At 43.6% G+C, this 216,890-nt stretch overlaps 1 protein-coding gene across 1 annotated transcript; it reads left to right on the top strand.

Annotated features, from left to right (window-relative positions):
- Nucleotides 1-65,110: 65,110 nt before the first annotated feature.
- Nucleotides 65,111-191,132, top strand: fto (FTO alpha-ketoglutarate dependent dioxygenase). Its single transcript, XM_073464979.1, has 10 exons — nucleotides 65,111-65,289; nucleotides 87,575-87,652; nucleotides 87,837-88,812; nucleotides 91,542-91,667; nucleotides 95,643-95,722; nucleotides 96,056-96,199; nucleotides 102,772-102,891; nucleotides 121,219-121,343; nucleotides 188,114-188,254; nucleotides 189,693-191,132. The coding sequence occupies exons 1-10, from the start codon at nucleotides 65,164-65,166 to the stop codon at nucleotides 189,697-189,699; spliced, it is 1,923 nt and encodes a 640-aa protein (XP_073321080.1). The 5' UTR covers nucleotides 65,111-65,163; the 3' UTR covers nucleotides 189,700-191,132.
- The last annotated feature ends 25,758 nt before the right edge of the window (nucleotides 191,133-216,890 follow it).

Here is a 216,890-nt window from a genome sequence, read left to right as displayed (position 1 = left end):
GATGATATTGTAAAATATTTTACAGTAAAATAATGATGTGTTGTCCCAAAAGGCCTCGATATAAAATATTTTGCCAACACAAAACATTAATGTAACTTTTGGTGTAGGTAAATCTGAGCGCCACTGTAGGCTCATGTTTTTAAACTGATAGGTTGATATTTATGTGACATTTAATTTGAGTCGCACGTGATTGGAGAGTACCATTCATTAAATTAACCTCACATTTAATTAAATCATTACTTGATATGATCTAATGTATGTTGTCACATTTCTCAATTATAAAATGTTTTCCCTCACAGCCAATCAGAGCTGGAGCTGGGGCTGGGCAACATATCAGTATTACATCATTATCATGATATGAGTCTATTTATTGTCTTAGACTTTGGATATCGTTGTATTGTGATGTGGCATGAGTGTTGTCTTTACTGGTTTTAAAGGCTCCATTACAGTAAAATGACTTAGTTTTCTGAACTTGTTCTCATACTTGCCTTTACCAATTTAATTGATTATATCCACATTACTGCTAATTATTTATCAAAACCCTCATTATGTGAAAGTACCAACAAAAATCTCTACAATATTGTCACAATATCAATATTGAGGTATTTGGTCAAGATTATTGTGATATTTGATTTAAGCATCCAGTACTAGCATTTATTATAAAATGGCCTTTCATATGGCCAAGATATATGTTGTGTATCATGATATAGTATAAATATTGTAATATTATTTTAAAACAGTATCGCCCAGCCCCAGCTGGAGCAGATAAACACCCTACAGACAAAAGCCAGATATGATTTGCTGTTAGTAAGGTTTTTGTCCAGTGTGTTTAGGTTACTAGATTTATTCCATAGTCAAATCCAAGCACTTTTCAAGCATTCTCAAGGTGCATTTTCAAGCTTGTCCAGCACCTTACAACTGTTGTAAATTACATATTTTTACACATACAGTCTGCAGACTTAAAATTTCACGTCATTATATTAAGTTAGATGTTACTGTGCTAAAAAACATCCAAAATTACGTTCAAGTTTCAAGATAAATGTAACAACATTTTCTGTTTTCTGGTTTAATCACCCTGCAGAACTGTATATATACCAGGACAGATTTATGTGAAACCCAAGGCCAGATAGCATTCTACAAAAGGGTGACAAAGAAAAACTATAATAATAATAATGATTTTTAAAAAAAGGCGTTTAATGTTTCAACCTGTCTGTAAGTAGACTTTCCATATAGGCTGGTTGAGTCAATATAAAACAATGACTTAAACATTCACCAGACAAATAACTTAAATTAAACTAAGAGAACAAAATATTGCGCAATCAAAACAGACGAACATGAGCTGACGTAGTAAATGCCCTCATCTCCTCAAAATAAAATCCTCCTCCGTCCTCTTGTTGAGCAGCCCTCTAACACTCAGCACGAATAACACTCTGAGCAATGAATGAGTGCCACTGAATATCAAAACAATAGAAATAACTTTAGTTTTTTAAACCCTTCTTTAAAAGATGACATTAAATGTACCCTGTACCTTGTCAGTGTCTTACATCTCCTAGAGTTTAAAAAAAATTGTAATGAATAACACAAAACGGTGCAAAAAAAATCATTGGCCAATCCAAGGTTAGAACAAGTAGGTGTTTAAGGTCAAGCCCTCCAGTTGTCTTCTCCAGGCAGGGATGTAAGAGCAATGTAAAATGCTTACCTCTCCTACACAGTTATTGATCCAAGCCTTATACTTACTTGTACCTATGTTAAATGTTCTGGTTATAATTATTTACAGTGATTTGTGTGTTGTTTTTTTCATAATGGCCAAAAGCAGAAAAGAAGGGGGTGGCAGCTTCTTCTGTAAATGGCTGTGTTAAATAGGCAATGATATCTCATATCAATCGCAGGGCCCTGAATTGAAATTAATCAAAATCTTATCTTGTTGGACCAAATACAATTATCACATTGCTGTCCAAAGAATGGATATAATATTGTATCGTGATGAAACTGGTGATTTATTACAACCTGCTGTACATCCATGGTATTGCCTAAATACTACTAACTAGATACTGTTGGTAATAATCTCGACATGATGAAACTATTCGTATCTTAGTCTAACGTTTGATTGTGTGGTCAGTCATGGGTTAACATATTTACCACCGTCAGGAACAGGAACAGAGGTCACGTGACCTTTTGAAACGAGCATTCAGTGTGCACACAAGCGCGCACATCAATATTAAATGTTGTAAGCAGACCCACGGGATAAAACGCTTCACGTTGAACCTGTCAAACAATATATGAAACGTTAACTTTCTTGTATAATACAAGGCCCAGTCCACACATACACAGGTATTTTTCCCTTTTCCATCGTTGTATTATAAATGTCTGTTTGTCATCCATTCTGTCAATATCATATCACATACTCTGAGTTCCCATTAGCCAGTGATGCTACATGCACTGATAAATGTGTGTCTACGCCATCGTTTCCAAAACTCTCGTTTCTGTCTGTCCAGATGTAAATAATGACGACTGAGTTTCTGAATATCCTCACCGTGGAAGGAGTTTCCCAAAAGGTCCAGTTTCAGAGACCTAAAATGCTGTTTATGTGTGTGTGACAGGCCAAAATGCACAGAAAATAGGCTTTGTTTAAGAAATAGCCACACGTGGACACCTGGACCTATAGGAGACTGATTATTCACAACTTTAAAAAAAAAACAACAAATACTGTATGTGTCATGAAAATAATATTGAACGAATCAATGAAGAATTTCTAGTAGACTTTAATGTTAATATAGTTGTAAACAAATGTTAATATAGCATTTTTCTTCCAGATCATTTGCTTTCCAAAGATTAAAACACGCTTTCTTCTAGTGAGAACTGCAAAGTCCGTCTTCTGTCTATTTTTTGCGTCTTTTCATCTCATCTGTTCAGTTTTTTACAGAAGTTAACAAAGAGTCCCACAAAAGTGCTTCAGCACACTTTGATAAACATTAAAAAAATAACACACACTTATTACGCACACTTCCTCTATTGCCTTAATTTGAATGTTTCAGTGTACTGCACAGCAAAAGTCCCTTGAGGGTTAAGACGCATCCAAGCCATCTGTGTCCCACGTTTCCTTTAGTTTGGACCATGCTTCATTGGCAGTTCACTCTGCTGATTGATTGATTTCCTAACAATTACCCCTAATTATTTTTCTGGGTGAGGAAAAAAAAAACTAATTTAATGCATGGGTGACTGCATTAATTGGGAGAAATGACATTGTCCAAGTTTCAGAGTAAATACAAATTATTGACTCCATTATTGTTATCTGATTGTATATTGTCCCAAGTACACTTCACTGACAAAGGTAATTAGTGTCCCGCTTCTTTATTGGGGCAGCCAACAATGCAAGGTCACCATCGCTCCTCTGACATGTACAAATCAAAGACCACCTGAAAAACAAATAAGTTTATGCCTGCTTTGCCTTCATCGACATTGAGATAAACTGTCTGACACAAACAAGGGTGCGAATATCCACACCACTGCTTTCGTAATGAGTTTTTTGTCTTTGCCATGGATTCTTTATCTAATCAACTATTGTGACCTTGTTTGGTCAAACAAATATACTAATGAATGTAATTAAAGTGTGGAGATTGGATTAACTAATTGAATATGTGACCCTGTAGGAGCTGGATTTTCTTTTATAGAGGAAAATGTGTTGCAACTGTGTTTAAACTTTTTTTCCAGCCTTTCTTTGCATTATTTTTTACTTTAAATGAAAATATGAGTCGTGAAGATTTCACATTGACCGAAACTACAGAAATTCTGGCACGCGCATTTGAATAGAAAGCATCAGATCCTTTTTTAAAATATTTCTCATGTATATCCACGATGTAACAGGATATTTTTATTGTCTTATTGTCCCTGTCTGAAGCATATATATTGTGGTTTCAGCAGCTTTTTCCAGCTTCACACCTTCAGCCTGGCATCAGAATTCAAATTTAAGATGAAATATGTTCCCCTCCGTCGGCCCATTTCTTCAGAGAGTTTTAGGCCCGCTGATTCAGATCTACAATTTGGTTTAAATGACAGTAAAGAATTACAATTGGCAATCCCCGGTGAAACCTGTCTTGACAGCGCCGACATAAAAAAGTGAAAAAAGATGACTCCGTGTCCAGATAATATGTAATAACAATGTTAGTTTGAATAAAGAAAGCCAAATCTAGATTCAAATGTAATATTCATTTTAGAAATATGAACAACAGGGGAGTAAAGGTTAAAAAAAAAAAACATCAGCCAGATCCTTCATATAGCAATAGTATTTCCTTATCCCCGAGGCTACGGCCCGGCTAAAACCTCAATGCGGCAATTATTTGCTGTAATGACTGCAGTTCAAATAAGCCCGGAGATTTTATTAAACCAAATGAGAGAATCATCTGTGTATTATCACCTTGTGATTGACAGTGACAAGTGTTGGGCAGACTCGGATGTGAGCATGATGAAGAAGCTCTCTGCAAAGCTCTCGATAATGTTACCCCTGATAAAGTTGCTTGGAAAACCTCAGCCAACAAATGGAGAGGGAAAGCTCCACGCATATTAATTCCAATTGTCAGATCCCTCCGGTGGGGGAGGCTGGGGGAGGTAGGGTGGGGTAATCTGGCTGGCAGCCCCGGCTGCCCCTCCATTCACTGAGTGGCATTTTACACAACTAATGAAAAGAAATCCATTGTGCTGATCATATGCATAGATTTCACTCTATAATAACGATGAAATAGAAATATTCATAATAAAAGTAAAGGTCACTCGCTCCTGCAGCTAAGCTTCCTAAGCTGCAATCTTTGCAAGAGCAGTTGTCAGGTTACAGCGATAAAATAGGAAAAGGGAGAGGCGTCAAGTTTTAACCCAGCGGAGGGCAAGAGGTGAGACACTGCAACCAAGCTACTGACACGTACTGTAGCTCCTCGGTCATTTGTTTGTCTTTCTCCTTCACCAAACAGTACAGATGTCAGTTCAAAGATGGATCCAACGGGTCAGCCTCCTCCAGCGTCCGACAGAGAGGTTAAAGGTCAGTCTAGTTGGGATTTTTACATACTCCACTCCTCTCTCCGACGCGCGGCATCAAAGCTAGTGTCTACATTCTGCGGGGATTTGTCTAGTCTAGTTAATAAAATACACTGAAATATGAACAGCCGCCTCTCCTCTCTACAGCGCTCCCATCCTGCATATCCCTGTATGTAGGTCACCTGGGCTTCTTGAGGCATATGAGCAGCGGAGCACAGGGGCGCAGAGAGGCATGTCTCACCTCTGAAGGACACTCGCAGCATTATTATTGCCCGCCGCGAACTGCCACGCTGAGCCCCGTCTTCATATGCATCACACATTGGCATTTATTAGTGCCATGCACTAAGTACAGGCCATGTTATTGAATTTGAATATCAGCTCCTAGCCACATTCGCAGGCCCTGGAAGTATATTATAATAAGATGAAGCAATCTCATTTAATAACACCCAAACTAATAAAAGGAGAGCAGATTGGAAATTAAATTTATGAATATTGCTTGGCAGCAGGAGTGATCCAAAAAAGCCCAGTCTGGTCTGTCATATGCAGATATTTCTCCGGCTGTAAGCCCAGGTGTTGGAGAAATTTTCCGACTGTCTCCCCATGAGAGAGCGGTAGGTGTGTTTCAGTCCTTCTTCTGTTTGTCATCGTTCAGAAGTAGAAAGCCATGCTGCGGGTAACTTCAGCCTAACCGGACAGAAGCATGTTGATAAAACAGTAATGATGTGATTATCATTCTCCATATGACGACACACGATAAGCATAACAGGCCAAACGCAGGTGAGGGCGGCGATAATTAACAGTGAAACACTTTGATGCCCTTATTTAACTGTTTGTGTGAGCCCAGCCTCTGTTTAAAGGGGCACTATGTAGTTTTTGGAAAATAAATTAAGAAAATGTTTACAATATAACAATACTGATGAGGGAATAATACAAACTATTGACAAAATATAATATATATAATATTAATTATTTCCATAAGTGAATAAACAAGCTGTTCTCCGAGGAAAATAAGGTCCATAGAACACTGTTTGAAGCTAGAAAGGTGGCAGGGTCCACCACATATAAACAAAGTTAAACAGTATGAAATTGTGTTCCTTTAAAGGTGCACTACGTAGTTTTGGGGAAGACATTTTAATCAGAAGAGGGAGATCTTCATTGACAGATTTTTTTATGCCTTAACAAACTAAATAAACAAACTCTTTGTTTTGAGTGAGGACAACACAATTTCATACTGTTTTACTTTGTTTATATGTGGCGTACCCTGCCACCTTTCTAGCTCCAAACAGTGTTCTGGGGACCTTATTTTCCTCTGAGAACAGCTTGCTATTCGCTTACGGAAAAAATAAATAATTCAGAGTTTTTTGTTATTACCTCATTAATATTGTCGAGTTTGAATTTCTTCTCCAAAACTACACAGCGCCCCTTTAAGGCCGGTTTGTATATTCAGTTTATTCAGTCATGAAAACGAAGACAGTTTGTTTATGTAGTTTGATTCAGCTTGAAAATCAATCAAGGAAGATTTTTCTCTTCTCTTCTTCCCGAAAACTACATATTGCACCTTTAAGCATTAACCACGCTGCTGTTCAGTTCTGGTAATCATCTTTTTTTCCCTCCTTGTTAAACTGAAGCTGTACATCCTGTGGGTACGGTGTGAAAGCCTCATTGCAGCGAAGGTTTTAAGTCAAAATATAAAAAATGTACCTGGCCAGCTATTTGAAAAGCCCTCTTTCCTTTTTTTCCCCCCTGAAATCTTGAAACACTGACTTTCTGAAGTGGCGTTCATCCAACAGCAGTCATATCAGTCCGTGCCAGAGCTCAGCAGCTCAAATTATGGAACGCCACTTCTTCACTTTACTGACTCTCGCTTCACACGAGCCCCGTAATTTTCCCTCTTGTGTCCTTGATGGACAACATTCTGTTGGTCAGTGTTTAACTGTGTGTGTGTTGGTGTGTATGTGTGTGTGTACACAGCAGCCTTTTGCCAAGACATCCGATGGGCCCGTCCATCTGTGTGTAAATGTTGACTCCCGGTGGAGCTGTGACTGTCACTCACTGCCCGGCCAGTGTAGTGCCAGGCATTGATCGCTACATATATCTTGCTCTGTACTTCAGAAACCTTCATCAACAGATGCGGCTGCGGAATTGATTAGCAGCAAGTCAATGACCAAATCTCTTTGGAAACATTTTTATTTATGTGTGTGTTTATGTGGATAGCTTAGAGGGCCATTAGCGGGATTACCTTTGAGGCTTGGCTGAACAACAGATGTTCAAGGACGACTCAATCAATTTGACTTACAAGAGGCTGCAGTTGCCGGAAACAAGTGATAAGTCTGTGAGGTGGGGGGGGGGAGAGGGGTTAAATAAAAACAGTTCACTGTGGTAAAACACGAGTACAGCAGAAGAAGAGCAGAATTAGAGTTACAGTTAGTCCCAGTATTCAGAGTGAGATCACTGACACGTTAGGTCATGCAGTTAATGAATTGAAATCCTTTTGACGGTTACAAAATGATCAAAAAGATCTGACGCTGTTTTAACTATTGGCAGCTTTCAGCCCATTTAAGTTATTACTTCGACTCTCGCTCCATTTGTTATGAACCAACACAGGTAATCATTTTTTATTTTTTTATTAAAGTAAACACATTCTGAAGAACTGTTTATCATATTTATGTGCCCGGGTCTCTGCTGAAAAATCCTCAATCATTCAGCTGAGTCATGCACAAACAAAGTTAGTCCGGCCATTTAATATAATAAATACATATGGCACAAAACATGTTTATGAAATGGATTTCAGACCAAGCAAAACCGCACAAGTAAAACATTTTCAATATAAGCAGCGGCAGCAGCAGCAGCAGCCTCCGGAAAGGCCCGTGTTTTAATTTGTGCAAAGTATTGCATTCAATTATACAAGCAACTATATTGAATTCAAATTAATGTTTGATATGGATATTTTTATTATATTTAAATAATCTCGATTCAGCACAAAATGTATTATTTCTTCCGAGAAGATCATGTTCTTTCATTCTTTTCAATTTTCCCCTTTCCTCTCATGAATCAAAGTGGTGAATGAATGTGTTGCAGAGACTCACGATCTGCCTTTCAAGTCCCTGCTTATGCTTCCTTATCTGCAAACTTATTAAAATTAAGTCAGAACACAAAATGGTATTTAAAAAGTTTAAGTGAAACAATTTGCATTGGGAGTGTGCGAAAATGCTAATGCATTCTTTCACTAAGCCTCACAATCACTGTCATCCATTTCGAGCTCTGATTGTTTTCCACATGGATGCCTTCATTCATTATTGCAAAATTATAAACATAAAGAAGATCTCTGTATTAATATTTCTGCTTTTTGTAAAAGCTCAATCAACCATAATGTTCTAATTTTTTCTCTGTGAACCTCATTTTATATTATCTCACTACTCAAGGAATGGATGTCCCAAAAGGGATTTATTTCATTTATCAGGATTATTGAATTAAATTAAACTAGACACTTACCGCAAGCTGAACAGAGGTACCTTATCCACTTAAAAGGTAGGCCTGCTCTTCACTGCTATTTAGGCAAACACATTAGGCAGCAAATGCCTTTTGTTGGCTGAGCCTAGGTTACTGCATAATTCATTTGTTCATTAAGGAAAAGCGTTGAAAGTGCTTGAGGTAAGTGGAAAAGGTCATGTATTGAATGGATCTTTAATTAAGCTACTTTACAACCACAGTTACACGACTGATGACATATGCATCATGTTTGTTTACATGCAGAATTAGTGTGTGGAGAGACAAAATGTTCGTGAAAATGATGGACAAGAGGTAGGCAAAGTTGATTTGACCTAATTATTTGAAATTAAATATAACAACCAAAAAAAAAAATGAAAAAAAGATGTTCCTGCGTGTGATCATAATGTGCATTTGAGTTCAGGATCATTTTGCATCCTCTCATTTAATGGTTTTATGAGTAACTCTTTCATCTGCAGAAATTACATATGCCAGTCATAAAACATTTGTTTCAGAAGAGCAAACCTCTGAAAAACACAAGTCTGGAGAGATTTGCTGTTATTCTGGTGTCCGCCAGCAGATGGCAGGCTGTTTCCACTGATGAGCCGTCTCCCGACAACAAGCACATGCTAAACTCCTGTGCCCCCGCCGCTGTGATGTTGGCTTCCCAGACCTCGCTGCTCTTGCCTGTGAAATGCATTCCCATTAAAAAGGCATTTTTAAAGCCAACACCAGTGCTATAACAATCATCTCCCCAAAGCCAAGCCTCCACACCCGGGAGCCCGGCACTGCCACACAGGCAGACATGTGGCGGCTGCCACAAACAAAGGCCCCGTACTCTCCTCCCCATTCCTCTTGCCTAAGTCTCCACATGGTTACAGGCCGGCCTGCCAGGGGCAATTACACCCACAGCCCAGTGTGTGAGGTCTCACAGAGACCCCAATCACCACTAACAAGATCAAGGCTAACTCCCTATCACATGCTCAGTGTACAAACACACCTGTATGTGCATGCAAACACGTCTGTCCCCTCTCTCTCTCCGTCCAACCTCCCTCTCCCTTCCTCCCTCCCTCCCTCCCCCCCCTCTCTCACTTTGGCACGCTCTGAAATCATAACACATTTTGAGTGGCTGTGGAAAGTATATAGCTTTTTTAAGAGCAACAAAAATAACAGGGTGACAATCATGCTGTCAGACGTGGCTGTCTCATTTCACTGTAAGTCACCAAGTTCACGACTTTGTCTTGGTGACACCGCGACAGAAATACATCAACATGTTTCATTGCTGTACATGAAACATATATGTAACAGTGACACGACTAGCTGAGACTTGGTCTCCCCTCAGTTTTACTTGACTATTAAAAAACAAACACTTTATTCTCCCTCCTTTACATATAGAGGGTCTGATCTTCAAAAATGTTACAGTTGCCCATCAAGTACTTGTTGTCCTGTAACTAGTACTAACATGTATTTGAACCTTGTGCAGTCAGTTGTTCTGAAGGAGTCGGTGTCACTTTCAAACATGGCAGGTATCTGATTTTGGAAGGACACACTAAATGTGTTGCTTCTGAATCATTCACTGCCGGTAACAACGGCGTACATTTTACCCCGCCTTATCAGGCCTGACCGATGCGTGCAGACTGGATGGGTGACTGGTGAGGGAAACCGTACCCCTGTGCCCCGATACAGCCATCAATACCCACAAGGCCGCGTGTCATGCGGCAGGCATTCTGAGCGGAGGTTCACATGCCTCCTATGATACCTCGGTGAGAGCCCGTGCTTCATGTCCTCACACCAAGCGTTGATGTGGCAGCTTGCTAAATTATTTGTGCTTCTTTACCGGGGTCATTGGATAGAGAATCTGGTCGCTGAATTATTAATCGAGACACAATCTAAGCAGCCGACTTCTGTTTCCTCCTCGTTTCAGCCAGATTGTCTGCCGCTGTCGCCCGCATTCATACCCACTTGCCGTCTTATTCATCTGGATTGGAACCTCCATCACAATATTGCTGCAGGCAGACTGGTGTCAGGACGAGCGTGTCCTGAGCGTGACCCAAAGGATCTCGAAAAAGAAAACCACACACAGCCACAGAATCTATTTTCATTTCGTGGATAAAAATAAAACAAAAGCCTATTACCGCCATGGCTTTGTTTAGCTACATAATTGCTTTTCATTATTCAGTGCACAGTTGATACCCACAGTGTAGGTTGAAAGAGGCGCAGTTGTTCGAGTGCGGCTGGAAATGAGATCTTTTATTGATACTGCTGTGTCTCAGATCTGATTCTTACAAATGCTGAGTGATAAAACTGGAGCCTGATTGTCTGTCTGTCTCTGTGAATACTAATGCCACTCTTCAGTCTGCTACATGGGCTTCGTGGTAGCCTAGAGGTTGGAGAAGCAGACTTTCCTATTCAGCACGCCAAACTGGCTGCGAAATCTGGGGCAGGCAACATGAACAAGTTATGCAAATTATGACTCTCCCTTCAAGAAATTGTTTAACATTTGGGAAAATAGGCTTATTTGCTCTCTGGCGGAGAGTTAAAGGAGAAGATCAATACCACCGTCGTATCTGTAAATATAGGGCTATCATGAGCAGCAGGTTAGCTTAGCACAAATACTGGAAACCGAGGGAAACACCTAGCCTGGTTCTTTCTTAATGTAGCTCTGAAGCTCACCAATTAAAGCAACAAAATGTAACTTCCTGGAGAAAAATGTTTGATTGTTGAGTCTCATTCCCAGGTCATCAAATATCGATGCAAATACTGACTTTAAGCGCCATTATTTGACACCCTTCTCTACCTTTGACACGTTATATCTCATTTGTTTAATCTGTACTGACACCAAAGTGTAAAACTCACATTTTGCTCGGAGCAGTAACTTCCTTGAGTCTTCAGTGGGTGCCCGGGAACTGCTCTCAGCCAAGGAACAGTCCAGGACATAGACCTTGCAATATGGTGAACTGTTATTTTTACACTTCAGGTTTTGTGCAGTTCAACCACACAAAATATAAAATGTAACTTCCTGGAGAAAGATAGTTGATTGTTGAATCACATCTCCAGATCATCAAATACTACTTTGGGTTGGCAGCTCAGGTCCAACGCCAACCCAAAGCATCAGTATTTGATGATCTGGGGACAACAATCAACTATCTGTTGACTATCTGCCATTCTGGAGACAGATAGTTGATTGTTGAGTTTTATTCCTAGGTCATCAAATACCGACGCTCTGGGTCAGCATTTGGCCCGAAATTTTAGCCCAAAGCACTGGTACATGACGGACTATGAATAAAACTCAACAACTTCCCTAATATTACCCTGATTGCTCGAGCGCTGAGTGTGACTGGCCCCAGTGGGACTCGCACCTCTAAATCTGGCAGTTTTAGTGGCATGCTAACGGTATCGTCATTGGGAAATCAGACACCGACAGCACAGACCAGTGTCAACGAAGCTTAGCTACATTATTTTGGCCCCTGGAACCAAGACTCTGATTCTTGTGTGTGCATTCCTCAAATACTTTCCCATCTCTGCAAATCCCGCTCACACTTAACTGTCCCTGTGCTTATCACAGATAGCTCTCCACATGTATGTAAATCCTCGCTCTCATATTTTCTCCATCTTCGGTTGTTTCTTGGTGTATGACCAGGGCCAGTACCTCAGGATAAAGCTCCAACATGGTTGTCAGGGTCTGTGTCCCTTCAGAGCAGGCATGAGGGATAGGGCTGTGAGTCTGAGGCGCGCGGTAAAAAGGACAGTAAGAGATAGATCTCTTTAAAAAAATATACCAAGACAGGAAGAATGACACTTAGCCCTTAATCATCTCTGTGTCTGCAGGGATCCCCTGTACTTTTGTGTCTATTGCAGATAATGGTCTTTCCTTACTTGACAGCATGTCTTTGCCGAGCCAGAGCTCTGTAACCAATGCTTAAGTGTATCAGGGTGACAAAGCGTTGCTAGATTCAGTGGTGTCACGGCTCATCATGTAGTGACATTGCTGACAGCTGTGGTGTTAAGACAGGGAGGCTGTTGAATGGAGTCAGAATGGATTCTTGTGCAGTAGACCCAACTTCCATAACAATGCCTTCCCTGAGGATCATGCTGCAATATGCAATCCAACAACACCAGCTGTAACCACTGGAAGACAGGGAGGGGAAGTAATGGAAATCTTGGAGCACAAACCAAAATGCTGCTTCAATTTTGGAACGCATGGACGCTTGTGTTTCGGGAGAAAAACCAGAGGCAAAGGGAGTACAAGAATGACAGTGTTTCTTGTGGGATAGATCTCTCACGCGCTATCCTGGCTGGAAGGCCGTCCAAGCTTACTGGCTCCTTCCTCAGAAAAAAGTGGGAGGGAAAAGTCCCAGCTATCAGATATAACCACACCATCTTGAGTCTGTCAACAACAATCCCATCAGTCCTCCTCTTTGGGCCTGTCGGAGGAGACACGTCCCTGCCAGGTCCTCCACTGGTTTTTGGGACTTCCTGTTTGTGGAAAACAGTACAGACAAATTGTATAATGACAAATGGTGGCCCCAACATCGTGGGAGCATGCCGTCTCGGGACCTCAGACTCAGTTGCAACTAATTTTGCTTCAACCCCAAAACAAGCAGAACAACATGACAATGACCAGGCTTTGTCTGTTTCCACGCGAAAATGGTCTCTGAGGTTTGGCTAGATATGAAGAGAACTGTACTCGCATTTATCCACTTTCTCCTGGGAGGTGAACAGTTTTCAGAACAATTGCATTCAATGTGACCGAGAAATGCACCGTTTCTTCTACCTTTTTTCAATCAGGTCATTTGTAAAAAAAAAAAAAAAACTGATGCTCGAGGACAGTGCACTCAATTTGGCGCCATGGTGTGTTTTTGAGACCTCACTACTAACTGGATTCCAGTGTTTATGCTGCTGATCAGGACCCTGGATTAGATTACTGTCAGCCTCTATTAGAAGTTAGAATGGGAAGAAATATTAATATTTAGAGGCCAGTCATCTTTCCATCCAGCTGTATCAAATGATACAGTCGTGCCTGTGTGCTCTGCTTGTGATATCTTGAAATGTATCCTGATTTTGCTTTTCCATCGCCTTTCACCTACTTATATGCAACTTTATAAGAGATCAGTGGCAACATGAAGGATGCCCGTCCAAAATGTTTATCATGAAGCATAATATTAAGTTTTTATGTTGCCTACTGGTCAAATGCTCGGATATCATCAAAAAATTATACTGTTTTCTTCTCATTATTTTCTCAAATGTAATATACTAACTAATGTAAGAAATAGTTCAACACTTTGTGGAATATAGTTATTAGCATTATGGCCGAACATAACAGGAGAATCTTGCTTACAGGACCGCCTCTTTATGGAGTTCTCTGTCCTGATTGGATAATGTGGGCAGGGATACCAGAAATGTTTTTTTTTCTACTACATGAGCGGCGGGGAGGAGAGACAACTTCAACTGTGATAGTGGCAGTGGTAACTGTTGGAATATAGACCTATTTAACACTTTTTATATTTTATTTTATAAAAATCACATACAGCAGCTTTAAGTAAGAAGCCAGGAGGCAGTTAGCCTAGCATTGTATACCAACTGGAAGCAGGGCGAAATAGCTAGCCTAGCTTACTTCAAAGCAAATGAGGTTCAACCTGATAACGACTAGGCTTTGGAGTTGATGGTAAATGTATTTTTTTTTTTTTTCAACTGTGAACAGAGCCGGGCTAACCATGTACCTCTACTACCAGTCTGTTTGCTAGCTTATCATCTCCTGGCTCATGCTCGCACTGAACCAGTGCTAGACAGTAGCCTAATGCATTACATAGTAGCTAATGCTTGTGCTATTGCCTGTCTTAGCACAACAACATGTGATGCTAACATTGTGAAAGAAGGGGCTGTAAAATGGTGGATTCATTTTTTTGAGCGTCACAACCCCCCGAGAAATGACTCGTTTCACTGTCATAATTTTAGTCATTTGGTCCAATAACATTTGGAAAGTCGCACGATTAAATTATTTTATCCTCATTCAAGTTAGCCGGGAGCTAAACAGGAAGTTAGCCGGCACAGTCAGCGGAAGTCTCTAGTGGTGAGCTCACATCAGATATTAGCTCATGTAAAGTTGGTCTTGGGTTCATTAGGCTGTGTGTGTGTGTGTGTGTGCTACTACGGGGGCTAAGCTAGCTGTTGATGGTCAGTTATACCTCCGGAGGAAGGCTGGGTCCTTGTTACACAACGTTTTGAGTGGTTAAAAAGCACCTTTGAAAGAGTAACAAAGGTAAGGTAACAAGTAATGCAATACTTAAATTAATACTTAAAGGGTTAGTTCTGTTACAATTTTGAGCAATTTGCATGTGTGACTGTATGCACGTAGCCCGCTGGAGTGCCTCTCTCCACTCCGCTAACAGAGGGCAAGAGCAGCTAACATTAGCTTAGAAATGGTGTCTGCTAACGTAAAACTAACCACCGGCTTCCAGCACAACATGGAAGTTCAACGGAGCCCCTTTAATTCTCAACGAGAAAGCAGAAAAGCGTAACTATTCCTTAAACTGAATATCAAGGCTCTTACTTAAAAATGCTGAATGTGATGCATAATAAATCACTGTAGATTTCGTCAGTCTCTCTGGATGACAGCTGAGCTAAACGCCTGAAATTCAAAAGCTTTTTAATGTTTAATGAATTTTTAAATATTCCTGATTGGAATGAATTGAATTAAACTCTGGTTTCTTGTCGTCATTTAGCACTACAGCGGCATAAACCTCTCCTTCACCCGCCACACCGGGACCTCCAAACCACAAATTGTCCGTCTTCGGAAGCCTCGTGTATGTTTTAAACAGGCCTCTGTAATGACGGCGCTGACCGTGCGCTTATATGTGGCTGCTCAACTTTGTCGCTGAACTGTAATGAATGTTGTGGTAATCTATTTCATCCCCCGACCATTAGCAGGCTGTGAACACTCTCTAATACCAGTCCGGGCCTCATTTTCCAGGCCTCTGATCGCACCGAGCAGTGGGCACCTAATTCGCTCAATGAAATGGGGCTTGTGATTACTGAGGCAGAGATTTGATATATCACGGAAAATTAGGTCGATTTTAATAAATTACCCATCCCACTGAATAGTCCACATATGCTTACGGTGGAGGAGGGGCTGTTTTTGCCAGCGGGAGGACTACTTGTTTTAATACGTCTATTAGAAGATGGGGACGAGTATGCAGAGGAGGAGGTGGTGGAGGATGATTTTGGCTTGGGGGTGCCCTCACCCAAATCAGGGATGGCAGCACTTCCCAGCTGCTTTAGTGACTTTGGAGTCCTTGTAAACAGGAGCAATTAAAGGCTTTGAATTTATCTTCAGTCATCGTTAAAGGACTGCATGTCTATAATCTATATTCATAGCTTCCTGGACCTCCCAGAAAAGCCAGTGGACCTTCCATTGGCACACAGCAACTTGTCACACAATACACGAGTAAATAAAATATGAGTTAGTACATTTTCACCATGTAGCACAGGGTGTATTTTACTTTTACGGCAGCATATTTTGCTCATGATGGAGGGCGAGCACGGCAGAAGTCGAAATGCCTCCATAAATCATTCCTTGCGTTCTACCTCAAAAATAGTGCTCACATGATAAATGTGAGTTTACTGGAAGCATTTTCACTCCGAACAATGAGTCTTGTGTGTGTGTGTGTACGTGTGTGTCTATGTGTGACAAATCTGGAAGCATTTTACGGTCAGCCGCAGAGGCATCTGTGATTGGACAAGCTATGTCACTCCTGGTCTTAAAAGGCTTTGCACAAGAGCGAGGGCATCGGCGAGTCATCCCGCCATTTGTGGGATGAGAAATTCCACAGGATTCACCACACAGTTCGTTTTCTATCCAAACTGCTTATTCTATCTGCAGGCTCTCGCAGACACATGATTCAGCTCGGTAATTTGTGATTGTTGTCCATAATGAATGCTTACGGCTCTTCTGGAGCTTCACACTGACTAATCTGGAAATGGTTTTGTCAGTGTTACAGGACCAGAGCTCTGAATCACATCATAAATTCTCTGATGTGTTTATACTGTTGTGAGTCAGGCGCTCAGGGAGCTACAGCTTTGTGAACTGTGAACTTCATCATTTTGCTGTCTGAATGACTTGGATGGAGTACAGTATGCTCCCGTGGCTCTAGCTGCACATTCATTAGCTTTACCTGAGCGCCAACTAGATTCACACTCCCGTTATCTGTCATCGCCAGGACAGATTTTGAATTTACCTCTACTAGCCAGCTCGGCACAGGCCACATTGCAGGCCTGCGCAGCACGTGTGCGTCGTGGAAGCGCTTGAAGAGTCCATCACAGCCCGCATGAGCAGCTCACGCACGGCAACAGCAGTTCAAAGCAAAAATGTCCTGAAAATGATCTGTGGATAGTCACATAAACGTTAAAACAGCCTTTCACTACAGTTTAAATATCTGTATCTGTAGAAAAGGTCAAAGACATGAAATAATACGCACAACAGGTGAAGGGCAGTGTATTCCCAGTGCACTCTTTCTCCCGTCATCATCATTATTGATCATAATTAAAGACAAACTCCATGCAGAAAGATAGGGCTGCGATGTAGCCATCACATGTGTCATACCGTGACCCTTATAAAGCTGATATGTGTTTCCAATATGTTCTCAAAAAGTTGCTTCCTCACACATCTAGAAGACAACGAAAAACATTAACATTCATTTGTAGCTGGGTTTCTTGCCACCTCACAAATACAAGGCCTATAATATAAAGAATATAATAATATTCACTCTTCTTTTAGCTCTGTTTTGGTCTCCACCAGCTCCTGAAAGTAATATCTGGTTCTTTAGCAGCTAAGAGCTCCATTATGTTGATTAGCAAGTTGCTAACTTTGTCAGCCATTGAGACTGGCTCAAAACATTACAATATCTACGTCTAAGTGTTTGCTTGTGCTTGTGTTTATTTAGAAATTACAGTCAAGCATATTTTGCATTTTCTGCATTTTGCACTGGATGAGAACATGTGGAAACTAGAATGGCAGTCAGTAGAGCTCCGCCAAGGCCCAACGGTCCCCTTTAATTCAATTAGGCCTAATCCAATATCAAACTATCAAGCCCTACATCACTCTAAAATTTAAACTACCCGTAACTTTTTAACAATAATTTAATCTCACCAGAATCTGCATCACATTGTACCCAGAGATACCAGCCACCTAAAAACACCTTTTTTTTAAATCAAGATCCATCTCGAAAAATGTGGAAAAACTTGCAATGTTAATGAAAGTGATAAAAAAAAAATTACTGGATCCGTCCCTTTACCCTTATCCACACCCAAACGAACGGACACGGGTGAAAACATAACCTCCTTGGGCGGAGGTAAAACCATGTCATAGTACTAAAAGGGGAAGCTATTGATGAATTATAATCACCTTTTAAAAAGCAGTGCATGTGAAATCATGCAAAGGATTATGGGATAGCATGAAGGGGATGTCTTACAAAATAAATTATATTACTGTAAACAGGATAATAGTCATATTGTCTGCCCCTTAATGGTCAGCAATGTAAAAAAAAAAAGCCACATTTAAAATGAATGCAGGGGAAATGTATAATTATGTAAGATCAGGTAGGAGAACGGGGTTTGGAAATGTAGTCATTTTTTTTTTATAGATGCAGTTTTGAAGTGAAAAATCACATCAGTAATATGTTTACATATTCCCTACTGCTGGTGGATGTTTGAGGGTTTGTTTTAAGCTCTGTGAAAGGCAACGCAGGGCTCCCAGAATCCTTCATATCACCACACTGCTCCTTCTGTATTTCACAAACCCTTTCCAAGCACACACACACACACACATACACACACACACCCTTCCCCATTCAAGATAAATATGAAACCAAAAGGAGAAATTCATGCTTGAAGCAAGGGAACTAATCTCCCTCCTGCCTGTTTCACTCCTCTGTGTTTAATTGATAGAAATTGCACGCATCAAAGAAAACGCACACTGAGATTTAATGGGCATAAAATGGACATTAGCATTTTAAAGAGGTGGATTAACACATTAATCCGGGCAATTTTCATCCAGCACTTCCAATGAGATCGTCACAGCGCGCAGGCTCCTAATGGGGCTTAACTGGCTTTCTGCTTTAGTGCTGCTCTCAGGGATAACAGCAAAACTTTTAGTTTTTTGGAGAGGGGGAAAACGAAGGGGCTTATTTCCGATGGCTCTTTCAGAAGTGAGCTTTTTACTTCCAAGAGAACAGACGTCTACATGTCACATTACACAAGTTGCAGCAGTGCCATGGGTGTACTCTAAGAGTTTGTGCGGAGCGGAGACACTGAGGTTTCAGATGGTGAAATGGCCCTGTGCTTGAAAACCAGTAATCAAAGGGGCTGTTGTTGGATGAACATTATGGAGTTGACTTTTCACCCATGTTGAACATGTGCGGTTTTGCTGGAAGAGGCACTTTGGGATGTTTGAGCACAATCACTGTACATACAATAGAAGTGATTTCGCCATGATGTGGAGCGCTGGGTCTTGCGTTACGATCAAAGCCACCATCCAGCCACATGAAACTCATTTTGACTGTTTCTCTTCGTATCACATCTTTAAGATGCTCATTGGTTTGAGACTCCCACACCCAGCCCCAAAGGAAGAAGATGCACCGCGCTGCTGCGGATTGTTTTTCACATACAACTTGTCAAAGCCGAGGCAGGAAGCGACTGCCGTTTGGTCCCAGAGGAGCGTTAGCTGTGTTTCATGTGTGAGGGACAAACTGGTGATGAGCACACACGTCCTGTATGTATATATTCACACACGTGCACATAAAGCATGTTCACACACAACATCGCACCCGGTGCAAACCCATCATCAGTGACACGAACCCTCAGCGGTGCCGGTGTTTAGACTACACCGAGCTCTCTTGATGCGATGTGTCCCCTACAATGGTACGCACTTTCATTTTCCATCCCCGTACGGCTGCTCCTCCCTTTTGTTCGAGTCATTTGCACCGCAGTTTATGCACACACAACATGTAAGCCCCGCTGTACCTCCATGCAAAGAGAATGTAATGTAGGTCATCAAACAGAGCCGACTGGGAGAGCGCTGTTGTTTGTGAGCGGCGAGGCAGCCTCCAGAGTAAAGGACTGATGTGGAAGGAGGGGTGTAAAAAAACAACAGAGGCAAGAAAAAACAAAAACACAATGGAACAAACAAAAGCTTCTTCGACAAACTGTTAAAACGTAGAGTGCGTCTGTTTTGGGTGTTGTCACCGGTGGGTTGAGGTACGGGAATACAGAAACACTGCTTCCTCTCACTCCCTCTCCTCCTATCTCATGCACCCTGGTGAATAGTTTATGCTACGTACCTTCTTCTTCACCTCTGCTGTACTTTCCGTCCCATTATCGCTCCGACATGAGATTGCACTCAAGACAATGTTGGAATTTTTGATAACATGGATTGTGAAACTGAAACACTGTTTTGAATTAATAAACAACACCGTCTGGAGCTTTTAGAGCAGAATCCACGCTTTTTCCTTGCCGCTCGCTGTATTATTAGTAATATGACTTTTCATCCTCGGCCTGCTGTCCGGTACCCATCTGAGTAATATCAGAGAAAGCTCTCAGCTTTCCTGCATGGGGGATCGGGGATGGGTGTCTGCTGAAACATGCTCTGGCAGGGTGCTGTGATTTGAGTAACCCCTGAATGTGCAACACAAATGACATCTGAAAAGACAGGCTACACTCAAAGCACGGTTTCCCCATTCTCTCAGCTGCCTCCGTCTGAAAGCCTGCGACATATCCATATACAGGTGCTGCGCTGTAAGTGTCTTGAGTCGCACTCTGGCCTAGATTTGGAGTCGAGTGGATGCACGGCATTCTCACCGAAGCGAGAGATCTTTCACTGCAGTGGACACGGACAGAATGGACTTTTTTTTGCCAGCCACAAGTTTGAGCAGTTTTATAAAGCTCTTTTGTCGCTCTGCCACAACATCACACTTCCCCAACAAATACAGTAACTCGATCAGCTTTTCATTTCTAACACATGTTTACCAGATTAAGGGAAAGGCACCACCTCGCCCTCCTCTGTGAAAGATAATGTTCACATTCTGATTGCAACCACTATGTCATGGTCAGCGGGTTCTTGCCAGACAATAAAACAAAATGTTGGAAACAACAGAAACCTCAACAAATCTTCTGATCAAATGTTGATGATATAGACCTACTTTTGTTACCACCTTTTCCATGAAGTCCTCATCAAGGACTCCCCTTATGCAAACACAACTTAAGTCATGTTTAAACCTCAAACACAAATGATTCAGATGTAATACAAGGTCTGGTGTGGATTTAATCAGAGAGAGAAAGAAAACAACTACATATCCAGGAGGATGTTCACCCAGGGGCTGACCACGGTCAGTACTGGAAGCCAGTGTTGTAGTCAAGACCATATAAACTGATACTAAATCACGACTAAGACAAGAGTGTATCGGCACCGAGGACAAGACCAAGACTTTAATGGGTAGAGACCAAGCCAAGACCAGGACCAGAGTAGTGCAAGTCCCACTACAACATGACAAACCATCGGCTCGCCTCAAAATGATCTGAAAGTTCTGCATTCCCATAAAAACGCCCGCAGAAAACAAATAAGAAGAAATTTCCTGATAAAATAATCAAAAGGCATTGCAGAGGGGAATTTTCTGAGTGCAATTTGAATTTGAATACCAACATAGACTAATGAGCCCAGTTAATGTAACCATTTTTATTGGACGCTGCTCATCCATGCTTTGGCGTCCACCTAACACAATGCAATGTTCATGCAAGCATCAAGTGACTCTTGTCTTCCAATACAAACCATCATGAAGTTCAGAAAGTATCAAACAGTTATTCAATACAGTGATACAGTACTGTTGTTTTCTTGACTGGTCTCAAAATAAAATCATAAGTCCTCTTTGTCTCAAACCGAGACAAGACCAAGTAAAAATGCGGTCGATTCTGAGACGAGACCTTCAAAAAGTGGTCTTGGGACCGAGACCGATCTCGAGTACTACGACGCTATTGGAAGCACCGTCAAAGATCTTGTCTTCTCTCCATCCTTTGAGAGTAATTACACTTACTGTATCTGCTGCTCGGTCTGAGTCGCGTTAGCAGCTTGAAAGACAGCCAAGGCACTTGGACGAAAAGGACAGAAAGCTATAGCGCAACGCTTGTCTCCTCATTTGCCTTGGCCCGGCTTTCGACAGCTTCAAGAAGCTCGTAAGCTCAGATACTTTGAACCGTGCGATAAGGATCAGTTCAAGTCAGACAGACGCTATGCTAAGAAGAATCCAATTTTACATAAGGGCTTTCAAAGAAGTGCCACATCCGTAATTGAATGTAGTACCCCGATAAAGTGATCAAAGCCGGGAGCTTGCAAAGTTAATGAAAATAAATAAAGCTAAAAAGTGCATTTCTCTTTAGTGACAGAAGGGTTTGAAAGGATGCTGTTTTATCCCTAGTGCCGAGACCTGTCTTTTAATAAGGATCATAATGAGGGGTTTCCTTTTCTTAAAAAAATAAAATAAAATCACAAGCCTGCGAACAGGACGGCATTTGATTAGGACAGCCAGCTCTCTTCGATGTGTATGTGTGCATGTGTATGGATGTGAGCGTGTGGAATAGATCCATCCATTCCTGATGTGGCTCCCAGCAGTCGACAGCTCTGCCAACCGTTGTCATTTTCTGGCAGCCAGATTACTCTTGGGGTGGCATTTTCACAGTTGTCAAGTGAGGATTTAATGGCCAATTATCCTCAGATAAATATATCTCTGCCGAGGAGAGGGAGCCATCGTAGGAGTGGGAGACTATCGCTTCTAATTGTGGGCTAAAGAAAGAGGAAAACATGTCTGGTCAAAGCCTCCAGAGACTGTCCGACTTCCTATATCCCCGCGCTGCTACTTCATCATCGCCCAAGAAGGCAGTCGGATCCCTCAAAATAAAAATCCACTCTACTGTAAATCACGTGTTACACTCACAGCACAAAGTGCACGCCGTCGTTAAACAGGGTGTCGCCATACCCACTTTAACCAGAGCCGTGCTGTCGATTGCTTTTTTTTTTTTTTTTTTTTTCCTCACTGGTGTTCATGACAGGGAAGGAAATCGCTTACTGAGGCGACTGTTTGGGCCAGCAGGATGACTGAAAGGATGATGGGATTATGGAAGGAAAACACTGAAAACCCAAATTTAGCACCTCGCTGCTGGGCGACAGAGGTGACGTGAAGGAAAACACTTTAAGATGTGGGCTTAAAAGTAGAAAGACAAGATTTTTTTTCTAAACATTACAGTGAGGTTCATTGGTTTGTATACAAAATATCAAATCACGCAGATTTGAACTTCCTTAACTTTGGAGCAGTTTTAAAGTCATTTCATGGAGCAAAAGTCACCAAAAAGAAATAATCCTGATCATGTCTCTATAAACTGAGAACTCTATATGCTGCATGCAACTTCCTCCTCCTTACTGAGATCTTCAGCAGTAACTCTATAGGGCCTGACATACACTGGGAACTGAGCAAAGTTTGCTCAAGTGGCAGCGGTGAGACAGAAACAGGCTGGTTTGGCGCTCGAGCATTATACAGACATACGTCTCTGTTGCTGGCAGGTTAGCGGTGTGTAGATGTCAGCTGGGGATGGCGGCTAACAGGCTGAGCGGCCCGCACCGAAGTCACCTCAGGTTAATGACAGTGACAGTCTCAATCGCCGGGGTGGTGGAGAGGATTTAATGCTTTCCCCTTTGGCACCAGGAAGTGCTGATAATGATGCCGGGTGGCACGAAGCGTGTCCCTTCTGACATCGGCAATGATTTAAACTCCTGCAATGGTGAGCGAGTTCATATACACACACGAAGAGGCAGACACGCACACACACAGTAATTCTGTTGAAACGATGCCTCGCATAACCTACGTGATCAACAGATCGACCTAACATATGAGCTGGTTTTCAACTGGAAAATCATTAAAATCTATTTAAAAACTACTTAAAGCTTTATGCATGCTACAATTGGTAAGAATTAAAAAATATATTGATGGTGGACTGTACATACAGTAGGCCTGTACAACATAGAGACACACAAAAAACATCGAAAAATACAAACTGTTTCCATGTCGAATGAGGCTTTGTAGCACTTGGAGGGGGACTCAACAAAAGATTTAATAGAAGCGTTTCACGGCAGACATTTTGACTCGTCAATGCAGGAAAAGCACAGGTGAATTTTCTAACAATAACGATGGCTGCATTCCATTTAGGTCAGCTAGGTCCAGGGCTCTTTGGGGCGGCATTGTTAACGTCATTGTTCGCACAAAATGTCCGCCATGAAACGCTTCTTCTATCCACAAAGCCCACGTCAGAAACGTCTTATTTCTTGACTCATAATAGTACACAAACTGTAATAATGTCAAAAGCAGATAATGCCGAGCCAAACTGAATGTGTCATACATACAACTCCACTGTAGCTACCGTCAGCGCTTTGGCTAGCACTAGCACGCTAGCTCTGACATGCTGTAGCGTACCGACAGCGAGAATATTGAAGAAATACATTTCAATAGGAGTAATTGGCTAAGTGACAGGAGTCTTCAGTTTTTTTGTGCAGCGTTTTTTTTTTTTTTTTAAGCTAACAAGCTACTTTGCTAACTAGCTATCAGATACAACCATGTGCAATGACCTGTGCTACACATGTCACACTCTGAGCATGTCAAGCTAGGAGCCAGACATATTTTATGCACATGGCTCATTATTTCAGATTGTAACATACAAGTCAGCGGTCCAATTACAACTCGGCGTTAGTCTGTCACAACGCACATCAATAAGCCGAGGATGAATTTGACTTATTAAGCTAGTTTTTCTGCCAATTATCGAGCATTGCGTCTGACATATAGTGCAGTTGCTTATATGATCTTAACGATGCTATCGCAAACGTGATACATTGATTTATTAAATAAGATATTTTTAACACTCGAAGCCGTAATGGTATCACCAAAACAGAGTGTGGAGGAAGCACCTATGAGAAAATGAACTGTATATCTGACTGCAGCTATTATCTGATGTCGATGTGTTTGTTAAAAGTTACCCCTAAAAGTTACTCCTAACCTAAAGTCCTAGATGTGATCTTCAGCGTGGCACAGAGGTGATGTGACTCTTCCAACCAGCTGCTCAGTGAAACTGATCGAAATTAAACTGAACATTTTTCCTTCCCGTTGCGACAATGTTCGAGCTCGCAACCGCTCGTTTCTCCTCTCTAAGTTGCGGCTTTGCTCGTCATTTCCCCCGCCACCCTCCTCTTCCTCTTCTTCCCTGCCTCCGCTCTTTATATTTACATCATCGTCATTGACACTGTAATGATCGGTGTGATTATGCATGCGGACGGGGCTGTGAACGGGTGTGTTGACACGGTGTTGACAGGCTGGCGCGGTCACATCTCTCCCACTGTCTCAGGTGGGAGCTCTGGTTCTGCACAGCCTTCATTTAGATTCGATTACAGTGATGCACGCCTTATGGGTGTCACTTCTCTTCCGCTTCACAATTTAGGGGAGAGAGGATGGGCAGTAATTGTGCTACCTGGGTTCCGAAGCCCTGGTGGCAAATCAAGCAGCGGGTGCGCGGTGGCATATCGTCTGGCTGCCGTTCCCCAGCTCATTTATTCACCTCCAGTTGTCAACGCGGGAATATCACTGTGTGCAAATTAGCCATAGCCGGGGCCCTTCAAGGAGCCACACTGCCTCTTCCCGCCCACCCCGCCCGAGTGACGCCTGTTATGTCCAATTACACACCCGGTAGCTGTGATTAGCATGTATAACTAGCAAGCTCCAGCATGAGCAACCCGTGCGCACGTACACACATTCGCGTACAGGCACAAACAAACACAGACACACACAGCCACTTCTGCATCTGCTTCATTACCTCCGATCCCCCTCGCCGCAGATGCAGAGCCGTGTCTCCTCTGGGTTTTCATCTCCTTCTTTAAGCTTGCTAGGGGGCCTCATTGTTCTCCGCTATTAGCATATATACACTACATATACATACATATATATGTATATTTATATGTATATATCTCACATAGCATCTAAGGCATCTTAAAGGCAATGCAGGTGAGTGTAGATATCACACTTACAAACAATACTATTATGTGACACATGCCACTATGACAAATATTCCCTCAGTAAAAGAATCTGCTGGGAACAGCGAGATCACAGTTTCTTCTCTAGTCAACAGAGCGAATTCTCATCTTACCAGCTCCCAAAGCCTTTGGGTATTGCATATTGCAAATAGCCTACAGCAGTGCAGTTATGTGGAACAGAATAGAAAAGCACGCCGGTTTTGGTTGGTTAAAAATGAAATGTTAGATCTGTAGCGTTTACTGTCGTACAGTTGTTGTTATTTCAGTCCGTGGATATTTGCGGCGCGTCTCTCGACATGGCCCCGACCAAAGAAAGCGGCATTACTCAGGCTCTGGCCACATGTGAGCCGCACATTACGACGAGCTGAGCCAGCCTCTGACCACCCCTGCTCTTAAACTGCAGCGAAAACAAAAGGAGACACGAGTTCAAAGTGGTGTCTGTTTTGTGTGTAGTCATGGTGGCCTGCCTTTGGATGCTTTCATCATATCTCTCAGTGATGCCACAATGCCCCGAGGGGGTTATGTCACAGCGAGGTCAATGTCAAGTATGAAAGAGGGGAGAAGTGGCTGCCAAGGACTTGTGGGGAGAGACAAATTTAACTAAGTGTCCTGCGATGGGAAGCAAGAAGGCACCATGTGGCACACTCACCTCCGCGCCCGCACATCAGGCCTATATACTGTCAGCCAGCCGAGGCCTTGAGGTCTGGGGGATGCAGATAGTAAACCACATGCTTCCGTTTATGTCTCTGTCACTCTTTGTCTCTTCTCTCAGTCGATCTGGAGCGCAGTCAAAGTGGACAAAGTGCTCGGCGAACAAAGGGAGCGGTGGTATCCTCAGTGCGACGCTTACTGCTCGGAGCAGCTGTGGAAATGTCAAACAGGGCTGAGATGAGAGAAGTGTCGCGAGTGGAATGAAACTGCTGACACCTCATTTCCTTTCATTCCCAGTTCTGAAGCTACTTTTGTCACAGAACGTTTCAGATATGCGCGGGTCCTATCTCTCGTCACTTGCGCTTTTCACCCGACATCAACCGGAGGAACGCAACACATGCTATCACGCAAACTGCTCCTTGTGAGCCATTTGTTCTGCCGCGGCGGCGTGCTCTTTGTTTGAACCTATAGCGTCTGTTTCCCCCCTAAATCTACTTTTTTGGAGGGAGTACAGAGGGAGACGCTGTTATTCAGTCTGGCTGAAGGTTGTTCTGCGTGAGTGTGTTGTGATTGCTGTCTCTACTATCACTATTCTTTTCTTCCCCAAACGTAAATCTCATGTTTTAAAGATTCCTTTAATGGGAATCAAAGTCTAAATATTTCAATACAGCTATTTTATTATTCAGTAGACTCACAGGCATTTCCAGCCATCTGACTGCGAGAAATCCATGTGCCTCACGTCTTAGCGGTGCAGGTACATGGCTTCAGCTGGCAATATTACAAGGATTAGCATGGCATATGAAATATTTAGTGGATTTCCTCTTCCCTCCCTCTAAAACCTAATAAATCAAATGACTGCCAAATGTCATTAAAGTGATGGTCTTTGACTGGGTAAGAGAGAGTCCCTTTTCATATTCAAATTCGGCGTGGAAGAAATGAAAGAGCGGAAAGGTTACTTGGTTTAGCCGACAACCCCCAGTGCCCTGACGCTGGTGGGTGAGGCCGCGAGGAAAGGGGCAGATGGAAGGAGGAAGAAGGAGTAGTGGGGCGCTGTGACAGAGAAGGTATTGTCTGACATGCCAGCCGGGCGTCCTCGTGGCACTGGTCTCCTGTTGGCGCAGGCAGGGCGTCTGGCCTGCTGTTTTGATTAGTCAAAGATGCCTTTTTCCCCCACTTTCCCTTTCTTTTTTTTGGCCGAGGTGTCACCTCACAGTGGATCACAGGCAGGGGCTAGTGGGACAACCAGCTGTCTCTGTCACCAACTGTCACCGGCATTGTCTCCCCTCCCTCACTGGCTGAACAGATGACGGACACTTGAATGGCAGGCACCGTTCGGCCCCCGCCGCCTCTCCCCCCGAACCCGGCATACAGGGGGAGTCATCGATATTCATCCCCTCGCCCACCTCCAGCCTCCCTTTCTGTGTTTTGAGTCATTCATATGTAAAAGCAGAGATAAAACATATGGTGCTAATTTGCAACAAATCAACAGTGACCCAGGCTGACTTTCTACTCGGGATATTCATAGTGAGAGTTACTAGACGCCCAGCACCTGTCTGTGTTTGAAGCCTTGCCTTATTCATTACCAAAGTGTGTTGGCAAAGAGTGTCAACAAAGGCACAGCAGGCCTATAATTTGCATTCTTCCTACAAGGTGACATAATGATGTAAATTATCAAAGAAAGCTGATTTTGTGTAAGACGCAGAGGTTGTCGTAATGTCATTGGCGTTGGTCTCACGAGACTGTTTGAAAAGGAAATTATAATAGATACACACAGCACTGTTTGTTACCTTAACTCCAAAGGGAAATCAGCTCCGCCATCATCTGCATGTGAACTCATTGAATGGCAGCTGTCCTCATGTCGACACCTCATCAGGAGTGACAACACTGATCTGAGAGGGATACAATGAGCCAAACAAACTTTGATTTCACTGCGCTTACATCATTAGGAGCCACTCATAAGGGTCACGGCAGAAGGAAATCAGATTGAGGAACATCGTGAAAAACATAGCCGGATAAAAAGGAAACAGCGTTGACAAAGTTAATATCCATTATACATCAAATTGATAATGTTAATTTTGAATAAGTCAGAGGTGTGAAATATTCATGTGGAGCTGTCCAAAGTTTTTTTTCGTACTCCTTTTCTCTCCTCCTTCTTCTTCTCTTCCCGTTGACTTGACTTTCTTCTCCATTAATTATCATGCCCAGGAGGTTTTTCAGGGAGAGGAGCAGCCATCAGGCTGAATCATCTTGACAAGGCGGCATGGCCCAATTACACCAGAGCTCCGCCGGGCTTTGATGTGGCGGAAAAGCAGAGAGATAGGGGCAAATTGCACAGCCATATTATGGTAATGATCTGATTTAATCCTGCCACTAAACTTTATGTAGCTTGTTTAAAGAAGATGCTAACGCTAATTACAGAGGTGCACAGAGGTGCTGGGTGGGATCGGGTGGAAGAGGGCTGAGCCGAGGGGGCTCGCGGCGGCTGCGCTGCCGCCGCGGCTGGTGGGAGTTTCGAGTCTACAAAGTGCAGCTCATAAATGTTGTAAATGAAAATGAGACAAAGTGGACTCATTTCCGTTTAATTATACATCCAGCACAGGTGAAAAGGTCAGGGGTATAGGAGGGCACGTGCGCGAGCTCGAAACCTGTTGGGCTACCGTTGTTAATTAACACATCTGAGGATGGGAGGTAGAGCAGGTTCGAGGGGGAACGGAGAAAGAGACCGAGACAGGAGGGAAGGGAGACGCGGGGAGGGGGTTAGAGAGGGGTGTTACAAGGAACGTACGATAATATCTGCCTGTAATTAACTTGTCACTTCAATTACAGCCCCTCAGATTGGAATTGTCTTGGGTTATGGCGCTGGGCCCTGTCTGTATGGTTAATTAGTCTGACGAGTAGCCACCATGCTCCTCTCTCCGCTCTCCACGCCGTCACGCCTGCAGCAACTTTGGTTTATTGTTCCTGGTGATTGACTAGCATGCAGCGGAGAGCGGATCAAACTCAAGAGAAGGAGCGCGACTGATCAGCTGTCTCCATTCTGTCTTCTTCTACAGACGGCTGTTATGACTTTAACCTCTTTGCTTGTTTTTTCTTTATCAATTATTAATGTCTGTGTGTAAAATGTGCTTGAAATAAGCTCGAGGTTGATTTTATCTTCAAACGGGAGGAGACAGACGGAGTGGCAGCCAACACTGTGGGTCGGTTACCGCTAAAAGCTCTGAATGGATCAGGCGTTCACAGGTTTGAGTTCAATAAGGGATGACGGGGCTTTCTAACCTTGACTTGAACCCACCTGCAGAGCAACTGTTAGTTAGTTGTCCTTTATTATATGAGTTGAAAAGACAACAAAATAAATAGTTATCAGACGGATTCATATAAGCGATTTCTCTGTTTGGTTTCTTGTTTATAGGACACAAGTCTTTAATACGCTGATATGAAAGTGAATATAAATATCACACTGACAAATTGCAGACTAGAGAGCAGTCACAAAGCGTCCTTGTAGGAACAGACTTACCTTTGATACTATCTGTTCGACTCACACGGAAAACAGTGTATGTATCAATAGGCAGACAAAGGTAAACATAATTATCTGTTTGCATTATGCTCAGAAGGAGATCAAAGCTATTTAGCACTCTTAGATGGGTTTTTAAACTTTTTAAATACAAGTGAATCGCTATAAATACACTTTAGAGAGTTAGCCGCAGTATCCGCGATTGGTTTGTCCTCTGCGTTACCTCTTCTCCGTGAAGATGAGGACATCTCCTGGGACGCTGAGGGGCCTCTTTGTAAGGCTTCATCACTTACACAGGCAGTTGTGTGTACTATCACAGCTCATGGTGTAACTCTTTGAAATCCCACTGTTATGCAGAGCTTGCACTCGGGAAGTGCTTGTGAAGATGTGTCGAGCATTTTGACACAGGTATAATCCGCACTGGGCCGGAGTGGATCGGTGAGTTTTTCTCAGAGTCTCAGAGGAAACTTTGACAGTTCTGGCCTGCGTTTTAATACTTTTCTGCCTGTGCATTTATTTCAAGACGCAAATGTGTAAAAAAAAAAGATTAAAAATGGGCAGTTGCTAAAGTATTCAAATGTAAGAATTGAGAAGTTTTGTCAGAGTAAATGTCACTTTTTTTTAAACGGACGACAAGCTTTCTTTTTCATCACACTCATTCCAGTAAATGCTCAACTTGTCTCCGTCAATTCGTGCGCACATATACTTCATAGTGTGTATTTAACAGAGGGACTCAGTGCTCCTCACTTGATAGTCTATCCCAGGGATTTATCACATTCGTCTACATAAGAGGGAGGCACTGTTGGCTGACTCCTTTCTCTCTTTTTGCATTACAGTCTCGATGTTGCAGACATGCCAACAAGGTTTAAACTTACAGCAGTAGTTACTGCACGTACAGATCAGTTTAAAGTTCAGAACGCTATTGATGTGATGAAACGGCACTAAAACCTAAACCACCTCGTCGTCCACACGTGTTTTCAATTTTGCCACTTTTCTCCAACCGGATACATGTTAAATGTCAATTAACAACATCCATAATTGTGAATGAAAGAAAGCAGACAGCTGCCAAAAACACAATGGAGTGTGACTTAAAGGTGCAATATGTAAGAACTGGCCAAACATAGCCACTAACTGTAGCTGCTGTTAGCTAGTAAGCTCTGTTAACCATGCAGCTAGTGGTCATTTTAGTTGACTAGGCCTGATTTGGATCTTGGAGCACGGGGAGTGTTGGTGTTGTTTACTATAGTACTTTTATCTCTTGAGATACAAAATGGCTAGCTGTTTAGCATGCTAACTTCAAAACATATCTCTGCAACATAATATAGAAGTCCTTGCCATAACCATAACCATACCTGACACACAACCACAATCAAAACAATTAACAATTTTAAAATGTGAAATTCTTGCATAATGCCCCTTTAATGTTTCATGTGTATTGTGGACCGGCACACTAAATTATAAATCCTCTTTTGGCGAAAACATGGCCCACAGATTATAGACAGGGAAAGATGGGTCAGTTGTGGGTGTACGAGTTGCGTTGCTAAACACTAAAGTGGGAGCACAACTAACATTTCTTTGTGTAATTCTTCTGGATCAGCGGGGGTTGACAAGTTCACAAAATTACGTTCCCTAACGGGCCATGGAATGACACTCCCACACCGCCGCACAACCCTGTGGCTAATCACCTCAACGGCAGATTTAGTCTGAACGAGGCCTAAGAGTCTACAGCCATGCTAGCCCACAACCTAGTGGTCAAACTGTGTTAAGCTAAATGCTAATGTCAGCATGCTAACGTACTTGCAATAACTGGTTAACATGCTGATGTTTTGCAGGTAATGTTTTTTTATCTAAGTCTTAACTTGTCTGTATGCTAACATTTGCTAAGTTGCACAAATGCAAAGTACAGCTGAGGCTGACGGGACCGTCATTAGTTTTGCAGGTATATGGTCATAAAAAACAGTGTTGGACAAAGTGTCACTTGATGATGGTGCTGGAATCACCAAAGTCATTTTACTGTATCTTAGTAAGGGACATGAATATACATAACACATTTCATTGCAATCCATTTGATAGTTTTTGAAATAATTCACTAATTCATCCTCTGGGGACCATGAATGTCAATAAAAAAAAATGTCCTGGCAATCAATTAAATAGTTGAAGTAGTTCAGTCTGGACCAAAATGGTGGACAAACAACCAACTGGCTATCGATAGACATTTCCATTCTTTAGTGCACAGAACTAGCTCAGCTAAAAACAAGGGAATCAGAAAAAATCTTAAATCAGACTGGATTTGCCTTTGGTAGCAATGAACATTTAAGGAGAACAATAACCCTTAAATCCAATTCAAACAGCAGACACGTGGCTGTGCAGTTTCACCAAACTTCATCAGTTTGAACTTACAGCACAGTTTAAGGAGATTGATGGATTGTACTCACTGTGGAATTGCTGGTGACAAAAAATAGGAGTTACACCCCTGAACAAAAACATCATTTTTCTGTGAGCGTGTGCCATCAGAATATGTCATCCACTTGAGGTTATGCTATCCCTGTCACTGAAGAAGTCTTGGCTATGAAGGGCAGGGGTGGTGGTTGCACAAAGTCCTGATGAGGCTTCCTCCCCGCCTTGTTCTCCGACATGTATCTGTCAGCCTGTGGCCTTCAGAACTCGAGCCCAGAAATCCCTCCGGGGCTCGTTCTGTCTGACATTGTCATTACTGGACAACATACAAATGTTGTGGTTTACAAGATTGACAACAAAAAGAAATCGTGTTTCTTTTTCTTATTTCAGAGAGGCAGCGTGGTTGTGCACATATTTACTGGAAGTGAAATGATCCATGAAAACATGGCTGACCTATCAATCAAATCTGGCAACAGCAAGTAAATGAAATAAGGCTTGTTGATTAGACACAAACCAAAGAGAGGATTTATGACTCTTCTGCCTGCCATCGCTCACTCTCAGTTTCTGGGTTCGTGGTCTTTTGTCTTTTTATGATTTCTATTTTCCAGATTTTGTCCTTTTTTTTTTTTACTTCACGGTTGAAAGCCGGCATAAGCCATCAGTTTTAAGAAAGTGATAATTGTCGGACTGGTCTGGTTCTGATATAGTGGCAGTCATCCATGTGAAATCTGCCTCACCAGCGAATGACAGCAACAACGGGGAATGCGCACCTCATGAATAAGCTGGCATGCCGAACCTCTGTAGCACAGAACATTCAAATGAGCTCTGTTATCAAGCTCCTCCATGGTGGCTTGCCAATGGCTGGACTGCTAGCGTGGCCGTTATCCAATTGCAAAAACCCTTTGATCAGTAATAACCAATACTGCAGCAGCGTCACGGGGCTAACTGAAGCTCGTACTGTTCTTTTCCATTTTGCAACTTGTTTACAAGTTATTAAGCGGCCTCCTCCCTCTCTGCAGCTGTCAGTCTGCGTAATTGTCATTGACAGCGCAGCTTGGCCCACGACACTCGGGACATGCCGACAAAATGCGATGAAGACAAGGCTTTGGAAAATTCTGCATCTGCAAAGGGAATTGGGTTAAAAGGCGAAATTAGTCTGACAATTACTTCATGACGGTGCTGTTAAGTCCATGCACAAAAACAAAAGGTATTGAACTGATTAAAGTGTTGCCCTTTTTTTTCTACTCCCTGGGAGGATCAAACATGGAAGTTCAGCCAGCTTCTTTTACTGCTGCCATAAAAGTGTCCCTTCCCTCGCAGACATGATGTGAGAGCTGGAGAAGTTCTATCCCCTCGTATTGTTTGAAGATTACAGTATCTTTATGCGCTTGTTCCAAGTGTGCATGTGCGCTAACAGAGCTGTAGGCTTCAGATTGAAATAGCCAGTGGCTTTTGAACCGGCCTTGGTCCAACACATGCTCGGTACTGTTTAAATTAGGACTTTTATGCATTGTTTTCAAAGCAGAACATACTGAGTAATATGTGAGGATAGTATATACATACATACAATGCAAGAGCAGTTAAAGAACAAAGGCTAGCCATGACCAGAGTCCAGTCTATTCTCGGTTCATTCTCATGCGACTAGGATAATATGCTCATATTGAAAAGTAATCCTAAAGAGAGTAAAATACAATCATAAAGTTGTCACAGTTCACAAACTGTGCAGAGCTTCTTTATGAGATGACGCCACAAATACCAAATCTGTCTGTTATTGCAAGTGACATTGTCATTATGCACTGACACAGCATCCCTGCTCTAGTGGGGCATAAAAATGTCCTACTAAACCGGCAACATAAACACGCTGATAAATTACATTTATATGCCATCAAGCTGCGACATTTGCTGACACCAAAAATGTTTCTCCAGATCTGCCGAGGCGATGGTTCTCATTATCCTGCTGAGGAGCGAACGGCGCTGGGTTGTTAATGAAAAATACACAGACAGTGACCTTTGTAAAGTCTCCCTGCAAATGACAGAGTTAACAAACTCCAGTCAGGGTGCAGTGAAGGCTGGAAACAGAAGGGAGAGAGGGCCTTGCTGCTCAGGATACATAGACAGAAATGAATGTTTTATCCGTCCTCATCCTCAGGTTGTCCTGTTGGACGGACGCTGACAGGGTCAGAAAGGTCACGGCGGTTGCTAACACCCGTCTCTGCTCCAGAAATCGCAGCTGCAGAGGGGAGAAAACCTCAGGTCTGAGCTCTGCCCAGGCGGCGGGGGAGTTGGAACGAGTCGAAAGCGTACGGTTAAACTCCACAAAGAGTGTGGAGGAATTTCTATAATGGCTAATGTCTTAATTAGCCCATAAGAAATAATAGAGCCCAGGACTGAAACACAGCCCGCCAAATCATGACAAAATGGCAGTAACGGTTCACTTGGATTCCTAAAAAACATGCAACTCATTAAGCATCGGGGTTACAGGCTAATTTCCTATTGCAGACAAGGTTTATAGAGCAAAAATCAAATGCAATGTTTTATTAAACATAGGTGTGTCCAGCAGACAGCACATAAAAATGATATTTTGTTTCCTTTTATGTATCCAGATATGCAAGCTAGTATTCTTGTGGTATTATTGTACAACTGTAGAGGCGCATTGAGAAACAATTAGAGGATTTACTGCCAAGTATCAAATTAAACCGCCTGTGACCTCTGGGTTCACGCAGTCATTTTCATAAATCCCCGACTTGGACTGATTTATTGAGAGACCTTAAGACGGGTTACCAGACGAACTGTGAATATGCTGAGTTGATGATGGCACCATGTTTTTTTTTTCGACCACAGCCTATTTGGCTCCTTTGGAGCTTAGCTGATCACTGCCGATGAAAGGGTCAACACAATGACATTTGCTATATGAGATGCAATCAGCCCCCGGGGCCATTAATGCCAGGGTAATCATCCCTTATAGTGGTACCGGTTTGTAAAAGATGTACACAGCAAAAGTAGCAGACCGTGTTTAAGGATTATTGTGAATGCAATCAACATAAACCAGCCGCGGGTGGAGCTCACTACATCAGGATCATTTAGAGTCAGATTCGTCGTCAATCCAAGCCTGAATATTTCCCTTGAAATTGTCTTTGTTTGATCAACTCAATCCATCTGGAGCACCAGAGTTTAAAAAAACCCCTCTGAAAATGATTTTCTGATCCGAGCTGACCAGGTCTGCGCGCCTCTGAAGTTTTTGGGAAATGTTTCAGCACTTTGTTGAGTTGTTCTTTGCTCCATGGCAGGTGCCCTTTCTCACGCTCTCACCGAGACCAGATGGGCCCGTCCAGCCTCAGCCTCAGCCTCAGCCCTCAGCCCGCGCCGGGCTCACCGTCTGCCAAAGCCCTGTCACACCTGAGTACAGAAGATCAAAGAGCCCTGCAGTGCCTACAACCACACAGCTGCTGCACGTGCCAAACTTCCTTCTCTGCTCCACTTCCTTTACTTTCTGCACATGTGTTTCCAAGGTTGACCACTAATCCTCCATTTATGTGCATTATCGGGTCTCTAAGACTCGCTGGAGTGACAGCTCTGGAAACTCTCAGCCGTGTCATCGTGTCTCTTGTGCTGTTTTCTCGACTTCTTGCGCCGTTCAAACTTTGGTCTCTTTCTGTTTGTTTGCGCTTGTTTGTTTGTTTCTCCTTAACTGTGAAAAGCCACATTCGGGCAAAGAACGAGCAACGAGGAGGAGAGAAGGCTTCTGCGATCGCACTCGGCCAAACCGTAAAACCAGCGAGGGATAATTGTCGTTGGGGTTTCCACTTGTAAAACAATGGCTTTGGCCAGCTATAGAGGCAGCTTTTTCATGCCAGCCAGCTGAGGAGAAGAGTGTTTTCTGTTGAGAGGTGAATTAAAGCTCCAAATTGGGACTGTCATTAGAGAATTCCACTGGGACTGCTAACGACGCAAAACGCTGACTCAAACCAAAGCGAGAGAGAGAAACCTCTTGGGCAAATAAATATTCTAGATACAGCCATGTGCAACAAACAAACAAACAAACAGTCTAAAAATATCGCCGTCTGATTAAAACAGGAGAGAGAAAGCTATTGATTATCACTTGGCTCGCAGAGATTTTTTAAATTGTGTCTCCCACTTAACGGAGCAGACGCCCGGGCATGGAGGGACAACTCGAGATTAAGTTCATGTCTTCTGCAGCTCAGTCCTCATCAAGCGAGCGGTGTTTAAGCGATCTTATTGACTTCTGCAGATGCACTCAATCTAAGTTAACTTTTTTTGTAGCCAGCATTGATTTGGAAAAAAATCACCAGGGGTCCCTTTTAATGCTCTAAGCCACATTAATTTCCACTGGGAAATCCATCTTTGTCCTCTTACATCAAGTGAAATGGAGATTTATTTGTACTTTGCTGTCCCCTTAATGAAACTCAAACCCGATAGAAATACTACCAAGAGTGAATGCAGTTATACTTTAGAAAACAGACCACTTCCTGTTGTCAGCTTTTTCTGTCGCGGCAGGTCGTAAAGTATAGGTCACCTATACGAAATGTAGAATATGCAGTCTTAAGTGAGTAAGCTAAATAAACATTCAAAGCGATTCTGTAGCTATACAAACTTAAAGGGCTACTCCAGCAATTTAGTCTTATAAAATCAAGCTCCAAACAACACATGATGCTACATTTCCAGCATGTTCTCATCCCAGGTCGTTAAGTACAGACGGCGCTTTTGTCACACTCCTCAGCGTCTCACATACAGATGTACAAAGTTAAGCCATAATTAGACTTTCCGTGTCTGGGACTGCACGATGGGGTCCGTGACGTGACACTATACTTTCCTGAAACTTGTGTCTAGGACAGGAGGGGCGACATCAGCCACCGTCTCTTCCATCCCCGCCTCTAAACTCTCAAAAGTCATCGGGCGTGCAAGTGTTGAGCTGTCTCGTGGGGAGGGTTGAGTTGGCACCGCGCAATGATGGTTTTCCGGTCGCGTATACTGTTTTTTGTGAGCATATTACGTGCACGTGCCTGGTTTATATGTGCACGCGTTTGAGACTAATTAAACGCCGTAGAGGAGCTCCATTTCTCGCTCTTTATGTCTCATTTGGTGAAGCCAATGCAACGTCTCCTTTTCTTTTGTTAAACATTGTTTGAACAGAAATTTAAAAAATTTCTCAAACCCCATCAGAGATATCCCCGATGACATCACCGGGGTAATTTTCTATCAAATTTTAGAAAGCTTCCTCAAGAACCAGAGAAGACGTTACGCGTCAGTTTTACGGGCTGGGAAGTAGACTGCTAATCGATATAAGTAAACTGAACTATAATTGGACGCTAAATAAAATAGATAAGAATATGAGTGTGCCCTCTCTGTGTGCTGTCCCACCCCATACAGCCGATGCCCTTTTAATTTTTTTCGCCCCTGCCCCCTCAAACATCCTGAGTCCACCACTGTCAGTGAGTGTGTCAGGTGTCAACATGTACACATGACCGGCTTGTGTTTGAAATATGTGACTTCCACACACAACCTGCATGACCACTGTCCACAAGCTCTTCACTGACTAAGGACAGATGCTGTTCTGCTCTATGACAACAACTTATTTTGTTTTGTAGGGAGAAACGTTGCCCAGATGTTTGGAAGAAATGAAGTATATCATAAAATCCAAACATATTAATTGCTATTATAGACAATGGCAGCAGTGTTTATGGAGCTGCGTAACAGAGAAAAACTGTAATTATGCTGATAATTTACTAATCATCCCATTTAAAACATGGAAACCATGACAGAGCTCGCTCGGTCTGTGCCCAATATTTTGTATCAGATGCAGCTGTATGCTTTGAATAAACCATAATTCGGTGAAAAAGAATTGCTCGCTCGCTCGCATAGCTGATATTCACTGTACCATTACCGAGACGCAAAGCAAGGCCACGATTTTATTTTATGATGCAGATGTTTATCAGGAATGAGTCACCGCTCCTTGGCACCGAAAAGCAGCGCTGTGATGTACCGGCCTTATTGTCTGACTGCCAGATGCAGCGGTCTCAATTTTAATGTTTTCATGACAACTGTTAAATCTCTGCGAAGCCACAGCGTTAGCATATCCCCCAAGGTCAGATACGGACCACCGCTCCACGAGTTTTCCGTAAAGAGTCGCGTTCAAGATGTTACAGTTTCATCCTGAAATGAGATATCTGTGTCTTTGGATGAAATGATGCCTCGCGTTGAACCGCTTGCCTGCCTCTCTGACAATAGGATGGACTGATGTGAGGAGTGAAAAGAAAGAAAACATCGACACAATATGGCTTCATAGCAGTTGACTCGGATTAGAAAAATAACTCCACGTTTTTTTTATTGCAGGACTTTTGTTTTTGAAGATACGGCATGATAGAATGATAGAATGTAGAAAAAATATGTAATATTCCGTGTTCGTGACCTTGCTTTCAAATGTAATAGATCCCAGGTTAGGAGGGTGTATTTCTCACAGATTTACAACTTATCACTACGAGACTTCAAAAGGCATTTCTTCAGCACTTTTTTGAAAAATAACTGAAAAGCAGCATGGTCACTTCTCCAGGCCCATTATTGGCAAACTATACCAGCCCCGCTGATTCAAATGATGTACGATAAATCTGCTGGGTGAAGGGATTCCAGGGAGCGTATCAATTCAAATACCACAAACCTGGCTGACAGAGAGGATTTATAAAAACTGTTGTTACATCAATTTTTAGCGAGTCCGACGCCTTGCCTGAAAAAGAGTGGAGAAGAAGGCATACATATTTATGTCCTGTTTTCATGAAACATTCTTAACCCTAACTTAAAGGGTCACTGTGTAGTTTTGAACACAAAGTTCAATTCAGAATTTTAAGAATCATGATATTAATGAGGTAATAATACAACCTCAGGAGTATATATTTTTTCCATAACTGATCTAAGAGGAAAATAAGGTCCCCAGACCGCTGTTTGAAGCTAGAAAGGTGGCAGGGTCCGCCACATATAAACAAAAGTAGAACAGTATTAAATTCAGGTTATTCAGTCATGAAAACGAAGATTATTAAGTTTATTTAGGCAGTCAATGAAGATCTTTCTCTTCTGTTTAAATCATCTTTCCCAAAACTACGTAGTGCACCTTTAAAGAAAAGTACCAAAGGAGATTAAATGGCACTTATTCTGTCAAGTTACATGATCCAGTATTTTGATAATGTGTTTTAAATGCCATAAAAATGGAAACGCAGGAACATTTGGAGCCAGTTTTTATGAGGTATTATTATATTTTTATCTAACGTTTACATACATTGCAAAATTCAAACCGCAAACAGCTCTTGGAAGGGGCTCGATGCATGTCGCCATAGGAAAGATTGTTTCCAAAAACACTTATGTAAATGTTCAGAGTGAATTATAACTTTAGCAGGCAAATGAAAAAAATCCACAAGGGCCGCGCTGCTGGGATTATTGATAGGTAAGAACTGCATCTGCTCGGTCAAAAACATGTTTCTTGAGTTACTAGAATATGAGGGGTTGTCAACTAATCTGCGACAGGGTGGGATGTGATGTACCAATAGGAACCAGAGGGTTTAGGGGTCATTTGGGGAGTAGTGACAACATGCCACTCAGCAAATCATCTCTAGTCGCTCTAATGTAAAAATTAACCATCCCCTTTGTGCCGACCACAGCGGATTTGAGAGTGGCCGGGCTACACGGTTGTGCAATGCTTCCTTCATAATTCAATAAGGATCGGTTTCACTACAGAGAGCGCCAGAGTCAGGGAAGGGGAAATCTTTACAGCAACACATGAAGTGCAAATGCTGAAGCTCGCCGAAAGGTTTCGATTTTGGTTGTCATGCGCTCCGTGTTAGACTTGGGTTTGAGAGCATTTGGTCCGTCGCCTAATGTTTTCGTGTTGGCACTCGCCTTCTCACCCGAATGGGTGCCAGATGTCTTTTTTTTGTGTGTGTTTTCTCTTTGAGCTGCGGACCTGAAGCACGGTGACTCGGAGGGCCCTCGCGCTGCTCCAGAAAAACCACCGGCAATGAACACGCAAACTGGCACCATTTAATGAGTCACACAATTGCTTCAAAGTGAAATTACATCCATTTAAACCTGTCTTACACATCACCCAAAGAGACGCAGGAAAAAAAGTGTCTACCTTCAATTTATAGCCGAATGAAAACCGCAAAGACAAAAGTGGGACATGTGCAAGTTATTATGGATACACTCCGTTCTCGGTGATGAGAGCAGCATGTATAAGATGGGGAGGGAGAGGGAGGGGTGGCATAATCTCTGCCCGGCATATTTGTATGATACCAGACTTTGAAATGGAAAAATCAAAGGAAAGCTTTTTAGAACAAAATGTGAACTTTCTTGCCGTCTCCTTATGACCGGGCATGGTATGTAATCATGATTTCAGCTGTTGTTTCAGGCCATCAAAGGCTCTGCGCTCGATTACTATATCACAGGTGATCACAGGAAAGTCAGGAGACGTGCTCGGCGAATAAAAGCAGCCGAGGAAAAAGTACAGTCTGAGCTGCTGACAGAGTACAAAGAGGGCAGATTGTTTTGGCATGTAAAGCCTATGCTCACATGTATGTGAATATGGGGCTATAAAGCCTTAATACAACACTTGGGAGTCATGGAAAAAGCTGGTGCATGGCCCTATAGTTAGAGGCAGAAGGCCACCATGACCTAACAGCTGTCCACAGCTGTGTGGGTGGCTGGAACAGTGGCAACAGCACCCACACTGATATTGGATTTATCCGACATGCTCACGAGAGCCAAAACACAGAAATATACAGCTATGGTGCTGTCAATGGCCAACTTGGTTGGGCGTGTGTGCAGTGGCGGGCGTTGTAACCAGTGTCAGAGACATTCGCCAGAGGCAGACAACATGCAAAGTGGATTTCTATTATTACCAACAGCAGAGCAAGCATGTGAGAACACCAAGGTTGGTTGGTTGAAGGGACCCAATAAAATGATTAATTAAAGACTAAAATGAACCAAAATTAAACGGCAAAAGGTTGGAGTTGGAGGCGTTCCATCTTTAGCCACAATGTAACTGTGGTATAATTGTTGCCCTCCCCAATAAAGTACAGTAACCTTAAAGGTGGAATATGTAGGAGTTCACCACCTCTCGAATTCATACTCAAAACAAATAGGGGGCAGCATATCACTAGAGTAACCGCTAACTGCTGCTAACTGTAGTTGCTGTGAGCTTGTTTGCTCAGTTAGCCGTGCAGCTAGCGGTTCGGAGTGTTGGTGTTTGCACCGCTAGCACAGAAGCTTTGGACCACTGGGAGAAAGAGGTTTTCAGGCGCGGGGCTAGCTGCTTAGCATGCTAACTTCAATAGATATATCTGCAAAACAATACGTCATAACATCAAAACTGTTATTTCCTCACATTCTGTTTTTGAATGTTTTCAACTATAATCTTACACATTTAAACACTTGTATGCCCTCAACAAGTCTGTTTCAGTGAAAAACTGACTATGTGGCTCCGCTTTGACAAAGGAAATCGTCCAATAAATCTGTTGCTATGCTTTCGATATGACCCCTGACTCCCTGATTTTCTTGCTGCGCTCTCATGTCGAGCAGCTGGGCGAATGAGTTGACTTTAAGGCTGTAGCTGGCCCTTAATGCCTTCCATCCCGATCAGCCAGCAGCGCAGCCCTCTATTGTCCTGGAGAAGAAGGAGAAAGAGCTGGAGGAAGCAACACCTGGTTCCCCAGAGCCTCATTGAGGTCCCTGGATGGGGATAGCACATGCAGTGCCACTCCGAGCTCTCAGCTGCTGCGGGATGAAAGATGCTGAAGTACGTTAACAGAACAACCAGCTGAGCAGATGATCTGAGGCAAGAGGCACTTAGCAGTGACATCTAAGCATCTAGGTGAGAGGTGGGGCAGCGTTGGGGAAGTGCGTCCAAATCTGTGAGTGAAAGAATGTGTTTTAATTGTGTGTCAGGACAAGCAGGGTGAAGTCAGGTAACCCGTCACCAATAAATCTTTGTGTCCCCGGCATATGTTGTACAGACAGACCGTCTTTCCTCTGGCTGTTGCTGTAAACCATCAGCCGCAAAGACAAAAAGTCCAGCCAACACGTTCTCTCAAACACATACACATGACATGCGAGTTGAAATATTGCCGGTGTACCATCACGCATACTGTACGGACACACACACACACACACATGCGAGCACACGCTGGACTTGGCGCATCAACTTCACAGGCTGTGTTCCTCTCCCACTGCGTTTAAAGTGGAACCACACAGGGCCGCGGCCCCCGTCTGCACATCTGGAGGCGCTGCTGCAGAAGGCCGCAGTCGCCTCCTCCTCCTCCTCCTCCTCCTGCGCAGTCCTCATCATCCTCAGCCCCCATTATAAATCCCATCTCACTGTGTCCGTAATTATTCCGCACATGCTTATGCAACAAAGCAGTAGCCAAGCCAAATGACAAACAGACCAGAGCTATAAATTAAGACTTATTTCTTACTTTAATGGCTTGCACTCTCATAATGTTTGCCACTAATTCTGTGCTGCAAAAAAAGTGGCAACAGTGCACTTTTCTTCCCCGTGCATCACTCTTATTAACACCACGTATCTAAGCAACGAAGCAAATATATTTGTGTTGAGATTGCAAACATGAAAAAAAAAACAAACAAAAACACGTTAGTTTCCCCGTTGTTAATTATTATCATCACGGGGATTAAATGATCCAACAGCTTTAAAGACACAGTTACCCGTGCAAGCACTGTTCCGATTAGCGTCGCGGATCTTCATACACAAATAACCAAAATCCGTCATCTCACTTGCATTTAGAAAAAACATGGCAACAGAGAAAAAATCTTTGGGTAAGTGGCACTATAAATCCATATCAAGTGTCAAGCACTTTCCCAATTATGCTCAATTACAGAGCGCCACATAAATCCTCCAAATCTCTCTATTATACCGGCTCTGTTCCTGCCATTACGTATGCACACTGTGAGAGAAGAGTTTTCCCCCTTGTCAAAGCGAGACTCCTCTGACCCTCGTAGCATTTCCTCTTAAGGAAAAAAAAATATCAAAACCGCTCGACAATCTGCGCCAGTTTACCTCTTCATTACGAGAACCATCTGAGAGAGCGGAGAGAACGGGACATTGAGAGCAGAGCAGTTCTTCCTCAGCCCCGCGGCACGTCACTCAGCCGTACCCGGCACTCACTTAATCAAGCAGGCATGTGGCATGGTGTGGCAACTGCCTGGGCGCATAAGTACATGTCTTGTGGTTTACGCTGGTTTAAGACAGGACGGATGTGGCACCAGTGGCAGCCTGTCTCAACTTGTTCCTGGTATGTTTGTTTTGACAGTCAGCTAAGACCCCGTGGCCAGGCCCTCCGCGCCTCCAAAAACATAATATGTTTGGTTTTTCGGGGAGACAGAAATAGAAGCCACATTATCCTTCAAATATGGAAAGCTGTTGCCCAGAGAAATGTATGAAAACATCATTTAATTTGGGTTTTATTTTTGTTTTTTTATCCTCCTGCCTTCTGGCTTCTTTAGAAGAGAGCAGACATACTCGCACACTCCAGCTCAGCCCAGCCTAGCGCACCATATGTATAAGCATTAATCAAATGTTCCTGGGGCCTTTTTGCCTTTAGTACCCAATTCACAATATAACAAATGTTCCTCGGAGCAGCACATCTGTAGAGGATGTCAGAAAAGGACTTTGAAATGTACACCAACGCCAACACTCTGTAGACAAGAAAAGGGGGCTTTGAAACAGCTCCCATTGGAGGTGCTCGCTGAAAGGGAAAGACCAGCGGGGCATTGAAAAGATGTCCGTTTCCCCCAACTTTTTTCTATATGTAAATCCACGTTCCCCACGGGTTCCCGTTTCTCAGCGAGGTATCTATATATGGAGCCACTTTATTACGGACAAATCCTCTTTAATGTTCTTGTCGGTGGAAGAACAGCTGGAGCGGAGATAAAAATGAGGAAGCAATCTGCACCAGCTGTTGAAGTATTAATACAAAAATTAACTACTGTGTGTTGGTTAATTGCTTTCTGCTTAATGTGCTTTCAAAAGCCTTGATTCCTCTTTTCTGTTACACAATCGCAACTGCGGCGGGATATCAAGAGGCCTGTGAAATTAAAGATTCCATTTAAAGGAGCAGCCCTTCCTCCTCCTCCCCCCCCTCACCAATTCTTCTCACGGCTCAGCGGTCATAATGGACTCATGTGTTGAATAACCAAAATGGTCACATTAGACACCTGCTACTGTGGTCTTGCTAGACACAGATAGGGAACTCTTTTTTAGGGCTGCGGCAAACACAAGTGCCGCTCATCCGTCAAGAGCCCATGCAAACATTTCCATAAGTGAGACCGTAAGTTTATCACGCTCCGCTCTCGGGGCCATTCCGGCAATCACACGCCTACACAACCGGCTGAGTGACGACGAGCCGTTTTCAAACGGCACAGCTGGTATATTTGGCTTTAACTGCCATGCGTTTTATTTGCGTTATTATCTGTTGCCACCTCACCCCCTCAGATCTGCACTGACTGAGGCCACATGGAAGCAGTTAAGAACGACGTGTCCCTTTACAGAAAACAAAGAGGATTTTTTTTTTTTTTTTTTTTTCCTCACACTCTTAAGGAGTCACAGCTCTCCTCCTCTGGGGCCCATACATGCACGGGGTCGTGTCTCCAGCACATTTAATTCCATGCTGTAAAAAGATTAATCAGAGCCAGATGAAGTGGGAAGAATTCTAAGACATTATGTTTTTATGGATAATTTGAGGTTATTTATGCAGGATAAATAAGAAAATAACGAGGCCCAGACAGCAGCGCGGAGGACACTGGTTGCTGTTTGGACATTCACCCTGCTGCAATTACTCTAACAGAGCACTAATCTTTATAAACCCAATAAACCCAATAAAATCTAGAATGATAGAACGACAGATAGATAGATAGATAGATAGATAGATAGATAGATAGATAGATAGATAGATAGATAGATAGATAGCAAAATAAGCTCGACACCAAAATTGTTTCCATTGTCGTCCATTAGATGGCTTACTTGTACTACAAACTCGCACCATATTGGTGTGGTCGGGGTCCCATAGTTCACGATCGGGCCACGGTCGACATCTTCCAGGAAAACAATGCCGGATAGGAGCGCTGTGTGACATATGAGAGGTCAGGGAGAGGGCTGCCACCGCAGAGCGAGAGCCAAAAAGACGAGGGAAGGGGGCAAGCCAATTTGACACACATTACTGCTCCCTTGCTCTGACACACACACACACACACACACACACACACACAGACAGACAGACAGATACACGCACACACTAGCACTCGTATGTTGAGCACCGCACAGCGTGAGAACACAAGCGCCACAATCGGATGATGATATCGATGAACTGCTCTGACGTTGGTTGATTTTTTGCAGTACTACAGCAATAATCAGTAGATAAAAGATTCTGAAAGACTGTTTTTTAAATGTTTTATTTGCCTAGAAGATCTAAAATGAAGCAAAGTCACGGATTTAAACTTTTTCCAAAGATGAGAATGATATTTTATTATAAAGTCGCATTAAGAAAAAGCCTGTCAACCCCGTATCTGCAGGACAAACAGAGCAAAGTAGGAGGCAGTGCTGGTAAGGTGGAAAATATTCAAGAAAAAAAAAATCAATTTTGTATGTTCATCCCAGAATGATGATTAAAAATAGGATAAGATAGAGAGGAATCATAACCTTATCGTACGGCACAAGTTTTATATGGAGAGCTCCCCTCCTCCCCCTCTGCTTTGATATTGCATGTGTTGTGAACATGGAGTCTGTATCTCTGTTCCAGCGGCAGCACCTCAAACTGTCATTAAAGCGCATGTCCTCAGGTGGAAAATGACTTCTGTGGGGGGGGGGGGGAGCTTCTCCAATGATAACATGGATTTGCTCTAAAATACGTTGCTTTTTCTCAGAGCGCCATGAATAAGTAAACGTCGATGAAAACCCCTTTGCATTTTTCGCTATCGTTCCTAATGCTTTTGCTTTTAAGATGCATATTGAGGCATGCATAAAACATCCTCTCCCCCCCCCACACCGTCACTGCAGCCGCGATGAATGATGGAGGGAACGCGTGCACACAAAAACCTCTTCACGGCAAAAAGAAAACAGATGAACAAACAAAACAAGTAAGTCTAAATGTGTCCTAGGCGCAACGCCGAGGCCTAAAATTACACGTCTCTCCCCATTCCATTTAGCCGAGTGTGTCTGTATGAATTGAGCTGGCGTCGCCGGAGTTTACTTTGCTTGAATGAACTTCATGTGATCTTTTAATTCATCCCAATTGTCGCTGTTGCCCTGGAAAACAGAGCTGTAATTTTGGCCCCGGCATTGATAAGTTTTTCACTTAGCATTGAGAGGATTAAATCAATTATGTTGATTCTGTATTTACTGCTTGCATGCCCACAGTCGTTTGTAATTAGCTTATTGCTTTTGATCTGATGTAATGTGATGAAATGGCTGGAAGCAGCTCTGGGAGTCTGCTTGGCTGGAGCAACTGGGGTGGGCGCCACATCCAGGGCCCCCACTGAAGCCCATCCGATTGTCCGAGCACGGGGGAGGAGGAGGAGGAGGTGGGGACCGGGGGCGACTCGCGTGAGCAGCCGCAGACAGAGAGGCAGGGAGATCGGTGTCAGAGTGGAGGGAGGGACCACCCGCTGAGATGGCAGCATCCTCCAAACCTCATTACCCTCAGAGGCCTTTCCTTCACATGCATGTGTAATTACACCCCACCCTGCCCCACCCTACTCCCCCCCACCCCACGAAAGCTCCCGCAACACCTGATACCTGCAGGTAGAGCGCCACAGGGGGGCCTTTTGCAACGATAGGACTCCGGGGCCCGAGGGCCCGCTTAGAGTAACTAGCATTCAACTCTGACCACCCACATCAATCAAAGAACCCATAACACAGAGAGTGATCATCTGTTTTGCAGAGAAAGAGCTGTTTATTCATGGAAAGCTAATTGTTCTACCTAGCCACTGTTCTGCATCCAAGCCTGTACTACAAAGCACAAAGGATGCAGGATTGGATTTGAAATAGTCCCAATATATTTGGACTTGCCTGAAGGATTGGATGTTGCCTGACAGTTTAAGGACAGGGGATCCTTCACAAGAATATTCTGTGAACCTTCTGGTGAACAGACGGATGAAGTCTTTGGCTTAACTGATACAAGAATGAGCTGGACCTCAGTTAAACGCACAGATTCAAGTGTTGCCCATCTTTCCTCAAAGGGGAACGGCTCCAACGTGACGTCCATTCAAACTTCCCCGACAGAACACCCCTTCCCAAAGCGCCCCTTCTACCACCCCCCTTCTGTTCCTCTCCCAAACTGGTGAAACAGACCCGCGGTGCACTGCAGACTGTTCTGTTTATGAAAGAGGTCAGGGTGCCACATATGGCCAGCGCGTTAAAATACACACGGCTCCTGCCGCGGCTGCTAAAAATGTACTGCGGCTGTCTGTACATGCAGGAATAAAATAAACTCTGAATGTTTCAGCAAGCAGTGCTGAGAATTTAATGATTGAGTATTTGAAACTACGGTCAGATTTGTACATGAAAAAGGCAGGAAAGAAAAAAAGCGGCCGTCTTTAAAAGTCCAAAGATATTGGGTTGGACGTCAGCAATATACGGAGAGATGTTTGACTTGGCAGGAGGGGACGCGCAGATTTGCCCGGGATAAGTGTGTGTCACACGCCATCTGAGAGGATCGCAGGGCCACAGTAAGCCATCGGAAACTAGCGGTGAAACTAAACACATGCAATGACAGCCACAGGCGGTTGATGTGAGCCAAGGAGTGTTAGCTCCCAAAAGACTGGCCCGAGGGGAGAGCGAGCGGGGCTACTGATAAGTGGAATAAAGAGCAGAAAGTATGAATACCTTCCCCTTCAAAGCAAAACCATTATGTGCCACTAAATTCTGATTATTTTCAGTGCATTTCTGCTGCTTATTTCTCTTGGCTGCGCCGAGCTCCTCCCTGGCTCTGTAACAGATTTGTGGCTCTGTGTTTCACCTCTCTGGCGAACAGACTCTTGACATAATAAGACAGAGGTTGGAGATTACACTGTAGATTGTGTGGGCATTGAGAGCGACGCTCCTCGCCTCCTTCTGACACCAAAATTTCCAGCACTGCGCTTCTGCAGGCGCCAGTAAGTGTGAAGAGAAGGTCAGGAAGGGATCACGGCGTGTCGCTGGGTGTTGTTCATGTTTTTTATGACAAGCACGCCTCGGGACTGGGCGCAATTTTTCCTGAAGGTTGCAAGTCGGATTCCACCGACAGCCAATTCATCCATCACTGTAGAGATTCAGCGAACACCTACCTGCTCCAGCTGGCTGCTCCCTCCATCCGCTGTGGTGAAAACACACAATTCATATTCCTAATTGCGTTCTGTGATTAAAGTGCTCTACATTTCAGAGAAATATTAAATCAGTGAAACTCCCCCGACAGCAGAAAAATAAAGGCCCCTGATAGTATACGAGGCGCCAGTGAGTGTGAATACAAGTTCAAGAGGGCATCTCTGGGCGCAGCGCTGGGTGTTGCTCTCCAACGCCCTGTCTTTACGAGATCAGGCCTGGTTCTGGGTAATCTGCTGTGACCTGTGGCAGGAAGACCGCGTCCACCTCTCGGCTCTGTGATCCGTCCTTACACCTAGCAGTTGTGGGTAATAACCAACCATAATTCCATCTCCTGCTGGGCAATGAAAAAACCTCCCCCGCTGCTCTTTGGCTTTTTCCAGTTGCAGGGTCATGCACTAGCAAAGCATTGTGGGAAGGGGACGGGTGACTGAGGTGGTGGTGGTGGTGGAGGAGGAGGAGGAGAGGGAGGAAAAGTTAAGGGGTGTGGGTTGCTCCAAGAAAGAAAAAAAAAAAGAATAAAAACATGTGTAATGAGAAAACATGTGGTGTGTAACTATTGGAAGTCATCAACAACAGAAAATAATAATTAAAGTGCAGGATGGAGGGGAAAAAAAGTGAAGCTGTCTTTTCGTGGCTGGGAGACCACTGTCATCATGTCTCAGGAATTAGGCAAACATATGCTGGTCTGCTGCTGTTGAAACCGAGGCGCCTCGCTCAGGCTGCGGTTTGGGAACATGAAAGGCTTTGTGGGATGAGCAGGAGGACTGGCCCTAATTCAGGGCCTCATTGCCAGGGAAGCTGGCAGCAAACTCCGATTGTGGGACAGGGAAAGGAATTTGGTTACATATTCCAGAGAGGACCGCAGCTCCAAACAAACCGAAGCAACAGGCTGCTGAGCAAACCATTCTGTCCGCATTCAAGCCCCCTCTGTTGCTGCTGCTGCTGCTGCTGCTGCTGCCGCTGTCGGGGTGAGGGACTCGCTCCCACCTGACCGAACCCCAGAAGAGGCTGAACATGGAGAACAGGAATGTAGGAGGTCAGGCGCAAAGTTGAACTTGTAGCCCTGATTCCCTGCCGAGATCCAGTCCCATGCAGGGCTCAGGATGCTGGCAGCACACTCCCTTATTTGGATGAAGTGTTTGGAAAACAAAGCAGGCTTTGTGTTGTTTTATTGCAGCCAATTAAACTCTTAAACTCAATATCTATCTTCGAGGAGGATGCACAGGGGTCAACCTGGGATGTGCAAGGCGAACAGAGACGGGGGCAGCAGCTAACAGGTCTCAATAATCCCCAGATTGCAGAGTTAAACAAAGCATGCCTCCACTGTAACCTGATCAACTTAGCAAATTGGATCAAACTCTTTCGCTTCTATCTTTGCACAGCCGTCGCAATGTATACCCACAGGGCGAGCCCACAATGATCGCTCTCCAGCAGTTTTTCTGCAGGGATTAGATTAATCATGTCTCCGTTCAGGGTACATATGATTATGGTTGACTGTTTACAAGTTTTCTCAGATGTGCTCTCCGTGCCAGGACATGGTGGTATCGAGCTCAGAGCCTGAAAGTCACTCACGCATGCGGTGGTCTTGTTTTAGAGCGAGCTGCAGTGAAAAATCATTCACTTTCTGACAGTGGAAAATACAGATGTGAGGCAACATTGGATTTGCACCTCCTTGTTAGCATTTATTTAACTTCTCGGTGTTCCAACTGGTTGAGGCTGGAGAATGCGAAAGTGATTTATGGCAGTTCAGTGACTTCTGGATTTTTGTGGACGCAGTTAACTCCAGCCAGGTTAACACGAGTGCAAAAATGATTACTTGCATTATTATTTTAAGGTCTCTCAAGAGAGGATGCAGTGTGGGGAAGTGTCACTGTCAGTATCGTGCCCTACCAGTGGGAGGCAGCACAGACTGGAGGATAAAAAAAAAAGATTACACACACACACACACACACACACACAGACACACTTGCATGCACATTTTACACAAAGGGTGAGTCACTTGAGCGGTTGAAGGTGACCATATCACACATCTGGGGTGCAGACCCAAATGGCCGGTGGCAGAGGAGAGGACCGGGATCAGCGGCCAGAGGAGCGGTGACATGTGGCACGCAGAGGGGGAGAGCCGACCGCATCCAGTTTCTGTCTGTAATCCTCCGCCTGAGAGAAATGTTTGGTTATGGTTAAAGGCGCTGTTGTCCCACATTTTCATCCACTTCTAATTACAACATAGCTGAGGCTCAGCGGCAGCCAGCGTAACTGTTGTTGTTGTTGTTGCTGTTTGTTGACATTACACAGTCCTCCCCCGCAACACACTTGTCACACGATCGCGAGACGATCGAGGGCCGACTCCTTCACACCCATGCGTAACATGTGCACAGGAGCACACGCGCCATATTTTTAGGGGGACCCTCAAACACACACGTGCTAACACACAAACACACACACAAATAAAACACACATCCTTCCACAGAGTGATCAACATAGCTGAGCGGTAACCATTGCCGAGCCCAATATAGAGACACAAATCTGTTCGGTGCCACTGGGAGATTAGCAGAACCACAGTGAAAACCAAAAAACACTATGTAGACATTTTGGTGGACCAGATATCACAACTTGTACATATGTGAAGGAAATTCAGTGCGGTGAGAAGCACGAGTGAGTCAGTTATATGTGCCACATACTAACTGTACAATACAAATGAGTTACCGCTAACTAATAGGTGCCAGATACGGCGTGACCTAAATGGTTTAGCGTGATAATTTAACACTGTTACAGCCGACAAATGTAGAGCGAGGTTTTTATTATTACAGAGAATGTAAGTATTTTAACATATGTATTGCACATAGGTTGCACAAAAGAAGACGCAGATGATACACAAAGACACACAGAAATGATACATTTTAATTCAGGGTATTATGGAATTTAACATCCAACCAACATATTTATACCTGATGTCTTCTCAAAACATGTTTTAAACATAATTGTCATCTGAAAAAAAGGATTATTATTTTTGCAGTTTATTTTTATATTATGCTAAACAAAAATATATACTTTTCTTTAATAGAAACTGCAGCTTTTATCTGAAGAACAATCCACATTAATACTTAAAGTCTTTGTAACCATCCTTTAAATTCTGGTATCATTTAGTCTGCAGCCATTTTTAAGTAAACATTGGTTGTGTTATATTTACATGGGGAAACTTATCTCGACTCCAAAATAAAATCATGTAAACAAAGCCAGAGTTTTTCAAACTTCAGCACTTTTTAATTTGTTTCTGTCTCCTTCAGCATGACCTACTGAATGCCCCCTGATAGTGTGTGATACTTTAAATTAGGACCCACGGTCAACAGCAATAAAGAGTTCCATCTCTGAAAGAAAACAGAAACAACGAGAAACGGGTCATGTAAAAGTGTTATGAGAGGATAAAGCACCTGTGAGATGTGGCAAAAAGTAAAGTCTGTGTGTGCCTCAGCTGGTAGGATTAGGTTGAACAACCTGAACATTTCAGAGTCTCAAGAAATCATTTGTTTGTTTTCAAAAGCTGGTTAATTTCCATCACATTTACCTGAAGGAAATATGCAAAAAAAAAGCAAACCTACTATAGCTGAAATGAATAATGTTTTATCTGTTGCAACAGGGCCTCGAAGTCATCCGTGTCTACCCACACACATTCTGATAACTCACACCATGAACAACAAATAGATGTCTTGATGACGCTGACACTTATCAGGACCAAAGCTACAGCTGCACGTCTGTCTAAATACATACTGTACCGTACACGCCACAGTTTCTCAGTCTGTAATTTAATGTTTGCAATTAAAAACTCCTGTGCTGCCTCTCCGAGCGCGTAATTTACTGAATCAACGCCTTTAAATCAAGCATTTCCTTCTGTGACAGACTTGTGTCTCCCGGAGGAATTTGCCATTCCAAACCGCAGTCTGCGATCCCCACGTTGTTTTCACTCCCAATCACACGCTTTATCTCCAATTGCTGACTAATTACCAAGAGCTAAGGGTTATGGGAAAGGCCCCAAAATGGCAGTCTGATGTTTTTGTGGTTCAGCATTTGGATTGCTGCTCTTCTTTTTCTTTTTTTTCTTTTTTTTAATTGTCTGTCGATTTACAGTGTGTGAAACTGGGGTCAGATGTGAGGCGGGTCAAAAACGGGTCAACTTTTTTCTGTTTGTTAAACAGAACACAGCTTGAGAACATTTTTCAAAAGGCACATGTATAAAGTACATACAATCGAAGAGATACATTTATGTATCCGTATTCATAGCAGGCTACTTATATATTATATACCTGTGGGGTCCAATACACTGACTCGAGGAGGTGGAAGAACTCATGATCTGATCATGTGCAAGTAAAAGTAGCAATACCACAGTGTAGAAATACTCTTGAATGAATAATACTTATAGTTAATTTACTCAAGTTAACCAAAAGTACAGTGTACAGAAGGCCCATTTTCTGAGTAATGTGTATTATATTTTTGGATCATAAGTACTGGTGCATTAATGTGTCAGTTTAATGTGAATCCCCTCGGGGTTAATAAAGTTTGATCTTAATCTATTACACCATAATTTATGTGTTGATAATATTTTGTATAACTAAAACTAAATCTGCGAGGTTACTATGGTAACTAAAGTTGTTAGTGGAGTGAAAAGTACAATATTTTGTCTCTGAATAGTAGTGGAGTAGATGCGAAAGGTAGCAAAAAATGGAAATACTCAAGTATTGAAGTACAAGTTCCTGTCAAAATTGTACTTAAGTGCAGTACTTGAATGTAAAGAATGTACTTGGTTACTTTCCACTACAAATAACTTTATTCAGCAGTGTGTCATCAGCACAAGCAGCCATATAATTAAATGTTTTAGACGGACTGACAAAAAACTTTACAAGAAATTCACCACCAGCCTTCAAACATTTGGTTTGGGTTGTGAGTTTGAGCACCGGGGGGTCAGATTGTACATTAAGCACGGCTCTCAGACAGTGAAGAATGAAAGTGAGAATGTACATCATTTTTTCCCATGAGTGTTTTTTTTCCTGGCAGGTTGGGAAATCCTCTGTTTCATCACCGAGACAAAGAAACACTAAAAACTCTCCATTGAAACCTTAAATTGTCGGTTGGAAGATCCTCAAGGCACAGTAACCTACCCACATTTTTTTTTTTTTAGTGGTGAGGGGAAACTCCGAGACGAAGTGAAGCATCATTGCTTGGAATTATCAATCATAATTTTTTTTCTCTCTCTGTGATCACAGATGCTGTGGATGAAGTAATCTGACGACATGCCATGCCGCCGTTGATGTGCGTGCGAAACACCTGAGGTGACTGACTCATATAGAGGCACTGTGCGCTGTGACATGTACGATTCTCCGGAGAGAGAAAAAGGGGGGCGCTTAATGCCTCTGTTCATGATGAAGCAGCGAATTATGGAGACAGGGTGTGTCATCTCATTCTCTGCTCCTTTCATCATAATCTCCCCCACTACGTTCAGAGGAAAACTCACTAGAGGCCATCAGCCCCCTGAACCACAGCCGGGAACATCACACAGAGATCTACCTATGGCCTATTTCACTGTATTCACACTCCGCCATACAGACAGACTTATGGATTAAGAGCCAACATCTTGAAGTTGGAGGAGTGTGAAGAAAGTCAAATGTATAGTAATAGAAGTGCCTCTGTGTGTACATGTGTGTGCGTGTGTGTCTCTGAGAGCGTCAGGTGCCGTGCAGCTGTTACTGTTTTGTGCGCCGATCGACGACTGACAAGTTGCACACAGGAACGCACACAATCTGAACTGGTGAAAACACAGAGCACAAAATGTTGCACTTTTAATGTTTTTGGTGTTTACTTCTTGCAAATTGAACTGGTTAGACATTAATTGAACAAGAAGTCTGACTGAAGCTGTAATTTGGACGCTATTTTAGTCTATTCTTTAGAGACATTGAATTAAAAAAGCAGTGTTGGTGACTGGTTTTGAAAATAAAGGTTGAAAGAAGTCACAACAGAGATTTTGTTTCAGTTTCTTCAATTGCTTGAAAATTGAAAATACTGCCAATATGAAGGTTTTTTGCTAGCAAAATACATCAGCAGTGAAGAAGTACTTAGATCCTTAAAGGATAAGTTCACCTAGAAAATGAAAATTCAGTCGTTATCTACTCACCCTCATGCCAATGGAAAGTCAGGTGAAGTTTTGTAGTCCATAAAACATTTCTGAAGCTTCACAGCAAAACAGTGTGGCAGCTCCAAAGCAGATGGGGACTTTATGTTATTTATGTTAAATAATAACACATGTTATTTACACCCTCGACCCACGGTCAAGCCCGGACTCCCACTTCACATGCGTGCACGCTAACGCTCCAAGCCAAGCGGCTACAGTGAAGATTTGATCTCAAAAATGGTGTGAATGACGTCTTTTCAAATTGATTTGGGATCTCAGGTCTTTCGGAGACTTTGATTACACTGGGAGAGCAGTATGGAGCCACTTTATGTTTCTTTCAGTCCCCATCTATTTCAGTTGTTAAGAAGAATGCTGCAACGCTGTTTTGCTGCGAAGCTCCAGAAATGTTTTGTGGACTATGAAACTTCTACTGGCATGGGGCGGTGAGTAGAACTGGATTTTTATTTTTGGGTGAACTTAGCCTTTAAGTAAAAGTGTAGAAACACTCCACTACAAGTACAGGTCCTGCATTCAAAGTTTTACTCAACAAATAGTACAGAGATGAGCAAAATGTACTTAAAGTTTTAAAAGTAAAAGTACTTAATATGCAGCAGAATGGCTTCTGTCTGTGTTGTAGTACAGAACAATATATTATTGGATTATAAATACTGATGCCTTTAATGTGTGAACAGCTTTTAACCATGTTGTTGTCAATGTGGAGTTGATTTTGACCTCTTTAGATGGTTTTTGGTAGTTTAATCTGGTAAACTTGAAACATATTTTATGATCAAAGCATACAGGATGTTTTGTGTGTAAAAGCGAAGTATGTAATGTAACTAGTAACTATGACTGTCAGATACACTGTGAAGTAATGAAATACAATATATACAACTTAAATATAATAATGGAAATACTCAAATATTGTACCAGAACTTCAGAATTGTTTACTTGAGTAAATGTACTCTGTCACGTTACCGCCGCCGTACTGTGTGTGGCAGTACCCTTATCAGCGAGTTCAGCCAGAGACTTGGCCGCCATCCATTACAACCAAATTGTTGCCTGCTTTTAACATAATTACATTTCTGTTGCTTTGATTCCAGTCCGAAGTAATAAAACACTTCTAACCCAAACCCCCAAAATCTATCCACAACTACAATTAAAGTTAAAAGTGCAGTTGTTTTATGATAAGAGCTGCAGGGTCTGTAGCCACCAAGCCCTACCACCTGCTTCTGATTGGCTAGTGGCATGTTATTTTCCTCTCGCACATATCCCAGCATGCACTGGGGTTTATTTATTAGGAATAAAAAAAAGGAGTCACTAATCTGTGTTCGGTTCAGACAGCGGGCTCCCCCTACACACTCGCGCACACACACACATCTGCGTACCAGCTGAGCAGGGAGCAGTCCCACTGTTAGGCTTTCACATATCAAAGAGCCTGGGGTGCTCTGGCACTGCCGGGGTAGTTGTCCTTTTTTACAAAAGACAAACAAGCAAAGAGCTCGGGATGCGGTCCAGAGGCGCCTTTGACACAGTGTTGAAATGGGGACTTGGCTCTGTGACATGTATGATCTACATGTGTAAAAAAGCTGTGCTGTTTGTTTTTTTTCTTTCTTTTTTTTAAAGACATTGTCAGTCGCTTGTCCTCAGCCTATTGCAGGACACATTCTTCATTAATCTGCCTTAAATGTAAACCACAAAACAACAATTTGCAAACTTGTTCGACAGCTTCGAACTTTCAGCTCGAGGGCTGCTCTGGTGTCGGAGGTGCATGGAAAGAATTAGCTCTAGGTGTGTGGTACTTCTGTGATGTATGGTACACAGATTATCAGAGGTCAGGATGTTAGTCTGACACTGTGACATCATCAAAACACTAGCAATTACACAGAGTGTTGTGGATCCGCCCCAGTGACATGATCAATCGACAGGCATTACAAATGATCCCACAATCCCCAGAAACTCCCCGAGAGCCTAATCTAATCGTTATTTATCATATTTCAGCGGTTATTGATGACGGTAATGATGAGAACATGGAGGAGGGTGATGAAGATGAAGGCAGTCCTATGCGCCTTTACATGATCATGCAAGACATCATATTTAACACGTAGCAACAAATCACAGAAGTCCAGTCCATGTACCGCAGCACAAATACAGAACACTTTTTTTTTTTTTCTTTTTCCCAGCTAATGGAAACAAGGCCCATTTGGGATCAAAGCATCTAATGGGTTCTGGAGAACCAGGAGCTGCTGTCAGTTTCTGGCCAAGCCAAACAGACATGCAAACACATGTGGCATTGCGTCCAAAAAATTGTTCAATACAGCTCAGAGAATAATAGCTACATTACAGCTAATCAGAGTCTTCCCCCAGTTCACAGACCTATGGGAACATCTCAGACGGGACAGTTGACCGAATGGAAAAATGGCTGTCTGAAGGAAAGTACCTTCAGGAAAGAAAAGAAGAGGAGCGCTGAATGCAAATGTGGAAGCAAAGCAAAAAAGACAGAATATATGTTGCACACTCTTTACCAAACTCACAATTTAACCTTTTGAGGGTGGGCCGAGAGAGGAGTGTAATGTGCCGATGTCCCTCTATAAACCAACCTGCCACTCAGCTGAATGTACAGTAATAAGAGGCGAAGGGCGGCCTCACGAGAGAGCGCACAGCAAGAAGCTCTGTATGCGGGAAAGTTGGGCGTGATTTAAACTTTTCAGCCAGTGTTAAATGTACCTGTCACCATCAGCACGCTCCATAATGTCAGCTAATTTAAAGATGTGGAGAAATGTGCGTGGATAAATAAACACATCTCAGCGTTCATGTCCGTGGTCGGGCTGCTGGGTTCGGGTACAGTTTGGGGCTGTCAGATGAATTCCTGATCGCCTGCCAGCTCTTGAATCAGTTTCACATTCATCAGCGCATACTTTTAACATTTATTAGTAACAAATGGGCGGATTAATTCAATAAATGTGTGTATGCGGCAGTGAAAAAAAAAAAGCGTACAATGGAATGGATCTTTATGAACCCAGAGGGAGATTTCATTTGAACATCAAAGGATTCCTGACTGTTGTTTTCTAGTAGTACCAATATATGTCCTGACTGTGTACTGAAAGCCACTGTCGTATGCGTGCCGTATGTGCGTCTTCTACTGGATTCGGTGACTGGTCACACAACAAGACCTAAACCTGGTAACACTGACTCAAAGGGGAAAACATGCACATTAAAGACCAGAAAAGCCCTAATAAAAAAAGCCTCTAATGTAAAACAGTCCCCATCAAAGAGATCCCTCCCAATATTTGTTGAACTCTTACATATCATATTAATGCCATTTCAGCCATCGTTCACTCGGGCTTCGTTTGATCTGCGGCGCTGCCATAACTCTGGGGTAATGGGAGCGCTAATGAGAGGAGTTGGCACTTTATAAACACTGTCAGAGAGCAGGTGGAGCGAAGGGGGTCACACTGGGCCATTGTGTCCACCTCAGCTGGTCCCATTCAGAAGGACTTATTTTCTTAGATCGTGGAGTATTTTGACAAATCAGCATATTTCAGGCAGACGTCTTTGTTAGAAGTTAAGTCCAGTCCTGGGCGATTGTATCATGCCGAACAAATGTGCGATTAATCTGCAGCATGGTGCTGAGTGATAGGGCGCAGGCTCCTCCAGGAAACAGGTCATCTCTGCCTCTACAAAAGATATTCCATCCCGATGGCGCGCAAGGCCCGGGACACACACAGAGGATGTATGCTTCTGTATAGAGTTTTATAACGTCTTTCAGCCTGACATTGTGCGTGAGACTTAAAAAGGGGCTCTTTTGTATGTCAAAACCTCACTTTTAATGGGTTTCTTATAAAAGTGCTCAGTGATCATGGTATTCAAATCACAGCAATAGCAAAGCGCTTCCTCATTCCGGTGTCTGGAAGTGATCCCGGGCGAGGAGGTGCACCACATCTTAGACTGAGGCTGCACGCTCCTTCTGTTCGCTAACCAAAGGGCTCTTTCCTGTGGTGCTATACGATCATTAATCGAGGCTTAATAAACATGTATTGAATGCTGTATGTACTTTTTGAACCATATTAAAGGGCCCTCCCTGCACGCCAAACCTTGGCCATTGGGTTGGAAGGTTTTTAACAATATTCCGACTAAAGGCTGGAGCCAACAAATGACTTCTGTCCCTGCAGAGATTTCATTGTGGGTTTAAGAATGAATCGTATTCACTGGGAATTAAAGAAAAGGTGGTTATATTAGCTAGAGAGCAGGTGCTGCTCAGGTCTAGCACTCGTGTCTCTGTAGGATTGCAAACTGCAGTTTGACCTTATTTGCACTGATCCAGTCTGGGGCCTGTCTGTTACCAATCCTGATTAGTCAGTACGTGAGTATGAAAAATGTAAAAGAAACTGGTCAAAGCGGCATTTTGCACATGGACCACAACAATATCGGCATCATCCTTTTATCATTCTGCATTGTACTGGCAGAAGACACATGATTTGAATCTGGCATAAACAACATACACATACCACAATTGTTTAAATCTTGATGAAAGATGAAAAACACAAGAAAATACCCAGATTCAATCCAGCATAGGACTCGGACATCAAACAGGCTCTGAATAGCATCCAACTCAAAAAAGGTGTTCAGCACAAAACTGAAGCGTGACACTGTTATGACTAATGTAAGTTCTTTCAGTAATAATCTGAACCTAAGTAAAGGTTGTGACATCATATTTGATTATTGTAGGTATTACTCATGATATTACTGTCTCTTTCTATAACCTTTCATCCAAAACCTCCACCTGTTTGTTAAAACTGTGAGGTTCTGAGTATCACATGTCATCATGTAAGCTGGTCCATAGCTGGCCCCCACACACTGAAAGGATTTACATCCAAAAGAACATTATCTATGACTGTTGACCACCGCTATTGCTCAAATACTGTACCTCTCAATAGTCTGATGCCTGGGCCTTTAGGCATTTAAACACATGGCCTGCTTCTTCAAGCATTTTAACAATTCAAAATGTCTGATACTGAAATGGGATCTTCATAGTAGTGTGTTGTACAGTCTGCAAGCAAGCCAGATCTTGTACTTAAGTTAAAGTAGCAATATTACAGTGTAGAAATTCTCTGTTCACGCATTATAATATTTACTTAAAGAGTAACTCCACCGTTTTTACACATTAGAGTGTGTTTGCAGATCTGGGGGAGTATGACTGCATATGTGAAAAAGTAGTATAAAGCCATTTGTGGCTCCAGAGAAAGCTGCATGTAATCTGATAAATTGCCTCCAGTGATGTCGCTCAGTGGCTACATTGCATTGTGGGTACTGTAGGCAACAGGTTTTGAATAAGAAGAAGAATGCGTGGAATAAAAAAGGTGATATCTCTGGTTCTGCTGTATTGATTTTGACTGGCAATAATGAGTCCAACAGTGCAATCCTACAAGTAAACTGCTTTTCAAAATGTGATGCCTACATTACCCACAATGCAACTTAGCCACTCAATGACATCACTTGAGGTGATACGTGCTGCTTCCTCTGGAGCCACAGAAGCTGCATTCTCCTTTTTTTCCCCACATATGCAGTAGTTCTCCCCAAGACCACTTTAAAGACACTTTAAAGTGTAAAACTGGTGGAGTTACCCTTTAAGCGCGAAAGTATTAACATCAGAATATACGAAAAAATACTATAAGTAAAAGTGCTCATTATACAGAATGATATACTTTATATTATTGGATTATAATTACTGATGCACTGATGTGTGCATTACTTTAATGTTAAAGCTGGTTTGACTGCGTTATTGTATATTTTCTCATAGTGGATTAATAAAGTTTTATTTTAATTTACATTATAACATCATGATTCATTAGTTGATTCAGTTTATATTATTCAACTAAATGTACCTTGTAAACTAGAAACTAAAGATGTCAGATAAATGTAGTGGAGTATAATTGTACTCTTAATACTCAGTAGTTGTAAAGGAGAAGAAAGCATACAGTAGTAGAAATGGAACGAGGCCTACTCTAGTACAAGTACCTTAAAATTGTACGACGAACAGTACTTGAGTAAATGTATTAAGTTACTTTCCAGATGAAAGACTATATCCTCCTCTAACACTCAGAAGGTCTATTCTCAACTTTGCACCTTTAATACATATCGCACTTTTTAATGTAACACGTGTACCAGGACCTTAGAGCATGCATTATATGAGGCTCCAGTGAGACATGAATAGCAAAAACCTGGGAGAATTTCCAAAAAAATCTACCCACTTAGCTACACAGGACTTTTAATCTTCTCCATCACCATTGTACTGCCACTTTTTATGCCCTGTAACTAATAGGCCACCGGGTGTGAGCCACACAGGTACCCTGGTGCTACAAAGAGACCGTACAGGAGTGATGTGGGGCTGCTTCAAAGGGACGAGCTGAAGGGCGGCGGAGTGTGTGGAATGGAAAAAGTCAGCAGAAAAAGAAAACCCTCCCTCTGAACGAGGACATAATCGTTTGGAAGACTCCAGCACATAACCTAAATAATACATTTCAGGTTTTTGATATAACTATTACTGCCTGCGAAGAGCTCTTTGATGTTAATTGAAACCACTGGGCAGCAATCTGCTTTATAGCACTGACAAATAACAGTTTCCTAGGGCTAAGCATTGAAGGTTAGCGAGCAGAGAAGGCACATACTTGCTCCATATGCTCATTCGATATAAATAAAAATCAAGAAAAGCGCTTGTCTTCGCCGAGGCAGCACAATATGCTGAGGATAGTCCCTGGCCGGAGTTGTGGTGAGTGAAAAATGCTGTTTACAATTCTAACAGTACCTTCACCAGAGGTCCCGTGTGGTGCAGGACAAAGCTTGACTGTATTGTTTTCAGTTTTCCCAGTAGTTTGCTTCCTCTCTTTCATACACAAAACCACAGCTTAACTTGATAACGTAATAATAAAATCTAGGTGGCCCCGACAGAAACTCCTGCATCGGAAAGATATCACTACTCACAAAGAGGCCTGTCTCTTGCATTTCTGATTTCTCAGGCCATACAATAGTTCGAAGCATGGGGGGAGAGATGATTGCAGGGCCGTGGGCTCTGGTTTTAATACAGACCGACACAATGGTCTCTGTCTTCCTTTACTGTGCTTTAGTACTTTCTGGCACCGTGCTCCTCTCATCTTTTTCTTCTTCCCCGGCTATTTTAGATTCTCATTTTATCACAAAAAAAAGGAGCCTTGTCAAAGGGTCATCCGGATCTGATGCAATGCACAATAACAGAAAACATACCCCCAGCATGAACGCAAACACATTGGCCAGACCAGTAGAGAAGGCTACATGATGATAGGTTCAAAGCGATTTTTTTCCCCCCCTCTCCATCCCATATGATACCACATCAGAGTGCGTACAGGGATGACCTTGCCTCATGCTGAACCCCACAGGTCGGACATGAGAGGAAGAGGTGCCTGCTTTAGAGCCTGATTCACTGTCGGACAAATGACAGGCATTGTCGAGGAAGGTAATCGTCTCCATGTAAAGAGCCTGCACATTATATGATTGTTAACAGAGCCTCAGATCTGACCGTCGAGCATAAAAGATCCACAGATCTTTCTCCTCTTGGACATGTTCCCCATCACAATGACTGACGGTGACAACATTCGAACGATAGTTTGACACATTCCCAAAGGAAACATAGTGTAATGATGGATTGGTTTTATGGTTTGAATGGAGTGGTGTAGGTCTTAAAAATACTTTGACAACTGCATTTATAACTTCTTTATCAATTATGACATAATCTGCAAATAAGTAAAAGTAATAACTTGAAATTTTGGGGGAATTTGTTTCTTGTCTTCTTGCTGAGAGTTACAATAGATGAGTAGATTGATGCAATTCTCACATCAGTACAATCAATATGAAGCTACATGTATAGCTAGCATCATGTTAGCTTGACCGGCTTTGTGCAAGGGTAACACATTTTGTCTAATAGTCACTGAGAGTGAGTTATAGTTTGCATTTTTGCACTTCTGGTTCCCTGAAATAAGGTCTGTGGTTAGCACAATATACATACTCATATACATCATACATACATACATATACATGCACACATATTTTCATGTTTTGTTCTATGACATTAAATTTGTCAGTATACCCCACATTTGAATTATAAAGCATTTACATGCCTTTGGAGGTTGTTCAACGTCATCACGCCAAACACGGAGACTCATCTCCTCCTCATCAGTCCGTCTTTACAGGTTGATTTTAGTTGCAAACTATTCTAACTTTACAACTTATATAATGATCAATTTACAGTAAAGTGTGCACAGTAGGCTTTAAGATACTTACAGTAATGGTTTTAACTTTGGTTTTAAGACTTATAAGACATATTCAAAGGGGCTTTATATAATATAATATACATATAATGTCTTGGTTAGTGAGATTTAGAGGTGTTGTTAGGTGCATTATGTTACTTAAGCTAATTGGCTGCTGGTATTTACTGGACAAATGTGAGAATGATGACAGTCTTGTCAAGAAAGCAAATGAGTGTATATCCTGAAATGTCTTCCTTTAAAGTGATAAGGTTTTCTACCTCATGAATTGCATTACGCCTTTAATAAGGTAACTGCATTAGAATAGCCTACATTTTTAAGCAATGTACCTAATTATGATCAAAGCAATCCCCTCTACCCTGGCTCTGAATTGATCCCACAAACCTCCGTTACCGTGAGCCAAACATGATCTGAATGGTTTATATACTTGGTGAATAATTTAATAGGACCCACCGTGCACATATCATTCCTCAGCCATGGGGGTTGTGAGGACTTTGACACCGATGGGCCACCAGCACTGGAATTAAAAACCAAGCTTCTGCAGAAATTGTCAGACGAGGTGATTGGTCTGTCTGCCATTAAAGGTCCTTTACATTATGTTCACTCAGAGAGCCCCAGATCTGACAGACTCAGCCAAAAAACGTCAGTCAGGGAAACCGTCTGTTCCTTGAGAAGTTAACCGTAAAGATGATTGACAGCGTGAATATGTGAATGATGGTTTGACGCATAAAAGGAACATAGTGCAAAGATAGATCGGGGTGATGGAGGTCGGATGAAGGCAGATTTTGACATTATAGGATAAAAAAATAAATTATTTACAACATCATAAGGTTTTTTTTTCATGAAAGTAGCTCTAAAGAAGGCTGACATGTTAAATGTGAAAAAAAAAACAAAAAACATATATGCACATGGATCTAGTTTTCACAAAATGATTCCAAGGATATTTTTCAAACCTACTCTCCCCTCAGAAGACCAGGACAGAGGAGAGGAAATGTAGGTTATAAATAGGAATCAAAAGAACCCCACTCCGTTTATTAGTAAGGGATGCCAGAGACACCGACATCTTTGAAAGTGGGAGAGCTTTTGAGCATTTTACAAGACAGGTGAAAGAAACATGTGTGTTAAATCACTGTACCCGGCTCACTTGGGTCAGCTCTACCATAAAAGAAAAGAGATTACAAAGGAAACTAATGAAGACACTGATCAAAGTCTGTAATGGTAATATGTAACAGGTGTTTTTCAGACCCCTGCAAATCCGCCCCTGCACCGCCCTTCCACCAGCACCCGCTCCATCCGTGAAACTCTCTCATGTATTTCACATGTGGTTTGATAGGAACAATGGCCAGAACACATTTCAGCACCATTCAAAACATGTTATGAGTAAATCTGGATGAACTCTTGGAGGTCACTCCGACTGCAGGGTGATACATAAAGGCAGCCACACAGACGCTGCGCTTTCATGATCGGTAGTGAGTTGAAAAGAGGGGGCCCCGACGTGGTTGTGAGCCCACACCGGCGGAAAAACACCTGGATTTGAGATGCATGCGAGAGTTGAAAGAAGGTTGGCGGGGACTTGAACTGGAGCGCGTTCAAAGCATGATTGCTATTTTTACACATAGTCTGAGATGAAAGTGACACTGCTTTTGATTTAGGAAAAAAAGGGGGGGGGGGAACATATGGAATATCCATGCTGAAGACTGGGATATTTTTGAAGAAAAAAGTTTGATTTAAACCCTTTTTTTTTTTTACAAAATATGCATTCAGGATATTAGTTCTACTTGTGATAATAATATTAAAATAAACACATTTTAATTTCAAAGTAATAGGAAAAACTTCTGCTTTCACATTTTTCTTTTTTTTTAATGTCACAGCCATTTTAAACCACTGATTTAAAGCCATGTCGAGCTGCACATCCGCATTTTGTAGATCTGTACCTGCGCTGCGGCTGCGCAGTGCGACGTCTCGAGCGTGCCCGGAGCTGCTTCCGCCTCGAGCGCGCGTTCGACCTGGGACTTGTAGTTCTCTTCGCCGCGCTTGTGGCGGCTCCTTCAAGTGCCTCTCCTTAAGAAGCCACTTCGGAGTGAAAATATTGACCGCCGGGCTCTGACCGAAGTAACACGTAACGCTGCTCTTCGTGTGCTCTGTCTAACGTGAGAATAGATGACGGTGCCGTGTATTCGTGCACTACAACGACCAACGTCGCCCCTAATGAAAGCGAGGCAGTGTAAACACAACTCCAGGAACATGAAAAGATCGGGTGACAGTGAGGGGGAGAAGAGAAGAAAGGTATTGATAGCGTTTTTCTCCGTTAGCTCTGGCATATTTCTAAGCCCTGTCGCTCGTTGAATATCTAATGCTCCTTATGGGATGCCGCTGGCTGCATTTCGGAGGCTAGCGAGCCGCGAATGTGAGCGCATACCTCACCTTGCCTCTTTCCTTTATTGTGTTTTCCATTTTTTCCCCCAACCAGTCTGCCACAATGAAGACTTACAGTTGCATTATAAAACGGTGCTTTTTTTTTTTTAACCACGTAAATACACTGCTGATGAGAGGAGTAACATCTCGGCAACATCCCATAATTAAATAGAAAACACGATATGAATTGCAGTCTATATAAATATATATATATATATATTTATGCTAGGAAACAGTGAATAATCATAGTTATTCTATAGGTTAGCTGTTAATATTTAATAGAAACCAAACAAACAAAGATGCGACGTTGAGGTTTCATTGCTGGTGTGATGGATGAAAAAATGAATCAGCTGTTAATTGTGATGCAGCAACAGGAAGCAGCTCAGCTCAACAGTTAAACATAAATGTAAAGTTAGTGTGTGTCACACTTGGCAACGTGCCAGGCCAGCAGTCTCACAGCTGCTCCAGGCTTCAGCTACAGACACACTGGGTAACACACTGGGGCTGTAATGTACAGTACAGATGATTACTCAATGGCCAATTGTTGTGATTACTCCTCTATAATAATACCTTATTGTGAATATGACAGCTGTAGAGCCCGCTAAAGGTATAATTAAATAATCCCGCACACATGAGCTGACTTTGTGCAGGATTATTTATTAGATGGATGCTTTCGTAACCCGTCGTGACCTGTTGTGCCGTGTTTCGTGCTGACCAGGGCTTAAACAGGCTTTCGCATGCTGTATAACCGTAACTTTGTTGTGTGCTGAGATGCTTAAGCCAAAGGAAGTAAAGGGGCTCTGCTGTGCCCAAGGCATCCTGTGGCTATGCTTCACCCCACAGTCATACCCGCCTGTCTGTCTGTATGTCTGTCTGTCTGTCTGCCCGCCTCGCTGTCTGTTTCTCCTCTTATCTCCTGACTTGGACGCAGTCTGCCGTGGCACATGTGTTTGGATCATGTTAGACAGCAGTGAAACTATGTAGGACGTGGTTCCTCCTGTTTATGAAAGCAGCCATGGCGGCCAGATGAGCGGCTCAGAGAGAGAACTCATTCCAGCTGGCCCTCAGGCAGTCAGGCAGCACTGCACAGACCTAATGGCTTAGCTTCCTTTCTCTTTAGATAAATAAAAGGATGAGCGAGAGGAATTGTAATTGCAAAATGACTATATGAGTGTAGAGCAAAGCCAAGGATGGAGCTGCACGCTTTTTTGGCCACTTTTTTTTTATAATATCAGTGGTTGTATAGTGATACAGTTATCACGATAACTAATGACTTGGATATGATGGTTGTCTTATCCAGTGAGCGAGTATGTTTGCAATGCTGCACAAAGTGAGAGATGTGCTATGATGGCTCCACTGTCATACTGAGTTAGGGAATGCAAGCACCAACAGATTAGTGCCAAATGAATACACAATCTCCTTCGAAAATCCCACCGCAGCAAGTCAGTAGACACACTGACAGGTGGGATGTCATAGCCTGTCTGTATTTTTAAAAGCGAAATAGAATAGGACACTGGCCTAACTGCAAGGGAGGATTAATCACATCACATCCACATCAGTTCACATTTGTTTAAGTTCAAAAACTGAGATAATTGTAATCTCTGTTGCTTAGAATCGAGGATGGATCCATCAGATATTCTTTGACACACTGTTTTGTTTATCGTTTCAGTAACATTAATTGCAGACTACTTGCACTCTGGTTCTCAACTCGCTATACTTTCATGAATTTCCACCTCATAGCAGCTAGCCTAATACCCTAATCCAAAGAATTGAAAACATTTTGTTCTGTTTTATCAGTATTGTCATCACAAGATGAATTTCCACTCAGGCCTTGGGAAGTGTGAAAACAGAACTGGCCCTGTCCCTTAACCCAATGTTCTGATGCCGTCTTTGATGCAAGCTCGCCATTTGGACAGTGATGACAAGTATAAAGTGCTGTGTCGAAACAGGAAGTGTGTGTGTGAGCAGCAGGCTAAGTAATGATCACACAGGGTCACCAGATGTTGTGAGGTCTTGGGCTCAGCCCAGCCCATTGCTTAGATCAGCCTCATTGGTTTGCTCTGGTTGCGGCACCATAGTGCAAGCTGTTTAGGGTATTTAATTTCTGAACACTCATTAAAATGGTTTGTGTTTCCCTTGGCAATTCTGTTAAATTAACAACTACCGAGGTAAAAGCTGATTATGTGGCCACACATCCAGACATGGTTAATCAATTCTCCCACACAAAATGTTAGCTGGTGAATTAGTGTAAAAGAAACGATTTATGGCGACTAATGCCGACGTCCTGTCATGTCAGGCCTGGTGTTTTAGCAAGAGGGGGGTGTCAGATTCAGCACATTCAGCAGCTTTGCGCTCTGCCGGCCATCTTTTTCTCCCTTTTAACCCAAGCTACATGCTGCTTGCTCTATTAATGAGCCAATAATGGAGAAATAGTGTTGGGTGCTGACATAAAACATGGGTATGGATACCTAAGGCAGGGTAGCACATAAGCTCCAACAGAGCTAGATTTACACCTTGGCTCTGTGTAGAATGGTAGAAAAGGGGAACACTCGGCATGGGGGCTCTCACAGCTTCATCAGACCCCCGCCGGTCGAGCTGTGGAAAAGCCAGGGCTCAGAAAAATACGGCTGTGGCAGATAATGATACCATTACACTAATGGAGCTGGCAAATGAAGGAGAACCCAGATGCCCTGCTTTATTACCGGAGGGGGTCATTTCCTCACTGCATTCCTAATGGCCTGAGCACACAGTATTGATCAGGCTATCATGCTGCTAATCCTCTACAGAATTACTTATCGCTGGCTAGGTGTCGATCTACCGCATGCCCTGCTCTGGCCTTGCCGCTGGGCGGCCACTGCGTGTCCAGCAGGGACCCACCGGGCCGTTTATCCAGTCATGATTTAGGGCCAAGCAGGGATGGTGTCTGGGAGGTCTTCAGCAGTGGGCTGGCCAGTTCAATGTGTTAAAAAAAGGAGGCAAATGAACCTTACGGGTTTTCATTTAATTAAGGAGTAGGCAATGATGTGGTTCCTCCCTCTTTATGGCCCCATTGGCCGCTGTGGAGCAGGGGAAGAGGTTGGGTGTTGTTCTCAGTAATTGTGTTGTGCTGTAAATAAGAACAGGCAGCTCTTGCGGCATCAGCAGCAGCAGGGTGCAAGATTTCCACCAGGCCGTTGGTCTGGTTTGATTACAAAGTGCTCTACATATTTATCTGGAAGAATTCCACATGCAAATTTGTTTCTTCAGGCCAAATTATTGGGACTCCCCCCAGTGCCAGGCCTGATTACTACAATTAGAATAGTGGCTTTATGTGAGTAATGATGAAATTTTTTCTAAATTATTCATAAATGCATTATGTGAACATGACCGAGAATGGTGTAGCCTGGGCCACATCATCATTACAAATGAATAGGAGGGTCAGGTAGCAAAGAGCACTTTGCCCAGGGCTTGTGACCTGTCATATTCTTGGCCTCTTTACTGGGCCCCTGTGTGCATTAGCATCCTGAGGCCGTTGGAAGCATGGCATTGTAGCATCAGCAGACTCCTCTTGTCACCTCTGGCCTTGGCTAATCAAAGAGTTTACCTTAAGGGGGGTATTTAGCCCTGTTCGTTAGGGCCACTCCAGTAGCCATAAAGAAGTATTTATATATTTCCATCTGGAACAACCTGTCGTGGCGAGGGAAACTAGCTATTGATCCAGATATTTAGTCATTTCTTTCTGCGTGCGCCATCAATATTGTGCAAACATCCGTCCACGCGAGGCTTGACCTCAGCCCCGGCCTCTATTTTTCGCTCCCATTGGAGTTCAATGATATACTATTCTGAAAAGTAAAATCAATGAATGAATATGAAGTTTTGGTGTGTAATATAGTGCAGGCCCAAGGCCTCAGGTCTTTCATTGATCTGCTACGTGTGCATTGGAGGGGGCTGATTAGTCTGCTGCCGAGCTTTTCCTTCTACATGTCTTTACCTTGTCTTGCCTATTTGATCTTTGGCTCATATATTTATACTGAGTTGTTTACAGATCAGCATGGTGAGTCAAGCCTCCCTTTAAAATAATTCAGTCAACATACTAGAACTCCTGCTCAGCTTGGTGCAAGAATGCACCAAATGCACCGAGATATTCACCATATAGACTATATAAATTTGACTGTTTTGGATGAACAGTTGCATGAATTAATCCACAGACCTTGTTGTCAGCTGGATGTGAACATTAATGATGTCCTCCTCGCCTGAGCTGTAACTTCAGCTAGCTTAGTTAGCTAGCTCGTCCATGAAGAGATGCACACTTCCTTCTGCATGGTATGGTCAATATCTCTCACAGTCAACAACTCATACCAAAAACAATGTAGATGATTAAATAGTAGTACACATAAGAGTAAAAATACATATTTTCAGTTTTGCGATGATATGTCCCTTTAATCATATTAATTTTGGAGCACTGCAGTAAGTGTAATGGACGGTAGGTCCTATTTTTAAAGATGACAGTGATGGAAGGATGGGATTGACAGTGGTGGAAAGAGTACTGAAAATCTGTACTCAAGTACGATTACAGTTGCCTTACTGAAATATTACTCAAATACAAGTAAAACTTACTGGTATTGAAATGATAAAAACATAATTATAACAATGATAAAAGTCAAGTAAAAGTACAAAGTAATCTTCTCTAACGTTTCTCAGAGTATGAGTTACTTTTTAACTGTGATGTTTAATGCATTATGCTGCTCTGTTCTGCTCCGTGGTCATGGTCACATCTCCAAACCTGGGCCTGCTGCACAGTTTTGTGTTTTTTTGGCCATATATCAGGGATTTCATTGGCCCATTTGTGATCGGGTGGCCTTTTTGGCTCCAAAAACAGATGAAAGGTTTTGATATTTTACACAAATTGTACTCAGAACTGAATTATAAATTTAGAAGTGACTAAGTAGATAACATGGTGTGTTGTCTACTTAAGTACGAGTTAAATTACAGACTTGAAAAAATACTTGAAAAAAATACCTAATTACAATAATTTGAGTAGATGTAAATTCATTGTTTTGCCCCACTACATCTGTGATGTAATTATTAAATTAACTGATTATATATTCTACAACTAGTGGCATTTAACCGTAAGCAAGCTGTTTCCTTAAGATTAAACGATGCACCAGGATACTGTTTATTACCCATGAGATGGTTCTCTGCTGATGACATTCAGATATCAGCCATATATGGGTTGGGTCAGCTTCTCGTGATCAATGTGAGAAATCCCGCACGTCGTTCCCTCACTTCCTACCACCTCTTTTATGGCAGTCTGTGTTGAACGCATGACATTTTAAAGGTGCATGATGTCTACATTTGGTTTGCATCTGGAAGGATATCAACTTTTACGGCCCCGCCTGCATTGTCTCAGGGTATACGGCTGAGATGGCCTGCCACGGACTCCCATATGTGCTTCGGAGGGCCTGTGATCTTACTAAACATTTAAATGGAAAAACAGAGATAGCCTTATGCAAGGCATTACAGTCTGGTGTGGCTTGGGGATTGAGCGCCATAGTGAGTCATAATGTCAGTGAAAGGGTCATCTGCAGAGGTTTTCTCCTTGTACTGGCTGCCATCTACTCCCCTCTGACTGGTTGGCCACTGTATGACATGAGGCAAGATGAAAAATTGAAAAAAGATTTCTATCAGAGGCAAAATCCAACTTATTTCCACAGACTTTCCACAGATATGAGGCAACACGAGTCTTGTCTTTCACCCATGCAACCATGCTTAGTTTGATTTCCTAATTCTAGCAGTGTTGCTCTTTGCAGTAAGAAAACACTCAGAATACAGTCAAAATTGGGCACAATGAAACCAAGGCTGTAAAGTTAAAGATTGTCTGAAAGAAATATTCAACGCAATAATAACATCTGTGCGAAAAGTGCTTATTATTAAACGCAATGAGAAAATAATAATCCTAAATTTAATCGAGTGGTATTTCTGTTGCCGATTAGCAAGTTAGCTAGGTTTACAAGTTGCACATCCCTATTAAAAACACTGAGAAACATCCTGTACCGATAACTAGGGTATATGTCTGCGGTTATCATATACCACCCGGATGGTTTTCTCCTATGGAAGCAGTCACCAGGATTGTCCAAACAGCCCTTGACAGGTTACGTGTTTGACAGCCCCTGCCGAGCGCCTCATATTAGTGTTGAGGCATTAGCCACAGATGTCAGCACGTTCGCAAACAAGGCCGCGGTGTGGATCATGCAAACCGGCCAACCAGATCAGCCGTCAGATTCAATGAGATTACAATCGAATGTGACCTGCCCAAGTAGGGTTCATCTGTCATGCATGTGTCCCGTCACAAGAGAGACATAGAATAATCAGTTCGATCAATAGATGGTGGTGGCTCATTGGACCGCTGCTGAATAAACATGGGAATGACCCTCTCACCTCATACACAAGGGCTAGATCCTCAAGGGGGTTCATTAGCCACTCGAGGCTATGATCCGGCCACGTCGTTATTTTCCATTTCTGTTTGTTTGGCATTCTGGAGGTGTGTGTGTGTGTGTGTGTGTGTGTGTGTGTCTGTGTGTGTGCAATGTGTCTTTGAATGCATGGTTGTGTGCATGTGAGCGCACGTCTACACATTTAATGTGTGTGTCAAGGCTGCTGATGCTTTTAATGCTAAAAGAACATTACTCACATGATAAAAATCTTCAACAAGCTCGTTTAGCACCATAAATGTTGGAAACGGACGAGACATGACAGCCTCTGAAGCAAAAATAATAGTCGATGCTACGTCTTAGCTAACCTGGTTGTTGCTATTTTTAGCCGACTCCAATAAAAATGGTTTGACCGTGCAAAGCCACCTGCATAGGACAGGCAGTCTTCATGCTGTTTATTTGTGAATTTATTTTCCCTTTGTAATGACTCACCTTTCCAATAAAAAGTGCCTACTGCCACGGTGTTGCCCAACATCTGGTTTCAATGGAAAGTCCAAAAGCCTTCATTCACAAAAGCTGCAGGAGGCCAGGTTCACAAGGCGCTGTAAATAGTAACTGTTAATTTGTACATCATAAGTTCTTTTCCATAAACATGAGCAATGAAAGTGTGTTAAAATACCTGGCATTTGGCGTATTGCTTTGTAGAGGCTGAACGTAGGAAGTGCCTGCGCTAGCCAGAGCCAGGTTCTGTTTGGCATTGCTTTTGACTGAGCCAGCTGGAGGTTCACTTGGCCTCCTCTGCTAACCACCATTAACAAAATACTGCAGGTAGTTTCTTCTTGTAAAAACAAACATAATGCTATTTTTGTGAAATGGTTGTGTGTAACGGTGTCAGACTTGGGGCTTCAGTTCGGACAGCAAAGGAGTTAGCATTGGCAGGTGTTCAAATAGCCACTAACCTCATGTCTACCTAATTGAACACAAAAATACTGAAAGGGACTTGAAAAAGCATTTGTAGTTGGAGGCATCAGGTGCTTTGTGCAGCTGCTTACACCTAAGGACTTTGGTAACTGCACCAACTTCCATTCCGAGGAGCGTTTTCCTGGTTATCCTGGATTTGCTTTCCTGGAGCTTTTTGTATCTCCCGTTCCAGCATTTACTCTGCATCAAGTGTCTGAGAAGTGTCTGCTCACTTCAGGTAGTCTGTTCATGTCTCAGTGATTCTTCCTCTGAGCTCCCCCCCCCACCCCTGTGTTTTTTCTTCATCAGCCTAACTTTTCCTTGCATATATGCGAAGGAGCCAACGACAGCTTGACTGGCATGCTGTCAGACAGGCGATGCCTCTCCAGCGGTGGAGCATCAGCCTTTTCCTGAGAGCTTGTATGTGTGTGTTGATCTATGTGTGTGTGAAAGAAAAGTGGGGGTATTGTCAGGACGTGACCGGCACACTTTGCATGTTCTCCTCGAGACAGGTGCTCCTGGGCGAGCACTGGTGCATGACAGTTGCCTTTCATCGCTGTCTTCTCTACACTTAACCCCTGACCAGCCCTCCCTCCTTCCTCATCCTCCTCCTCATCCTCTCCTCCGCTCTCCTCCCACCCTCTTTCCTCCACGTCTGACCTCTTCTCACGGCGCTTCCCTCGGCCGTCCTGAGTGATGGACTGCGAAAGGCTGGTGGGCGGGTTGCGCTTTCTATGTGGTGGTGTGCTGCGGCAGGCTTGTCACAATCCTAACACTGTCAGGCCACGGAAACCCAGCTGTCCAGACTGAACAACACACACACACACTCACGCCCACACACACACACACACTTACACAACTTTTTGTTCAACAGTCCGTAATTCCATCCACCGGCGCTGTCAAGCACTTGATCAAACGTGCATAAAGAAAGGAGCCCCTTGGCTGAATCCCATCTTCTCTCTTCCTATCATAATGTAGGCAGATTTTCCCTCCTCTGCCTGTTTCTTCAGCTCTGTTTATTCAGATGAGCCTGACTGGGGGGCAGCGGGTCACATCCACTCGCCTGGCTAAAACGGTCCTGAATTGAGGGTTGTCTCCAGTGAGATGGAGAGAGAAAAAACACAAGGAGGGGTTAGGAAGGGCTGCCGAGCGGTCATGTCAGGGCTGTTTGCCGAGGCTATGTGTGTGTGTGTGTGCATGTGCCACGGCAGGGGTAGGGGTTAGGGAGTTTGAGGGTTCAGTTGTCAACCCCTGTGTCATGCTTGCCCTGGCCCTGTTATGTAGGGGGCATCCACTGTCATTTGTTGCGGGACTGTTTGAAGTGGAGTGAGCCACAGAAGCATAAAAAGCAGTCAGCACACAGCGAGCTCTCAGGTGCCGTCAAGCAGCAGCCGTTCATTTAAAAGTACAAACTCATACTCCGCAGGAAGTAATCCCTTATTAATTTGACACCCAGAAAGTTTGTGTCTTATCTAGTTAGTGTTCTTATTCTTCTTTTTTAGAGATTTGTTTTAGGGTTGGCTTTTTAATCTAAAGCATACCTGTGTTAATTCAAGATGGGGACTGATCCAGATGTTTTGTATAGGATGTACTTAGTTTTATGTTGTTTTCCCTTTTATTCTCGGAGCCTCATCATGTTAAGTGAAGTAGGTGGATTAAAGTCATGCTTGAAGCCAACTTTGGGGAGGACTAGGTAAGCTTGTGGTTTTCATCCAACACTCATTCTGTACTTGCAAGTTTTTTTGAAGTTTATCCCTATGTGTGCGCGTGTGCATCTGTCTTTGTCAGCGTAGGTGTGTTTCATCTGACATACATCTCCCACATTCTCCCCACTATGGAAAAACACCAATGGTTAAGACTCCTTAAACTTGTTGTCGGAGTGTCAGCGAAAGACATGAGCACAGCGGCACACCATGAGCTTAATCCAACAACAGCCCGTCTGCCATACTGTACGCCCGCTATCTGCGAGCGAGTGGACCCCTTCCTCGCAGCCATTGTCACATATAGGGGGCATTGTCACATGTGAGATGGACTCATGTAAATGCGGTGACAGGCTACTGTCTCGGCTGACTGACAGCACAGAGGGATTGGGCTAATCTGAGTGACTGATTCGAGGCGCGCAGCGGCTCGGCTGTCCCCATAACTCCTGAGAAATAGACAGCTTCAGCAGAGTTATCTGTGTTTGTAAGTCCTTCTGCTGCGCTGGGATGACAATAGGGATTAGTGCCAAGGTTCTTTAAACTGTTTTTTTTTTTTATTTTATTTTTGGGAGGGGGGGGGAGTCGGGCCTCTTATCGGCGTCTCGGCAGGATGCTGCCGCAGCCAGTTTTCCTTGACTGTCAATTAAAGAGGGGATCATTAACTTCAAGGGTATAAATGTTCTAACACTGGTATTACGTTGGGAAGCTAAGTCGCTGACAGATGTTCCAACTTTAATTCTCCACTTGTTTTTTTGTCCTTTAATTAATTTATGTATCACTATTCGGGTTTTAAATATTTTCTCCCCCTGTCTGCTCTTTGTTAGCCTGTAATCTCAGTTACCATGGTAGTCGCAAAGACGATTGGGCCTTGTCACTCGGCTGTGTTTCTTATGAGGTTCAATCGGCTAATGTATTCAATATCACCCAAACTGAAAGGTAAACAGTATCTAATGGCGCGCCGTGTTCCTGCACTGCCTCAGTGCAGCCTGGAGGCGCTGGGCGGGAGGAGAACATCATGTCTGACTCGAGTTCTCCAGGCTTTTCAGGAGGACCTTACCACTCAGAACGGCGCTTGATAAAAACAAAACGAGCGCAGCTTGTATCTCTGTACATGTGTGGGTTTTTTTGGGGAGGTAAACAAAAGTATTTTACGACTTTGGGGTTTGTCTTTTGGAAGCTTTGTTGGCGGTTGTGAAGCACGGGTGTGACAGCTGCGGTTGAGATTTTCCTCAGAGTGGAAGTGCAGACATAGTGCGGTGACTTGATACGGCGAAGTGTGTACTGTAGGTAGCCACGGAGAGAAAGAAAGAAAACAAGAGGAGGGGAGACGTTAAGGGGAGTGGGAGAGAGATAGGCGACAGAGACTGCTAATGGGCAAACTCTCTTCATCCACCACCACTGCCATCAGCACCACCACCCTGTTCTCTCATGACAGCTCTTTTCCTTTGTTCTCCCCCCTCGGCCCACTCTCTGCCGGGGATTCGTGACAAGTTTTCGCGGGCTGATCAAACGCCGCGGTGACACCTGATTAGGATATAGCGCGTGTTTACAGTCGTGCATGGCGAAGACCCTCCCCCCCCACCCCCCAGACAACAAGGGAGACTTCACCTTGACTAATTAAATTTGCACCTGCAATACCAGCTGTGACAGCCACTGGAGGGCTGCATTTATTTATGTCACTCCATACATACTTCCTGTGACGTTCATGGAGGCTGAGTTTGCAGTAGCTTCTCTGTTTACACACACGGCTTGTAAAAGGCTGTGTGTAATATCACGGCTTTCAAAATTGCTTTTGACTGATAACTAAAAAATGTGATTTGAACAAATATGAAATGTAATTGCATTTCTGGCAACTTGAGCAATGCTCTCCTTTAAAATGACAAAAAGAAATGCAAAGTTCACTTCGGTTAGCAGGTGGCACAACTTGATTTGCATATTTAGGGAATTTAAATGGAAATATAAAAACTTGTTGATGAATTAGATGTTGCACTAATTGTATTACGTTGAAGCCAGTGGATAATAGAGCTGCAACGGTTAGTCGGTTAATCAATTGGTTGATTTTCAAGCAAATGTCAACATTTTTTGGTTCTAGCTTCTTAAATTAGAGAATTTACTGCTTCTTTTTGCCATCTATATTTGTAAATGAAGAGTCTGAGTTTTTGACTTTTTGTTGGATAAAAGAAGACATCACTTTCTGTGAAATTGTGATGAGCATTTTCCCACAATTGTTTGACATTTTATCAACTAAACGATTTATTGATTAATCCTGAAAACAATTGGCAGATTAATCGATAATGGAAATAATCATTAACTGCAGCCCTTACAGATGATCTAGTTTTATCAGGGTCAGTTCTGCATGCTAACTCCAACAAATTTAATTCTGTGTCCTCACTTGTGTGTTTTTGAGCTCTCTTGCTGAAAGGGTTTTGACCCCTTGTTTAAAATAATGTGATTTGTATCTTCCTCACCCCAATGTGTGTCCATTTAATCATGGATTAATGTGCGCACATATGTGTGCTTGTATATAATCTGCTGCTCTGAGTGTGAACGTGTGTGTATCTATCTAAATCAGCGTTGAGAGTGTAAAGGGCCACAGCTGAAGTGAGCAGGACATCATTCACCCACGAGCAGGAGACAGGGCCTCGTAATTTGTGGCTCCCCCCCCACCCTTTTCTCCCTCACTACCTCTCTCTCTCTCCCCCCTACCCCACCACCATCCTGCCTCCCCAGCCTCAAATTGACCAGGCTCGACTGCTGGTCATGCTGTATTACATGGGTTAGATGAAGTAATTATTTCTAGGCCACTGACTACAAGCAAGATTAATAGTTTTTGAAACGGCCATAATGGAGGGCTGACCTGCCGTGACATAAGCATTATTTCAAGCTCACCTCCACTCTCATCCCTCTCACCTCTGGGCACCGGCAGAGTGTGATTTATACCTGGGTTAATGAGGGGAGGGGACCTAGGAGCCCAGGGCCACCGGCATACCAGTGCAGTGTTCGGGAGCCCGGTCCCCCAACTGAGCAGACGGATAGATAGTAGATGGATTCAGATCAACAGCAGTTTTTGAATGTCGTTGTTTTACTGTAGGTTGACATATTGACTTGAAACTTGAAATGGTTGGTGCTCACTGAGATGTCTTTGAAAGGTCAGAACAATATGCGGCTAATATCGAAACCCTGTGCCCAGGTGATCTGTCCACCACCTCCAACCCTGATGCTCTTGAGCCCTGAGGACCAGAGAAGATGGAAAGTTGTCACTAGGTGGCACTTGGACATCATGTTATCAGATGCTCTCTCCCCCTTCACCCCACCCAACCCCTCCCTCCCTTCCTCCCTCCCTTCCTCCTGCCTTTCTTGCCTCCCACGCTTCCTCCCTCCCCTCTGCGCTAAGTACACCTCAGATGTCAGGGTGTTTTATTTTTATTGGATGAGGGCAGTGTGTAATGCATTCACCTCCGTTCCTGCCAGCTGTTAAATGCCCCAGAACATGGTCTGGCCAGGCTCCGCCCCGTTAACCCCTCTGATTGGCTGTAATAATTAGCAGAAGTGAACAGTAACTATGGCGCCTAGCGAGTGTTCGGGACAGCTTGCAACTCCCTGATACGCACGTGACAGAATGGTCCATCCTGCCCACGCTTAACTGTCTTGGGTCTGGGCCCAAACTGGCCACGTCCCCCCCCTCTTTACTCGAGTGCATGTGTGCGTTTTAAGCTTTAATATTAACCCTCAACTTAAAACACATGCATGCAGTGTGGCACCAGCAATTACATTTTCAAATGGCTGGGTTTGTAAACCTCCAGGATGTTAATCTGTCACCATTCAAGCTACTGGGAAGAGTGAAAAGAGGATTAAGCTATTCAATTCCTGGTAGAATATTTTCCTTTGTTCAGAATGAGTGAAGGAAAAATAAATAAAGAAATGAGGTGGCTTCTCAGGCAAGACAAGTGCCGTCTGCTATACTTCAGGATTTGGCTAATGCCATTATAGCAAACTTATCTGCCTCAGGATTCCAGGAAGACAGAGTGACGGTCGTGTAAACAGCCGCAAATGATATTCGGCCCATAATTCAATATTAATCTCAGGTCACATCATAATGCCAGTTTATCTGGGTCAAAGATGACATGAGGCCTGTCCTAGATGTTCAGTCCACATCTGTTTTGAGCCATATGTTTTTCTAGTGGCTTAGGTGATTGTCAGCATTTAAATTTAGGCCACTGCTTAAGCTTGTTAATAATACCATATTCGAAAAATCAGTAACAAATAAGATAATTCAAGGGATTGTCTGTCTAGTTGTCTTTCGAAAACAATATGATATCGTTGCTTGCAGAAAAGGATAGACAACTCAGGCCTTCTCCTGGAAAAATTGAGGCCGACAGGATCCTCTCTAGTTTTGATATGTAGTATGATCTTCTGATTTTTTTCCCTCCTCCCAATGGCTCATTTCATGTGTGTGAATGTGACACACAGCCAAGTTGATGGTAAAATATCCTTGAAGTGTTTTGTCAAGCAACATACTGCATGAAATCTTATGTTTAGCATAAGGTTATAATATACCACATGATAATTGTCACAGCTGTCAGCCAATCCGGTGCAGTACCCCTGTCTTAGCCCCGCGTTTACCCTTGACTCCCAACCCCTCCGGTCGGATTGCACATCATCTTTATCCCCAGTTGAAGTACCAGACTCGGCGGTGTCAGAAGATGATCTAATATGGAGTCGAAGGGACACAGAGCTGGGAAATCATCGTCATTTGAAGAGGTTGCTTGTCACATGATGGGTTTGATCAACCAGTGCTGCGGTACACAGAGCCGGGTCTTTGCACTGTCTAACAGTGGTACTGGATTAGAGACACAAGCCACTTCTACTGTGATCAGTCACTCACGCACGGAGACATGCGGCAGGACTGAAATCCTCCTTGCACACTTCATCCACATCATGTACAAGCTTCTTCGTCAAGCCTACTGTATGGAAATGAGGAAGACTGCCGTTGACAATGATAGTACATGCCAGTTTTTTCCCTTTTTTCTGCCTGTTTTTGATGCTTCGGTCTGTAACAGTAGTATATCACGCGCAGCAATACAGGTATTGCCTTAAACCCCTTTCAAACTGGACGAGAAACTCACTAACACACCAACATTTGGCTTTTGTCGTTGGTAGACGAGAGAATCGGCTTTCATTGCCAGGCCAAATGACTCTGCAGGAGTCGGGTAATTACTGGCCTCAACTGTGATCGGCAGTGATGGAAATCGGGATGTTAATGATTAATCGATTAATAAGAATTTAACCAATGAAAATTGTATTAACTGACAATCAGAGATGGGCACAAATACATCAAAGAAGTAGTATTCCCTGTTTTTCTGCCTATTTGTGACGTCAAATGTGACACACCAGAAAAAAGCAAACAGAAAAGCAAACTCATCCACTGGCAATGGGAAAGGAGTCACCCTTTTTTTAGTGGGTTTGCTGCGTTGTAAGAAACTCACGTATAGTAGTGGATTTTGATGACAAAATGGCATCAGAGTGAGATACAGTACATGGTGTGCTCGTCTATAGCTGTCTGACCTGCCTGAGTGCTACTGATCTGTGACATGTTGAGACAATGGCAGTGTGTGTGAAGAGTCTGGCCCTACACCCCTTGGACACTGTGTATGGCTAAGTGCTATTGAATTGTTTATTGTCACAAATCACAAACCTTTCAATGACTAGGTGCGACCACCATACACCCACTCATCCATCCATCCATCCAGCTGCTCTGCCCTGAGCGATGTGTTGGTCTACTGGGCTCTGAGGAGCGTAACGTCAGCCTCTGGAGCTGGGGATTTTAAACGCTCCACCTGCTTATCGATCTCTTCTGCCCCGCTGAGCCAGCCAAGCCCGGGCTGCAACAGAGAGAGAGAGAGAGAGGGAGAGGGGGAGAAGGCGAGATGCAGAGGGGAAGGGCAATCTGGTGGCCTCGGTCCTTTGGTCCTCAGGTCTGTCCTTGACACTGCCTGTGGGACAGGCCTGGAGGACGCCTCTCGTCCTCCCTTTAAGCTCTGCCTCTAGCCCCTACAGCTAGCCGGCCCTCCCCCTGGGCCAAGCTGCACTTTGCACAGCCATATTGATTTTTTGGAGGGGCAGGAAAAGTGTGGCTGGGTGGTGAGAGCGAATGAGGGGAGGGAGGAGGGGGAAATGGAGAAATCGAGGGAGCTTTCTAAAGCACTGACTTCTCCTTGACTGCACCTAGAGACGCGACAACCCTGTTAGAACAACTCAGTGGCCCTGGTGCCCCGCTGAAAACTGCTAATCACAGTCTTTCAATCAACGCTCCCCCTTTCCTCTCCTCTCCTTCCTCCATCCCTCTCCCTTGCTCATTTTCTCACTCTTTCCCCTGACTTTCCCTTCACTGAGCTGGACCCTGTCTGAATACCAAGGGACTGCGTCTGCATTAAAACTGGCCATTCCACATGGAAAACAGCTGACCTCATGAAAGCATGTTGTAATTCGAAGGTGAAAACTAAAAAGCTTTTTTCGATCGACATAATCTTAATGGAAACATTATGGCCTGGCCGCAAACTAACAATTAAGGCAAAATGGCAAATGGTCCTTGCATATTGGTGGTGGTAGCAAAGAGTTCAAACCGCACTTGTGATGACAAAAGCTGCTAGTTTGAATCCTGCTATGCTCAAGATGCCCTTGAACAAGTCATTTAAAGGTGCAACAGACACATCTAGAGAAAGATAGTTGATTGTTGAGTCTCATTCCCAGGTGATCAAGTACCAACACTTTGGGTCGGTGGGTCAGACCGGACACCAACTTGGTATTTGACAACCTGGGAAACCGAAAGCATCAATTTTTTACGATGTCATTAAAACATGTTGTAATTCGAAGGTGAAAACTAAAAAGCTTTTTTCGATCGACATAATCTTAATGGAAACATTATGGCCTGGCTGCAAACTAACAATTACAGCAAAATGGCAAACAGCCCTCGCATATTGGTGGTGGTAGCAAAGGTCAAATGGCTCTTGTGAGGAAAATGGCTCTAGTTCGAATCCTGCACTGGGTATAATGCTGTAGTTGCCCTTGAACAAGTCTTCTAAAGGTACAATTAACAAATCTAGAGAAATGTAGTTGTTAGACTGGCACTGGCATTTGATGACCTTGGAAACCCAAAGCTTTGGTACTTGATGACCTGGGGAACCCAAAGCGTGGATATTTGACGACTTGGGAATGAGACTTAACAATCAGCTGTCTTATAAATGGTATCTGTAATCCCCAGCTTCTCTGGCAAAGAACAAAAGAAAGTTTTTAGAGTCCTTCAGAAGTCTTTAGATGTATTGCGCAGCTCCTGTGTGTTAAATTTCGTAAGAATGTGAGTGTGAAACCATCGGTATGTTTCTGATAAAGAGCATGCTCGGTCAGTCTGTCCCGGATAAATACAAAGGTTATGTAAGGCATACATCAACAGATCTCTTAAATCGCCCTCTTCCCTTCCTCTTCTTCTCTCCAGACTTGACACTCGCTAAAGGTCACAGAAACATCTTTTTTTCCCCTTTGAGGTGTAGATAAGTGTGAAATAGATGTTGACACCACAGACACATTGAAAAGCACTTAAACAGAGTGGCCATGTGCCAGCCTGTCTGTGTCTGGCTTTGTGCATTTGTAAATACTTTTGAATGATTGATCTGGAAACCTGGGTCTCTCTGTAAGCCTGTCAGGTGCAGTGAGTGAGATGGAGAGTTCAAAAAACAGATGAGGTCCCGCACTTTTTTTTTTCCGTCATTTCTTTCTTTCTCTCTCTCACACGCACACACACATCCTCTCCACCTGACAGGATTACACATACCCTGGGATGACTGGAAGAGTAGCTCTGAGTAAGTGTGTGTGTGAGAAAGTGTACACATGGCTCAGAAAGAAAGGATTGGACAGGACTTTTGATGTTTAGTTAAAATGGCGAACCGGGGCGAGTGTTAGCGTACCATATCTCGCATGTGTGACATTTGTCAAATGTGACTCGGCGCCAGTAAAGGTGGTCACATTGTGTGTGTGTGAATCTAATTAATGACTGGCAGTGGTCCCCTGCAGCTCTGGTAATGTGCTTAGATCAGTGTTATAAACAGGGCGTGAAAGGTCTACCCAGCGCCAGCCATTTAAATGACTGGCCTCTTGTTCAGTTGGATGGATGGAAATGTTCTAATATTAATGATCGCGTCCCCCGCCGACCTGTCGGGAGGTGAAATGAACAACGCAGCCCTCAGCATACAGTGACAATTAACGGGCCAGAGCTGGCCTGTCTGCCATTTGTCATCACTTACCCCACCTGTGGACCCCCACTGAACACATGCTGAACGTGTCGGTCGATAAATACAGAATGTTCGCATCATTGATTTGAAAAAAATATGCACCGGTTAATGACATTTTCTGTTTCCAATATTAAATGAGAGAAAAAGTCCTGAATATGATTAATTGAGTGTGACCCGACCGTGGATGTGTATCTGCAATATGTGTCTATAGGAGAAACATGTGGAGGATTATGTTCTTAATAACTGACATAAGCATCTGATCCATATTGTTTGCATAGGCTCGACCTACATGTCGAACTGAATCTGCAATTACGTCTCAGGATAATACAGATTATCCAGGAAAAGATTGATAACAACAAGAAAGTAGCTGAAGGACAATTTTCTCAACGTTTCTGTACAACATCCTCCTGATTGACCTCTGGTTCTCACAGTCCAATTCATATTCATGGGCTGGTCCTGAGCAGGAGTGTGTGAGACATGGGGTTACACATTACCAACGCCCCCGCTCTGAGGTCAACTCGAACACATTCCAGTTAGCCATTGCCCAGTTAGCCGTCACACTGAGTCACCAAACGTGTAGCTGGTATTCTTAAAATAACTGAAGTGGCTGTAAACACAATGTCAGAAGTAAGAAATGGTTAATTTTTGCCCTGAATGTTTGTTTTTTTAGTGTGGCATGCATGAAATGAAGCCGCATAATCTGTGAAAAAGGTCAGTTCAGACACACTGCTGTTTTTTGGTTTGTGGCAGGTAGAATGAACATATGTCTATGGTGGTGCAAGGGATAAAACCCAGCAGCAGAAGTTGAACCTCTCTCTGCACTTGTGGTCGTGTATGTGTGTGCCTGTGTGTGGTGGCACCTAGGTGCTGTGTTATCTCACCGTAGTTCAAGTTAGTGGCCAACCCTAAAGATGATGTAGATGTCAAACTATGAAGACCTTTATGGCACACACTTGACTACCGTTAGCTGAAGAGTCTTGTTTTTTCTAAGTGTGTAAGTTGCTGCCCAGTTATTTTCTATGCTCAAAAACTGAATTCAAAGTTCCTACAGACTTCTATTTATTTCCATGAATCACGCATGCAAACACAAATGTTCTGGTTCGGCAGACACTCCCTGCCCTTCTGTACGCCCTGTGTCGCTTCACACAAGCGTCCGACATTCTCCGATCCGGTGCCAAATGGACCGAGGCGGAAGCGCCTTTGATGTACATGGGTAGTCCGTCTGTTTGACTCCGGCGTTTTACAGCCGACTTGTCAAAACTGTTGATTCACCATCACTTTTGCAGAGGAGGACCAGTTCTGAAATAGGTGTCACACAAGTACCAATGGCTTGCTGTTTAAACACGGAGCTCTATTACACAGCTATCTCTCATCACGTCATCCGGGGCTGCTCCAGACCTGAGATCTAAGGTTTTCTGTGTAGGGTAGCTCTTGTCTCACATCGTAGTGTATAAGCGTAACAAGAAAATACAGATATCAAAGAAGAGGGAAAGAAGAATTTCTGTCTTACTAAACTAGGGTTAAACCAGTACTCAGGTGAAATGAGGATCCGGTATCAGTGTTTCCCACAGAACGGCTGTGCACTTCTCGTCTGATTGACAGTGGACGAGAGGGGAAGAGAGAGACTCTCAGACTGATTAACAAAAAAATAAGTAGTGTATAAAATGCCAAGATGGGTCACCAAATTTACTTGGCCGGTCTTTGATATACCTGTGTGGACCGCTCAAGTAAACCACATTTGTGGGAAACACTGCTGGTAAGGATAAAGTACCTACTTACTTACGAGTGCAAAAATCATCAGAGTAAAATGCAGAAATGTGCATCCTCTTGATGAGGAAAATCCTCAGGGTATCAGACTGAAGTTAACTCATTCAAGCTTATAAAAAAACGTTCTGTCAAAAGTTCTCCTCTTGTGATCAAAAATGTTGTAAAGCTCAGATCTGGTGCGTTTCTGTAAATATTAATAAAAAATTAATGTAAAATTTTTTCCCTAAAAAAATAAGTACATCGACTTCTGAACAACCCATACCAATTTCAGGTCTACTGTACATTGACAACTTCCTGTGTAAGCAACACCCATTTCCACTACAAACAGATGGATAATTTAGTCAGTTCAACAGATGTTTACAGATAATGGTGTACTTGCTCGTTCCCATACTAAACATTACTAACCAAACTTTGTGCAATAAAAAAAAAAGAATTGCTTCCACATGAGGTGACACTTCTATTTATCAAGCCATCTTCAGGGCTGCCTCTACATTGTAGCTTTTATGATGCATCAGCCAAATCTAGTCAAGTCTAGCGGGACTCGTGTCCTCCTTCAGCCTCCTTCAGGGGCAGACACAAGCGAGACTGGAAGTGTTTTTTATCCCCGCAGCAGCAGAGTTATCTGGCTATTTTGAGCTATTGATGCTAAGCGCCGGACATTAATCTACTCGGCAAAGAAACGCTTTGAAGAAAGTGTCCGTTGAAGTGTCACAGATGGGGGAATAAATGAAATTAATAAATATATGGTACACACAGTTTGATATCTCTTATAGGCCAAGATCAAAGCAAACCAATTGAGTTCTATTCTACCTAATATGTTTTTCTGTGATAAACAGTCCGGCTGAGGGAATAATCCCATCAAGGAAGAGAGAGATTAAAAAAAGAGAAAAAAAAAAGCATCAGATATATCACTCAGCGCAGACGGTTGGCAGGGCTACCGTGAAGCATCCGTGTTATTATGGGATTGGTAATCTCGTTTCTTGGGTCTGAGTGGAAACGCAGACCTTTTTTTTTTTTTTTTTTTGCGCCTGGTGGTTTTCCTTCTAGAATCAGGTGCAGACACAGAGACAGGAAGACAGACACAGCCAGTCCTCTGATACTGTGAGACTCCATCTGCTTCAGAGGGCTCCGGTAACTTCTTGTCTTTCTTTTTTTCTGTGGAATTTCTGAGTAGCTTGATGTATTTGACACGTGTGTGACAGCGCTGGTTGTGTGCGATTGGGGTTGAGGCATCATGCTCGCTACCCCGGCTGCGTGTTTTTTTAAGGATGGGCATGTACGTGTGTGTATCTGTTGGAGCCTAACACACACATACACACACATACAGTATGAAGACTCACTTGTGTTGCTTGTGTACACAGTAGTGGTTTGCGTGCTGTGACTAAAGCACACTGTAATGATCTTACTTATGTGCACACATGCGCACATCTACACTAGATGGATGCCAAGCTATGGATCTGTACAGACTCCCAGCAGCACACAGATAAACACACACACATACGCATACAACACTAGCCCAGAGCCTCACCTTGATATCTTGAGCTTCTGTCATGAGTTAGAATTTGACACCGACGAAAATGTGTGTCAGGTTGTCAATTTCTTCCAACAGCCTTTGAATGCCGTCTGGCCATGAATAGTGCATGTTGTTTTGTTTTTTAGATTCCAACTGTCTGCAAGTCTGTTTTTGTTTGTTCCAGAATAACTTGGAAGGCCTGTACACTCATGTGCATCCTTTAAGAAAACTTTCAGCAGGTGTTGTGTTGTTTAGCCTAAGGTAAAGATTCAGCCCTGAAGGTAAATTCGCCAAACTGCTTCAGATCTGATGATGCCCTCCCATTTCTTCCGCCTCCGTTATTGGGATGTGTTTTTCCTCCCTCCTGTCTTTAATGCACATTCTTTCACCGCTTGCCCTCCTTTTTGATCCAACCTCCTTTCTACTCGAGACACACGTCTTTTTAGACCTGCACTTTAATGTTATTAGCCGGACATTTTATTTCACTCTAAAAGTCACGACATATTTTGGCGGTCGGTTCCCATATTCCCTGTAGAGAGCCACATGAGGTCTCTGGCATTATTAGGCCAGGAGAAATGTGAGACGCTTGTTGTAAATGTCTCGGAAATATACACAGGGTCGATCCTCCTTAAACTACCACAACTGCTCGGTGGTTGATGCACAGGCCATTCATGCAAAACTTTAAAAGATGTAAAAAGACAGTGGCATGTCGGTGACATTTCTCCTTCCCCTGCTGTTGAGACACCATGCAGAGGCTATGTGTGAGTGTGTGTGTGGTTGTGTGTGTGTGTGCACCTGTGGGGAATGAATATGAGGCTCTAAACCCACATGTGCACATATATATATATATACCACCTCCACGTACACACACCTAAGCACAAGCACATACAGGAGGGCAAGAAGAGGCAGGGTGGGGAAATAGTTGTGAAATTTATTTGGGCATATAGTTTTTATGCCAGTTGCCATTGGATTTACAGGTCAGAATGGAATGCGTCCCATGAAAAGTACTTTGATCCCTCCACCAGGTTCATGGTTTTATTGGAGGAGCTCTGTATGGCGCAGGGCATCTTTTATAAGGTTGTGAGGAACCCCACGGCAGCTTTTCACAAAATCATAAAAATGTGAGACGTCAATGAAAATGACAAGTCGCCAGGTTCCTGTGACATCACAGCTAGTTTCAAGAGCATTATTTGTTTAAATGTATTTATTAATTTGATTCCAAAATACATGCTGATTCAGTCCGTATAATTAGATTAAGATGGGCTATTAACATATTTCATAGTGAAGCAAAGTAAGATGGTCGATCATGTGTTTAGGTCAGTAAATGCAGTGAAGGCAATCTTGTATTTAAAGACATAGTTTTCTGATTAGATACCAGAATTAGTATTCTCACAATGTTAAAGGAAGTGATAAAAAATTCCTGGATCCGTCCCTTTATCCAGATCTGCACCAAAAGTTAAGGGGGTCTCTTCTGTGCCTTATGCTACTTATCAGCCTATTTTACTGTGTTGTATTCCACAGAGGCGGAGGCTACTGCAGGAGTTGGGAGACCAGAAGATCCCCTTTCTGGGACCTTCAGATCGGGGCTTTCAGCAACTGGTGAGCCAGCCACACATCCAGACAATGCTAATGATGTCTAGACCTCTACTTTAAAGGGCCTCTCGCCGACTGTTACTTGTGTAATTGTTTGCTCAAGATCTGACAGAAAAAAAAAAAAGATTTGTCATGTTTTTTTTGTATGTCATGGTCAGCCTTTTACAATAAAATGTCTTGTGTTTCCAAGTGGGACTCCAGTTACTCTGGCCTGGTTCTGAAGAGATCCTGCTCACTGCCCGTTGAGCTCCATGGCCGGGTGCAGGCAGCTCTGCTCACCCTGAGAAGGAAGGGCTGCCTCCTGAGGGATCTGGTTCGTGTCCGTGACCGAGATGTATTCACTGCCGTGTCCCGGGCTCTTCTGGGTGAGCCGGGCCACACCTATCGCTATCTGGACACGCGGCTCTTTGCCATCCCCTGGCACAGTGAGGACACGGACGTCAAAGGACAAAACTGTTGTGACCCTGACTTGAGGGCTGCTTGCAAGGCATTGTGGGAGCTTAACACCTTCTTCTGCTCTGATGTGTCTCAGCTGAAGGAAGGAGACAGGCTAACACAGTGCGTGAAGGGGGAGGCAGAGGCCAAACAGGGTGAAGAGGGGGACACAGAGTCTAAACACAGTGAAGACTCCAAGAACAGTGAAGGAGGGGACTCGGAGTCCCGACAAAGTGAGGAGGGGGACACAGAGTCCAAGCACAGTGAGGAGTGGGACATTGAGTCTAAACACAGTGAAGAGGGCTGCTCCGGGACGAAACAAGAGGGAGAATGGGAGACTGGGTCCAAACACAGCAGTGAGGAGGGAGAGTCCTCCCAGCTCAAACCAGGTGAGACTATCGTCGGCACAGAGACTGAACCGGTAGAACTGGGGCCCAAAGAGAAACCTGTGGCCCAACTCAAGCACAGCTTGTCAGATTACCACATTGAGGACAAGGAGGAACAGGCGAGCGGGCAGGGCTGTTCCCAGCCGAGTCCTCCGCAGGTATGCACCGGTCCGGTCAAGTTCAATGTCACCTTACTCAACTACATGGACCCAGCAGCTATGAGCCAGCTCAAAGAGGAGCCTTACTATGGCATGGGGAAAATGGCAGTAGGGTGGCACCACGATGAGAACCTCATCACTCATTCGCCAGTGGCTGTTTACAGCTATAGCTGTCATGATGATAAAGGTAAGAGTTGAATCTTAAATAGCTTACCTGCCATAACTGTGCTGAATGGATAACATTATTTGAGATCAGTAGATTTAACACTTTAAAATCTTTTATTTCAAGTGTTAAATGCTAACGCTAATGCTATTAAACGCTCTTCGGCATTTTGTTCTAAAATTAAGATTCCTTTTTGTCTTCCTTCGCAATATCCCATCAACGTATCTCAGTTGCTTTATTGTGGATCAGATGCAGCCAACCCTGCGTATTACGGCCCTACAGCAGCGCCGTAACATCTGTAGACACGGCCCCTGGTGAGGCAACCATCAGATCCATCTATGTGATAGTGTCAGGGCATTATCAAATGTCATCACTGCCTTGCTGCTGACAGCCTTATCGCAGTCGTGCGTCGGGAGATCACAGACATTTGGATCTGAGCTCTTAACACACGCTCAATGGCGCTGTCTAACAAACAGGCCTTATCACACACACCGCATCTCATCTAAATCATTTCCCCAAGAAATGATCGATGTGCAATTATCTGATATGGAATAATGAGCCCTGCTTTGATAAGTGCTCCTAGCCTGTACTGTATGGAGAATACGATGTCTCCTAATTATGGAATGTGCACTCTTTCGAGAGCTGATAGTATATCCTGATCCAGTTGATAGAGAATCTCATTGAAAGAGGAACTTTGCCTCCAGAGCATCTGCAAAACATCTATAGAGGATAGTACCACTAATCGAAATATGTGTTATTTTAAATTTGCTCCTTTTAATTCGTATGTCTTGGATCATTCCTGGCACCTTCCAAAGAATCGATGGAGAGCAAAACATAATTCCCCGTTGTGTCTGTCTGAGTCTGTGTCTTGAAATTGTAATTTTACAGTATCGTACGACTACAATGCCAACTGCTCTGACATCCCAACACATTTTATTAACTGGGCTTTCTTCATTGGGGTTCCTTAACCAGGAACACCTGCTCCAGAGGTCTGCTTCAGCAATTTGTTCCAGGCCATTTCAACTTTGACCCTGTGAACACAGGCTTCAAACGCTATGGCATAACACCTTGCCGTACATAGCAGCTGTGTCTTTTTCTACTCCTGAATGACCCCACAGCTCCAGACTTAAGAGAGGAAGGTCTGATCAGAGCGCCATAGAGCTTTATCCTAGTTACTGGCTCTGAGGACTCCCAGAACCAGGCTAATGAAATTCTTACCTTGAGGAATGTTGCACTTCTACAATAACTCCACATTTCTTACATTTGTGAAGAGAAAGGCCTGTCCCTGAGAGGAAAGACACACAGCACATTAGATATGTTAGATATACAGAGACTTGATGTTTTGCATGACACCTGCTTCCTTTGAGAGCCTTTTTTCTCTATGAGAAGCCTCACCTTGTTTTTATGCTTCAGCAAGCGAAGTGTTCTGAGTGTTTTTCCCAGCTGCGCTGATCCAAAGGAATCTGCCACGACTGAGCGTTTTCCGGCACGGAGGATGATCTTCCACCATTCCTGAGGCCTTGGGGAGTTCTGTCATTAGCTGGCTCTCAGAGCACAATGGCTGGAAATTAAGTTACTATTTATCCGTGCTGAGCAAAGGAAAAGGCAGCTGTGGGGCAGAGAGGCCCAGAAAGACTTTAGTATTGATTTTGCTGAAGGGTGTTGGCCAGCCAAGCCAAATCTTGTTTTCTTAGTATTCCATGTAGGGATGGAAGGAGAGAGAGGAGCAGGTTACAGTGAATGGGTTCAGAAACAGGTATCACAGGATACCTGCTGTCCAATAACACACTCTCACACACTTACTAAACAACATCAAGGGCTTTTATCCAACTATTTCCTCTTGCACAGCATAATGATGGCATAAAGATCCTGTGCTAACAGCTGATATGATCACAGCAACACGCATCATCTTTGCTCTGCTGTTAAGTGATTCTTACATCCTGGAGACAAAGCCTTACATCTTAAACCGTTGTTTGGGTGGTATGGATTTAATCATTGCACTCCTTGTTCTTTAAAGTGGGAACCCTTTATTTAATTTTTTTTTGGCTACATCTTACCTGCTGATAAATTGGTATTGTTTAAGTTTTATCGCTAGAGGTGCAACCATCAGTCGATTAACTATTTTAATCATCAATTTTAATCATGATTATTTCTCAGTTTTTCTGGTTCTAGCCTCTTTAAGTACTACAAGGAACGTTTAACAGTCTCAAGTAAATACTGATGCCTCCATATGAACTACACAGAGGCAGGAAGCTGCTCTGTCGTCTTGTGATGCGGCACTCAAACAAACTTTGCTTTGCTTCTCCATCGTCTTTTGTCCACAGGGGTCGCCAAAAAAACAAAAAAAGCTCCTTGTAGTAGCTTTAAATGTAAGGATTTGCTGCATTTTTTTGTCATTTATGATAGTAAATTTAGAGTTCTTGGGTTTTGCACTGTTGGTTGGACAAACAAAAGCAATTTGAAATTGTGAAGAGCGTTTCTTTTTATTTTTACAATTTGTTGACATTTTATAGACTAAAAAAAAAGTGAAAATAAATCCCAGATATGTCTTATAAATGAGTATTGTATTTAAAAAGATGTGATTATAAAGTGATATGGCATGTCTCGCCATGAAAATGTGAGGAATTTAAGTTTTGCACCTTTACACTCGGTGTAAGTCACGCTGGATGAAACTGTCAAACCAAAAGCCTAGAATATGAATATAAATGTAAAATGCAAATGTTACAGCGAGTCGGGCTGTGTGTGACTGACAGGTGAGAGCAGTGAGGGGGGCAGCACTGAGAAGGCGTTTTGGAGGATTGGGCTCAAGGTAGCCTGGGACATCCACACACCTGGCCTGATGCTGCCGCTGGAGTCTGGAGACTGCTACTACATGCGAGGTACTAAATCTTCTCTATACAGACACGCACACATGCGCATGTAAACACGTAGCTCACACGGCTCAGCCGCATTCACCAGCATGTCTGACTTTGGAGGGAGGACCACTTTTATTACCCTGCGTTTTAGTGTTTCTTGTACTTTGTCCCAAATGACCCATACCAGCAGGATGCACTCTCACTCTCATGCTGTGCGCTCCTCTTCCAACCATCAGGAGAAATGGAGCTGAGGTGTGTGTCTGTGTGTGTGTGTGTGTGTGTGTGTGTGTGTGTGTGTGTGTGTGTGTGTGTGTCTATGTGTGTGTGTGTGTGTGTGTGTGTGAGAGGGGTGACTTGGCCTGAACACAGAGCTTTAAGGTTCCATGAAATTGTGTGCATTAGAGAGGTTAAGAAAACCAAATGTTATTTTTTGAAGTCCTGTGACCCATTGCTGACTACGTCTCTATGGAGAGGACAGACAGCGAGCCACAGGGGTGTAAATCATAGCTTAATGCTTTTGGCTGCAGCGGACACCCCCACCCTCCTCTTTTTTTTTCGGCCTCCCTTGGGTCCTTCCGAGCTTTCTCGTATTTTCTGAGCGTGAGGACATTTATCCACATCACAGCAGAACCTTCAGATGTACGAGAAGTAAGGGCCACCTGGTTGAATGAGATTTATCCTTCTTTAAGGGCACTCTGCTTTCAAAAGTATACGACGGTAGACATATAATACAATTCTGTGTCAGGTCACTTTTTATCTGCATGATGAATTATTGTTTTTTGTAAAGCAACAATTGATTAGAATTTCAATTTGTAGGCTAAAGATAATCAAATAAATATAATAAAAATAGAATACATATTTTAGTACAGACTGAACTTTAACAGATATCCATTCATAATATTTAATGTAAAAATATCTGTTATGTGAATTATGTTTTTTAATTGTTTGTCTAATTCCTTTAGTCCTTCTTAATTTTTGCCTCTGTCAGGTAGACCAGCCTTATATTGTTGACACATAACTGTGCCCAGTATTTATCTAATATTTAATCTAATCATTTTCTTGTATCTTATTTTCTGTATTATATTATTTAATCCGTCAGATATCTACATACGGTATGTGATAATCTACTGTGTGTGTTTGACCCAGTGATTAAAGAGACTTCCTTGTGCTTAAAAGATCACCGCTTTGATCCCTCCAACAGCAAATACAGTACAGTATATCCATCAAGTGTACGATCACATGTGATGTCAGTGTTTTTTTATGAAGACACTGGACCCCTACCTGTGCACTCTGCGTAAATGTCAAAAATCATAAATACACTTCAAAGATTTACAGCACCTGTCAGCTCAGAGCGGTCTGGAGTCAGGGGGATGTAACGTGATCTACGGCACTATATCCAATACATTTTTAGGAGGAGATAGTCTATATTTTAAATATTTTTTTTGTGTATTTCTTTGATGATTTTGCTGAGTTTCATTTTGTGTTTTTTAGCCCTTTCGACAAACGACAAAACATGTCACTAGTACTGATGTTGCGTACAACATTCACCCTGTACTTCACTGAACAACACAAGGGTTGATTTTTCCATGTGATGGCATCTACAATTTAATTCACCATCCTTTTCTCGTAGAGAATGCTATTTGAGTGCGTCTGATTTATGTTAAAAAGGCAGAACTTTAAAAGAGAACCGGTTCGCTCTTTTTTTTTTATAGCATGGACATATCAGATGTGCACAAACACATGGATTGTCCAGATGCTTTACAGGTACAGTACCTGGTGCCTGCCAAGGTGTAGAACATCAAATGCTGCGTGTTTTTTCTTTAGCATCAGGAAAAGGTTACACAGGATACTTGTATAATCTAGTTTTAACTCTGTCTATGTCTGTAAGTTTCTTTGAAAAAGAACAAATCCAGTTTTTTACTTGTTGTTACCCTTAATAAGAATTTGCTTCACTTTTTGCAGTGTCAGAAGGAATATGTATGTAAATATAGTGTATATTTTAAATTGTTTAAAGGCACATGAAAGGTTAAATACATTTGTATACAGACTGTCTATTAGCTTGTTTATGTACTTATGTTTGAGAGGCTATAATAATTTTCAAATAGGCCACTAATAAGAACCCATTCTTTAAAAAGTAAGAAATAGGAAGGTTTTAATGAATTCCTGAAGTTGACTCTTTGAAGCCGCTCTGTTTTCATCTGAGAGCGGCGATGTCTGTACCTAATATTCAGCCTGACAGGGCTTGAAGCCGACCTCCTTTAGCTGGATAAGATTTACAATAGAACAGTCAGTTTCAGGCCAGCCATGATAATAGAGTGATGGGCTGTTGTGCAGACCATTCTAATGGGACTTGACTGTCGCGGATCAGTGGGGATTTATGCTCCACTTGGTGAGTACGCCCTTGAGAGGCCAACTGCTGCACAACGATAGCAGCTCACACAGTCCTTGGCTGTCTGTGGCTTTTGTCGGTCTACCTGAATTAAATACTTGGCACAGTGCGCGAACATATGCACGCACCTATAAATTTGCACAAACCACATGCACAAAAATACACACACATGCAAAGAACGCTGTCCGGTGCTTATTCGAGGAAAGGACATGCACCGTCCTTCTGTTTCAAACACACACATAAACACACAGATGGCACAGCCACCGCTAAACCATGTGTTAAAAATATATTGTACCAGTGTTTTAGTGACATACACTGTATGATAGATAGTTTTGTGGTATTAAAAGGAAACTACAATGGTGTCTAACCACAGACACCGTAATGTCTTTTCAGCACCATTTGTCGCCGGCTGGCCCTTTTGAACTGCTAATGTCTGAGCTGCTGGAGGCAAATTGAATCACCATCATTTCCACCCAAATGGAATTTCAGTGGTTAAAAAAGAACAATGCAAGTCTTGACACCGGGCCTGTTCAATAATCAGATTTCCAGCTCCCAATGCACAGGGGGACTGGAGAAAAGAGTTGACCCAATATATTTAAAAGCCTGCTTCCTGGAAAAGGAGGACAAGTGGCAGCAGGCGCAGGGGTTGAAAGAAAGATAAATATTTATTACAGTTATCGAGTTTGCCTCGACTCCCCCCTGATCCCACTGACGCATCAGACGCGCCAAGAAAAGAGCAGATTGATGGAGATAATTTGTTATTGGATATAAACAGTTTTAAAGACGCAGAGTAATTCTGCCCAGAGACCTAATCCTTCACAATCTCATCAGGGTGAAGAAAACACCGGCAAGTTGTTTTGTTTGTCACCATCTTTTTTTCCCCCTCCTACCAAACAATAATATCTTGCTCCCAAAGCATTTGGCTGTTTGACTTTCAAATCACAGGCATTAGCCAGTGTACTCTTGCTCAAGGCGGGTGTAAATATGCACATGTGCTGTGAATGACAGCTCTGTCATGGCTAAATTAATTATTGGTATGAGGCAAATAATGGCAGAGCTGCGAAACATCTATACACACAAAGAAACACATGGAGGGATACACAGGAAACAGCAGTAAGGCCTCTTTGTAAAGCTTCTGTGGTATTGGACAAATGTTTGTTGGTATGGCTCTTCCATCTTGACAGATTGAGCGCGATCTGGTTTTGTTTGGTAATTAAAATTATAGTACAATGCTCAGTCTATTTGATTGGGTGCTGGACCGTGCGCAATCTGTCTGAGCGAACACGATGATTTAGTTGTCATGTTCCTTGACGTCCTGCCTTTCATCTGTTTTTTCTATTGTAATCAGTTCCTTCTCCTTTCCTGGTCTGTTTTATTCGTTATTATAATTAATTAAAGACACAAGATCAAAATATGAAATCTTAACTCTTATTAGCTATTCTGTTGCATTTTTGTGCCTTACAATGTTTTATTAATCTGTTATTTCCAGTGGAGGCATTTTCTTTCTTGATCTGTTCTCTTGTTTGCTTTTCTTTGCTGCTCTGTTGCTGATTGTTGGTGTCGTTGTTATTGTCGTTCTGATAGATTTCTCCCCCCCCTGTATTTACCAGATGACCTGAACTGTACCCACCAACATTGTGTCCTAGCTGGAGAAACGGCACGCTTCAGCTCCACGCACAGAGTGGCCGAGGTGAGAAGCCAACCGGCCGAAAGGAGAGTTTTGAATTTGTCGATTATAGCGTGCCAACAGTCGTCTTTGGTTTCAGGGAGGACTGCCGCGCGTACTTACATGATATTTAAGGGATAGATTAAAAGAAAAACGTCAATATTGTGTCGAGTAGACGAGGACCAAAATTTCACACAAAAAAAAAAATTTGATTTTGACGTCAATGTACCTTGACAAGACTGTCTCTGTTTTTTTCGTATGTTAAAAACCTAATCAAACCTAAAACTACGTTTTTAATTGTCTTCTGATTCACACGGTAATTACTATATAACACTGGGTCTGTTCCTTTCCTGCCAGTGTTCCAGTGGGACCCTGACCTACATCCAGTCGCAGTGTCAGGAGGCCCTGTCCAACCTGCACACTGACCCAGAGACCGGATCCCACAGCCTGCTGGCCCTGCTGCCGACAACGCTACGGCGCTGTGAGGAGATTCACAATGAGGTGGGGTCATTGTGGTGTATCTTGTGTGTTTGTGTACAGTAAGTGTTTGTTTTTCACGATCATGCACACATTTGTCTGTAGTTTTTGTACACTTTCGTATTTGTATGTAAGTGTTTAAAATGTGTTGTAGTTGCTCTTTTAACTTGTAAAAACATGTTGCAGTTGCTGCTTTGAGCACTAGATGAGTGAGATTTGCCACATTGGAAAACAGAATATGTGCCAATAAAGTTTGGGCAACTTTAACTTTGAAAGATTCAATATACAGTATGTTTCTGTCATCATGGACCTGCTTGACACTATGTGAATCGTTCTGATGCTGTAGTCCTCGTCCATCTGGTGCTCCAAGAAGGTTAAAAACAGCTAAGAACCATCTGCAAATGTGACAGGCTTTCATCAGGACAGGATCACAGAAGATATTAGAAAATTGTCATGGAATATAGAGAATTTATGCATTTTAATAATATGGATTAATATTTAATTAAGGAGTTACATCTTGTTTGAACAGGCCTGTGCATTTGTGCTGGCGTTCATTCGAAAGGATCCACATTTTTATGCCTATAGTAGAGTGCAAACGCTCTCTGGATGATCAGCAGTCGAGTCGACAGTTTTGATGTCATGTCAACGCCGTCCCGTGCAGGTGCTGGGTTACCCAACCAAGTCATGATGAAGGAGTTGTAGAATAATTTACCTCACAAACTATACTGTGTTTGAACAAATACACCAACAACATTTTGGTAATTGAAACTGTATAATACAGACTGGCAAAACAATTCATCCTGGTTTGATATGCCCTTTCCATTCCCCTCTGCATCATGGGACTTGCAGACAAAACTGGCAGTCCTCTGACAGCAGGTTAAAACTCTGTAAACAGCAGAATGGGCGCCTGCCAGCTATCTACCTTCTACTTACCTGGTTGTTTAGTGGCTCCAATATGAAATCCAGGTTGTTCTCATTTGTCCTGGCCTGTGATGGATCGTAAGGCAATAGCCTCTCCATATGTTATCTAAAGATGGAGTCATGCCCCGCTCCCCTCCCTAACCCCCTTTCATACACAACGAGTGATGCTGGCTAGGGGTATTGAGGGATAGAGCGAGGTCAGAAAAGAGGAACGTGAGGGCCCGTCTGCGGATCCACGGACCCCCTGCGCTCACTTGCCGCAGGCCAACAGTTAATATTGCACTTCACCTCTCCCCCTTCACACCCTTGGGCTCGAGGCGCACATCCTAGCTGACGCAAGCACCCAGGCCCCTCAGCAGGACGCCATGACAGATGAGTCTGACGTAAGGTTGTTTAAAGGTTGTAGACAATATTAATTATTCAGCTCTGCCAAACAATAGGGCTGTCTGTGTCAGGAGGAGCGCTGCGCTATTTGAGCTAGCAACACCTGCTAGTTTGCCGCATAGCGCCACAGGATTACCGAGCATAGGCCTCCACCAGGACAGCGAGGTAGGCTTATTTAGGAAAACAGGATGCTATTTATAAAAGAGCAGGCGTGTGTGTTTGTATGGGTGAATGTTTAAGTAAGGGGGGGTGCTCTCGGGGGCTCAACCCTACCCTACCTGGCACTCACCATGATCGATGTGGCCATTTGTTTGGAGTTGCCCACGAGAGCAGAACACCCACTTAAATGATGTATTGTTGGTGGAGTTATTTATGATGGCGGCCCACTTTGGCGCTTGGCGGGTGCATATTGCGCAGGTCGTGTTTGACATGGACGACCGAGGAGCGAACAAGCCTGAGACGCACAGGCAGCCTGACCTGAGCAGTGCCTTATGGGCCTTTCCTCAAAAAGCGCTAAACAGCAAGTTAGCACCGGCTGAGGTGCCACGGATATTGTGCAACGTGGTGCAACGAGGGGTGGGGTGGGGTAGGGGGGGGTTGACACTTGTCAGAAGATGTGGGTGGGTCTGACGATGATGAAGCAGAACGTCTGCCATCTGAGTATGAGTGTTCAGGGATGGGGCGGGATGTCGAGTTGAGGAAGGGGTTGATGGGAGACAGAAACAGAAATGAAGAAAACTGAAGTTCCCACCTGTTTGTTAAGCGCGGTCCCTCTCACTGTCTCTTTTTAATCTTACCTCCTGTCTTAGGTGGCTGGGGGGAGGGAGGGTAGTCTAACATAGCATCGCCACACGGCCCCCGTGTGCACGTTTGGCTTTGAAATGCAAATCCCAGATGCAAACGTCTTGTCTCATTTAAAGCCACTGTGTCACTTCCCAGGTGGGTGTGTGACAGAGTGCCCTGAGGGACCCCCTCTAATGATGCTCGTCCCCCCACAGTAAATATTGAAGGGAGGGACAAGGTTTTCCCACATGTTCTGGCAGAAAGTAAACTGTGTGGAAGCAGGTGTGTGTGACCTTCCAATGTCCTGTTTTCAGGCCACAATGTCTCCCCAGGCTCTCAGGTCTTTGCTTGGCTTTGAAACACCTTTCCTGAGGGGCTTATGGTGGCAATATCATTGTAATCTTATAAATCACCTCTCAACCCATAGTTTTGCTGGCAGACCTGTCCAGTATGTAGTTGTGCTTGTTATTCCTGCTGTATAAACCTGTTTTATTCCCCTTTAACAGCGTTTTTAATTCATGTGAGGCATTTTTATTGTTGATTTATTTAGCTAGTTTTATCTAGTCCTTTGTAAGTTTGTTTTGAAAAAGCTACACTGATATTTGTCACATTGATATGAGGGAGCTAATCTCCAGAGGAGGGAAAAACACTTTTAGTTACATTTGTGGCCTGAGAGAGGACAAAAGTATTAAACATTATAGATAGAAATGGAAATATATATGGCAATCTGAACCAGCTACCTTGTGTATGACCACTCTGGCAAGTGTCTGATGGGGGGACCAGTTCTCCTGGCTGATGTGTGAGAAGACCGGGTAAGGTAAACAGAGGACGGCAGAGTGGGATCGATCCCACTCTCATCAGTTCCCACCTCAGGGCCCTGGCCCGGAAATTGATTGGACCCGCTCAGGGAATACCATGAAGGTGTGGAAAAAAACGCACCTCATTAAATGGGAAAAAAGGGGGCTACTTGGCTTTAACTCCAGAGTTGCCATGGTGGGCGACCTGTCGACTAATGTGGGGCTAATGTTTAGTTAGTGTGTCCATCACCTGGAGAGATGACAGCGAGTGCCGCAGGGGAGCCACTAGCTCCCCTCTCGCTCCCCCATGCCGTCTCAGAGAAAAACTAGCCCTAACAACAACTCTCTCTTTCGCACACACTTTCGATCTGTCTGCCTGGATAGGTGGCATTTAGTCAGAGTTCCCCTCTTGGTAACTCTCAGCTGGGTGGCCAGACTCCAAATGCCACATAGCCAGTGCTCCTCAGTAGCTTCAGATGGCCTCCTTTGTGGCTGCCACTGGCCTGCGCAGTAGGGGACAGGCAGCCATGTCAGCTCAAAGTGGAGACACAGGTTGGTTTCTTCTCACTAAAGGACAGGCAGACAATCAGAGAGATGGAAGGAGGGACTGACAGAGAGAAAAGGACGTCCGATATCGGCGCTCGGCGGCTTTGTTGTGTGTTTGAGCTGTAGTGATCGAAGGGGAGTGGATTTGGAGAGTGTTGAAGGGACCATAAAGGATGACATTTCTTTGAAGGGTGGGTTGTATGGAGTGACTGAGAGGCTGCTGAGCAGTGCCACTGGCTGTGTATTCTCCCTGACATGCCCCAGTCCTTGCATGTCATCCCCGCTGTGATCAGAGCCTTTTGGAGGCAAATGGCAGGTTGATTCTGTGCACAGCTTCTGCCCAATGCAGACCTCACTCAAGTTGTTGGTGTAAATAATCCTTGCCCTTTGTTTTAACTTGCTTTGGGTACTGGACCGTAGGTGACTTGTTTCATAATACAGAGCAATGGACAGTTGGAAATTTCACAAGTCGCAGCACAATATTTTCATCTCAGTGTGCACACTTTTCCATGGAATTTTTATTTGCAAGACTCAGGATGTTGGGAACTTTATTTGGGTTCAAAACTTCAGTGTGTTCTAGTTTATTTTTACCTCTATACTACTTTAGGAAGACATCAGCCTTGAAGGAAGGGCCAAAAAATTAAAGGGGGAGGGATGGTGATATTGCATATTTTCCGACAGCCTCTCCTGGAACATGTTTATAGTGTGGCACTCGTTGGTTCACATGAAAACTGGAAAACAAAAGTAGTTGTCATAATAAATTAAAAGAGCTCGAGCGGGGGTTATGGTCTAGGTTTAAGGTGCCCTGCATGTGACTCACATGCTCACTTCGGGCGACTAAGTGCCCACGGGCACCGTGTTGGCTACCCCTGAGCCAGAGAGAAGATGTTCAAACCTTGGCTACACTTAAATCTGCACTGTTGACCAGTCAAGCCTGATATGGGTGTAAATGTCAGGTTGTAGGTTTTTGGAACGTTACAGAAATGGTCGGACGCAACCCCGATCCAATGTCGGAAAGATGTAGGGGTAGGGGGTTATGGGTACAGATATACAAATTGCTTGGGCTAATATTTTTAGGTATGAAACTTAATGTCAGCTGACAATCTTTTATTCCGGTGGAGGTTTTTTCATGTTCTTGTACTGCAACAAAAAGTTTTAGGGAAGATATGAGTGTTGATGTCACACAAAGCACCAGACTATAGACTGGAGTTCATGCCCCATCTCATGTTACAAGTCACTGACAGTATCGACCTTTAAATATTTAACCAAGAAGTGATTTGTCTCCTGGTCTTTCAAAACATATGCATCAGTGTAAATTAGTTGTAATGTGCATAATTTGAGGCAAATTAGGAGTCAAAGACAAAAGTTGCGAGTGGATCACTGGTTTACCCCAAAAATTGATGCTACTTTAATTGAGAAAGGATCAGTGAAACAAAAAATACAAGCAAATATTTTTCAGAAAAAAAGAAATGGTATTTTCATTTCATGCCATTTCATTTCTTTTTGGGGGGCAGAATTCACCTGCTTAAACCTTGCTGTGATTATTTGTGAGTTTGCAGCTGTACAAAGGGTCTGTTGTAGACATTGGCTAATGCTCTGTTAGAAGCACAATAAACAAAATAGTTTTCAGAAAAGGAACAATAGCTCTCTCGGTACCATTTGATATGCGACTCCTTTGCATGCAACCACTTTTTGTGTCGCACAGTTGTCGGCGTCAAAATGAAACGGAGCGTGCATTGTTTTGGGTGGATGATGCTTTGTAGGACGTTTTGGGGGAGGGCAACTCACAGCGTCTCGCATTTACGTTGGCGGCAATTGGGGCAATCTTTGACATACACACTCGCATTTTGGCAATTGCATGCACAAACGTCAACAAAGCCACTCACACACCTATATGTAGACAGCGAGAGCGCAAGCACACTGCCGCACATACGCAGGTACAAACACAACAACATGCACACGGAAAGACACACTTAGAAATAGATAGGCTACACCTGGCTACATGAAACATCCTTGCGAGGATTAAATCAGCACTTCAAAAGAGCAGGAAACAAAAACACTCCCAGCGGAGGAGAGGGGAGCGACTCGGCAGCCGAGACTGTCATCTCCAGACGGAGCGAGGGAGTGGGAGAGAAGGGGAAGGAGGGAGGAGAAGGAGGAAGAGGGCGGAGTTTTCAGGTGTGCTGACTGGAAGGTGTGTGCGAATAGGCATATGCATTTTGTGTGAATGCACTGTGTGTCTGTCTGAGAGGGTGTTTGTGTTTGTTCAGGGTATGATTGTACTTGTGGAGATGACCGACGTGATTGCTATTTGCAGTAGGACGACATGCATCTAGGACAATGTGTCCTTACTGTTTTGTTCCTTCCAGAGTCCTCAGAACAACGATTCAGTGTACTTGTGTAAATTAATTAATTTATAAAAATATAACGATTTAAAGCAATCAAATTTCCCAGGGAAATTTAATTTTCTCCATTTCCAAAATCATCTCAAAGTTTTAATTTTCACAAGGATAATTTTAATTTTAAGTACATTTAAAAAAAAAATAAATTCAAAAGCAGTTTTCATAAAATTTTGATAACAACCAGAAATATACTTAGAAAAAAGGCCAGTCCTGTATATTTAAGTATGACGGCGAACACTGTAAAATATATCAACTAAAAAGGAAATATTTACCAGTTGAAAGGCTTGACAGGTAAAAAAACGACTCATTGCTAAATTATAACATAATGCTATTTTTTACAGGAGGGTGTTCTTGTTCTACACATTGCATTCTGAATTTATACTAGCTTATATATATATTTTTTTTACTAGATAATGGTTCAAAGTTAGCAGATTTTGGAATAAAATATATCTACAATTAAAAAAATATATGTACATAATATAAAGAGGCTAAAACAACATTGTAAATATATTTTTTTTAAAGTTCCAGATTTGCATTTTTCGTATGATGATTTCATAAATGACTAATATGTAAAATGTGTTTCCTCTACATTAAATAAAATCGAGTTTTCTGTAATGTTCTCACTGAGGAGCAAACAGTTTAGAGAGATAAGTCATTATGTTCCCCCTTTTTTTAGATTAGATAAACCTACAGGGGAGTTGGTTGCCTATTTTAATCAGCATCTCTATCGTGTGTGTGTGTGTGTGTGTGTGTGTGTCTGCAGGTGGAGTTCGAGTGGCTGCGGCAGTACTGGTTTCAGGGCCAGCGCTACACCCGCTTCTGCAGCTGGTGGACCAGACCGATGGAGCAGCTGGAGAAGGACTGGAGGCTCATGGAGACGATGGTAAGGCCGCACCGACACACTTCTGGTCACGTGGCGTTCTCACTGTCTGGTTTCACAGCCTGCGTGGTAGTTAACTGAACTTAGCGTCACTCACACTTTATTTTACTAATCCTTCAGTAGTCAAAGTATTTCCATTTTAATTTGCAGATTCTTTTTTTTTCCCTGCAAGTTTAGGTTTACAGACACACTACTCAGTCCTAGCATTGCATTGATGCCATTTCTACTTTAGAAAACAGGCATAAACAAAAACATTGATCTAAATCATTCTTTTTAATATACAAAACCTTTTTCATATAAGAAAACCAACATTTATTTACCCTGATTTTAATGATGAAGGCAATATGTAATGTATTGTAAATATGATAATAATAATAATATGACCGATGCAGACACTCTTTTATTTGATAATTAAAGTTCTACCGCTCAACGCGCCTCTACTCGTGCCTCTTACACAAACTACATTAGTGATCTACCGTCCAATAATGCTCCTTACAAAGGGAGGGTGTGTTTTGAAAATTACATGATGGATTGTCTAACTTCTCGCCGCGGTGCGTTATTAAGGATGTGTCATGTGTTTAATCGTAGCCTCACTGAAGTTTTACTAGAGAGGAGCGTGGGCACGCAGCTATTAGTTAGACAACCACTGTAAAGGAATCACACTTAGTAATGTCAGACTCATAATTAAGTCACCTTAGTCACAGCTCTGTACTGCACATATGTGCCGCAGACACACACACACACACACACACACACACACACACACACACACACACACACACAGACTTACAATAACTTACAGTAGTGTAGATACACAGCTCACAAACACATACGCATGTACACGCTACGTCTCGCTTTCTCTCCCCACAGGTTCCATACAGTCCCTCTCTCATAGCTAGATTTCAAAAGAGCGTGTGTGTGTGTGTCTTCATGTATGTACGTGTGTGTGTTTAACATCCGGACACCAGAAGCAGCAGGGGGCACTCTTGTATCACTGTAGCAGCAGCGCAGGGAGCGAAAGAGCTGTGCTCCTCTGCTACCTCTCTCCCTCTCTCTCTTCCTCTCTCCCCGTGTCTCTTTATGTCTCTCACCCGCTCCTGCTGTCTCTGGGAGCTCTCTGTCTCTGTCAGTGTCGAGCGCTGAGCAGTAATCACATCTAATGCTCAGGCGGGGATAAAGACAGGGGCTGGAGGAGAACGGTACTGCTGCTGCTGCTGCCGACGCCGCTCGGCTCCACTCATGGTCTCTCTCTCTCTCTCGCTCTCTCTCTCTTCCTCTCTCTCACTTAGTGGAACAGCCTGGCAGAGGGTAGGTGGGTGGGTGGGTGGGTGTGTGGGGGAGTTAGTAGACAGGGGCTAAACTCATCTAGAGCTCCACCTCCGGGCCCAGATGAAGTGTGTGATTTGGACCTGTATTTAGAAAAGGGCATCAGTGAAATGTGAGGTCTTTCTCTCTCTCTGCTGCTGTGTCTCCGTCTCTCCGTAATGGGCAAGCAAACCATATCCACCGTGTGTGCCTGTGTTTGTGTGTGTGTGTGTGTTTGTGTGTGTCATTTCTGTCATGCGGTAGAAAACATAGCATCAGACTTTTTACGCGATACAGCAAATAAAATGTCAGCCACTTTTTAGTTCAAAAGAAAAAGTTAAATCAATACTACAAGATCATTAAAGATATGTAGATATTAATGGTTTTTTGAAAATAAAAAAAATGTTGTATTTTATATTTTTTTACATCTCAAATTACTCTGATGTGTGCTCATAACAAAATGTTTCTTACCAGTTGAAATTTCTTTATTAAATTGCATTAACCACATAGTGTCAAATCACACAAATCAAGTATTTCCTCTGCAGAAACACTCTGTGAACCTTCACAAAAATAATACACTGGTGAGCGCATAAATGTAATCACTCACTATTGTGATGAAAGACAACATTATTGCTCTCACGAGCAATATTTACATACATGCATCGACCTCTGATATGCTGATGAAAAGCACTTTATAGATGTGACTTATAGATTTTTCCTTTGGAGCTTTTGATAGCTGTGGCTTTTCTTGCAGTAAGATTAAAACGCATTTCTCCAAATTACTTTGAGTTATTTAAATTATGTGGGTCCCCCCTCTACGTTCCTTTATTGCATATATTTTGCATTTTGACGCCGGGAATTGACAGTATAGTGTAATTTAGTGAAATACGAGTGACCTAGTGTGTGCTGAAGCTGTTTGCCATTTTTATTTATTTGGATGTTTCTGTTCTTGCCGGCAGAGTATATTTTAATACAGCATTATTTTTGTCAAATCTGATATCGCCATGGGTATTTTAAAATAACAAATATATGTCTCTTTAAATAGGGTTTATAAATTGACACCGTGTTGTTTTATACACAGCGCTGTAGCAATAAAACAGCCTATTGTTTTATCCTGCTAAAATAGCAATACAAACAGCCAGCCTTCCTCTCTTTATTGTCATATTTAGCACACAGTGTTGTGGGATGCGCCGGGCTATGTATGCGTTTGTTAGTCCGTATGAAGAATATTGCAATATGGGGGGGGGGGGGACTAGCTCCTGTTTATGGATACTGTCTCTCCCTGGGGCTCCCTCTCTGCTCCTCAGCCCCGTTGTCATGCAAATGCTCATCCTTCCATTTGAATGACATTCTGATAAAATACATAAATAAATAAATAAATAAATAAAGAAAGAAAACCGGCACAAAACAAGTCCACTTGCTTGCTCGCCTCTTTTTGGTACCTCATGAATTCATGTGGTTTTCTTGATAGAAACAAAGAGACGTGCCGCTGAATAAACTTCCAAGTCGAGGCATGTCTATGTGAATGTATAGCGAAAGTATAATGTATAAATGTGTGCGCAGACGGGGAGGGAGGTAGTGTATGTAAGGTAAAGGTTGAAAAAGGGACATTAACTTAAAGGTTTTTACATTCCCCTGTGATCCAGGGTGCTAACGTCCATTTAGACCTGCCTCGCTCGCAGCTTTGTGTTCCCTCAGGACTCTGCTATCATGGCTATCATACAATAGTGACATTTCCTTAAACTAGCAACAATGAATAGCTTCCGCCTGACTGACAATAGGCAGAGAGTCTTGGCTTTATGCAGAATATTATAAATACCGGTGTGGTATTTTTTTTATCTTTCCTCTTTTCACTGTGGGGGAGAAGCGACAGCGACGAGCCCACGAGCACATCTCCCCTTTTTTTCCCTCCTGTCCTGCGCGTGTGTGTTTGTGCGAGACAGTGTGTGTGTGTGTCTGTGTGTGTGTGTGTGTGTGCCATTGATGTTAATGTATGCGCTTGGCATGACTTTAATTGATTTAGCAGCTCTGCTTGCAAAGTACAGCTTTTCCCCTAATTTGTCACTTTCCTGACTTCTGTGGCTGCTCATCTCACAACTTCAAAAGCCACCGTGGATGCAAAGAGATTTCAATGCACTCCGTCTCCCTCTCCCTCTCTCCGTCGCTCTCCGACTCCCTCTCTCTCTCTCTTTATGTTCTTTCTTTCTCTTGTTCTCTCCCTCTCTCGCTCCCTCTATCTCGCCACATCTCCCTGTGTCTCCTCCTCACACTTTCTCCCTCATTTGACAGCAGAACGAGCCTTGTAGATGGAAATCTTTTCAACACATATCAAGGAAATTAATCTACTTTCATAATAAATGGGATCCACTCAGTTGAATACATTTGTATACTTCAAGATGTACAAAACAGGAAGTGGTATCGGGGCCACGTCTTCCTCTACTCCGTTCACCCAGCCTGTCACTCCCTGTTTTCCCGACGGTTTGGTCACACACGCATACACACACTTTGTTTTTTTTTTCCTCATTGTGTGACAAAATTTACCTCCTCTGATTCGTAATAGAGGCGGACTTTTTGCACGCATGCGCGAGTGTACGTGCGGGGATGCGCTTAGTGACCATTTCATCTTCTCCCCTCGCTTTAATAACTGTCTTCGGAAACAATCTGGGCTGCTGAGGAGGGTTGCACTGCAATCATACACAGCCTGGCCCCGGTCGCCATCGATAGCTGATTAGGTTATTGACCTAGCGTGTGTGAGGAGTGGCCGGGGAGGGGAGGGATGCGGAGGGTAGTGAACTGTAGGCAGAGTGTGTAGAGAGAGACACAGAGAAGGGGGGAGGAGGTACAGAGAAAAAATAGAGAGGGCTCGTGTGTGTTGGGGAGGAGGAGCGGGGGGTCAATGTAAATGTTATTGCTGTGTGAGCTCATTTGATCAAAGTCCTGGAAAGGTTAAGCGAATCCAATCTGGTTTTGTATGGCAGAGTGGAGACACAGGCGCTAGAGAAGAAACCCCCAGGACGGAGAATGGATTATCATATTGGCGCTGGAGTAGCAGGGGCCTCCGACGGACAGTTTACCCTGCCCGTAATGCGTTTAGACAGCAATTGGCCTTAATAACCTTTATTGACTTCAGCGGGTCAGTGCCAAGAATCTAATTATCAAAGTGTATCAATTTCATTGGAGTTTAGAGTTGCACCGCTCACAATAATTATTTTAAGGTCGGGCCGGGGCAATTAATCCCCTCTCCACTTATTTGATGGCTTTGTAAAACATTATAAATGTTATGGTTTCTGTTGTGCGCTTCACCGTAAATAATTTCAGGGAGCAATTTTTTGTAATGTATTATTTGGATAGCTCGCCGTGCCGGTCTGCGCTGAGGGGAAAAAAAAAAGGCAGTGTATTTTGAAAAAGCTAGAGGCCACAGCTGAATCATGTTGCAGATGTTTACCAGCAGTCATTTTTCTCTTTTTCGCGCGGCCGTTTTACTCGCACAGTCGGGCAGAGTTTTATACCCACTTTATATGCACACATGGAACCCAGATTAATTATAAGTGTGAACTAAGCAGTAAACTGTTTAAAGACCATTTATATTGCTCATTATAGAGCCATTTATTATCTCTTACATTAAATCACACTGTGTTTATGCATCACATTGTTTTGCATTTTAAGCTCGATACTGTGCAAATAGGCTTATACATTTATTATATTCCAATTCTTTGTGGTTCTTACGCATAAATACAGTGTGTGTGTGTGTGTGTGTGTGTGTGTGTGTGTGTGTGTGTGTGTGCATTGGTGTCCATGTGTGCAGTGTGTCCGCACTGTGAATGAAAGAGGTAAAATGTGCAGCGGCGCAGTAGTTTATCCTTCATTGACAGTCAATACGTGCTGTTACCTGGATAGTAGCAGCTGTTTTTTCCTTATCGCACAACTTAGACTAGAGGCCTAATCCACGCGTTCATTATTGCACGGCCTTGTTTACCCGCGGCTCAATATTAGCTCGCTTTGCTTTGCCCTATTTAGACGGAGCCGCATAAAAAAGAAATTACTCAAAGATTATTGTTATTATTCATTTAAAGAGGAAATATATGGCTGATAATACATTTTACATCACGCAGCAGCTTGTGTTTGGAAATATAAAATGAAAAGAAGCAGGAAGAGACGGAGAGAGAGAGAGAGAGAAGGGAGAAAATGTAGCAGTGCAAAGGTATTTGCAATTCTCTTTGAAGTCCCTATTCAACAGGGTAAGCTGAATTTTCGGCACTGCCTGATAGTGTTCTGCGTAAATGCTTAAACCCCTTTAGAGAATTTTCATGGGCAGATACGCGGTGGCTTGAAGGGAGCGTTTATGTTACCTGGAGCCAATGCAGCCCGCAGCTTTGTACCTAAAGATGTACACTAGTAGTGAATGGAATCCCACAGAGGTTTGTCTATGACAGAATCTCGCTGCAACATCGCTGTAAGCCGAAGCGGGGGTGAAAAAAAAAAAGAGAGAGCTACGGAGAGATTTAACCCTGTCACTTCTCAGTTGCCGTCTCACATACACATTTATTTACACAGACACAGACATGGAGGGACAAAAGCACAAGGACACCACACACACTTAATACCGAGTGTGTGTGTGTGTGTGTGTGTGTGTGTGTGTGTGTGTGTGTGTGTGTGTGTGTGTGTGTGTGTGTGTGTGTGTGTGTGTGTGTGTGTCCAGGTGTCCGTTTAGGAAAGTTTGAATAAAACTTTGTCATGAAGGCTTTTATGGCTCATATAACAGTTTGAAACGGAGACTACTGCTGCTGTTGAGATTTCTTATTTTTTTAAGTCTACTTTCATGGATTTATTTTTAAGCTACAACCCCCAGATCCAAAAGAGTCGGGACGCTGTGTAAAATCAAAATAATAATAAAAAAAGAATGCAATTAGAACTCTGTTCGATTAACCAATCAAACGATTAGTTCTCAATCATTAAATTAATCTCCAACTCTTTTCTATATTTTATAACAGGTTAATCAGTTTGAGTAATTCATAATTCTCAGTTTCCAGCTTCTTGAATATGAGTGTTTTCTAATTTCTTTACTTCTCCATCACAATAAACTGAATATCTTTGGTTTTTGGATGAAACAAGACATTTAAGGATGTCATCCTGGGCTTTGGAAAACAATCATCGACATTTTTCACCATTTTCTGACATTTTATGGACTAAACAGCTAATTGATTGATCAACAAAATAATCAACAGATTAATTGACAATGAAATAATCATTAGTTGCAGCCCTAAATGCAATGATTTGCCAATCTTTTTTGACCTGTGTTCAATTAAATACAGTACAAAGGCAAACTGTTGTGTACTCATTCTGAATTGGATTCCTGCAACACGGAAAGAGAAAAGAACCACAGGAATCTGGGTTGTATAATGCATCACCACTGTATTCAATTGCTGTTTGGATAATACATAGTAGAATAAAAGTTGACTTTGGAAATGTGCACACAGAGAGATGCACACACGGTTGCCAATCATAATCGTTGTCACAGTTCCTCGTGTTTTTCTATGTATTACTATCACATCAAGTCATCTTCTCCCTTTGAGGACAATTCCTCATGTAGCACTTTCTCATCGAAAATGATTAAAAACCATCCTTATGTTTGTGTGTAATTATTTCTCAATCACAGGATGTAACGGAGTGTCCTGAAAGCCGAGGTGCTGAGAGTTTTTCATTCCAGCGGTCGACCTGAGCAAACTTGTTCCAGGGTTGCGGATGACTGGATTTGGAATGTGTTAGAATAACTTTTGTCGTTGACTTTATGTCACAATGTGTAAACCGCAAATGAAAAGCTACAGTGCGCCATTGTTTTACGTCATGAGAGAAAATGAGCTCATCGAAAAACCCCACATTTGTTTTGTTTTTTTGTCTTTGTACCCATAGCTGTCAGCTACAGTGTGGAGTACACCTCATCTTTACAATGAGGGGGCGGGGAGTTTTATTGACAGCGGTTTGGATAATTTATTTTGTTTGTCTGTGAATTGTGATGTTGACAGTGTTTTTACTGTATCAGCAGGCTTTGAAGGCGGCTTGTCTCGTCTTCTTAGAAGACAAATGAGCACTTTACAGAGACTGATCTGCCTTATCCGCTTAGCAGCTCCCTCAATCCCTGCATTTATTTATTTACTTACTTATTTACTTACTTATTCATTTACTTACCTCTGTCTGGATTTAGTTTGAATCCCCCCCCACCACCACCACCAACACCACCCCATAGCCACCCCCTCCTCTTCCTCTCCCTCTCCTCATCCTTGGCCTCGATCAGCAAGATAAGCCTTCAGAGGAGGGGAGATAACATCCATTAAAGTGGTAAAGAGGAATTATGGGGCAGCCCAGATTAATCACTGCTCAGCTTAATCGCATTCAGTGCGGACGGCGGGGTTGGCTGTAGGGCCCGGCTTTTTTTCCTGTGTCATACCAACACAGAGAAGGATGCGAGGAAGGAGTGTGTGTGTGTGTGTGTGTGTGTGTGCGTGTCGAAAAAAGTGCCTCGATGGGGGAGAAAAGTATAAAAAGATGAAAGGGAGATTTCAGAGCATCTCGTAGCAAAGCCCGCCCCTCTTATAGCTGACTGGAGACATCACCACTAACCATCGCTTGATATATAATTATTCCACCACTTTGATCCAGGTGTAATTGTTTACTCTCGCAGGCAGTCGTGTCAAAGTGGTGGAGTAAAATAAAAAAAACAGAGACGCAAAGAAAACACACTGATTTGTCATTGAAAGCAAAGAAAAATAACTTAAAATCCTCCTCAGTGAGTGCAGTTTTAGTGCAATATTAATCTCACTGCGCACTGAATACATGGCCAGAGCTTGACTGTCGCTTGTTCGATATATGTCAAGCTCAGAAATAGCAGTACACACAGTGAGACGTGGAGCTGAGCTCTATAAGCCAGAGGGAACAAAAATAGAGACCTCATACTTTGAAACATGTGCACACACTTTTATTAAAGTCATTTGAATCTGAATCTGGATGCTCATCGGCTGCTGCGGTTGTTATCCATGTTATTGTTTACCTGCGTGTCAGCTCGAATTAATTACACATTTATTTGCACAGCCCCCCTAATCACAGTCACAGTCTCAGATGGCTTCATATCGCCCACACATAGTGAAACAATAAATTAAAGCAGATTAATGAACATGAAAAACAGCCCATCCCAAACTATAGATCCTCAAAGTGAACGATAAAAAAAATCCCACCCTAAAACGTAATTAGGGTCAAAAATAGAACAAACCGTCTTAAGATTCTAACTGAGAGAATAAAGGCAACCAATTTTCTGACATCGAGGTCAAAAACCTCAGAGAGAGACACACAAAATAAACAAAAAAGGCCAAAAGCCTCAAAGTCAGATATCACTCTATCACCGAATGACACTTTTAATCTTTTCATCTCCGAGGAAGCCTCAGGCATAACGTCTCCAATGCTGTGTTAATTTGATCCATAATCAGTTTTTCGTTTGATTCGCAACTAGCACAGCAAAATACGAACCACTTAATACCTCGGCACCTCGCTAATTCTTCAAAATCACTGGAGCAGCTATCGTGTTGAGGGTTTTAAGTACATAAAGCCTTCGTTGAAAACAATGAGTGCAGAGAATGGGGCGATCCTGATGGGAAGACGGTGTAAAATTGTCTGATTCGCTTGACGAAACGCAAAGAAAAGGAGTAAATATGGGAAAAGATTGTCGATGATGATCGTATCATTTTTTTCGGGGGGAGGCAGAGGAGATTCAGGGAGGTGGAACAGGTGGAAGAATAAGGGTGGGTGTGGTGTTTGCAGAGGTGAAGGGAATAGAGAGACAACAGTGAAGATTTAAGTTGGAATCGGAGAGAAATGAAAAGCTGATGCTGTAAACACGGGGTTGTGAGTACAGTCAGGAGGAAGTACAAGTCCTGGGAGCATTCTGGGAAAGTTCCACGCCTTGTTTTCTTTTGTTTGTGCACCTTTCAAAACGAGGCCTGTACAGTATGAAGAGGATAACCCAGCAGAGATCAAACCTGTGGTGTGTGTTTTCTGGTGAAGAAGATTCTCTCTTCATATGAAGCCTGAAAGGAAAATCCCTTCTTTTCTACAACCCGGAGTCTGTGTTTGTACTTTTGACCGTCAATCCTATCAGTTATGTAACTTTAATTTTCACCTTTGTTTTCCGCTCTTTTAAAACCTGATCACTCAGGTTCAGCTAAATCAGCTAAATTGTGTACTACTCCTGTAAAGCCATGCCTACCAGTCTTGGCGCTGTCCTACATCTGAGGGTAAATAAAGTTGGTGAGATAAAAATATTTTTCTAAGCAATAGAAAATATGCACAAAAGTGATGAAGCCCAGGCTGTCACAAAAAAGTAGAAACCCCACTATGTAATAACATTTTTAATTGGCAATTAATTGGAAAGTACACACACAGCAATTAGAAATTGTTTGTGTTTACCTCACGAGTCACATATATGCACCTGCAGGTCACAGGGAGGTCAGAGTGCAGTACAGAAAGAAAAGAGGAGCAGGTGTAACTTGTGTTTTCACAGATATCGAGCTAATTTTGTCGAGCTGAGAGCGGCCATACTTCCAGGTAGCGCTTCGCTTCCACCCTCCTATCCTTCCCCTTGCAGATGGAGCGATCTGATGGGTGGTGTTAAATGGGTGAGATGTAGGACAATGTAATTAACGCTAGTCCTTTAGCGGGCCCCGCCTCGCTCCGCTGGGAGCACCCGATATAGCGCTCATTAATTCCTATTTGTGTGTAATGAGAGGGTCATGTTGGATGTAATAAATGGCTCTTTTATTTGGGCGAGAGCTGCAGGGCGGCATCCTTTCCTGGCTAACAGTCTCATAAACACCCTTTAGCCGCTCTCATCAGCCTCCCTTGGTGGGGAGCGATCACACATACACACATACATAACACAGCAGTGGGGGACAAAGTATACCGTGTAAACACTTGAGTAACTATAACATAATCATTGCTCCTTTAATGATAACCATTAGAGATAGCCAGCAGATAGTAGTAGTAGCCAGTAGTAACACCATCAGCGTATGTTTAAAGGTTTGTCGGTTTTGAAATTAACATCAATGTTTGGGCATGGTTTCCTCCATCCACTATGAATGATAATTTACCAGAGAATATAGATATTAGATTGTAAAAAACATATCTTCCCAGTTGCCAGTGTTTTTTGATCCTTTCTGCACCCAAAATTTAAATAAGTTATCAACCTATGTTGTTTTTAGGATGGTAATTTACTACAGATTGATTGAAACATCCTCAGGGGTTTTGTTTAAATGCTCATGATAAGTTTCAACACGCAGCACGTCACAGCAAGAGTTGGGCGCTGAACAGCTCTACCATTAGGGGATTTTATTTGTTGGAAGAAAAGCCAATATAGATGTCTTGAAAAGAAGTTTGAACTTTTTGAAGTCAAGATATAATGTGATACAGATTTTTAATTCACTGCAATAATCAGGTACATCATGTAACTCAATCTAAAGTGCACTGTTTTCACTCTTAAGTCCTGTAAAGTAATTAGGTCATATCAAAATATACTCAAGAGTGGAATTGTATTCAGAGCATATGTCAGTTTTGTCAAACACACGACATTAAACATAAAAAACTTCTTTTTGCCAGATTGAAGCAGACATCATCTTATAGAGTATGTCAATCAACACGCAGCAGTTTTGTGAGAGTTGGCCGCTGAACAGCATTACAATTATTTTTTGTGGAAAGATTAAACCCAGAATACAAACAATAAGAAAATAAATATGTCTTGAAAAGAAGTTCATTGCAATAATTAGGTACATGATGCTCAACTCAATCCAAAGTGCACTTTACTCATTCATTTTAATTAATTAGGTTATATCAATATACTCCACAGTGGAATTATATTTAGAGCATGTGCTGCTTTTGTCGAGACTACGGTAAGCACAAAAACTGCCAGCGTATGTAACTTTTTTTGTTTGGCAGATTGAAGTAGATGGTATCTTATAGAGAATGTAAGTCCATAATCCAGTTATATGTAACTGCGTCATGTTGTGCTCCATTGTCTATTACTGTATAGCAGCGAAGTGTGGAGAGAGTGTTTAAGGCTGCCAGTTTAATCACAACAGAGCTACAGGGAAGCAGCAGATTAAACACACTACTGTTAATGCTTTGAAGGAATGGAGGTAGAATGATGCAACAGAAAATGTGCTGATTACCCAGTAGTTTTAACTTAGCACATAATTCATCAGTCATAAATTAAATCTGAAACAATATCACGAACAAACATTATATTGTCTTATTCTTTTCCTCCCCTGCAACTCCCAAGTTTATCCATAAAACCCAGTGTTGTTTATGGCTAATATTGCACAGGCCTTTTGATAAAGTAAACTTTTCGGGTCGAGAACTTGCAACTTTGGAGATCCTAATCTTTTCTACTTGAGACATAGTCATTCTTTTTCACCATAACTCCATAGGTAATTCAGATTTGATGTCAGACTAGACATATATGGGGGCCTGTTTAGTTTCGCAGCAGCAGCAGCAGCTCCGCGTCTTTCAGCCAGATGCAAAAAAATTGAGGAATCACTGCACTTCAGACTTCTTGTAGTCAATCAAAACTTTGTTAGCGGCACATTTCAGCCCCTGCAGGCATATTCCCCCTCTCAAACAAAATTCCTCTCTGCAAGCGTGTCTAGATGGATGGAAACCCTTTTTATTGGTTTAGCATTTTTGAAGACCTGAAGTATGGTGCAGTGTGTGTTACACTGTAACTCCGGGGCTTATAAAGGCTGGCTTTGGCCCCAGTCAGCAAAAAGCTTTTTACTGGCAGGAGAGTGAGGTGCTGATCACAATCTGCTATCTAGGTAGAATCTAGACTCAGCTTTCATATACTGAAAGAGAGTAAAGGGGTTTTAACAGAGCAGAAGGTGCTTGAGTGTCACGCTCATCGCAAACATCTCTGTCCAGCTCTGTCTTCATTGTCCTGAATTAGTCAAAGCGCCTCTCAAAGCTTTCTTGTGATGGATGGATGAGGCATTCTTGCCAAGCGAGTGAGGAGTTTGCACAAGTGTGTGTGTGTGACTGTGTGTGTGTGTGTGTGTGTGTGTGTGTGTGTGTGTGTGTGTGTCGTCCCAGCCTGCTGGAGAGCTCATTCAGACTAAGAACTATGTGGTTTAGCCATTAAGGCCGAATGGATCCACACTCCTTATCATGAGACGGAGACAAAAGCCTCCCAAGAAACAGGCCGGTGAGTTTTTATGAGATATTTGTGGGCCCATTGGACTACAACCCAACAACAGATTTGCCTTTTCTTCTCGTCACCAAAAGGGAGCACCACAAAAGCCTGTGAGTTCTGCTTCATTTGACCCTGTGGAAAGCATATGTCCTTCCATCCCGCTTGTATTCTGCCCAGAAGATGGACTGCCGTTGGGGCCATAGAAAGCGTCCCTGCCCACTTGAGTGTGTTACAATGCCTTCAAACAAAATCACTTGTCAGGGGTCTTCCCTTTCTGGGGAGTGTCTCTACCCCCCCAACCCATTGTCACTTCAAACATGTTACTCTGATGTTTCAGACACATTTTTCTAATGTTTTACACTCCATATAATCTGCTGTGTGTAGCAAAGCCCATTTTACTGGCTGACATAATTGATGGTGCCCGCGACCCCGCAAGGGTCAATCTGGCAGAAAGGCCTAAGCTTCTTTCACCACGGAGACTGCGAGAACACACTCACATACACACTGACAAATACACACATGCACAGAGTCAAACTAGGAATCTGTTGGTATCTTAAACAATTTAAAGTATCTTCTTTTATCATAGAAACATCTAGATAGGCTTGATGGAAATGTTTAAGAGATTATTCCAGAATTTCTAAAATCTGAGAGTACACTCAATGTTAACTTTATTAGGTAACATTTATCTTTAAAAAGCTCTTACTGCAGTATTCTGTTGGTGACACTGGTGACATACAGTAGTGTGTACAAGAAGCTTAAATTTCCCTGATGTTAAAATGATTTGTTTGGAGTTGCAACAGTCCCCTAAACTCAAGCTTTTGTGAGTTTCAGTTGCAAGAACTGCTCAAGGTTGCACCGATTTTAATAGAACTTGCTTGTCAAATTGTCTTTACTGGTTCCTCTATGATAATATCAAAGTTTGTGGTGCTTCAAAGTCTGGGTGAAAACCCTAACCAGCAGTGTTGACACCCTATCACTCTTCCCCTCCACACACACACACACACGTCATCAACCAATCTTACATATTGGAAACTGAACAAATTTAATTTCAGATATGCCTCAATTTTGAGCCACCTGTAATCATGTGACAGCGGGACTAAGAAATATACACAAACATACATGCACACACACACTTTATATGACTTCAAGTGTGATGTCACAGAAAAGTGAATGTGGTCTGGCCTTATTTCTTCCTGGGCTAATATAATTTTTCCACCGGTGGAGAGTTAAGTAACTCGGCGGTGGCGTGCAGCAAATACACACAGATCCCTTGTCCAGACTGGAGCTGGCCCTGGCAGGATCACAGCTCCCTAGATGTTTATATCAGTGAGCAGAAGCTATCCATTACCCCGAGCAAGGTGCCTGATGCCTTTTTCCACCAGCGGTCAAAGTGATATTGGTTTCTTGTATTAGAGGGGAGAGGGAGATGGAGGCATCTAAGAGTCTGCCAAACTCCCACTCCCGAGGCCTATGAAATCAGATGTCAGAGCAGCTGAGCTTGAGCTGAGCCTGGCAAATGTCAGTGGAGTGTCTGAAGATGTGGAGAAAAAGGGTTAAACCTTAAAGCCTGAGATATCTGGCTAATATGCTCGCCATGTAGGTGAGTGAGAGGAAGAAGAGGTAGGGAGGAATAACAGGAAAAGGCAGAACTGACAAAGGGGGTTATTGATATTGCTTAACACAAAGTATACAAGCTTTGTTATAATTATCTGTTGATAAGAATATACGATTATATTCCCCCAAATGCTTTGTCATTTTTTCCGTGACAACACTACGTGGTGTTATATCTCAGGTGTAAATCTATCTTTAAATGGATGGCTATAATGGAAACCACCAAATCTCTGATTCATCTTCCTTGGGACCAGGATGACGTCCAATGATCTTTAGAGTTTCGCAATAAGAAAACAAAACAAAACATAACGAAGAAACTCTTTCGTCATGTCTTTTCGTTCCTACGTGTAGCACTTGACTCAGTTCAGTATATTTAATGAAGTTGATGAACGTGCATGATTCTTGCAGTTTTGGAGGGTTGAATCCACATGGTTGAATGCACTTATTGTAAATTGCTTTGGGAGTGTCAGCTGAATAAATGTAATGCAATCTGGTAATTACTAGACATAATAGAACAGAAACATTTCATTCTTTTCATCACATGAGATATCTTAAATTGCCACCAGGAAGATAACGTTACCATGACAAAGGTGATTTAAAAAAAAGGAGGATTTTGACCTAAACAAACAATACATTTGGGTACATTTCAGATAATCACACAATTGGTCCATGGATAAAAGGTTACTGCACCTTTAATACATTAAATATATTGTTTTTTATCATATAGAACTGATATTGTGGTGGTATTAAGTGTTTGCATGCCATCACTATGAGTTAAAGCCCCCAACGGTGGCTCAACAGTCACAAACGGGAGGATAGATTACTATTTAGGGCCATGCCTGCCTCCATATGGGCACACAGACGTGTTGGCACACAGAGACAGGAGAGTCTGCTGGCCTGTTGCTGAGTGTTACACATGCTAGTGGCAGGGAGACAGGCTTGGAGGTCGGCGGTCTGACAGACAGAGGTGCACTTAGGAGCGGAGGCACCATGGTGGCAAAATTAACAGCAGCCACCAGTCAAAAACCTGGGGAGTGTTTGGTGTTGCTGGTGAGTGTCTTCACCACCTACCTTTTTAAGAAACCACCCATCATTTTGATGGTCTATTCTCGTCATGCAATCACCCATGTCTGTTGAAATAGTTTAAAAAAAAGTGGGTTTTTTTTGTTTTTGTGGCCTGCAGACATAAAATGTTTCCCATATAAGAGAGTGCCAGTGAGCTTAAGAGTGCTCTGGGTCCCCTGAAAATCCTCGTCTAAAGTCCTCTAAAGCATTTCACGGGGTGTTAACAGTTTCTCAGACACTCTGGTGGTCAGCTAGTAGCTCTGGTTTATGGAGTGTAAACCTTCAGTTCTGCATGCATCTTTTTTTAACCTTCCTTCCTTGGAGCACTTCTTAGCTATTACGTGACCCGTGACAGCTACTCTGTGAAGTTTTGAGGGTTGTACACCATATTGCACCGTGTGCAGCAACAAACAATCTTCCAGTTCCATTATTCTGTGTTGAATGAGTGACATGTTGCTATGTGATGGAATAGACAGATGCTTGTTGGTGTTAAGATACAGTCCTGGCTCGAGGTGTTAGTGAGCCGCCTCAGGCTGCCCTCCAGCCAGCCTTCGCTTGGAACGCTATCATCACTCCAGCTCTCCACCAACCAAAACATCACCTCAGCCTGGCTGTGTGTTTGTTTACCTACCCTGCTTCTGCACAGGCCCGGAAATGTTTATGCCTGTGTATAGTAAAATAGACAGGGTTGAGTTTGGGATCTGGGGACCAGGGATGGAGGTACCCAGGACCTCCTCGTCCTCTTGTTCACCTCGAGATGTAGCCTGGGTCAGGGGGACATCTGTGGTAAGCATCAGACTGAGAGAGATGGAGGCTGAGGATAGCTACTGTCATCAAGGGGTAAATAGAGGGAGAGAGGGGGCTGATTAGTGCTAACACAGGCCCAGAGATAAAGGGTTGTGGTCTTGCTGTGGCTGACCGAGGCTTGGCTCGACCATTACATGGCCCGGGGATCAGCCTGTGGCTAAACATGAAGGCCTCTCTCAGCACCTGGTCTTCTAAACACAAGATCTTACACACACACTCTGACACGTAAACACACATGCGCACATTTTTCTTTGGTTGGAGGCTCGGCAACACACATTCGCATTATTAGAGGCACACCTTTACCCACAAAAACGATCCTAGAACAAACACAAAGAGAGGCTTTTGTGTACACAACCGCCAAATGTAAACACTCTGCCAAAGCAGAAGTTGTCACCTGTGTGCTTAACACGTCTAATGGAAAAGGTGAGTAGATTTTAATGCGCCAGCAGGCATTAGAGTCCGTGTTGATGACGTTGGTTCATGGTTTTGCCATTCATTGGCAAACAATTATGGGCTATGATACACAACCAGGTGCGCAACATGATGGACAGTTGGTGAACGGTATGGCTTTTAGTCGACATTGAGAGGCTGTCAGATCCGCAAGAGCATGTGATCATGTTGATGCGTCTGGCAAATCCATCTCACCAGCCTTCAAGTTATGCGTGTGTTCCTTGAGGAACTACTGCCAGCTACAGGTGGGGTTTAGGTGTAACAACCAGTGAGAGAAGCAACTGTTCCTCACCTTTCCATATGGTACTATGCAACAAACCATCTGCTGCATCAGGTTTGCTTTCACTGGCTATGTTTTTGTTTTGTTTAAGCACAGCACTCATTGGACTGCGTCTTTCCTTTCTCACTGCTCAATTCTGTTCCCAGGCCGGGTTTGGGATGAGTTGAAGCCAGCTCAGAATCGTGTCAGAGCTGGTTTTGGATCAGCCACGAATCGCGGGCTCTTCAGCACCGTGCTTGAAACACTGAAACTGTGCGACACGGCCAGCGAGGCAATTTGATGTCAACTATCTGAGATGATGATACAGTCTGAATGCACTTTCTGGCACTTTCTTAGCCTGACACTCATCCCACGAGGACAAGGTTTGATCCAAACCGAAAGGTACAGTTTCCATAGGGAGTACAGCCAGTGTCGCTTCCTCCTGGTCACCGCAATCTTTGGTGTCTTCTCCGAGTCAGCTGTAATCAGTCACACGCCGCCACGTGTTTTGACACCTGTCCTGTGTGGTGTGGAGGAAGTAAGCATATTACTCCGCCTGCAAATCACACTCCTCTCCTGTGGAAATACACACACAGACAATCAAGCCTATCTGTACATGAAGTAAGACAGACAGGTGGATTGTCAGGAAGGGATTAAAAAAGGGGAGAGGAGAAGAAATGAAGGTTCCCTTACATTGTGGGTTTTTTGAAAAGAGGGTTGGATGACTGGGGAGGCGAGTGACTGGTAATAGGAAGAAATGAACGTGCTTTACTGGTGGATGTGACAGGAAGAGACTGTTCTTAACAAGGCGTCAGAGTCAGTCAGAGTTACAGATCCATCACTTCTCAGAGGCTGGGAGAAGGAGGGGGGAAGACATTTAAGGATATTCAGAGAGGGAGAGAGTCTGTGAAGGGTAGAGAAGAAGAGGGAGAAAGAGGGATTTGAGTGTGGCTGACAGCGCTGCATTTAATTTGGGCTGCCAGATCCTTTTTCATTTGACTCCCTCTCAACCAGCTTAGAGGCTGCGGAGGACTCGGAGGCGAAGGTTTGCCAGGATGTCTCAGATTAGCACTGATGTGCCACGTCACACTTTAAGCCGGCCTGTAATTCATGTTCAACAGGGGGATACTCACACATTACACTGTGCTGTGCAGGACGTGATTAATTGACTCACACTCTAATATTGGGTGTAATTTGCCCATCCTCTGATGTGAAACTGACTTTATACTAGACTTACTGTATGTCGCCGTCCCAGGGATGTTATAATGGAGTCTTGGCTCAGTACTGTGAAATTTCAAAACTGAGGATGGAGGCTCAAGGATGGGGGGAATTGCTTCAGGTAGACTTTCCACTCGATTCCACGCAGTTTAATATTTAGTGGAAGATTTGATGGGGACAGGTTTTGATGTGTCTTACTCACAGATGTAGTGGGCGGTGAACCAATCAATATCATTTTAGCCGCTCTTTAAAGAAGACAGTTTTCTTTTGTATTCACTCAAGGAAGTTGCAATAAATTAAGATAGGGTTGAGTTTTTCTGTAATTACGTGTTTTTCCAGTTGTCCAGTTTCATTCCTGCCCCTAATTTCTACTCCTGCTTCTCTTTCTCAGACGATGCTCTTCCTGGCTTCAGTGGAGGATGAGGGACGAGCCGAGGAGGGGAGGAGGGAGATGGCAGAAACCCTGCTGTCTGCCCTGACTGACAGACACCAGCAAAGGCAGACATGGAGAGACAGGTAACACAATGTACCACAGACTTTGTTCCTTCCATTGGTCCCCGAAAAAATAAATCCCTGACAGAATGTGTGAGACAGGTAAAGTACAACACTGTTTGAGGCATTAGCACTGGATTTTTCATTTTTGAAATAAGCTGTTCTACTTAATATTACTGTATACTTATATACTGTGTGCTACTCAGAAAATTGTCTAGTTGTATGAGGATCACCCACTAAAGGTCCAGTGTGTAGGATCAAGTGGCATCTAGCAGAGAGGTTGCAGATTGCAAACAGCTGAATACCCCTCACCTCACCCTCACATTTGGTGGACAATAAAAATTAGTGTTTGGTTTGTCCATTCCAGGCTTCTGTATAAACATTGCAACATGGCGAATTGGAAAGGGACCATATTTGCTAAAATAGCAATTAGCATCCCCTTAAATCCTAAACTGCACCTTTAAGGAAAATGGCAAACAACCAAAACTTGTTGATTTTGACGCATTCATGTTGCTTGGATAGATATAATAATATACAAGGAGACGTTACAACCTAGCATAATAGCTCATTTTGCTCAAGAGGACCACATTTGTTAATATGTTGAACAATAGTAGAGTAACACCAGTTGATTCAGTCCTCACCTAAACTGCAAAATAAGCATAAATCTTCACCTTAATCCCACTTTCATTCAGTGTGCATTGTCAATTATTTCTTCTAAAGAGCTGATGTGAATTCTACAGATATGCTGTGACGTAGTTTGTGTTTGTTTGTGGTCCTTGGGCCTGGCAGCTTTCACAGCTATCACAACGACACGTGTGTCTTGGATAAGCCCGGTCACTTCCTTCCTTCCAGATAAGGGCAAGGGAGCGCACGGATTAGAAACACTGGCCATTCATTCAGATAAAGAAGGGCCTCACACACACACACACAAACACACAACACAGTCAGTGTTATTTTAGCTGTTCATTCTCTCCGTCACCCTCCCCATCAGCACTAGTAAGGACACACACAAACACTGGCATGCATGTATGCTAGACCTGCATCTACATTTGTTTCACTGCTTATTGTCTTTATCGACAGGTTTGACCTCAGTGTCACACAAACACACACGTACTCAAATATGCACACTTTAGACCAGACATGATCCAGAGCCTAGAGAGAGCAAAAGAGCCGGGGGCAGAATCTATGGACTACAAATTCCTGCAAGCAACATCTTTTCTTTTGAAAGATATATGTTCACTTCCTGCAGTGTTGTTGCCCTCATCTCTCCATGGCGCCCCTCTGTTTTGAGTCCCCCCTGGTTGACCCTTAGCTATGCCCCATCCAGATGAGTCTTGTAAACAGGCTGTTTCCACACACCTTGCTTTGCAGTGTCGACGCCCACTGCCTCACAACTCCGATGTAGGGCCTGCTCTGATAGTGCATTCCAACTGCAGGTGCTGAAAGCTAGAAAACATCTCGCCACACACACACCCCCAACCTAAGATCAGCACACCATCCCTGTTCCCCAACCACCCACAATGCAATGTTACCATCTTCTAACCATATCCAAGCATAGCTCAGCCCACCCTCAGATCCTGACAACCAGTATCTGAGACCAGGACAGGAAATGCTCAGTCCTTGTCGACGGGGCAGACAGACGCTTACTCTATCAGCAGTGAAAGACTGATTAGATTAGTTTTGGAGAAGGGCAAGCATCCCACACAATATGTTTGAACTCCAGCTGCTCCTGATACCTCCTCTTCCCTTTACACACATTAAATGCCTATCCCTAACCGCCCCCCCTCAATGCCCCCACTTACAAGAAAACCAGGGGTCATCCTGTCAAGTGGCTGTCAACAGATCTCATTTACACAAAACTAAACACATGGCTATGTGCAATGTTAAGTGAGACGTGCTGGTCCTGATTAGAGATCTGCTGTTGATGAGGGTTAAGGATTGCCTTGCTAGTTCTTTGTAGAGGAAGAAAAAGTTTGTATTACTTTACGAATACTACTAAAAGACGAAGTGAAGTATATTCCAGAATTTAGTTCACTTACGCCAGATGTATTCAAACCTTCATTTATTTTCATAAAAAGCACTCAACAAAAGAGGATTTTTGAAATTAATTTGCTGATTCATTTTGCTGCCTTTTTTTACGGGCACCCTAATTAGGTTTTCACACAATATGCAACAGGCAGGCTTTTATCATAATACCGCCTTTTGTTTCCATGGTTCCCATTCAGCACATAACGCTTGCAAAAGGATGGAAAAAAGGAAAAGAAAAAGCATGATTGATGACTCTTGCTAGGGGCACATAAACATAAACAACCAGCACTGATTGATTAAGTTTCTCGCTGACTTTTGTTTCTTAAACACCAGTTAAAGCAGCACTCTCTGCGCTGGAACGTGGACCTGCTAGCTGCCATTTTCTGCCTCCAGGGCGTTTTTAGCACCAGCAAGAAGGAAAGAAAGAGAAATTGGACCTGGTGACCAGTGGTTCTTCACAAGTGACTTATGGGCACTCAGAGTGAGTGATGCTTCGGCTCGCCCCGCTAGCAGGAGCAGTCCATTCATTCACTCCGAGCCAACGAAGTTATGAGAGCTTTTTTATTCTTATGAGCTTTTCTGGTAACTGGGTTTTCCAGATGCACATGGTGAATTCTTTGATAGATGCCGCCCTCCGTGTCCCTTTGGTAAATGCCCCGTGAGGGCCCTGAAAATAGATGGATTATTATGTGGGTGGGTGACTGTACCGTAGCAGAGGAGTTGTGTATGCCACACAGGAAGTGCAGATTGAAGAGCAAGGCACAACCTCCAGGGAACAGGTCTATTAGGATGGGAAATGGCACATCTCAGTGGCACCAGAACTATAGAGATTCAAAAACACTTGATAGGGGAGTTATTAGCTTTTGAAAATGCATAGATCTTGTTTCACATCTATGCAAATACAGGTGAAGAAGGATTATTTGTTTGACAAACACTGGGATTAGGTAAACACAAAATCCAACAGTTTTCTTGTGACTTGGTGTGATGCTATCTTGAATCTGCATGATTACAGTTTGGCTAGCTTTGTACCCCCTGGATGAGGTGACCCCTTGATGACCTTCCAGATCCTAGAGGTCACTTCTCTGACCAACAGAAAAAAAAAAAGCTTTGTCACAGCCGGCGAGCAAACACTGAAGGGAACAGCTGCGAGTTTTGTACTGACCATGCAAACTGCTGTAGGCTTTGTAAGGTCATTATATGATAATGAAAATCATTACAGAATTACATGGGGGTTTAGGACATGAGAGCAGCGGGGAGGGGAGGGGAGGGCCACATTGGGTTTGATAAATGGACTGTGAAGGTGCCCATCTGGCCCTCTCTGTGGCTTTTTCTTCCTGCTCTTTTATCCACTCTCGTCCTTTACTACCCCTCTTTCATTCCCCTCCTCTGTTCTCCAGCGGGCCAGTGTAAAAGCAAGCGGGCCTGTAGTGAAAGATTAACAGAGTGCAAACCCAGCTCACCTCTGCGGAGGAGAAAAGAAGAGGGGAGACAGGCGGAGGTGTTTATAACCCAAAGCAGGGTTCCTGAATGACTCGGCAAACCCTGTCCTCCCATCTCTCAGTGTGGGCCGGTAGGAGAGTAGGCAGCCATTGACCTTTGGCATCGGAAACAGTTGGACAGCTCAGAATGTGTGAATCACTGTAGTTTGTAGGCACACATATGTTCATTGTTTAATAGGCTTGAGCAGTAATTCATTACAAGTTTTGAAACAGACCTCCTCTTCAGATTAGAGAGGGCAGATAAGGTGGCAAAAATGTCACTGAAAACCTCTACAATTTTGCAGCAGTTTGGGTTTATGTTAAGGGAGAGCTGGCAAATACGTGTGTAGTTCCTTTTCTTCTTTTTATTTCAGATTATTTTTTGACAATTTTCATTTGCAATACCAACTATTTCAATGTTTTAACTAATTGTAGGCAAATGTCCAGCCCCCCTCTGACAAGACAACAAATTGACTCACACCGTACAGGTTCGGGTGTCTCTATTAAAGCTGCACACTCAGGATATGTGACGTCGTACATCTGTTGCCTGTGTTTATTACTTTTCTCCAACTTGTTGAGAGTTAGTGAGGTCTTTATCCCAAGACAAAGGCAACATCAGCTGACATGGCAAGCAGAGCTAAAGGACAGAGAAGGAGGTCCACGTGTCCACAGCTGCACTCATCACTCAGCTGTCCATCTTGACCCATGACCCCGTAGGTCCGTCTCCCAGCCTCCATTGGCTTTATGTTTCCTGCCATTGTCGTCCCCTCTTGTCCTCACCTGGACAGGGCGCCACTACACAAAAGGCCCAGTCTGTCATCAAAACCAAGGGTCACCGAAGGCCAGCGGGGGCCAGAGAGCCGAGCCTGTGCCCAGCTGGGGATGACCCCACCAGTGATGTCAGCTACCAGTTGCAACCCCTGTGGTGACACATAGAGACAGAGATAAAGGGAGAGAGAGACCTTCGTTGGTTGGCACTTCATTCTGGGAGTGGTGACATTTCCTTTGTGTTACCCCCGACAGACCCCGCCCCAAGTTCTGCACTGGGGTGGGACAGGGAGTTTGCAGACAATGGAGGTCCCCTGTCCCAGATGGGACTTGGAAAGATTGTGAGTGTCGTGTCTACAATAAAGATGGACAGACCACAGCCTTGTCTAATGTGGCCAATGACCTCCTTAAACTCTTGTTTAAGATAGAAAATGGAGATGCCAAATTGCGGGGGAATGCTATGGCGTCATAGACGCTGTCTTTGTAACCTCAAGGGTTTGCGTGGCACTAATTCCCAAAGACCTCTAGCAAAGCCATCATCTCTTCAGCTTTCACTGCACCAGTGATTTGGTGGGGTTTCTGAAATTTTAGAATGTAAGCAATGTGTCAATCCATGACCTTTCAGTCTTTGGACTCTGACTGGTTGTTATGTGGATGGGTTTGGGAAACAGGGGTTTGTGGGGTAATGTTAAGAGAAGGTGGCAACAATATGTTAATAAGCAGGTTTAATTAGCAAGGGTGGTGGTGGTGTTAGGGGCTGGCATCACAAACCAACGTTCTGGTTGGCGGCAGGTCGGTCCGGGCGTGTTGTCAACCAGGCCTGTGAGATGTAAGTTGCAACCCGAGGTGACAGGTTAATCAGATCTCCCAGACAGCAGCCCCACATTTGCCTCTGCATCACCCCCACAACAGCGGGCCTGTTTTGCAAGCAGAACAGACAGGGCTAGCTCAGTCTGTTTTCCTTGGCATGAGTTGCAAGCCAAAAGTTTTTTCTGGCTGCGCCATTGTTTCTCTTTACCTCAGGGGCTAGCTCGCTGCGGTGGTGGGCAAACACCTGTGTGCGGTGGGTGGAACGCTCATCCCACAACCATGCTCTCTCCGTGTTGTCTGCATGTCTTTTTCTTTGTACCACCTACTTTTGCCGTCATTGGCATTGCTGTGTTTACTTGGTTCAGGGCACTGGAGGAGAAAACAAATAAGTACATGTCATCTGTCTCTTTCATCGCCGGCCAGCCTGTAATTAGCGCAAGCGCAGTGGTTAGCCTAAGACGCTGTCGTCTAATTTGTCTGTCTTTATCTAAAACATGTCTGTGTGGTCCCTGAGACCGGTTACATGCGTGCAGCGAGATCGCCTGTGGCTTGGGTGTTTGTGAGGTGTGTGTATGCGTGTGCTTGATTATAAATTATGAATTCTTCTCTCATGCACACGCCCCTGTTTAGCAATCAGTCAGTTATGCATGACATGTCCTGACCTCAGCAGAGCCTCACAGCTGCTGTTGCCGTAGCAATCGCCTCTCATCCTAGTTAGCTCCCAGGCTGGACTTCAGTACTTCAGAGTATGTCTTTTTCTTGCAGGAATGTACTTTAAACAAGATTACTGATTTCTTACCTTCTACTTACAGTACAAACAAGGTCTACCCATGTAAATATGCACTTACCTCGATCTTGCCTGCCTTCTCAAACAAGTCAGTAATTAGCTGCTGAGGTACATGCTTTCTCTCGTTTTGTGGTTGGGTGTGGGAATGGAAGGCTCGCAATTGGCGAGAATCAGTATCACACTCTCTCTTTGTTAAGTAACCCTGGTAATCCTTGACTGAGTCACAACAGCATTAAATTGCTCACAGGTTTTAATGGAAACAGTCATTTCATAATTATGCATTTCACAGTAAGAGCTTGGCAACACAATGTGGCACAGAAAGGGAGAAAGAGAGAGTTAAAAGTGTCATTAAAAGTCCCACAGACGTTTTAAACACACTTGTTGCAGAGACAGTTGCCCATTAAATGCTGCCTTTTTTAATATGGAAACAAGATTTGTGTTTGGAAAAGACAATGTGGTGAGGAGAAGGGGAGGGTGTATGGGTTTGGGCCTGTTTTACTGGTAGTCAGAAAAACCAGGACATTCTTTCTGGTCAAACCCAACATCCCAGAGAGCTGATAGAGCATGATTGGGTGAGGATGTGTGGCAGGCATGTGAAACAAACAGCAAGAACCGAGCATTATGTGTTGGTGGAGGGTGTGCTCACCAAAAACATGTCATTAAAGTTTATCTCATCTGAATCCTGTTTGTTCTCGGTTGGATAGCAGTTCTCCTTAAAACATTAAGTTGAAAATTTAGGAGGCCAATTTAGGATTTCAATGCTGAAATGTTGCACATGTGAAAAAGTGTTTGTGTGTGGTTAAGTGAGCTAATGAGCACAAGTAGAACCATGACAGACGATTACATCAATTTCCCAAGTGTAGGCCTCAACAAACACACAGGCAATCTGTATGTCAGATGTTTCTAAAGGTTTATAATGTGTTTTGCACGGTGGAAGAAGTATTCGGATCCTTTACGAAATATTGTCCTTTTTACTCCCCTACATTTCTCTGACAACTTTAGTTACTAATTACTTTTTAGATTACAATTGTTCATCTCCCTCCAGTCAAGTGAAAACCAGGTATTTTGAGTAAATTTAGCTGATACTGATCTAGTGATGAGTCTCAACTTACATTTTGTTGCTTCAAGTTAAACTATCATCTGCTAAATGTACTTAAAATACCTGGTTTTCACTTGACAGGAAGGATATGAACAATTGTAATCCGAAAAGTAACTAGAAACTAAAGCTGTCTGACAAATGTAGTGGAGTTAAAAGGACAATATTTGCCTCTGTAATGTACAAGTACACTGAATTTGTACTTAAATGGCAACTCCACCAATGTTACACATCTAAGTGTGTTTACATGTCTTGGGGAGTACTTCTGCATATGTGAAAAAAGTAGTATAGAGGGTTTGTGGCATGTAGTATGATGTCACTCAGTGGCTAAGTTGCATTGTGGGTAATGTAGGCGCCAGGTTTTGAATAGGGAAAAGAATGTGTGGAATTAAAAAGGTGATATCTCTGGATCTGCTGTACTGATTGAGCATTTATTTTTCAACCACCCATTATGACTCGTGTTTACGAGTACAATGCAATGCAATAGTAGTGCCCTGTAAACATACTTTAATGTGAAAAATTAGTAGAGTTACCCTTGAAGGACATTTACTTGAGTAAAGTTACATTCCACCACTGTTTTTTCGTATAGATTTTTACAGCCACTTAATGGGTTTGTGTTGTTGCTATGTAATGTCTATATCACCGAATTAACTTAAGGAATGTAGGTCGTGTTTAAACACACACACACATGCTCATTTTACATGCACGCACACCACATGCTCTATCCTTTGCCTTTTTCTCCAACCCATCCAGCCGCCCCCCCCCTCGCGCACACACCTCCCACTCTATATACACACATCTTTCTTCCCTCCTCTGTTAATTATAACCTACACCGCTGGAACACTTCATTTCATATCAAGCATATTGTCTCTTCAAGGCTGGCAGGCAGGTCATAAATTATCCTGAAGGTGAGGATGGAACTTGGAGGAGATAGTTATGAAAATTTCATCTGTCTGCCGTAGCGGCCGCAGCTGCTCCTGTCACCAGCCGTGTGCTGGAGGAATTACACCGGGTCAGCGTTTGTGTGTACGTGTGTGGGTGTGTTCTTCGCTTTGTGCATGTGCGTAGGTACATGAACACGTGAACAGTTGAAGCGTGCACGTATATACAGCAGTCGCACATGCAAGTCTGTATGCATCTCCACATTTGTACCCCCCCGCCCGTGTGTGCGTGTTCCTGTGTGTGTCGCTAGGCCAATGTGTACAGCGGGTTGGCCAGGTAAGACCTGCCTGTCAGTGTGTGGAACATCTCTGGCGTCCCTGTCACCCCAGGGCCCCCTGCTCTGCCCTGAAGCAGGGAGGCTGGGAGGGGGACAAGCTCGCAGGGCGGTCCCCAAGCTGTCTCTGTTCATTACCGCTACAGAGACGGGACGTGGCCGGCAGGTGGCCAGACCTTTAGTCCTTACCTACTGTGATCATCTGCTGCTCCTCTGTGTGTGCGTGTGCATCTGTGTGGGTGGGTTAGTGTGTCTGAGAATGAAAAAGAGTCAGAGGAAACCCATAAGTTATGTATTCGAGCAGGGAAGTGCATATTTTATGTTTGACCTATGAATGTGTGTTTGTTTCTCTGACAGATTATTGCATTGAAGCAATGTGCCTGTGCATGCACATCTCTTAATGGCTGTGCTTACATATTTACAAATGTACAAGAATCTTGCATTTGGAGAAACTGGGGTGCTGCTGTGGCACTTTCTTGACAGAGCGCGGAGCTGCACTACTCGACAGACAGCCACTCCAAGTGGCAATTAGTAAGGAAAGACAAACCCACCCCCCTCTTGTCCCCTTCTACGTCAATCTGCAGTTTCCTGCAAAAATTCTATTAGGGCCAAAGTCCATAGCTGTTAATTACAATTCTAACTAGCTTGCCTCCTGACGAATGGATGGCTTCAGCAGCGATGTAGGATAAAAGGGATATCAGCGATTTCACTTCCCTCTACAAAGGCTGCCTCTGAAATGGGTCATCAATCCCATAGTGATAAATGTCTGGTGGAGTAATGACTCTCTTATCGGCGCCGGATTACTGCAGATATTTGTAATTAGTGTAGCCACACAAGTCCCCGACAGATGTTTTTGAGGCGGCACAATATTGAAGCCTTGTTTTAGTGCTAAATGGGAACTTTCTGTGAAGAATAGGGATAGTTAGAGCTATTGTATCGCAGCAGACATAGGTGAACCCGGAGAACTGAGCCGTTGTTTCGTCACTGGGAATGTGTGTATGTGTTCTGCTACACACACACCTATGGTACACACAAATGTATGGAACCACATGTACACACACACACACACACACTGAAGCTCACGACCTGATAACTAAATACACAGCCTGAGGTCCATCCTTCAGATATTGAGCTCAGCCGTCACATGACTGTGAGAGCCAGCGGGCTCCTCTTCTCCTCCCGTTCTTCCTCCTCCTCCTCCTCCTCCTCCTCATCCTATCCCAGCCCCAGAGGTAGCCACTGCTACGCCAGGGGGAGTGAACGATTCACTTTTAACTTCCATTTCTCCTGTTTTGGGTCGAGATTCACTCGCCGCCCTGAAGTTTTTTCCTTCTTCCTCCTCTTCCAGCTCTCATGAAATCACAATGTGATGTATTCAGCCTGAGGTGTAGCTCTACTCACAATGCAGTTTGACACTAGGAAGCCCTGCTCCCCTCTGCTTTCAGAGTGCATCTGTACAGATGGACTGCTGACAAGTCTGTACCACTAATACAAGTGTCCTGGCTGTAGTTGACAGTGTATTAAACACTAAAGATATTTTGCATATACTTAAAAATGGAGACAGTGTATGTCCATATACTGTAAATATATAGGTGATGTCGACGAATGGTGCTAACGAATTCTTTGTCTCTAGATTTCACGTTGGTCGAGGGCTGTGTTCTGTTGCCAAAATGTACACTCACCAACCCACTGTCCGACACACCCACCGACATACACACACACACACAGACACACGCGCACACACAGCCTGCCCGCCACTGACAGACGTGTAAGCAGATGCAGCCAGAACTGGTAATGGCAGGTGATTATAAGTGGCACACGTGCCAAACTAATTAAACCCCTGGGTTGACAGCAGCATTTGGTAGCACTGGCATTCTGGCATGCTGGCATTAGAATAATTGTAGCAGCAGCACATTTCACCTGCGAGACTGCAGCTAACAACGTCATTTATTTTACAGCAGGCTGTAGCGGATGTTGCTACAGAGGCCCGAGTTAGCTCGCTTTAGGTTTGACATGTATGGCAACCTCTGGCACAGATGGTCTGTCTGTTTGCGCCACGCTCTGTTGTGTTCGGGGGTGTATATTGTTTCTATATGTTACCATGGTCATGCAGTGCAAAAATGGTTTGTCAAGTTGTTTTTGTTAGTGTTTTGTTAAACTTGAATTCAAACTCAAAGTCAAAAGATTTAAGGAGATAAATAGATATACTGTTGGGACAAGTTCATCCACTCAGCTGCTCGTTTGTATTAGTGAACATGTGATTATACTTCTACTAATAATGATATTGATGGTAATGTTAACAAAAATATGATACAGACATGGAAACATAAACCCACATACATCTTTACAGATACACACAATGTTTGCTTAGATTTGTATCAATTCATACGATATGATAGATGATAAAAAAACAAGATAAAAATGTTAGACGATATATCAAATTAATAAAGCTGTGAAGAAGATAATTTAAAAAATTTAACCAAGAATAAGTTCTTGAGAAGTGATCTGAAGGAGAACACAGAGTCTTCCAGCCTGACATCCTCAGGCAGGCTGACCCAGCTCGGCGTGTCTCCCAATCAGGACACAGCAGCAGGCAGGCAGGAAGGAGACAAGGACGGGAGGACGAGTCTCTAAGTTCGTTCAGTTCTCAGGTCATCGCTTCTCCAGCTGGAGGGCTGGAGCTGTGATCCACCTCACAGAGGTCACAGCTATGCCGGGAGGCCAAAAACAGCACCAGGAGGCCCACCTGCACGTGTGCATCACCACACGTACATTTCTCTCTCTCTCTCTCACCCACACACACACACACACACACCTGGGCGGTTGAGTAAGAATTCTGACATACCTTGAGTTCTGTGGAAACTAGTCGGGCTGTAACCAACTTGACTGATTCATGTGATTGCCTTGCGCTATGCAGCAGGTGTGGCTGGGCCAGGTGCACACTGCTCTGCATCACAAGGTGTGAGCACTTAAGGCGAGAGGTAAATCAGATACAGTATCTGTGTGTGACTGAGTTCAAGGTATGTAAGGTCATTGCATGTATTGTCAGATTTATGAGCTTTGGCGTGACACATCATAAGCTGCCATTTGATCTCCAGCTAAGACCTCAGACAACCATTCTTTAGTGTTTCCATGCTGTAAATCACAGTGGTGACAAATAGGCCGTATTCAGCTCTCACACATTTCCCCCATCGGCTGCACTGTCTTGTCCACTTGCACATAATTGCTTCCTTGCTTTACTGCATATATACATCACTTGCTGAAGCATCACTTACACTTTTCAGGTTTTATTGCACATGCTCAGGCTGTGTTCACTCTCGATAGCTTCTGTGTTAAGCTGGTTGTAGAAGAAGTGAAAAATCAGCTCTTTGAAGGCACAAGTAAGTGGCCGATGGCAGCTGATAGCTGGGGCTTAGTGGATCCTCATTATGTGCTGTAGCAAGCTGATTAAAACATTTGATTTGTTCCCAGCTTGTGTGTGTGTGTGTGTGTGTGTGTGAGCGTACAGTCAAGTGGCTGTGTGTGTCCTGTGTACGTGCAGGCGTACATGTGCATGAGCGCGTGTGGAAGAGAAGGCCTTCGGGCTGCCGCGGTGTGTTATCTGTTTTTTCAACCTTGTCATACTAATTACAGTCCATATTTACTTACATTCTCTTTTTGTTTTCTGCCCTCGATAGTCATCTGTGAGCGCCGCTGCCTCGGCTGTTCTCATTAACAAACTGATGATGTGTGATAGGTCTATCTAGTGATGATACAGGGAGCTTTTCCAAAAAAAGAGGTCATGATACAAATGTTGTCAGCTTTTTGCAACCACAAAGAATTATGTTCTTGTTATCAGTGACACTGTGATTGCAATTTTGCCAGCGAGTCTCGGTGGGGGAATCACTCTGTGTTCAAATCAAAGCCAAATGAAAAAGGGCATTAACATTAATTTGTATCAGAACTTTATTAAATTGTATTATTGCCCCATGATAACTTTAGACATGTGTTCCCAACTTGAGGTGGAGATGTGACATGATTAACAGAACAGAACACATATGCTGTTTATATTCTCTAAATGTCTGCTCTTTCTTTTTTTTTTTTCCATGAAAAACTTTATAGTTCTCCTCTTTGGGCATTTAAAATTACTGAAATGAGACAATCTGAGAATATCAATCTAGTATCGAAAACTGTATTTGTAAGTAAAAAATCTGGGGTAATCCCTGGAGCCCAGTTGCTAAAGCGTGCGCCCTGTGAACAGGGGCTGTGTTCTTGCTGCTGCGGCCCACGGTTCGAATCCGACCTGTGGCCCTTTGCTGCATGTCACCTCCCTCCAAGTTCCAGTATCTCTGAAGTTACTTGTAAGGTGATTAACTGTGATGAAATATTATAAATTAAATTGAGTTTTTACAGTGAAACCAGCTAACAGCTAGATTTGTGAGACAGCAAAACAGACAGATGTAACCAATATTTATGTATCTCTTTAAATACCATGTTTGAAAAAGTTACCAACTCAGATAGAACATATTTTTTTTACTCTTTTAGTTCTTAAGCTCTTGTTCTTCTTTGGTTGCTGACTCCCAGTTTACCAGTGGTGACCTTTGTCAAGTTACTGATCATGTCCACTGCACGGGTCGCTCACCACATGTCACCAAACACAAGATGGATGGACCGGACCACACCCTGACACTGCTTCTTTGCTTTTTGGAAAACACTGTTTCTGATTAACCAAACCTCTTCAGTTAACTAAACTGGTTAGAGCACAATCACCGCATCATTATGCGAGCCCGTGTGTGTTAGAGAGACACACACCAACGCACAATAGATTTTTGTAAATGGTTAAACTGAACAGGAAGCTCTGTGAGGATACATGGTGGGGTGAGCAGGGAAAATCACAGACAGCTGAGTTTTATATGGGGGAGGTGGGTGGCAGGGTGTTCGGGGGTGTGAATGGTTTTATGAGTGCGAGTGACTGATTCCCAGACACAGAGCACAGCGCATCCTGAATGGGTAAATGGCATTTATTCAGCCGGTTAGTCTGGGAAAACATATGGTGCCATTTGGAGGCCCAGACTGGTGCACGCTGTTCTCCTGTAATTAGACTGGCCCAGCAGAGCAGCTACATAACTGCTTCATGATAACCGCCCTACTGTAACCTACAGTGCTGCTGCCACCCAGCCCTGGCTGCAGCACAGGACCAGCATACCGCATTACACATCCTGTTAACACACTGTTCGACACCAGCGAACACCAGTGACACCACAGCTTTGGCAGCTGCACACTTGCACCGAGGGCCAGACTTTACTGTACGTATGCGACGGCAAAAACGAAAATACTCACCACCGTCTATCTGTGCTTACAGTACGCATTAGATTTTTTACTCCGATTTTTTTTTTTAACTCCGGCAATTGTGTGTTCAATTCTTAAAAAATGTGCCGTTCAGCAGTTGGATTTCAGGAATAAAAGCAAATATAGTGATGTCTGTTACTAAAATTGTAATAATTGTCTTCGTTTATAGAAAGGTTGAAGTGGGGGTCATTAAATAAACGTATAAGAAAATGAAAATAAAAAAGGATTCACATAAAAAAACAAGAGAAAATATTGCTTATAAAAAACTTAAGCCGCCGCAATATAAATGTCAAATCAAAGCATATCCACAGCACATTAGCAGCTCAGTGAATGTCAAGTTCAAGTTTAATGACCACACGGCTGCAGCTCCCCGTCCGCTCTTTGTTTGGTCAGATATTGCATTACTTTATATGTTATAAAACAGTGGTTATTGCATTCTTTTATTATAAGCTCCATATCTCTAATTGGATACTTTTTCTTACTACTTTAATACAGCTGCTATTCTTTGTCTGTAGTCAGAGATGTTTTTCTGGAATACGGCTTGATTAAAATTCCTCCCTACATTCACAGACACAACCTTAGTTTAATATACCTGTGCATATTTGAACCTGGTTTGCCTGTGTTTCCTGAAAGACGTGACTGTGGTTATTTTATTTTTTTGCATGTTAGCCCTGTGACTGCCCAGGGGGTACCCAATGTCTTGCCCATTGTATGCTAGGCTTTGAACATGAATCAACAAAACCCTTTGATTGATGGTACAGCATCTGTGTGTTCACCCTTTAAAGGAGCGCTCCACTAAAATGTATCTTTTGAGAATCACACACTCACTCATTAGCCCACACTTAAGATGCTTTGTGCAAAAAAGACAGCACACCTTTTCTTCTTCTCTTTTTCCTTCCTTATTGTCTTTGGCCTCTTCTGTTATTTTTTTTAATCACACCCCACCCTCCTTCCGTCAGGATCAGGGGAGCAGATTGTGGGTCGAAGACGTGGGTTGTGTTGGCAGGGCTGTGGGGGCGTCAGCTGGGCTGTTGTCCCGTCAGGGGGGAACAGGCTGGCAGCCCGGCGGGAAGGCCCTGTTAAAGATACACTGATGGGAATCGGGCTGAGCCAGTGCCTGGTCCAAACCACGCACACACACACATCAACACACACGCACACAACAGGAGGGATTGGTAAGGAAAGTGGTGGGGGTGTCCAAACCTGGGATAAAGACATTTCCTCCCTCATTTATAAAATCTGACACCAGCAGTCTGCCCTCTCCTCCTCCCTCATCAACATCCCTTCACAAAGATCACACACACACATGCTGGTGCACATACAGTGAACATCCAAGCTGCCGTCTTGAGTCTCAAGCTGCAGTTTCTCTCATGACCAGTAGATGCTGGCTTGGGAAAGAAAAAATAATTCCAGTTTAAAATGTATCTGTTTCTCCCTCAAAGTACAATAAATTTAAAAATAAAATTTTTTTCTCACAATAATTAATTTTACACCTAACTTGGTATCATTGTTTCATTAAATATATATATAACTTGCTGTCCAATATATACTAAGTTGGCAACAAGCACTAAAGCTACTCCAAAGATTCAAAACATCCTTTCAAATAACAATCAAACAAATGTAAATGCACTTAAGTTAGCTGAAAGGCTAGTTTTCTAGTTTTTATCGGCAGTCCCCTCTGCCTGATGGTGTTAATAAACATAATACACTCTGTGAAACAAAAACATACAACGTCGTGTTAAAAAAGCATTTACACTTCAATAGCATGATAATACATTGTTGAAATTGTTGGTTCTCAACAAGCCATTTTTTGACATTACACTTAAATGAATGATATGATGGGGACTCTAATTCGAATGGTACTGAATTTAATTGATGTGATGCTCTTGATTGTACAATCCCCCCCTAGCTGCGTTGGACGACATGTAAGGGTACATCACGTGTAATTGTCTTTCTCTTCGCATTCAGGACCTAATATGTGCAGCTCACACTGCCTCGACACGCACACACACAGTTACAGACTGTACTACATACTGTCTGTGTCCAGAAGGGGCTGTCTGCGTGGCATGCAATTCTCTTGTTGTCTGTTTAGCAAGTACAGCATGTGAGAGCACTACCACATTTGCATATGCCGCCATGTATATTTCAGCAGCGTTTAAGACGCACACATCACCGGCAGTGAATTATGCATGGGCCTGGTACAGTGGAGGGGCTTGTTTTATGCACTTGTGAAGGGAAATTGAACTGTGTTTCTCTTCTGCTCATGATGCTCAAGGCCCAAGGCCCATTAAAGCACGCGGGCAGGCAGGCTCTAAATGGACTGGTGGTGTACATCGTATTCCCCTCTAACAAAGGGGGCCCGGCATAGGGGGAAGGCGTCCGACAGGTTCTGACAGCTAGGTAATAGGATTCCCACCTCTCCAAAGGGACTGACTGAGGTGCTGTTGTAGTATCCTTGTAGACCACTCTGTCTTTTTATATGTGAGCGTGCATGTGTGTTTGTTAAATGCGGTGCTGTGGCAGAGATGAGTGACTGAATAATTCAAAACTGGCATGTCTCACAAAATGATGCAAACCCGTGCGTGGATTGTCAGTGGGAGGAATAGAGTGTTGCAGTAAAGACAGCCTAAAAGGCTCTTATGCATTATAAACAAGCCTTTTGAAACTGTTTTCTCATATGCAAATGGAACACACACAGCTGCAAAGGCTTAATATGAATCTCTCCCATTCACTGCAAATCCAAACGAGGCACGGAGGCTGTTTATGTTTATATTGTGCATGCGACCGCTTGAGGAGGATGGAGGGGTGTTGGTCCAGGCACATGAAAGATAGAATGAAAGACACAATTGTGCTGCTATCAATGTTTACTTCAAAGACTGAGCAGTTAGAGCTGCGCCTTCACCTACACACAGCAGTCGTGTTCGTAAGCCTCTTCTGGACTACGGGAATAGACTGCAGAGGATGAGCATCATTAGATGTGTCATTTAAGACACCTATGCGCTTCCACTGCTCTATATTTATCCACTTGCAGGTCTCTAACAGGCCCTTAGGTCAACACATTGTGTCCCTACCTGTCAGCTCGGCAGTGGACGGGACATATGTGGCGGATAGAGACAATATGAAGCTGGCTGCTAGTCACCCTGCCCTCTCCTCCTCCTCTCTTCAACTCCTCTTCTCTTTGCCTCACCTTGCCACTGGATCCATTTGCGACAATTCATATATTCCTGTTACAGCAGCCTTGTTTAGCTTGGCTTAGCACCAGTGAATCTGCTATTTATAGAGTTCGTTTTAGCCACCTCTGCATGGTAAATGATGATAAGCCTAGCCTGTAATATAAACAATCTCGTAAACAGCTCTGCAGCTCAGCCCTTAATGGCCTTAGGGGCTTGTAAGAGCTTTATAACACATTTATTACCCCTTTAATGGTCGAGGAGCTCTGAGCCATAACATAAGCTAACACTAATTTAATTTCCTGACATATATTGGCTTTATGTTGTCTTTAGGTTTTGGTTATTTTGCTTGATCTTGATTGATTTCATATCAAGTTCTATTAAGGGTGGCGCGTGATGCATTGCGACACCAAAGAGAACGATATTCAACACTTGCCTCAATTATTTTGCCACTTGGTATTCAGAGTCTGGTAAGAGAAGAGGAGAAACCATTACTTTGTTAGCCAAAAGCACACATCCACTCAGAACAGACGAAAGGGCCAGCATGGGGAATAGAGATATTTGATGTTGAATCTCCCCTATTTACAGTAGGATGCCTGAATAAACGTGTTCAGAAGCTGGAAAGCAGCATTATGACCCATAACCCTGAGGTATTTGAAATGGAACAGCAGGACTTACTTTGAAAAAGAATAGGAGATGTGCTCTGGGCTCACTGTTTATACCTTGATGTGATTTGGACTGAAATATATAAAAAAAGCCTGTTTATCTGTTCTTTTCCTTTCGTCCATGGCTGAAAATTGCAGGGTTTAGGAAAGGGAGGCGATTCAGATACACTGCACTGCTGGCAATGGTTGGAATAAAGGAAATCTTGTCTTTTGTTTTAGTGTCTGAAGCTGGTAGAAAATTATTCAACAAGTCTTATTGTAAAAGTTTTCATTATGTTGTTAGCTTTTTACCCATTTTTCTTGTCATCACTGTTCAGTGTTCAAACTCAATTTTAGTCGATCTTTCTTGCACAAGTGCCTTTGCAAACCTCGTAACCATGGTATTATATATGAAGGATATAGTTAAGAGTGGACCTTTTTACAAGGTACAGATTTTCCATCACACAAGCGCCCTTTCTGCAACATTTTCCCATTATGGTTTATTAAACGAACTCCGGGGCCAGGGTATCTACTTTCGGTTTCAGTGCTCCATTCTCCAAATACCAATTTCAACCTTTCCTTGATTATTCTTTTGTCTGAAAAGAAGTAAGGTATCAATCTTTTATGTTTTGGAAAAATCTGATGAGTGCTATTTGCCGGACCTCCTGCTCGACAGAGATTGTGGAGCTGGCGTGGGGAGGGAAACACGAAATTGCAGAGTAAATCAATACGGGGCCAGTAATGTTAGGGGGGATCCCCTTTCAAAGAGCAGAGCTGAATTTGTCCGCCTTGTGTTTTTGATCTCTTACTGTACTCATTTCATTCCAGGCGCAGTTGTTATCATAGTTGCTGTTGTTTGTATGTTATTTTAGCTTCTTTCCCAAGTAGCTATTTTGCAATTTGGACAAAAATACAATTAAAGGCCCATCTGTTTCCAATGGTCCTAACGTCAGACAGATGGGGTCTGTCTATTGAAGCCATACCAGGATCCTGGCAGGTTAGAGGCTTCAGTAATGAACATGCTAAATATGCGACCAGGCAGATTTCATCATAACAAGGCCTATATGGGGCTCAAACGGGTAAATATTCTTTTTCATGAAGTTAAGCTGCCGCACTTTAGTTTTGGCCATAGTCCGAGTAAAATACAGGATTCTTGTTTATAGGTATTCTCCCCTAGTGGTGTAAGTTTCAGTTGTAATTGGGACTCTTCTTGCTCATGCCATGCTTTAGTCTTGTGAGACTGGTGCAGTTAAGGTTTTATGGTTGACAAAGTGAAAATTGTGTGGTGTTGTCAAAGTGAGGATTTGTCAAAACATGATGATACAAAGTGTAATATGCATGCATAAAAAGTACTGTTTCTCCAAATATTGTTTGAACCCATAAACAGCCATTTATTCCCTCATTCATATGTTTTTAAATGTTTTTAGCATGGTTAAATGCTGGTTACTCAGGTTACTCTGAGGGCACATGTTTTCAGCATGAGAAGCCCCGACTCTAACCGCTAAACCTGACAATGTTAGTCAGTATTTTGTTGGACATGCAATCTTGATTCTGGTTGAGCTTTATTGGGCCACTGTAAAGACCACAGTACTTTACAGAAACCACTGCAACTTTTTGAGGAGTCATGGGATTTGTCACATGCTTTCACTTTCAACTCCTCACATTAAGCTTCAAACCGCCGGCCGTATGCTTTCCCAATTATAAATGTCAAAGAAAACCTCACAGAACACATCACACTGATCCCCTATGCACAGAGCATGTGTGTTAATAGCTTGGCCACAATCATGTATTCTGTTATAGAGAAGTCTTCTTACTTCCTGTCTGATCCTGTTCCTTCCTTGGCTGCTACAATACAGCAGAAGTCAGTAGGAACAAAGAGAGAGCTTTTTTTGGTGCTTGCTAACTCCTGTTTTTAGATACAGTGGCTACCGGAATTGCTACTAAAGCTACACAACTGTAAACAGGCTAATCTTCTTGATAATAATGTCTCCTACTGACAGCTAGCCTCAAGTGTTTCCATTCATTTTAACAAATACACTGCCCCACTGAATGCGCAACACAGTCGGATCAGGTTTTCTTGGGTTTACTGCGGCAGGATCTGGGAGTGATTGATCACACTGCGTTGAGCCCGATGGACTCTGGTCTTCACTGAAGTACAAGCGCCTGCACACTCGTGTTGCCTCCCAAGCATGCAAGCACAAACATTTCTAACACACTTCTTTTACCTAGAAACAAGCCCGAGGGCTCTGACCAAAACACTTCTAATATAGGAAAATTGAGCCGCTTTGAACTTTTGTGTTTTTGATAACTACTTGGTATGCTTCCTGGAGGATAACCTGTGGGCTTGGCTTCCCAAGCTTTAATCCCTTTGATTAAGTGCCAGGGCAAGATAGCTCGGCACTCAATAGGCCCTTTACCTTCCTGATATCCCCACTGTCCTGGGCTTGAAAGCACCAATGCTCTCAACTCTCAGTAGGTGAATTTTTAGCCCTCCTTAGACTCCTCTGCAGATAGTTGTTTTTCAAAGTTTGGGCCAATAACCTCCTTCCTGTCTGTGCCCGTTCCCTTGTCCCTCATCCTGTTTTAGGTCAAGGTGTCCTCTGTTCTTTTTTCTCTGTTTATGCATTATGATTCATAGCAGCAAGAGTGTACGTGGTACAGTACTTTGCCTCCTTCTCCTCCTTTCATTGACCGAGTAGAGCTGACGGCAGGGCCACAGCCTCCATAGATTAGCAAGGCTCAGAGGAGGTGCACAGTTGCTGGGGTAATTATGCCGAGAGTTGTGGGTTGCCAGATGCAGGATGAGACCTGGGCCATGGTTCCATACTGGTGGATCAACCCTAGAAAGCTGCAGCTAATTGCGGGGAGCGTCCATGGTCTAGTTCCCCTAAGATGCCCATTGTCACAACCATTTCTCAGCTCATGGCTTTTTTCTGAAGGCATGCAAATATTTCCTTGTTAAGGCATTTTGTCTCTCGAAGATTTTGAAAATAAATCATGGTGTTATTGACAAAATTGCCTTATAAACAACCTTGTCTATCCTTGTAAAGAAAGTTAGACATGATAGTAAGTGGTTTACTATAAAAAAAATACTATAAAATTTATTAAAATTAGCAATACACTGTTAAGTAATATTTTTTCAGATTGATTCTTCATTTAAAGGAAGGGATTTATCCCAGAGTTTCAGTGGAAGAATCATTCAAAGTTGCACGGTGTCAGGCACTTTTCCTCCTAAACAAGCATTATATTTAAGATTGACCTTAGGACTTATGGTTTTGGTACAACAATGGAAATGGAAAGTTTGACTATTGGCAAAAACATTGTAAAAAACATTTTGGTCATCAGTATGTATACTCACGATCCTAAAACCATCTGAGTCTAACCCTTCAGCTTTTGCTGAAGCTTAGCCATGCTGTACTGTATCTGAAGTCTTCGCTCATCTGTTTATGTTTCATACATATTTGAAATGTATTGTGATCTGGGTCCAAAACCCAAACAATTGTTTTGTGCAACTACTTTTCTGCTCTTTTATGGGAAATTGTCATAAACTTTGAAGCTTGAAAAGTAAATGAGCTTGTTTGGTGGGAGTAAAACCTCAAACTTCAAATAACTGGCTCATATTTACTGCATATAGCTCCTGATGCCTGTTTTGATTGGCTCCGCATTTCTCAAGAAGAAGCTTGTGTTATGTATTTCGCTGCAGCTGCCCAAAGACAACCACTGGATTTAGATGCAGATAGAAAACAAGACACTCTCTAAAATTGGCTGACCCTTCCCAGCACTCTCTGCCCTCACCGCAGAGATATGAGGGCACTCTGACATACTTCTGAGGCATCTTTTGTTGTTTCTCATGGGTAAATTCTGCCCAATGTTATTCCCTGTGAACCCCCTCCACACTCACACACACACACACACACACACACACACACACACATAACCAAAACCAGTCCAAAGCAAAATCCAGAGCGTTTCAGTTTTCTTTCACACACATCAAATAATGTATAATAAATACTGTGAAAAGATCACAGCTGGGACCATATTTAGATCTTTGCTTACATTTATAATCTAAGACAGTAGCTTGAAACAGAAGGCAATAATGGATGTTTTTGTTACAGTAGCTATTTTATAACTTCTCTGTTTTGCTTTCATTATAACTGAGCGCATCTGTCTTTAAAAATCATTATGCTCTCCTGTGGATTAGAGTCACAGAGGAGACTCTTGTAGTATAAAGGCTTAACTGTTGTGAACTACTGTAGCATGTTTGACTAAGATGCATTAAAGATTAGAGTGTAAGAATTCTGCATTAAAATGTTTTAAAAAAACAGCGAGACTTTATATAGGTTGTTGATTATTATTCCTAATATTTCCAGCAAATGTTCAAATGCAGAGAAATATTGATTAAAATTAAAACATTACTGCGTCCATTAACATGTGTGCCCTCGTCACGTCACATAGATTTTCATCAGCAGTGGTGCTTGTTTAATAGTGTGTTCACTACCAGCAAAACGAGTTTGACCGCAGGATCATTTGTGTTTATTCGCGTTACTCGCCCCATATAGCCAGATTACTTTACTGTACATTAGCCCTAAGCTGGCACACACAGAGGGTGTGAGTTTCTGTGTGTTGGCATTAAGGTCAATCATTAACAATGGCAGTTGCCTCCGTGGATCGCTGCTGCAGTCAGGTTGATAAACTGGAGTGAAGATCAACCCACTCTGAGTAAATGACTTGAGACCAGAGCAGATACCGATGTGACTCCAGGTGTTTATTCCTCTAAAGGTCTGGCTTTGCCACTCAAACATCTTTTGTTTTGTTTTGATAGCGAGACCCCTACTGGCAGAAGATTTGTTTAGTGCACATGCCAGGTGAGCTAAGAAATGTCATAGCTGAATATATACTTTAGCTGAAGCACCCAATTCACAAAAGACTCTTGAAAGACTACAGCAGTCTATATTCTTATCAAAGCTGGAAAATGATTTAGCCAATGACATGTCTGTGGTCGTGAATAAGTCAATTTGCACAATGTCTCAAATATTCCGTTTGAATAAACTCAGATGCAATGATTGTAAATTGTCAACCAAGGGGAGTCATTAAGAATCACAGGAATGCAAATGATGAGTCAGGTCAGCTGCAGATGAAGTGGGTTACCAGTTTAGACATGGAAGTTGTCAGACTCGGTTAATCAATAGCTTATGTGGGAGAGTAAGTAGCCCACCGTAAAGAAGAGCTCCTGCTCACCTCCCATCTATGTCCAACAACTTTTCAACAGCTAGATTAATTGCCAGCTCTGATATAGACATAGGCTTCACCGGCCTCTCAGCAGTCTCTTCTTCTTGTCTCTTCTTTGGCACTTATCCTGTCCCCTATCCCTCCCCAACACCAAAGCGATGTCCAGTGGCATCTAAATAATGTAGAAAGTTAAGACATCCACCATGGCAGATCACAGCTTAACTGTTGGCATGTGTGCATGTGTGTATGAGCGCTCTTTTGCATACACGCCTACGTACATAAATATGTGCAATACTCAAGATGGGCTCCATTCCTTGTGCAGCAGGGTATCCCTTAACTCCTATCTTTTTTAATTATTTATTTCATGAACAGTATATATATTTTGTTGGGGGTTATTGGGGCATGAATAAGCGTGTGTCACGGCCTTTTCACAATCCCTTATGAGCAAATCCCACCCCCAGCCCTGCCTTGCCCCCAGCAGGCCCAGCTCAGAGTTCTCCTGATAGCCATGAAGGGATTTGGGCTGGATGGGCAGACCCTGACTGGGCTGATTGCTTTGAATGGCACTGGCTAAAGCTGCCTTTGAAAGCAGGGGCGTTGATGAGCGCCTTCTCAGAAGAGCCTGTGTAGTCACTGCCTCTGGGAGGGACCCTCACTAATACCCCGGCATAAGATATACAGGAAGAGGCAGGGATCACCAGTCACCCCCAGCCATACACACATGCACATAGACTTGCACACACTCACTTACTTAGACAACAACAGAAAAGTACTTCCTGTAAACTTTTTGACTTTTGCTTATGTTGTGTACTGGTTGATGGATCTGTAAGTCACCCGTGCTAGATGGTGCAATAACTAATTTTACCCTCCCATAATACTGTAGAGTGGAGTTATTCATATTATTGAAGTGCTCACTCAGTTTGATGAACAACATGCCGCACATCTTTTCCTATTTGTGCTGAAGCTTATTTGAGAATATGCTCTGAGCAGCTTGCAAAGACACAGAGGGAGGATTTTCCAGACGAGTATGTGGGCTTGCTTGTTTTGTTCGCTGTTTCACCTTGTCCTTTTGCACTCATAAAACACCTTGAACATGAGAGAAGACAAATTACAGCTTCAGACGCAGGTGTCCTAGTGCGTTTTTATCTCTCAGCAGGCCCCCAGGGTACATTACCTGTGTTCCACAGGGCTGGCTGTGACATGGGAGCTGTCACTGGTGGGGCCCCTGAGGCCTCAGCTGCTGCTCTGAACAGGGTGGCCTTCTCTATTTGATGGCCTGTCCCCCGGAGCATGGAGCTATGAACTCAGGATGGGTCCACACCCAGCACCCCTGACCCTTAACTCTAAACCCAGTTACCCCTTGACTTTGCTATCACCTCAGTCATGGGAGCAGGCATGTTGACCTTAAGCATCCTTGGTGATTAACACGAAAACATGTAAGCTATACAGCTTCTTGCACATTATGGTGATTGGTGCAAGTCCAAGCACGAAGACATCAGCGTTTCAGACTACTCATCTTCAACCTGATCGTGTATGTAGGGAAAATTCCAAGGTTACGTTTGTCGATGTCAGTAAACTTTGTGTCAGAGTCTGAGAGTTGAGGATACATGTTTGTCTTCCATGGTAGTCGAATGGCTTCAGGCGAAACAAGCTCATTTGGTGTGAAAGAGAGAGAGAGACAGAAGGGGAAAAAGTAGTAGCAGTAAATTACTGATAAGTGACAGAGAGAGAAGCTTATCGTATGACAGCATCTGTGTGGAATGAAGGCCTGGTGTGTGTGTGTGTGTGAGTTAACCCTTTGACACATCTCATGGTGAGGGTGAAGGTGGGTGAAACACAGATGCACAGATTAACAGCCGTGGAAAGAAGAGGGGCGGAGGGGGAAATGGGAAAGATGGCAGGAGGGGAGTGGGTGGTGCATACAGCACGCCTGGCTTTATTTTCAATTGCAGTTTACGATTTTTCATGGTCATGTCTCCCCTGCCTCCTTTTCAAAATAATCGCCTGTCGGTTTTTGCAAGTCTGGCCGCCTTTCATTTCGGAGGTTTGTTTTTTGAAAAGGTTGCTATTATAGCCAAATGGTTTCTGTGCTTCTCTAAACACGGCAAGGCATTAGGCCGGGCTCCGGTTTCAGGGCCTGGCTCCTAATGAGAGACCCAATCACACAGAGGGAAAAGACGGATCAGTCCTGCTACACCAGACCCAACCTGTGGTTTACCTCGTGAAACATAACCACACTCCTTCGTTCCCTCTTTTTCCCCCTTCTCCTTTTTCTTCCACTGTGTCGTTCCCTCCACCTCCTGTCATGACTCCTCTCTTCTACAACCAAACTTGATCAAAGTTGACTGTGCAGCTGCACTGTTCACGCACAGATCTGTAAATAAATAGATTAACACCAGGGCCAAAATCTGGCCTGACAGCCCGCGTGGATTGCATGCATGGTGCGAGAATACTTAGTTTCATCTCATGTTGGTAGAGAGATTTTCCTCTTCAGCTGCAGTGACTGTGACTCAGAGCAGTGACGGGCTTCATACCATGTAGATATAGATAGAATGTTTGTAAGTAGAGCATTTGTACTGTCCACAGCTAGTTTTAGCTCGAACGTCAAAGAAGGGAAATACTAACAGTCCTCAAGGTGTACCTTAACAACCACAGGTGCTGTAGAGACTAGAGATTGTACTTTAAAAGATGAAAAAAGATTTGACTGCTGGAGTGAGTGTGATCCACTGTGTGTCAGTGACAATAGAGATATCAGAGGTTAGTGAAGGCATGACCTGCCCTACTTTGCCTCTGATTGGCTTTCTCTGATATCCGTACCCAAACCCGAGCAAATCTCACTCCTCATGCCTAGATCTAACCAACCCAACCAACGAAGGCAACAAGTACTAGTCATTCAGTAGGTCGGGTACAACCCCAGTTCCAAAAACGTTGGGATACTGTGGTGCAGTCGTTAAAAATCCATGATTAATGTCTGCTTACAAAAAACAGTGATGTTTATCACTTTGCAAATTAAAGATCTTGTCTTTGTTTTTTATTGAATATAGGTCAAAAAGGATTTGCATATCATTGAATTCTGTTTTTACTTACATTTCACACAGCGTCCCAACTATTTTGGAGTCGGGATTATATTCACCTAAACCTAAATTAAGCTTGCCCTCAGTATGAACACATCCTTAGGTTAATCCTTTGCCCTATAAATGTCAACCCATTCCGTATCATGGGAAAACACGTACACAATGTTTTACTCATAGCACAGTAAATAGCACTGACTGCATTTCGTGGAATGGTATAGCACACTATGGCAGCTGTGGTCCCAACTTGTGCTAACCCCATGGCTCCTCCACCAGTGTACACTGTTGGACCTTGCTGTTGAGGTTCTCTGCTCTGCACCACTGACTTACAAGACCCTGTCAGTAAGTCGGTGGCTTTAACTCCTGTAAAGCCGTAGTGGAAGAGAGGATCGAGTAGGAGAAGAGTTGGAGAACAGCGTGGACCGACTCTTCTGTCACTGCCAGACACTCTTCCGTCTTCTTGCAGTGAGGACTATGATTTATGGAGGAGTCTCCATGTTGTAAGAACCTGAGCAGGATCACTCGCTTCTGCAGGAAGAGAGGGGAGAGAGCAGTCTCCTCTGTCCCTGGTGCTTCTCTTACACACCTATCTTAGCTCTTCTTATTTCAATTTCTGTTTATAGTTTTGACGGATTATAAAAAAGCAATGCCGGGTGGATACCTTCTCTTTTTTTCCCCCCCCTTCTGTTCTTTTCTCTCTTTTTTTTCAAAGTGAGTGATTGTTAAACAGTTTATGTATTCTCTTTCTGCCTGTGTGTTTATTGGAGGTAGTGAATTAGGTTTGAAACCATCACCGGAGGTTGTGTTTGAAACTTGAAAGGAAGCCCCCATAGCACAGGCCCCCCCTCCCTCTCTCTCATCCCCCCCCCCCCCCCACCCTCACTCACTCACTCTCTCTCTCTCTCGTCCTTTTTCTTTCTCTCTCTCACTCACACACGAGCTCGCACTCTCTCAGCGTTAGCATAGTTGTCACACTGTGGCGCCGCTATCTGCACATTATTAGTTATTACTTTATCGGCTCCCAAAGCTGTCAGAAGACACCCTCCTGGAATATACAGCAGGCATAAGCCATCAGTCCTCATTACGCCAGACCCGTGTGCAATTTACACCCAGCTGCCGCTCACACACCCATGACAACATGCTAATGTGTATGTGTTTTTGTGTGTGTGTGTGCGCATACTTCTATGCAGATGACAGGGCTGCACACATATGATATGAGCACACCTTTGAGGGAATGCACTCACATGTATGAATGGGGCAGGGCTAATGTGCAACATGATAAAAGCATCCAGCGAGGCCTTTATGTACGCGTTTGAAGAGAGCTAAGGCTTATGTTTTTTCATGCTCGGCGCTGCTGCTCCGAGCCACCAGGAGGCAGGGACAACATTTGAAAGCTGCCGCTCAGGACAGCTCAAGTCCTGTTCAACACACACAGGTGTGCGGTAAAACCCCCGGAGGCACCCGGGACAGAACAGGGCTCAGCAAGTCAGACTGGGTGAGTTACTGCATATCCCTGAGATAGAGATCAACACAAACCTCGCGTCACCTGAAAAAAGAACCACTTGTGTGTGTGTGTGTGTGTGGAAAAGGGGGTGGAGGGATTGTAAAAAAATAAAAAAAGAATTGTATCAACATAATGAATTATGTTTTGATTCAGTCCTCCCACATTTTGCCCGAGGTGGCTGTCATGAACAGATGTACAAGTCAGATTCTCATCATTACTGTTAGCGTTGGAGTATGAAGATTGTGCAAATCAGACCTCCTGCACCGACATGCCGTCGGATGCTTATTACCCAGTCCTGTTGCCAGTGACTAACTTCTCCACCGTTTGATCTAGCAAAGTGGCCACATTAGCGCTGACTAATTCCCTTGGCTGTGGGTTTGGAAACAGCACACGTTCTTGAGGCCTGCTGTCACACTGTGATTGTAAGAGTTGAGTTAAGGCTTTGAATGTGTCCTTAACGCATTGTTTTCTTAAGAGGCATCGGCTGGGAACATTTATTTATCAATCTGTCAATCACAGGACTGGCATCAAGGTTTGAAACGCGTGAGAATTATCTGCCTTAATGATTAATCTTCCTTTTATTTTCATGATTAATCAATTGTTTAGTCTACATAGTGTCACAATGTCCAAAGTGAAGTCTTCAAATTGCTTCTTTAAACAGTCCAAAACCCAAAGACCTTCATTTACTATCATAAATGACAAAGAAAAGCAGCAAAACTTTAAAGTTGAGAGGCTGAAACCAGCAAATGTTTGACATTTTTGGTGAAAAAAAATGACTGAAACGACTAATTGATTATCAAGATAGTTGTCACTTAAATTTCTTAAAGTTTGACTATCAACATGGCGTCGTAGATGCACAGTAGAGAGGAGTTTTGTGTAGTTAATATTGTCCATTTCCACAAATGAATATGGTGACTCATTTTTGATGTTATTTTCTGCATTAAGTGAGTAGTTTCACTTTCAGATGATGTTTATACAGCGATACGTCTTTTTGCTTTTCGTCGTCAGCCATTATTGTATGCTCCATTTCTAGAGAATGTATGCCATACAGCACAGTATGCACAGTTTTTCATGAGGCTTTTTGTGAAGCTTTTCTAATAATTTCATGGAGGACACACTCTTAAGAAGGTCATGAATAGTAACATTGCAGCCTACAAGTCTTTGAAGCAGCAGCGTCTCCAATTCAGTTACTGCACGAGAGACATGTCCCTATTTGTCTACTCCTGCATTATCAAGAGAACGCAGGAGTATGGATGGCCAGCAGCAACAGGAAGGATTTGCTAAGTTGCTCTTGGATAGCTGAGCCTCCATCTCACATAATGCTAAACACAATTATGCAAACTTTTTTTTCTTCAATGAGAACAAGGCAAAATAATGGCTTTAATATATGCCCTTACCTCCAGCAAGTGTTTTGTATGCAAATGAGGTGGGGTTTCAGGGACGGAGAGGCGGAGTGTCTCTTGCATCCATCTTTTGTTGCCAGGCGGATTAAGGGAGATCTGTTATGGTTTGTTAACATGAGAGCTTTTGATTCGGATTGAAACGAAACCATGTGTAGAATTAGATTAAAGACAATGTGTGGTGAGTGACGGCTCAGGCATGTGCTGGACTTCACCCGCCCATACGCCAGCGCTCGCCACTGTGGTCCCATTGTTTGGCCCGGGCTTCTGTTGTGAAGTGGGTTTTTGTCCTGTTTTTGTTCTGTAATGGGCTATAATAACTTATATAAATCACATTGACTGAGCTGGAGCTCCACGGTTCGGGCTTGGCATTGATGGAAGGCCTGGTTTCTCCAGAGGACCGGCGAGCAGAAAGTCTTGTGTATGCTGAGGGAAAGTTTGAAAGTCAGCGGGCTTTAGGTTTGACAGTGTTGTTTTGTTGCGAAGGGAGTCAGCCTGAGGTTTTCTTCTGGGGAGGAAGGTCAAATAAAGAGAGTGGAAAGCTTTGATAGTTATCTACAAACAGTGTGTTAGACCAGGACAGGTGAAGATATGAAAAATATAAAAGGCAGCCGAATTTGTGTGAATTTCTTCCCTGTCTCTTTGCCTTGCCTGAAGGGCTTTATTTTGATATCAAAAAGAAAATGAGAAAAATAATGCTGGATTACAAAATCAGGCTGTTCTCATTAAAAAGGGCACACAAACATCAACAAAGGGAGAGAACATAAATAATGTCTTCTTGGAAACTCAAGAGGAAATGAGTGTGTTCTTCTGATCTTACGTGATGGTGTGTGTTTGTGATAATGTGCTGGGATGATGAATTAAGGAATCGGGAATTAGTGAGAGCACTCGCTGTGTTCATTACCAGCCAGTGATGTTTTGTCAATAGCAGGACTCACATCGTCTTGTAAGCTTTGGGCTGTGCATTTAGTTACACTGCTGGGAATTGTCCGTAACCCTGTTTTACATTGAAAATAGCCCAGAGGAAAAGGGGTAAGAGGAGCGAGAGGAGGGGGGTGCAAAGAGTAACCACTGATTAATTATGCACATCCCTGATTGTGACATGCTATCTGCTGCTATTAATGGGCAAGGATAATCACTCTGGATTGTAATTTCAGCCTGCGACTTCAGAAGTGCACTGTGTCCAACATCAATCTTCATACGAAACCCGGCAATTTGCAGGAGGGAACTTCATCTGCGACTGTTGTTGAGTCTCCAACTCGGCTCATTTTTAAGAAGAGTAGTGAAGTGTTGAGGAGAAGTGGGGGCAGAAAAGGGTGGAGGGTTGCTTTAAACGGTGTCAGCCATAGACAGGCAAGTTAGAACAGGAAGCCGTGATATTACTGTACACTGCTTGAGGTTATGAAAAATAATTAGAGATCTGTGTGGAAGGGGGAAAAAATGTGTTTTGAGGTGGCATATGAAAGTTTCCGCAGCCTTTTATAGTTTGAACTTTTAATTCAGCTCTAAATGAGTGCCATTATTCTCACTCACGTGGCGTTATTGTGGAGGAAAAATATATACGAGAGCTCGGAAAAAAAAATATCACGTTAACGTGTTAAATATGAGTTAATGAGAAAATAGCACTCACCGGCTGATTTTTTTAGGCATCACCGAAATTGCCACAGAGCCAGTTCAAGGTAGAGTATTTGCCATGAAATGTGTGTCTCTAAATGTAAATGCCTGTTTTATGTCATGTGCGTAATAACTCTGCCTATTAGAGGGAAAATATAAAGAAGATAAATGGACAGTTTATTCCCCTTTTTATCCAATTTCAGCACATTTTTTTCATTACAAACTCAAACCTTATAAAAAAATAACAAAGTGAAATTGAGCCCAGCTTCTCAGCCTTTTTTTTTTTTTTTTTTTTTTTTTTCTGCCTTCTCCAAAAGCTTCACTGGCAGTTTGTCTAAAAGCCGAAATGAAACGAAGAATGTAATTAGAGGGAAGGGAAACTTTTAAGGGGGAATTTCAGAATGCCGAGCAATCAGAGCCTTAAAAGCAGCTTTTGGTCCCCCATCAGAGAGTCTCCTGCCCAGCCACAGACAGTACACAGAATGTAACGGGCCCCCTTTCCACAGAGACACACAGCGACTTACTGTTTTTTATTCCACCTTCTATGAGTGTGCTTTGCTGCTGTCACACCTCCCTTACATTAACCTCACTGTGTGGCTTCCAGATCCAAGAGGAAACCACAATACACGGGCTTTCTCCTGCTGGAAAAGACAGGAAGGGGAGCTTTGGCGGTGAGGAGTTTGGGCGGTGGGCGATGGCACAAAAGTAAAGGGATGAGAAAAAGAAGACGAGGGAAGACCAGGTGTGAGAAATGGAGGGACTGGGTGCGAGAATTGCATGAAAAATAGCATGAAAAAGTCTGTCCTTTGGTTCTTTCAGGCCCATTGGCGAGGCTAAACAAACAGCCAATGCTTTGGAGAGACACATTAACTGTAACTGCCCTTGATCTGGCAGTGTTTAGAGTGCTGTCGGCATGGCTAATAAACACTTCATTTAGTTTTAATGGTGCCGGCGCCTCTCCGCAGCCTTCAAAAGTACCCTTTATTTGGGTCATTTACGGCTCTTCCTCGAGGAGCACCCGAGGGACGGCAGATCCAGTCCACATCTCTGTCTGCCGGAGCACTCCAGGCCTGGGGAAAATTAATAGGGCTATCTGGGAAAAATAAATAAATGATGGGCTTTACCCCTGCCAAACAGCCCTGAGAGCTTATTAAGGCAAAGTGAAGGGAGATGGGGCAGCAGAAAAAGAGATATTAATATGAATTTTGCACCTTTTAATGTCGGGCCAGGCTAGTTCGTTTCTCAGTTTCATCCTTTCTCCTTTTTCCCTTTCATTCCCGTTCCTTGTGCACGCTCTCCTATCTTCTTCTTGCTTTGCCTCTGTGTTCCTCCTCTACAGTAATTGTAAACACAGCAATTATGGATTGTGTGAGACTTAATTATAGCTTGTGCAGAGCCCTGGGGGAGCTCTGGCGGAATGCTGCGGCTGATAAAAACGCCAGCTCATCAGCACCCCTCCAATGGTGGCGAGCCCCAGTGAGAGTGGACCAAAGGGAAACGTTCCCCCAGGGCCCTCCCAGCCGAAGGACCAATTAGTATTAGGCGGGAATTAATCTTAACGGGACACAGCCACTCAAACAGGTCCTCCCAAGGTGAGGAGGAATTAATGTGGTTGCCTTATTGGTTATTGCTGCTGTTGTCTTTTAGGTCGCTCCCTGCTCGGCGCTCGGCGCTTGGGCTTAGGCGTCTCGATAGACCAGATCGGCCTGTAGTTGACATGTGTTCTTCTGCACGCCGCATCGAGACATGAGTTGGTGGAAGCTCCTGGATTTGTAAAAAAAAGAACTAATCGAATCAGAGGAGAAAATGTGGCATCTAATTTTTTTGCTGCAGCTCCATTTATTCTTTTCTGGAATGGCTTTACAAATCAGGAAGAGGGGGATAAGAATTTAAGACAGCCGCCTATAAATTCTAGTAACTGCTTCTTGTATTTAGACATTCAAAGCTCAGCCCTTTTGTCAGATCCCATCAGGAGGGGGCTCGTATAGTGATCCATGCCCAGTTTGAGTATTGATTTCTGGGGAGCATGGCTCCATTAAGGTCCTGCCCGGGGGTGTGGAGGGGTCAGCAGGGGAAGTTGCGGGCTGCTGTGACCCCAGCTGCAGTTTACAATCGATTAACTCTGACTGGGAAGGGAGAAAGTCCTGGGGAAGTAAGCACAGGGCCCCACACGCGATTAGGCTACATTAGCCCTCTGGTCAGAGCTGTTCCAGAGGTTGCAGTAAGTTAATTAGCACTTTCTTATGATATCAGTGATGACAGGGGTGAAGCAGCTAGCATTGATTCGGCTTTACTCCATTTCAGCCTTGGAGACCAACTACCAAAGCGCCGGATACTCCTCTACCTCCCTCCGTCTAATCGAGCACCACGTGCACGTCACTACCTGGAAACGATTAGTAAGCACTAACCCGTCATGACCGCTAATATGCAAACTAACCGTAAGTGTTGTTACTGATATTTAAAGCTCTGCGAAGGGCTCGGAAATCCATGCAGATTTGATAAGAGAGGGCTGCCTTTGAGTAGAGGGTCTTCCTGTTATATTTTGTAATGCTTTCCTCTTGGATTCATGGATCCTGGATTTGCATTTATGGCTTTTGACAGTTTCAAAGAGTTTGACAAAGGGGGAGGTTGCTCTTTTATGATACCTTACATACAATCTGGTATGACACATAAGGTTTGAGATGGAGGCTTCCACCTTATGATAAGTGTGTTTCTGCCTCTGACTGCTCATTGTCTGGTCCCCCCCTTTCTCAAGAGAAAACACAAGAAGCCGGCACTAATTTCTTATTTTGGCAATTAAAGTGTAAAGGTGTCAGAAGCTGATCGTCTTTGTCTCCTCAGCTTACAGTATAACGAACATCTCCCCGTCTCGTCATGTCTCTCCAGTAATCCCTTTGTTGTTCGCCTGCCATTTTCTTTCTTTTGCCTCCCGCTCTGTTCTTGTCATTCTTCTTTGCCGTTCCATCTTTCTCTCTCTCTCTTGTGCTACATCCTCTCCTGGTCTCACAGTACTCCCTTTGTTAAATGAAAGGTTTGCCAATAGATCGCTCTCACTCTTTGTTCTTCCTCCTTTACAGTACGCTGCTCTCAATATTGTTTGTTTTACCAGCAGCTAAACTGCATTACACCTTCTTTTTCTCTTTGTCTGTATCGCTCCATCTCCGCCTGTCTGTTTTTGCTCGGGGCCCAGCCAGGCGAGTGAACAGCGACAGATGAAGCACCTTGTCTGTCAGCAGTGTTGGAGGGAATTAATCACAATTCAGTAAGTGCTCTGATGAGGATTCAGAGATGCTTGTTATAGATAGAGCCATCAGGTGTGTCTGATCCGTCATGCGCTGACAGCAGCCTCGGGCGGGACACTGAGCCAGGTATTAAGGCCTGTTTAGAGACCAGTCCTGCCCTCAGGTGCTTGTGGTCATAAGTGCACAGGACTTAAAATGAATACCCACCAACCTGCCAAATGTGGGTTAAAATTAATTGCGGAGGGTAGCGTTGTCAAGTTTTCCGGCTGAGCAAGCGCAGGCTGAATCCGGTTGCAAAAATTGCTAAAGCAGTGTCCAAGCCTTGCTGCTTATTTACACTTGCAATGCACGATGCTTATCAGAGTTGTGGGAAGTGAAAACCGGAGGAACAGAAAACATGCTTCCAGGTGATGTGCCTTTGAAAGTTAAATTTATGTTTTTGCAAATTAGCTCACCAAGTTGTCTGTGCGTAATGAGATGGTATTTCATTTTCACAGTCATGAATCATATCTGTAGTTTCTGTAATCACTCGATTGCACAGAATTAGAGTAATCATTGATAAAAGTTGGCTTTTTTTCTTGCTTGTCTTTTTACTCTCCTTATGGATGAAAAAGTTCGAATGTTTTAGGAATGCATGAGAATGTCAGCATGTCATCCGAGGATATGATAATAATATGTTTATCCCATCACAGGACAGACTTTGTGTTCTCTGCAAGTAGGTGGAATCATTTGTGCATGTACTGGTATTTTTGTTTTTAGCTCCACCAAGGAGGTTATGTTGTTTGCCCTTTTTTTTGGTTGGTTGGTCAGGACACAAAAACTGCTGAATGGATTTCCACTAAACTTGGATGTAGGATGGGCCCAGAGTGACCCCAGTGACTTTTGGTGTGGATCCAACTAGAGGGACAGATCCAGGAAATCTTTTCATACTTTCTTCAACATTCTTCAACTTTTTTGTTAATTTCTCAGGGAATAATACATGATTCTTAATGAAAACTAAATCTGGTGTATGTCAATACAATTTGAAAAAAGTGTGAATGGATGTATGCACATGTTGTGGTGAGTAAAACTTGGCCAGTAACTTCAATTTTTGAAATAAGAAATGAAGTTGCCCGTACTAATAGACAACCACTGAAAAACACACGCACACAAACACATTCACACATGTTGTTCACTATTAAAATGATGTCATTGCACAACGCCAGTGAGAAACAGACAGACACTAAACAGTTGAACTCCTCTGCATGTTAGCGGCTATATGTGGCCATGTCTTCACATGCCAGGGGAGTGCCTCCGCTCCTTCAGAGAGCCAAATTGTGTGTTATGGCTTTGCGACAAATCTCTGACATGACACAATAATCAGATAAGAGCTCAACCCCTCAGGCCAGAGAGGAACGCTTGGGACAAAAGAAACAGGTTGAAAAATAATAAATATCTCTAAAATGTTACAAATTATAAGTGCTCTGCTATTGAGGGAGTGTACGTGAGGTGCTCTTTGTGTCTGCGCCCAGTTGCACATTCCTCAGGGTAATTTACAACATCGCTCAGAGCAGCTTGTTTAATTTCAGAGCCCAAATGAAAGCGTTTGCGGCTTATTGGCATATTTTTCTTGTTAAGCAATGTTTAAGGTAGAGATAGACACGGCGGTAATTGCAGGTTTGACTGAGAGTAGGAGTTGAGTTAGCAGACATCAACACTCCCCCTGCCTTGGGAAGAAAACGAGAATAAAAAGATAATGTTGCAGATAAAGCATGAGAGCGCTATGTCATCCACTTAACTCTTTCACTGTTCGAGGTCTCGCGTGGATTTTTTGGCGAAGATGCAAAGTAGTTTCAAAGTACGACGGGAAACATTTGAGCAGAAAATAAACAAGAAAGCAAAGAAAAAGTAACTGGGACAGAAATTAAGAATGAGGACACATCAGCCTGTAATAGCGGTAGAATAACAAACACAAGCCAAAATTAGTCTCTCACAATAAACTGACAGGGGTATAAAAACAAGCCCGCATACATGATGTGAGATTATAATGAGGCATTGATTGTTTGTCCTCAATTTCCATTTCAGTTCCCTCTCAAATTGAAGGCAGACACTTGTAAACAGCCGTACCTATGTCTTTGCTGTTCTCATTAGCTTTTCTTTTTATTTCCCCCCATGCGTTATTGAGCTAGACGATCTAGATGAGGGGGCCCGTGTCACTTCCTGTTTGCGAGAGCGCTTCCTGTTTTTCCTGACCATGTTCTGGTCGTCTGTTCCCGGGCTGGTGTTTATCGCCTGGTTTGCAACCATCTGAATGTTGCAGCCGGGGTCCTCTGGGATGTTTGTTTGTGCTGTCTTTTATTATGCCATTTTTTTTAACTGCCATTGTGGCAAGACAGGAATGTGCCATTGCTTGCTGTTGGCTGCTGGAGTGAGAAAGCCCAATTACCATGGGTCCCAGTGCCTGGTTGTAGTTGTACAGTAGGGTGGGCTGTGTGTGTATGTGTGTGTGTGTGTGTGAGTGTTGGGGTTGTTCTGGTGAGCAGCTGTCCCAGGCCCCACTGGCAGTGATGGCAGGGGATGGTTACGGTTGCAGCGGTGACAGCAAGGAGGAGGAAGAAGAAGCAGACAGGCTTATAAGGGACTCCTCATGTGTTGTGTGCTGCCACCTTGGTTCTGCTCAGCAGCTCCCTGTCTGTCTCCCCACCACTTTTAACTGCTGTCTGATGTTGTAAAAACCTTGTATGTGACGTTGCGACTGAAGTCATGTGCGCTGCTCCCAGTTTACACAGTATGTGTGGCCAATTAGAGCTGGGGTTACGAGGCTGATGTATGGATTATAGTCTATTATTCCTTCTTCCCTAATGTCGACCATTAACTGCTGTGTCATTAGTTACTTTACCAACTGTGGTGGCACAGGAAGGCAACACGGTCTGTCATACACGTTTCTCTGTGGGTACGTGGCATGGGACACAGGAATGTGCCTGCAAAATGTTGACAGCATTGTGGGGAATTTTAGTAGAGTAAACCAAGAACCGCATTATATGGTTGCCATCTTATTAAAAGAAAATGGCAACTACATTAATTTGACTTTAAAATTGGTTTCTTGCTTCATTTAATGGTTTGTGATAGGATGAACAGTGTTTTCCGGATAATAATGAAACAACAGACAAAAGATACGAGAAACAACTAGCTATAGAGGTCCAACCATTACCTCAAGGAAAATTCATTTAGACAGTTTGGATGCTCATCACAACTTATTTCACATTCATTCGGCTTAGGTGCTGCCCAAAATGGCATGAATGCTCCACCGCAGGCCAGGCTCACACTTCAGGAGTTTGAAAATCCAAACTGATTTTGAAAGCAGGTTGCATCACGCACATAAAGAGAATCTTCACAGATGTTCTGCAGATATTTTCAAGATTTGAAAATAATGGCGCATCACACACTACAGGATATTATTAGTGCCAGAGCCATCAATGCACCCTCTCACGTGATCTGATGGGGAAGCAGATGTAAACAAAATGGTGCAGTGAGGAAAAACTAAAGCAGAAGAAATGAGCCTGGATAAGAAACTGTTTAGGGAGATGCGGTCCACACGGGTTGTCTATTCTTCGGCGAGATCTGGTGGTGAGATTTTAATTTTCAGGTTTAATATGTGTCAACAGTAGTATGCTAGCTAACTGCTAACAGCTAACTTTTAGCCTCAGGGGCTAAAATGTTTAGCAGCACTTTATCTCTCTCATCGGTTGTTGTGGTCCTGCTTGGAAAGTACTGATGTAATCCACCAGATTTTAAATCTTAGATCATTCATCAGGGCGTCCCTGATGAGCAGTTCGGGAGGTTTAAGACTGGATCTGTAAAGCCCTCACTTTACCAGATAAACTGGGCCAAACATTTGGTACAGACCAAGCTCCCAGATGTCTCCTCTGATTGTCAGAAGGGGTGAATCAGGGTTAAATGGGTCCAAAACTCCAGTAATGTGATCCAGGCATAAGCCTTATAATTGTAGAAAAAAATTCTAATAAAGTCATGAAATTTGCGCAGGATTGTTCAAGTCCTCAATTTAATAAGAGAAACAAACATATGAATTGTGGGTTTTCTGGTGTAGCAGCTGCAGCGTACACAATAGTATCCTGCGCCTGTGTTGTGGCACTGTGGGCAGTGTTGTGTGTGACACAGCATTGACTTGCTGTCTGTCTGCCTCATATCCAGTGTGGCGGCGTAGTGAGCGGTGTCTAATGGAGCCTCTGATGAATAATGAGTCCATACACTGGTAATGTTCTGTGCCGAGTAACGGCTGCATTGGTTTCTGTCCTGTTAACTCCGCTGGTGTAAGATTGATTGTGGTGTGCTCCGCAGTCATACAAAGACACTTCATTGCTTGGCAATGAAAATAAAGCTTCTCCCGCTGAAATGAAGAGCAATGGCGCTGGGGCAACAGAGGCAGACCAGCGCCAGACCCAGAGACAACCACAGCACCAGCAATATGAGTGAGTGAGTGAGTGACACGCCATGAAATAGGCAGTGCTCCAAAAAGACTTATTTGTTTACACATCGCTTTCTGCTAATTGAGGTGTGGCAGAGTTTGTTATTTTTGCCTCAGTTGAGATGAACCTTAGTTGCCCCGATTAGGCCTCTCACTGTACTTCAAGATCCTCCACCAAGGCTCTCCTTCAAATTACACTTGACACTGTGAAGAAACATCTAATAGAAGTGTGTAATGGGCTCTGATGACAAACTACACGGTTGGAAGACCATGTAATCTCCCCGCAATTAATTAAAGTGCGTCCTGTGTGTGTGTGTGTGTTAGCAGTTTTTTTTTTCCCCCTTACTCCCTTTCTCTCACGCCCAGCCTAACCAGATGCCACCAAATAACTGAAATAACATTGCCTGTCAACAGTAAAAAATGAAGACCCATACCCTAACAAAGAAAGGTACTTAGAGCTGGCAGAGGGAGGCAGATGCAGGGTTATTTATGCTCCAGTGCTTCTTCGTGTCCCGGTAAGGGTCCTCCACAGCTCAACATCTGTACCTCCACCCGCCTAATTACCCACAACACCCCTGCCCAACCGCTTCCTAGTCTGTCACCACCTCAAAGCTCGCTGGAGAGGAGCAGGGAGAAGGGGAAGGTGAGAAAAATGTTCCCTCTTGCCGGTTTTCATCCTACAGTTTCACCATACAGTGTTGTATTTTCTCACAGTTTTCTGCTTCAGAGATGACGAGTGACGATGTTTGGCTGTGCTACCCTTCACAAAGTAAAAATTTCTATATGTTCCAAAGTGTTTTTACATCACACTTCTATCACTTGTTATTTTATATTAAAGGAGACGCTCATTCGCTCCCATTGCTGCTCCCTCGGCCCTCCTTTCACGTTGTTCTCGCACTTAACTTTTGTTATTTATCTGTTTATTTATTTCCCAGCAAAGTATCGATTTGAAGACAGAGAACAATTAGGCCCATTTTGGGGATAATTCCCCCATCTTCACTTATTTTTATAAGTAAATGAGAAATTTGCCATGCTCTATGTAAGTTTTGATGGGAGATATCAGTTTGGAGTTGCTTGTGCCATTGATTTGATTAAAGGCATTACGCATTGTCTAATGAGTTTTACACATGGCTGAGTGGTGAATAATCACCCAGTGATTTCTGACCCAGAACTCTTCTTCACACCCCCTCCTCCTCTCATTTTTCTCACTTTCTCCCCTTCTCGCTCTCTCGGAGGAGAGGACCAGACACCCGGTAGCTCACAGAAGAGGTAACGGAAATCAATTGAGACCGTGATTTGAAGAGTTTTTTCCCTCTTTTCTTCCCCCCGCTCTCAAGTCAAATTGATTCCTTTGCTTGTTTTGCTTTAATAATCATTTTAGGTAAGTGTTCAGTAAATGTGTCGAGAATGAATATGAATATAAGGTGTCGAGCCTCTTTGCATGAGAGCGGTTTCGAAAACTATAAATTTCACCCGCCCGCAAATTGTCTGGCAATTAAAGCGTATTGTGTATAATAAGCGGTGTCTCTATTGGGTGTTTAGCTTTATCGAGCCTGTCTGGAGATGGAACTCATACCTGCTGCTCTGTGAATTGCAGCACATAAAAGATGGACTGAATATGTTCCCGGGGAATATTGCCCTCTCCAAAAGACCAATCCGTCTTGCTTAGGGAGGCAATCTTAGGTGCGGTAGATAAACTAATATTTGTGTATAACCTCAGTCAGACAATACAAATGATCGGATGATTTTTCATCTCCTTATGCATACAGGGAAATATGAAAAATTGAGGTTTAGGAATATTTGCAGGGTCTGCGAGGCGGCTGGCTGGGCCCGCTGAGTGCCCTGGGCCACGCTCCTCACCAACGACTGCCGAGTGAAGAGTGATGAGAATATTATACCCGTCTGTTTCCCGTCACTCCCCATCCTCCCCTCCCACCTTCTTCATTCTCTCCTCTCACCACACTAATTCGTATGGCCACAAGATGGAGAGAGAGGGAGCGGGCGAGGTGAAATGACAGAGAGAGCAGTGCGCAGGCTGCCCCTCTGGTTTTGCCGTCTTTGACTTTCGCCGTCTGCCCGCCACCCATGATTGACAATCACGCTGACATAATTCTCCCGGCCCTGCTCGCTCCTCTTTATTGTCCCTCCCACCCTAAACCAACACCCTGGCCACCACTGCCAACCACTGACGCACACCCACACACTCTTCATTCTCTGGCTTGTCTCTCACACTGCGGAAAACCTTGTGTTGGGTTCATCTGCTGATGTTACACAGCCCAACTACTCATCAAATTGGGGAGTTTGTCATCCTTAGGGTTAAAGTTTTTGATTGAAGATGGTGAGGAAACTATCTGTGTGTTTTCGAAGATGACATCAGTGATCTTAAAGGACCAGTGTGTAGGATGTTGTGGCATCTAGTGTGAGGTTGCAGATTGCAACCAACTGAATACCCCTCATGTCACCCTGTCATACTGTGGATGCTAAAAACGTGAAAAGCCAGTGTTTGGTTTCTTTATTCTGGGCTGCTGTTGAAACATGGCAGTGCAAAATTTCAAACTTTGTAGAAGAGGACCCGCTCCCTCTGTAGATATGAAAGGTTCATTCTAAGGTAAAGATTGATAATGCAATGATAGTTTTGAGATAATATTCAATTTCTGCCCCTAGACCCCCCTAAATCTTACAAACTGGACCTTTAAATAAAGAAATGCCCAAAATGAACTTTGCTACATGCAGTATGTATTGTAGAGTATGTATAAGTTACAAAAACCTTTAACAACAAGTCTTTTTTTTTTATAATAAGCAGCCCTTGAGAGCATGACACAGTATGTGTTCTACCAGCATCAGTCATGAAAAGGGCATGTTTCCCTATAAGACAGAGTGCATTTGGCTCCCATCGAATAAAACAGCCCGTTGTCCCCTTCTATCCTTCTTCCTTGCCTTGAAAAAAAAAAAGAAAAACTGCTGAATCCCACAGAATCCAGCCGTCAAATGCAATTCCCCTCACCAACACCCCCCTGACATGGAGATGGTGACATTTACCCCCACGCTCCACTCTCCTCCTCCTCAGGTTTGGGAGTTTTTTATTTTTAGTTTATTGCGTCGCCTCACGCCAAAGCCTCCATGTTTTCCCTTGAAAACCTTTCTGTTTGCTCTCTATATTTCTGCATTATCTCCCTTTGCCCTCTGCTTTTCAATATGTCTATTTTTCTCCCCCCTTTTGATTTCATTTTCTCCCTCCCTCCCTTCCTTTGCATCTCCCGCTGTACTCTTCTCCCGTTCTCTCCCTCTATTTTAGCTTTACTACGGTGAAGGACCCCCCTCTCCTCCTCCCCTGTTCATGATAAATCAGGGGTCTGAGCAGCGGCACTCGGTCAGAGGCATCAGTCGCGAGGCTGATGAGATAAGCGGCGCTCATCTCCCGGCCCTGTATGGAGATTTATTGGGCTGGGATAAGCAACAAGCTAGCCATCACTCTCAGCCAAATAGACTCCCCGCCTGCATGTGTTTATTCTTATTGCACTGCCACGACCACTGCCGCTGTCAGGGGTGGAGTAGCCCCCGGAGGCCTGCTCCGTGGTAGAGGAAGCCTAGCCCTGCTCTCTGGATCATTACCTTCTATTAGATCAAGAAAACAAGCCTCCACATTGGGGCTCTGAGTGACACTGATGGCCCAATTTCTCTCTATCTCTGAGGACCACATAGGCATATATAAAATAAGGTTATTGTTTATATTGGCTCCTCACATCCGGGTGTCAACGCTGTAGTCTTCCTTTTGTAAATTTGCGAGCCCTCCTTTTGGCGCATTGCACATAGAAGAAAATTCCTAATTATTCATGTGCTCGTCTCAGTGAAACATGTATTTTAGTGGCAGGGTCAGATGTTTGGGGGCATTCAAGGACATGTATGCTTTAACTGGATGTGCGTATTGGCTTTGTGGACAATGAATGTGTGATCTTTGAATTTTGGGGACAGTTCTTGGGGACAGTGTGTCCTGTGTACTGTAGCTCTCCACAACTGTCCCATAAATGACCTGGCTCCACAGTGGAACAAGTTAAATTAGTTTTCAAGGAAGAAACAACATAATCTTCCTCTTGCAAATTAAAAGTAGAATTCACATGCAAATAAATGCATCCATGCTCAATTAAAGTACTAATCTTACTTGGCCTGGTTTGAGCAGTAGCTCAAGGTGGCTAATGCTAGCTAATATTGATGTATAAGTGACATTATTGTGGTAAGTCGCTGACTTTATGACTCTTCTCTACCTGTACTATTGTTGCACAATGATTTTGTGTGCGACAGATGAACATTTTCATCATTCTATCACAAAAATATAAACATACCTAACCTCCGTAGGAGTAGTTGAATACATGTAACAGGATTACATAATTAGAAAACAAAAAAGGGTAACTGTATTCCAGTAAAGTTATAGAAAAAAGATTACAGATGCCTTCATTAACAAAGAGGATTTTTAATGAATGCATTTCTTTTCTTTTCTCTCGTCTTAATTTGCATATGTTTGGTATTGAAGTAATCCACAAGTAATGGAAAGCATTCAAGTTACATTACTTTCATATTGCAATACTTGGATTACGTCACTGACTCTATTTTTTAAGAGGTAATTTGTAACTGTATCTGAATACATTTTTAAAGAAACCCTCCCAACCCTGCTCAAAGAGACATGTTTGTGCTTCCCCGCTTGTAGCAGCCAATTGCGGATGCGCAAATGATGTCACATTTCAAAAGTAATTGCTGCTTACAAATTGCAGACAAATTTGTGCAGTGCCCTCGCATGCTCATGCACAGGTGGTGAATTTGCTTTGATTAAAGACAAGAACAGGAGAGGTAATTAGCTTTATTATAAAAATGAGTAAAATGGGTCTCAGTTCACCTAATGATGTCTTTAAAGCAAAAATGAAGGTAATTGAAAGCCATCATCCTGTAAATGCCACGTGTTACCACAGTGGCCGCTGTTCAGCCGAAGTTACATTGTCTCACTTCTTCTCCAGCTGCTGATGACAGCATTAATTTCAGGCGAGCAGCAGTCTAACACATTAACTGTTGCCCGGCTAGTGTCAGAGTGCCGCAGGCCAGGATGTGCACGTCCAGTACCCAGCTCTCCCTCCACCCCCCTCCCTGGTGCCACAAAAACACACTCCACTCACCCAACAAGTTCTCCACAAATTGCTTTTACCCTCCTCACCCTGTGAGTGTACACACACCCACACACACAAACTTAGGCCTGGGCAGGGTAGCGAGGGGTTCATTTTTCAGCACTCAGGTTATATTTAATCATGGCTGGCGGATGAGGAGGCTTTTCTCTTTATGAAAGGTATTAGAGCAGCACTGTGTTTTCACTCAGCTTTACACTCTGCCCCCATGCTTTTCTTCTCCTGACCTCTGTTACCATGTGCCAGGGAGGAATTTGATAAAGTGACACCGGGCCTCCCACTATCTCGTCCTCTCTCTCCATCTCCCATCTCTGTCTCGGATTCTAATAGTGCGTCTGGCAGGTCTGGACTGCCTCTCATCTCATCAGTGGGGTCACACCTTTGGGCTGCCCTCGCTCTCTCTCCCTCAGCACTTGCCTTGTCATTTATTTTGCTGCCGAAATGGCAAGCGAACCGGCAGGTCTGATTCAATCTCCTACATCCTTAGGCTGATGTACCGGACAGGGCCATCGCGCTCACAGGAGTGTAGAGGGGGCAGGGTTGTACAGCGGGAACATCGGGCCCCCTTGTCTTGCAACTTCCTGCTCCCCGCTCTTCCTTTGCTCCTACCTCATTGAAGCGAAACCTACAGGGAGGACTTTCTTGCGCCATGCATTGTTAAAACACACTTTCGTTAGCCGAGGAATCGCACTCTGACAGAATACTCTATCATTTGACTTTCCCTCTGCATCCTTATGTGACTCAGCCCGACCCTAGTTGATCTGTACTACTTCTACTTAAGGGCCCCATTCTCTTTGATCTAACTAAAGTTACAGAGGAAAGTGAGAAGCATCGGGAAAGCTCCAGCAGGGGGGTTTACATGCCCTTTCAACACTTTGAGAAGCAGGGGATGCTCTCCATTCTGCTTCATGTTGCACCCGGGGATTCTCCCCACTTCACTAGCATGCATCAGCAGACACTTGGTCATTAGGTAGATTGACAGTGATTGTCTGGCCTGCAGAACTGAGGCAGCCTCTGCTCGCCTCAGATGCCTGCTTTGAAATGCACACATATAGATTTTGTGTGGGTGAACAGAATTAACAGAAAACGTTACAAGCAAAGGTAATCGATAATGGTGTGAAAGATGCGGCGGACAGTGTGGAAATCACATTTTGGACAGGTTGCTACTCCATAATTGATTGGTTGTAGCTTTAAGCTGCCGCAGATTTTTTTTTTTCTGTAACTTAAGGACTGACGGTAGGTGCCTCACTGCTGCTCATACACTGAAGCAGTCCAGCAAAGAAGAAGGTGAAAGGTGCACTGTAGAAGATTGTGTTGAGTCAAAACTGAGGAGCCTTCGGAGCAGGATTTACAACCAGAACTTGGCCAATTGTTGTTTTCTTTTCCATCGCTCAGACAGGCCCTCTTTTTGAGAGAGCGGGGAGAATGAGAATGGTTTTTGTGAGTTGGGCATGTTGAACAAAGTGCTCCAGCATCTTATATCTCTCCTGTTAGATACAGCACTAACTGTAGTTGTTGTTCCTTGACCGTAGGAGGTCAGTGATAAAATGCATTTTTGACACCTGAGATTGAACTTGATCTGATCTGCTTTAGCTTCCTGTCCTGTGTGTTTTTATAGTGTCTCCGTATGTGTGCGCATGCAGAGAGGACAAGAATCTCGAGGAGGTCGGGGGGCTGTCCTCTATTATTCATCAGTGGTAATGAGTGAAAGGAGCTGGCTGCATCTGTGGACTTATTGATCTTGTCCTCTGGTTTCGTGCCTCAGCTCCGGTGGGGGAGGAGAGGAGGACGTGGGCTCGACCCAGACGCACACCTCTTCTCTGGAGCCTGGGGAACATGCTCAGCCCCTTGTTTCCTTTTCCCTGGTTGGCTGGCCACCTGGCACTGAGACATTAGTGTCTCATTGTTTTGGATCGGAGTGCCCTGTCTTGCCACGATTTAGAAACTGACCTAAGGGTACAGGGTATTTTTACTCGTCATTATACCACACAGGGTTGCATAATGACATTAAAGTGTGTAAACCCCTTCATGCTACACAAATTACAGAACTTATATATAGTGATTGATATTCAGATATACACAAACATATACTGCATCTTTTGAATCTGCATCAAGGTGAATGTAAATAGCAGCAATATGATGGTGATGATAATATGGTCGGCATCTTCATATCAAAATGTTCGATATCTGGGAAACAAAGTATCAATGTTATAAACGCAGAGTCCTCCTTTCCTTGTCCTGCTGCAGTCCTGCAAGTCTGTCAAGTGCGCAGGACCCGTCAAGTGCTGCAGCTTGATCCAAGATGTTGTGGTGGAGACAGCTCTCTGTGGGCACAACAGTCTCTGATTTCATGTTGTTTGGCCAGCCTGAGTCCCATTTTGTCCATTTCCTTTCACTGCAACCAGACATCAGCCAGGAACAGTCTTAAACCATGCTGGACTAGCATGGCTCTTATTGCGACTCTCTTCCTCCCGGGGGTGGTCCGGCCGGTCAGGTAGGATGGTCGAAAGACACAGTGTGCTGTGATAGTCTCAAAGTCCGCTCTTAATCCAAAACACCTGTTTTTCTTCTCCAATGCTGATGGCAGTATGTGTTTCAGCAATAAAGCAAAAAAAAAAATGACGGTTAAAACTGTAACACGATTTGGAGGAGCTACCAGCCGCTGCATCTTCATGCGCCCCCGTGAGCCAAGGGATCCTTAAGTGTCATAACATCTGTGATCACACGAGATCTGTCTTCTACTGCTGTTGTGAAATGAAAAAATCAATTCAGGCGATTCTCATGTTTTTCCTTTTAGTATCACGTTGTGTTCTTTGGGCATATTAATAACTGTCACACAAAATTTCAGTTTTAGACCCTAAAACATTTACAGGTTGGTGATGGTTAAATTGCCCTGCCTTCATTATTTTCTACTTAGATTCATAGCATGCCCCCTATGAATAATGTTAATTTTGGAAACAGTCAGACAAATAAAATGTTGCTGTGTGAGAAGTTGAATTTTATGAAGGATGTGTAAAGACCATTTGGCAATAACCCTCAGCTGGCCCGCTGACCATTCAGTATACCCAAACCTTGCAGAGGCCTCCCTCTCGCTCTCCTGGCCTATGCATTTCCCCCACTCCACCCATTTTACTGCCTTAGTGCACAAATGCTCGCAGCCTAAATTAGGCCGGCCCCCTTTTAATACCACAGAGAGGGGAGAAGCAGCCATTATGAATTATCCTTAATTACAGCCATTTCCTAAACTAATAAAGCTGCTAAATCTTTACTGCAAAGGTTAGTTTACCCAGCATGCATAAAAACCACTGCATCATGTGTGTCTATGTGTGTGTGTGTGTGTGTGTGTGCACATGTAGGTGTGCGAGCTCATGCATTCAAGCGTACATGCTGGTGATTGGTGTGTGTAAAGAGTGTGTGTGTGTGTGTGGGCGCAGGAGCGCTGGCTGGCTGGCTGGCTGGCTGGCGGCACCCATAGTCCCATTAATTTCACGTGGGCTCCCTATCACCAGCCACAGATGCCTATAGACACGTAAATGAGTCTCCAGCGAGCGGTGGGCCGCCTCAGCCAGCCAGCTCGGGCCTAATGGGCTGGAAAGCCAGCGTATGTGACGGCAGGAGATGAGGGCCTTATTTACACTGGCAGACATTAGTGGATGGACGCTGATTCACTGATTAACACGTCAGCCTCCCTCACTTCCCAGCCACCACCCCCCACGCCTCCAGCAGGTCTCTTCATCCTTTCCCTCTCTCCTGTCAAACCTCTACACACATAAATGTGAAGGTACAAAAAAATCTATATACGAACATGTCCTCTTCCTCTTGTTTTCTTCTTCCCTGAACTTCTTACTCCATTCACATGGCCATACCAGCAGGCACACACACACTAAAAGACACACACACACAATACCCAGTGCTGGAAATGCATGGTGGCAGGTTGCTGAGAAGGGGGAAGCCATCTGTGAATGATAGCTCCTGCGGAAAGATAATGTTTCTCATGCAGCGCCGACTGAGGCGCTGATGGAGGAAGATGACTTTTTGAATGGTTAAGTGGGTAAACGTTAGATCGTGGCCACAGCGCTCCCGTTCGCCTCACCCGCCATCAATCCCTCCCCTCTCCCCTCTCCTCTCCTCCCTCGCTCTGCCCTCCTCTCTCTTCTCCGTCTACGAGATTGTTTATTGAAAAGGCACGAGGAGGCAGCCGATAAGAGAGGCAAGGCTAATGCCATGATTTGTGTCAGTCACGCCGTACAATTTGTTACAATCGCGACACTTATCACAATATAATATGTTTATTCTGGTCAATTAAGTGGCGCAGGAAGGCTCCTGCATTTGAAGTGTCACATGCGAGATGGGACGGGGTGAGGCCGATCAAAGGAAATGGAACTAATCTAATTGTGCAGCATCTCACGCTGCTGCCACCTCTGTGGCCATTGCCATCGCCAGTGATGCATTTTGGGAGGAAGGAGGGACATCAGTACAGGTTTACAGGTACAGCAGGAGCTGTTTGGTTTGACAGGCATGTGTTTATACTTAAAACCGGATTCTAACAATTGTTGCAAATGTATTCACGATGCAACCCAATCTATTTTAGTTCAGAAACTTTTAACACTTCTAGACTTTGCAAACACACACGACCACACTTGTTTTTCGACATTTCCATTTAGCACATACAGACGTAGACATTACACATACACCGACGCATAATTATGCTTACCAGACACTGACATCACAAAACTTGGATTCACAACCACATGTAGGCCATCAATTCACTCCGTGTTCATACACTCACACATTGGGGAGGCACATTTCCCACGCACTAACAAAAACACTACAGCACACAATAGGGCAAGTATGACAAAAATGTGAACAAGGAGTGCACAGTAAGTATGCAAACAGTCATACTATTACGTATGTCTGCATAGCTGCGCAATTACATTTACGCACAAAACACTCATTACTTGTGTACACATTTATAGTACTTTTGCAAACACGCTAGAAACACACAGAAAGAAATGGATACATCAGCTAGCATTTATCCAGGCAGCTGCTTGCACACATGGACACACACACCTGGACATGTTGCGGTCCAGCATAGATCCCAAAAGAGTCCGAGTATACATAAAAGCAGGCGAGGCAGTGCAGGCAGGCTGTGTAGCGGACCAGTGCTTTCATCGATCTGAGAGGGTTCATTAGGTAAGTGCTGACATCACAGATTGATGTCTCTTTAAACCAGTGCCTGCCGAGGAGCTGACAAGGAAAATCAGCACTATTGACTCCCTTAGTGGTGTGTGCGTGTGTGTGCATGTGTGTGTGTGTGTGTGTATATGTGTGTGTGCAACATATCAGTGTGTGAACATACTTGCTTACATATTTGAGTGAATCAATGTCAGCGTGCACACATGTGCCAATAAAATGAACATGTGTGTACTAGTACTTGACACACAGGTGTGTCTCTCAGTGTGTGTGTGTGTGTGTTTCCCCAGACGACACACTAAATACCCTTGTCTTTGATGGGATCCTTAGGTGTAGGTGTTCACTAATGTTGCTAGTTATACACTCAGCCATGCGTCTAAGGAGCCTGTCAGCCTGTTTCTGCCTTTGCGCCACCATCCATCCATCTGCCATGACAGAGTGGGGAAGAGATGGAGTGGAAAATGGGGATGAAGAGTAAAAAGAAAGAACATAGGGTGGAGGAGACAGAGACAGACTGGATAACCTCTCTCCCCATCAATATTTCATCAGCACATGTAGGAACTCTTTTTGGCAATTATGTTGTGCAAGTTTCTGACTAATTTGCAACCCGGAGAGATCCCTGGCATGGGGCTGCTTACATTTCATACGAGGCCTCAGAGCTGTTTAGTTAAACTTTAGGATTCAGCAGTTAAATGTTTAATTTTATGTTGTGGAAAAAGAGGCTGAAAGTTGCCTCTGTTTCTGACCCCAGTCCCCTCACCCTGTACTTGTCGATTGATTTGAGATGTCGTTTGTATCTGATGTGTTTCTCTAATTAAGATCAGGGGAGAATCATTGGCATTGAGCGGCTCCACACGCCCATCGATTGGACAGGGAGGGAGTCGGTGTGTGTGTGCGAGGATAGCGTGGACAGGAGTGACAGGAATCAAACTGGTGGGTCGAGCCACAGCGGCACCGGACCGAGTGAGACAGTCTGTATCTTGTTTTTCGAGGTCACTTCAGGTGCAATTTGGCACACAGGAATTTCATATCAAGATGCAGATGACTCGCTGAAGAAGAGCAGAGAGAGTTCTGGCAGCAGCTGGCTATTAAGATCATCAATTTCCTATTTTCATGTAGCAGCTGTAATAAGCATTTTTTTTTTTTTAGCTGCTGATCTGCATCTATTGTAATCCATAGCTACATAGTCAATACTTTGTAATATATTTTAACAGAGGGCATTGACAACGGGAGATCAACGGCACACACTGGACTCCACAGTCTGAAGCTCTGATTGTGATACAATAAACATTACCTCCTCTAAACACCACGGCACCACATCCTGCTGCTTTAAATGAGCAATTGATCAGCTCCTTTGGAACATGAACAGAGTGTCTTCATGTCCGCTCGAAAATGTCTTTAAGCGGTCTATAGTCCAGGAGAAACAAAGGCAAATTGACTTTTCAGGCTTTAATATATCAATACTCAAGATGCTGTATTTTTTTTTTTTTTTACAAATAAGGAAAAAGTAAAACAGTTCAGAAAGTTTGCCCATACTTTATTTTAGCCTGAGCTGAGCATAATGCAAAGTAAGTGTTTGGATTGTGGAATGTGCAGAACTGAAGGCATGAATCCCTTCCAGGCCCGCCACCACCGGAGGCACATCCCCATTGGCTGCCTCCGGGAGATTAAAGAGAATAATTGCCAGCTGATTGGCTGTTTAATTTTTCATGGACCTTTGATGCACAGGGTGTTTGTATTACCTTTATCAGCAGGCATAATAATGGGATAGAGTTTGACACACTTAAGTAAAACAGGCTTTTTCACAGAGAAGGGGAGCTGCTACTTTGCGTCTCAGCAGGAGCGAACAGACTGCAGTGAGGCGTCGGTGTCTTTTCAGAGCTGTGCTAAAATGATGCACAGCATTTTGAAACGTCCTTCTGTGAAGCTAATAAATTACAAATATGGAAAAGATCAATATATACATATGTAGGTGCCACAGACAGATTAACCAGATAAATAAAAACACAGAATTAAATGCAATAAATACAACCATAGTGAACTTTTATTTAGTGAATAGTTAACTGCAAATTAAGTGCATAATAAATCATGTATTAATCTTAATAAAGCAACCAAAAGGCTTAGTAAAGGTTTAACAATGACATAATAGGCAAGTTTGTTAAACTCAATAAATTCTAAACAATTCGAAGGAACAAATGGTTTTTATTCATATCTTACAATCTAAATGTATTAAGGATGCTCTTGTTTTGCAGATAAAGTTGTAGTAAAGGTGCAATATGTAAGACTTCTAGTTTAAAATGTTGAAAAATTAACTTAATAAAGGGTTTTAATAGAATGTGAAGAAATAAGAGTTTTGACATTATGACGTCTGTGTATTGTGTTGCAGAGATATCTACTGAAGTTTTCATGCTAACCAGCTAGCCCCGGCCTGTCCTGGTCCAAAGCTCTTTAGCTAGTGGTGTGAACACCAACCCTGGTTGTCCAAGCTGCCAGTTACGAGCTGCACAGCTAACTGAGCTAACTAGCTAACGGCAGCTACAGTTAGCAGCAGTTAGCAGTTACTCTGGTTATATGCTGCTCCCTAATCTGAGTATGAATTCAAAAGGTGACCATTTCTCACATATTGCACCTTTAATGGCAATAAGCATCTTAAAAGGACGTATAAGGGTCATATTATCTATTACCTAATGTTTATTACAAGGACCTTTAAATAATGTGTTACCATTGAGGGTTTCAGTTCACGATACATGCAAATGAAGTGAACAAAATATTAGAAACACATTTCAGTGTATGCAGTGTAGTGCAACACAACACCACCACAAAGTACAGCCTCAAATAGCACCATTGCATTGAGTAAACTAACAAACTGCCGAGGTAGCCTCCTCCACACAAACTGATTGTTGAAAGTAAGATAGTGTTTTATTGCATTACATTACTGGTGTTTCTAGTTTTCTTGTGACTCATTTGTAATGACCTGATTTCATCCCTGCACGTTATGTTTAATTTCAATTTTTTGTCCACCTTTCGGTCTCTTCTCCAGCACAACCTGTGTTTCACCACCTTTTCTGAAAGCAGTATGAAAGTACATGAAAGCTAGTTGTGCCAGCTCCTCCCAGATCAGGGACAGCTGCGGTTGACAGTCCCATGTTCATACCTCTGCCTGGTGACACTAATCTCTTCCTGTAGGTGACCTACCTCCTCATTCCCAATCTGTCTGTGTGTATGTGTGTGTGTGTGGTTTGTGTGATGGTTGCAGCGCATGTCTCCTCTGCGGTTCCGCTTCGGAGGTCCAGGAACGGTGAGCTTCTCATGGTTGTCACTTTGAGGTGGGAGAGCAATCATTTCCTTGGACAACAGTCCCATCCTCATCCCTGCTTCCCGCCCGCTCGGATTAGTTCCTCTCGCTGAGAAGATTTGCATCCAAAATATTTTCTCCTTATTTATTTTTTCTCTATTTTTCCTGTTTGCTTTTCTTTACATCGCCTACCATCTGTGTTTCCTTTTCTCTGCCCTTCTCTGTTTCCTCCTCCTCGTTTTCCCCCGGACGCTGTAGAGCATTTTATTACAATTGTCAGAAAGAGTAACAATTCTATTGTGGGGTGATTACGACAGGGTGTTTTACCCACAGATCACCAGAGCAATTAAAATCTGTAAATAAGGCTACCCATGATGCCTCAGTCCAAACAATGGAGTCCCGTAGGAAGTGCTCGTTTGAAGGAGAACTGTGGAAGAGAGAGTTTCTCTCTCTTTGACTCTCTCAGTCTCCCTCTCTCATTAATTAGGAGACGCTGCTTCAACCCGACACGGCTGTGTCGATGGGCAGCTTTGCACAATCGCAGTGACACATATTTCAGACACCAGATGAAGTTGTTTACTTTTGTGTAAGACCTCGCATTACGCCACTGCACTTTGTTTTGCAGCACGGCAAAGATAATGCGGGCTACTGTAATTGTGCTGGCTACAGCTGTAAGGAAGAGAGGGGCCTGCACGAGCTGCTGTGAAGAGGCAGACAAGTAGAAACACTTACACTTGCACATAAAAGGCTCGCACACGTTGACAACTCAATGCGATACTTTTTTTGTTTGACAGAGGATTAGATTTATGGGCAATGAGGTAAGAGATAGTGAAACTGGGCTGGTAACATCTACAAAGTGGATTTTATTGAATGTCCTGTTTGAAGACTACAAAGTCATTTGAAGAAATCTGGCACTGTATGAGTATTGGACAAATATTTGAGTGCGCTGGTTGTGCTTTGTTAAGGCCCCTTAACTCCTGGCTTGTCTTTTGGCCTGGTCGACTTCCTTTCACTTGGCAGTGTAATATGTCTGCACCCTGGCATAACCAGAGGACAATGCTGCCAAATAACCAAGACAATGCTGCCAGGTAATGTCATATTCCTTGAATGAACGGCTTAATTGGGACTTAAGCTAACCATTAGCACAGCGAGCTACTTTAATTCTGGTTTCGTAACCAGGGTTGCCATCAACTACCTGGTTCACAGCAGTTCACAAAGTGATGCGAGCGCCCTCAACGCCGCAACTACTTTTTGGTGTTTCTTTTTCTTTGTAGAGACAAAAGGGCTCTTTGTAGTTTCGTGGGAAGACATGTGGAACATGTCATGTATTTGGTGTCAGGATGTACGCGTACCGCTTCCGCAACCACCCCCACCCTGCTTCATAAATTACTCACAAGCAGAGTTTGGGCAGGTTGGAGCAAAGGAACCAGACAGATAGAAGGAGGGACCGTGGGAGTGTTGCAGCCCGACACAGCACCGGCAATGATGCCAGGCTCTGTGGGCCTCACCAGAGGCTGTATGCCTTACCAAGATCCTGTTTACAGTCAGCCAAAGAAGCTGCCAGGCACCCATTTCCATAATGCTGCCTGCGGTCCTCTGCGGAAACTAATTCCTCTCTGCCGGAGATGCACCATGATGCCGCCTGCTCTGTACCTCTCTCACTTCGCATTCTGTGTCTTCTTGTGTTTCTCTCTTTTGTTTCCATCTGTTTTCCTCCCATCTCATCTTTCCATCACTCCTTATTTGCTACTTCTCTTTTTTCTCCTCCATCTCCCTCTGCACTTGTCTTTTCTTGGCTTTCTTCCAGCCCTAACCAGTGAATTCTGTCCTTTCCCGTTAATTTATACCAGTGATGCCAGTGTTTCAGGAACATGTTGTCACTCAAATGTTGCTGCAGCGAGCTGAATTAGATTGTTGGCATAATAACAAGATATCCCACTGTGCCTACAAGGTGCACTCAGTATATAGGTCAGTATAAAAGTTGTATATAGGTTGGTTGTGTGTTTCTATTTTAATGTGCGGAGGCTGGGGCAGCTTGTACTCTACCTGTCCATTGGGATAGTGGAAGCATGTACCATACATCCAGAACATTGTTTATATAGTCATGTGTTGAAGTGTGCGTTTCTCTCCGTACATGTGTGTATGCATGTCTTTAGTGCAGTTTCCAAGTGTATTTTTCGTCAGTGCGTAACTCTTTTTTTACCATCCATCTCACTGGTGTCTTCTTTTATCTATGTGCATGTCAGTGTGCCATGTCCACTCTGCTGTGTATTTGTGGCCGTGTGTTTCCACACTCAACACATCTCTGCGTGAGCCTGCCATCCACAGCCTTTCCCCCCTGTTCTTTTCTGTCATATGTTTGTGCAGATTTTTTTTTTTTCTGCTTCAGCCACTTGTGTAGTTGCCATGTTCCTGTGCCTGTACATCAGTGAGCATCTGCTCTTTCAACAAGGTCCCCATGGCCTCAAATGTCAGAGCAAGCAGCTGCCAGACAAGTGCATTGTGCAGCAGGCTTGTGTTTCGCCTCCTCCCATCCCTCCACTTCTTGTTCTGTGATGTTAACTGTGATTGAAAGTAAGTAGGCAGCAGCAAGTGGGGGAGAGCTGAGGGGAAGGGTCTCTGCCTTTTTAGAGAATTGGATTCCTGCAGTTTGGAGGAGGGACTGCTGTTACTGTTCTCCAGGGCTTTAGGGTCAGGTGTTCTGTTGTGCATTAGGTACAGCTTCCTCTGCCCTGCTGTGTGAAAGACCACTACAACGGGAACCCATTTGAAGCTTGTCCATATTGTGGTCCATGTACTATAGGGTATCAGGGGACAATATTGTCTGTGTGTACATTTCCTTGTCTATGCTTTTATACAATACATCTGCAGCATAACATTTTAGACAATGCAGATCCCCTGTGCACGTCATAGTATAGATGGCGCTACGAGATGTCACAGGACTCTTGTATTAAAGCATATGTGGGCTTGTTGCACGCATGTGTGTGTGTGTATGAGTGAGTAGTAGGAGGACGGGAGCACTGAGGCAGAAGCGATGGAGGGTGAAGAGACAGGCAGGTACCCCCCAGGAGGGGCCCGGGGGCAGCGGGCCAGGGGTAGCCCCTCCAGCACACTCTGCTATGCTCTCAGACACTTCTATTGATTTGTCCAGCAGATATGGCCACAGGTTAGCTGCTCTGCTAAGTACTGCTCTTTTCACCTCCCTTTGCCTGCAAACAAAGGCTGAACAAAGGCTCCATTTGATGTCAGACAATGTTGTTTCGTTAGCATTACTTTTTCTAGTCACACTATAGCTTCCCTACCTGGCACTAAGCACGCACAAACCATCAGGGGGCACTGTTAGACTCGCTCTTGCCCTATAAAGCGACCCAACCCAAACCTGGCATGGTTCTCCATTGTCTTCTCCTGAGGCTATAGGAAGCCACAAGTTCACAGTTATGGCAGGTCTACAAGGTGTGAGAAAAGGCACTTTGGGTGTCAATCAATCCTGCGCTTTCATGTCAGGATCCCAGAAAAGTAGACATCCTGTGTTAATTCAAGCCTAAAGTAGATTAGTCCAAACAGCAGCTTGAAATTTTGCCTGTACTTTGCTATATGTGATCAACATGTGTAGTGAAGTGTAAAGTTTGAACCTGACAGATGTAGATGGAAGCCAAGGCAACTCTTGATCAGCTTAAGACAGTTCATCTCAGTGCCAAGCTCTTATGTGATCGAAAGAAATCAGTCGGCAGCACCTCTGTGCTTGCTGACAGATGGATGAATCGAGTCTTCAAAAGGCCTCATTGGTGACACATTAACATGAGCCGAGCTTCCTGGAGGACTCTGAATTCTGAGCTGTCACAGGTGGCAGATGAGATAAAGCTACTATGCTGCTCCGCTTGTTTCGTAACATAACCCAAGTCTTGTTGAGAAGAAAATTGGCACCTGCTTGACATCTATTAAAAAGCAGTTTCAGAGATTTGAAGGAGAGTTGTTGTAACGTGTCTTGTATTGTTAATTAAAACAACCTCCTCTGAGTCATCATCTGCGTTTCATGTGTCCGATGTCAGAACAGGTGTGAGGGTAAAACAATGAACAGTGAAAGAAGGAACACCGCAAGGGCGTGGGTGTAATACAACTTCCCACGCTTAAATTGCAAGCCAGTATGCCCTTACAAGACATTGCAACATGCTTTATCATTGTTAATTATAAAAACTGCCATGTAGGACAGCATGCTATCAGCTCGTCATATTGTTTGTTTTTCTTATTGCACATAGCTGCATGTCATTTATCATGGCAGAAAGCCAGTCTTGTTAGTGAATGTTAAACTGGTCCTCTCTCAGATGAGAAATTGAGGTTATTACCAGCCGTGTCAGCCATAAACAGAAAAATTAACAGGCTTAGGACTTCCTGCAAAATTCGACTGAATAGGACAAGCATCTTAAAAGATATTAATATGTTTGAATGCTCTTCATTTAGACCTCAAGTTCTGTTTCGGTGCGTTGACAAAGGTTTAATTTTATAACTTTCTGAGTCGCTACTACAACATTAAACAAATTTAAGTGGTAGCCAAGTGTTTTACATCAGATTGCAAGTCAAGAAGAAACTAAAGCAGAGATCCAGTGGCCTCATAGCAAGGGATAGGACCAGTAGAATCTTAAGTGTTGACGATTTCATGTTTGTGCCAAAATGTGGAAGCGCATGTGTCAAAAACGTATTAAAATGTCAAGGGGACTGTATTACAAAAAAACACATATACACAGAAAGAAAAAGAAGTCACATCTTCAAACTAACCATTAGACCTGCAACCTTATTTGACTCCTTTTAATGAAGCGCGTCTGTTATTTTGTTTAACTCCTGTACACAGAGAGTGATTGAGTGATTCATCAGTAGTAAACTGAGGTGTTGCCAGCTGCATAATTAAACACGGAAGATGTCTTTGACTCTTACACAAAGAGCTCCTTCTACATCTCAACCTTCCACCCCTCGCTGGGCTTCTAGGCACTTCATAGATGCAGCTCTTTTGCAAGCTACCAACACAACTTACCTGCAACATGAACAGGGAGGACAGGGACTAATTGCCGGGACAAGTGTTCCCGACTGCGGGGTTTGCAGTTGTCTGGGCCCGGTCCAGGCCCTGTTTATCTCAACCTCTGTTGGCAGTCATACACACACCACACACGCTATGCTCTGATTTAACCAGAGGCAAAGCCCCCACCAACCCACACTCTCTCTCATCAAAGATTCATAAAGGCAAGGTTCTCAATGATTTTCTGTCTCTTCCCGTATTCACAGCTTGTTGTCCTCACCCTCCCTGTCTCCTGCCAGTCAGGCAGCGGAAGTCAGGCGGAATTACGGCTGAAGTGGCCGCTGGCTCCCAGAGTGTGTGTGCGTGTACGTTGGTGTTTGTGTAGTTGTGGGGGTGTGTGCTTGCACTATTAGGCGTGTAGGGAGACACGGGGGTAGGACAGGGGCAATAGGGCAAGGGGACGAATGGACAGTGACATGTTGATGTTGTACTAAAAATGTTAGGAGGCCCCATGCAGGGAAAGGAGTTAGACCCCACCCGCTCTCCTCTTCCCCTCTTGCACTCCTTCCGCTGTTCTTTGTCTTCCGCCCCAACCCCTGAGCCCTGCACGTCGTGGCAGCTTCCACACTGGATCTAAAACTAGCTCATTCAGAGCCCCAGTCACCAGGCCCAGGGCACACCATCTGTAGCCCTCTGAGTCCTTCCGTGTATGTGTGTGTGTCTATGTTAAGTGTGTGTTTACCACCTTCTATATGTGTGTGTCTGTTTGCGTGCAAGCTTACAAGCATGGGTGTGTGTGTGCGTGTGTGTCTGCGAACCCAAACCACCGTGCCTCAGCCTGTTAGTCTTGCTACTTACCAGGCTTAGCCAGATGAGGGCCACTCAGCCGGGATCTAATTCCTTCGACTCTGGCAGCACTTCACTCCTGGCTCTTTTTGCCTCTCAAGTGTGCATCTGTGACCTTGGCTGACATCGAAGGGGGTTAAACTGTGCACTTGGAGATGTGGCCACAGCGATTGAGTTGTAAGCTAGTTTTTGGATCAGAGCTTTCGCACAGCCATCTGGGCTTCTTTGGGGCTCAGAAAGAGGTTATCCCTCTCTTACTCCCCACAGCTGACCCCGGATCAGCAGTAAGGGCAGAGACTTTAGTAAGAAGCATCCTCGCCGGGATAGGTAGAGCCGAGCGGGGATGTTTGTGGAATGGAAATTAAAAGAGGAAACCAATGAAGAGAGTTGATATGTGTTCGCACTTCAGTTGTAATCCCTGTGTTTTTATTGTGCTGAGCTCTGCGTGTGGCATCTGTCTTATTATTGTCCATTGTGGCAAACTGGCTACGCCAGTGTGTCACCTTTTTCTTTGACTTGCTTCTGTATCAATTTATGCCTGTGCCACTGAAGACAAAGGGCTAGGTTTTATGATACATAGCTCTCAGTCTTTATATTGTCACTACAAACAGAACATTATCAAGTACCTGTTCGACCACAAGAAGCTTTTGTGTCAACACCCAAAACAACTTTCAGTGAGTGATTTGCACTCATGCCTACGCAAACATCACACCAGCTCATCTGCGTAGGCAGGTACATATGTACTCACACACACACCCACACGCACACCATTGTACAGGCTGGCTGTGTGCGCTCTTTGTATCCTGTTTGGTGCAGCGCCTCAGGGCCCGGCCTGGCTGCTCCTCCACACAAATTGCTGGCTGTTCACAGCGTTTTAAATGCTGAGGCCCTTTAATTACACTATTTACTTAATAGGGTGAAACAAAACTCGTGTTCACGCAGCAGGAGCACCAGGTGATGCAGAAGTTCAAACACCTGGCGGTAAGCACTCCTCTGGCATGGACGCATAATACGCATGAATGCACACACGCTTACATCGCTGCGGTGCAACTACTTCAAGGCCTTTCCCAGGCTCAGATGAGAAGCTTCGCTGAGTTTGGGACTTTTACTTTTGTTTGTTTACTGGAAGAAAAAAAAATACATCTGGGAAAGTGCGAGTCATAAGTTACTGTATACCCAGCCTGACATTTTCAGAATGAGTTCACCCTGTACTGTAAATAGAGTGAGTGATGGTAGTTTTAGTTGCTGACTTATGGCAGCTGCCAATGTGGGATGGGAATGTGGACATCTTCCACTGTCTGCCACTCATTTTTTTTGCACATTCAAAGGTTAATTTAAAAAACAGAAACCAGCTGAAATACAGTAAATGTCCTGCCAGAAAAATCATGCTCATGTTACTTTCTGGTATTGCTTGTCTAAAGGTGCAAGAAGTTTGCATGAGTATGCCCTGAATGAAAAGTCAAAACTTAAATGATATACCTTTTAAAGTAACAGATTTAGTGGTGTGTTCTTTATCTTTTTATCTTTTCTCTCTAGCATACACATATTCATTTTACTGCAAGTCATGCATTTCTGATGACATTTTTCGATTTCATTGTTGTGTACAACCCCAAAGTTGGGACGCTGTGTAAAACACAAATGAAGAAAGAATGCATCCTTTTATAAATGAACCGTGTTTACCGAACAACAGTTTTACGAAGCGTCCCAAAGCCCACGTGGCAATATCCTTTATATAATCACGTGTTTTTTCTGAAGTGTCGGACCTCGCCCCATCTTTGCCTGTGAACGACTGTTGAGGATGCCCCTTTCTCACCCTGTCATGATTCTATCACCTGTTACCGATTAACCTGTTTACCTGTGGTATGTGCCAAACAGGTGTTTTTCCCAGGAAGGCTCTGTCCCAACATGTTGCTGCTATCAAATTCAAGATAAGCAAACATATTTACAAAAATCAATGAAGTTGATCAGGAATAGCATTTAAATATATTGTTTTTGTGCTGTTTTGAATTGAGTGTACGTCACAAAGGATAAGCAAATCATCACATCTCATTATCTGTTGTTTTTTTTAGTTTTTTTTATAGTTAATTAAAAAAATAACATTTATCTTAAATTAATATGAGATCAAATGTTCTCTTTGTTTTTACAAGACTGTCTTGTCTATGATGATGGTCATAGAATAGCCTACGCCTAGACCTGTTCAATTTATGGGATGTGAGATTTACGACTGTTTTTGTAGGGCGTGTTTACTGTCACTGGCTTGCTCAGCCATATATGTGATCTCATCATGACAGACGAGGTCAACAATGAGCTGACTGTTTGTATGCAGTTTGAACCAAATCTCATATTTATACGAAGCACTTGCTCTCGTAGAGTTTATTGTTTGTTTAAAGGGAACAACAAACTCAGTGTCTTCTTTTTTGTAAAGCAGTTTAATATGTTTCTGAAACCTTATATGTGTTGTGCAGCAGTTTAAAGCTTCTATCTCACAGTTTAACTTACACAAAGGCTTCAGAACTTAACACCACGTCCCCTGGAGCTAGAAGGATGACTTGTAACCAGGCAATTGAAGTTACAATAGACTATAATTAGCTGGGCCAGCTTGACCCCGCCATTGTCACCTGAAGACAGGTGGGAATTGTGCCCACGTTGGATCGACCTTATCATGTGACTGGGGTCAGGTGTCGTCCAATGGCTTGGCTGTATAGCTGTTGAGGCAAGCCTCATCCATCACCAGCTTTATTGCACCATTCAGATGATGCCCACAAGGCACTGACTGGGAGGGGGGTATGTGGTGGATGAGGGTTAAAAAATGATCGTTTTACAAGAACACTCTGAGAACAAGTTTTCACAGCAACGGTGTGCCCTGGAAAACTAAGAGTTAGTGCTCCCAACGCCACAGTAACCCTCTTCCTGATTCCCTAACAGCAGATTTACAGCCTTTCGAACTCCGAGCTGTGAAAAAGTGCAATCACTCGCAGGCTCGTAACCTCTTTACCCTCGCCATCAAGTCCTCGTATTGCACCATTTTCTCTCCTGGGCTTTATAAATAAACAGCGTCATCAGGAAAAACTTCAGTGTCTCTTTAGAACCGACTCTAATTAGTTTTGCCTGTATATATCAAAATGTTTCACTATGGTATTTGGCCACGTGTGGCTCATTTAGGACTATGATGGAGAGGGTTGTTGTGTTGAGCTAGGCATCCGTCTCCGCTGAGTGTATTCCTTTGGGTGTTATTGGCGGGGCCCAGAGTAAACGTTTGTTTTTTTGCCTTTTTTTTTTTCACTTTTCCTTCAAGCCAGCTGCTTATGTTGAGCTAGCCTGTAGCCTGGCACAGGTGGCTAGTAGGCCAAAAGCTGCAGTCACTCTCATTCCTCCCCTGTCAGCCTGGAGCACACACACCCACCCACCCACACACACACACACACACACACACAGGCTCACTAACTCTCTCTCTGACTCTTTCTTCCCCTCAAACATACACACACACTAACACACACAGATCCAGAGCCTTAGGGGGTGATCTGTCTCCCCGCCCCTTGTCGGAAGAGTAAACGGCCAGGAGGGCCCTATCTGTTTGTCCTTTTCCTGCCTCTTTTTTTATTAGAACCTGATTGCATTTGAACAATAGTTGTCTGCTCGTAAATTTTGCGCCTGTGTTGACATTAGGGCCACATTCCATCCCATAGCCTGAGGAGGAGCAGGCCAGGGTGTTCGGTAATTTGTTACGCTGTTAAGCACCTAATGGACGTCCACCTGGTTTTTGAGAGCAGTAGCTGTAGTTCAGGGGCTTGCCTCCTTTGCACTTCCAGACTGCAATAGTGTTTTATTGCCTCCAATTATGAAGGCTATTTAGAGGCTACCTGGCTTTGTGTGTGTTTTTCAGTTACATCTGGTTCACCCTGCTCTAGACGGGGCAGCCAGCCAGACCACATCAAACACGTTTAGGGTGTGAAAGAGGCAGGGGCTGTGCAGGTACAACGAACCAACCCTGTTTCTGCCGTAGGCTCCAACCAAGTCAGCGTGCAGTACATTGCGCCGACGCAAACTCGGGCTCTGGCCCGCCAAATAATGAGCCTTATTTGTTTCATGTGGTTTAATGAGCAGCTCAGACTGCAGCTGGCAAAAGGGACTCCTCACACAGTATGTGGAAGGAGCTGCCCCACCCAGAGTAGAGGTACCCATGCTCCCCGGCAGAATCATTGTTCCCAGCAGCAGCGGCAGCAGCAGCAGAGTCATGGTGGCACGTGGGGGAGAGCACTGAAAGCACCATGCAGCACCCACCTCGTCTCCTGCAACCCCCACCACCCCCTCCCCCCCTTTGCTAATGCATTTTTGTGTGGTTTCCACAACCATTAATTAAAGGGAAAAAGAGTGCATCAGATGTTAGTTTTATTAGGCCAGGCTCCTTAGAGGGAATCAAAATGAAAGGAACATATGTCATGCATCTGATGACTCCCCCCCTTCTCTCTCCGTTTCGCTCTCCACAATTGCCCACCTCACATACTCACAAAGTGTACAGTCAGCAGCTGTCTGCAGACACAATAGCGTTTGATTGATCCTAAGGAAACGGTTAAGACACAGCCCTGCCCACGCTTTCTGGCTGGCTGGCTCACATTCTGCACCACTTTACACATAACGCTGAATGTGGCAGTGATTGGGATAATGGGAGTTGGGGATGGTGGGTGGGGATCTGAGGCTCTGTTTCAGGCTATAATGAGAACAGCCCGGAGAGTTCACAGGACCCCTTGGAGTCTTGGGTGGTGCAGGTTGCGATCCAAAGCTTGACACTTCACAGGTTGAGCCTTGTTCTTAACGTCTCCCTGTTATACTGTCCTCTGCATGACACGACTAATATCCTGCACAGCACAGTAGAAAGATAGGTATGTAGATAAAAAGCTATCTGTCTGTCTCTCTCTCACCCATTATGTAACCGTATGACATACAAAGACAGATGTGCTCAATCGCTCATTTCTTACACAACATTTTATGGATACCGAATGTACATGGATAATATACTTCTTTCTTTCTTCTCTTTCTGTGGGACGTGATTGCATGCCTTACCTTCAGGGGCAAGCTGATTTATGAGACACATGCCTGTTTTTTCATGACTTGTTTGATTGCATTCTCAGCTATCGGGCACTCCGGTTGCCAAGACCATAAAAATTCACACCTGCACAGGATTTCTAGAGAGTCAGATGAAGCGCAGGCGGTGCATGAGGAAGCAGGTGACCTGAAGGTATTTTGCCTCCCCTTGATCAGAACAGGCTTATAATACACCTCAAAACTGACAGGGATGATTGATTGATGCTCTGCGTCATTTCATCTTCACACGGGCTTCGCTTTGATGAAGCCAATACATTGGGCATGGCTTATATCTCAAAAACAAATTCCATTAATTTAGCACCTTGTGGGTGTAACTCATGTTTTGGCGGTGATCCTCAGCACACTGTGACTCTGCAAAACATTCAGGTATTCATGGGCACAAATCTGTCAGCAGAAAAGATGTAGTTTTATTTTTGTGTGTGTGTGTGCGACTTGACCTTTGTAATATATTTTGTTGAGTACTTACATGTTAAAAATATTGAGCCAACAACTGACAATTGAGGTGCCGTTGTAGCTCAAGAGGTAGAGCGGCTCATCCACTGATCACAGGGTTGGCGGTTCGATCCCTTAACTACACGTCGGGGTGAAGTGTCCTTGGGCAAGAAATGGGCAGGTGGTCAGGCCAGCACCCATCAGTATCTGAATGGGTGAATAGGAGGCAAAAACCTTGTGAAGCACTTTGGATAAAAGCACTATATAAATGTAGCCTTATATCATTCAAACACATCCAGTTTAGAATCTATATCCAAGCCTCTTTAAATCCATTCCTAAATGCTTCCCATCAGCATAGTGTGACTCCACCCTTTGACCTAAAATGATGTCCTGAGTCAAGCAGCCCAGGCTGCCGAGTCCCATGTGGTTACAAATGACCTCCTGTAACAATAATGCAATAAGCGTTGTCTCCTATCTGCGTTCTCTGGGTTCTTTTTCACTCGGCCTGACACAATTGTGCATTTATCAGTGTAATTGCTGGAGTTGGAAGCACTGATGTTGTCTATTAGGCGGATTTCCATCCTGTTAAGAGCAGAGGGTCTTTTAATGTATGGCCCCGCTTGAGTGTACTGCTACACAATTACGCACCGGCCAGAGATTGAGTGGGCTGATGATGCTGATGACCGTGATGGTCGGTATTGGTGGTGATGGCAGCGATGATATCGGACCACCATGCACTCTCCTAACAAGCCTTTCAGCGAGAGACTAAGAGTGAAACAACAAAGTGAAACCGAGGTTAATCATTTTATTTACTCGTTTTTCTCTCCCTCTCCTCCACCTACCTCTCTCTCCCTTCTCCCTATCCTTTCTTTAACCAAGTGATGGAGCCTGGACCATGGAGCAAAGGGAGGGGGGGCGTTGGGGATCGATGGGGAGCGCATTACAGTAAAACGTATTGATTAGGAGACCTGCGAGCAGTGTGTTGGAGATGGTGGAATGATGCAATGCTTAAAGGAATTTATCCTTTGACTTTTACATTAACCTTTTATTGACTGCTTTGCCTGTCCATAATTAACACTCACTTTAGCTAAAGTGGTTAGTTTGAGCGCAAAGGGGGCTCCGGCCCTTATTGCAGCGAGGGCCGTCGGAGCTCCCGCCCCAGCCGCAGTTCAAGTGCACTGTGCTGCGTGGAGGGAAAGGCCTCTGTGGAATAGAGGCGATAGAATCCTAGATACCTTTCACATTAGCATACCATTTGAGCGGGGGCCTGCCAGGCTATAAGGTTTCAGGGCAAATTGAAATGAGTGATTGTGTTGCCAATCTCTCTTGACCGAGCGCCAGATGGGATAGTTAGGCCCATATCTGTCTGGGGTTAATCCATTGGAACAGCCCGGACTCACAAGCGCATTCTGTGCCTGCTCAACCACCCCCCCCCCACACACGCACACCTCTTTGTCTTTGACCTTAACTTTAAGGTGGGCTGTTCTGCCATGGGAAAGTCTTTTGGTAAGCCTTGTTTGTACGTCACTGTGGCTTACACTGAATTTCTAGCGAGAGCCCAGGAGAGCTTAAGGCACCTCGCTTGATATTGACTTTTTGTTTGGTTCCATTTTAGCAGTCAAGAGACGGCACTCTGTGAACAGTGGTAGATTGTGTAAAAGTGTGTGCTGAATTACCTGCACTATATTATCTTTGATAGTCTTCCAGTCTTGATATCTTCTATATCTCTGGTAAACCAGGAGCCTTCTATTTGCAAGCTAATGTTGCAAGATCCCCTGTCAGATAAATTCAGCGGCTGCGCTGAAGGCGGCCGGTCAGGTTTTTTACGGTATGTAGCCTTTCATTACGAGTCAGGGCAGCAGAGAAGAGGCGAGTGTTTTCTCTCACAGCTCTACTGCATGCATACGTAATCAGACCAAATCAAAGGCCTGGGATCCCTTGGCCTATGGTGTCCTCGAGCTGATGTCAGCAGAACCACACAGTGTGTGTGTGAGTGTGTGCTGTCTGGGTCAGTTTGCACTCTCTCTCCCTCTCTCTCTCTCGCACACTCTGTAGATATGTATGCCAGCCATGTCCTCCTCCTCCGCCTCCTCCTTCTCTGAAGTGGCGCTTCCTTTAATTCGCACCCTAAATAAATGATGAGAACATTTAAACACACGGCTCGTCGCAAAGCCCCAAGGTCGCCTAATCGTATTATTTATGAAGTGATGTGCTACATAATGGTACTTAGTGCATGTTAACAGATGCTATTATCAGGCCCTGATCCAGAGCGCAGAAGATATATTGGAACAGTGGATGTTAATGCTGCTCCTCACCGCCGTAATGCAGCAGCTCTTTAAAGGGCTAACCGCACCAAAATGCAGCACTTAGGCCGAGAGCCAGTTGAACATTAAGTGGCTCCGGTGAAAATATATAACCACAAATTGTGGCAGCCCCCGGCTGTCCCCTGACAACTTTAACATCCCCTCATCCCATCCATAACCGACCCCCATATTCTTCTCTTGAGCTGTCCATGTCCTCTCCATCCCCTCCGTTAGTCGCCGGCCACAAGGTGGTGGTGGTCATGTGCGTGTGTGTGAGCGGGTTAGTTGAGGTTTTTTAGGGTGTGGATGGGGTAAAGGGATATGATATGACAGACCCTGGCATAATGACTGAGTGGGGAGTCTCACTGGCCTTGTGGCTTTAGAAGGAAACTCCACCACTCACAAGCACTCACACACAGTCTCTACACACACAACATACAAATGCCATCCCCCCCCCCTCCCTCGTGCACCTCCAGGTCAGGGGTCACTCTCATCTGTCAGGAGGCAGAGGGAGGGCAGATTTACAATGACAGCAGAGAGCAACACCAAGTCACCGCAGTAAATATTTACACTGGTCTGACAAAAGATGTGGCTAAGGTCTGTGGGGGTTCCCAACACTGTAGAAATTACAAGTAACCCCAGATTATTAATCATATAAAAATCACACGGTGACATGAGAAGGCTGGATTTCTCACCGCTCTGTCATGACTGCAACAACAGAGAGTGATGTTCTTGTGATAGCATCCCGCTGCGTGTGCCTGTGTGTGTGTGTGTGTGTGTGTGTAAGATGAATGGGGCATTAATCATGATACATGATATCATGGTTTCTCATCAGCTTGGTACTGGTGCTGCCATTTATGGCTTTTGAAATACTTTCCTGACACATCGCTTTCACCCACTCTCTCAGCTCCGTTTAGCTTGACGGGGCTGTAAGGGTTTAGAGGTTTTAAAACAGAAAAATGTCAAAGAAAGGAGGCAGAAGTCACATAAATATCAACAATTTAAATGTCATAAACAATATGGAGAAGAAAGAAGCATTTGAAGTCTCTTCCAGTCTCTTTTATACACACACACTCACTCGGTCATATCCCGGAGGCTCCAGTTGGACCCAGTATTATTAGGAGTCATAAAAAAAAGGAGAGGAAACACACAAGCCGGCTGCCTCCTGGTCAAACACACAACACCCACTGTGTGTTTAGGGACGAGTTAACACACACACACGAACACACGTCATTGACTAAACAAGTTGACATTTCTGGGGCTGACCCCTTCAGAGCCCCCAGCAGTCAGTACAGATGGAAAGATATCTGTTCATCCTCACCTACTAAACTCAACTGCTTGTCAACCAGCACTAGTTACTGGGCATTAAAAGGAATATTCTGGATCCACAGTTACAATTATACAAGGGTGAAGAAACACAACTCACAGTATAGCAGCTGTTACCAGATGTTACTGTGACATTACTGCTCACATCTCAAAAAATAAAAGTTTTGTTGCCTACCTGAGACGCGTGCCCTGACGCTGTCGAGTTGTCTAGGTTTTGATTGGAGGGAGGAGTTAATGGTTGCGCTTGTTTCCTGTGTCCTGTCGCCTCAGGTGCCACTCAAGTCTGGCCCAGACATTACCCCCCGAGGAGGCCCCAGTGGACCGGCCTTTCTGGGGTATGGATGACCCCAGCATGCCGCTGCCCTTTGATCTGGCTGACATCATCAACAGAGTGGAGTCGCTGCTCTGGAGGTGGGCCCAAGATGTCTAAGTGTGGAAATGTGCTTATGTACATGTTGCGTACATGTAGAGCTCATGAAGCATTTATTCACTCACAGGTGGTTAACTTGTTTTATTCATGACTTCATTTTGTTATTGAATAATGTCTCTGTTCTCACATGAATTCACTCAGACACAAGATGTAGTTATTTACAGTCCAACGTATGACGTGTCGAGTAACTGTGCAGGCGAGGCGACATGCTGAAAAGGCACTACAACTACATTGGGCCACTGTGGGGCTCGAAAAGGAACATGGAAGACTAGAAATGGCCTTCAGTAGAGCGCATACCTCTGCCAAGGCCCAACAGTCCCCTTTGATTCAATCAAGCCTAATCTAATACCAATAACAGCCAACCGCGTGGACAACAAAACAGTTTTATGGAATCATAATCTCCATCGTGTCGTGGGAGAATAATAGATTTTTATTAAAATCAGCATCAAATTGTAATCATTCATCGATGCCTGCCACCTGAATACGCCTGATTCTTTACAACAAGATCCATGCATTATGCCCTGAGAAATGAACGAAACGGAAAGCGAGAAAAACATTTCTGGATCAGTCCTTTTATCCGGATCAGCACCAAAAATAAATGGGGTCTATTCTGGGCTGAGACTCATCCTCCTTCTAAGTTTGATGGAAATCCGTGGAGTATTTTTTGTGTAATCATGCTGACAAACCAACTAACAAGGAAGTTTGTCCTGGTGTTGACATTTCATTTACAGACTCAGAACACACAACTGCTAATCCTTTTTGATTTATACTCAATTGAAAACAGTACAAACACAATATAATTAATGTTTTACTGCATCAACATCTTTGATCTTTGTTAATATAAGCCGATTCTGAATCTGATGCCAGCAACACATTTCAAACAAGTTGGGACAGGTGCAACAAAAGACTGAGAAAGTTGCGTAATGCTCCAAACGCAACAGGTTTATTGGTAACAGGTGATAGTATCATGTTTGGGTATAAAAGGTCCATCCTCGAAAGGCTCAAGCAACTAAACCTTAAAGGTATACTATGCAGAATTTTCCACTGTAAAGACTCAAACCAAACTAATTCCTCTGGCTTATCACTTGAAGTACGTATGTGGGGGCGGCTGTATCTGCAGAAACCCTGCACTCTGCCTGTATTTTCCTATTATTTTGCTGTGTTCTCATCTGTGACAGATAATTGATTGTTGAGTCTCATCACCGCGCTCCCAGGTCCTCAAATAACGACACTTTGGGTTGGTGGTCCACCAGGCCAAAGCGTTGGTACTTGACGACCGGGGAAATGACGACTCGACAGTCATCTTTGAAAGTTGTGTTTACAAACAGCGACTGGCAAATCCTGCATAGTAAGCCTTTAAGTTCACTTCAGAGTCATTCATATGTATGACAAAGGTACATCTTTTTCCTTTTCCAACAGGATGTAAAGGAAGGATAGAGGATGCGAGAAAGAACAAGACCAGAATAAGAAAACCCACCAGCTCTTCTGAATGTGGGGGGCCCCACATCAGCTGAGGGAACGGACCACTGAAGACACCACCGTTGTTTTGATCCCACAGAGATCGATTTCCTTTTGATCGGGGCATCTACATCTCCCCCCAACCCCACCCCATCCCCAATCCACCCTCCACTCCCCCAGCGCAGCCACGCCATCTTTGAGTCGGCTGGAAGGGAAACCAGACCACCACAATAGAACCAGAATAGTGCTTCAGTAACGTGCTAACAACGCCAGCTTAGCGACAAGCTACTAGTGTCACAACGGTCTAACGAAAACATAAATGGAGCCTGCATTTCAGTGTTAGCATACATTGTGTAACTATTTATTATTTCAGTGTATTCTGTTACTTAATCTCATGTAACCCAGACATGCTTTTATCAGTGGATTGACTCATTCTCAGTAGTCGAGTACAGTACATACATATATGCTTTCTATCTGTCACACAGTGTTATAATACAGTATATAATGGTAAAAAAAAAGAAGACTCACTTTGCTCACATGGTATCGCATTCTTCACTTGTGTATAGTAACCCCCTTTTTATTGTGTTTAACGGTGGAATGAGACCAAAGAAAGATTTTGAGTAGAAAGTTCTGAATGTCACCCAACGGAGAACATGAAGAATGTCGTTTAGTGTTTACCGTGCGATGGCGCGCTCGTGCCATACCGATGTGCGACTGTGAGTACGTGTGCGCGTGTGTGTGTGAGTGTGATAGTGTGTGTGTGAGCCTGTAGGCAGCCTGCCAGTTGTTTGTTCTTGAAGATATGCATATGGAGAAAACAGAGACTAGCAGCGGGGCCCCTGCGCCTCTGCTCTGATGAAAGGCAGCGCTGATAGGAGTGACCCGGAACACAACCGCCGTTTCTCATAATTACAGCTGTTCAATCGCTTTTAATTACTCTTAAAGTGTGTAGAGCACCACGTTCCCCTGTAATGCTGCGGGCCATCCGAGAGAGCGACAGAAAGATCCGGCGCTTCTGACAAAATCCACTTTCATAAAAAGCTGAAAGGGTGGAAAAGGGGGCCGACGTCAAAGCAGTGTAGCAGCCCTCCTCGTTTGATTCCTTTTTCTCTATCTAGTTCATGATGAAGTAGGGATGCTGTTTACTATTAAAAATGCAGAATGCACTCCTTTTTTTACTTCTGAAGTTTTTTCCAAGATGTTAATGGTTGCCAAACGCTGTTCTTCTTGCTTCTTCTTTTGCTGCGCCTCTGTTGTTTGTTGTTGTCAGAGAGATTTGTTTGTAGATCGGCAGTAGCGTTGACTTGTTTGAATCACTCTGTGCTCCCTGCGCCACAGCTTGTCTGTCTGAAGCAATAGGAATGGCAGTAAATAAAATAAAAAAAACAGTGTTTTATCCAACGACCTGCGTCCCTCTGTTCTTTATGTGCTTTTGTCCATTATTTTTTTTTTAATTCCTGGTAGATGACACACATATGACAGGTACGTTTAGTCATACATGCATGTGTGTGTTTCGGTTTTGATTGATTACCTTTATTCTAATATTTTTAACCTGACCTTAAACCTCGCCAACACATGCAAGCATGTGACTCTTTACTCTCCCTCTGCAGTGAAGGTGAGTTACTGCTGTGAAGCTACCTCTCCCAGTAATCTCTGTTATCCTCAAGATAAATAGGACAGTAATGGACAAAGATCCCGTATTTAGTGGGATGGCTCACCGGCAGGAAAATTAGCTCAAGTATATCCACACCAGAACAAGGTCAAATAGTGCTAACATAGCACAGCGGGCCTACCACTGATTCCTAATGTTTGATGAAGTTGCTGTGAGTACCCAAGGAGTCTTTTAAATACAAATACTTTCCAGGTAATTTCCCACAGGGGAAACATTTGGTTTTCCATGGAGGTTAAGACAAAAGCCAATATATGTTAGAAATGCCTTTTGGACCATGAGTAGCATGCTGCTTTCTTTCCATAACCTGTCAAATAATTCACAAGTACAAAAACACATTTTCCATAACAATTGAATATCTTTGAAGGAAAAATGATCAGTCAACAGTGTCACCTGGACCAAATAAAGCAATCATCAAAAATATTGCATCATTCAAGGGTTTAATGGAGTTAGTCGGCATTTGTTTGTTACTGTATTTTCTCAAGGGCTTTTCAACCTGGGGGTCAGGACCACAAGGGGTTCATAATGTAAGTCGCCAGATGGTTGTGGAGAAAAAAAATAAAATACATTTGATTTTACATTTAATTTACATTTTGTACCAGGGATACAATTTACAAGGCCGAAACAATTAAGAATTTGTCAAAGACAGCGTTTCACAAAGTTTATAAGTTTATAAGTTTATAAGTTTATCCTAAAATTGAGTGATTTTGTAAGGGAGTCTGGTGTCCATTTAAATTAACACAAAAAACATGAATGCTGCACACCGTTTAAGATGACATCATTACATACGTAGACTGACCCCACAGCACCTCCAACTGTGACTTCTGGCCTCTAGCAGTTGGTCAGTCAGATCAGCAACTTGCTTTTAAATGCTGTCCTGTCATTCATGCTCCTCAGAGGAATCCTAATAATTTTGGTGATTATGTGGCTTTTGCTGTAGAACAACCAGCAGGTAAAAGGTTTCACTTACCTTGATAACTTCCCTTAACTTTTCATTCATCAAAAGGTCAACATTTTGTCAGATATTTCTGTTTGTGAGTAAATACCAACAAAACTAAGATCCTCATCAGCCTCAGATGTGCTCTGTTTTGGGTGGATGCTAGCATGCTAACGCCTAAACTTAACATGATAAACACACCTGCTTAGCCTCAGCAGTTCATGAATATGTTAGCATGCTGAGATGTGCATTTAGCCCCAGCCTCACAGAGCTGCTACCATGGCTATAGATTCTTAGCCTGGCTTGAGGCAAAGCTGTTGAATGTACTGTGGACTTGCACATGATACGTATTATTGTACTGTATTTTTTGTATTAAAGCATCTGTTTGCAACATACATCTGCTCTATAATCATCCAGAAAGCCTTTTTATAAGGCCTTTTTTTTGAAGAGCCGCTTGCTTTCTGTTCTCTCTAAACTTCACAGGACCCGTCCGGCTTAGCTGAACAAACAGGCAGATTGATTGACGGATTGATTGATTGAGTGATGTCACTCCCAGTGATGAAGTGACAGCTAATGTTCTGTATGTCTCTTCAAAACCTCCAACTCCACACACCCTGCCAACAGTGGGACCCGCCATCCCAGAGGTCGCCCATGTTAACTACTTCCTGTAGTGGCTGAGTGACTGAGTGATGGATGAGCGTGGAGCGCTCTCCCCTCAGGGGCCGACTGGAAAAGGGCCCCACTTGAAGACACAATTACACAGGGCTGGTGAGAGCCACAGGTATGCATTGTTCTGACCGAGGTCAGCCACCAGCTTACAATAGGCGCAGGGGGAGATAAAATAACCAGGTCTGTGGTGGGGAAAGGTATCGGTTTGGGGTCACAGCCCAGTCAAATGTTTCGGTGTGTGGCTATAACGCCGGGGTTGACTGTAGCGCCGTTTAATGAAATCAGGAAATGGATCTAAATCTAAATTTAAAAGTGTTTTTATATCCAAATTGTAAAGAAGGGTGAAGACGCATGACAGATTTATTACGTCATTGAGGTGAATAACGTCTCCATCCAAGATACATTTACTCTATATTTAAAAATAATGTGACCTCCACTTTATTGTTACATCGTGAGGCTGCACCGACTTCTTTTTCGGAGTCGTGTTGCATTCCTCTGTGTGCGTACAACACATGCAGCAGCATTTGTCTTGTGTCTACAAGAATGAAAACATGTGTAAAGTTCTCTGTGAGACTGTTTTTACAGATGAATAGATGTGTGTAATGTATCTGTGTGGGTGTGTGACCCAGGTTCCAGAGTGCAGGCTGGTGTTGGAGGGCCCCGGGGCCACAGAGGCAGTAGTAATTGTAGAAGCAGGCTGAAGAGCTGAAGATAGCAATCGCAGCTCTAGGGCGGCTGTCAGCAGTGGGACGGGCCGCGCTCATTTGTCAGCAACACAGACAAACAGCACTCAGCGCCGACAAAACACCGACTTGATTGACTACATGTGAGGCAACACCAGGCCTAATGTTTTGCAACTGTTAATTGCACCAGAGGTCATAAAAGAGGCAGAGCGCAGAGGTTTCACGTCTGTGTCAGTATGAGGAAGCATCGGGTGGCTTCTCTGACACTGAAGGTCACAGAGACAGTACAGATCCCCTCCACACATGTGTTCAATTATTTAATGTGCCAGTTCAATGTGTTTTTTTGCAGGAAAAAAAGTATTATTTCCACAAATATAAAAATTAAAATATTACCTACTCCCTCATTAAAATTCAAGTCCATCCTCAGTGTATGTGCGCTGGAGTCTTCAAGTTTCCACATTACATTTTGTGTATGCTGAACACTGGACCAGGATTGTCTTCCAAACTATTTGTGATGCCTCCTAAAAACAGATTTTCAGTGAGCACAGAGAAAATGTGCTCTTTCAGCAGATGAGTGTAAAAACAGCCGTCTACTGTCAAACTCTGCACATACATCATTCTACACAGCGAAGCTCAAACATCCGACTGTAGGAACATGAAGGAAAACACATTTTCTACTGGAGGGGGACTATAGGATCATGAGAATGTAAAAATAAAAATGTTTTTCTTTATTGCTAAAACATTTTCCTCCATCTGACTCATATACAAGATACATAATCATGTTACTATAATGTTTATTGAATACATCCTTCATCTTTATGCTTTGTTTAGTCATAGTTGAAATGTTAATCCATGTTTGATTCAGATTTATAAATGAGGGTATTTATTGTTAAATGTGTCTTAAGTAAAATGTAATTTAGTAAGATCAGGATACACTAACAGGCAGTTACATCTTAATATATCTGGAGTCATTGAAGTAACGGATTATTCAAACTGATTCCTAAAATGTGAAGCATCTCTTCCTGCAACTGTCCCTCTGTTAGCAGGCTGATCACCACTGACATGCCCACTGCCCCCCAGCTCACTTAGTATTAGACCTAGAGCGTAAGTGAAGTGATGGTGAAGTCTTGATGCTGATGTTGATTCTGTCAGGAGGCTGGCAGCTCTGATGAGTAGAGGCTATGGCATGATGAGTGCATGTGTGTGCAGAGGGGGTCTTGCGGGAGAGAGAGGCCGTGCAGATCAAACAGCTGTCTGATCAAATGTGGAGCATGTTTGTGGGTCGTCAGTGCAGCCCTGGCTCTGGTGACCATCGGCCTCGGTATCATCTGTCCGGTAGGACCTCGCTCTCTTTATCTCTCCTCCTCTCGTTTCCAATCTGAAGTGGCTGACCCATTTCTCTCATCCACTCTTCGTCTTCATACGAAGCTTCTTGTAAAAACACCTCCGGTAGAATCCTCAGTTACAATCCAATTTGAAGGAGATCCCTCAAAAAGTTGTAGCATTTTTAGAAAAACATAATGAAATCATTTCTGCATAGATTTAGATTCATTATCATCGTAGCTGTAAACAAAGTAAGCTGTGATTGGGAGCCTTTACAGCCTCAACCCAGGGTTCTCAAGTTTGAATGGCCACATGCCAATTCAGGGAGCCAGCATATGATTGAGGGCCGCACAGGAAAACCTATGAAGACGTCAGGATTTGTGATTGGTCTCATACTGGCATTTAACATTGAATTCCTGGAGCAGCAAATTCAACTGTTTGCAGATGAGGCAGATCACTTGTATCTGAGATACGGCGCGACCCCCAGTGATCGACAGAAGAATCGACGTGGCAGATTTTACAGCCCAAATCCTTTAAAACCTTACGTGAGAAACGTGAACTCTTCTCTCCAGGATGTCTGAAGTTTGTTTAAATATTCTTTCTCTTCTCCATTTCTCTGTCCACCTCTCACCCACTGAGGAGGAAGAGGCGCAACACAACAGCAGACTACACACTGTAGAGCGCCATGAACAGGTTGTGATAACTAAAAGTGGAAAAAGTGTGAAACCTGCTTTAGCATCATCAAACTAATATCCTGCACTCTTCATCTTTAAACCCTCCCTCCCTCCTCTCCTGTCTCTCCTCCGCTGCCAAGGCCTCACCCTCCCCCTCCTTTTCCTCCCCCCCTACCCTTCACACACTTTGAGCCCTGTTTCTCCAGAGTGGCGCTGAAGCATCTCCACTCATACCTGTCTCACTCTCTTACCGTTGCAAGCCCTGTTAGCGCCCTGCCATTCATATCAGTGGGATTAAATGGATCGTTTTCCAGCGTTAGCAGCTCCTCCGCCAAGTGGTCTTGATGTCAGGCCAAGCATAATTGAGTCATCTGCATCTCATCTAAAATGGATGAAAGGACTTTTTGATATCGCCAGCCTCTCGTCCTCCACTCCCCCCCCCCCACACACACACCCAGCAGGAGAGCGAAAAGGCTTAGGCTAGCATCGCTTGGTTTTACAAAGGTAGGGCAGGGGGAGAGGGAGGAGAATAAGTCAAACAGCCATCACTACTTGTGGAAAGACAACATCAGAGGACTTGATTATCACTTTAGAAAGTTAAACTACCTGTTAAGGAAAGATTGCTTGGATAAAATCTATTTGATATATTTGAGATGTCAAAAATTGAGACTGGGGATCAGGATACAATTAAAGAAAGTTAAACTGGAGGAGCAAAGATGTAAAAATTGGAGTTTGAAGCACAAGTGCATCTTTCTCCTACACAGTCGTCATATTTAGTGCATCTCCAGGATAAAGAGGAGATAAAATGGGGAATACCGGGCTGATTGTTAAGATGATTTGATAGGCGGGGTAGAAGTGGTGAGGGGTGGATATAAGGAGGGCGGAGGGATAGTTTAAAAAAACGGTGGTAAGGGAGAGCAGGAAGGGTGAGATGTATTCATCAGCAGAGACGCTCACCTTATCTGCTCCAACCTTGAGGATGAATTGCTGGCCAGCCCTCCCAAACACACACACACACACACACAAACACACAAACACATATCCCCAAAGCCAACACTGCTGCCCCTTGATTGACAGCTCCTCAAATGAGTGTCTGAGTAGCACTGGGCTCTGGCCCCTCCAAGTAAGTGGGCCGTCAAATTACATCCAGGGGACCGGCTGGCCCCCCTCTCCCCTGGCAGAGGAGATCTATTTATTTGTCTGTTTATTTGCTTGGTTTAAATATTTGGTGGGGGAAAAATATTGAATTTTTGTCCCCCGGTCAAAGTCCCCTCATATTTAGTTAATAAAGAGCAGAGGAGGTTGTTTGCCCAGAAAAGTGCCGGATAGGGGACTTTATTTAAGGGAGTCCTCAGAGAGAGCTGGTGACCTTCTTCTCATGGAGGAGAGGCTTGTGTACACTGTGCCGAGATTCACTCTCGCCGCCTCCGCCATCCTCCAAGTCTATCTGTGTACACAGACGTGTTTCCTCTCCCCCCTTTCTCCCTGCTCTCCTGTCGCTTTCCCGTCCATTCTCTTTCTCCTCTCCTCTCTTCTTCATACATCCCTCACCTGCCTCCCTCCCTCCCTCCCTCCCGCCTCTCTCTTTCTGCAGAGCCTTGCTCTATTTGACTGGAGTCTCTCTCTGGATTCCCCGGGCTGCATCCAGGTTAAACTCTTAATTGCCTCGGCAGTGGGTGGTGTAAGACGCCGGCTCACTGCAGCTCAGCCGGTCCCTGTGCAGAGGGCTGCGGGGTTATTGGGGGCGAGGGGGGGAGTTGTTCTGTGTTGGATTGTGGCTGGTGCGTGCTGGCAGACAGTGCTGAGAGATGATAAAGACTTATTAATATAGATGATGGAGATGACCTCTGACAGCAGCTCTACAGCGAACCTCCCCAACACACATCTATCTATCTATCTATCTATCTATCTATCTATCTATCTATCTATCTATCTATCTATCTATCTATCTATCTATCTATCTATCTATCTATCTATCTATCTATCTACACCTTCTCCCTTCATCCCTTAAAAACATGCATACATTTACCGCACATACATTGACCTCAGCCACACGCCCACAATCAATACCCACTAGCAGGATGAATTTAGCCTGTACACGCCGTTAATGTAAATGTGGACATCTACGGCGTCTGCCTGCTGTCCCGACTCCCCCTATACGTGGATAAACGGCCACAGTGTGTGTGTATATGTGTGTGTTTGTGTGCATCACTCAGTCTGAAGGCTACAAGCCCCTCCCACCTTGTCACACACGGCCACAACACACTCCCCGCTTCGATCCCGAGATCCACGCTAGCGCTCCTCGCTACGTGCTAATGCTTTTCTGTCACTGAAATAAAAACCTGCAACACGAAAAGCTCGGCTGATCGATGGGATCAATGGTGTACGGTGCATCAGTTTATAAATATTTTTACAGCTTGGAGGTCCTGCTAAGGCACAGGTACGACAACAAAAACCTATATATTGTACTGTATACGGCTTTGCAAATTGAGAAAATCCAGCTTCAGAAGCCACAGCACCCCCCCGGGCTCATTTCATAAGGCTATATTAGCAAGTTAATGCCCCCCGTCTCAGCGTCTCCACCCCCACCATTGATTCTTGTTTAAAAGGCTATGGGTAGTCGATACCACCTCCTCATCGCCATCTGTCTCTATTTACTAATAAATAAAGTGGAGAGCATTGACTGCTTTGGCCAGGCCTGTAAAAGCATGCATGCTAATGAGCACTGGGCCTCTGTGGCCAATGGTGGAGGGAGAAGGTGGGGATACTCCACCTCTCCACTAACTCCGTCTCCGTCTCGATGGCTCTCGCTAGGGCACAGCACTCCAATCATGGTAATTGCCCGCCGGTCCAGTTGTTGTTTAACATCGCTCATCAGACGAAATGCGGTTTCACTTCAGCTGCATAGATTTTTCTCCCAGGCTTTCTTGTACGTTCCCGTCTGGGTGTTTTTTTTTTGTTTTTTTTCTACTCTCCTCGTTGTGTGTAGGTCAGCTCTTAAGGTCGTGTCGAGTCGTTTGTCAGATGTGGCCCATGAGCGCTGCTGCACTACACTCTGTCACGCTGATCAATTATGGATCATACAGATGGGCTCGTTTGGAACGGCCCCCGTGACGCATTTGTTCTGGAAGGCGCTCGATCTTTTCCGTCCACCTCCCTCCTCTCATTCCTCTTAGTTTTGCAATATCTACATAGGGAGAAATTAATGTTTGTATTCATAAAGATATGTGGAGGGGGAGAAAATCAATATTTGGAATGAAGGACATTCCTCATGTGAAGGCGAGAAAAGCTTGATACACACTGACTCACGCACAAACATCCCAACTATTCCAAGACTGTAATTATTATAATTTGAAGAAGCCTCAGCAGAAGAAAAAGACACATCGACACATTCACACACACATTCTCACACGCTCTGCTGTACAGTCCATTTGGTTTGACACTGATTTCCTGAGTGAAGGGGTGGTGCTGATGTGTGGAGGCTCTCATAGCTCAGCATAACACAGTACTGCTGTGTCAACTGTGACCCCGGCGACCCCGCAGGAGCCAGAGAATGGGCTGCGGGGTCGCTCTGCGACTCAGGTGAAATGAGGGGTCAAAGGTCAGCTGTCCAGTGTGTCAGGCTTGCTGATCAGGAAGTGTAGCCTCTCGCTTCGGGGAGTACACAGGGAGTGTCATGTTTTGGACACATACTCGCGGTCTGACATAAATCTCCCATGCTTACATGCAGCGGAGCTCCCTGCTAAGGAAGTGGTGGGAAGAGACTATTCAGAGTAACTGTGCAGGACATTTAGTGCTACTGATGGTGTTTGTAGCTCAGAGTTTATAACTATTACTGCAGTTGTCGCACTGCTACACTACTGTGCAATACTGTGAATTAAAATATATATATATATATTTTAAATTTAAGATTACCAAAACCCTGCTGTAACTGATTTGATTCAGAAGAAAACATTTCCCATGTCTTCTACCCGTATGATTGATTTGGTAAATTCACCATTTTTAACAAGCTACTCTTACTTTCTTCTTTTCATTTGATTTAATTATTTCTGCTTCTCATTCTTTAGGCTAAAACTAAGAACCTATGGACCCACTGAGCAGAAGTTCAATACAGAACTTTATGAATAGTATTTAATTTTTTTAACTGCCACTGGTCAATTTTTTTTAACTTCACTCTTACAGGTAGGGAGGGCGATTCTAGACAAATATAGTTGATTGTTAAGTCTCACTCCTAGGTTGTCATACCAACGCTTTGGGTTAGAATTTGGGCCGAAAACCGACCCAGAGTGTCATTATCAGCTTATGTGTTGTCAATATTATTGGCCAGTATTGGCCTATCACAGATATATCAGTGTTGGCTAATATGTTGGCGTTATAGGCTAATATGAAAACTTTGTAAGTACAAAGTCTGTTGTTATACTATAAAATATCCTGTCTGCATAATTACGTATCTTTGTCACAAGCGATCGACCACATTTAAGGGATCATTTCAAAAAATGTGCGTATATCAGCCGATATATTGCTATTGGAAACGTTTACTCGTTCTTATATGTCCTGTATTTCCTGCATTAATGGACAATAAAGTTTTTCGAATCCTGAATCTTGAAATCTCACTTAAACTCCAGTTAAAGCATTCCTACTTAAAGCACGTCTTTTCTCTCCCATCTGCGGCGGTCTCATACAGAGTGAAAGAGTGCAAAGGTTCATGTTTGTTTGTCCCAACCCTTGCTCTGTATCTGCGGCTCGCTCCCATTGTAGACACATCCAAACGGACCCCCTACCTCTGCCACACTGAGGCAGTCCTTCCTCCCATCCTTCACCCCGAGTCTCGGGTTAGAGAGCTCACTGTTGTTCTGAGCCACCCCAGCATCCTGGTGGTGCTATGAAGAGAAAACAGCAGCGCGGCAGTGGAGTTTCCTTTCCCCTGTCTCATCTGAAGCAGCCTCTGCTGGCTGTCCGGATCAAACTGGCCCTCAGTGTGGTGCCGAGTCCTGTCTGCAAACAAGAGGAGGCCCGTGCATTAAAGACTCGCCGCGGGGGGGGAACCCGTCCTAGAAGTTTTACTCTCCAACAGCTCTGGAGAGGGTAATATTACAAGGAGAGTTTGTGTGTGTGTGTGCACCTGAGTGTGTTCACATATGTTTAAGACACTTCTAATTCTGATCATTTATTCGTCCGCTTTGCTAATCTTTATTGATCGATGATACAGCCCAAACCCGAGTAGAAGAAGCGCTTTCCCTCATCGCACCGGATGCTGGGAAGGTGTTTCCTCGAAGAAATCCTCTGACACGTGAGATGGTGCGCTTGTTCCTGCCAGGAGAGGAATTGAGACGGGTTCCCTCGAAAGTCAAATGTCAGCAGCAGAAATCCTGAGGAAAAAGATGTCACAGCACTTGACAAAAGGTTCAGAGGTGAGTATAAAAACACAGTTTCAATGATTGCTTATCAAAATAACACAAGGAAACTGCAACCAATGATTACCAATGAATTTTTGTCACTTAATAACAATCCGACGAAGGCTTCGGAAGTATTTTTTTAAGTAGATTGCTGCAGGGTTTTGTATTTTATTTACTGTTTTTTGTCAACAGCCATAAGAAAGGATCAGAATTTAAAAATTGCGGTCGCAGACAAACTATCTGCTCTTTGATAATTTAAGCACCATAGAGTGACACTATCAATCTTTATTCTTTATTCAGAGAACAACTAAAGTTTGGAAGTCTCAGGTCTGCCTCTTTCATCTCTGTTCATCCTCGCTTCTGACAAAAAAGAAGACAGGCACTCTTCACTCTCCGATTTCTCTCCTCTCGCTCTTTCTCTCCCCCCTCTCCTCTCCTCGCCCTCTTCCTCCACTCCACTCTGTCCAGGGAGTCATTATTGCTTTGGTAAATATTTCATAGGCCTCAATACCTTTGCACACAGCCACCTGCCAGCCGCCTCTTCTCTCACACACACAGACCTACGGATAGACAGATCAAAATGAAAGAGAGCAAAGTGAAGGCAGAGGAGGAGGAGGAGGAGGAGGAGGAGGAGGAGGTGGCTGGAACGAGAGGAAGGCAGAAGGAGTCGGCTCTCTCCGCCTGCCTCGCATGCATTTACATTTCCAGTGAGCTGGGGCTCTCTCTGCTCTGTGTCCCAGCTTCATAACAGACTGAGTCCTTTCAAAAAGATGGAAAAAGATTCCCTGGATGTTGTCAAATCTGTGCCCAACAACGTTTTGTTTTCTAAGGCCCCCTTTTTTTCACCCTAAGCATTTTTTTTTTTTTTTTCACACTCGGAACATAAAAGGTTGCCGGTTTAGTTTCCGAGATCGGTTGGTGCTGGGAAAGGATGGAGACAGAGAAAGAGTAAGAGACGAAAAGAATGAGCTGGTGCAAGCTCAAGACAAGACTGAGAGAGAGAGAGAGAATACTAATCTTCCCCTTCTTCTGACCTTGAAGAGGCCTGTAAGCAGCAGCACCCACTCTCCCTCCCCTCCCCTTCCTCCTCCTCTTGCTTTCCCAGCCCCACCTGTTTACTTTGACTGGGTTAGAGAGGGCTCTTGCATCACCTGCAGTGTCCTCTCTTTCTTTTTCGACGCTCTCGCCTGCCCTGTGTCGTTCCCCTCACTTCTTAGCTCGAGAAAAAGACTCAAAAGGAGTAGCGATCCAGAGATGAAATATTCAGCCCAGATATAAGCGCTTTAAGTTGCTTCAGAGTGGATAGCTTGTTGCCACAGAGCTTTGACTTCATAAATAAATGGTCAACAGTGGCCTCTTCGACTGCCCTGCCTCCTGTATATATATGGCTGAGTTGTTCGTGTGCCCGGGGCTAAGCCCTGCCAGTAAGTTCCAGCCCTTAAATATGTATAAGCTGTGAAATGCCTCTGGACACACTCCTATGTAGTCAGTATAATGTTGAATAAAGCTCAGCTGTACACACGGCAAGAGACCACAAATAGAGAATGTAAAATCTTTATGCCATCATGGGAAATGCAAGGCTGAAATGTGGGTGTGCAACAAGGAATATTAGTTTAGATGAGCTTTACATTAACATCTGTGTCCTTGTGTCCAGAGCCAGCGGGCAGAGAGTCAGCGTCCACTGTTTAATTCAGCAGTCAGCAGTCATTTGAACCAAATCGCCAGACTATAATGTTGACATTGTACGTTTCTGCAAACCATGGACAGGTTAGAGTTGTACATTTGATTTGCATCATATCAACATTTCAACTATTAGACTTCAATCCAATCAGCAGAATAAATGTTAGCTGCAAAAAAAACCCAACAAAAAACCAGATAAGTTCGAAATGAATGTTTTTTTTCGGTTCAATTTTCTATTTCTCTCTTGTCACAACAGGTTAAGGCACAAACACCACTTAATTTAGTGTTAGTGTTTGGAAAACCTCATAGTTTGGCTTAAAATACCTGTTTTGGTCGCCTGGAGGTGGTCCGACATCCCACGAAAAGAAACCCTATTTTGTGCTTGAAATTCGCCCAAAACTCAAACTGCGGATGCCGTTTGCCAGCCTTGTTGGCTTGTAATAACGCCACCACTGATGTGAAAGTCTGCTAATGAGCACATTATGGTTAAAATGATATGCCACATCTGGTATAAATGCCAAACTTAGCCTTATCCATGGTTTGCAGAAACGTTAACTAGCATTATATCCTGGTAACTGGGCTGTAGGAGGTGGAGGGGATGGCGGTTGCGTGACACCAAGACGTCTGCTAAGGTGTTTCAACATTTGTAAGTGCCAAACCACTGGATATTTTTGACGAGAATTTGGGACATTTTCCAGCTGTGTTAGTGGCACCAAAACCAAGTATTTTTAATGAGACTTCCATGAGCTATGTTTGTGCCACCAGGACAAGGTAAGCCAAAACGCAACCTTTTCCCAACCCTTACCAATTACATTTCCTGCCCTGTGTTGTCACAACATACAAGTGAAAATTTAACCTGAAGAGATGTAAAGTTGCAACATTTTTGTGGTTTGCAGAAAAGCACATTGCTGAGATGTATTCAGGTAATTGGGCTGGTCACTTCCAGGGAAAACTCCGTTGCTGATGGACACGCTGACTCATCAGGAGAATTGAAATGTGAAACACTTGTTTACACTGCACTCAGTAAACTGTATCATCATATACTGTGCTTTCCTTTGCATTCCACTAATGTTCGCTGACCATTTACCCCTCCCCTTCTCCTCCTCGTTTCCCTAAAAGCTCCAAAAAAGCTGCTCTTGTTTCTGTTAGAGGGAAAAGCTTGACGCCCGGTTTCCTTTGAGCTTTCCTATGTAAACGCTTGTTCTCACATTTGCCTTGCAGTGTTGGACATTTCTACCAGGAAATGAAATGAGTCCGTAACAAATGTTTTGGCTTCTGTTGAACTCTTTAGCGAACAGCGGCTTGCCAACAGTAGCAGTGTGTTTGCATTCCCAGAAACCCCCTGGGATGGTGACTCCCTGGGCTTTCTGGACGGAGGGAGAACAGTTTCCCTCCTTGATTGAAAAGGGAAAAAAGGCGAAAGAAATGTCATACAGAGTTCCATGGGTATTAGGATAAGAGGGATTGAAATGAAGATTTTCTTTTGTAGATATATATAAGTCCATTTGTATTTCATTTATGTGAATGGAGATACGGTCTTAGTCTAGCCAGGCCATTTAGTCCTGAGCGCTAATCTGCAGGTGAAAAAGGGGATTGTGGGTGTGATAACGGCGCCCTTGAAGACAGGCCCGGCTACCTCTGGCGCGGCAAGTTGAGCTCAGGTCATGAACAATTTGTGCCTTCGTTTGGTTTAGTGTGTGCCCGAGCGTGTGCGCGTGCCGCTGTGAGAATATGCAGTATGCTAACACCCATGAGCCTTGTAGCCATAAATCAGCAATAGGAAGTGGTGTGACACAGGCTGCAGGGCCCTGCTGATATGGACTGGAGCTATAATGGGCCCCGTTTCAGGGGGGGGAGGAGGAAGACATCAGCTGCACTGATCTTTACTACCCTGCAGGGCTCTTGAGATTACTACTGTACAAGAAGAAACACTATTCAGGTCACTCAGATGGTAAAAAACTTTTTCCTTGGCGCGCCTGTACCACACGCACTCTCTTCTGTGGAGTACGCTCAGCTGAAGCCCTGACAATGCTGTACCCCTGCATGAATGATGAGCTGTATTCACGGTTTGTTCAATGTGCGCACGCAGACAACAGCGTTTGTTATTCTGTCTGTTTGTTGCAGATAGGGCCTGGGTCTTGTTAGCTGTCAGGCCAAGCATCCACAAAGCTATTCTCTCACTTATTGATGGGGATCCACTAAATTACAGGCTCAAACAAGAGAGGCGGCGGCAAAAAACAACCCTTGTAAAAGTTTCCTACGAGCCCCCCATATTTCAGCATAGTGTGTGTGTACACGAGGAAAAAAAAGAGAGAACGAATGTCAAGAAGATCCCAAATGCATTTTTCTTTATTTCGCTTTTTCTTTTCTTTAGGCTGTCTTTCTTTGGTCAGACCCTGTCTGGTCTTGCTATTATCCTGGGGCGTTATCTGTGTGTAGCTGCCTCTTCAGATCAGGCCGGCGATAAGGGCTAAATAAATGGAATGCTTGGCTAGTGGACATAGGTCAAGCCTTGTTTCGCCCCTGTTTTTTTCATGTGTTGTTGTGTTTGTCTGCAGGGGAAGTGGAGGGTGCAGCACGAACAGGCTCTGCAGTCTAATGAACTTATTGATTTCAATTTCAGGGCTGTTCTTTTCTCGCCTGACGCTTCTGAAGCTTTCATCCATTGCTGGACATAAATTAGTAACTGTGTCTCTTGTTCAGGGACTTTTTCTTTTTTTTTTTTTTCAGCTCATCTCTCTTGCTCGCTCAGTCTGTCTCTCTGAGACAGGTTGCTATCTTGGAAATGCTGTTTTTAAATGTGTTAAAAGCTTTTGTGGTTAGACGGATGCTGTCTTCTGTGTGGGTGTTTTCTGTGTGGCTTAGCATACACCTGTCCCTGACAGAGATGGAGCTAAGCAAATGACAAGCTGTGTGTGCATGTGTGTGTGTGTGTGATATTGGGGGTATTGGGGGTCATTGAAGATGCTGAGTGACCTCTTTCCCAAGGGGGTCAGGAAGCAGCTGACAACTGTTTGTGTATGTCTGTGTGTGCGTGTCTGTGGGTACATGTGCATCCACTACTAATCCATATCATGTATCACATGCGCAACATGTTTTCCCCTACAAATTTGTACACGCATCCAAAGATGGAGGCCCACGCCAGCAGACGTGAGCGCAGCACATTCCGGAAAGAAGCCCAGCTCATGGAAAATGAGAGGCCACCGGCGCTGGGGACAGGAAGCCTTCTCGGCCCGGCCCTAACGAGCACTGTGGGAGCCTCCACTCTGGACCCGGTACATCCGATACCCCCGATGATGTCCAAAGGCTAAACAGTTAAAAGGTCCGGTTGCTATATGTAGATGCGCAACACCCCCCTGTTCTGAATCTGATACTCTGGGAATCACAATAACAAGGCTGCGAGCTCTGGTCAGTATTCCAGAGCTACCAGTCGGCCTCCCACCAACAGGCTGCGGAGACCCGGAGAGAGAAAGATAGAGAGAGAGCGTGAAAGAGAATTGATGCTGAGTAGCACAGGTTTTAATAGGGCTGTCAGAGTCATATTGTTTATGTCGTGTTCCAGATTAATCCATTCTTCCTTTATGAGCCTCTGCAGCCACCGTAAATTGCGAGCACGAAGCCAGTCCACTGTTGAGTTACGCCTCGGGGATCAGTGCCACACATGGGCGGAAAATAAATCATTTCCCCCGGATTTAACGCCGGGCAATACCTGGGCCCTTTGTAAATAAAGCCATAGATGTTTTTACACCCCCCCTGTTTTCTCTCTCCTGCCTCCAGGGCTCTTATTGAATCTCAAAAGGAGAGGGAGGGAGAGACAGAGAGAGAAACATGAGAGAATAAGAGAGAGCAGAGTTGAAGGGGGACCGAGGGAGAAAGAGGGAGGCGAAGTAAGAGAGAGCGAAACAGAGGGAGAAGTCAGGGAAAGAGATTCCAAGCGGGGAAGGATGAAGAGACACAAACCAAGATAGCTTCGCAAAACAGACAAGTAGAGAGAGAGAGAGAGGGGATGTAGATGTTGGCTGGGTGATGTATGCGCAGAGTGCTGATTCCCTGGCTTCTCGGGGTGTTCAGGTTGAGATCTGTCAGACTGTCTAAGCACAGGGCCCACTGTAATGCGCCGCTCTGGAGCCGTGGGCACCGAGCAGGCATCCAGCGCAAACCAGCGGGGCGGCCCGGCTCGGCTCCGACGTCGGCTGGCCAGCGGATCCGCAGCCCGGGCCCGACTTGCCTTCTCTCCAGCAGCACCCCGTTTCCATCACCGTGACCTCTAACCGGAGGGGGGAACAGTGCCACAGCCCGGAGAGACGGAAAGAGGGAAAGAGAAAGAAGGACGGAGAGAAAAGGCCGGAACATCTTGTTCATCCTGGCTTGTGCAGGCTGCCAGCCGGAGACAGCCAAAGGGAATGGGGAATGTGTGCGCGGCTCTGTCAGGACTTCATGAGTTATACATGATGTGCTATGTGAAAATGCTTCCTGTGTACTGTGTATCATGCTCTTTTCTCTTTTCCCCTCTTTTTTTCTTCTTTAACCCCCTTCCTCCCTCCCTCTTTCTCGCTGCTTTCAAGAGCTCAAAGTTTGCTTTGCTTTTCAGCGACAAAGTATTCCCCGGTTGTTAAATGTTAATCAGTGGCAGGCAGCAGGGTGACACGAGAGGCTCCGGCTTCTGGTGGGAAACCGGCACTTCAGCCAGGTCTCTTCTGGGATGATACTGTAAATGTACATGGACCACAGCGAGCTTATCTTATATGACACCGTCTTTGTTTCCTTTGTAGAGTTCAAACCAAACGATTACATAAATGCAGCTACTGAACAGACCCAATACTAATTCATTCTTAACACAAGCATTTAACCTATCCATTATTCATATTTCCAACAATGCCAGGGGGCAAAAATCAGTGCTCCCCTCGCCCATATATCTGCCCGGCTACAGAGAGGGGGTGATGCATTATTCAGGGCGTGCCAGGCTAGACTGTTCTCCCTGTTCTCGACTGCTGGAAGCAACAATCATCTCGCTAGGACACCGTTCTCTGTCTGTTAACTCTCTGTCCTCTCCTTCCTCCGTCTGTTGTCTCTGCCTCTCTTAACCTCCGTTGCATCATGGTTATTTTTCATCCTCGGTGTTTACCCAAATGCCTCGTGGAATCGCTTTCTTCATCTCCCTTTCCTACACAGCACATACATAATTTCCATCTCTCTGTTTGATGCGTTTTGTTGGATAAAAAAGCTTTGGTTATTTAACTTTTCTGACAGGATAAGTTTTGGAAAATCTGAAAAGTTTTCATTGGTGTTGACCTCTACCTCTCCGCATACACACATCTTTCACTTGTCGTCTCTTTAAGCTCAAACCGGCGTCCTGTAATTTAGCCTCTTTGCTTTTGTTCCGTGTTGACGTGACCTGTCACTAGAGCGGAGGAACAAATCCAAATATATACTTTTGGTATCCTTGGTCTGTTGCCTCCTCACTCTGTGTTCTGTATCTCCCCTGGCTCCCACTCGGAGAAGACATTAAAATTTGAGCAGAGAGGGGAGATGGAGAGCCGGGGCAAGCCTGGGGGTCCTGGTGTACTGCTGCACACTTTTTGTCCCAGAAAACAGAGCATGGGATGAAAAGTTGTGAGGACTGTGGGCTGCTTGTTTGTTTAGGCTAGACTTTTTCTCCAGGCATAGAACATTATGAGTTGGAGTAGTTATTGCTGTAGCGTTCAAATCAAACTTCTTCTTTTTGAGCGCAGGGACACACAGTTGACAAAGCAAGGCAAAGGGGTTGGAGGGGAGAGAACGCTCACATCTTCATATTTAGTACATGCAAACAAACTAAAAATCTCCATTTGTCAACATTAAATGCTAATGCTGAACTTCAACTTGAAAGATTTGAGGTCACTTTGCACAAAAAAATATCAGGAGTTGGATTTCTGCTCCGCTTACTTTTTCTCAGCAAGCCTCAGCACCAAAGTCACAAATCAAAACACAGCAGAGTTTCTTTGTGGATAAAGGGACGCGGCTGGTCTCATTTCTTATTTGAAATCAGCTCCATAATTTGATCTTTGTAAAACTTAAGTTGCTGCAGGTGTTCGGCAGGAGGAATGATAGCCTAAGGGCTCGGAGCTACCGTGAGGCCCCGCCGAGATTTCCCATCATCCCCACAGTCTGGCAGCAGCTTTTCAAACAGCGCCCCTTCTGAAGTTGCCCTTGGTTCTACATGTGTAGCAGTAATTATGAATGAGGGGGACTAAGATCTGTACAAAACCATCAAACATTTTACAGCTTGCTGCTATTGTAATAAAGATCAATAGACACGGTATCAGTCATGGTTTTGAAGGAGAGGTGGTGCTGTACATTTTCCCTCGCATACTTCCTCTCTTTCTTTCTCTCTCTCTCTGTCTCCCTCGCTCATGTCCCCTCTCATTTCTCTCTTCTTTCTCTCTCTAGTCTCTCTCCCCATACAGAGCCAGTGTAGCACATCCGTTTTAATTGCCGTTTGTAGGGCTCTGTGATGTGAGCTGCTAAAAGACACCCGTCCTGTAAAAGAGCAGCAGACGGAGACAGAGGCAGTGGAATACATTCACTTCGGCACTAGCTAGTTGTATAGCAGGGGGCCGAGGCCAGACTTCAAGGTAGTGTGTGTACACTGTATGTTATGTGTGGGTGTATGCCAGCACATGTGTAGCATGTATACATCAGTGTGTTCCTGTGTGCGTGTCTGTCTCTGAACATAACTAATGCAAGCAAAGGCAAAGAAAAAGCTGTATGTTCATACTGTGTGTGAGTGTTGGACCATGCATGAAACATACACTCCAAGACAAGACAACCAGATGGACTTGAACACCATCACTCTTTCCAGCAAGCCTGGGAGTACAGTGGAGCTTTTAAAGCAAGCCTCTCCGCTAGCGGGGCCGAGGTCATTTGACCAGAGATAGAAGACACGGAGAAGCTGCAGATCAAACAGTATTCTGTCTGACAGGAGGAGATAAAGAGACTGTCAGCCTCGCCTCAGAACAAAGCAGCCCCTCACCTCTCTGGCCCGCATCAGCTCCCTGATGGCCAGTGATGCAGCGCTAAATCAAAAAGGTGGGTAAACTAAGATGAACGTCAAAAGACGATTGCAATGCCAACATCCACCATTATGAAAAATGTATAGTTTTACAAAGGCTTGTGTTGTTGCTGCTCCGTGCTGTTCGGCAAATATATGAGGAAGGTGGATGTTTCTGTTCTTAGAAAGGTACGTATTTATTCAGTGTTATTTGATATTATTTCTTTTTCCTCATCACATAAAACTTGAACATTCAAATGAGAAAAAACTGCAGTGACAATCTTTAAATCAGCAGCTGCACAAATAACCTTTAATTTAATCAAAAACTGCTTCCTTCTTGCTGTTGCTATCACTGCATATATTTTTCCCTTCATTTGCATGTCTAACCGACTGGTTGATGCAGCAGGTCCATGCAAGTTTTCTGGGGACAGTCCAAAGGTTTCAAGTTGAGAAGACAGGTGTTAATATTATGTGTATATGCCAAAAAAATTGAAAGTAACATAACATGCAAAGTGGTGTTGTTGCTTGCTATCTTTTCCTGGGGGGGAAATACAACACTGATTGAGCTGATGTGCTTTCAGGTAAAGTCTGGTGAAACAGTGCCACTGTTGAGACATGTTTGAAAGACGTTTTTAAACACATTTGTGTGACTAACAGTCTACTGTTCAGTACATCTGTCTTCTGTCCAAGGAAGCCGCAGTAATCCACAGCTGCACAATCCACATATTTCTCTCATCTGTTTTAATAGGATCTACTTTCTACTGAAGACAGAGCCTTAATCAAAACTGTTGACAGTGTGATTTGTGGATTATCCTAATGTTTCTATCCTATTGACATTCTAAGGACCAAAAACAATTTTATATTCACCCATATTTTATTTGGCTGGTTTCAAAATGGGAATATCTCGAAGCCCGGACACAAAACTGAAACTATCTGCAAAGCTCATCACCACAAGGGGTAATTTACATTTTTGTGCGTGTGAATGAAAAAAAAAAAGGATGGAACAGAGTGTCATTTGTCTTTTTCAGCCCACTGGGCGCATAATTCCCTCCTTTCTTACACTATCTGCACACACTGTTTTCAAAACCCTTTCAAAAAAACCCAAGCTCCAAGCTAGCAGCTCATCTTTGCTTTTAGGTATTGAGCCATTTTAATGCCCCGGCTCGCCTTCTCCATGTGCAAACCTAACAAGTTTCACTTCAACGCAATTTTGCAGGGGAACCATCGTTACATCCTGAGTTTAGCCCTGCCCAAGAAGGTTGTGATTGGTTTAAAAACATGCAAACAAGCCAGAGCAGTCTTTTTTTACCCTATACCAAAATGAGAATTGGTGCAGCCAGACCTTCCTCCAGCGCTGACACAGTGCTGTGGCAATGTGAGACTAGCGTCGCTACAATAGGAGCTACAAAGTGCGTTCAAAATTGGCTGTTTAGTTGCATCGCTTCCACTCCTTACACTACAGGAACTGTAAATGAGCTTGGCTTTTGTGCCTGGAAACATCTCAGTAATGATCCAGGGTATCATGTGATAACTAGGATGCAGGAATAAAACATTTTCACAATAAAATGTACCATAGCTTCTGTTTGGAACAGATTGTTTCATCGGACTTGGGCCAAAGACCAAATCAGGTGTTACAGTGAAAATGCCGGTCCTTCCATTCATTTTTAGTGTGTGGGTAGTGCGTTTATGTTGTGGCGGTTTGGACTGTCAGACAAAAAAAGCACTAGCCCTGTCGGAAACAGAATAAAGTTTTGGACAATGGCAGCCCGGCATCTACTGTGGTGACCAAGCAAACAAGCCAGTGATCAGACTGGCTGGTTAACAGCTCAACCCTGTTTGTTACCGCTGGTTTGGTCCAAGTTTCTCTTACATTGCTTGGTGTTTTATGCAACATTGGGCTGCCAGGAGACTGCAGCAGCAGGGAAAGAGAAAGCCTCTTTGGAAGAGTTGTTGTTCCCAGGCCAAGAGCCAGAAGACGGACGCTATCCAGAGTTCACGGAGCAAACAAGAGTCACCCAGTTTTGCACACCGCCGCACAGCCTTCAGCTAATCACTGCAACGCCTGATTCGGCCTAAATGAGGCCTGAGTTTAATGTGATTCTGGTTCGCATAAGGTACTCCGCTCGGCTGGATTAAAATCACAAATCCTGCAGTTAAGTTTACCAGGTACCAGTCAACCTCCTGTTGGCGGATCACAGCTGGAAAACCCAAACTCCCATTAGTCAGCCTGCTTTCCTCTAATACAAGCTGAAGGGTCACTGTGAAGCCGCACGACCGAGGAGAAAGATCCAGGGAGACTTTATTCTCTTACTGAACACTGATGATATATTCTTTGCCAAAAATGAAAGCATAATGTGACACGCTGATCTCCACAACACATTACAGAACCTGCTCATGCGTCAAGACTTTGTAAGTGTGATGCTTCTCAGCTGTGATCTGCTGTCACACAGCGCAAGTCTGACTGATGAGACTTTATCTGTGATGCCTCTTCCGGAGTGGAGTTACATTCACCGCCTTGTCAGTAAGTGATTAATGGATTCAAAAGGACATGATGGCTGGGATATCAAACTGTGTACTGTACAGAGAGTATAGATTTTCTGCTGAGCCTGACTGTGTCTGTTTGTGTTGATAAAGACTAAAACATAATCTGCTTCTTATTGTATGGATATTTCACTTCCTTGAAGGAGGCTATGCATGATTGCTTCACAGTCCCCCCCCCCCATTCAAATAATCTGGTCTACAATTGTCCTTGATGCTGCACAGCTTTGAGCCACCAGTGCATGGAACAAAGGAACCAAAAAAAAAGACGCGCACACACGCAAATGTTAAGTTTGTTGGACCACAAAAACTAAACTCCATCGAGCATAAATACTTCTCAGTCTGTATTCGTTTAGCATAGGGAATATGTGAGCTTCAGCTGTGGCGATCGATGAGGTTTGGCATTTGACAGTAAACTTTAAAAGACGCCCCATAATCTGGCTCCATTGTTTTTAATGGCCACATCAACTCCTTTCGAGGATAATCATTTTATCTGATAAATGAGGATTTCAAACACTCTTATCAGCTGTGCACTTGCAGTTGTTTTTTTTTCTTTTTTTTTTAATCCTTCCATTCTGTCTCCTTGTTTTTAATTGATTCTGCAGCACAGAGGCTTTCTTCCAGAGATAATGCACTTGTGAGAACAGGTCATGATCCCTAAATGAGGGAATTTCACTCGAGTGTTTCTGCCACGACGTATCCACCGTCCTTCAGAAGCGTTTCCAAAGCTGCTGGAAAGTACAGATTGACTTGACTTGTTTTTCTACATTTCTGCAGCTCCCTCCCTCTCGCCACGGTATTCCCCCGCAACAAATGGCCTCAGCTACTGCTGCTTGGAAACGCTTCCACGTATGTCCTACCTCAAGGCTTGAACCAAATCTCTGTGTATTAGGATCAAAAACAGTGTCTACTTCTTTCCCTATGTCTTTACATAATTTTGTAATGTGAGCTCAGCCAGGCATGGAAAGTAGACCACTCTGATTATCCAATAATGTCGCAACAGAAGACATGAAAAAATATATATATAAATAAATCAAAACAAGAAGTGTTCCAGCATCTGTGCTGTGTTGGACTGTGATAACGGCTCATCCAATAAGACCTCCGCTCACCTCTCCCATCGCCTCACCAATCCACCACCGGTTCCACTCTCAGGCCCCTCAGAGGAAAGCTGTTTATTCCACACACTGCCTAAGTAGAGGTCTTGGGGTTGGAGCGGCTGTGTAGTGCACGGTGAAGACAAACACAGGCCTATTTAGTCTGGTGGGGAAACCATGGTAAACAGTGTAGAATGGAAGCAGCTGGGGATTTCTGTTTTCTTGTTTTTTCTTTTTATTATTTCAATGCTCCCGTTTCTACACTGTCACTCCGGGTTTGGAAAAAACATAATGGATTTTTCTGTGACGAACAAGTAAGAGCAGAACGGGATCATTCTATTCTGGTGATGGAGAATATTACAATCAAAGCACTTTTTATGTTTTTTTCTTTTTCAGTTTTTTTTTTCCACCCTTAACTGCTATCCATACAAACTGTTTTGTGTTCACCACAATGTGTAATGACAGAATTGCAGTTTTGATCCTGAGCTTTACCACATGTGTAAACTCTGTTGGACTCTACTTTGCGGGAGTGAAATTATGTAAATGGTTACAGTTAGTATGCACAAGTTTGCAAGCATGATTATTCCAACATGTTGGATCAATACATTTCATTTTTCTTTTTTTTTACGGGATGAGGACACTGATGTATTGTTTGCACCCCCTATGCCCTATAAATTATCCAGTTTGGAAATCTAGTCTAGATCAGTGTTATGACTAAATGACCAAGATTGAGGTCATAAACATAATTTTGTTGTTAAAGTAAAAGTGTTCATTATATTTTGGATAGCCTGTGCTCAGTATATGGAGCAAAGCAAAATGTTCTTTGTTGAGATTATGATTAAGAAGTGAACCAAGTTTGGTAAATGCATTTGTATTTACAGTATAATCTTACAAACCTAACCTTTATTTTACTAAAAGACACAGTTTTGGGTTTAAAATACTTCAATTCTGAACCAACCAGGTCATCCGATTCGTTTGTATAACAATGCAACCACGGCTAAGCGACTAAACTAACGCCTCTATTTAAGGGTTTCGTCGTGCCATACATCATTAGAAAGCTTAGATTCTTGTGATTTTGATATTTTAAGATAAAACCACACCAGGCAGGTACAAATCAACAAACAAACTTGCTGACAAACAAGTATGTAGAGGAAATCCAACAAAAACTGCCTTCTTTTAAATGGTGACGAAATAGCGATTGAACTGCGATAGCGGATTCTTTTCTGGCTTTTATCTATCAAAAAACCTTTTTTCAAACAATTTGAAAGCAACACAGAGTTACCTAAGATGGCTGCTGAACTCTGACCTATTGATTGACACCTTATTTGACCAGTTTGGAGCTTTCTATGCCTGCCCCATGGCCGGAAACAGCTAATGAGTGATTGGGAAGACAGGCAACCAACTCTCTCTTCTTTCCCCGTCTGTCCTGAGCCACTTTTGCATGACTGATGCATCATGTAGCCAGTGAGATTTGATATCTGTGGAGATATAATTTTTAATGGATTTACAGCCCTAAACTTGGAAATTATGCAAGTTCATGACATGACATTTTATACAATTTGTTCTTTGTATAGGCTGTTTTTTTTTTTTCAACAAAGCACTTGTTTTTGGCTTGTGTTCAAACTCCTGTAGATCGATGACAGAAGCACTTACAGAGCCTCTGACTGTTTGGCAAAAAAAATACATTCAGACTGTAACCTTTCAAAGAGCCAAACCCATGCCTGTAATCCAAATGGTTCAACAACCGCTTGCGATTTACTTTGGGTCAGACTGGGATATATGTTTTAGGATAATTTTACAATTATTTTTCAGGGAGTGTAAAAGGAACATTTTAGTATTTGCAAACTGTGACAGGTTTGATTATAACTTGTATGGTGGATATTTTTAATGAGATCATTGTGATCCCCGTACATGCTATCCATAATTCTTGAGTATTTGGACTATGTGCCTGCTTGCCTGTGTGATTACAAAGTAGGAATGTCTTCTGGAATGGCATGAGGATACCCCTGTCCACTACCGGGCCTGTGAATCCCCCTTGGTATGGTGACATAAACACTGTCCCATCCTTCCCACAGACACCTGTCTAGAGGTCAGAGGTTGTCCTGTTAGGGGTAATCCCCGCCGTAACCCAACCAGGCTGAGGGTTAGTGGCAACCAAACGTGCAATGGTGGCCCAAGCTGTCCCACTAATACTTCCACTAATCAGATTTTAATTGAATTCCAGCGAACATGTAAAAACGTGGTTCAGTTTTGTTATGCCATTTTCCTAACAGATGTCCCTGTGATCCCTGTAAAGTGATCTGCGGTGGTGACGTCCTCCGTTTGGAAACACATACATGAATTGGTTAATCTCAACAGGAGAAAGTAGAACCATGTGCTTGTCCTCAGGATGCCATGTGGACTGAGGGGTGGGGGTGCATTGGGTTTTAAGAGGGTGGACCTTAAGGGTATAAGGAATCTCACTGAGACCCAGTAAAGAGAAGAAAGTCAAATCTTTTGTTGAATACCATCTTTCCAAAAACCTCAAAGCATCATTAGCACAGCTATTTTTTGGAATAGAGATCCTCTAGTAAAGGGTCAATATGTAAGATATGATCAGAATTTTAGTTTAAAACCAAAAAAAATCAACAAACATTATCAACAGAATGCGGAGAAACAACAGATGTCTATGAATTGTCTTACAGAGATGATGTCTACTGAGGTTAGCATGCTAACCAGCTAGCCCGAGCCCATCCTGTCAGAATACCTCAGAGGTCATAGTCTGACAGCCCCCCGTACTTTTAGCTGGGAGATGTATGTGTCAGGTTCGTCAGTGTTAGTCTAATAAGTAAAAACGTATGCCTTTCGCTTGTCAAGAAAGGACGTATGTTCCTTATTAATCAGAAAAATACTGTCTTGTAACAAACTATGATAAAATTGATTGCCCTAATAACTCATCATAAAACATACTTCATTCAAACTCAACGTAAACCAAATACAACTCAACAAAACATTGTTTCCCTCCTAATGTGGATATTTTTTCCCGTCTCATCATGACATCTTTGCTAGCTGCGTGTTCTTTAAGCCATCAACGCTTCACCTCCTCTGTGACCATGTGTATGATCTTTGCAACCATTCACAGTATGTATCCAAACGTGTTTCTCACATTGGACTTTTGTACATGAGTTTGCGCTACGGACGAATCTACACAGGCAAGCTAACTACCAAGTCAATGTAAAACTGGATGTGAATTCCTTTATACAATGCTGATCCTTTGGCGCCATTTAAATAAAAACAAATCAGGTCTCTTTTTCCCTGGACAAAGAACGATGGTCGGCATGACCACCGGCTGATTACAACTGTTGGTCACATAAAGCAGAAGCCAATCATTCAAAAGAAGCCACGCAACCACCGACTCCAATGCTTCAGATTTCAAGAGGCACGCGCCGAGTCTGCACACCAGCCGCAATTACATCAATGCGGAGGC

Source organism: Pagrus major, chromosome 4, assembly GCF_040436345.1.
Source record: "Pagrus major chromosome 4, Pma_NU_1.0".
In the NCBI taxonomy this organism is placed as follows: Eukaryota; Metazoa; Chordata; class Actinopteri; order Spariformes; family Sparidae; genus Pagrus; species Pagrus major.
The sequence above is the reverse complement of the archived record's forward strand: the minus strand, read 5'-3'. Positions and strand labels throughout refer to the sequence as shown.

Coding starts and splice junctions, on each gene's coding strand:
- fto (XM_073464979.1), top strand. CDS start 65,164: ATGACGGTGCCGTGTATTCGTGCACTACAACGACCAACGTCGCCCCTA. Junction 87,653..87,836: donor ATCGGGGCTTTCAGCAACTG/GTGAGCCAGCCA, acceptor TGTGTTTCCAAG/TGGGACTCCAGTTACTCTGG. Junction 102,892..121,218: donor GGAGGCTCATGGAGACGATG/GTAAGGCCGCAC, acceptor TCTCTTTCTCAG/ACGATGCTCTTCCTGGCTTC.